The sequence below is a fragment of the Diadema antillarum genome, unplaced genomic scaffold (genome assembly GCF_040938485.1).
Source record: "Diadema antillarum isolate AM-2024a unplaced genomic scaffold, OU_Dant_1.0 seq00001265_RagTag, whole genome shotgun sequence".
NCBI classification, from domain to species: domain Eukaryota; kingdom Metazoa; phylum Echinodermata; class Echinoidea; order Diadematoida; family Diadematidae; genus Diadema; species Diadema antillarum.
In genome coordinates, this window is record NW_027272047.1 from 1072456 (window position 1) to 1360813 (window position 288358).

At 37.5% G+C, this 288358-nt stretch overlaps 2 protein-coding genes and 1 long non-coding RNA gene across 3 annotated transcripts; 2 read left to right on the forward strand and 1 right to left on the reverse strand.

Moving 5' to 3' along the window:
• Positions 1–3425: 3425 nt before the first annotated feature.
• On the forward strand, positions 3426–7588 carry LOC139745436 (uncharacterized). The gene is made up of 4 exons (XR_011711891.1): positions 3426–3598; positions 4746–4841; positions 5516–5629; positions 7150–7588. It is a non-coding gene; the product is annotated as an uncharacterized lncRNA (long non-coding RNA).
• Positions 7589–45118: 37530 nt separating this feature from the next.
• Positions 45119–82603, forward strand: LOC139745449 (tubulin beta-4B chain-like). The gene is made up of 10 exons (XM_071655837.1): positions 45119–45653; positions 48010–48723; positions 59147–59333; positions 68751–68859; positions 75080–75116; positions 76693–76752; positions 78318–78386; positions 79716–79760; positions 80946–81059; positions 82268–82603. The coding sequence occupies exons 1-10, from the start codon at positions 45119–45121 to the stop codon at positions 82273–82275; spliced, it is 1878 nt and encodes a 625-aa protein (XP_071511938.1). The 3' UTR covers positions 82276–82603.
• A 10257-nt stretch (positions 82604–92860) lies between these two features.
• LOC139745437 (uncharacterized) lies at positions 92861–227362 on the reverse strand. The gene is made up of 3 exons (XM_071655824.1): positions 227000–227362; positions 96058–96182; positions 92861–94292 (listed from the first exon to the last, which is right to left on the reverse strand). The coding sequence occupies exons 2-3, from the start codon at positions 96155–96157 to the stop codon at positions 93802–93804; spliced, it is 591 nt and encodes a 196-aa protein (XP_071511925.1). The 5' UTR covers positions 96158–96182; positions 227000–227362; the 3' UTR covers positions 92861–93801.
• Between the last annotated feature and the right edge of the window lie 60996 nt (positions 227363–288358).

Here is a 288358-nt window from a genome sequence, read left to right on the forward strand (position 1 = left end):
AACTTTCCAGGATGGTACAGTTTGAAACATTTTCACATGATACAGCTCTGATTTTACACTTTTGCGCAAATTTCGGGACGGAATTGACTATTGTTTTACATGCTTTATCATTATTAAAGCGAAATTTCATTTCATTTCGATAAGCAAAAAATGTGCCAACATTATGATAACGTTCAAAATGAATCTTCAGATTGCTCAGCACGACGGCGGCGTCGAACATCGATAACGGCACAAGTGCACCCGTGGAATTCTTTTGTACATCAATAGAAATCTGACAACTGTTTGAATAATTGCAGCCAGTTGGAACTCCATGTATATACAACCTCCTTGTTTTACCATCACGTGCTAAAATTCGTGTTAGCTTACTTTTATGTTTTTCACACCACACATAGCTACACATCTGCTCCCTCTCCCGTTAATGCAGCATTTCACGTGCCCAATTCTCTCGAGTGATGTTATTTTGTTGTAACCTCTGTGACCGACATCGGAGATGGACGTTTGTACCAGGGAGGTGGAAGATCCACCTCCCTGTTTGTACCAAGTGCAAAGTAAATATTGGTATCCCGTGAATTGTGTGTGTGTGTGTGTGTGTGTGTGTGTACGTGCGTGTGTGCGTATGTGTGTGTTTGTGTGTGTGTGTGTGTGTGTGTGTGTCTTGGGTTTTTTTTTAGGGGGGTTGTTTTTGGCACACCACACACAGCTGACACGTCTCTGCACACGTAAAGATCGACGAAGATCACACAGTCTGCAAAAATGCATTGTTTCTAAGAACTGACCGTGTGAAAAGAAAGAAAGAAAAGAAAATACTGCACACAGCATTATTTCACACGTTTCTCTAAACGCTACAGGTGTGTTTATATTATCGGGCGCAAAAACGTTTAGCCCCGTAAGCAGACGAGAGATTTCCGTTTCCGTTAACCAAACTGAGATCAAATTAAAGGAATCAATTTACAGTGACTATCAGTAATCGAAACCAGTAAAACCGTAGATGCAGATAGATACAGGTTTGCAATATGTTGTGAAGTTGACGGCATGTTAAAAAGGTAAACCATACCAAAAAGGAAGCACAATAACAATAACAAATTACAAAAATGGAAGTGTATAAACTATCATTATTTTGTATCTAGTCATCATACTAGAAAACCTCATACAAGATAAGAATGCTGTTGTTAAGCTATCGATAGAAATCGCTAAACTATGGATAGAAATAGTTTTCATTGTTTTTATAACATTTTGTGTACATAATTATATTTCTAGGAGATGGTGACATAATAAAGTTGTTGGCTGCCCCATCGTTAACGTTAACGTTAGTGTAGTTAACGACAGCTAGTGTCATTGAAGAAATAGTCATTATTCTCTCCTTTGGTAACTGTGTACTAGGGTCGGCAAACGACCATAGCTCCACGTTTCAAACTTCACACATCACGTAGTCTATAATGTTTGCACCAGGCTCAGTATCACAAGTTCATTACTTCAATTTGCACAAGTGCCTATTGCAAAGAGCCTCACAGCACGCTACATTAATTAGTAAACAATGCAAGGGGCGGAGCGCAGAGCTCGTGTGGATACAAACGTGTATGTGGGGGGGGGGGGGGGGGGATAGTCCTACGCTTGGCACTGCGCGACTGAAGTGGCTTATTAATATGCATTTTCCCCACAGGTCCTTGAAACCGTTCGGGTGGAGCGATCTGAACATGGACCTACTACACATATGAACGGAGGTTTTTCTTTGATCCGACCTGCATCACCGCCTCCTGATTATGCGCACCTTGATGAGTACATTCAGTTGTTTGGACAACGACGATTATGTAATCGTTTCATCGTCACTGACAAAGGAACCGTTTCCCTCATTTGGGTTTTATTTCGCTGAGGTGTAAGACTTTTCAGACTTTAATGCCTTTGGAAAAAATAGACTATGATGGGGATAAGCAAACCCCAAATCATGACAAATTTCGTGTCACAAAATCAGTAATTACTGAAGTGGACGCTCGTGGACGCGCATGTAACGTTGCTTTAAAAGACATACATGTCGTCTACCATTACTGTCCATGTTTACTCTGAAAACAATGTGCGAAAAATGGGAAAAAAAATTAGATTACAAAATTACAACCAACCTGCCGAAATACTTGCATTCTCTCGTAATGTACGTGCACTTTGCAAATGAACTTTTAACCAAGCGATGATTTCCCAATGTATACAACTGCACATGCATTTTTCTTGATTTAAGAGAGTTACTATCTTCTGCGCATGTAATTTTTAGGGATCTCAAAGTGCCGTCTTGTTTTTACTTCAGGCTGGCTGTCAGTGATACACGATGAGATCAAAGCAGGAAAGCATCTTTAACATGTTATTGTGACGCTTTTCACAGAAAACAGGTGTTTGAATTAATAAACGAGCGACGAATGTCCATGATCTGAACAGCTGGCTATTCAGACCGCAAAGTGTTACTTGTAAGAGTGAAAAGACACGATTGTCATAACCAGCGAGCGATTATTCTAAAAAATGCAACTCGAAAAATAGTAATGATATGTACAGACAGAGACAAGCTAATTGATTTTCAGAGTTGACGAACTGGAACAAAAGTCTAACTTGATGATTGAACACCAGTTGTTTATCATTTTATGATTTATAAAGGAACTTGACCCCTGAAAGCGGGAATACTTTTCTAGTTCCTGGGAAAAAATAATGAGGAAATGAGGCGAAATCTGTAAATCTCAGAAATTAATCAGAACTAAATATAATACTAGTCGTTTCCAATGAATGCAAGACAACGCGCAAACTGATAAAAGAACAGTAATATTTATGCATAACTTGCATGTTTTAAGATACTAATGTGACTAACATGCAAATTATGCTCGGTCTAGGAGAGCGTGCATTCCAATGTCTTTTGTTTATCATATTAGTACTTTATAGATTGGCAGATGAGGTCACAACCAGAATCTTGGTTTGGAAGGTGTTTTTTTTTTTGTGGGGGTATCCAAGTATTCTAAAGAAAAATAGAAGTAATGAAAATATATGAATTTGTGTCTAGTTATTCACTTCACCTTTGAACATTTAAGCGGGGCAAGTCTGTCGAGTGTTAACAGTCTGCGTATAAAAATGGTATAGGTCCTGATATCATCAATAACCCATGGACATACTGCATTTCTGCATTCTGCAGTCCATTGCTGCATGACCGGTGTATGAGGCAAGGGCGGCACATCATCGGCTAGCTCGTAGACTGCATGTCTAGCTCTTTTTACCGTGCCGTGCGAATTTAATAAGAGTCGTGCCGCCGTCACTAAATTATTTTTGCAATCACCTCGCTTGCACACGAGCCAAAGTCAAGTGCCTTTGTAATGGCTGGTGTACTGAGTGCAATTATCAGCCGAAAAATCCTTATAAATTCACCACATATCCACCATGTTCACTATTCACCTAAGACTCCGAGTTAGGCAAACGACAGCCATACTGATACGCAGACGACAAATCTACGAAGACGACGCAGAAAACTACGAAGAGGAAGAAGCTCTCAAGAAGTCTACCGGCAGACCACTGAAGTAAACGTCCAAATTCTTCACCATGCCTAACGCAAACTGTACGTGCTGCAGCTGCAAGGGTAAGTTTTCTTTTCTTTCGCATAACCAGTGTCCGAAATTTATTCTTGACCCACTGAGTATTAAATCTGTGAGGCTTGCGTTCACATAGAAGTATACTATTCGGGTATTCGGGCTCGTTTTTTCGAGGGCCTGCGAATACCTTGAATTCGAACGATAGGATTTCCTCACACCAGTTCACATAAGAGGGCACTATTCGAAAGTACCGAATAGCTGCGAATAGTTTAGCAAAGTGGGAATCGAGCTTGTTCGATTTTCTTGCAGCGTATACCGTCTCTCATTTATGAAATAATGACACTTTTAGTCTGGATTTGCCCTTTAGCAAAAATAAGCATGTAGACTGACATTCTGATGCAGTTTAGAAATTAATAAGATTTGCTGGGATGTAGGAGGAAGAAATCCTCACTGCATGGGATGGTGAGTTGACGGTGCGGGTGATGGTGTATTCGTGCCCGAATACCGAATACCGAATAGCGAATAGCGAATACCGAATACCGAATACTTCTATGTGAACGCAGCCTGAAGGACAACATTTAAATGCTCTTTGGTGTGCGGCTCGGCTCAAAGTTGTAGAAAATGTGAATTAAATGAGAGACGTGCAGCCCTCTCACCGACTATACGAACCTATAATACACATTGTATGCCATGATATAGACTAGAACATACTAGACTAGGCCAGAACGCTGCACGTACACAAATTGCGTTTTCATTCCCTTGTAGTCGCTCTAATGTCGGGGAGACAATTCTGGACTGTTGACCATATAACGCAATCACGGCCTTGGAATCTTAATGAAATACATTAATTTTTTTTTTTTTGTCACAAGAATGCTTTTGATTTTAATCTAAAATGAGGATCGACCCATAGATTTAATTTGTTCGTCAGCACGTACACCAACGTATAGTGAATAACGCCGCGAATTCCGGGAATAGTTGTGCAAACACACGTGGTTATGTTTATTCATGTTATTATTGAGTAGCTTCATGGTTTATTCAGGAGGGGAGGAGTCTAAGGAAGAACTTGACCGGGAAAATAACGATACATCACGTACAAGTGCATTGTTTTGAAAAGAATGGTAGACAGTATTATGTTTTGAGAGCTTCACAGAAGCAATATTTTGATCTTTCTTGATTCTATCCGTTTATTTATAGAGGGAAGCAAGAACTGCGCTGGTTGCCAAGGAAAAGCTTGCTGCGAGACTGGCAGTTGCTGTACTAGTGGAAAGTGTGGCTGTGGAGCATGTTCAGGTAAGTTGGCCTCAAGCTTTTCTACCAACTAGGCCTTGCATGATTATCTAGTACATTTACCTCCATGATGTGTGCCAATTAATGGTATAAACGCAATCTTCACAAAGGATGGCTGCCATTAATGATAGATCTAAAGTAGATTATTTTTGTCTTTTGTGATTGATATTTTATGTATGTATAAGCAAGACCTGATGTACATAACTGAAGCGTTCCATATTTTGTTTCGTATCTTATTTTGCATTACGTCGCAATGGTACACTGCTGAAACTCCATTTGCAAGTTTATTTGTTAACATACTGCCTAGATGTGCATTGCTATTTTGAAAATGATAGACCAAAGAAATGATTGTATGTGTGCTTTGCTTTGTGTTCTTATTATGTAAATTCAATGCTTTTGACACTTGTGAACTGACGAGAGTTGAGCTTATGGATATTTCCTTTCTAAATCGTTACCAGATACGATTTTTTCATATAGTTGCAGGAAGAAATCGTGCTACATCACGTACAGTGTAAGGAGCAGAGAAGAAAATCTTTTTGTCTTATCTGAAATGAGAGTGAAAGAAAATTTGAGAAAATTGTGTTCGAAGACAGAAAAGAAGCCTTGTGTTGCTCTAAAGCCAGTGATGAATTTTAACAAGCAAACTTGCTAATACCGCCCTCCTCTTTCCCCTCCAGACTCTGCCTGCAAGTGTTGTGACTGTGGCCCAGACTGCAAGTGTCCTGCTGGAAGCTGCACGTGTTAGATCTGACCTGTCCTCGGTAACATGGTGGAGAAGGATTGTGAACCAGGTATGGGACTGAAGCATTGAGTTACAGAATGCAAACATCTTTCTTTTTTATGTTGTATTTGCTATCTTACGTATAGTTGATGCCCACTAGGAATATTTTGGAAAAGTTTTCCTCTTTTTTCATAAAAAGAAGATATTTGTATATGAAGAGTTTGTTCGAAAAACCGAAAAGTCCATTTTTGAAGATTTTGGAAGTACGATCTCTGTCATAAAGTACAAAATAATACTTTTTAAATAATATATTGGTCACTACGTATAAAGCTATATTTTTGAAGTTATGATCAAAAGAAGCAAAAATTTCCTTATTATTCTCTTTATTTTTCCTGACCTTTAATCGCAAATATCTCCATTTGGCAAATATGAACTTATCGGTTTTTGCCAACAAACTCTTCATATATCCTGACTTGCCAGCCCATGAAGAATCGTGCCGTGAGAAGTGTGTGTGCTCCGTGATTGGAGAACCCTAAGGTAAAATTGGTTATAGGAATTCGGGGGTGACTGACCTCAGAGATTTATTACATTTTACATACAAATTCAGATTTTTGATGGTGCAGGCAGTCCCAATTTAAACAGTGTAAATGGGCTATGAAGATTACTTGGGCAGAAAAGGACGAATATTATGAGCAGAATTTGTAGATTGACAAACACTTCGATTTTTGTCCTGCCTTTATCTTCTATTTTGAGAACCCATTCATTTTGGTATAACAAACTGGTGATATCGTTTTGTTCCAGTGTTCCACGTCTTGTAAGTTTGGCTTTTTAGTGGAATACTGTTTTCCATCGTTATGATTATTCACTATTTTTTTTTTGCCATGACAATGTGCATTGTTTCTTTTTTATGATATCATTTGTGCATATACTGTTGTTGTGTCTGGAAAAAAAAAAACACTGCCCTTATCAGACGAATGAAAGACAAATCGACAACTTGTACCGCTTTGAATCATGTTCTTTTTTTTTCTTTTTTGATGATGGAAATAAATAAACTATTGAATTGAATTGAAAAATTGAAACCTAGAGCTTTCACGACCTGATACTAGTAAAACACACATGAAACACTTTTCTGACCATTATCAGGGATGTATAGTGGTATGTTTTAAAATTAGATACGAGGTTCATGCATTGTCAGTGAAATATATGAGAAAGATTGCACAGCAAGATCCTACATGCTCAGTGATCAGCTTCCATGCTATAAGAACAAGTTACTGATGAGCAAATTCAGTTTCATTTTGTGAGCCTCATAGGTTTTGCGCATTCTTTTTTATAGATAATTATTACTAAATTGGAATGATTGATTATTCCTATATGTTTCTCCCGATTTATTAGTCGAGGAAGATTTCCTGGACTTTACATGCAGTGTGTGTGAAATTTGACATGGTCCCGTCTGTATGAAATTAGTAAGCTACTTTTCCTTCTTTTAATGCCGCAGCCGCTAAACTTATGGTACATTACCTTATCTGTGTATTTTTAAACAAAGACATTATGCTTTTGTCTTCTTCCTTTTTCTTTATCTAATATGTGCAGATATCCATTGAACCTCCCGAGCAGTCTGGTCAAGATTATCGTCCAAGACTACGGCCGCCGGCATTGGAGATAACCTGAACACCTGTTATCTTAGACAAGATTTTTGTTGTATCATAGTCATGTGAATAATGTAATATTATTTTGTATGTTTCAACAGTTAACTATTTTTTTTATATGTAAACCAAAAACAAAACAAAAAGTAGAGTGGTTGGAAAGAATGATATGCTCAAGGATTTCGAATTTGGAGCTTTCGAGAAAATGACCGTGTAGTCTAATTTTGTTATAAAAGAAATGGATTTCAGCAAGTGGTGAACTGCACTGTTATTGGGATTATAGATGGGGTCATTATAATATTAAAAGATACTTCGTTTCTGACAACTCACTTTTCCGTAATCATTTTTAAACACAGTTTCGAATAAAATAAACAACCCAAGCACAAGACAGTGCAGAAATTGGTCTGAATGTTATTTTGTAATGTGTGTCCATCAACAAGGATTTACGTAGTGCGATAGCTGCTATGGAAAGCACAGCACTGGTTGTATGTGTGTGTGCGTGTGTGTGAGTGTTTGTATTAGCATTACATGACTGTCCGTCTGTAAATTAAAAAAAGGTGATGTGGATGGTGTAGGTTTATTGCGACAAGGTAAAGAGTTGTTGAGAGACTCTGCCCAACGTGATACGAGTAAAGTCAAGTTCATGTTAGTGAGTTTGTGTGCGTGCGTGTGTGTTGAGGCAGGTGCAGAATGGGAGTGTAATCAACAAAACAGACGGTTCAGGTCAGGCGTAAACATGCTAAACTTAGACATGAATTAGATCTTAGCTGCTTACAAAATGTTTACAAATGCTTACAAAATGGTACGTCCCATGCTTGAAAGGGGGAAAAAAAACGATGAACAAGTTGAAAAACTTGTCTTCACAGGGAATCTATTCAGACCCGGGTCTTTGGCACATGTCGGCTTATGCTCGTGAGTGTGTGTGTGTGTGTGTGTGTGTGTGTCCCCGAGACTGTTATTTTCTGGTCACTTTAAAGCGCAATGTTTTTCGTCCACCCCCCTCCCCGTCCCCAATGTGGACGTCTCATTAGCAAATGTAAAGTTGTGTTGAGACAAACTATTCATAGGCGATCCTTTTAATTACTGCCCGATTGTTATCTGCACTCGTCTTTCTATGATGATTGTAATCGTGTATATGCAATGATATACATTGTACTGTGTTCCCAGACCTACCAAGTCTTCCATCACGCCCAAGATGCTCGACACTCGCCTCAGGGGACTGTATCACGCTCACACAGATAACAAGCTTCTTTTCACTTCTCACATTTAGAAAATAGTCTTTTTTATGATTCTTTATTCAAATTGCTTTCAATTTCATATCACAGAACCAGAAACGTTTACTAAAACAAGAACAAAACATTAAACAAAGCCAAACTGCATTATACACAAACATTGTACAGCATAACGTCAATCTTACACTATATAAAGACAAAATGCAGTAACACAAACACTGTGCAAACTAATGCCAAACTTATATTATTACTCTTTTAACCAAGGAAACAAAATCTGCTTTTCGTTTTTTGAAACACATATTCTCGCAAAAAGCCCGCAAAACGGGGACATAACAGATAATATTGCTTCTCAAAAGAAAAAAAAAATCGAGGCTATTTGCGAGAAAACACACGAGATAAACTGTGACACACACACACACATACACACTCACACACATACACTAACAAAAACTGGTTGCCCTACCACCTAAAAAGTCAGTTTAAGGCGTGATCTGTTTTCATCAGAATAATCCAAAATATTAGATTTAGCATGCATCGCATCGCACATTTTACAATTTTAATGAAAATGCTAAAGCTCCTTACCGTGGAAGGAAAGGGGGATCCCGACCGATCCCCATGCTATTATTCTTCTGACGCTCCTTTTTTCCATCGTGCGATATTTTGCCGAAATGCGACAAGGGCGCAATATTTCTGATGGCAATAATCACGAGACTATACGATACCAGTGGACGACAGTCGACTGTGGTCCACTAAGATGTCATTCCCTTGGGCCTATCGCAATCCTCGGATGTCACGCCCTCATACGGCTTATCGCGTACACTGATTTACCGCTCCGAGTTTGTACTAGTTAACCATAATGTAAAACAGAGTCCAAAAGCTAGACTACGTCGGGTTGGGGTGCGGGAGATGGGGGGGGGGGGGGGGTGCTGCTCACTTACTTTGACATCCCAGGTTTGACAATTCAATTCAATTCAATTCAATTCAATAATGGCTTTATTTCGATCGCATTGCAGTCAGAGACTGAATTGCACGATGTTACAAAAAGTATAACACATACACAATATAGATAAAATAATGATAGAATTACAAAGAGCATTTCCATTATGAACACATCATATTATATTCAGCCGGATATGGACTCGAGAGGAAGTGAGGAAGGGAAGAAGGACAGACAGAGGCTCTGATAGGGATTATGGAGGCAGAAATGAGGATGGGAGAAAAAGAGAAAGCAGGAGTCCGCGTAAGAAAAAAAAAACCATAAACATCATCAGTTAAGATACATTTATAAGTTCAATCATTTGTATGCAACTGTTCATTACTTCAAAATGCTGGAGCATTAAAAAAAGATAACAATTCCATGAAATGAATCATATCATGATAAAGTTATAAACAGTCCGCGGAAGAAAAAATGGAATTGGTGAGATTATCAAGTGCACAAAGACTAGAACAATTAACAGAATTACAAATATACATATTTTCATAAAATAAATCAAATTCCTCTATAAGATTAACACTCTTTTATATCAAATAAAATATTTCGCATTATCTCGAAATCATCGTAAAAAAAAAAACACACACACACACACACACATTGGAACCCATAAGCCCAATCGAAACAGTAACCGTACCATCCTCTTGGAAACAAAAGATACAACCGTAATGGTATTCAGAAAGAAGAGAGAGAGAGAGAGAAAGGGAGAGCGCAAAAGAACGGAGGGATAACTATGCAAGGGAGAAAGAAGGTGAGAGGAAGAGTGGACGACAGTCGACTGTGGTCAACTGAGATGTTCCAACTTTTCATGGGGGGGGGGGGAGTGCAGATGCTCAGAACTGCACATTAGATCCAAGATGTTGATTTCTCTATGAAATATTTCTCTATGAAATCATTTCACATGATTCCCATATTATGCTTCAGAGAGATTAGAAGCGAATGTTCAGGTTTTTATGTGAGCTTTACTTCGCTGACTAGCTGCCTTCTATATGGCTCTAACGGGTAAATAATTCCCCATAGACGTGAGTTAAAATTAAAAATAAAAAAAAAAATCTTTGAAATTGCTGGGAGAAATGAGATGTTTCATCTTCACTAACCTGGATAAGTCAGATACACCCTTTCATCCATCAAATTTCCAAGGCAGGTTCTCTGTCCAAGGTCCGCAAAGCCAGACTATGAGATCTTTTCACTCAAAAAATCACCTGTTTTCTGTACAGGCACCCAAAGAAATATAGTCCCTTCAAATTCCATAAGAAAAGCTTTCATTTTCCAACCAAAATGGAGTTTCTAGAGGAATTCATACTCAATACATCCAGCTATTCATTTTTTTTTTTTTGCCAAACGGCATTATTGAATTTTTAATATTTTTTTTTTATTTATTTTCGTATCTTTGGTACGAATTTGTGAAGGGGTCTGGGACATTCCATTGCATTAACCGGTGTGAGCCCTATAAGCTTTTTCAGACCGTTGCCTTTCCGTATAGGGGCCATCCCACTTAAAGGACAAGTTCACCTTCATAAACATAAGGATTGAGAGAATGCAACAATATTAGTAGAACACATCAGTGACAGTTTGACGAAAATTGGACAATCGATGCAAAAGTTATGAATTTTTAAAATTTTTGTGTTGGAACCGCTGGATGAGGAGACTACTACAGCTTGTGAGTCATATACGTACAACAGTATAAAGAAAATGTAAAGAAAATTCAAAATATTTTCACTTTTTTCGCATAATAAAAGAGCACTTGACTTGACTCTTTCTAAAGGCAGGGGGAATAATATTACCCATAACATTTGTCGGTAACGAGTCGGGGGAATGTGTACTTTTTGCAAAAGATGAAATTTTGTGAAATTCTCTTTATATTTTCATTATATTGTTGTACGCATGTGACATCTAAGTTATTCACACACTGCAGTAGTCTTCTCATCCAGCGGTTACTGCACAAAAACTTCAAAAATTCATAACTTTTGAACGGATTGTCCAATTTTCCTCAAACTTTCAATGATGTGTTCTACTAATATTGCTACATTCTCTCAATCCTTATGTTTATGAAGGTGAACTTGTCCTTTAACTAGACCGACACCCACGAGTCATACAGCTCACGAGTCATACAGCCCATAAGTTCGACACTGGGTAAAAACAGCCCACGGGTTCGACAGATACAACACGGCGCATAATGTGTCGGTCTCGTGGGCCATGTTAGCTTTAAGTGTTGAACTAATGGGCTGTATGACTCGTGAGCTGTATAACTCATGGGCTGTATGACTTGTGAGCTGTATGACTCATGGTATTCCATTATATTTACAGGTGTGAGTCCTTTAGTAAAGGTCGCATCCCTTAATTTTTTTTTTTTAAATCATAGATGCGTTTGTCATGATATTTTGACCTACATCATAAGAGAAAATGCACATTAAAGGGTTGTATAAAGCTGCTTAAAGGGACAATTTTAAAAATGATGCCCACTGGGGTTTAAAAAGAAAATGCAGTGTTGGTACAGTTCTATATAAGATGAATATGATATAAGCTACATGCAGTTACTCTTGCCTAAAGGATAATCATAGTCACCTTATTGTCTACAAGGTACTATTTGATTTATCAAACAGATCAACTTTATGTAATTTGAATTATGTTTCAGTGGTAGCCAAAACAAAGAAATACATTAAAATACCACAATCATTCAAACTTGTGTGATAATAACTACTTAATTGTTCATGAATTCAACTACTAAGGTCTCGTATCACAAGAACATAGAAGAAAACAAAGTGAAGTTAAGCAGAGTTAGAGAGAGAGAAAGAGAGAGAGAGATAGGGGGGGGGGGGGCGGGGGGAGTTGACAACATATTAACATGAACCGGCAGAGCTTGTATGGGATGAACGCTTTCCACTGACTTGTGTGTATTACATGCATAGGCCCTACTCTATTGTGTTTCATATTCGGCAACCTGAAAAAGTGAGGTATGCCCTTTCATCCGTCAAATTCCAAGGGTGATTCTTTAGCTCAAACTCTGTCGAAGGGTTCGTAAAGCCAAACTACGAGTTCTTTTTAATACTAAAAAATCACATATTTTCTGTACATGCTCATAATCGAATATTAACCGGGGGGCCAAAACCTTAAAACAGAGGTCGAGTTGCACTCTCTCTACAAACTAAGTAGACCATGCTTATTTTCAAGTTTTTATTGTAACAAACAACATTCCACTGGTCTACCTCGAAAAATTTGTTGCGAAAGCCTCCAAATCCAAGATGGCGCCCAAAATGGCCGCCATATTTACTGAATTTGTTATTTGAATGATAGAATTCGACAGAAACATCAGATTTCAACAAATGTGATGTCATATGAAAGAGAATAAAATTTTCTACAAGTTGATGCCATTTTTGTGGGTTATTGTGATAACTGGATTGAGATTTTAAGGAAAAAACACTATTTTTTGATATTTTTCTGAAAAAAGAAAAATCATGAAAATGCTTGATTCAGCATAAATCAGAGAATGACTGAAGGATTATCTTGAAACGTTTCAGGAATTTTGTTTGACATATAATTAATATTTGGAGAAAATTAGGGGTCAGTACCGCTTTTTGTTCAGGAGTAATAATGTCTCAAACTTGAAAACTCACTTTGTAAATATGGGCACTTTAGTTGTGACAAGACCTTGTTGGTCATAAAAAATGTCTGCGCGTGTCAAGACTACTACACGCACCACTAGCGCTGGCGCGTGTAGTAGTGCCAGTGGTGCGTGTAATAGTCTTGGCAAACGCAGACTCTTGCTTTGACAAACAAGGGTTTGTGCCTGCAAACTAACTTTTCGTACCAAGTGGTAGCTCAGGTGACGCTGGTCGCTATTATTTCAAAGTAGATTTTTCAGAAGCAGATGAGATGAAGCAAAAAAAAAATATATTTTTTTTTTCAAATAGAGGTAGTAGCTTGAAACTTGGCACCAATCTTGTTATAGATAGTTTAAGGCAGAATTCAGATCAACCACAAAAAAAAAAAAAAAATCAAGATGACAGCCATCAAAGTTGACATAGTTTATTGCGCCAAATTAAATGTATTATCATGATTTTCATATAATTTTGTCTGTTGTGCTATCTATTTATATGTTTTTACATATTTCAAACATTGTAATGCTATTTCAAACCGTCTTGGGTTTTTATGGAGACATTTTTAAGACCAGTGATATTCTACTCTCCAAAAAAGAGAAAAAATCGAGTGGAAGTATTCACTTTTGAAGGAGTGAATAACAGGAAACAGTGAATTTAGAGTGAAATTGGAGTGAATTTTGAGTGAAAATGTTCATTTTCACTCATTTTAGAGTGACCTTAGGGACCACTCCTCATTCTTCGGGTGATCCCTGAGGTCACTCTAAAATGAATGAAAATGAACATTTTCACTCTCAAGTGATTCTGATATCTACTATGGGAAAGCATCTAACAATGGCCTAAGTTCAGATCAATTGTGACACTATAACCAACATGAAATCAGCCTAAAAACAATGTAAGAAAAATCTAATAACAGTAAATACAGTTTCAGCATGCTTATTTGTAAATGTGAATATACACCACGAAAAATAAATTTGGACAGTTTTATTCGAAAAATATACTGAAAAATGATTTCACACAAGACATTTAAAAGCAAGTTTGAGAAATTGCCGCCATGTCGGATTTTCGGGGGGGGGGGGTGGGATCAGAAGGGCTTTCAAGGACATCTACTATATACGGATCTACGGACATTATTACACATAGTACCATCATTATTCACGTTTCTACAACAGCAGAGTAGCATACAAGTAAAAAAAGCATATCTTTGATACAGAAGCATTTCTTTTTCATCAAAGATTGGGCCTTACCCAAAATGAGTTCCACTGGAATGAGTTCCACCCCCCCCCCCCAAAAAAAGACCCTCAATATGGTTTACACTATACAATATCGTTCGGATGTATAGAAACATATACTAGACAGCAATATAAGATGATTACAAAATATATGAAATCATAAGTTGAGATTTAACTTTGACGCAACACACATAATGTATTGTTTACCATTGGGACAGATATCACATTCGATTTATATGTGCAGGTTGGTTGTATCACAAAACATTCTACCATGTATAAAAATTAAAATAAAGACTAAAACATACGAAGATATCACCATTTCTTTACAAGAAACAATAACCATGATAACTGTTGACAGCTAAGTATAAAAAACCCGTTCTTATCAGATCTATTTAGTATATCTAATAATATTTGCATTGATTATACTGATTTAAGTTTGTACATTAGTTGTTCTATCCCTAACTCACAGTTTAGAACTAGTTTGAGGAATTAACTAAAGGTGGGTTTTGGTTTTATGTGCACTTATGGTAAATAATGCCTTGAACGACAACCTCAATCAATTACTGCCATCTTGAATTTTGTGCGGATACTATTTTTGTCGCTAAATATGACACATTGGCAAAATTTGTGCCAAATTCCAAGCTCCTATCTCTTTTTGGAAAATACTTTTTGTTCAATGTTCAATCTTATCTGCCTCAGAACAATCTACCATGAAATGCTACATTTATAGCGACCAGTGTCACCTACCTGTCCACTTGGCATGAAAAGATAGTTTACAGGCACTTGTAAGTCAAATGACCATTACAGTATTACATGTGACCATGTATACATGTGACCATGTAAACACATTGTATGCAAAATTTATAATGCATAGATATATCTTTTTTTCAAGTTTTAGATATTAACTTGTCAACAGTGTATGATATTGCTTGTAATTCCATAAATATGAATTATGTCTCCTCTCAGTAAATCTCAATCACAATCGCAGGTTTCAAAATAATTATTCGGTTCTTCTTTGATAAATACTAAATCATGCATTTCTACATTTCATTCTTTCTTCAAAACAATATAAAAATATGAATTTCCTCCCCCTCCCCCATTTATCACAATACACGGTTAAAGTGGTATCAACTCTTAGGAAGTTTTACTCTCCTTCACATGACATCAAAGTTTCTGCAATCCGATGTCTCTATCAATAGAAATGCTAAATTCAATAAAAATGGCGACCCTATTGGACCGCATCTGTACTTTGGAGGTTTTTGTAACAAATCTACTGAGGTGTACTTACGAAACATTGCTTAGTACGTTTGGTAATTTTATGTATGGTCTTATTTATAGAGAGAGTGGAACTCGAAAAGTAAGCACAAACTTGGATTTGACCCTCTGTGACATCTTTGGAAACAGATGCGTGTAAAAACATGATATTATGTAAAATGAGATTTCAAGTTTGAGACATTACAACTCCTGAACCAAATACAATACTGACCTCTAATTTTCTCCAAATATTGATTATATGGGAAAGATGTTAATTTCCACATGGTTTTCATAAACATTTTGAATTTAATTTAATTTTTTTTTACTTCTTAGAGAAATATTTACGGTGCATTCTGAACAATGTCTCCATAAAACCTTAGATGGTTTGAAATAGCATTACAATTTTCAAATTTATATAAAAACCATATAAACAAACCATATAAGCAAAACAGACAAAATTATATCAAAATCGAAATGATACATTTACTCTGGCGAAACACACCATGTCAGCTTTGATGGCCTGCAATCTTGATTTTTTTTTGAGTGATTGATCCAAATTTTGTTAGAAACTTTCTAAAGCCAGGTTGTTTCAAGCTTCTACCTCTATTTGAAAGATATTTTTGCTTCATCTCATCTGCTTCAGAACAATCCACTTTGAAATATTGCGATCAGCGTCACCTAAGCTACCACTTGGTATGAAAAGTTAGTTTGCCGGCACAAACCCTTGTTTATCAAAGCAAGAGTCTGCGTTTGCTAAGACTACTACACGAACCACTGCCACTGCTACACGCGCCAGTGCCAGTGGTGCGTGTAGTAGTCTTGACGCGTGCAGACTTTTTTTACGACCAGCAATGTCTTGTCACAACTAAAGTGCCCATTTTTACAAAGTGAGTTTTCAAGTTTGAGACATTATTGCTCCTGAACAAAAAGCGGTACTGACCCCTAATTTTCTCCAAATATTAATTATATGTCAAACAAAATTCCTGAAACGTTTCAAGATAATCCTTCAGTTATTTTCTGATTTATGCTGAATCAAGCATTTTCATGATTTTCCTTTTTTCAGAAAAATATCAAAAAATTAGTGTTTTCTCCTTAAAATTTCAATCCAGTTATCACAATAACCCACAAAAAATGGTATCAACTTGTAGAAAATTTTATTTTCTTTCATATGACATCACATTTGTTGAAATTTGATGTTTCCGTCGAATTCTATCATTCAAATAACAAATTCAGTAAATATGGCGGCCATTTTGGACGCCATCTTGGATTTGGAGGCTTTCGCAACAAATTTTTTGAGGTAGACCAGTGGAATGTTGTTTGTTACAATAAAATCTTGAAAATTAGCATGGTCTACTTAGTTTGTAGAGAGAGTGCAACTCACTCGTTAAATAAGCGAGTTTTTGGGGTTTGGCCCTCCGGTTATATAGTTCCCTCAAATTCCATGAGAGATTCTTTCATCTTCCAACCTAATGCAGTTTGTAGAAGAATTCATACTCAATATCTACAGCTATTCAGCCTTTTTTTTTTTTTGCCAAACTGCATTTGCTTTTTTATTTATTTTTTAATATATTTTGATATCTATTGGTGCGATTTTGTGATGGAGCCAGGGATTTCCATATACTTGCAAGTGTGAGGCCTATACCATATCTATTATAAATTTAGTTCATGATAGGCAATTTTCTCGACGGATCTCAAATGGACTGCCAATTGCCTCATCTACGGCGAGTCAACGTCAGTATGACGAGGCCTGCAGGTACATAAAACATGCGGCTGCACCACGCGAATATATACGCATTAAGGCAAGGTAAAATGAACCTCAGATTGTGAACTACAAGAAATTGACACGAATTCACAGATCAGATGAATCTGGATCCTCTATTCCAAGTGGCTCAGAGATGTTTAGAGCGAAGTTCTCCCCTCCCAGTTTAAGGCAGCTTTTTGTGTACGCAGTTCTGTCGAATGATAATTATTGTTTTGTTGTATTTTTAGTGACTGATACTATCGGAGATGATTAACGTTTGTGGCTGCGTTCACATAGAAGTATACTATTCGGGTATTCGGGCTCGTTTTTCGAGGGCATGCAAATACCTTGAATCGAACGATAGGATTTTCTCACACCGGTTCACATAAGAGGGCACTATTCTAAAGTACGAATAGCTGCGAAAAGTATAGCAAAGTGGGAATCGAGCTTGTTCGATTTTTTTTTTTTGCAGCGTATACCGTCTCTCGTTTATGAAATAATGACACTTTTGGTCTGGATTTGCCCTTTAGCAAAAATAAGCATGTAGACTGACATTCTGATGCAGTTTAGAAATTGTTAATAAGATTTGCTGGGATGTAGGAGGAAGAAATCCTCACTGCATGGGATGGTGAGTTGACGGTGCGGATGGCGGTGTATTCGGTGCCCGAATACCGAATAGCGAATAGCGAATAGCGAATAGCGAATACCGAATACCGAATACTTCTATGTGAACGCAGCCTTATCATCACGTGCTAAAGAGTTTCTGTGTGTTTGCTTACTTTTTTTTAGCACACCACACATAGCTACACGTCTGCACACGTCACAGATCGACAAACAATCGCACATTTTGCAAAATGCACTGTTTCTAAGAACTGGCCGTGTGCAAAAATTATATCGCACACGCCATAACTTCACACGTTTTATGGACTCCGAACTCTACGAGCGTGCTTATCCGACGCTTTTTTTTTCTTTAGTGTTGTAAGCAGACGAGTATTTCCGTTTTAATTCACCAAAAGGAGGGAAAAATCAAAATAATCATAATCAATGACTACAGTCTCAAAACCGCTAGAAATTTTCATTACCATATTTGCAGAAAGATACAGCTTTACAAATCGTTGTGAAGTTGACTGCACGTTAAAAGTGTAAATGAGACAAAGCAGACACACGTCATAGCAGATACAATACATTACAGACTATTATCAAATCATACTGCATACCTTTAACAAAATTTGAACAAGGTTAGAATGCATTGGTTGCTAAACTATCGATAGAAATCGTTATTCTATAAAGTTTTGTGTACGTATTTTGAGGAGATTATAGTAAGATGATGAAATTGTTGCTTGTCCCACACCATGCACTGACGCTAGAATACCATTTGATGAAAACATTGTAATACAGTCTATATAGGTGATATCAATTTCAATACATGTGATGTGCCCTATTCTACGTTCAAATCTGATGAACTTTCTGTCAAGCTAAATTTACCGTACACGTGAAAAAGAGTTGGAGTTCTATCCAAGTGGCTGCCTTTTTACCTTCTTTATTCTGCTGTACGGAGGAGAGGTCTTGCCCTTGAAAATGTTCTCTTATTTCACGGTTTGGGTCTCCAAACGAATTCAGCGCCCCTTTTCAAACGCTACACATTTCGCGGTCTAAATGTAATGTTTGCACCAAGTTCCGATCACAAGTTACTGTAGTATCGATTGCGGATATTATCATTCTCTCTTTGGTACCGTATACCAAATGCCTGCACTCTTCAAACTTCACATAATCACGTACGTTTTTTGTTTTATGTTTTTTTTTTTATTTAAACGACCATGAGTTTGAATTTAGTTTACCACAGCGAGCAACCATACAGTGATGCAATGTCATAAATGAAGATACTATGCCCTTTTTATTCCCGCGATTCACAACAATGAGGCCATGTTTAAGTGTATCGTAGCTGACAAATGTATATTTTTTATGTCTACAATATGTGTATTTTGTGATGTATAGAGGGCCTCTGAAAATTACACTGATTGCATCCATCACTGTCAGAGCTTCCCTAATGAAACGAAAGAAACAAAAATGAATGAATGAATGAATGAATGAATGAATTAATTAATTAATCAATTAATGAATGAATTAATTAATTAATTAAAACATAAGTAATCAAATATGAATTATGTCTTATTCTCTCTTTGGTGCTATAAACAATGTATTACATTTTATTTATGGTTTCTGCATGGCGTAAACATTGATTCATCATTCATGATAGCTACTTTCGACATGAGAGATTGAGAGATAAAGAAATCATAGTGAGAGATTACATAGAGACATACAATACAAGGAGAAATCAAACTACCATGCAGGAGGATCCCGTTTAATAAGCCGAACTTAATATTTGGGGCGTGATTAGATATATAAAGAAATCAATTTAATTATATACAATTTGATAAACTATCAGAAGATATAGAAGAAACTATTTCACAAAATAAAACATTAAAGGGCATGCATGTATACGGATAATGCTTAAAAAAATAAAGCTGATGAAAAAGTATAGGCCTACAGGAGAAAAGAAATAGAAAAAAAAGCTCTCTTTAACTCTCCAATCTGTGATATGATTCAAGCAGGTGCGTTCACCCAATTGGCAATTGGCAACCGAGCCAGTTACTTACATGAACATGTATAGAGGAATATTCCGTGGCAATGCATTATTCTCATGCGTACTACTATTACTATATAGGGCGGGCAAACTATCTCAGCTCCACGTTTCAAACTGAATACATTTCATAGTTTACGTAATGTTTGCACCCGAGGTTCAACATCACAAGTTTACTAACAGTGCCGACTGCAAAAAAGCAAAATATCTCACAGCAAGCTACTTATTATTAACTGAACAATGCAGGGTGCTGAGCGCAGTGTTTACGTGGATGCAAATTCGGCACTGAGACTGGGTGTCTTAGGCTGCGTTCACATAGAAGTATACTATTCGGGTATTCGGGCTCGTTTTTCGAGGGCACGCGAATAGCTTGAATCGAACGATAGGATTTCCTCACACCGGTTCACATTGGAGGGAACTATTCGAAAGTACCGAATAGCTGCGAAAAGTATAGCAAAGTGGGAATCGAGCTTGTTCGATTTTCTTGCAGCGTATACCGTCTCTCGTTTATGAAATAATGACACTTTTGGTCTGGATTTGCCCTTTAGCAAAAATAAGCATGTAGGCTGACATTCTGATGCAGTTTAGAAATTGTTAATAAGATTTGTTGGGATGTAGGAGGAAGAAATCCTCACTGCATGGGATGGTGAGTTGACGGTGCTGGTGATGGTGTACGCGGTGCCCGAATAGCGAATAGCGAATAGCGAATAGCGAATAGCGAATAGCGAATACTTCTATGTGAACGCAGCCTTATATAATGATTTTCCCAGTCTTGAGCTGTGCGCTTCTTTGTTACGATGGAAGGTTTTAAGTAGTTTGCTATTCAGACCACCGAATATTTCGTAAGAAATACAAATGTGTGTAATAAACCAAATGATTGGTGTCACTCTGTGATTATTCACCTGGCACTTCGTGTGTTAGGTTGACAAAACAAAACAAAAACAAAAACAAAACCATCGGTGTTAGACCTAACAACATGGGACCGTGTTAAATCTAACTCCGATCAAGTGTCAATGCAGGACCACACCCATAGGTGTAGAAAGTATGTTGTGATGGTGTTTAAAATTGTTTACCTTGCACTTCGTGTGTTAAAGGACAAGTTCACCTCCATAGACATGTGGGTTGAGTGAATGCAGCAATATTAGTAGAACACATCAGTGAGAGTTTGAGCAAAATCGGCAATACGTTCAAAAGTTATGAATTTTTGAAATTTCTTCTCAGTCACGGCTGGATGAAGAGACTACTATAGGTTGTGATGTCACATGAGTACAACGATATAAAGAAAGAATAAAGAAAATTCAACATATTTCCTTTTTTCTCGCATAAGGAAAAGAATACTTGACTTCTCTCTTTCAGAAGGCACGGGGAATAATATTATCCTTAACATACGTCAGTTGCAAGTCGAAGAAACGTGCACTTTATTAAAAATGTAAAGTTTTGTGAAATTCTCTTTTTATTTTCCTTATATAGTTGCACGCATGTGACATCATACACTGTGGTAGTCTTCTCTTCCAGTAGTGACTGCGCAGATACTTTAAATATTCATAACTTTTGAACGGATTGTCCAATTTTCCTCAAACTTTCACTGATGTGTTCTACTAATATTGCTGCATTCTCACAATCCTTATGTATATGAAGGTGGACTTGTCCTTTAAGTTGACACTGTAGCTGGTGATATTTTTTTCTTTTTGACACTGCGCTGGTGTTAATTCAACAATGACACCGCATGGCGTTGTGGTATAACACCCGCCCAGTTTCAATAGGAGACCACAGCAATCGGTATTACTGTGGTGTAAATGTGTTCACACCTTCTTCTTTTCTCTTCCAAAAATCAAGTGCTTTATCAGAAAGTTCTTGGTCGTCTTGTTGAAGTATAAAATCAAAACAAGAGAACAATAACTATAACAATTCAAAACACAATTTTATATTTTGAAGTGATACCAGGAGGTGCTAATCCAACACTATTGAGCACCGGAAATTTAACACGAACTCGGTGTTTCATATTAATCTAACACCGGAATTAAAGCTTTGGATACAGCTTTGGAAATTGTTGTGAAGTTGACTGCACGTTAAAAGTGTAAACGGGACAAAGCAGACACATATTATAGCAATACAATACCCGGCCGATTATCATCAAATCATATACTGCATATACCTATAACAAACTTTGAACAAGGTTAGAATGCATTAGTTGCTAAACTATTGATAGAAATCGTTATTCTCTATAAGTTTTGTGTACGTATTTTGAGGAGATATAGTAAGATGATGAAATTGTTGCATGTCCCTCACCATGCACTGACCCTAGAATACCATTTGATGAAAACATTGTAATACAGTCTATAGGTGATATCAATTTAAATACATGTGATGTGCCCTATTCTACGTTCAAATTTGATGAACTTTCTGTCAAGCTAAATTTACCGTACACGTGAAAAAGAGTTGGAGTTCAATCTATTCAAGTGGCTGCATTTTTACCCTCTTTATTTTGCTGTACGGAGGAGAGGTCTTGCCCATGAAAATGTTCTCTTATTTCACGGTTTGGGTCTCCAAACGAATTCAGCGCCCCTTTTCAAACGCTACATATTTCGCGGTCTAAATGTAATGTTTGCACCAAGTTCCGATCACAAGTTCATTCGAGTTATTAACAAGTTACTGTAGTATCGATTGTGGATATTATTATTCTCTCTTTGGTACTGTATACCAAAAGGCTGCCCTCTTCAAACTTCACATAATCATGTAAGTTTTTTACACAGCGTTAGCACCAACGATCATGAGTATAAATTTAGTTTACCACAGCTATAAAGCAACAATTCAGTGAAATACAATATTGTAAATGAAGGCATTTATCCATTTTTTATTTCCGCGATTCTCAACAATGTGGACATGTTGTAAGTGTATCGTAGCTGAATAATGTATATGGTTTTTAGTGTGATGTATAAAGGGCCTCCGAGAATAACACTGATTGTATCCACTTTCCTAATGAAACGAAACAAACAAAAATGAATTAATGAATGAATAAATGAATGAATAAATGACTAAATTAATTAATTGAAAATAAATGAATAAATAGGAATTACGTCTTATTCTCTCTTCGGTGCTATATTTAACATTTTCTTTATGGTTTCTGCAAGGCGTAAACATTGATTCATCATTTATGATAGCTACTGTGCACATGAGAGATTGAGAGATAAAGAAATCATAGTGAGAGATTACATAGAGACATACAATACAAGGAGAACTCAAACTACCATGCAGGAGGATCCCGTTTAATAAGTCGAGCTTAATATTTGGGGCCTAATTAGAAATATAAAGAAATGAATTTAATTACATACAATTTGATAAACTATCAGAAGCTATAGAAGAAACTGATTTCACAAAATAAAACATTAAAGGGCATGCATGTATACGGATGATGCTTAAGAAAATAATGAAAGCTAATGAAAAAGTAGGCCTACAGGGGAAAAGAAATAATAAAAAAAAAAAAACTCTCTTTAACTCTCCAATCTGTGATATAATTCAAGCAGGTGCGTTCAACCAATTGGCAATTGGCAACCGAGCCAGTTACTTACATGAACATGTATAGAGGAATATTCCGTGGCAATACATTATTCTCATGCGTACTACTATTACTATATAGGGCGGGCAAACGATCTCAGCTCCACTTTTCAAACTGAATACATTTCATAGTTTACGTAATGTTTGCACCCCTGGCTCAGCATCACAAGTTTACTAACACTCCAGTGCCGACTGCAAAAGAATTATCTAAAAGCGAGCTAAGAGTTAATAGATGAACAATGCAGGGTACTGAGCGCAGTGTTACGTGGATGCAAACCTTGGCACAGAGACTGGGTGTCTTTATGTAATGCTTTTCCCAATCTTGAGGCGTGCGCTTCTTTGTCGTGGATGGAAGGCTCTGAGTAGTTTGGTATTCAGACCGCCCAATATTTCGTAATGAGATACAGAAGAAATACAAATGTGTGTAATAAACCAAATGATTGGTGTCACTCTATGATTATCGTAATCAATTAAACGCACATCCACTACAAAAAAGTCGATGTTAGATTTAACATCATGGGTGTTAAACGTAACTCCGATCAGATAGAGGACCACACCCACAGGACAGGTGTAGAAAGTGTGTTGTGATGATGTTTAAAAGTGTTTACCTTGCACTTCGTGTGTTAAGTTGACACTGTAGCTGGTGATATTATTTTGACACTGCGCTGGTGTTAATTCAACAATGACACCGCATGGTGTTGATTTAATATTGTTGGTGTTGATGTCAATGGTATAACACCCGCCCAGTGTCAATAGGAGACCACACCAATCGGTATTACTGTGGGGTAAATGTGTTCACACCTTTTTTTTTCAAAAATCAAGTGCTTTATCAGAAAGTTCTTGGTCGTCTTGTTGAAGTTCAAAATCAAAAAAGAGAACAATAACTAAGTAACAATTCAAAACACAATTTTATATTTTGAAGTGACACCAGGAGGTGTTTATCTAACACCACAATTGATTACCGCAAATTGAATACGAACTCGGTGTTTCATATCTAACACCGGTCTTTTTGCAGTGTCGAAAAAAAAAAAAAAGAATATCACTAATATGAGGACAGACAGAGAACAGTCACTGAGCATGCGTCATCACGAAAGCCTCATATCTAATGTCGGGATTTTTTCAGATATGAATTCGAAAGATGCTAATCTTCAAATTGAAATAAATCGAAATATAATGACTTTATTACAAGGAAAATATCTCATTGAAAGAATCAAACGTAAGAAAACTGTGAAGGTTATTACAAATGTCTGCTTTTCTTCCTTTCTTGATCTCCGAGTTTTTAGGGGGATACGTGATGACACACATCAAACAACTTTATAGTAACAGAAATAAAAAAAACAGCAGAGAGAACGAAATGTTTGATATAAAAAAAAATCACAGAATACACTTAAAATGACTCTAAAGTACACTAAGAATATACTTGAAACTTGAAATAATGTGTGGGGGAACCTGCAAAAAAAATCAAATGGCTATGGGGGTAGGTGCTCAAAAATACTGTCGGCACATACACACACACACACACACACACACATACACACACACACACACGCACACACACACACACACACACACATTCATAGAACACGAACATGTAACTCAAATTCAGTGTAGGCCTATATGGTATTGAAAACAAGGGACCTTTATTCCAGAGGGTACTTGTCATTGCATGATTGACTTAAAACAACAACAACAACAACATGCATTTTAAAGGGATGGTATGGTTCTGGTTGAAATGGGGATTCAGCTTTTTATTTTATTATTGTTATTAATATTTTTTTAAGATATGCCCCATCTTAAAATAATGGGCTAAATTTTGATATGTCCAAAAGTATTCAGTCAGGAAAACTATTGTGTCAAATTTGATTTCATATTCAAGTTTATTCTGTCTCCAACATAAACATTATCATATACACATATTGTAATAAAGGGAAGAGATGTCAACAGAAGTAATCCAAAATGCAGGGAGGTATATACTTCTGATGAGAATTGCAGAAGTTTAACATTTTACAAATTAAGGAATTGGGGTAGAAATGTGCGGACGCACTGTTATTGCCGAATGATTGAATTGTCATTTTTTTTCTTGTAAAGGTTCAAATGGATAATTCTGCGAGGATTACGTCATCATCTCACATGTGTGCATTTTAGCATCAAGTGTTTTCAGAACTATTTCGGGATAAAGTAGCGAATTTTAGAATTTCATGACTTTTCTTATATGTTTTATTGTTAAAGAAACATATTTACAACAGCAAATGAACGGTCTGACTTTCTTAAAATGTATGGATGTGGATAACCGAAGGTTTGTCGAAATTATCACAATCAACTTGAAGTTGTCAAAACAGAACCTGTACTCGTGTATTACCATTGTTATTATGTTGCAAATAACAAATGATTGATTAAAAAGTAAAACAAAACACGAAATGCTAAAAGAAACACGAACAGAAATGGAAAGGACTCCATCGCCGACCTCCATCAATGAATAACGAGACAAAATGCTTAGAATCTACTCTTAACTGTATTTTGTCTTTACACTCTCTATACCACTGGATATCACATCACCATTTCTTAGAATTGAGAGATTATTTGTTTCTTTTTCAGCTTTTTTAAATATTCGATATCCTTTTAAACTTAAATGTATATTTTGAACCAGCAAAAAAGGGTTGTTGTTATAGGTTTTCTCTGTCAATTTCATACTTATGTCATTCCAATTCATGAATGTGCATTCAAATTCACACAGCGCATGCACGCGAAAATATTCGGGCATTCAAATTCAGAATCCGAGCAATCAATTTCAGTTATGGGAGTTCCATTTCGTTTTCGTCAAATTAAATTCACGCTTGGGCGTTCAATTTCCAAATGCGAGCATTGCCTTTCCTACTCGTGCATTCAAATTCACGCGATAGTCATGTCATAGTCCCGAGCTTGTTTGGAGCGAAGAATTTCATTTTCAGGCGATCAAGGTCCTACTTCCTGCAATCAATTTAACGAGGAAAAAGGAGTAGGTTTTTTTTTTTCTTTAAGAAAAGAGGAAGGGCATACACAACGCATGAAGGCTTGCATTATGGTATAATTATGATTTTTTGAAATTTTACATTGTTCTGTGTTCACGTATTCATTGTTTTTCATCTCAAGAAATTGTTAGGTCCAATGAGCAGTGCATCCAAACCACACAAACACAGTCCAATTATATTCCTTGATGACACTGCATGCTGACAACGCCCCAACGCTATTCCACACAATGACAATGCATCAATTAAAGACAAACTGACACACAATGAACTCACATAGTCGTGTAAAGCAATAAAACAGCAATAAACAACAAACAAGACGTATACAATGTTCATGTTTTCAGTTGCAGTGGAGTCGAAATTGATTTATTTTCCGATCAGTGCCTAATGCGACTGTATAGTCGTTCTCGTGAAGCCCGAGTTCAAATATTAGAATGAACAGGTGAACCTATACTGCCAAATGAGTAATCTTCATCATAAATCCAAACATATTCAATTCTAAATGAAAAAGACACACACACATCATGGCCCCAATGTAACTAAACTCAGGACTTCTTTTAAATTGAATGCAGTTATTTGGAACATTGTTGCCTGTTCACGAATTTGAATGACCGACGAGATTCCGTCGACAGCTTAAAATGAATTTGAATGTTCATTGCTATAATGCGTGCTCCTCTGTTAAATCCGAAAGCTCCGATAATGAATATGAATGCTCCGATAGTGAATTTGAATGCCCCGATAATGAATTCGAATAACCGGATTTTGAATTTGATTGATGATTCAGTGCTGCGAGCGTGGAATACGTGAAATTGAATGCTCGGAATAGGAACGTGAATGACATAAGTATGAAATTGATGTTATTACTTTTTATTTTCATACCAACTTCTAACCGGTCCGGAATTTCCCTTTAATCAAGTGAGGGGTATAGTGCTGTGGCACATCTCACATCATAATCACGAGAAAAAAAATATATATATTATATATATATATTATATATATAATCACAAAACATGAAATATTGAAACAAAATACAATACCTTTAAAAATTAATGCAATCTCTTGTAACGATTTACGTTGAAAACTCGTTATATGTCATAGTTTTTGTTGTATTTCAACTCCATAGATTTTACCTTCTTCCAGTTCTATTTATATTTATTCACGCCATCTACTTGATGACATTGCGCGCCTTTTTATATAAATATGGATCTCTTCAGATTGTCGTCTGCTGGTTTTAATCGTGAGATTTGCATTCGTTCGAGAGTATCGAGACAAATCGTAAGTACGTGCTTGTCGGACTTAATTGCAAATGTCCCACTCACTGATCACTGATCGTGTTGTTTCTGTCATTTATCTCTAATTCCAACCCCTTCTACGCCCCCTCTCTCTTTCATGAGCGAAGTTTCAATGAATATCTCTGCTAGAAATTTCAGCAACTTCTGTATGTCATGTCTGTACCTGAAGTGTTTGCGTTATTTTCGTCCCCTTCCTTGCTCAGAAACCATAAAGTTTTCTCTTTCTAGTTCTTTATATATCTCTCCTTCCTTTCTGTGGGAGTGTCTGTAAGTATTTCTTTTTTGTTTATGTTTGCCTGTCTACGTATGTTTCCATCTCCTTTCTCCCTCTTCTCTCATTCTTATTTATATTCCTCCAATCCATACATCCATCTGCTTCTTTACTTATATCGCTGTCATTAGATACCTACCTCCCTCTCGATTTTTCTTTTTCTTATATCTATTAATGTCTTCCTCTTCCTATCAACCTATCTTCCTATCCTTTTTATTTATTTTTTTATTTTAGTAAAATTGCATTTTCTCTATCTGATTTCTATATCTCTCCCTCTCTCTCTCCCTCCAAAACATTTGTTTCATCTATCTCTTGGTCTCTAAATTCGCTATCAGTCTCCCTCCCCTTCCATACTTTTCTATCGTCTCGAAATAACGTATACCCAATATATTACTCCCTCTCTCTCTCTCCATCTTTTCCAATGTTTTCGCCTTTCTGTCCCCTCCCTTTGTTTTTTCCCGTATATTTGTATCTACCTCTCTTTTTCTTATTGGTATCTTCTCTCTCTCTCCCCCTCCCGAATATCTCTCTCTCTCTCTCTCTCTTTCTGTCGATCGATCTCTCTCTCTCTTTTCGCTGTCTATCTCCTGCATCTGTCTCAGTTTCAACAATCTCTCCACGTAGAGCCGGAGGGACGAATTTCCGATGAAGTCACGTCGGTGATACGAGTGAACTTTGGCGGTCGGGCGGAAAGCCGGCAAAATTCGCACCTAGTGTTATCGAATCTTACACGTGATCGCCTAGAATTAGGCCTTTCGCCTTGTCGGGGAGAGCTGCACATGTTGAAAGGAGGAAATGATGTGGAATCATGGTGATGTGCATTGGAGTAGAGAAAGAAATACATCATTTATGACGAATCGCTACATGCAGCTTATGCAATGCTATAAATACATATATACATATATACGCACACACAATCCTAATATTATAATATATAAACAATTATATATATCTTTTTTTGTTTTTTCGTGCATTCTCCTGAATATCTAATATGCATTCCTTAATTCATTCGTTTATTTATTCATTCCTTTATCTATTCATTCATTCTTGTTTTTAATGAAAATGGCAAAGCAAGTTTTATCCTACACGCACGCACAAGCACACACGCACACACACACATAATGTGCGTAACAACACACATGAAACACGCACGCACAAAACATTTATGTCTCGATTTATGCCACTGGACCAATACATTCGCGATATCAACTCTTTTCAGAAATTACGTTCCTGTATTTTTGTGTGTTTGTTGGGGGGGGGGGGAGGGGTGGAGTCGACTGTATAATTGATAGTACTAATAGAAATAATAAACACACAAAATCAATATAACTGTGAAGATGCCTGCAGCGTGATAAACTGCAATAGTCAGGTATCTATAGTCCCAGAAACATTATTGCATAGCTATTATCGAATATACAATTGGACAGATATCTAGTTATAATCTAACTAGATATTAATACAATACTGCGCCATAACATAATATCAATTCAATTCTTTCAATTCAAATAAAATTTAATTTCCAGTATCACACTTTTTATTTCAGTACAATTTCAAGGAAAACCAACACACGATATATAACTGCAACAATTTTATCAACATACATAATTTACGCCAAGAGTAGTTGATGAGTGTGATATAATGATGTATGCAGATGATACTGTTACGATGTTCAGTGATCCAAATCCTGAAAGAATAGAAATGGTTTTAAACCGAGAACTCAAGAAAGTGAAGTCTTGGTTAGATGAGAATCACCTCACACTCAATGTAGATAAAACACAGTTACTTGTTGTTGGCACACAACAGAAGTTTGTTCAGTCCAATCTGAATATGGTCTTTAAGGTGAATGATGTAATTATCAAACAGGTCCAAAGTGTGAAGTATTTAGGGGTCTGGATGGACCAGCATCTTAGCTGGCAAGAGCAAATCAAATATACCTCAAAAAAGATAGCAACCAGATTAGCATTACTCAGACGAGTTAGAAAATATCTAACTCTTGACAGCGCTAGATTGCTTGGTAATGCACTGGTCTTACCTTACTTTGACTATTGCTGTAATGCCTGGACGAATTGCAATCAGCGCAACAGGTTGATACTGATCAAACAACATAAACAAATGGCAAGGATAATACTGAAAGCAAATCCTTTGACACCCTCCTCTCAAATGTTCAAAACTTTGCATTGGATTCCCATGGAGGAACGTTGGCGGTTCCATCGGGCTAAGCTCTTATATGATATAATTAATGGTTCTGCTCCATCCTATTTGATTGATCGCTTCACGCTATGCAGTAGTACACATCGGTACAGGACAAGAAGGGCTGGCACCCATGGTCTTGTTTTGCCCAGAGTCACCTCTGAGAGTGGGAAAAGGGTTTTTTCTTTCTCTGGAGCTATGCTTTGGAATGCACTTCCTGCAATTATACGCAGTTCTCGTTCAAAAGCTACCTTTTGCTGTAATTATTTGAAACACTTCGCCTCATAACCTGGGTTATTTGTTATCTGATATATGTAGATCTTGTTAGATCCATTTTCTGTAATCTCTGTTGTATATTTCTGTAGTGTTATTTGTCTGTTTCGTTTGACTTTTATGAATGAGTTTGTGACACAGGACCTCTAGGGAGAACAGTGCATTGACTACTGATAGGGCCACCCTGTATAAATATGACTAAATAAATAAATAAATAAATAAATAAATTTATGTTAAACAATTTGTTTAAAGTAATTAAATTATTGGAATAAATAAATAAATAAATAATATATATATATATATATATATATATATATAACTATATACATATATACATATACATACATATATATCAAACAAACGATATCTTAACGCAGGTTGATGTAGAAACAAACAAAACCTTTCTTAAGGCCATCACCTTTCAAAAGCAGATTCCAAAAGCTTGGTCCTGTATTTTTGGGCGAGGAGGATGCGGAGTAAAGGTTTATGAAATATTAGTTTAGTTAATTTTGTATGGCAATCATAAACACTTACACTTCTACAGAATACGTTAATCAAATACTTTAAGCAACTCAATATTCCTTGAATTGAACGTAAACCGTCCTGATTGATACAACTTAAATCCAATCTTTAACCTTAAAAATTTCGCTATTAGGAAGCAATTAATCAGTGTGACCTCATAGTTGTACACATTAAATAATTCTCAAAGCCTTCTTTTTTAACAAGTACAAATTTATCAATTAAATATTGATGGATAGTTCCTCAAGCGAGCATACCATTTTTCATAGTTCAGATAAAGAATTACAACACTGAAATGTAAAGTTAGTGAAGTGGAGATGATGGGGAAAATACTTCAACTTATTTTATAATAAAAATCTTCCGAGATATAATGTTACAACAATCACATTAACATGAAAATCTACATAAACACCAAGGAACTTACATCAAACTGAGATCATTTCAAGCGGAGTGTCATCGAGAACAATGTTGCCTGACAGTATTTCATGTGAATTGCTAAAAAGTAATTTATTGGCTCCTATCTATCGTCTAACAAAATTATTTTTACTTCCTCATTGCCAATTTGCAAAAATATCTCAGGATTTCTTTGAGAATAAATGAGTTAAATGTTAATATAAAAAGCGTATCAAACGATTTATGTAAATCGTTAATGTATTCTAAGGGGGAGGGGGCTAATATTAGGGGCTCCATAATACCACAAAATATCGAAGAGTCCGTAGAAACTGAAACAAACACATTTCTACTGGCCAACCGCAACAAAATTATCAAACCAAGGAACATTGCTTGTAGCACAAGAAAATGTTAGTAAAAAAAGGAGTGAACAGTATTTTCAGGAGCTCTGAGTCAACCTTTATTGTGCCCGTTGATACGTATGAATAATTCATGGAAATATGTATAAGATTATTATGTGTACTTTAGTCAGTCGAAACCAAATGCTTTTTCAATGATATCGTTCTATGTGGGTGTAGATCAAAACGTTTAAGATGATCAAGAAAAAATAATCATTGGTTACAAAACCTTTTTGTTTTTTACAAGCATTTTCAACATTTCGACCCGTGGTTTTCTGGGAATAAAAAATAGTGCATCTGCGTGCATCTGCGTGCATCAGGGGATATTGTTTATTCATGTGTTTATGAGTGCGTTTGTGTGGATGTGTGTGCGTGTGCGAAATTAATGGGTAAAATAAGTTGCAACACTATAATACCGGACAAATCTTCGGCATTAAGAATGCAATCAATATGAAGATAGTCTATACCCAAGTGTAATGTGAATCACCTATAATCCGTCCCCTCAAGAATAGCTCGTATAAACTCATATTACACAGTCGCAAAATAATAACTGTAAATTCTCTTTTTAGTACGTGCAATGAATTCAAGGTGGGGAAAGATGCTACGGATATCATGTTGTTTTATGATATAAGGGAATTGACCCAAGATTCAGTAGGGCGCTGTTGCATGGACCCACGCACTGCATCCGCACCCCCCCCCCCCCGGGGGGGGGGGGGGGGGTGCATAATGAAATGCACTTAACCCTCAAATGCAATAACACGTTGAATCATGAATTTGCATAGTTTCCACAAAGGAAAAAAAAGTAATCGAACGATGACCATAATAGAGTATAGTGTTTATAGTGGACACACTCTACACAATCTACACACGGCTATGTAGGTGTGGAGATGCTATTTTTTGCAGATTGTGATTCTGTAGATCAAACTTAATCCGAAGCTCTACAATATGATTTAACTAGACCCTCTACGGCTAATAAACTGGACCTATTTTCTGACTAGTTTCTAACTTTATGCGGAATTTTCTCTCAAAATTGACATTTAACCAATCTTCAATTGCGTATGTATTGTTGAAGTCCCAGTTACAGACATTGTTTACCATTTGCAGATGAAACAAAGCCCCAGCTTTAGTGCTTCAAAATAGTGTTGAAATGTGAGTTACGGATATAACTCGCGGTTTAAAAGCGTTATTCAGTATAATCAATATTATTCATTGTAAAAAAAAATACAAAATGTGAAAATTAGTTATAATAAAATTGTTTGTTAACCGTCAACAGTTATGGTTTAGTTAGAAAAATAGTGATATCTCCTTATATTTTAGGCTTCGTTGCAAATTTTTGTATGGTAGGATGTTTTGTGATACAACTGACCTACACATATGCATCGAATGTATAGTAAATAATCTTTATTTTTTAAAATCACTGTTCCCAAAAGCAAACAATATCCTTTTAAAAGCGAATGACGTTTCGGAATGTACAATTAAAATGTTTTTATTGAAATCCATGTCCCTGGCCTGATCTAAATTCTAACATTGAGTGTTGAACAAAACACTCAACAATGTGGGAGAAGGACTCAAGAGCCTGGAGGGTTTAACAGAGTAGCTTTGTTACTGCTTTGTTTCCGTATGCTTAACATTACAATCTTTTTTTTTTTCAAAATTTGAAATTTGCATTTTGGAAAGAGCATTATGACACGCTCCTTTTTTGGGAGGGAAGGGAAACTCATATTAAACAGTAATCTCTTGACACAACATGTTTACAACTCTTCCTCTTCCTCTCTCTCTCTCTCGCTCTCTCTCTCTCTCTCTCTCTCTCTCTATATATATATATAGTATTATATATATGTATATATGTATATATACATATATAAAAAAATATGATATATAAAATATGATATAATATATATATATATATATATAAATATATGTGTGTGTATGTGTTTGTGTGTGTGTGAATGTAGTGTAAATGTAATGAAATAGAGATTCCTCGCTCCTTAATTCTCTCGTTTCTTGATCTCAAACAGTCTCCAGAATATTCTTCTTTGCGATTATTTGACCTTTCATCAAACACGCCTTAATCGTCTCGATCGAGACGTTGCACAGCACGGGTGGGTGGCTAGTCTCGCTAATTATACGCTTCTATACGCTCTCGTAGCTCCGAGGGTGATTTGCCACGCTCAAATTTATATACCCAGACACCGCGGGACAACAGACCCGAGGCCAGGGAAGTCAAATGTCTTAGAAGATAAGAAAATAGACTGAGACAGAGAAAGAGAAAGAGACAGAGAAAGAGAGAGAGAGAGAGAGAGAAAGACTCTGTAAGAAGGATACACACAAGCACACACACACACACACACACACACACACACACACACATATTCCTATATATATCATATTGATTCCCAACAGTAGTTCAATATAAAAACTCCGTGAGAGACGTAGTTGTCAAAACTACGTCTCTCACGGAGTTTTCATATTGATCTACTGTTGTGAGTCAATACTCTCTTGGACTCCGAGCAGAAACCTATTTGCTGTTTTATATATATATATATATATATATATATATATATATTTATATATATATGTATATATATATACATATATATATACATATATCATGTGTGTGTGTGTGTGTCTGTCTGTCTGTGTGTTTATGTATGTGTCTTAAAGGGGAAGGCTAGTAACTGATCAGTGGGAATCAGTGGAAATGCTGGGAGATGATTGTTCCAATCCTTATGGGATTCATTCAAGAGTTTATTGTATATCTATTGTTGTGTGAAAATGATTTTCTTCAGAATGGTCTCATATTCAAGTAATGTGCAGTTTAATGCTTCCAGGTTAGCGTCCCTGTCAGTGACGGAGCATTAATCTGCACAATACTTGAATACGAGACCGTTCTGAAGCAAATCATTTTCACACAACAATAGTACAATGAACTCTTGAATACTGGAACAAAAGCATTTCCACTGCACTGATCTACTACAAGTGACATTGTTAACTACTAAAGCCATATCTAACAAGGTGAACATAAATAAGTGATAATATGTGATAAGATAGAGATTTTAGAAAAAAATGATCTAAAAAAAAGAAAGGACTTCGCTTGTTGTAAATAGATAAATTAACAAAATGCGAGAAGGCTCTATAATTGATAATATACAGAAAAAAAAGAGAGAGAGAGAAAGAGACACAGAGAGAAGACGAGATATAGTGAGTAATCACTCGTATTCCCATGTTGGACAAACTCTCGTAATATACCGTTCTCTCTTCATCGCTTCCGCATTCATCATTCGTGACACGCATGTCCCTGCTGCTAGGGTGTCTGCGCTCTCTCTGCCCCGCCCCGTCGTCTGGGGAGAGAAATCGCGCACCCACGCTATCAGCTAGCAGGGCGGAGGTATATCATTCCCTTCAGGGACATAATACACTGCCTTACCTTTTCTGGAGAGTGTACCTGTTAAGATTGGAAAAGAAGATGAAGAAAGTCAATATACTTCGTGTATTAGCGAGTATATAATGGTCTGTGTATGTGTGTGTGTTTGTGTGTGTGCAAATAAACTGCAACCTTTCATAACATAAAAGTAGTAAACAATACAAAATATTTTGAAAAAAATGAAAAAAAAGACTAATATCAGTTTCAAATTATAGAATTTCACCTCTAATATGATTCATAAAGAACCTTGTCTAAGCCAGAGAGTGTTATGAGATATTTGTCAGATTATGATATTCCTCACCAAGATTTTTACCTATGACTAAAAACATAAAACTGACGTACTACATTACTATCATTTATATTTTATGTCTAAGACATCAAACGATATATACTTCTACACCCATCTCATTATTCATATTACAACCGGCTTGACTCTTCACAAAATATGGAATCAAATTACACCAAACACGAACCAGTTTTATCAGTGTCACACGTGACATTTAAGCGCTGAAGAAACGAATAAAACAGAAGAAACGGTCTAACAAATAAGAAAAGAGAATGTTTTTCAGTATTGCAATAATTCCGAGACGTTATACCCAAATAAATTATTGGAGAAAACATACTATTCACAGGTTCACACTCACACACACAAACACACACAGAGAAATACTGTATATATATATATATATATATATATATATATATATATATATATACATATATATATATATATATATATATACATATATTATATATATATATATATATATATGTATATCTATATATTTATGAAGGGTTCGTTTGCAAAAACCGATAAGTCCATATTTGTCAAATGGAGATATTTGCGATGAAAGGTCAAGAAAAATAAAGAGAATAATAAGAAATGTTTTTCTTCTTTTGGCCATAACTTCAAAAATGTACCTTATGTAGTGACCAATATTATCATTTAAAAGGTATTATTTTGTACTCTATGACAGAGACCGTACTTCAAAATCTTCAAAAATGGACTTATCGGTTTTTGCAAACAAACTCATATATATATATATATATATATATATATATATACAGTGCGTATAAAAAAAACGCAACAAGACTTGATTTCAAATTTGTGAAAATTGTGTAAATTTTACACTAAAGTGAGTAGCAACATCTTAAAGCCACATATCTCCTCTTTCCAATGATATCTTATTTATTCATACACGGTCATGGATGGCTGAGTAATCATTCTTTTTGGACAATGGGTCAAATTGGACTTGGTACCAAGTTTAGGTACTGCAAGAATCAATGCATCTTATTAGAAATAAAATAAACAAATGGAATAATGAAAGTAATTCTAGTCAAATTAATGATCGCAATTAACGAAATTGATGAAATTAATGACCACAACTTACCATTGTCTTCTTTCGGATAACTGTATCTCTTTTAACATTACATCCCATGCCCTTCAACGTGGCCACCATTCCTTTCCACACAGAGATTAGCTCTTTTCTCCATCTCACGCACAGCCCTGCGAATCATTGGGGCTTGATGGCGTAGAGCTTCAAACTCCTCAGTGATTCTTTGTCTCAAAGTTGCAATGTCAGGTGGAGGGGTAATGAACACTTTGCTCTTGAGATAACCCCAAAGAAAAAAGTCACAAGTCAGATCCGGAGATCGTGGTGGCCACTCCACATCATGATACAAGGCAATCACCCAATTTCCAAATACCTAAACCAATCTGTTTCTTACTGCAACTAGTCGAGGGGCTGGTGCGCCATCCTGTGCCCACCATAGGCATCTGAACACACCCCTTTGTTAGACACAAAAATTTTCCATTAATTTAGGAATCACATTTTCATTCAAAATTTGTAAGTATCCATTTCCGTTCATGTTGTTTTCAAAGAAGAAGGGCTCTAGGAGCAAACCGTTTCCACAAAGTCCAGCCCAGACATTCAGCTTTCTCTCTCAAAATCGACGTCATAGTTAAGTGCAGAAACTGAAACTTGGTCCCAAGTCCAATTTGACCCATTGTCCAAAAAGAATGATTACTCAGCCATCCATGACCGTGAAAGAATAAATAAGATATCATTGGAAAGAGGAGATATGTGGCTTTAAGATGTTGCTACTCCCTTTAGTAAAAAGTTATTACAATCCTCACAAATTTGAAATGAAATCTTGTTGCGTTTTTTTTTTTTTTTTTTGATACGCACTGTATATATATATATATATGAAGAGTTTGTTTGCAACAACCGATAAGTCCATTTTTGAAGATTTTCAATTACGGTCTTTATCATAAAGTACAAAATAATACCTTTTAAATGATATTTTGGTCACTACATGATTATAAAGGTATATTTTTGAAGTTATGGCCAAAAGAAGCACAAATTTTCTTATTATTCTCTTTATTTTTCTTGACCTTTAATCGCAGATATCTCCATTTGGCAAATATGGACTTATCGGTTTTTGCGAACAAAGTCTTCATATGTATATATACATATTATATCTAGATATATACGCATTCACAGAGGATGAGCTTCTCATAAGTTTTTGCCCTTGTGTGTGAAGTTTGTGCTTCAAAATATTTAATGGGAGGCAGCACACAAGCACTGAATATGGCAAACATGCGTCCTTTGTTAACTTCAGTCTCAGCAGAGATCTTTCTTGCCTCATGCTGTCAAGGCAATGTGACGAAGGTCTTGAGACGCTTCCGGCGACTTACTCCCAAAGGTCTGGTGTCCTCGCAGGCAGAATCTTTATAAGAAATCATGATATACGTACATGTATAGAGCCTAAAGCAGAACGTTAACGAGCAACAACCTCAATAAAGGACATTAAGGGTTGTCGAAAATGTACTAAGTGTGTGTGTGTGTGTGTGTGTGTCTGAAAAAGTTTGATTCTTTGTGCGTGTTCACATGTGTGGCATGATTAATTATGTATGTCATTTTGATCTGCAGAGAATGGATTGAAACGCAAATCACGATTGTCTCATTCAAAAATATTATGTTTTATAACGTACATGTATTTGGCGAGGATCGGGTTTTGCACCCTCTTGAGCAAATTACTAGGGATCTCTTGGAAATTTATAATAACTAACTGTTTATATATATATATATATATATATATATATATATATATATATATATATATATATATATATATATATATATATATATATATATATATATTGTAACATTCCGCAATGTTTCATTTGTAATCTTCACTTTATTCTCATTATTCAATAATTCGTTTTTTTGTATTTTTTTATTCGTTCTTGTTTTGCTCACATGTTATATTACATAAATTAATAAATAGAATGCTTTGTAATGATAAAGGTCATTGAAACCCTCTTTTACTGTTTGCAAGAAATTTTTTTCGGATTTTCGGATTTGTTTTAAGAATATTAAAACAAACAGACCTTTCCGCTATGCAATGAAGGTTCACAAACCATGTTTCCTTTCATGATATCCTTTTTAGGGGTTTTGTTCAAGAGAATGTACCCACAGACAACTGACCACATATCCAGTGGCAATGGTTTTTTAATAATTCCATTTTCAGCTGGGGAAATCAGATCAAATCTGCTCTGTACTCTACATTTTAACTCTTTCTCAGATGCTGCTAAATAATGTAGCTTGAAGAAGACAAAACAGTGTTGAAAATAATCTTGAAGTTCGTATTGAGACCTCTTTGTTTGTGGATATCTTAGCAATTTCATATCCGATTTATATCAAATAAACATTGAATTCCTATAAGATCTGTATTCTCTTTCATATCCCATAAGAGGTTTCTCATTATCTAAAAACAAGTTGGAAGCCCTATCTCAACCAAAACTATAGTATTACCATACCTTTACATAAAAATCATCTGTGTGTGGAAGCTTATTCTTGAATAGTCTTTATTTCCTCCCACACATATAGTGTGATAAATCATACAAAAACTTTTAGCAGCAAGGTCACGATGATGATATATTATTCGGAGATATCTAAACATCAGTGTTACAAATTATGCAAATAACAATTTTATTTGCAAGCATGAGTGCGTGAGTGTGTGCCTGTTTCAAACAATCGTTTGGACTTGATCGCATAATAATTGCATGGCCAATTCTGCTGAGTTCGCTCTTTACCCTTCAGTTGTGACACCACTATGTTCGAGACTGATTCACCAATGACGGTCATTAACCACCAAGCTTTAAAAATATCCTCTCGTGATTAATGGTTCACACTATACCAATGAATGAGTCCGCAGAACTGGAGGCGTTGTGTCGTGATAGTCCATCACGACAACCTCTTCACGTATCGAGAAGCTTTGTCAACAAAGTGGGCTTTGTGACGAAGAATGGGAAGTCATCAACTCACAAATCGCATCCCGAATGTTGATCGTTAAAGATATCCTGAAATTCGAAAGACGCCCATGCAGGTCCCCTATAGACGTATGATTCAATAGGGATCATTATTTCTTGATTGTAAAATGGAAATGACACAAAGAAACAAAAATAAAACGCAGGTAACAATCATGTTAGCAGTTTTTCCAAGTGATGTTTAATATCGTCAACGAGTTTATTTGTGTCTTGTGCAGTTCATCTTTGTGAAACATACGGAATTATGTGATCATAATTGGTAAAAAACACACGCACAATATCAACAACGATTATGGGTCCCCTGGCGCATATATCATCGCACACGTTATTCGAGGAATATATAAGACCAACTTATATGGAATTACAACTCTCGTGTAGAATTATAAACAGAAAGACAAAAACAAAAAGATGTTTGTATACCTCAAGCACACCGAAGAGAACACCAAGTGGTTTCAGTATGGCTTTAGACCAACAGCATCAAGAAAGGAAAAGAAAAGCCTATCAAATTGTACAATGTAACGACAGCTTTCTTTTAAATTTGTTCTTCCAAGCACATATTATCTTGTTTGATTTATTTCTGTAATATTTAAGAAAATAAACAGAAATAATTCCTATTTCAGCAGCGGAAGGAAAAGACACGAGGTAGTTTCATTACATATCAAAAGAAAAATGGCTTCAGTTCAGCACCAACAAGGGAAAAAAATCAGACTTTAAATTCCAACAACAGCTTTTTTTTTACTTGTTCTCTTAAACAACTATTATATTGTTAAAGTTATCTCATCTCTATATCTCTAAGATATAAATATATGAAAACATGTAAAGGTAGCTCGTATACCCTTCAGAACAAAGAAGAAGACTTCAACTGTGCGTAAAGTGAAATTCCTTTAGATCAGCATGAATGCGAAAGAAAAGAAAACACAATTAGATATTTAAAAAAAAAAAGATCTAGGCGATAATGGTTTTAATCATGTTGTTTTTTAACATCTGCTATTATGTTAAATTCTTGCCTTTTATTTCATTTCATCCTTGGTCTCCTCTCTCTCTCTCTCTCTCCAACTGTAATATGTATACAACTTTCTTTTTATATATGGAGAGAAAAATGGTATAGTAGACACCTTGGTCATCGAAAAAAAAAATATTTAAGGCAGAGGGCTTATAAGAGAGAAAACACTTTGAAACACAAACGCAGAAATAATCACACTTGTTCACCGTATTCAGCTTTGTCCAGCAGTGATTTATAATTCAGACTTCTCAGAGAACGTGTTGATGAGCTGGCCGCTGTTGTTTCTATCTGCTATCAATATTATCCAGTTTTGTGAAACGCTATGAAACTTTGACGACGCGTCAATTCAATTGTGATTCCTCATCTCATTGTGAGGTAGCTTCGGGGGATTTTGATCATTCATACGACATATTCATCGAAGAAAGATGAAGCCGGAAGAACATACATAACAATAATGTATGGGTATGAGAATAGCAAAATATTATCTAATGAAATGGCTCCCATGTAGGTCTATAAACATAATAATAATCATGACAAATGTTTGTCACGTTATCTGGTGCAGACGGCAGAGTTGATAGAGGTGCAAGATGGACCGAATATGGCGATAGCAATTGCGTTCAAAAATAAAGAAGGTAATTTTTAGATTAATCCGGTTTAATTTAATAGGTGGACAATAATCTCATATAAATAACATGTGAAGGAAAAACCTCCATTGTTCCTTTTTCGTGTAATGTTTCGTCTGAAATTAAAAAGGAGGTAAATAAGACATAAAAGGCATAACTATTAAGTCATGATCATGATCCTGTCTTAAAGGAATGCATGTCGATTTTTTATTTTATCATTTTACAAGCAGCAGAGCAATTTAGAACCCATCTTGGTTAAATTAGTAACAATGTTAGGAGCGACTTTGGTATTTCACCACACTCGGAAAACGACAAGAAGTACATTGTAAGAGTGAGGTTTCTTTGTAGACTTTGAATAACAGGATCTGTCTTATAGCATAGTGAGAGGCAATGTCAAGATGATAACAGACGAGATGATTCTATTGAGAAAGTAGGAATACATCAGATATTTAATTTGTTTTTTGAGTAGATCTCGCGAGAACCAGGTATATCTGGTTTGCACATTCCGCGTGGGTGCGATAAATTTTCAGTTCCCAAACTGCGAGGGGGCAACGAAAAGGTGGGGGAAGGTGTGAAAAGGGGCAGAAACTTGGGTGAAACCAGATATTCTTCCAATCTCGTGGAGGTGGCAATTTTCTGCACGTGAGATGTGTCCACCAAAAGGGGAATATCGAACAGATAACAACAACATCAACCACTGTATAAAATTATGGCACAAAAAGACGTCTTCATCCGGTTATTCAAATCCAACATTTTGGAATCATTGTAAATCATGGTGTGTTTTTCTTTCTTGCATTTCATCTAAATAGCTTACCCTAATGTTATGATTTTAACTGTAAATTACGGACAAAATATTTGGTAGATGAATGAATACACCTCTTTTTATAATTTTTTTATAAAGATTTTCCCTAACTCAATGTGGCAATACGGGATGACGAATTTCAAACAGTTGGCGGTCGGAAGAACAGAACACGGAATGACAAAGATTATTGGCGGGATTTCTGGTAAGTCATAATGATTAGAATAATATCTATACTGACAAATGTTATCTTGAATTCACTGAAACTCAAGACGCACACACACACACACTTTGATGGAGATGTGAAGAAAGAGAGAGTCTGAGTAAAAATACTATTTTTTTTTAATTTCCCATTCTGTTTTTAAAATAAATTTTGTTATAAATATGGTTTTAGGCTTCATATATAATAACAATAATTATTATAACCTTTGTCAATAGTATGGATTCCTACTTACTATTTTTACGATGAATTTGATTTTATTTCTGTTTTTTTAGCAAGTGCTTGGCTTTTCGTTTCTTCCTCTCGGTGTCTCACATTCTCTTAAAATTAGGATTTCTGAGAAACGACGGTAAGCGTGATCATTTTTAGCAAACATAATCTCTGTTGGGGCTTGAATTTCTCACGCCTGAAGGTTCCAATGTAACAGGCAGTGCTGTGAGGAAGCTTTCTCACTGAGAAAATATTTACATATGATTAGCCAGTGAATACAAAATCATCTAAGCCAAATAGTGGGGGGGGGGGGTGGATGTATATTGAAAGCATTAGGTGAGATTTCATGTATAGCTAACTGTCAGTTGAATAGTGCTGTTCAGAGTAAAGAGAAATTAAGGGAGTGTCTCGATATCATGTGATTTCCTTTAGCCACGTGTATCGCCAAAACACTTCACCTCAACATGAATCGACAGTGAAAAAGTTTCGTCGGCGAGTCAAGGACATGACAATTTTGAACTGAGAGACTTATTAATATAAATCATTGAGATATCTAGATGTGAAAGGTAGAGAGTGATCTGGAAATCTGAATGAAAAAAAAAAAAGAAATGAAAAGAGATTTATTACAACGTAATAAAGATATCCATTATTATATGTATATGTAACATTACAAAAATGCGAGATGTTTTCAAAGTCAGCCAAAGCATAACTTCAATCCACATTGTTTTCTTTAAAAAGGGGTAGAGGTAGGATTTTCGACTTTCTTTTCGGTAGTATTTAATTCGTGACCTTTGAGGGATGGGCTGTTTGACGCTTTCTACGCCAATGCCAGCACCGATCACCAACACATCAAAATGCTATTGGTCCCACTGGTCTGATCTGTCAAGTTCAACACCGATTCTCTTCACCCCTCTACCTGGTCTTACTACCTACTCCATTCTCTCGCTTATCATTTTTTTTTTCATGCATATATGTATTTTCTCAGAGTTTTGTGCATATATCTCTATCAGTCTATTTCTTGCGATCGGCTTGTTTCTGTTATCCATCTCTTTCTCAAACATACACTCTTTCTATCTCTACTAATCTCAATCAATGTCTGTCTTTTCCCACTTTTGCAACGTTTAATCTTTTTTTTTCCTCTCCCTTTTTCTCTTTCCTTCTCTTGCTTCCCTGTATCTCTTCCTCACTTTGATCAGAATGCTTTTTTATAATTCTATTCTTTTCAAATATCTATTGTTAATTTCAATAAATAATTCTGTTTGATCTATAAATACTTATCAGATAATTATGTACATTTTAAAAAATATTGAAAATCATGTTAGGAACACAATTTTCTTCTCATCATTACTGCTAATATGTATCATTAACAAACCTCATCCCTACTTGTGTAGTAAATAGTACAGCCGCATATAACTGCCATTTATATAAATAATTGTATTTATCTATCTATTCATTTATTTAGATATGGAATGTATGAAACTAATATGTAAATGTAATATGAAGAATGCATTTCGAGTACATTGAAAACTATAATGGTATTTAATGCATTCTTCGTCTTTGAATGAGGATTAGTTAAACCATTCGTGATGGAGCTAACTTTGGAGTTCAGTTCAATTAATCAGCTGGAAAGACCGACATGCTGGAGGTGAAAGAACACGTATATATCTATAGTTGTGGGTAAAACAAACAAACAAACACAAATACATTTTATAGTGCGTTTGAACGTAAACCTTTTCTGTTGACTTTATTGTTTAATGTGTTGTTCCCATGACAGATGTGAATACAATAACATTTCAGATTTTTTTATACAAAAATACAAAAAACACGTTTTTTACTCATCTATAAGCAGCGACCAAATATCTCCGAATGCTAAGTTTATCTGCTATATTTGCTGTAACCATGTCTTTATTGATAAGTAAACCAAAGGACATGTTGACATATAAACCAGGTCCATGGTCCTATTTTGGACACATGGCAGGTAGTGACACACATACAAATATTTACACAGTGAATGAATAACAATATAGCTGTATTCGCAACAGATTTTTGAGGTTGACAACAATTACACAAAATTAATCAATCAACGTACATTTCCCCACGCAGTACATCTACACTGTTTTACCAATGACTCCTTTCGTTATTTGGTCCGGGATGCTCCATCACATTTTCTAACTGATCAAGTGACATTCAAATAAATCATAATGTCTGCAGTAAATGCATTTCCAAGTATTCGCGTGGCATTTCAATTTTACTTATTTATACACTTTTTTGGATAAGGGCCAAATGTCAAGCCAGTAAATCATTACATTTATGCAATTAATGCAATGATTCTACATAATGACTTCATTATTACTAAGTGCCTTTGATTAACGTCCCCTCCCCCCCCCCCCAAGTTCTGTTCTTTTCTTGCATAGAATATTGTGAGTGATGAAACTAATCTACTAACGTCTTGACAGAATGTAGTTTGACTTTGTTTGGATTTATGTGTATTAAGTAGGCCTTTCAGTCGTTGTTTGTTTTCTAGTGTTATCTGCCCCCTTGCTCCGATCTCGATGGCAAGAAAGGGAGGCTTATAGCCCTTGCGTTTTAACTCATTCAACAATACTTTGTATTTCTCTACTTTTCTTTCATGAGCGGCCTCAGTGTTAGGTTCGAATGGTACTATCAATTCAACAATTAGGATTTCCTTTACTCTTTCTAGCAACTTGACAACTCTACCTCAACATGCGTGAAATCGTTCACATCCAAGCTGGACAGTGCGGTAACCAGATCGGTGCCAAGTTCTGGGAAGTTATCTCAAACGAGCACGGCATTGACCCCACTGGCACCTACCATGGCGACTCCGACCTGCAGATGGAGAGGATCAATGTTTACTACAACGAGGCAACTGGAGGCAAATATGTGCGCCGTGCTGTTCTCGTCGATCTTGAGCCCGGCACAATGGACTCTGTGCGATCTGGACCATTTGGACGAATCTTCAGACCAGACAACGTCGTCTTCGGGCAGAGTGGTGCTGGAAACAACTGGGCCAAGGTTCACCACACAGAAGGCGCTGAACTGGTGGATTCTGTCCTCGATGTTGTACGCAAAGAAGCACAGAGCTGTGACTGTCTTCAGGGCTTCCAGCTGACACAGTCTCATGGTGGTGGATCCGGCTCCGGCATGGGAACCCTCCTCATCAGCAAGATCCGTGAAGAGTACCCAGACCGCATCATGAACACATTCACAGCCGTTGTGCCATCACCCAGTGTATCAGACACTGTTGCAGGCCCGTAGCCAGGATTTTTCAAGGGGGGGGGGGAGGTGCGGTCACTAAAAAAACGGACCTTCGGTACCAATACCAATGATGACACACACACACACACACACACACACACACACACACAATTACATATATATATATATATATATATATATATATATATATATATTCTTTGGACGACCGAACTACAAAAGTTGTATGAGAATTTGCGCGCCACAAATTGTGAATTTTGACTGTTTTAATGACGTTTTAAAGTCTCGAGGAAATTTGTATTTTTGTCTGTTGCATGCAATCGCGTTACGGTATTTCATCTAGGAAATAGTAAAAACTCATTTTGCCAGGAAGTTGCAAAGTTTAATTGTGTTCGAGACTCTGCGCGCGTAGCGCGCCGCAAAATTGAGAATAGTGATTTTCCTGGTGTTGTTTTAACTTTTATTTTTTCTATTGTATACCCGCGTTAGCAAGCCTGAAGCCAGGATTTTTAAAGGAAGGGGGGATTGCGTTAATTAACAAAACGGTCCTTTGATACTGTCCCGGGAGGGGTAGCGACAATTAAAAGGTGGACACCATGCTCATACATGGACTTTCAAAATGGCCCCTAAACGAGTAATGATCATATGATTTTTTTGGGCCTTAAAAACAAGTATTCCTTAAATGTTTCCTGCACCCTAAAGAAGTACTTCATCATGATTGAACAATATACCATTTTCCCAAATTTCGGCCTTTTTGATACCCTTTGATTATATACGCTCGTACATCACACTTTCCATCTAATCCGTGAGAAAAAACGACCCCTATTACGCGTTTTCTTTAGCGAGTATATGGTCACGGTGTCCACCTTTCAGTTGGAGTTTTCCATCCCATTGGATGCTGTTTGGAAGATGAAACATTCACTTTACTATACAGTATATCAGCCGTTGGTATGCGAGTTTGTCAAAAACGAAAATAAATAAGAAAATTTTTAAAACAAAATGAATTGTAAATGTGAACCATTTATATTTTGCCTCCTTGTGGTAGGATATTTCCAGCATTTCCGAACTTTCAAATAATCATTTTAGATTTAATAATATTAAAGGTAGTAGATCCGATTCGCAAACATCTCCAATATCAGTCAAATGTCATATTAACTATCATGCTAAGAAGGTTTTCTTTGTGAAATTTGGAGGTCAGTGAAATTCAAAAATGAAACATCCGTTAGCCATTGGAAGAAGTATATAAGCGCCCGATTGCAGACAGCAGGTGGCAAGGTGACCGTTGCAACTACTTACATTATTACCACCTCCGAAGGAAATGCACCAGTCCGACTACAGCCATCATCGAAAAATGAGATGGAATGTGGAATGTATTTGGTTGTTTTTGCTCCCAAACTTAACAGTTATGTTGTCAATAAGGCTGCTACGTATCTAGATAATGTCTCACATACAACTGTATCTGGATATTGCGTTGAAAATGATATTTGGCGAGAAACAAAAGCTTGAAATCACAGGAATTCACACTGCTGACAACGGCAGACAGTGAAGGTCAACGGCTCAAATTTTCGTTGGTAGTCTCGTCACGTGATAGTTCTGTATGGATTGTACACGTTCCCTATGACAGCAATTGTGAATGGGTAGTCTAGCTTTACTGCAAATTTACGTCAGGACTGCTCAACCAATGGACAAGATTCTTATGTCACAAAAATGGGCAGAACCTCTACTTTCTGAAACCGTGCGCCCCAAGTTTGTGCGATCTTCCGTTCTCGAGATATCCCGTCTGGAAGAATTGCAAGACGGCAAAATATGCTCAAATTCGTCAAATTTGGACTGTTCGCCATAGACAATTCTGCTCATAAGGTACTTTTCTGATCTAATTTGCGTCACTGCTACAAATGTTACAATAAAGATATATACACATAAATAATCCCTAAAGTGTCCACTTTCAGAATCCGGGCGCCCCAAGTTTGCTTCTTATACAGTTTAAAAGTTATGGCAGATTTTGTGGAAAAATGCGTCGATTTTTGACCCGTTTTACGTGTTGTAGCGTTCGCGCGGAAGCGCGGCTTCGCAGATGACCGAAAGTTTTCAATATGTAATAGCTCGCACAATTGATACATAACATTTGTATTTGTGTGCATGGGGACGATCCGATTGTTCATACAACAAAAGGGTTTCGTACAATTATTTTTAACATTGTTAAACGTGTACTCTTCCACATTTACGTAGCATATAATGTGTCTTTATGTTTATTTGGATTGTTATCTTGAGAATTGCTAAAAACCGTTATTATGAAAAAGTGGACCTTTCAGAATTTTTTTTTTTTTTTGGGGGGGGGGGGGTGCGTACGCACCCGACGCACTTCCCTGGCTACGGGCCTGCTGTTGTTGAGCAATACAATGCTACCCTTTCCGTCCATCAGCTGGTTGAAAACACAGACGAGACCTATTGTATCGACAATGAAGCCCTGTACGACATCTGCTTCCGTACCCTCAAGCTGACCACCCCAACCTATGGCGATCTCAACCATCTTCTGTCTGCCACCATGAGTAGTGTCACCACCTGCCTCAGGTTCTCCGGCCAGCTCAATGCTGATCTGCGTAAATTGGCTGTCAACAAGGTTCCCTTCCCCCGTCTTCACTTATTCATGCCTGGCTTTTCCCCACTGACCAGCCGTGGCAGCCAGCAGCACCGTGCCCTGACCGTCCCAGAGCTGACCCAGCAGATGTTCGATGCCAAGAACATGATGGCAGCCTGCGATCCCCGTCATGGCCGCTACCTCACCGTTGCTGCCGTCTTCCGTGGTCGCATGTCGATGAAGGAGTTTGGCGAGCAGATGCTCAACGTCCAGAGCAAGAACAGCAGCTACTTCGTCGAGTGGATCCCCAACAACGTCAAGATCGCAGTTTGCGACATCCCATCACGTGGCCTCAAGATGTCTGCCACTTTCATCGGTATCTGCGCCGCCATCCAGGAGCTCTTCAAGCCCATCTTCGAGCAGTTCACCGCCATGTTCAGGCGAAAGGCTTTCCTCCACTGGTACACTTGTGAGGGCATGGGCGAGATGGAGTTATCAATATACATAATATTCTTTTGTTTGTGTGGTGCGTGTGTGTGTGTGTGTGTGTGTGATGTTTTTTTTTTCTATAAAATTAGGAAAAAACTATGTTAGAGGGTTCATGATCATTGAAATGCAAATGTCAAAGGCCTGAAATTCATGGTTTGGTGATTTCTTTAATAGTCCTTTGTAATGAAGAGTGCAGTTTTAATACATTGTGTGATGTCATGTAATTGCTAGTCCCATTCGCGTACTTTTAAGCATACGTTTTAAGACACTTAGATAGTCACAGAAGTAGTTTATGTAACTTCAATCACCACCATGCACATTTACCTTACTGGTACCTTAATACCTTACCTGCCCTTTAATACCTTGACTGTATCTTTGGGCGGCGTGGTGGTTCAGTTGGTAACGTACTCGACTTTCAATCGAGTGGCTCCGATTCGGGCGCGGGTTCGAATCCGGGTGGGTTTTGCTGATCAATGTGTTTTATAATGCTGTCCTCTCTATAGTAGAGGCAGAAAACTTTGTCCCCCTGATAGGACATACCATGGAGGTTCCGTGTGTGAGAGAGTCACAACCCACGCACAGAGACTCCAACCCCAAGCACCTTCTGATCTGGAGATTCTCCCGCCCGAAACCCCTAGCAAACGGGAGACTCTAAGTTGATGTGTGCGAGGCGCGAAGTTCCTTGGGTTCTAGGTGTTCTCTGGTGCTATCTAAGGCTTATTTTTTTTCAACATACAATAGAAATAAGTAAGAAATCCTTTCCACCGGGAGACACAGAGCCAGGGCGGGAGAAATCAAATCTCAAACGGGAGAACGGGAGATTTTGCAAAAATGGGCTTTCGGCGGGAGATCTCCCGTCGAAAACGGGAGAGTTGGAGTCTCTGCACGCATGTAAAAGGGTCCCGTGTCATTCACTCATCGCAAAGAATAGGAGGCATAGCCCGGTGAAGCTGTATGTATACAACTGGACCCCATAAAAAAAACCAAAACCAAAACAAAACAAAAACAAAAACAAAAACAAGCAGTGCAGCTGAATATGGGTTACCCAGCCATCTTGTTAGATGGAAACTAAAAAAATAAACAAAATAAAATCTGAAGGCTAAAGTATTCTCTAGTTCTATAGTGTTTTACATCTAGTGACGTCATTTGGAGGCACGTTAGCGATGTTTATTCATATTATGATTTTATGTATATGATGTTTTATTCTTTAAGCGCTTGAAATGTTTATTCATATTATGATATCATGTATATAATGTTTTATTCTTTAAGCGCTTGAAATAAATTTTACAACAATAAATGCCTTTGCTATCTATAGGTTGTCAAAAGAATCAAGGAGATCAAGGGAAACTACTTATTGTGAGGAATAATAAATTTCAAAGTGCCGCAGCTTATGAGGTGAAAAATTATTTGGAATTATCATGATAATGCTCATGTGTTTACACGGCACTTATACCCTGATAAAAGATATTGTAAAGATGACCGAAGGGCTGATGCATAAGTTCTGCAATTTAAAGGAAAGATATTGCTCTAAGTCTTAAAACACATGATTATTATCTGAAATGCTCTCTGCAGATGAGGAAGTATGCAAAATCCCCATGGTCGACTTTTTTACATCTACTGCCGCGACTGAAGGTTCCTACAGATTATTCTCTCGGGACCGTCTCATGAAATGTCATGTTTGGGTTTACTGGAGCGAAATAATTATCTTTCAGGTTCTGGATGTTTAAAGCCATGAAACTTGTCAGTATTGTATTGCATCCCTTGACGCCATATCACAATTTATAATTACAGCTTGACAGTAATAGAGGTGAATAGCTGGTCAAGGAGGTAGTTGAAAATATTCAAATAGTACATTTCTTGCATAAGCAAAATTAAAAGAAGATTGCAGCAACACTCGTTTTTCACGTTATCAGACTGGATATGAGTGTTTAAAAAATATCTATATGACAAAGATATTTTAGATAATAAGTTGGCAGCAAAGAGTCAAGTAAAGAGCCAAGGAATACTTGATTAAATGATGGGGATATGACCCTGCCGACTACTCTTTTTGACCTTTCATGAGAATGCTAACAAGTGACAATTATTTTCAAGACATTAAAAATTCTCTCTCTCTCTCTCACACACACTCAAACACACACACACACACGCTCACGCACACACAAACTCTCTCTCTCTCTCTCTCTCTCTCATTTTCAATCTCCCCTTTCTTTCTTTCTCTCTCTCTCTTTTCTGAGCACATTCTGTGACATCATAGATTCTTTCAATAAGCATAATGACTCTTCTAATATCACATTTAGATGCCATCTAACGATACGATATGATTGCGAAATGGATGCAGTGTCTAATATGATTAGATATGGATAAAAGATAATCGGTTTCATCGCACTCGTGTCAATTGAACGTGATCGTAAAAGTAGAGAAAGATATTGCGCATATGCGTCAAATACTTCTGACGACATCACGAACGAAACAAAACAAAAACAACCTCTTACGGAAAAATTCATCAAAATCGTTGGATATTTGCATTTTTTTACAATACAGAAAGATTGATATGCTTTGATGGCAATTGAATCATTACCCATTATTTCGATGTGAAGAGCCTTACTAAAAGAAGAAAAAATAATTTTGATTTAAAGATGCCATTTGATGATGGATTTATAGAATATTCCTCTCCATCAAACGTGTATCATATCTTCAATTATGTGCATGCATACACAAACATGTACACGTACTTTCTCTCTCTTTCGTATCAAACCACACACACACACACACACACACACACACACACACACACACACAGGAAAACAAAATCAGGCACACCCGATACTATTGTTTCCCGGGCAGGCGCTACAAATAAAATCACTTGAAAATCATTATTATACTTGCTGATTATGTGTATGTGTGTGGTTTTTTTTTTTCCTGCATGCTTTTTGATTTCTCCGGTATTTGGCTCACGCAACAAGAACTTTCTAATCCTTTCCCTTTTGCCTCGTTAGCTTTCTTCCCACTCTTTTATAATATTCGTCCAATGATGGTGTCAAATTGAGCCCGATATGGGAGGAGAACGTTTCGAATTCTCAATTATCATGATTATGGAAAATATACAATGCACCGTATAAGGGCAATTATCCCCCCCCCCGACTATACTCGTTAGTGATAAGGTTAGAGTAAAGATTAGGGTTAGGGTTAGGATTAGGATTAGGTTCAGGGTTAGGGTTAGGATTGGGTTCAGGATTATGATTATGATTAGGGTCAGGTGAAGGGTACGGAGTTGTTGCGACACAAATTGTCGCTCCGGCACACATTGTCTCCCCCTAAAAGAGGTGACAATATTGTGCATGGAGCTGACGGCACGAATTGTCGCCCCTGCGCAATTTGTCGCCTGGCGACAATTTGTGCAGAGGGCTGACGGCACAAATTGTCACCCGCCCTCGAAGCACATTTTGGGGTGTAATATCATTCTTGACATAGTCACTGAAATACCAACACATAACTTACATGGCTACATCCATGCAAACAAGCAATGTAAAAAGTCATGGTGAGGTTTCAAGGAAGTGTGTATGTGCGCGCGCACATGACAATTGAGTGTCCGTTCGTGTGTGCGTGTGTATGTATGTATGTATGTGTGTGTGTGTGTGTGTTATTGCATATTATGGAAGAATGTGTGTTGAGGTGGTTTATATGCATTATGAGGATTTGTTTGAGTTTTTGTTGGTGGTTGTTTATTAAATACGTATGTATTCATTTGGGGTGTGCATATGGCAGTTCGTTTGTGCTAAAATCAACTAACGATTGAGAAATTATTTACGGCACGTCGAAATTATTCGCTCATGCATAAAGCATGGCAAACTTATTCTGGGACAAAGAATAGTGATATGAAAATGAATGCAGTGAAAAAGAAATGAACAAAGACAGAAAACATTTAGAGAGGGTACCTCCCTCGTATGCCTTTTCTCTCGGTCTCTCTCTCCGCCTCACCGCTGAAATTGACACATACATAACATTATTTTGAAATCAACACCGCTGTGAACTCTAAACACGTGCTCATACACGTTGAAGACTTTTGCTCCTGCCTGCTGCTGAAGATTTATGTGGTAAGACTTTTTTTTTTAAAGTTTGATTAATATTCAATTAGAATGTTCGTTTAGGGTCCGCACCTACAAATCATACACAACACATACCATACAGCCCCCTCCCCCCCCCCCCCCCTCCACAAAATTTAGGAACTGCACAAGCAGCACAATTTGTCGCCAGTCGACAAATTACGCAGGGGCGACAATTTGTGTCGTCAACTTCCGCACAAATTGTTGTCCCAATTTGTGCCCTAACAGGTGTAATTGCCCAAGGGGGGGGGGGGGGGGGGGGGGAGGGGGTAATTGCCCTAGACTCACAAAAGCACAGCTATGATAACGTACGTCTCCTCTATCTTAAAGAGATCAATAGACGCGAACTTCAGATAAGTTTAATCCATTTATATTTAAGAAAATTTACTTTTGAGAAGATCACACGATTGTAGTGTATGATGTAAAACAAAACCTGGTGTCAAATAAACAGCTAAATAATCAGAAATCGAGTAGCCAAACAAACAATGCAGAGTATTATCTATAAAAGTAATATTTGATTTTATAGGTAAAATCGAATCGGTGGTTTACAATTTGAATAGTCCATTGACTGAAACAAGCCTATAAGTAGACAGACTTTGCACATGGTCGTTTAAGGCCGCGTTCATTATTCAAAGATGTGCCACGTTTACTCACGCATCATACATTTGCATAATCAATGAACTAGTTTAAACATACATGGCATATAATACCTTTGTGACATCCGGCACATTATGCTTGTAAACGCCCAAAGCGACTTTGACTCACAAAACAAAGGGAATTCTGAGAGGTGAGACGTGTTCGCGATGAAATGAACAACCAAACAGATAATCAGTGATTACGTGTTTCTTTCGAAAACAACGACAAAATATAAGAATATTCTAGCGGGACATTGTTGTGAATTATTTTAAACACGCTAAATAGTAGTATGATAATGTCATTGTGTAAATTTTATACAAGGACAGAGCAAAGACAAAGCACAGCACAAGTGCACAAATGAAAATACATGAAGAGATGTCAACGCTGTAAAAAGGCCAACGACAGGAAATCAAATCACGCAGCAACAACAGCAAAAGAAAAATTTCACAAAAAAAAAAAAAATCACCAGTCTTATCACGCAGAGAAGCTAGCCTTTTGAGATAATTAAGAGCGGTCACGCTACAAGCGCTAACGAAGCCAAGATAATGAATTCCCTGTGAGCAGCATTCATTATCCACGTGTAATTGAAGATGTTCTAGAAAACCGAGCACAAATGATCAATCACTTCTAATTCGACTCATCTGGTTGCTTTCCTTTTCCACTGTATGTATCTGGGCTGCTCTACCGTAATAGTTTTGGTGCTTCCTAGTTTCTAAGGCAACGCCATTCAACGGCGTGAGGACATATCTATTGGGATGTGTGTGTTTGTGTGTGTGGGGAGGGGGTAGATGTGTGGGTCTCTCGATTCTCATATTCTTTCTTCAATACAATAATAGCAGTCTATTCTCGGTTTTGTTCCTTGTTCTAGGAGCTTTTTGCATAAGGATCATTCGTCGAAAGCAAAGTTTTCTTTTTTTTCTATGGTCACCCACGTAAGTTTACCGAATCACAGTCCTATGAATCCAATTTGTGTTTGTCGACTGTCTGGCAAGTGCTTGATATTGGGCTGTCCTGTGCGATCCAATAAGCGGAGATCGACCGATGAAGGTACTATGCTCAGACATTCGATACCCATGATTCTTTCAAAATTTTGTCGCGAGGTTAACAGGCCCTATATCAATCATAATAATCATGGCCAACGGTTTTCCTAAGAAAGATTACAGAAATAAAACACAATATCAAATAATTCGTTAGCTGGCTATGATATGGACGGATAATAAGTGTATTATCTAATTGAAATAACGATGGTAACCGCTACAAGAGAAAGAGAGAGATTTAATGCAGTCAACATTGTGATTCAATTCTAACACTTTAAAGCTTTAACCAGAAGGATAATCACAAATTGAAAGATATATCCGTCATCTCATATAGAATTTGACATAATAAAACATACAACATGCAACATTCTTGCTAATAATTTCTTCTTGCTTACCCTAACATCCAACAGAAAATCTGACACATCAATAAAAAGAAATAGTTTTGAAAATCATTTAGGATTTTTTTTTAATATCTTTAAAATCATTAGGCAGTAAAGCGTGCAGAAATGTCTCATGTCATAGTAAAATTCAAAATGTACATAACTTTGTGGTGCAATTGCTCGATCAAGCCCCACGGCTTTCTTTGATGTTTTCAGAGCAACATGACTACGGGTCAGATGCATTAACTGAGCTGGTTCAGTCGGTAGCGTATCTATCTTGCAAACAAATGACTTGGGTTAGGTCGCGGGTTCGAGGCCCCGTGAGTTTTTGCTGCTTACTTTTGGGCGATAACATCATGCCGTCCCTTCCCGTAGAGGCAAAAACACTCTGTCTCTCGGATAGGACTGTAACATGAAGGGAGGTCCCTGTTACGGCACATTTTGGTACCTGCACATTTGCTAAATTTACCAAAATGTGCAGGACATTGACGGCACATTTTGGGAACTTTCTGCTCCTCCACAGTCATCACAAAAACAAATCAAAAACTGTATCGCCACCCATGACCCAGTACTATGAAAGCGCCATGGCAGCACAGTGACTCAATACACTGACATATTATATATGCCAGAAAAATGCCCCCAGCCCGCCCTCCTCACAAAATTACGAGCACGGAACACGAGTCCTGCCTGGAACAATTATTGATCACCTTAATTGAATTTTTACCTCTGGAATGCTAAATCTTCGACCAATGCACTTGACCCACACTTACATACAACTTTGGGACCCTACCCCCTAAGAATGATCTTCACCAAGTTTAATTGTCTGAAATCCGCCCACTGGTTCTGAGAAGACGAACCTTAGGTATTCCCATAAACAAATTGTATTCTTCAGCTGTAAAGATATCGGCGCAGAACATATCTAGTGCAGAACATGTTTAGTGGCCTGGAGCACAAATTTCTTCCTATTTAACGTGGAGGGGGGGGGGGGAGGGCTCCCCATGGGGGCCGATGAAAATGTCTCCCCCCCCCCGCCACCCGCCCTCCCCCCCCCACTCCCCCCCCCCCCTCCCCCCGCAAACTTTCACCCCCATCTAGGGGCCCATGGGGCCCCTAAAAACGAAAAGCGATCGCAATGTGAGCTAGATAGTGTCTTGGCTGTCTTAACTGCCGGACCATACCACCTTAACTCCTTGACCGTATCAACTCTCAAGCCCATCCATGGATTTTTAGTTCAGTTTCCACACTTTTGTTCAAATGATATGCATAAGATTTGAATAAGTTATATCTCTGTAAAGGGGTCTATTCAATCGGTTGCAGTTGAAACAGTGCATTTCATTCATTCATCTGTCTTGTTTACATCTGTGCAGAGGTTTCTACATTACTAGCACTTATAAAATATTTAACGTTTAGCTTTCATATATGCAACTTTTGTTAGGCTGTAGCTCGTCACATATTTTCACACTTACTGTAGCTCCTGTTAGACTGCAATATTTCTCTTCGAGGAATATCTCATCTTGATATTGTCATGGGAACTATTGTGAACTATTATTGTGTTTTTGTTGTTTCTTGTGTTTGTGACGTAGTGTATTTTTGTTAGGCAGCTCACCACTTAAGTTCTGCTCTTTGAGGTTCTGGCTTCCTTGTACAACTTTATGTATGTGAATTTACAACATGAAAAAGATGGAAAATAAATGTTTTACAAACTTGAACTTGAACTTGAATGTGCAGATAGTTCAAAATGTGCAGGCAAATCCACTTTTAACTGCACATTTTAGTAAGAGTTGATCCCGTCAGGTATAGGTGCACTATCGGCACATTTTGGTAACAAATTTCTTTTACAAAAATGTGCAGTTACCTAAATGTGCCATAAAACAGTTACTAGTACGGCACATTTTGGTAAATTGCACATTGTTTTTAATTTACCAAAATGTGCCGTAACAGTCCCGTTTATGAGAGAGTACGCCAGTAAAAGATCCCCCTTCATTCATTCATCGCAAAGACCAGGGTGCATAAACCCGATGAAGTTGTCCGCCCAGAATATAAATAATTCACACATCTGGTCCCCATGGAAGATCAGCAGTATTATGATAGTCCAGCTAAATATGGTTTTCAACCATCCGTTTTGTCTTATATTGGTGGATATGAAAACAAACAATTTGTGTGTTATCAAAACATTCAGATAATGATATACCTGTATATATATATATAATATATATATATATATTATATATATATATATGAAGAGTTTGTTTGCAAAAACCGATAAGTCCATTTTTGAAGATTTTGAAGTACGGTCTCTATCATAAAATACAAAATAATACCTTTTGAATGATAATTGGTCAGTACATATAAAGGTATATTTTTGAAGTTATGGTCAAAAGAAGCAAAAATTTTCTAATTATTCTCTTTATTTTTTTTTGACCTGTAATCGCAAATATCTCCATTTGGCAAATATGGACTTATCGGTTTTTTGCGAACAAACCCGTCATGTATATATGTATATACATATATGTATATCTATATTTAAAAATATATATATATATATGTATATACAAACAAAGAAAGGGAAATATACATGTATATGTGCGCGTATATTGTTTGCTTGTTCATGTTCTTACACATCTTCTGTAATACTCTGTTGTAACGTGATCATGGCCGGCAGAACCGTGGGGGCCGCGTGGGTGCTCGGGGGCCCCCCACACTTTTTGTGCACCATACAAAGGAATACATAAGGTGTCATACACTTTAACCCCACACTTTTTTTAACCCCGAAGTACGTAAGTGGCACTAGAATGAACGCTTTATACGAGTCTCTCTATCATTGTTATTATTATTAAATCTGACCAGAAACAAATTAAAATCATGACAACCTTGAACAAAGAAAAAGGATTTTCATCGGGATTCGAGCCCGAGACCTCCGGATTGCTAGACCGGAAAGCCCTAGTTCAGTGTCGTCCCATATAACCCTTAATTCACTTTGCTCGTGTGGTCAGAAGCCTGAGTGTGTTTATGTGTGTATATATACATATATATATATATATATATATATATATATATATATATATATATACATACATATACACACCGCGCTATAATATAAATAATGAATGTTTATGAGTGCAATGGACATACTATTTCATGAGGTGAAAGATGAAATGATCCAGTCAACGAGGCGCAGCCGAGTTGAACGGATTAAACATTCATCTTTCACCAAATGAAATATTCTGTCCATTGCACGAATCAAAAACATTTATCATTTGTTTTATACAACGCCTAAAATAGATCCTTGTCATATGATGTTTTATCAATTCAGAAACAAGAGAGTGATCACTGAGCGCTTTACGCTAGCGCGCTGTCGCATACACACACTGCAAACGCAAGCGTTTTACACGCGTGTTTTTGTGTGCGGGGCTCTCAGCGAGCGTGCAAATGGAGCAAATCGTATGGATCCAAAATTGCACGGTAAATGGAGCATCAACGACAATCAAATAACAAGGATCTGTTCAGCGTTATATAAATGTGTATATATATATATATATATAGTATATATATATATAACTAATGCAAATAATGCGTAACATAGTCAATAAGACATACACTACCCATTGTAAAAAAAAGACTGACATTATCAAATGGAATGAACGTTTATGGCCAAACTTTCTCTAATGACGTTGTACACAACGATAACGACAACAATCATACATTAGATAAATCGTAAACTAGTAGGGGAAAAAATACTCGGAGAGCGCAGACTCCTGGCTACCAGCAGTTCATCTTCCACCCATACACACATGCTGAAATTCGCCCAATTTCTCAAAATAGAAGCCTTGTGTTTACGTCAGCAGCTTCCAGCTACGCGTTTAGTGCGCTTATGCAAACCTTTATTTTAATACGCGCAGCTTGAACTTTCAAGTTCATTGACCCTATCTACCAAAAGGATACAATTTAGTCATCTTTTTCTAGTGTCATTATCAACTCTTCCTGCAAGTTTCATTCGAATCCATTCACAACTTTTTTGACTTTTTTTTCACACAAAAAAACAACAACAAATAAAGCGATACCGATGAAAGCATGTCCTCCTGCCTGGGCGGAGGTAATATTCTACGACATCCACACCAACTAGTGATTTACTCTTGTGCCGATACGTCACTAGCTTGCTTTCAATCCCTTCCTGTTTGCTTTGTCAGCTTTCTTCTCTTTTTTTATCCCTAAAGCGATCAAAAAAACAAAGCTGATTGACGATTGGTCAGTTCTTTCATGACGTCAACGAACATGAGTCCTCGAGGACGTATAAGGTACGCCTGGTCCCCGCCGTAAGCCCATTGAGAAGACATCGGGGTTACACGCAAAGCGGGAGCACGTATTCGGGAGTGGTAGCTTCTTCGTCTGTTGTATGGGATCACAACTTGGTGTCAAGACCCTCGTCAAATCATTACACAAGATTTCAACATCACTAAACCGGACAAAGACAAGACACATCAGGTAAGATGTCATTATTGAAGCTTTTTTATGCTGTTTCTCTCTGAATTGCGTATGTGTGTCTTTTTGATACGGATCGCCTGTTTAGACAAGAAAAGTGGAAACATGTGGATTTGATTATTTCTTCCCATGCTTGAGCATACGATAAAATATATTATAATTATAACCGTCATCGATCGGTATGACAACATTTTGTTTGTAATTGACATCTTTTTCCATCTCTGAATTAGTCTTTTGTTCTACTTGTAGGTGGATTTTATTTCTGACGTAAACCGACTTGCTGTAACAAGTAATTGTACATCTTATTGCCTGGTAAAAGGGAAAATGTAAAAAAAAAATAGTGAAAAAAAGAAGGAGAGCTAATAACATTGATTCAGTTGAAAACTTCGTCATAACAATTTTTAGATTTGACCTGAATTGATGGTGTTTCCATGATTTTAGGTAAGAAAATTTACTTCTTAACTATGAACGTTACGCTAAACGTTTGTTTGTTGTTGTGTCTCCTTCGCCGTATGAATATGTACGTGGAATAAGTCATGGAAATACTATACAGAAACGTTAAAAGTCATTTATTCTGACAGTTTATAGTCTGTCGTAATGATTAATAAAGCAATGCAATGGGTGTATCAAGTGTGAGATTAATTTGATTATCCCTTCACCGGGGCTACCATGGAAATTTCGATCATGTCAATGTTGGTGTTTAAACAGAACAAAAGATCCTCCCTTTAACGCCCCAGATTTCAAGCGAATATTGTATATATTTATATAATGATAATGATAAGTATTACATCATTTACGTTGGTTGTGTCTGACATCGACACAAAATTCGTACTTGGTGACAATTAAATTACTTGAGTAGCTCGATCATGTACTCTTTTTTTTTGGCAATCCATTTCAAGAAAGTTAAAAACATTCTTCAGAAAGTGAACTTGATCATAGACTTGTCAAATGATTTTTGCCTTTTTTTTTTCAAGATGAAGATGAAGTTTGTAAATCTTTTCACCACAATCGATTCGCAGTATATCTATCTGCTTCACAAGTACTGTAAAAACGCCTAACCGGCTTTGCAGTGCTTTTGAAGCATGTAAATATTCCACAAATCGATTATGGTGAAAAGATTTACAAATTTCAAATCGATGTTGACAGTGACTTTTTCAAAAAGTAGAAACACATTTTCTCTTTACTGACGGATTTTATAGTGGTCTTCGAAGTCTCAGTTTGTGTGTGTGTGTGTATGTGTGTGTGCGCGCGCGTTTTAAACTTTGGCTCATTCATATCCAAGGGTAAGTCCATACTCAAATGTCATGTCAGAGAGACAATTGTGTGTGACCGTTTAATTCTACATCTTCTTGTTCTTTTGCTACACGAATGAGACGCCTGCATTGAGAAGCTTCGAATTGTAATGTGATCCTATTTCTTATTTCCTTTTGATTGTCAAACAAACATTCGAAATTTCTATCAGAAATCGCAATGCAAATAAAAAAGGCACAGCAACGTCTGATAGCTTCAATCTCTTCAGCTCTTCTCACATTTCACTGATTATAAAAGTTAAGGTCTCGGTAAAGCATGCTAAGTGATACGGATAATAAGTAATGCAACATTCATTGCATTATGTTGTGGTATACAAAACTACTAAAGATGTACGCATCTACTAATAACTTTTTCAATGGTATTGAAATAATTTTCTAGTAAACTGAAACACCTAAAGGTGTGCTCAATTTAACACCAATGACTTTCCTAATGGTAACTTTTATTTTGACGTAAATTGCTGGAAAAATATTCAATAATTCGTGTTTGTTTGGTTATTTCTTTCTTATGCTATCAAGTTCTCACAATCTATCGCAGCTTCAAACTGCTTACTTTTACAACTACCGCAATCATATTGCACATGAATATTGTTGATGAGGCGAACTGTCTTTATGATGAAAACGATAATGTTTTAGTGGAAAAGGGAATCCGTTTTAAGCCAATTCCTTCTAGATTCTTGTGATTTTGTCTATAAAATGAAGAAGGTATACGGGTACTGAATCCCAGACGACATCATAGGAATGATCTTCGCTTTTTGTTTTGTTTTTCTTAGATTTTTATTGCATTGCATCAACCAAAATTACTGCTTCTTTGCATAATGGAGAAAAATTGTTAGGATGGCAAACACAATATTATCATATATCAACAAAATCTGACTGTGATATAAAATTGAAGACAAGAGATGAATAGGACACACCTTCATTACTGATAATGATGGTAATCATAACAATAATCATGGTTTTTGATAATGATAACATGCATTCTGCATCAGCGTCAGATCAATGCCCATAAGATGGTGAGATCCGGGTTTCTGGTATAAAATCTCCTGATTATACCGAAAGGATACAAAATAATTTCATATTGATAGTATAACTGATATTTGATTTGTTTTGTATCGGCCAAAAGTTTCTACTGGATTTAAGGGAAAACGGCTTCCTAGCCGCTTGCAAGCCTTTTCTTTTATTTGTATTTATTCGTTTGCTCTTAGTCTAAAAAAGAGAGTGCAAATGAGTGAATCTATTTTAATGTTATATCATATAAGTCTAATTTTTTTTTTGAGGAAAAAATTAATGATAATAATAGACTTTTGGAAATCAGAAAATGACATGAGGAGGAAATAGATAATTGAATAAAATCCCAATTTGTTCGAGAAATTGCACTCGCAGCCATTTTTCCACACATGCAGTTAATGCTGATGTAACTGCAGACATGAAGCCGGCAGTGTCTTGAATGGGAGGTTTTTGCGGGTTGATGTTTTTTTTTTTTTTTTGCCTTCTTTTAGAATTTGTAAAAAGAGTTTAATGATCTGTGATATCAACATTCTTCCCCCTGCTGTCTCTGAAACATGCATTATACATTGAAAGAAAAGGAAACGGCTTGCGAGGATCATTCTTAGTTTGCATTTCCTATCGAGTCCCTAGGTTCATCTGCAATACAAGACGCTGTGTTTCTACTACGAAATCGTCATATTGAAGTACCAAAATAAAATGGGAATCTAGGAGGTTTTCAGGACAAAAATATCAAGTCATAAGAGTCACAGCATTAAGAAAATGTCTGTTATTTTGTTGACGCTAAATAAGTTAGAAGCATTGATAGAGGGGTGTTCGGTGAACAGGGAACGGGGTTGCGAGGTGAAAGAGTAAGTTCATGGGGTTTTTTTTGTCGGCTAAGGATCCTTACCTTCATTTCCACGAGCTGCACCTTAAACGAGTCATTCAAACGAGTATACGCAGATGCTCGTGAGAGTGAGAGGGGTCCATCTGTGCGCCGGTGTCTACCCCGGGCCTACCGGAGGCTACACGTGACCGATGAACGTCCCCGCAGACCCTGCGCGTTTGTCAGGTACATGCATTATTGATATGAAAGCAAACCCAAAAAGAATACCCTTCCGGTGATAGATGTTGCTTGTTTTCACGACGACGCATCAGTGCAATCAATAGCCAAGTGATCGTCAGATGTCGACAGGTCGCTTATCAAAACCGCTTAAAGGCCGTTTGACCTACAGACGCGGCTGATCTATCAAACTATTTTCATTGAAATCAACTCATGGTGAACGAGTTTTAATGACGTCTGACTACAGCTACTATTCAAACACTTGCACGCCATTGAGCTCCACGTCAGATTAAGCACGCTGTACTTTTAGATGAAAAGTATCCATGTTTCATAGGTCTTAGTTGATATTAGTAATGTTTGGATGAAGATTACGTTTCAAAACCGATTTACATCAAGTACACTTTGATTTCCTCTTAGAATTGTATGTTCTTCAACATCTTGTATAAAGGGGTTTCTCATTATGATGGAAAAAGCTAAGCACTGAGTAATGATTTCAACCAAAGCTGTACTATCCCTTTAATTCTTCCACACAGAAAGCTATCACCAAGTTAATTTCGGTTCAAATTCACACAGGACACAGGAAAAACAGAAAGTATCGCTGTCGGATAATGTTACACTTAACTATAGCTTTTTATACTGATGAAAACAAACATACAAGTAAGCAATAATGTATCAGTTTTACAATGGCATGCTGAAATAGAGATGTATAAAAATAGCGTTCAATGGGCAAATTGTATGTAGTTCTAACCTTTACTGGTTTTCACCTGACACGCTTCATTTCATTTGACGATTACACCCGACAAAAAACACGAAAAGAACAAATATTGCAAGGCACATGTAACGCGAGTTTTAATGAAAAGCCTATTAGCTTTAAGCATTACTGCTAGTTCGTTATTAGGTGATCCGAGTATCACCTTCTGTTTTTGTACGGATTCTTTCTTCTTCTTCTTCTTCTTCTTTTTCTTCTTATTGTTATTATTATTATTATCATCATCATTATTATCATTATTTCTCCTCAAAAATTGCGTAGAGGTTAGCTCAGAAAGTCCTCTGCCTATCAATTTCAAACCTATACCATATATGTAACATGTCCCAAAGACGACAGATCTAGTCATTCATTGTTTCTATAGTTCAAACCTCTCATATAGCGTACCCCTATATCTCTTGGTTGTCCGCAACTAAAAGCAAATTATTTGCAGCTTGAAGCGCTAAAATGACGGAGTTGAGATATATCAATCATATCGATGACTCCTACCATAAATCGCCTGCGTAGAGAAATTCTGCTACCTAAGTCTTTTCCCCATCTTTTCTTACTTAGTCTTGAATAAAGATGATGTCTACAAGTATATGTAAATGTTCTATTCGATACACTTCTTGATCAGCGACGGAAGCTGCGAAGACCCTCCATCCAAGCAGTACCCACAATTTTCCCCGGGGTAGAATAACGTTGCCGTTTTTGCCCGCGACTTTGGGGAATGTATTCACGACCTAGAAGCTACAGTGATGTAATCCCAAAAGAATACACAATTTTTTATCGAGTGCAAGAAGAAAATCATTTTTTCTCATTTCCTGTCTTCTTTGTCATGATGTGTCACCTCAATTTGAGCCAATGTTCCGCCTACACTTTTTACTTTAAAAAAGCACTTTATGTTTCACTAGTCAATCATATGAATTTCAATGACATTGATAAAAAGAAAAACAGGAATATACCACGAACATATTAATGAAAACACACAATTTACCCAAATAACCTGTATGACCTTATCATGTATGTAAATTCGCTAATTACTGTATTATAGATTTGTCACTGATGGAAAATTAATGGATATATTCTCAGAATTTCACAGAAATGCGGAGAGGGGGGACAAGGCCTTGCATTATTTTGTACTTGCACGAAATATCCTCACAATGACCCTATTGAAATACTCGTCTTTTTTTTTAACTTATGACTCATAACTGTAATACATATCACCACAATTGTCCGTTTCCTATACAGTCATGATGATGTCGTCAATTCATCCTTCAATTACATACAATATGAAAAAAAAACAACAACAGAAACTGTAGTCTTATACGCAGTTGTCTGAAAATATTCCGCGGATATATATATATATATATATACATATATATATATCTTCTTTTTTTTTGGTCACAGCACACAGTATCACATCATGCACATAACTTGACAATTTCGTTGGGTTCGTAGATTGGACAGAGCTAGGTATTACACAATACTATATACAGAACACGTGGCATAATCTTCCTTGAGATAGATTTCATTGTTTAGGGTCACTCACTAAAGAATAGTAGTATGATGGAGTTGACAGCTTATCTCTTCTGCAAACAATGACGCCTTCTGACAAGGGTATAAACCACAGGGTAACCCGGCCTGGATGGACGGGGGGATCATACCGCCCCTTCGTTTAGAAACACCGCAGGATCTAAATTGGCATATAGGCGCACGACAAAACAAAAAGAACCAGTGAATAATTAGGGTCACCGAATTGAACTGATTTCAGCCCACGCCATTTTGCTTCCCTGGTCCCCTTTTTCCGCTGTTGACATGAAAACTATTTCTGTAGTGACGGATGTTATTCAGAAAAAAAAAAAAAAAAACATAAATCATCCATTACCAATCACTTGCTGGATATCCAGGGATATTATCACTTCACTTGCCGTGGCGTGAGCGCTTTATTTGTATGACTTTCTATGGGTCACTTACTACATAAGAGGGACATCATGACCGTGTATTGCTATGCTATTTCCTTTTGAATCTAATCAAGAAGTAATCCATCTCCAAAAACGACCTCGTAATGTCCACAAAAATCCATTATAGAATTGAAACCTTTGCGTTCTACGGCCATTAGCTACACGTGGATGGGTAAATTGTCGATCCCTTTTTGATAAATGAAGAAGCAAACCGACAAACGGCATATCATTCGTCCACAAACATGATCAGACTACCAGAGTATCAAAGGTATCTGATATCCTTTTTTTTTTGTTGTTGATATATACCATCAAGTCTTTGAATAGAAAAGGTCAACTAACAAGACCAGCGTCTCGACTAGTAATTAGACACAAGAATTCATTAATTTGAAGACCATTCACCTTCACAAAAATCAAAATCTAGAAAATTTAGAATGTCTAAAACCACGTCAGGCACTGTTGGTATCTGATGACTTTCAAATGTATCAAGGTCTTGATACGATATATTTGCCCTGAAGACGTCACATTGTCAATAACAACAACAAGAATGTGACTGATGAACAATCGAATAACAGGCTAGATTTGATTTCTTTATAGTTTAGATCAGCTATATACAATAAACAATAAAAACAGCATTCTCACAACGTGGTCTATAGCCCCATCCCCGCAAAACAAAAAGAAGAAAATTGCTCATCCTAGTCCTTTATAGCTGAAAGAATACACTTTCTAAAACCAAAGCCCCTTGAGAAATTTTACTTTTCCTTCCTCTTCTTCTCTGTTCCTCCCAGGAGCTCTTAGTATTCACAGAGTGTTCAAATATTGGAAAGAGAGATTCGAAAGTAGCAATAATGCAGAGTAATATAACGTATCTAGGAAATGTATTCCATCTAAGATTGAGGAGAAAGTCACGTGATAAATAATGGAAGAACTGCTGACGAAAGCATGTGCACAGAGCGGTGTAATCACACCTACAAGTTCTCTCATCCCATGCAAAGAAAAAAAAAAACAAGTCTGTATGACTTGTGTTCAGCGGATGATTATGTTCTTATGAATATTCCTAAACTCTTTCACTGATTGTAAAGTATCTTCATGACATGAAATGTGTTCACCATATACTTTCAGTTCATATCATGTCACTATCCTCAATAGGACTTTGTAGACAGCTAGAATCGTGTGACAACTCTGGACAAGACCTACAGTCATTTTCTTTCTCAGTACCTGAACGTTTTTTTTTTTTTTTTTTCCTTCCTATTTTCCATTTTTATTTTCTTTTGTGCATCTTTTAGCACAGAAAAAAACACATACGCACAGATGCAGCAAAAAGTTTTTTTTTAAGGAACTAAAAAAGCGACGAGAACAACGACAGTGACGAAAAATGCTTCATAAAATGAATGCGGAAGGTGTGTGACGCGTGACGTCACCTCTGTGTATGCTCTATTGTATTGTGATTTCAGTTATACAATGCCCTTTAACGTGTGCATATGCGTTAGAGTTTGTGTGTGTGTATGTGCGTGTGCATGTGTGTGTGTCTCTCTGTGAGTGTGTATGTGAGTGCGTGAATGTGTATGCGTGTGTACGTGTGTGTGACAAGAGGCGTTGTGCCAATTCTGACTACATTTTTTTTTTCTGTCGTCTGGCCCTGTTGCATAAAAAAAAAGGTGTAATCAAAAATAAGTCAGAAAATCAAACATAGATCAGGCATCAACCAATTAGAATCGAGTATTCTTAGACATAAGTTTGATTTTCTGAGCTATATTTGATCTCAACTTTGAGGCAACAGGGTCCTGTTAACATAAAATATAATGATTCCATGATTGCTTCTCCTAACCAAATGTTGTTGCAAAATGACAAGTTGTTGCCTCCCTCCGTTTTGACAAGGTTATGATGAAGTTCTCAATCATCTCTGATCAAAGGAAGAAAAAATAAACCAGTTTAATGAATCAGAGTACGAAATTTTGTGAAGGAAAATGTGTAATCATACTCACTTTCCATGAACATGGTGATACCAAGCAGGTAAAACACACCCACCTAAAATTGTACCTGCCATTAACTCCACGTCTATGTGTTCGCCGTAGCATTGAATTATTCATGAGTTTACAGCCAGAAGGTAAACGGTATAAAAAATGGAGCACCCAATCATGACGCTGTGCTTGGATTGGCACGCCAACATGATATGGAATAGGAGATATCTCCTAACAAGAGTTTTGGCTCAGGTGGGAATGGGATTCGCAGTTGAATTACAATCACGTAACAAGGGGAGTAAAACATTACAGCCGTTAATGTGAGTGGATCGTTAAAGCTTCACCCGTGCACAAGAGTGGTCCGCGCAATACAATTTGTCTGTTTGCTTTTTTTTTCAATTCTCGTCTCTTTTAGGTAATTTTCTTCTCTCTCCCCTCCAGCCTCCTTTCTTCTTTTCTCTCGCTCTCTCTCCCTCATTCTCTCCCTCACTCCCTCTCTCTCCTCTCTGTCTCTTAATCTCTCTCGGTGAAATTATCTCTGTATGCTTCTGTCTCTCTCTCCCACGCCAGATCAATTGGGATGCGGAGTGTTCTGCCTAGTAATGGGATTAGGTGTCGTGTCAGCTAATACAAAGCTAATACAAAGCTAATACAAAGCTCATACAAAAAGAAAATATCCCAATCAGATAAAACTAAGAACTGGAACAACAACAAGGGAATAGTGTTCCTGAAATAATTGGGAGGGGAATGTACAACTCATCAAATGGGACTTGTTCATAATGAGAGATTTGCGTAAACATTTGGGAGAATCAACGAAAGCAACATCAAAAAGCGTTAGATTTAATAAAAAAGAAAGAAAAGTTTATTGTAATTCTAACCCATGCCAACGCCGTTAACAATGCACGTATTCTGTTATCAAACAAGCTAATTTTACGTTTTCAGAAAGGATATTAATTTTTATGGCTGCATTCCAACTCAATCCCACATCGAACAGTAACGAAACATTTTTTTTTTTAACGGAATTGACTACTATTTCTACAAACATATTGAAATTCAGATATATTGCAATACACACCACGCAAGCGAATTATGTGTTTATACTATAATACCTTCTAAACTGTGTGTCAACGTGTAGACACTCACTGCAATAGGGATAGCGAAAATGACTGCCTGAACCTACCGGGAAAAATAGTACATAGGGAGGCCAGAACTATGCAGAGTAATTTGCAATTTGCACTGACACCAAAAGTGTGGTTACCATGATACATCTCAAAAGGTATATCCTACGCTCCTGGTTGACTATTTTCAGGATAGGTAAGGGAATTATCGATCGATGATTAGTGTCAATCTTGAAAAAAAAAAAAATTCTGGTCTCGTCTTTATTTATTTGCAGAATCAAAATGCAGCAGATTGTCAACGTGAAGGCGGTAGCAATCACGCTACTTGCGGTGGCACTTGCGGCCGCTTTTGCAGACGACGTACGGCAAGTCAAAAAGCAAACGGTAAGCCTTCCTATAATACATTGTCAGCGACCATGCATCACAAAACCATAATGTCAAACTACTCGATTTTACGCAATCACTCAAAATGAATGAAATGGGTCCATTAAGTCAATGTTTTTACATTATGTATATATATATATATATATATATATATATATATATATATATATATATATACATATGAAGGGTTTGTTTGCAAAAACCGATAAGTCCATTTTTGAAGATTCTGAAGTACGATCTCTGTCATAAAGTGCAAAATAATACTTTGTATTGGTCACTACATATAAAGGTATATTTTTTTAAGTTATGGTCAAAAGAAGCATTTTTTTTATTATTTCCTTTATTTTTCTAGAACTTTAATCGCAAATATCTCCATTTGGCAAATATGGACTTATCGGTTTTTGCAAACAAACTCTTCATATATATATATATATATATATATATATATATGTATAGACAGACAGCCAGATGGATACATATAGATATAAGGAAACAAACTGATAGTGCATTTTTGGCCTATAAAGCATGAGTTTATTCGACTCAAATGTTCCCAAATGAGATCGTTTTCGTCTACATGATTGTTAATGTGGAACTATAAAATGAATTCGATTTTGTTGGGGTTTTTTGTTGAAGTTTTTAGAGAATATATCTTTTTATCAGTAAAATATTGTGATTGGGTGCGTCTGAGAGTTCCTATTTCATTTCATAAAACCCATTACACACTTTTCTTTTTCAACCCAAAATTGATTACTTTTGGAAGGATGATACAACAGCATTGAAATTTGGTTTTGATAATGAATGGAAATGTCAGGTAACTTACTAATCTCCTCATTGTCCGTCCGTCCCTTTCAAGAGAACAGCTTTTAAGCATTTGACTACATGCTAAACTTTGAAACCTCTTTTCTCATCACTCTCCCAGGGAGTGTATTTTCTTTCCATTATCTAAAGGGATCGTATAGTTTTGGGTGAGACCTACTTTAAGGTTTCTAACATTTTTTGGTGAGATAATGAGAAACCTCTTATGAAATATGAAAGAGAATAATTATAATTCCGTGAGGAATTCAACGTCTGTTTGATGAAAATTGGTTTTGATATGGCTGAGATATCCAAAACAGAGCGATTCTAATAAGTGTGGGACCCACACTTTATTACGATCACTTTGTTTTACTTTGTTTTTGGATGTCTCAGTCATTCAAAACCTGGTTTTCATCAAATAAACAGTTGATAAACATTGAATTCCTCTTAAAATGGTATGCTCTCTACTATTTCATTAGTGTTTTCTTGGTATCTCGCAAAAAGTTAAAAGTCCAATTCTCATCTCCACCAAAACTGTACCATCCCTTTAAATTTAAAAAAGCCATTAGTCTTGCGTTATTATAGATTATGTAATTTAGAGTCTGCTCTTTCAGAATCTGCCCTTGACTAATACCCCTTTCATAAACTAAATAATGCGGATAATATCCGCATCACTTGGTCGTAAAATCGGAGCGAGGGAAGAATAATCCGCTTTTTTCGACCCTTCTATTATCCGCATAATAGCAGCATCGGGACCAGATTTGGAGTTTATGAACGCAAACCCAAATAATGCTGATGATTCTGCCCCCCCCCCCCCCCCCCCTCAGGAAAAACGCAGTATCTACATCCAGCTCTATTTCTCAACAACCGAGATATTTACTATTTTATATTTTTGCCAAAGCCCCTGGAAAATATACTCTTTTGAAAAATTCCTTAATTGTGGAATTTTAGTCTATCTAGCTACCAATTTTCCTGGAAAATATCACTTTGTGTTTTTGTTTTGTTTTTAAGTTATTGATGAAAATGTAGATACTTTGGGGAAACCCCATGCAATTGACTGATTTCCCCAAGGAAAAACGCAGTATCTGCAATGGAACGAATTTCCCCAAGGAAAAACTCAGTATCTACAGTGGAATGACTAGGATTAATCTTCTGTCATAATTATGTACGCATGTATACATCATTGTACAAGTATTCATGATGCACCATCCTCAACCTTGGGCCCATTTATACCCTGATTACAGAGCAGGCTTCATAACATTAACAAATAACAGATCATTCTTTGAACGTTTTGCTTTTTCAGATTGCAGCTCAAACCTAAAAAGTAAAACATTCCCAGACCGATCTAGCTGTAACGTTGCGTGTTTAATATGAAGCTTGCCAGGGCTGTAATGTGGTGCTACATGGCCTAGCCGCTAACTAGCATCTAGATCTAGATCTGTACAGTCTAGGCTAGAGTCTGTCTAGTCCAAAATAAATTTAAATCGGATGTCTGGACCTACATCGATCTAGACTAGTTTTAATGTAACGTTTATTCTAGGCTGGATACGTACGTAGCAGGCTACACGAGTCTACAGCCTCAGGCTAGCTATACATGCACGATACTGACAGAAAAATAGAATAGCCTAACACTTAGAAGGTTTACTTTAGTCTAAGCCCTACATGAGACAGGACTCTTTAATTTAAAAAAAATACATCTAGGTCTAGATCGAAGTTACATTCGCTCTCTAGGCCTATTCCTTCTGGATCAAACCAAAGTTTTTATGTCATGTAAATTTGTAATGTAACTTTTTTACTTGTAAGTTGTAACGTTAGCATGCAGCATGGGATCATGCATGTATTTTGCGCAACCCAGTCTCACTAGTGTTAGGGTCTAGATAAGAATTAAAATACAACTTATTCTTAACAGTCTCTATTTTGTCCATTTAGGCCTACCTATTTTTCACATAATCTATTGTCAGCTATTTAGACCCTCTAATTTTAAGACAGTATGGTAGGGAGTAGATAATTGAACATTGACACTTCACGTCTAGACTTAGGATTCTAAGTGGTGAAGTTTTAGTTTTAGACTTCTTACTTAGTTTTATAAACAGGCTTGCTCTATCATTAGGCCTATTCTAGTCCTACACTAGATCTTTCTTTAGACTTTCGGAATACGGACCCTGAAAGTTCTGATTAACGTTAAGTCTAACGTTAGAAAAGAGACGCAAGACTCAAACGTTTATGACTGTCTAACAGAGTAACAGTTAGACAAGTCTTAGATTTAGACTTAGATCTACAGGGTCTAACATGTTACATAACCTGACGTTTATCCAACACAGCACAAATAGATCTAGGTCTAGATCTATTGCCTTTCGCCGAAACTTTCGGATTCGGAGCCTGAGGAATTTTGACTAGGGTCTAGGCCTAACAAAGTTACTTCACAACAAGTTGATATTGAAATAGTACGGAAGATGTTCATCATCGTGGTAGAATATGAAAGAATAAAGCTGATCGTTTGTCACACGAAGCGAGGTAAACACAAATGTATGCATTTTTGCTTACCTCGCTTCGTGTGACAAACGATCAGCTTTATTCTTTTAATATTGAAATAGTTTTGAATAACTTACTCATTATCTGCAGATAATTTTTCTTGAGGGCTAGGCTCACGAGTAATTTTCCCCACGACAACATTTTGTTTTAATCCAAGTACACACTTCCACTGTATGCTGACTAGCCTTGCCCTATGCTGACTGCATGCTCAGTGCAGCTAGCTGCAAGCTGTCAGTGTTGTGCTGTTATAGAAATGATGCACAGGGTAGAGTGAGTACTAACGCCACGAAATAAGCCTGTGCATCATTTGTTTTATAAAATGTGTCGAAAACTAACAGCATTTTTCACGTACCTTTGTGGGTCAAGATGTCCGAAGATGTTCGTCCCAAACATTTACGCACGTCGCACTCGGAAATCCCGCACATATAAATACTGTATAAGAGTATACGTACGCCACACAATGTTATGCACAAGAAAGGCCGGCCGGCCGGGAGCCCGAACTAGAAGTTGTTTACAGGATTGACAGCGTGTATGCATGCAATTCAAAGGAGCCGCCGCGCGGACAGACGATCGGCAATAGGATTTAACACGCAAGGCAATGGGACTAAAATAACCAACGCACACGTGACTCATTTCAGCACTTTCTATTGGCTACATTCTTAAACCCATTTTATAAATTGTTTTAATGTGCACTCGGTTAGTCTTAATCACACACTGTGTTTTGTATAAGGATCACGATCTTATCAAGATATTTACTAATCATTATTGTTTCGTTTAGATATTTTGAACACTATGTTTTATTATTGAGCAAGTATATTTAATGAAAGTAATTTACGTTCAAATTACAGAACAACCGGCAAAGTATTCACATATATGAATAAGAGTGTCTGGTAATTAAGACTAGCTTTGTAGATACTGCGTTTTTCCTTGGGGAAAGTGCAAGTTAAGTGTAGATACTGCGCTTGGCAGTTACGGAAAAGTAGCTTTCCAAACATTTTTTATTTCAAAAATCTGAATATGTCGTATGAAGAAGGATTGCCCACTGACTATATTTATGCAAAAAAGTGAACATCGACAAAAATTTCAGATACTACGTCTTTGCTTGGGGGCAGAATTGCCGGGGTGCGGTCAAACGTCACCTGTCTTTCCCGCAGGAGGGACGTGTGCAGTCACCATGACGATTATCCGCCTTTTTCAGGACGGGCGCTCGTAAAAATAATGCGGATAATTTTCAGAGATTGTGAACGCATTTTTTATTGAAATGTCCGCATTATTCTTAGGCGGATAATTGGAGGATGAGTTTATGAAAGGGGTATAGGAATCTTTGTGGGGCAACGTTTTCTTGGTGTTGATGAAGAGATATGATCTTCCAACATGTTGAAAGAAACCAAAACCCATTCTTCACTGGCTTTGCGGTTTCCACCAAGTCTCACTTTTGTCCTCACAAAAAAAGTGTGTATGGGGATGTAATTATCATCTTTGGTATGTGATTGCGTGTGGACTTGGGTATTTTCACAACACCATTACATCATTTCATTTCATTTCATAGTAGGTGCATTATTTTTGTCATGCAAGTATGACAAATGCATTCTTCGATTTTTCAGTGCTGTTATTCATGGATCTGTAGAATGTTAATGATAATTTTGAATGCTTCATTAAATTGATTTTGATTTCCGTCTCGCTGTTTCACAAATGCATGTGGCAATCCGGGAATACAAACATAATCTACTCTTGTAAAATCGTCAATGGCGATATGTCAAAACATATTGTATTTTGAAACATCGCCTCTGAAGTTGTTACACATGGAGGAGAAAAAGAGCAACGAAGCAACCAAACAAACCTCAGAACAAGCTCAATCGGGGCATATCCTATGGAAAATTCATCAGAAGGTATTCCATTGTGTCGTGTCACCCACTCAGTGTGCCCAACTCGCCAGCTCAGAGAAAGCGCGAAGGTTATACTTACTTTTAATGATTAATGTGCTGCAAGAGTGGAATTCGATCTCTATTAAAGTCCTAGCCTCTTTGTCCTTGTCTCTGGCTTCTGTTTCCTCTCATTTTCGAGCCCAAGGACGACAAAAATGCAGGGTTTTTTGTTTCTTTTTTTTTTACACCCCATCTCATCATTGTCTGATCTGATTTGCAACTGGACCTGATAACTCAGGAAATGTTTGAACACATTTCTTACTCAGTCCGATTGGCTTGTTTCCTTACAGGTCAGATGCATGTTTTATAAGCTGCGTGTCACCCCGAAAGGTGATCCGTTGTGCAACTTCGAAAGGATCCCAAAATGCAAGATGAAATGGTTTCGATATACTGCTACCACATGGATGCACGCAATACTGTATTCCCTCTCTCCGTAGCTAATGCATAAAACCATAATAAAACATTGCCTTTGTATTTCATTTCCTGGGCTACAACCATGATGATGTTCACAAGGCCGTACAAAACAACAACAACCAAACCGTTTGGAGAGTTCAAATCAGGTTTTTCTTGTCTTTACCTGAACTCACATAGAAAGAAGTATAACGATTGTAGATATACAATTTGATTACACTTGCTGTATTATGTGCATATGGTACTATGTTGTGTAATTTAATTCAGTTTAATCTCAACACGGGTTAAGCAAGATTCGTAAGCGTTTTACAATAAGTCCATCATCAGATCTCGATGTAGCCAATCGATATCATCTAAATGTCATTATCTCATTTGTTTGTTATAACAGGTTTATCGCAAATTTTCAAATTGAAAAGAAAAGAATTGACTTTTCTTTCCTAGAATGTATAATTATGCATATGTACGTAATTACATTTTTGTATTTCCTTTTTCTTTCTCAATATGTTTGTATCTTCCTAATGCATTGCTCATTGCTTGTATCATTTTCTTATCTTTAGCAAAACGCCGGGTGGCTGGGCATGGCAAGGCATCATTGTAAGTAGATAATATGTGATCGGCCACAACAAAAGGACCATAAAGTCGCTGACGGCTGAGCCAAGAAAATCGAGTTATGAAGTCAGATCATCAAAATCGGTCATACAAATCACTTTTTTTTGGGGGGGGGGGCATAATTTGGTAGTCTAATGTCTCATCTATCATCTGCTGAAATTTTGAAGCTAAATGATCAAAGGAAAGGCAAGAAATAAGCGCTTTTTGGGGCCATGATTTCCCGATTTTCAACGGAACAGAAACATGTCCGAAGATTTGGATTTAGCGCCTCAGCTAGACTTCGCCCCTAGCGACGAGGTAGTGATCTTATTGGTCAGTGCGTGGCATCCTGGTTACTGATTGGTCGTGCGTAGACCGCTGGTGCTAAGCTTGAATGAACATCGCGGAGGTTGCTTAGAGCATACCTTCTATTGTCAAGCGGTGAAAAATGTCTTGCATCCCCTTGATCATGAAAGCGTTGGAAGGAAAACTTTGAAAGCGGTTTTCTCGAAACGCTGATTTCCTAAACCACTCGACATACACAAATAAAATCATCGATATCTCCGCAACGTTTCTGAGTCGTGTTATACATAAAATTAAAGTGGAAGAGTAAGGGAATAATTTCATGTCATTTTCAGAAAATTGTCCTTTCCCGACTTTCGAATCCTTTTGTTGTAGCGGGTGACATATTATTATGTATTAAAAGACACATTTATAGTATCCTGTTTCCATATTAACCTCACCAGGGATATGGGACCTGAATGTGAAGAAGCACAGTAGTTTTACAGTAAAATAGTTGGTATTAATGCATACGTGACAGATCAGTATTGTACAACTGCGTTCATACAGCGAAAGCTAGGGTCCAATTTGTTTGAAATAAATGATAATGCCAATCTGCTCGTTGATCATTTTGCTTCAGCACATGTAGTCTGGTAAAGTGCTTACTTTACAAAAAAAAACGACAACAACATGTTTTATTGATAATCACGCCTCTCCCATATATCCAAATGGCAAAATAGATTGCATACACTGTGTAAAGTAAAAAGTAATTGTGACCTTTCATCACAAAACCACCAAAAAGTCACCAGACTTGGATTTTTCAGTTAAATTTGGACATAATTCTGACAAAGCAACTAAAAGCTTTAATTTGTCTTCGTACAAACAGACTTTTCAAACCTGTGTAAAATGATTTCAAGAAAAAAGTGTTCAGTGAATATAGAGGTTATCAAGTGTAGGGTTGAAGTGGAGAGCATGTAAAGAGTTTTCAAGAAATGAAAAAGTGGCCTTAAGATATACCCTATCATGCTATTCTATGAACAAGCAAATTCTGTTGTAGAGAATCTGCAAAACGCACAAATTTCCATTCGTTTTATAATCTCAAGATCTAGAAATACGTAAAAGACGTTGTTCTTTCGGAAAATATTCACTTGACAAATTTCACCTTATTTGAGTCTTCACGACAAATTGAGGTGAGACTTTGTTATCTTTATGGTGCACGATCACATATGGTATAATATTGTTCGGAAAGCAATAGCGTTAGATGATAATCATACCCCCCCCCCCCTTTCTTCTCTTCGTTTAGACGGTCCATATGTCAGGGACACCAGAGTGTGGAATTCTCGTCCAAGAGTGGGTAGGATGTGTAAGTATACATTCCCCCGTATTCAGAATATTCTTGATTATCAAAATTACTGTTACTCGTTCACGGTAACGTAAAATCTTGAAAAGTGAGATGCACATATGATAGAAAAGTAGAAAACTATAATATGGTGCTCTTTAATTTTCAACCCAACTAGAAGATTACACATAACCAAAGCTAGCATATTTACGTCCTTTGCTTCGTTTTCTGTTGGCCTGCTTAAAATCATTTTCAAAGTTCAAATTTCCAATTCATTTTTATCTCTATCAAGTAAACAAAGCAAATGTTATACAAAGTATAAGGAGAACATTTTATTTGTAATAATGATTGCGAACAAACTTAAATTAACAAAATATATGTGATAACTAGTAACAAAATGAAGAAAATGTAATTCTATTCTTTTCAATATATGCAAATGCATAGTGCAAATTAAATAAGGATTGGAATGAAAATGGAGGGTCCCACTAAAAAGCAAAGCTTGTGCTGTATGGGACCCTCAGAAAAGAACATGCGAGAACCAAAAAAAAAAAAAAAGAATTAATGAAACTTCAAAGAGATAGAAAGCACAATCAAAGGAACCAATTTCAGCTGACATGAGATCAAATTAGTAAAACAAAAAAGAAAAATGAAACTATACGACACGTTGTTTAAAAATGGAAGAAAAAAATGAAACTATGACATGTTGTTTGAAATGCAAAATGAAAACTCGCCTAAGATCCCCACGACCATCACCAATGGATCAAAAAGATCAATTTACAATAGGCTGTTAATTAGTAAATATTAAATCCCCGGCCTTCTGTCAAAGCCTCAACCTTTAAAAAAATGGAAATGCCTTAAGTTTATTGAACCTTTTCACTTTTTCAGTCAATTTTGTTGCATTTTTTTCCAACCTTTATGTACTGCACATCGTAATACTGACCCTGCATGTGTTAAAAATTGTAAACACAGTCAGCGATAACCGTTCATGATTTCGTATGGGTTTTTCTTCGTCAGTCTATCAGTCCCAATTATGCAGGTTAATATGATTATCCCATATTAACAGATGTCATTAAATGCTGTTATTATCTCCCTCTCTCATATACACCAGCATTACAAAGAGTGTCTTATTTATCTAGATTAAGCTGGAATTTTGATAAGTTAATTCCGACAAGTTAACTTTCTTTATCATCATCTATTGCATTTGAATTGTCTTTTTGGCCTTATTAAGTATCTTGTTCAAATGAATTTCATGCTAACGTATGATAACCAGCAGTCTATCTTATCAAGCCACAACACACACACACACACACACAAACACACACACACACACGCACACACACACACAAATCCTTTGGGGTGACTTCATCATTATTTTGTTCTGTAAGATGCCATAGAATAGATACTGGTAAATGTTTTTCAAAAAGAAAATCGAAGGGGAAATAGATTTACTCAATATTCTATGCGTATGTAGGAAAGCCCCAGTCAAAAACATTCGCGCACAGAAGTACATAAAACGCTCCCTTGTTACACTTTCACCGTTCTTGTGAAAAGATTCGGCTATGATATTTTAATTATTTAACTTCTTCTAGCACCGCCACTCGATACCTATCTAAAAAGAAATTGGGGTCCTCGTCAAAGTCCTATCTCTAGAGCGGCTGGTAAGTTTTTTGTTGCTGTTGTTATTATTATTATTATGTCATAAGTGAGTTTGTGAAATGTTGTGAAGTTGTAAAATGTGGATAAGCGTCTGAAAGCTGCAGGTTGGTACTGTTTAACAAAAAAATCAAAGATAGGTTTGTGTGTGTGTGTGTGTGTGTGTGTGTGTGTGTGTGTGTTTCTTACATAGACCAACGAAGTGTCTGAGAGTCGACAAATTTTGCTCTCATTCGTCTATGTCGTGAATCTTCAAGCAAACAAATCATTTTCCACGTAAAATGTAACAAAATATATGAAAAACAACGTTACATTAAATAGATTGAACACTTCCCCCTATTTTGAGTCTTAGCTGTTGGTTTTGCGATGCTCGCTAACAAATCAAATCAATTTATCGAAAAAAAATGGGCGTCAAGTCGGTTTGTAATTAGCACAATAGAGATTTTTTTTTCAACGTTATTTGAACTAGTCTATGCGATATTTCATCGATGCCTTGCATTTCTACTTCGACAAAAATATTTGTAATTTACTCAATAGTAGGAGCGATCCATTTCTTACCCTTACTTCTTACGTATAGGTTTATGACCATAAATTACAATCGTAGTGTAATTTGAAATTGGTTCGTCATCTTATGATTGTATTCACCTTTCGTTCTTCTTTATTCAATATTTTGGAAATCTCTTCCTATGAATATATATATACATATATACGAAGAGTTTGTTTGCAAAAACCGATAAGTCCATTTCTGAAGATTTTGAAGTACGGTCTCTCTCATAAAGTACAAATTAGTACCTTTTAAGTGATATATTGGTCACTACATATAAACGTACATTTTTGAAGTTGTGGCCAAAATAAGCAAAAATTTTCTTATTATTCTCTTTATTTTTTTTTTACCTTTAATCGCAAATATCTCCATTTCACAAATATGGACTTATCGGTTTTTGCAAACAAACTCTTCATTATATACTTATATGTATTATATACATATGTGTGTGTATGTGTGTGTGTGTGTGTGCTTGTTTCTTATATAATTATGTAGACCCGGATGAGGCTTTCTTGAAATCACATATCTTATTTCCTATGTTCATTTCTGTGAATGGAATTAATCGTTCAACTGTAACGGTGCTGATCTGTGAGTTTTCGTTTATCAAATTTAATGAAATAGGTGAATAAGTGATGACATGATAACACGAACGATAATTCGTTTTTGGGTCCCATCTCGACTCGGTTGTCATTTTGGAAGAGCACGCACATCGACTCCGTGCGCTGTCCGACAAAATTAATCTCCACCCAATGATCTTTTCACGAGGTCGTCTTTTTTCCTTCATCCACAGAGAATCCGACGAAGAGGGCTTGGGATTTTGCTCTGAGCCCCGAAGGCAAGTAACACCATACTGAGATCTCGTTAATCATTCATAGACTCGTTTTCCCTCGGACCATCTCAAAAAAAGGGGGTGGGGGAGTACAGGGGAAAAAATAAATAGAGAAGATGAGGGAATTGTGTCCTCATTGACAAGCTATAGTCACTGGTGGATGAAGGTTATTGTTTAATGGACTGCCCTCGTAATAGGAGCTCGACAATGAGGACATCGTACGCCTCTATTCTTTGCTCCAAGAATGAAAAGCACCATCTTTGAATGGCTCTATTGGTTCTACTGTTTAGTGTTTCAAAAGTCTTCCGTCATAACTGTCTTTATTCCACACTAACGAAAAAAAAAAATCACTCGAGGCTCGTTACGAAAAATGAAAAGTGTCATATGATTATTGAAGTAATAACACATAGTTCTGTTCCGATGCATGGGTATAGGGGCGACATCAATATTGCAGTTGTTCCATTTATGCTCTGGTAAATTCATTAACAGACGATCTCTGATCAGCAAAAGATTTGCAACTTTTTTGTTCAATGCTTACGAATGAACGACCGACGGTGATGCTTACACATTTTCTGTCTCTCCATGATCGATGCAATGTATGTTACAACTCTTTGTAAGTGGTGACGATATGGGCGTTATACATGCTGGTGTCATTTTAAGTTTCTGCTCAGTCACTTTTGAATGGGAAGACTACTACAGCTTGTGATGTCACATGTTTCCAATGATTATAGAGTAAATATAAAGAATAATCACCAATCTCGGGTAATAAAGGAACACTTGACTTCCCTCTTTCAGAAGTCATGGGGAATAATATTATGATTAACATACGTCACTCACAAGTCGAAAAAAATGGAATGTTTTCTCTTTTTTTTTAATGCTCTTTATTTTTTCCCTATATATAGTTCTATCCAAATGTAACATCACACACGTGGTAGTCTTCTCATCCAGGAGTTACTGCACAAATACTTCAAAAATTCATACCTATTGAACGGACGGTCTGAATTTCCCCAAACTTTTACTGGTGTGTTCTGCTAATATTGCTGCATTCACTCAATCCACATGTATATGAAGGTTGTGCTGCCCTTTAAGAAATTACATAATTACAGTGGATGATACTAAAGCAAATTAAGTAGCATTAAGAAATCACATATCTAAATGTAATTATTTTAATTCATTTCTCTTATGGTGCAGATGTGGAAACGTTCCAAGAGGTCGATGACGTGCAAGATGTACCAGTAGATGATATGGTCGATGCTGACGTCGATGATGTCGTACGGAACATCATCGAATACGTCAAAGAGACAGGTATATTATTAATGCTAACTACCAAATCTTCAAATATGACCCTGCATCAGAAAACCACCGAAAAATCCCCAGACGGGGATATCACGTCAATGGCAAATTCTGAAAAAGCTGACTCTAAGCTTTAAATTGATGTATGGCACAATCCAAATGGACTTTTCTAACCTAAATAAAATTGATAATAGAACTCCAAGAAAAGTGTTTATTGAGAAAAGAGGCTTTGAAGTTCAGGGTATATTCAAGTGCTTAATCTTACCAAGCTATGTTCTGTGCAACGAATGGAACAAAAACAGGCCATACACTTCTTATATAGAAAATAAAATGAAGAGATCATTATGTTAAGCTAAATGTTTTTTACCCAGCGGGCACATTCTGGTCATGACTGATTTAAACGTTGAAGACAGTTGCCCAATCCTTTTAAAAGTATCAGATTTGAAAGTGGGGAGTGTGTAATGGTTTTTAAAAAAAATGAAAAGGGACCTCTGAGATAATCTTGTCTCACTATTCTATATACAAACGAACAAAACAAAATCGAGAAAAAAAATTCTGTAGACACAGTTTCCCATTTCTTTTATGAAATCAAACCTTACAATTATGTAGAAGAAGAATTATTGTATCTCTCTTCCATAAGATATATGCGTATGTAAAAACGCACCCCTGAAGAGTGACCAGGTTGACCCATGTATTTAACTTATTTTGAAGTCCTCACGTAAACCCTACTTTTTGTTTGTTTTGTGATCAGATACTTGGTCCTAAATTACGTCTTGATCTCATCGGTGTCATTTTCTCAAAAAACATGGTCAAATTTTGACCCGTTCAGCCCCAATGACAGTCGCTTCCGCGTTTATTATTACACTATTTTAAACTAAATCATTGTACTACGGACAAATCTATTCTATACTTTATAGTCACAATGTCAAAAACAGAACATAACTGTTTTCTAATGCAATTGTAACGGGAAAAGGTCCCCCGTTTTACGTTATACGTTGAAAACGTAAAATGTTTCATTTGGTGTATATTTCCGTAAAGAACATCAAAGCTTTCGTTTAACGCGTCAAGTACATTTTTCATAACGTAAATAATGTGTGTGTACATATGAATCACTGAATCAATCTTTGTGTATATTTTTTATGATATATTATTGTCATTGTAAAATTGGTAATCGCATTCTTCTCTATTTCAATTTGTGTGTTTTGTTTTCTTTATTTCAGGCCAGTAACGCTGTCTCTGGATAAAGCAAAGGAACGATAAAACAAATGTCGTCTGTAAATATGCACCAGAAAGTGAAACCGCCGTTTTTCAGATTTCAACTTTCCAACGAATTGAGTCCAAGGGTAGTATGGAGCTCGAAGTGCCAACGCTTCACTTTGTTCAGAGTAAAGATAGCATGACGAGGAAATGGGAAGATTTATTAAAGAATAGTGATTGCGAAATTGCTTACACAGATAAATACAAATCTTTGATATGCGTTTATTAGAATGTTTCATGGTAGTTTTTGCAAACTTTCCATTATTCTGAGGTATATTTTTTTACATAAATGTAATTCGATAAAGCCTATTATATTCGCAATCAAGAAATGATCAATTACACAAATGTATTTGACTAAAATATTGCCTCAGCTTTAGATCATTGTTTTTGCTTTTGTTTCTATGCATCTGTTAACCTGAGATGCTGAATATTTGATTATTGTTTTGTAATCGACGGATATTTACATTCTTTTGTTACTGTAATTAACTACAACAATGAGTTTTGTACTGTAATCTATCTCAATTAAATGTTCTACTTTTTCTGTATTTTTTTTTTTTTTGGGGGGGGGAGTGGGGGCGTTTACTTGCTACTTACAGTTACAATTTGCGTGAGGCAGCACGTTGATGTAATGATATCTCAAAACATCTATTCTCCTCAAAGAAGCAGATTTTCACTTTTTCCTCCGAATTCGCCGTACTACACTCTGACCTACCAACTTTTGTCACAATTGATCTTCAAGTAAAACTGCGAAATTTGGAATAGCATCCAGCAGTCTCAGTGGTGATAGTGAATTGAACCGCAAATCTGCGTCTACTCAGCAATGTACAAGTGAAGAACATGGTGTCGTTTAATTTCACCAGAGCATATAGAGAATAGGCGACATAAATAATGATAAATGAAAAAAAAAAATAGAAAGACTGCGTTCATACCTAGCATAGTCAATAACTACCAAAAAAATGCACTAACTAGTTAATCACGTTAAAAACTGTGTTTAATTAATATTTGTTTGGGATTTTATTTAGCTCGTTCATAGTCGAGAAATATACAAGGATAAAATGTATTTAAATAATATATGAGAGTATTCAGCTATTTTCGGGCAAATTAGAAACATCATTTCATTGCCCAGACTTTCACGTGTAGCTGCAAGTTTCGGTTTTATTGTTTTGAATGAGGGTCCGTTGTCTGCCCTATTGCCGTAGGTCGGAATGTAATATTCAGAAAATCATGTAAGATGCCTACTGTTCATGAAATAAACTATACTCCTGTTTGATTCGTAAAGCCGCAGTGCCTGAAGATTTAAAGAAGGTCATGTTATATGGTGTGGTTGAATGCAGAATATTAATGTAAATGACGGAAATAGTTTTTTTTTTTTTTTGCCATCGTGCAGGGAAAACGTATTGTTTATTGAACAGTGTGTAATAAGCTATATGCAGGCATAAATATTATCGGGGAAATAGAGTATCTATGTGTTCGTGTGTGTGTGTGTGTGTGTGTGTGTGTGTGTGTGTGTGTGTGTGTGTGTGTGTGTCTATGTGTGTGTATGGACTAAAATCTTGCGTGTCTGAGCACTTTTTTACTTCCAGAAAAAAATGTGCGTATTTTAAACTTTCGGAGCTTACAGATCATAATAGTTTAGATGTAACAATTTAGGAATTCCTTCCCAGATTTTTTAGGTATACATTTGACCCCTTAACACCTTACATTTATATTCAAAGGCGAAAACGAAGAGGTAACAGGTAAGTCCGAATTCTTCTCCTAGTAACAGTAGTGGGATTAAATGGAACAGTCCATTTGTTTGGATTCAAAGGGTTAATTATTCTTCTTATGTATGACAGACAGAATTGTGGGCGGTTTAAAGTGACCTCTTGTATACAATGTGTGTCACAAGACATATTTATGCATAGGACTAAAGACTCACACAGCCACACACACACACACACACTCAAACACACAAACACAGTTATATTTATGCACATTTATGTGTTTATATGTGACCCTCCACCACAAAACCAACAAAAAGTCGCCAGACATGGATTTTTAGCTAATAGTACAGTCTACTATGTCGAAACATTGGGTCCCGTGAGATTTTCGTGCCAAAATTGATTTTTTTAGCTAACTTGGTCAATTTGGGGGTGCTGAATCAAAAAAACTTTGGTTCCATTTTTTCCGACCACGTCTTCAGTCGCCATTTTGAATTTCAAAATGGCCGCCATAGCAAACTGTATTTTGACCCAATTTGCATAATGTGAGCATCATAGAAGGTTCAGATTTGATGCAAAAAGTATGTTTGTGATGTCAGACATTCTGATACACCATTTTCTAATATTGTAGATAGCTTTGATACATTTTTTAGGCAGCCATCTTGAAATTCAAAATGACTGCCATAGCTAAACATATTTTTACCCATATCTCAGGTTGTAAGCACTATGTAGAGTATAAATTTGGGGCAAAAAGCATGCTTATGATGTCAGTCATGCTATTTTATGTACATTTATTTATTTAATGATGGATCATTTTCCTTAGCGGCCATCTTGAAATTCAAAATGGCTACCATAACAAATGTAATTGGACCGTTGGTATCTCATATCGTATGCATTGTGTAAGGTTCTAATTTGGGACAGAGAGTATGCGTATGTTGTCAGACATTCTGAAACATCTTTTTCTGAGTGAACGATGGTTCATTTTGATATTAAAGGTGGCCATCTTGAAATTCAAAATGGCCACCATACCAGAATGTATATTTTGACCCATATCTCATGTTGTACGCAATACAGACAGTTCACATTTCGGGCATAAACCGGGCTCATAATGTTGAACATTCAGATGTACTTTTCCCCTCCCTAAAATTGCAGATAGGCCTAACTTTCAAGGCTGCCTTCTTAGAATTCAAAATGGCTGCTTTTCAGCTGATATCTCTGGTTACAAGCAACTTTTAGACATATCAATGTTTATGGTGGCTTACAGTGTACATTCTTTAAACACACACACACATAGGGCCTATACATTCTGTATTGTAATAATGGATTATTTGTATTGGTCGCCACTCTTGAAATTCAAGATGTATTTCGACCCTATTTGGTGCTGTAAGATCTTTAAACTGCAAACCCAAGCATGGTGAAACACTCATGTATAAGTCAATCACTTCAAGTGTTTCCTGTCCTGTAGGTACACTGTTGTGTTGAAATGCAAAAATGCTGCCATGTGAACATTCCTTTAAAAGCATAGCATTTGGGTAAAATTTGTGAATGGGAAATCATGTGATTTTGATGTTAAAAACAAATGACTCTCAAAAAAAAAACTTCCAATAACTGTGTCTGACTGACTAAATAATGCCCCATTTAGACGATTTGGTTGTAAGAACTTACAATATTAGCCCTATATACTCTAACAATTCATGGGATAGTCACTTAGATGTTATGTTTTCTAGGCTCATTCCCTGCACATGTTTAGAAACAGCACTCTAAAGCTGTACACAGGGGAGAACTAGTTCTAAATTCTTCTAGAAATAATGACTCTTGCATTTCTTGCTTTTGAGCATGATAATGAATTCTGTGGCTACCGTTGATGTAGGAAGTTCGAAGCATTTTATAATAATTGAACAATTTATGCATACCCTTTCGAAATATCTGCAATCTAATATATCATATTCATATGTATTAGAGGCACAAATTAGGTTGTGAGAGTTACGAGGTTCGTTCTCTGGTTATATCGTCAAGTCTCTATGAGGGTAAAGCCGGAAATTGTCCTGGTTGAAGTCATCCACGCCAAACTTCTGGAAGGCACGGACTGTGTCATAGCACATTCTGCATGATTCAAGGTTTAGATACTTCTTGGTCCATCTGCTCTTGGAGACATCCTCAAATTTTCAACTTCAGCCAGCACCATGAAAGGCATTAAAACGCAGACCTTTACCTGTTCCTATTTTTTCGCAACAAACTGCAGAGCATAATCTCTCAAAATTGTCAATTGTACCTTTATCATTTCCTTTTCCAGTGATGGAGCAGACAACATGCAATGCAGTAAGTGAAGCAAACCTAAAAGATCCATCAGGATAATTGAAATGTTAGAGTCTACGTAATAATCATCAATATCTCTGATTTTCTCGTTGCTCTAATACATACAATGGAATGAGGCTATCTCTTGTGAGTGACGGGTGACAGTAACTCCCATGGCATCTTTGATGAACTCTTTTTTTTTCTTTCCATGGTCTCTGTGTCAGATGGAATTGACTGCTCAGTATTTCAACTTTCAGGCTTATTATTTGGCTCAGTTTTGTGAGTTTCTAAGGCATTCATGGGTAGGAAAAATGAACCTTTAATAGGGAGAATGAGGAGAAGGCCATAAAACAATGAGATGAAGAGTGATTGTGGAATTACTTAGAACTTATACCTTTCAATAATTGTATCGTTCAGCAATGACCGGATAATGACAGGTCTACATGTATCAGGTTGTAGAACGAGTAGAAATGTTATGAAGAATTTGCGATTCCTTATAAGCTTAATGACTTTGGATCCAATCTTACGTGGTGTATTTTTTTTTTTTCGCACGAGCTCAATGTCTGGCCTTTCTCACAATATTCCAGAGATTAATATATTCTAATTCTCGCAGATACAATTTCTTAGTACAAAACATTAAAACTGCCCTTTTCATCTCTTTCTAGAGTATCTCCCTTGAATGTTTCTGATACCTGACTGCCAAACACCACATTTATCAGCTTCAAGGCAGTGTCAATTTCTTACATTACCCTCGTGTGATGATCTTCTAAGTTGTGGAGAAATTCTGATGGATGCAAGCGCCACAGAACTGAGCTATCATTACTCCTTTGTAGTTTTAGAATAATTGGCTGTACAGCAATAAGCATCTTGGAAGTCTTGATAATTGAAGATGACGCACTCAAGGGCAATCAGGAAAAGCCTACTTATTCCTTCTTCATTCTGTGTTATTCCAAAAATAATTATTTCTATCAAACCTTAAGTGTTTCAGTTTATGGCCAACAAACAAGCTTGTGAATGGGATGCCTGGTAGGGTGACCATAGCATTTCTTGCCATTGCGAGACTTTTCCTCGTTTGTCTTCATTCTCTTGAGGCAGCATCAAGTTTTTTAAGATCACCTTCAATTGCATGAATGCTTGCTTTTATACAGATATTCATTGATTGGGATTAAATATAATCATTAACGAGGTTCCACAACACAAAATAACGTGTTGCCTGAGAGGCAAAAACGAACTGTTTTAGCGCGCAGTTTGCAAACCGCATACCCGCCTGGCTATATGGGATGTAACGCTTACACGCTTGCCCACACTATCGGACAGTGATATGCCCCCTCCCCCCTTACGCAGTTCTTGCCCCTCAGCATCTCTTGATGACGTAATTAGAACCTCATCCTTACATTTTGAATTTATGGCGGCCATTTTGAATAGAGAGATGGCTGTCATTCTGCGTGAACTGGAAATAAATTCAATCTAACTAGGACAATTTTGGCACATTCATCTAAGGCGCTTACCACAGTATTATAATTATGTTTTCTATGGCGGCCATTTTGAAATTCAACATGGTGGTCTATCTAATGATCCACAATTAGGAAACAGCTGTGCTGGACCATTGAACACCACAAGCATGTGCATTCTTAAAACTTTGATGCTTCTACAATCATTGCAAACAGATATAGGTAAAAACGCTATGGCGGCCATTTTGAATTTCAAGATGGCGGCCTACCAACTCTACAAAGCAATCCACAATATCAGAAAATTATATATCAGAGTGCTTGACATTATAACGATGCATTTTGCACCAAGTTTGAGGTTTCTACAATGCTCACTTTATGAGATATGGGTAAAAATACAGCTTGCTATGGCAGCCATTTTGAAATTCAAAATGGCAGCCTATAAATTGTATAAAAACAATCCACAATATCAGACAGAGATTTATCAGAGTGTCTGACATCACACCCAGGCATTTTGCACCAAATTTTAAGCTTCTACAATGCTCACTCTATGAAATATGGGTCAAAATACAGTCTGCAAGGGCGGCCATTTTGAAATTCAAAATGGCGGCTGAAGACGTGGTCAGAAAAAATGGAACCAAAGTTTTTTGGATTCAGCACCCCCAAATTGACAAAGTTAGCGAAAAAAATCAATTTTGGCACGAAAATCTCACGGGATTACATAGTAGCCTCTACTATAAGGGCTGATTATGAAATAGCAGACTCTAAGCTTTAATATGATATGTAACTCAATTCACATGGACTCTTTTAACCTATCTAAATATCGAAAAGAAAGCACATACTCTGGAAAAGTGTGAACTGAGAAAAGGGGCTCTGAAGTACAAGGTTTATTCAAGCGCTTAATATTTACCAAGCCGTGCTAGCTGTGTGATGAATTGGACAAAAACAGGATGTTAACCACCGAAGCAACAACAATGAAGGAATTGTCAGATTAAGCTGAAATTGAGCATGTTCTATCAACACAATGCATGTTGTCCATTGTAAATGCCAACCTTCAAAGCAGTGACATTATCCTTTAAAAAGTTATTTGAATTGAAATTAAAGAGTGTGCACAAGATTTTCCAAAAAAAAAAAACAAAATAACAAGGGGCCTCTGAGACATATCTGATCACACTACGCTTCTAAGAACAGGTTGTAGAGAAACTGCGGAAAACCTACTTTTCAAACCATTTTGATGTCCCAAACTTACGAATAGTGTAGAAGAAGGATATATTGCTCTTTCAGAAAATATGGAAAACTAAAAATTGACTTGGTTTACCCGTTTCAGCTTTTTTGAGTCCTCACATGAAATCAATGGGTACGACTTTTTGTTTGTTTTGTGATGCACGGTCACATATGTAAAGTGTTTGCATGCACAGAAACAGATAAGCGTCATTCTCACTTTTTGACAGCAGTTTATCATCGAATTCGTAAGGAAAATAAACAATCTTTTTTTTTTTCAGTGACATTGCACTCGTTACATACAAGAAATATGTTTGAAGATATCGTTGTAATAATCACACATATTTCAATTATTTAGTTTTATGCAGCTTTGAATTAGACTTAAACTGATAAACACGGATATATCTGACTTTGCATTTTAACTCTAGAGAGTAAATAATTCTATTCATATATCTTGTAAGCATCTGTCCATTAACAGAACGAAAGATAGCAAAAGGATTATCATTTCAGTGTGCCTTCCTTTGCGCTCATGAGCATGAATTGATATGGATCACATAAAAAAGCCAGAAATATATATATATATATATATATATATATATATATATATATATATATGTGTGTGTGTGTGTGTGTGTGTGTGTGTGTGTGTGTGTGTGTGACCGTGCATCACAAAACGAACAAAAAGTCGCACATACTGATTTTGCGTGAGGACAGAAAATATTAAGTGAAATGGGTCAACCTAGCCTTCACATTTTCATATTTTCTGAAAGAGCAAGTCTTTCTTTTACATTTTACTTAAATTTGGGATCATAAAACAGGCAGGAAAGTGTGTTTTTTAGCAGTTTATCTCGAACATTTTTGTTAGAATACTGTGACTCGGTGTGTCTTTAGAGTCCCCTTTTCATTTCTGAAAAAAAAAAACTTGTACACATTCTAAACTTTCAACTCTAATAACTTTTGAAAGGATGATGGTACTGCTTTAAAAGTTGGCGTTGATTGTGGACAGAATGCGTTAATGAGGTATGCCTAATTTCATTTTAATCTCATAATCCCTTCATTGTTGTTACTCCGGTGGATTACTTCCTGTTTTTGTCCCATTCATTACACAGCCAGCGCGGTTAGGTAAAGATTAAGCTCTTGAATAGATACTGTACTTCAGAGCCTCTTTTCTCAGTTCACACTTTTCGTGAGTTTGTGCTTTCTTTGCAATATTTAGATAGGTTAGGAGGGTCCATTTGATTTAAGTTATACATCATTTTAAAGCTGAAAGTCTGCTCTTTCAAGATATGGTCTTAACTAAAACTCATGTCTGGCGACTTTTTGTTTGTTTTGTGGTGCAGGGTCATATATATATATATATATATATATATATATATATATATATATATATATATATATATATATATATATATATATATATATATATATATAATACGTGTAAAACAAACAAACAAGCATACATACATACAACCACACAAATCAAGTGACTTCAGTAGACCGCAAAGTAAAAGAGAATCTGCAAAACATAATATCTTCATTTGAACGTATTTTTCTTTTTATCCATATTTAATATTCATCAGATACTTATAATTCCTGGACGCTTACTGATTATTCAGATAGTCAAAAAATTAGAAAGAAATAAAATGCAGTAATAATTTACACACGAATTCGTCGCCGTATGTTAGCAACACTTAATAACATTATTTGCACGGTCAACATCATATCCCCTGTCAATCTTTATTTCATACAACTCTATGAAGTAAACAATTTGTGAAATGCTTATTTTGTTTCAACTCTTTGTTTTTCTTTTGATTCCTCAAAAATACACACCCTGTTTGGCAGGATTGATCACCAAAACATCACAACATCAAAGTATCTAGATATATCGCAATCGATATTCTCATTAGCTGGTTTTGTATAAACTTTGTTAGATTTTCCAAAGTTGCTTTGGAATTGCAACATGAACGCATGGTGGAGAGATCCAAAAATTAAATTGATTTTATTGTAATTTCTCTCCTTTGCAAACATTCAGGTCTTTCACATTTTAGTTATATAACCACATAATTCCAGTCTTTGATGTCAACTTGAGATGTTTATTGACAAGTTTGTAGTTAATGTAGACTTTACCGAGAGAGAGAGCACAACAGTTTGAAGATGCCTCCGTTCATTTGATTCTTCATTGATTCAGAAAGTTTGTACGAGAACAATTAACATCGTCATATTTAAAACAAAAATGATGCTGAAAGCCATCGGATCACCTGCACACATGCCAAAATGAATATTTTTTTTTTTAAAGTGAAAATCACTTTTTGGCGTTGGTGTGTCTTTAAACAAAAGAAGGAGAAGAAGAAGAAAGTTTAATCCCTGTATACGGACAACGCCTTCCACTTCTAACCATTTGAGATCTGTTAACCTCCTGTGCGCCACCTTGATTTCCTATATCTAGGTATGTGTGTGAGATTCGTGCACATTTGACTTACTGAAATGGAAAGAGTTCACTTCCCTGAATGACTATGCTATAATTAAACCAGTAAGAGTTGGGTAAGGAGATCAAAGTCCAATGCATGACGTCATTTTGAAATGACGGATTCAGAAACAAAAATATATTATTTCGAAAAATCAGAATTGTATTTCAACATGATGAAATATCTTGAAATATCTGCACCACGCACATTCATGTTAAAGACTAGATTTCTTCAAATGTACATCTTAGTCTAAAAACTGGAGCGAAAACATTGCTACAAAAATACCATCATTCCTTCATCAATCTAATTGTATGTAGACTTCGGAAATAATCATGCAAGTTTTTTTTTTTTTTTTTCGGCCACGACTAAACTATCAAGGTACCTGGGCTACGCTCTTAAAAGCATCTACTTGTTTTTCTCTACACTTGCTCAGGTCTTTTGCAAAATGCAGGTAACTACTCTGTAAATGAAATTCACGTAGCTTCCTAAGCCTTTCGTAATTTTGGAAAATAAAGGTCACCGTTTTGGGCAAGAGTATCTACGTTTGAAAGCCCTTTACCTTCACTTCCTTTTTAATCATTGAAAAGTAATCGTTAACAAAGGAGACCAAGCAAGATCTGCAATATTGTGTTTTGTTTTTTCTCGATTTTAGCGATGGCATACACGTGCAGTTTATTTCTGATAGGCAGATCGCAGCTAGGGGATCAAAGGTTCAAGAGAATTTCAATTGATCACAACATGTTGCTCAGGTTAAAATGTCCAAGCATGCAATGTCTGGTAAGAGTAAACCTCGAAACTGCAGTAGATTGTTTCTGATCAGAATATAATTATGATAATGCATTTCTTTTTTTTTAATTTTTAAAGGACACACTGCATGTTTTCGTTTGTATTTGCTTCTGTCATTTCAAGTTGCCCTAAGCACTCTTTGCGAAGACTGAAGTCATCTTGGTTTGATCAAAACAAGTTACGTATTGTGAAGCTTAAAGGAACTGTATAGTTTTGGTCGACGCGTAACTTCAGGTTTCTAACATTTTGTGGTGAGATAATGAGAAACTTCTTATGAAATGTGAAAGAGGATGTTATTCCAAGAGGAGGTCGACGTTTATTTGATGAAAATTGGATTTGAAATGGCCGAGATATCTAAAAAGAGAGATCCTAATAAAAGGTGGGACCCGCCTTTTGTTACGATTACTTTGTTTTTTCTTTGTTTTTAGATGTCTCAGCCATTCCAAAACCAATTTTCATCAAATAAACTTTGAATTCTTCTTAGAATAAGTGGTTTCATTGGTATCTTACAAAAGGTTACAAGCCCAATCCTCGTCTCCACCAATACTACACCATCCCTCTAAGCCCCTTCTTTGATTACCCTTGCAATTCTTATGTGTGCTATCCGTACTGTTGTTGCTGGAAGGATAGCTCACTGTAAAACACTTAACGACGTTATACAATTGAATTGAACAGCAATTTTGTAACATTACAATTTGCAAACGGGTGTATTTGAGATTCATTACCAAATTTGATAAATTTGAAAACAGTCCCCTTTTTAACATAAACATAGTACAATGCAACCACATTGATGATGATTTACAAAGTCTTGTACTTTCCAAAGAATTCGCTACAGTCTTTAATGAAGTCTTGCTGATTTCATTTTATAGTTTCTTATTTTCATGTATCATTTCACAATCTCTGCATACGAGTACTAACACTTTAAATGTTTGTAAAAGTAATAAAGGTGTTATCAGCAATTACTAGGGCTAGTAAAAACCATCATGAAATCTGATATTTCATTTCAATGCTGCGTTTCTCGTTGAAAGAACCACAACATCTGTTAGGTATTGTGAAAAGTTCATTACGAAATGCTTGCATTGTTTTCTAACAAAATTCTCATCAATTTCGTCGGACATTCCAGCAAACATTATTTGTTGTAGTTCCTAAAATTGTATAACTCATTGAACAACGAATTTTGTCCAATCTTACTTTTGGTTGTATGCCACTCTATATAATTCATAAAAATCAATACAGAAACTAATAAAATAAAAAGAAGGACGGGATAGCGTAAAACAGAGTTTCGAATGTGATTGTGCCGATTCATATTCGTCAGGACAGCGGCTGTTTCTAAGCTAGTAGTAAAAGGAAATTATATTTTGGTAAAATCGGTGCATTTGGCGGGCTGGATTCAGACTGAAGGAAAAGAACGCATGTCTGCAACTTAACAACTAATTGTGAAATTTGTATAGAAATACTACGAAATGAAGTAGTCATTAAGGCATTTGTTTTTTGGAACGTATGCAGAAGAAATTCTAGGCGTAGCTTGATTATTTCTATTTTCCTTTAACGTCCATGGGGGATTTTAAAATAACTCAATACTTTATCGTCTGCCGAATGGTAAGAAGTCATTTCGGGCGGGAAACCGTGTGAGTATTTTGCTCTTCACACGCCCTCTCTTGTTGGAGAACTCGCTAGCTCTGGCCGCCACTTTTGCAGGGGAGAATCTCGAGCGTTTGCCGAACGGTAGGGGGCGGAAATTCGCGTTCGGGTTTTTCCCTTCCAAATTCCGGCAATTTCGATTTCTACAGCGCCCTCTCTTGAAATCTAGCGTTGTCGGCTCCTCACGGAGTTGGTCAGCGAGATACGCGTCGTACTGGCGGCTCGCTGATGGTTGGGCCGACAAAAGTCCATTGCCGCTGATAGCGGCGAGTATCCGGTGTGAAGACGCTCTGCCAGCTGCCTGGGCGTCGGCGTCTTTCATCAGCCGCTGTATTATATCCCTGAAAACGTCTGCGTTGTTGTCGAGTGCGTCAAGCCCGGTGTCCAGGCCGTCAAACTGATCAACGCCGAAGTCGGAGGCGTTCTCCGAATCTGTCGCAAAATGAGACGAAGCATGAGTTTATCTGTATAATTATTCTTTTGATATCGACACTGCCCCCCTCACTTCCGCCAAGGTCGTGAGTCCGAGAAACAAAGAAAAGGAAAGAAAAAAAAGGAAGAAAAAAGAGTCATTTCGACAGTTCATATCCAATACGCTTGTTTGTCATATCGAACTAACTTTCACACAACTCTTTAATATATCATTAATCGTTTCCTTCTGAACTCGGTGTTACCACTTTATAGCATCATCAAACTTGCGTCGTTTGTTGCTGTTGCTGTTATTGTTGGGTTTTTAGGGGGCGGTGAGGCGGTGAAACAAAAACACAATTAATGTTCTAATAGATGATTTTTAAGTGTGTCATTTTAATGGAACTTTCCCCCCTTTGTTAAAGACCAAATTAAATAAAACGAAAAAAAAAGGCAAAATGCCTAGATCCCCCTTCTTCTCTTCCTTCTCTCCCATCTAGGCATGTGGGCCCTCTCCCACGCGGTGCTTTCTATTTTTGCTATCCTCCGTTTCTCAGTGTCTTCCTTTCAATAAATATGCCTTCTTTCATTGTGTTTCTCTGATTTACTTTCAATTCTCCCAAAGTTATCAAGTGCCCCAGAGGAAATGAAGCAATTGCAGAGTCCACTGAGATCTTAAAGATAAGTGAAAGAAATTGTCCTGATTTGGCATGCATCCCTTGTCAGCCGTTTAAGCGGTTTCGAGAAGCAAACATTGATCGGGACAAATAATCCGCGAAACTGGTTTAATGGAAAATGCACAAGAAAGACCATTCGTTCTTTCGTGGCATTATTGGGGGATCTTAAATCTAGGTTAATTTAGAGGAAGGGAACATGTCCTCAGGTCAAGAAATTGAACAAAAAGAAAAGTATATAAACGGGTAAATCACCTCAAAAAAAGCGAAGGAGGTTTGACAGACTTGCTGTTTTTTCTCTCGATGTAATGAGACTTTTGGCATAATGTAGAATAGAATTATTATGTGAAGTCAGAGAAGATAGGTGAAAAGGAAATCAAAAGTGAAACGGGAAAAAAATGTGCAAAGATCATCCAACAATCCCAATCTGTACTTTTTTTTTTCATTTCTTTAAATTCATTTCTATTTCCATCAAAAAATTTACACAGTCATAAAGGCATCCTGATTGTAATACAACACAAAGCATTTCAAATTATTTACATCAGCTCGTGAATTGTTATTAAAGGACAGTTACTTGGCAGTTTCCGTCATGTGAATGAAGATGTTTTATTCCGATGTGTGCCATGAACTTTTAGGTATGGGTTTATATTATTGGACCGACAGATGAATTGATAATAATATCAATTTTGATCAATTGGAGGAGAGGTAGAGTTTCTTTTTTAAAAGATGGATATCTGGGAGGTAGATATTGTACATGACAGCTTGCTGAATCAAAAAAAAAAATTAAGTCTCTTGGAGCACCGAAGTGTTTTTTTTTTTTCTTTCACAAACACTGGCTTTTACCCCGGACGCTTGCTAATAGTGTATACATCAAGGGGAAAGGGGTTAATATCCTGGCAATGATAATTATGAGAGCTAAGTGAAGCCGTTAATGTCTCAGATTGTCTGCGTTTTAGTAGATTGTAAAATTATTAGTATCGTAGAAAAACAGGCAAATTGATTTTATTTGTCTTCGAGATCACGTCAACACAGAAGAAAATCAGACTATCTTTTATTAGCGCTGAATTTTGCTTCCAACCATCATCACCATCACCACTACTGCACCACAGCCTTACCTTCGTATAGTCTCGGCGACCTGATTTCGTCACCGGTTGCCATGGCAGCCAGCAGAGCGACGAATAGCGTGACGGTGGTTACACTCGCCCGGACTTCCATCGCGCTCTTTCTTGCGGGATGGTTTCTGCGTGCGAAGAGAGAATAGAAAGAGCGACACCACGCGGTGAGTCTTGTCTCATTACATTCAGACCTCGGCAACTGGACAACCATCACTCAAATCATTTATTGCTACAGGTCTGACGTTTTAATCATTTCTTGTGCATAAATGGAGCCCAAAAGTGTTGGTAGGATCGTTTTCGTTTTGTTTGCTTGTTTTATTCTTTTGCGAAAGTAGTTGTAACAAGGCAAGATAACTGAAGTCAGAAAAGAACTAATCAATTTGATGTGATCAAAACGAAACGTGCAACAGGCAAACATAATCCTGACGTGACATTTTCCACTAGGAAATAACATCCTGTGTTTTCATGTGTTCGCTTATGTGTTCGTGCGTGTTGATGCATAATGTATACTATTTGTAATCTTCGTCAAACCTGGAACCATTACGGGATTGCAGAAACTGCTAACAATGGAAACGAACGGTGCCGGATCGCCTTTGCTTGCCGATAGAGTGCAATAAGGCACGGTGTAACATATTCGATGTTGAGATAACTGTTGCAGGGGATCTGTAATTTATCCATAGTGTGGTTGCATGACAACTGGTGTATGCCATTAAAGATCGGCGGTTCCCAACGCCAGAAAGTTATGGTCACCTTTTCATACTTAAATTTTCCTTTATCGATGTATGTGTGTATGTGCGTGCGTGTGTGTGTGTGTGTATTGTGTGTGTGTGTGTGTTTGTCTATCTAATGAAGCAGATCTTGATGAGTCTGATCAAGTTGATCAAGAATTTTTTTTTTGTATTGAGATGTATGCAGTTTTTTCCCCATTTTTGTTTACACGGCATGATATGTATAACATATTAAATTATTGCATGTTAGATTAAGTGTAATTCAGCAGCACAACTGAGAAGATTTCAACTGCTTATTTTGTTAATACTTGTTTCGTTTTGAAAATAATGCTGATATTGGATGAAGTTCAAATGAAGAATATTATCTTTAAAAAGCATGTGTAAGTATACACGTTTTGTGTGGTTGCGCGTGTCTGCTCATGATTAATCAAAGCTGAAAACGATGGAACAAAAATTGAAAACGACAGAAAAGAAAAAAAATGATGATTCGAAATAAAAAAAAGAAGAAAAAGGTGAAGAAAATGTTTGGAAAATTAATGAGAAGCTCATGAAGAGGGTTACACGAATGAGGTATTAATGATTTACAAAGTGATACAGGCAGACTTATTAAAAAAAAAAACGCCTTTCAAAGGAAGGAGAAGATAGTTTTTGTAAATAAGTTGCGACACAGCAAAACAACTCCGTTTTGACAAAGTGATTTTCTCCATACGTCCACGTATAGACACCAATATTCTTCCAAAATCATGTGAAATCAGACAACGCGCTTTCTACGATTTGACCACAAAATGTTGATACAGTGCTCAACCTCACCCTCCCGCTTTAGCGGGATCCCCACTTACGTAAATGAATGGAAATTAAGGTTTGTTCCGGTGATGCCCATTTTGCCAAAATTATGGGACTTTTGTGTCTTTTTTATCGCCGTTTGGGGTCTGCGTGTGGTAGCGCGCGTGTGCTTGTTGCTGTGGGTATCAGTGGGTTTAATAACTGTGCATGGTTTAGTGTAATTCCACCATACTGGACTTTCATGTTGCGTGGTTTGCATGGGCCAATACCAGCCCCCGCTTAAGCGGGAGCACCGCTTAAGCGGGGGCACCGCTTAAGCGGGGGCTGGTATTTAACGACAGAAAAATTGTCTCCCGGATCCTCCCTATTAAGCGGTGAGTAGACTGTATTTTGGAACACCAAAAGGAGATGAAGTTGCTTCTTAACGTTACCAGTACGTAGGGTTGAGAAGTCATAATCATTGGGTCGGGTAGCTACCTGACAACCCTAGACGGTTTTTACTGACCTGTTTACCAGCTGTCACAGCTGTCACATGCCAGCATGGAGAACCAGTCTGCTAAGTTTTAGTAATTCAGCAAACGCCATCACCTTTATTCACGGCACGGAGATATCCAAAAAGGTCATTTCTTTTCTTTTTCTTCTTTTTTAAATCCCGCAATTACTCTGCGATAGATTGAATATACCATTTGGGACGATCAAAAAGTACAGGAACAGAAGTATCATTTTGTCTGCAAGAAGTATGTAGATTGTGTCGTTGAGAAGCGGAGTGCAGCGCTCACTTGATTCGTGCGATGAAACTCAATGTGATAGATATAAAACCGCCTGTAGAGCATGCTTTTTTTATGTTTCCCCAAGCCGACATGCATTATCAGGACCGGTGCTCGAAGGACCAATCACTGTCTTGGACCCTTTCTTTCGGCATCTTGACGTCAGCTCTGCTAACATCGGCAAATCCGTGATGTCATAGTACGTCCTATTCAGGTTCGAGGTAATAGAGCTTAAGTATAGTGGAGCTGAAATATGGATACGTCCAGGACAAAATATCATTTTTAATGGACAAGTTCACCTTCATAGACATGTGGGTTGAGTGAATGCAGCAATATTAGTAGAACACATCAGTGAGAGTTTGAGCAAAATCGGACAATCCGTTAAAAAGTTATGAATTTTTGAAGTTTCTGCTCAGTCACGGCTGGATGAAAAGACTACTATAGCTTGTGATGTCTCATGAGTACAACGATATAAAAAAAAATAAAGAAAATTCAACATATTTCCATTTTTCTCCCATTACAAAAGAACACCCGACTTCTCTCTTTCAGAAGGCAGGGGAAATAATAGTACCCTTCACATACGTCAGTAGCAAGTCGAAGAACTATGCACTTTATTCAAAAAGTAAAGTTTTGTGAAATTCTCTTTTTATTTTCCTTATAGTTGTACGAATGTGACATCATACACTGTAGTAGTCTTCTCTTCCAGCAGTGACTGCGCGGATACTTAACATATTCGTAACTTTCGAATGGATTGTCCAATTTTCCACAAACCTTCACTGATGTGTTCTGCTAATATTGCTGCATTCTCTCAATCCTTATGTTTATGAAGGTGGATTTGTCCTTTAAGATTTTGTCAAATTAGATGTGTTACCGCATTCAAATACATGTGTTTCATTTTGTTTGAACATAAAGCAGTGTTTTTGTGGGCATGTTGTGTGAAGTGTCTGTGTGTGTGTTTGCGTGTGTGTGTATGTGTGTGGGTGTGTGTGGGTGGGTGTGCGTGTCTGTGTGATGTGCGCACTTGCTGGGTTTCCTTTAACAGTCATTTCTTGTTGTCACGAACGATGATTGAGTTGCCTGTCTCTAGAGCCATTTTAATCGTGCAAAACAGCGGCTGTACCCAGTAGTAATTTCTGACTGATTGACATGGGGCACATGATTTCTCTACATCAAAACGACAAAATGTTGTTTAAGCGCAAATTCTAATCTAGACAAAATTCAGTCTTGATCTGCAAAAATAACTAAGAAATTCGACCCCAATTTCAATTTTAAAATTCTACTTTAGATAGGATATCTGTAAAACCCCGTTAACTTCATTTCTCAACAAGGGGAAGAGGAGCCTAGAATAGACAATGGAATATCAAAATATATCATAATTATCATATTTGCATGTGTTACTTATCGAAAAGCAGACACAAATAACAATGACAATTTTATATCTGATGAGCCGTGTTCCGAGAAAATACTCAAAAAGAAACGAGTTTAAATTATTGTCCTAATTCTGGGATTTTTCTTTTGTTTCATACCCACAGCATCGCACAGCTCTATTAACTTTTTTTCTTTCTCTCGAGTTTCATGTCCCTATTTGCACACCAATAATCCGTTCAACACAGCGGCCCCTGCGCGTTTCTCTACTACAAATCCACTGCTACAACTGCAATTCTCCAATCTATTTATAACATAGAAATTCTTACAAGTTGTTCCTTTGATTCCATCTCATGCCGCCAATTTCCTGCTGGCACTATGTTCAAGTATAAGAATGGAAAGAGGCGAAGTTACACAATTGTAGGATGATAAAGCTACTCTTGAATTCAAGTCTAAAATAATATATCTGTTCTCCTCTTGTTCTTAAACTATAGGATAGAAACAGAAAAAATGGCATAACAAAATCCACATGATCTTAACTCAGCACGTTTTTATGTGGGGAAAAAAATGGAGCAAGAAAAGGGAACAGCAATCAGTGAAATAATGAAAGCTATCATAACATTGACGCTTGGCAAATTGACCTGGGGTACCCAGGCGATGAACAGTCAGTTTGTGTTTATTGCTTTGAAAGTGACCTTCAAATCAGTCAAGAAATGTCCCTTCCCTCCCCATCTCTCTCTCTCTCACACACACACACACACACACACACACATACACACACACACACACACACACACACACACACACACACATACACACATACACATTTTGTTGTCGCTTTGTTTAGTTTCCTTTGCCCCTTTTCGTAAAATTGCCTTTGTCCTCCCTATAGCTGTCACCGTCATCCATTTTCCCTTTCTTCGCAGTTTTCAACTTGAGCAATTGAATTCTTTCTGTGCACACAAACACACACACACACACACACACACACACACACACACACACACACACACACGGAACACAAATATTCATACTGTCTCTGTGAAATCAAAATGCAAATTAGATTCCAGTAAACGCATTTTTTTTTTAATTTAAGTTGCTTTGAAAAAGCCTCTTGATGCAACAGGGGAGATGTTATTTACGATAGAGCATTAGTAGTCCCCTCGCCTTCTGCAAACCAAGAACCTATATACTCTAAAGCAAATCCGCTTCCATCGACCATAAATATATTTGTTTATGCTTAAAGTAACAATGTAAGAGCAGGGTAGACCCAAGTCAGGATCGAGGTCTTCTTTACTTTAAAGTCCTCTTTGTTTCCGTGCGTTATAGTGCACTTTTCATCCAGAAAAAAAGAAAAAGAAATAGGCGACAGAAATTCCTGTGCCGTTTCATAATCGTAAATTCAAATCTTAACCTATTATATATTGTCTATCTTACCTTATTCAAACGGCATTCTTAGTCCCAAATGTGGCATTTTGCCTTCCCCATTTTCTTCTTGCAGCATTTCATGTGTCACTTAATACTGAGGTTTGCTTTTTCATGTATCCATTTTGACACAGTTGATAAAGAGCAGAAGACTCGCCTTTCATTGCAATAAAGTTACCCCTTTTTTCTCTCTTTCTTTATCATGTCACAATCTATACTTTTCTCTTTTTGCTTTGATACTGTTTTCATTTTATACTTTGCTTATTTGTTATGCTAAATGGAAACTGCTTTGTGTCTTCCTATGTATAAACAGGCTGCCTGAAAAGAATAATGTTTATAATAGTGAAAGTTACAGTGATAATGATAATCGCAACGATAGTAATGACGATAATAATACAATACAATATTTGTGAACACCTGCTGTCAATTTCCGTCATTTCACGAGTCTATCACAGTGGAATAGATCTTTTGACGCTATAATGATATGATAATTGTCATTAAGACTGTCCATACAAAAATTCGATCCCTTCCATTTGTTTTCATTATTCCAGTGGTGTGAAAACACAACGTGTTCTATAATTAACCTTCTATTCCTTCAGACATACCTTCTTCTTCTTCTTTTCAAGGAAACAGATTTAATCATGTTTAATAAACACGACAGCAAAGGCCTTCCAAAGCTCTTTGATATTTCAGTGCATATATGAAAAACAAGCATGTATTCATTAAAAAAAAAAACAAATCTGCTAATCCATTCAACGGTATAATACATTTATACCTAAAAGATAAACTAAAATGGGCTTCGAATGACTACAACCAAATGTTATTTGCCTTTTTTTCCCCTCAAGATTGTGGCATTCTGTTGACGGGTTTTAGTTCGCGTTCCTCATCTGAAATGAATACCGTATTTGATACAAATCTATTGAATGATTTTAATCATGGAATTCCGAGTCACGCAAGCGTGCCCAGTGACGTAGGCAGCCTTGCGGCGTTTTGAATAGCTATCAATATGATAATAGATTCTTATCACATGCGAGGAAGGGAAAAATATCCGATGAGAAAATGGGATTCCTCCTTAATCAACTGTTGACCTGTAAAGAAAAAAAAAGTGAGTCTTGTTCGAGATTCGTTGATGTTTTTATTTTACACGTCTCCAACAAAGTTTCTTTGATTATCATTTGGCTTATTTTGTTTCTTTGACAGACACTCTATAATATATAGTGTCTGTGGATACAACAGATGATACGATAAGCCCACTGCATGAATATTTGGTAGTCGTTGCCTCTATACACCACCTTTCTGACCTGCATTCGCTCCAAAACGAAGTGCATTTACTCCATCTATCTCTCAGAAGAAAAGGGAGGTATAGGAGTTAGAATGGTAAGCAAAATGGCTTAAACGAGGTAGTAAAAATACCTCCAGCCGTTTTTTTTTTCTCACATAATACATGAATGTCGACAAGCACCAATCGTCATACTGCATGACTCAGAAGAAAGCATACAGAATGAGATAATAATGAACAAGAAAATATAAACATGTCCTTCATCTATACCATGAACAGCCGTAACAGTGTTAGGAGAATAACATAAGAGAAGCCCCACTATCTTGATATACTGTCTCGCAGCTTCTACACTTTGGTAACCTTGGTTTTGGCGCCAAACAAAACAGTTCGTTTGTGCGCTGATGAGCCACCAGGGCGCGTCTCATAAATAGACAGTTTTTCCTCCCATTTTTTTTTTAATCAGACAACGCAACTGCCGCACTCATTAGCATCTACACGGGTCGTACACAACATTACTCGCGGGAGCCCTGCTTTTGATAAACCGCAACGTTGTGGCTTTGCGCGGGAAGTTGCCAAAAGTTCGTACGGCAAAAGCTGCAGCGATCCGACATTCATTTAATCTGAAGATGGCAAAGGAAGATTTCAAGTACATTCCTTGACATTTAGGAGAGTGACGGACACTCCGTACGAAGCTAGTGATATCAATTTGAAGACTCCTTCTTTTTTTTTTCATATACACCCCGAGGATAAATGCACAGCCTTTACACAAATAGTTAACATTCAATTTTCTTTCCATCACACCTGTACATGTCTATGTTGTAATAATGTCAAAGGTCATGATTCAAAATTTCATTCATTTGTTACTGTATAGTTTCGCGCAAGTACAATTGTGATATGTCGAAGACGAGAACGTCACTACTATTATATATTATTTTATGTTATTATGTATATATATATATACATATATACATATATTGACCTACTGTTGTGAATCTATACTTTCTTAGGACTCCGAGCAAAAACTAATTATTCCTGTTATTCATTTATGATATATATATATATATATATATATATATATATATATGTATATATATATGATATGTAAATATATATATATATATATATATATATATATATATATATATATATATTTATTTAGGGGCCTATATACATGACCCTGCATCACAAAACCAACAAAAAGTTGCCAGACATGGATTTATAGTTAAGGGCAGATTTGAAACGAGCAGACTCCAAGCTCAATTGAAATGGACCCCCCCCCCCCCCAACCTATATAATATTATACATTCACCGTTGAATTTCAACACATAATTCAGTAGATGTGATTGTTGGGGAGGCGTCATTGATTTTCTTTAAAACATTTCACCTCGTTTCTCAAAACTGCGTTGTCAATATAAGTTATTCAATATAAATTATCAATAATAGGTAACATGAGTAATAAATCCAAGTAATGGGGTGGGTGGTACGGTAACACAACATTAAATTTAACATATAATTAAAATTGTGTCGGACTAAATACCAAGGTGGACATGATTGTTTTGGCGAAAAAAAAAAGAACTCTCAATATTCATCTTATTTTAGACTTCTCAATGACGACAATTGTGATATGAAGAGTTTGTTCGCAAAAACCAATAAGTCCATTTTTGAAGATTTTGAAGCACGGTCTCTGTCATAAAGTACAAAATAATACCTTTTAAATGATATACTGGTCACTACATATAAGGGTACATTTTGGAAGTTATGGTCAAAAGAAGCAAAAATGTTCTTATTATTCTCTTTATTTTTTTTACCTTTAATCGCAAATATCTCCAGTTGGCAAATCTGGTCTTATTGGTGTATGCGAACAAACTCTTCATATCGAATTACGTTAAAATCTAAGTATTTAAATGATGAAATTCTAATCAATTTTTCAAAACTTTTCTTCTCCCTTTCATTAAACGAAAACAGACAATGTCTACTGTTCGGCCAACAATTTAAAGGGGACGGCTAGTAACTGATCAGTGGGAATCAGTGGGAATGCTAGGGGGTGATTGTTCCAATCCTTGTGGGGTTCATTTAAGAGTACTTCATATATCTATCGTTGTGTGAAAAGTATTTGAAGAGTTTGTTCGCAAAAACCGATAAGTCCGTTTTTGAAGATTTTGAAGTACGGTCTCTGTTATAAAGTGCAAAATAATACCTTTTAAATGATATATTGGTCACTACATATAAAGGTACATTTTTGAAGTTATGGTCAAAAGAAGCAAAAATTTTCTTATTATTCTCTTTATTTTTCTTGATCTTTAATCGCAAATATTTCCATTTGGCAAATATGGACTTATCGGTTTTTGCAAACAAACTCTTCATTTGCTACACAATGGTCTCATATTCAAGTAATGTGCAGTTTAATGTTAATGATCGCCCCGTCACCGTACAGGCATGCTAACCTGGAAACATTAAACTGCACATTACTTGAATATGAGACCATTCTGAAGCAAATAGTTTTCACACAACAATAAATATATAATGTACTCTTAAATGAATCCCACAAAGATTGGCACAATCATCCCCCAGCATTCCAACTGATTCCCACTGCTCAGTTACTAGCCATCTCCTTCAAGTATTATGATCATTAGGCCAAAACTATGTATCCAAGATTTCTGAAACCGGCAAATATCTGACCAGAATCACTGACGAAAAACTATTCAATTTTGCTTTCAACTTACTTTTGCGGTTTGGTAGACTGGGGATGTTTAAAAAAAAATGCAAGCATAATCTAATATGCGTAAGTACTAATATCGCTATGATCCTTTTTGGGGAAAAAAGCACGGACTCTCGAAATCATCATTTCTGTTCTATTCAAGTGAGAGTTTCAAACATTCATTTTTATTCAATAACCTTGGAAGGCCAAAGGAAAAAATCAACTCACTCAAACATGTGGAATAAAGACATTATTTAAGTTTTTTTCAAAAGCTGTTCAATAAGTCACCTCATACGTCACATCAAGAATATTTTCCGATGATCAATATTGAGGCGTGCAGTGTACCCTTTTAGATTCTGTATAAATATCCCACAGTGTTGTTGTTTATATAGCTGGAGCCAACGCTCGCCCATGAACAAGATGATGCAAATGTTTATGTACCTTTTTGTTTGTTTGTTTACTCATTTGCTTTTGCTTTTAAGGCGCGCTCTGTCTATTTGTATTATACCTTATATGCTGCCCCTGAGTCAAAGCCATTGCATTCACTGCAGTCCATGGCATTTGCTCTTGCGACAATTGCTCCCATGAAGTATCTGGACGCTAAGCCAAGCATATATTCTGCCCACAAACATAATCCTAATCCCTGAACCTTGACAAGATGATCCCTGAAGCAGCTCTTTCAGAGCTAAACAGGGACTTTAATCCTAAACCTCACATCAAACGAAACCTAACACTCAAGTCTAAGTCCTTCGAGAAGATAAGAGCAAATGTCGTGTCATCATTCAATGCATATCCAACCACGCTCTATTTCTCATTCACAAGACTACTGCTCCAGTAAGAACATTATCTAGAATCAAAGATCAACGAAATTTGTAATATAAAGTGGAAAAGACTCGGGTCTTATTATGAGGTGCTCTGTGTTTTGGGTGTTTTTTTTTTTTTTTTTTTTGAGGTTTGTTTTTGGGGGGTTTGTTTTTTCTTATGTTTTTAATTTTGTTTTTGGTTTCCGAAATAACTTGATCTTCCGAGTGCGCGTGGGTACAGATTCGCAGAGGCAATAATGACTTGCACCTTTCGAAGGCAAACGGTCTTGAGTCGTTTGTAAAGAAGTCAATATTATTACTTCTCGTTGTCACAGCAATTTGAAGCAGCTATTTCAAATTCATTTTCTGAATGAGCAAAGACGGATTACCGACAGGGATTGAGTATTAAGGCAGTGAGCAGTCACTATGTGTCAGTCCAGGTCAAGTTACATCGCCCGTGCATATAAGAGACTGGAATTAACATAAGAAGCTTAGACTGATATCCATATTGAAATTTCTCCAACACTCTTCTCCACTTTTCAACTTCCGGCATTTACAGAGTCAAGGGGACAAATATTTATTTCGTTACGCAATAGACGCTGCGAATGGAGAAGCAGACCTATTTAGAGAAGGCAAACAACGCTCTGTTTGATTTGTTTTTTGGTGTATATTCCGCATTATTCTGAAAGGAGTAACTTTAGATTCATGGCAGTTGAGGCAAAAAGTCAGTTCATTTCATAATGTAACCCCTTGTCAATAGAGTCAGTGTTAACACTCTCGGTTTCCGTAGGTGATGACTTAATAATAAATAGCAAGCTTTAGAACTGCGACGCGAACGCTAAGACGACGTACTCTCCCGGGTTGGACAATGGGAAACAGTTGTCTCGCCCATGTGCAGAACACTATTTTTTGGCCTATTTAGCGTCGTCTTAGCGTTCGCGTCGCAGATCTAAAACTCGCTAATATTATGGCTGGGAGACGGAAGCATGATCAAGGCACGTTCAAAGTTGGTGAATGCAGTCCTATGTGTTTCGATAAAACATGAAATGTTACGCATCTCTACAACAGATAAAATGAAGCAATGGATTTGATTTAAAGTGATCGTTTTGAAGGTACACGTACAGATGGCTCCTGTTCATGTCCACCTCGCAAAGGGTAATTTTCGGGGATCCTTTTTCATCTATACAATCAATAGATATATAGAATCACCGTCAGTTATTGATTCGTCTTCAGTGCTAAGTAAATTATAAGTACACCAAACCCTGGTTAAAGCTTTAGCCCTAGGTTTGACTTTATCACTCGATTGTTTTGTTTCATTATCACTGGACTAAAATGAAATACATACAGGGCAATAAATAGATTGTGATCCTGTGGTTTAATCATGTATCTTTGCACGATAATTAGACTACTATCAATGCAATCGAATTGATCCAATCCATGTGAGTTCGAAAATACCTAAGATCAATTTGTGAAGATTGCAACTGTTAGAGACACTGTTTAACATCTTGGAGGCTCAATTTCAGAAATTACAATAGAACTCTGGCGACCACAAACCCTTTTGAAGATGTTCAAATGCATGTGGGAAAAAAAATCCGCCCCGGCACAAAAGTTTTGAGACATCAATAATAAGTGATCTACGAACATGATACTTCATTTATTGAGCAGTGACACACATGAAAGTGGTATATAGGACCAGTCAACGCAGATTTTACAAACTTGAAACATTGCCAAATAGTGTCTTAAAGTCAGACGATCGTCATCCCTAATGGTACGTAAACTCCGAACGACCGAAGTTTGTGCATGCAATTGCGCAATGCCAGACTCGGTGCTATATCCATAAACGTGTGGGACAATGCTGCCACTGAGACACGTGTGTGTATGTGCGTGCGTGTGTACGCATCATACACAAACATTGCGACCGCGAGCTGCGGTGATTGGAGGAGAGAGACGAGAAGACGCGTGGCTCTTTTGGCCTCTCTTCATACGCATGCGCACTGGAGTGTGCCTCCATTTGGAATCTCTCGTGGCTCGCTCGGACAGCCGTTTTGGGTCAGAAGATGTGTAGCACAGAACTCTTGTAGTCTAGAGTGTTGTTCGCTGACCCATTGAGCCAGCGCTATTCTCATTCGGGGTCACTACATTTGATACAGAATGGGGGAGGCAGCGTGTTGCGTTCATCTCCGTGCCGCACAAAACCACTCGCCACGATTGTATGCCTTTAACTCTTTATGTGCCACGTTCGCAAGTCCGACTCAGTCGACAGCGTGCTAACTTTGCATATTCTGTTAAAGTCGGACAATCGTCACCCCTAATGGTACATTATTGCGTGACTCCTCCGAACGAACGAAATTTGTGCATGCAATTGCGCAATGCCAGACTGCAGTGCTATCCATAAACGTATGGGACTGTGTGTGTGTGTGTGTGTGTGTGTGTACGCATCATACACAAACATTGTGACCGCGAGCTGCGATGATTAGAGGAGAGAGGCCAGAAGACGCGTGGCTCTTTTGGCCTCTCTTCATGCGCATGCGCACTGTGAGTGTGCGTCCATTCGGATCCCTTCGCTTTTGGGTAGAAAGACCCGTGTGTGTTCGCTGACCCATTGAGCCAGCGCTATTCTCATTCGGTGTCACGACATTTGATACAGAATGGGGGGAGGCAGCGTGTTGCGTTCGTCTCCGTGCCGCACAAACCACGCGCCACGATTGTAAGGCTTTAAAACTCACCAACCCGCCCAAACCGATAGATAAATCGCCAAATGTCACAGTACAATCAAAGTGTTTCTCACGCATTCTGTTCCTCTAACATTTGGCTTGCATGTGGTGATTGACTAGCAATCGGTGTTCCCTACGGGATTTGCTGGTAAATTCTAAGTTTCTGTCACTGTTTTGTGTGCAAAAGATATGCTCTACAGTAATGTAGGTAGTGATCATTTGAAAGAAAAAAAAATCATAGATTTGACGTACAATTTACATCAAAGCAAAGCTTGATATTTTCTCTGCAACTTCACTCACCTCATGCCCAGCTCAACAGAAATCTTTAAAAGTTGCATATATTTGAAAAAAAAAATCATAAGCTATGACGACGTTGGTGTCTCAGAATAACGTGGCACACAGGGGGTTCCACCATGGCACATAAGGAGTTAATTCATTCAGCGTTCTAGAACGGTATCTGGAACCTTTAAGGAGAATGAAACCCATCAGGTATGGATATAGGTGTATGGATTGAGTGAATGCACCAATAATAAGTAGAAAACATCAGAGGGACTAAAAAGAGGGATTAAAGTATGGGAAAAGAAGATGCAATAAACGGGAAGAAACAGTAGAAAAAAAGACAAAAACAATAACAAAGTACGGTTACATCACTCACAAATAACAATAATATGAGGAACAAAAATATGAAAGGAAATAAATGAAGATCATAGCAAACAAATAAAAACCCGAAAAAAGTGTTAAAATCAAACGAAATAATAAAAAAAAAACTAAAGTGCACGAGGGAGACCTTTCAAAGGTCATTCGAGGAGACTTTTGAGGCAAAATGCCTCAGAGAAGAAAAGGAAGAGTGCGAGATACGAGGAGATAGGAGTAAGGTGAGAAGGGTAACGTTTCGAAAGCAGACCCATAGTATCTTGCACCCCTACGGGGGTACGAGGGAGAACGACTCAAATAACTTATTTTCGATTAACGCTAGGTGTGCTCACACATACCAGTAATCCCTCGAGTCCACCAACAATACCTTTTCTTCCCAAGTGTGTATGTATCTTTTCTCTGAACATCCTCTTCGACAAGAAAATAAACGATCAAATGTTCTGAAGAAAATTAATATTGTGTTACATTAAGAATATACACCTGTCCTATGATAGTGGAGTAAAGTTTCTTCAAGAATGATTTGGTTTGTTTCACTAGTGGGCCGAGTTTCTAGATAACTCGTCCTCTCTATTCCCTCCCCTCCCCCTCTTCAATTCGACCCAACCCCAATTCAACTCGTGTATCATGAATCGTCAAGTATACTGACATCTATGTTTGACATTGTTTTGACAATCGTAACAACAAACCCGTCATGAATTCATAAGCATTCGTCTGAGGCAGAGCGGTGAGCTGTGGTACACGAAACCAAACTGCATGTGGGACCGCCAAAACACAAAGGGCAGACGATGAAGGATTGTTTAAGATAAGAAGTCATGTGAGTCGTCTTGCGAAGCATTGCTTGTTTGACACTACACGACATTTCCAACAACCACGGCCAATCTTAACTGCGATTGAAACACAAGAGAGCACAGAGATGTCACCCAAGTCATGTAAAGCATGGCATGGATACCCACCATACATGCATGCATTGTCATTGAGAATATTCATAACCGCCATGACCGAGGATCCAGCATGGTACACTATATGCATGCTGAATGCATTTTTATTTTATCTTCTTTTTTCGTATTATTCCCTTCTGCATGTTGTTGCGTGCCGTATCGATTTTAGAAGGTGGTGACATGCATGTATTCGCCATTCCATGGTTTTCAAATACTTCTCACAAAAGGTCGGATCTGTCTTATGGATGAAAGAAGTGACTTTTGCTTCTAAGTATGACGTGTTCTCCTCCTGTTAAGCCTCCATAAATACAAGTGAATGATGTTAGTATCTGTTCTTCGGATATGGTCCGATGCAGGTACAAGTCCCATCATTAAGATTATGCATTTCCCAGATTTCGCAAGTCGTCTGACCGTACCGAATGGTTGAACGAGCGGTTTATTGCTGGCGTGTTAACTGGCCCCCGTTACTTTTCCATGAGTGATGACTTCACTACGGGGAGCCGACCACAAGTCACGCGCCCCTCACCATATCGGCCCACGCAATACTTCCACGGCTATTTGCGTCTAATGTGGAAATTGAACGCACACCCGACTGGAGCAGACGTGTGTAATTGATACACATCGATCTGGGTTCGATCCCAGATGTCAACCCTATGGAGGGCAAAGAGAGAAATAAAGGAGTCGGGCCCGCTCATTATCGCGGGGGAACCATGGTGTTTCCAAGGATTTTTGCAAGGGGGTATCGTACGTGGTGGTGGCTGCACAGGCAGACGATCCAATACGCAAGGGCCCACTTTCCGTGATGCGATACCGCCTAATTAATTGACACATGCCAGGGCGGAAAACAGTGATCGCTCACTCGAATAAGCCAGCAGCTGTTTGACAGATAAACCCATGAAAAGTAATAACAATAAGAAAACAAGTGCGCACAGACAGACGGACAAACACAGATACATGTTAATAGAAAATATTTCGCTTTCTCTCAACCTTTCTTTTACTCTCCTTCTCTCTTACCCTCTGTCTCGTTCATATTTCTGTGCCTACACTTTTCGAGATAATGATGCAACATCGTTACATTAGACATCTATCCATTACATTAAAATACATACTTACTTCCCCAGGGCACTTTGCATGGACTTCGCAAGTTCAGTGCGAACTCACGGGTCAGTGATATAGACAGTAAGGAATGTTTGACGTAGAGCGAGAGGGACTCTCTCTAGCACATTTTGCATGCCTTTCAAACACGGATGTCTCTACCCTGTGTAATCAAATCAGATGCTGTTAGGTGCTGCATGTCAATGCTGCCGAATTGACCAGAAGTTATTGGTACCGAGTTCTCATTTTCTTTTCTTTTTTCTTCTTCTTCTCCAACTTCTTCTTCTTCTTCTTCTTCTTCTTCTTCTTCTTCTTCTTCTACTTCTTCTTCTTCTTCCTCTTCTTCTTCTTCTTCTTCTCTTCTTCTTCTTCTCTTCTTCTTCATCTTCTTCTTCTTTTTCTTTCGTTCCTGCTTCGTCTTCTACCTTTAGGTTTTAACGTCTTGGTTTAAGGTCTCTCTTTTTGCCTTCTCCTGTGTGGTATTCTTTTCCGTCTAACCTTCATTCGTGTCGCCATAGCCATCGTTATTGTTATCATCATCTTCTTCTTCTTCTTCTTCTGATTAAGTCTGCCTCCTTCAATAGACTGAAGATTCTTGCAGACTGGTGCTATTTACATTATAATACAATTTATTTACAGACATTTACAAGCACATAGAAAATTTGACGAAAATACTAGCCACTGTGATCAACCTTAGACGGTTTCGAAATGATCCCACAGATGGCGCTGAGACAATTTCTGACGACAGGGAATTCCAGTTCCTTACAGTTCTTTGGGAAGAACGAATGGCGATGCGATCAGTTCTCGAATATGGTACCTGGTATGAGTGTGGTTGCGAGGCTCTCATTAACTGAGTAGCCTGTTTGATGATGTAGTCCTGTGCTGAAAGAGGAGTGAGATTATTGTGTATTTTGTACATCATAATTAGCCTGTCATTTTCTCTGCGCTGTTCCAGAGTGGTCCAATTAAGTTCTTGTAGCATTTTGGTGACACTCGAGGTGTTATGGTAGCGATTTAAAGTGAATCGCGCAGCTCTTCTCTGGACCATTTCCACTTGGTGGATTAGGTTCTTGGTAGATGGGTCCCAAACTGTGGAAGCATACTCAACAATTGGTCGAACCAACGTTTTGTAAGCTGTGGCTTAACATCAGATTTTATGCGAAGATTGCGTTTTAGAAATTCAAACACGTTATTGGCTTTATTGACAGTATTGTTAATGACAGAAGTGATGGTTACACCCAGGTACTTCACGGATTCAACAGATTCAAGAGGGGCGTTATTTAGATGATACACGTGTTGCACCTTACTTCTTTTTCCTGGATATTGTCAAAACCTTACACTTATCTGTGTTCAAATCCATCATCCATTTTTTCGCCCAGTCACCAATTTTGTTTAGGTCCTCTTGAAGATTTTGATTTTGATTTTGATTTTGATTTTGATTTTGAAGATTTTTATTTTGTCATCATCGTCATTATCATTGCCATCGCCCTTGTCTTCGCCATCGTCATCGTCATTGCCATCGCCATTTTCAGCGTAATCATCATTGTCATTGTAATTATCAAAGCATTGACATCGTCATCCCAAAGAAGGGAGATCTAGCAAATATCGCCAATTGGCGTCCTGTATTTCTTCTAAATACAGACTATAAGATATTTGCTAAAGTACTTGCTAACAGACTAAAACTGTGTGTTGATGAAATTATTCATGAAGATCAAACCTATTGTGTACAGGGCCGCACCATACATGATAACTTACACCTAACCCGAGATGTAATTAATTATGCCAATTGTAACAATACTCGACTCGCAATTGTTAATCTTGATCAAAAGAAAGCCTTTGATAATGTCAGTCATGTCTTTCTTTTTAACACTATGAAAGCAACGGCGTAGCCAGGATTTCATCTTGGGGGGGGGGGGGGGCGGTTAGTCTGCGAGGGAGCGAAGCGACCGAGCCCGAGCGAGCGAGGGGGGGGGGGGGGGGGGGGGTGGGAGGGGGGTGTCCCCCCTCCCACGGTAAGAACTTTTTGCATTTTGATGTTGTAAATGGTGCAGTTTGATGCATGTTTTTGCGCGTTTTATCGACGTGAAACAGTCCCACTTGTTTAAGGTAGCAGTTTATTTTGATGTCGATTATTATTGAACAATTTGCCTGTAAAATGGTATAATCTAAATACACTTCTTGTATCAATTCTTTTCACTGAATCATGAACGCTACTGAACCCGAGCGAGCGGAGCGAGCGAGGGGGAGGGGAGGCCTGTGGGAGGGGGGTGTCCCCCCTCCCACGGTGAGAACTTTTTTCATTTTGATGTTGCAAATGGTGCAATTTGATGCATGTTTTTGCGCGTTTTATCGACGTGAAACAGTCCCACTTGTTTAAGGTAGCAGTATATTTTAGTGTAGATTATTATTGAACAATTTGCCTATAAAATGGTATCATTCAAATACACTCTAGTATCAATTCTTTTCACTGAATATCATGAACGCGACTGAACCCGAGCGACCGGAGCGAGCGAGGGGGAGGGGAGGGTGTGGAGGGGGGTGTCCCCCCTCCCACGGTAAGAACTTTTTGCATTTTGATGTTGCAAATGGTGCATTTTGATGCATGTTTTTGCGTGTTTTAACGAGTTGAAACAGTCCCACTTGTTTAAGGTTGCAGTATACTTTACTGTAGATTATCATTGAACTATTCGCCTATAATATGGTATGATTTAAATACACTTCTTGTATTAATTCTTTTTCACTGAATATCATGAACGCGACTGAACCCGAGCGAACGGAGCGAGCGCTGGGGGAGGGGAGGGTGTGGGAGGGGGGTGTCCCCCCTCCCACGGTAAGAACTTTTTGCATTTTGATGTTGCAAATGGTGCAATTTGATGCATTTTTTTGCGCGTTTTATCGATGTGAAACAGTCCCACTTGTTTAAGGTAGCAGTATATTTTGGTGTAGATTATTATTGAACAATTTGCCTATAAAATGGTATCATTTAAAAACACTTCTAGTACTACTTCTTTTCACTGAATATCATGAACGCGACTGAACCCGAGCGAACGGAGCGAGCGAAGGGGGAGGGGAGGGTGTGGGAGGGGGTGTCCCCCCTCCCACGGTAAGAACTTTTTTCATTTTGATGTTGCAAATGGTGCAATTTGATGCATGTTTTTGCGTGTTTTAACGAGTTGAAATAGTCCCACTTGTTTAAGGTTGCAGTATATCTTGATGTAGATTATCATTGAACAATTTGCCTGTAATATGGCATGATTTAAATACACTTCTTGTATAAATTTTTTTTCACTGAATATCATGAACGCGACTGAACCCGAACGAGCGGAGCGAGCGAGGGGGGAGGGGAAGGTGTGGGAGAACTTTTTGCATTTTGATGTTGCAAATGGTGCAATTTGATGCATGTTTTTGCGCGTTTTATCGACGTGAAACAGTAACATTTGTTTGGTAGCAGTGTATTTTGATGTAGATTATTATTGAACAATTTGCCTATAAAATGGTATCATTTAAATAATCTTCTTGTATTAATTCTTTTCACTGAATATCATGAACGCGACTGAACCCGAACAAGCGGAGCGAGCGAAGGGGGAGGGGAGGGTGTGGGAGGGGGTGTCCCCCCCCCCTTCCCACGGTGAGAACTTTTTGCATTTTGATGTTGCAAATGGTGCAATTTGATGCATGTTTTTGCGTGTTTTAACGAGTTGAAACAGTCCCACTTGTTTAAGGTTGCAGTATATTTTAGTGTAGATTATTATTGAACAATTTGCCTATAAAATGGTATCATTTAAATAATCTTCTTGTATTAATTCTTACACTGAATATCATGAACGCTGTCTGTTCAGCAATCAAACAGAAAAAGCATGCACACGAGGGTGTAGATAGGGGCATATCCCCTCCCACACGAACGTGATTTTGCGTTTTCAGACCTGAAATTCAGCGATCTGGTGCACATTTTTGGTGCAATACTTTTTCATCGAAGTGTTAAAATCACGGAATTTAGCTCTTATTCCGAATGTGCACCATCTGTGTGTATGTATAAAGTCTAGTGAGGTAGAGCTTAGGGGAAGGGGGATTTCCCCTCCCGCTCGCGGAGCTTTTGCGTTTTTAGAATTGAAATAAAGCGATCTGGGTATAGCCACAGTCTACTTCTATGCATGGCGGAAGGGTAGGGGGGGGGGGGGAGGGGCGGGCGAGCAGGAAGAAGGCGTGGGCGAGTGTTATCTCCACCCTACCCTTCCGATGGAGCTTTTGCCTTTTTAAGGTTGAAATTGAGATATCTCGTATACGCATATTTGATGGAATCAACATTTGGGAAATCACCAAAAAAAAAAAAAAAAAACTGATGGGGGGGGGGGGGACTGAGGGAGGAAAGGGTCGATTAAAAGGGGAAACTCCCCTTATACATGAGGGAACCTTGAGTTTTCGGAATATAAGTGATAAGTCTTGTGCACTCAGAATTATTCATAATTTTTTTGCAAATCTAAAAAGTGTACTAAGCTAGGGAAAGAGGCACAGAGAGGGAGGGTTTGGGAGGGGGTATCCCCCTCCCAAGCACGAGAGATTTTGCATATTTTGAATTGAAATTCAACGATCTGGTGCACACTTTGAGTGAAATATTCAAAAAAATATCTTATTTGATGAAAGGTTGCAAAGGAGACCCGCTTCATGTGCATGCATACAGTATACACGCATTTTTTTTTTCCGCCTCCCAAATCCCCGGTCCAAATCTTAGGGGGGGGGGGCGACCGCCCCCATCGCCCCCCCCCCCCCCCTGGCTACGCCAGTGCATGAAAGCCATGGGTATCGGCGACTCATTTATTTCTTGTATCAAACTCTTGTACGAAAACGCCGAAGGCATGGTCAAAGTGCACGGGTCCCTCACCGCACCGTTTTCCCTACAAAAGGGGATCCGACAAGGCTGCCCACTATCCGGCCTTCTGTACTCCATTGCCATTGAACCCTTTCTTCACACACTCAGGCACAGACTTCATGGCCATAGCTTTTTATTACCTAACACCAGCACGTGTGTTTCAGTGTCAGCGTACGCTGACGATATTATCAATCTTTGTTACCACTGACACTGCCTTTGATATTATTCATGATGTGTATTGCATATTCAGTAAGTCATCCGCAGCATGTCTTAACTATGACAAGTCACAAGGACTGTGGCTTGGCCAGTGGTCCAATCGTAGTGACAAACCCCTTGGATTTAAATGGAGTAATGAAGGGCTTGTCATCCTCGGAGTACACTTAGGTAGTAACAACAAACACATAAATTGTAACTGGATCAAATGTAAGGAAAAACTAAGTAAAACTCTGTCCCGTTGGAGTTCACTCTCCAAAAGTCTCTCTCTCAAAGGCAGAACCTTAGTTGCCAATCAACTAGCTGCCTCCAAAACATTCCATCGTCTCGCTATTCTTTCACCACCCCAGCGTGTTCTGTCTGAATTACAAGACATGCTTGTCAACTTTATCTGGTGTAACAAAAGACATCTGTTAAAGAAACAAACCCTGTTCCAGGAATGTGAAAAAGGTGGACTTGGTCTAGCTTGTTTCCAAGCACGAATTTTTGCCTTTCGTCTTAATTTTGTCCAACTGTTTTTGAACCTCTTTCCTCACCCCGCGTACAAAATGTGCTCACACAATCTCCAAAAGTACAAGAATCTCAAACTAGACTCTCAACTTTTTCTCACTGACCAAGAACCAAAACATTACTATAGCTTGTCACCCTTTCATGCTGAACTACTTAGTGCTTGGAGAATATCCGGAGCTCATATTGAAACGTCGTCCCTCTCCTTCAACCATCGATGTGATGAATACACCACTGAACCATCCCTTATTAATTCCAAATTCAGTAGTAGGTCACACGGCTTTCCCCAGACTCTTCGCAAGTGGTACCAAACTCGTCAAAGATCTCATCAACCCAACCCATGGCAAGTGGCTCCCAGCCAGCGACATCAAGCTTCCCCCACTTCTGCGACGATCTTCACTCCGCCTTCTTGATCACGAACTTTCCCATCTACACGAATCTCTCATCGAACACTTCCCTGCCCTCTTTGACGGACATTCCCCCTCATCACATCTCCGCAGGCATTGTTTCCCCCCTTCCGGCCAGAACCAGTGACAATCGAAACCTCCTCATCATGCCCACCCGTTCCATATACCGCATCCTGAACAAATCAGTGAACTCTTTGCCGTCTTTCACCTCAACAGCCTGGCACGAAAACGGCGTGCTGTCACCAACAAAGACAATTCACTGGTCGGACATCCATCGTCCCCCCTCCTCCAAACGAGATGGAGATACACAGTATAAACTGTTGCACAATGTCCTGCCACCACTCACAGTCCTCCACCACTTCAACCCTAATATTTCGCCAATGTGTGGATGGTGCAACGAAAGGGGGACCATTCTTCACCTGTTCCTCACCTGCGAGGCCATACAACGTGTCTTGGACCTTCTCCACAACCTGCTATCGCGTCTCCTGCCTACGATTAAGCTCGACTTCGACCTCTACTGGACACTGGTCCCACACGCGCGAGGTCGAAGCAGGGAAGCCGTGCGCCTATCCAATTACCTAATCATCAGCCTAAAGAGCACCCTCTATTGGCTCTACCGTACCTCTCGGTTCCTAGACCCGATCCCCTTTTGGACAACAAAAATAAAGAACAGGATCACTCTTGAACATGAATTTTATAAGCTACAGAACAACACGAGCACCTTCACAAAACGATGGTGTCATAACAACTCACTCTTCACGATGCACGGGGAAAACATCACATGGCTGATATAATAATTGATGTTATTGTCAATATTATGACCTCCATTTGCTTTTGTGTCACTCCTGGCTCAACACACCTTAAGCGAAAGTATGAGATTTTTTCATGCTGACTGTAAGCACAGTCATATTGTTCGCCTTGTATGTACGCATCATAACATGTACCAATGTGAATAATATGCAAGTGTGATGTAAACAAAGTGTCTTTTTCAAAAGCCACAAAGTTTTTCCTTTCTTCGGTGTAGAGCTCACTGCCTCCCCATAACGCGGCACAATGTTTTGCTATGTTTACACATTATCCGCTGCTAACACAGCATATATACGCCATAACCTGGCAAAACAAGCACATTTGAGTTTCTCATGTACACCCGCTGAAAACAGTCAATTAGTTTTAATATTGTCACGAGCATTCTGCTTACAAGCTGGCTGCACCTTGTAAAAACCTCTTTTAGTTGTTATAATTATGCAATCATGCCGACTGCAAACGCAGTCCTCGATTAGTGTTAGACCCGACAGTTACACAGAGTCTGTTCATTTCTATTTACCATCGACTGAATCCCCTGATTTGTATTTAACACCTCGATCCTACCGCATGGAAATTGTAAATCACCCGTGATGCATTAAATGTCAAAAAAGAAAAGAAAAGAAAAGAAAAAAACTTAGAAATGAAAATGTCGAGGGCGAATATGTTTTCCCCCTTTTTTAATATTTTGTATGTTTACACCGCATTCACCATGTGGAAAGTGTGCAAAAATGCAAAAATGCAAAAAAAGTGCAAAAATTATTGTTTTCTGTGTCATTCTTTGCTCGTTATGAGAAATCTTCATGTTGACTGTATAAGCACAGTCATCAATTGTTTTGACTTATATGTACACATCATAACATGTATATGTGAATAGCTTGCAAGCATGATGTAAACAAAGATTTTTTTTTTTGAAAAGCCATAACGTTTTCTTCTTTTTCGGTGTAGAGCTTATTGCTCCCCATATTACGCCGCACAGTGTTTTGCGACGTTTATATACTATCCGCAGACCTGTCACCACAGCATGTACGCCATAACCTGGCCAAATAAGGATATCTGAGTTAATCATGCATATATACCCACTGAAAACAACAATTAGTTCTCAACATCATACTTACGAACTCTCTGCTAACAAGCTGACCGCAGCACTGTTGTAAAAACCTCCTTTAGCTGTCATGATAATGTAATCATGCCGACTACAAATGCAGTCATCAATTACTGTTATACTTCATCTGATTTGCATTTAACACCTCGACTTTACCCCATGGAAATTGTGAACCACTCGCGGTGTATTGAAATGCAAAAAAAAAAAATGAAAAGTTCGAGGGCGAATATGTACCCCCTCTTTTAAACTATTTTGTATGTAAACACTGTATTCACTGTGTGAATAGTGTGCAAAAGTGATGTAAATAAAGTACCATTTTGAAAAGTCAAAAAAACAGTCTTCTTCTTCTTCTTCTTCTTCTTCCTCTTCTTCTTCTTCTTCTTCCTCTTCTTCTTCTTCTTCTTCATCATCTTCTTCTTCTTCTTTTTCTTTCGTTCCTGCTTCGTCTTCTACCTTTAGGTTTTAACGTCTTGGTTTAAGGTCTCTCTTTTTTGCCTTCTCCTGTGTGGTATTCTTTTCCTTCTAACCTTCATTCGTGTCGCCATAGCCATCGTTATTGTCATCATCATCGTCTTTATCATTGCCATCGCCCTTGTCTTCGCCATCGTCATCGTCATTGCCATCGCCATTTTCAGCGTAATCATCATTGTCATTGTCATCATCATTGTCATTGTAATTATCAAAGCATTGACATCGTCATCATATATTATGTTATCGTCATCGTCATCATCACTGTCATGTTCATTGTCATTGTTATCATCATCGTCATCGCCATCGTCGTGTCATTGTCATCGTCAGCGCCATTGTCATGACATGTCATCGTCATCGTCATCATCATTGCTATATTCATTGTCATCGTTATCATCACCGCCATCGTCATTGTCATTGCCGTCGTTGCCATGTCATTGTCATCGTTATTGTCATCATCATTGTCATGTTCATTGTCATCCGTCGTTATCATGATCGTCATCGTCAGCGCCATTGTCATGTCATGTCATCGTCATCATCATTGCCATGTTCACCGTCATCGTTATCATCACCGTCATCGTCATCGTCATTGTCATTGCCGTCGTCATTGCCATCATCATCGTCATCGTTATGGTATCATCATTGTCATTGACATCGTCATTGTCATCGTCATTGTCATCGTCATCATCTTTTTCTCCATCTCCTTCCTCTGCCTCCTCCTCCTCGGATCCTGTTTCTTTATTGTTACTCCTCTTTAAGAGATCACCTTGTTTGTAGTCCATGATGCATTTGCCCTTTTGAATTCCTAATGGCCCCTGAACATTCCGGGGGAGAAACTCATATCATGTAAACAAGCTCTTGAAGAGTGCAGGGCATATTTGGTCAGGCTTCAAGGTGGTATGTTGTCTCCTTGAGCATTAGGCAAAGAGCAAAGTATCCTTCGCCCGCAAAAGAAGAAAGAAAGAAAGAAAGAAAGAAAGAAAGAAAGAAAAAAAAGAAAGAAAAGAAATGACAAAGAAAGAAGGGATAAGAAGGAATTGTGTTATGTAGCGGTAAGGTATGGCCAGTGTTCCTCGATTTGGTAGAGGGTGCTGCTGATACTTGTTTTCATTACGGTAAAAGGCTATCATTCTAGGTGCTTGCAAATTGTTAATTACATTCGCAGATTCTGTTTTGATACACCGTGCCATGGTTTCATCTATACCAAGAAATACCGAAGACCAGAGGTTACAACACTGCATCGACGCCAGCGTAAATTTCACTACTTTTTTTCTCAGGACAAAAAGTCCATCCCACCCCTCCCTAGCCCACCCACACACAAACACGCGCGTGCAATTTTGTCGCTTGCTTCCTTTGTCAATGTAGGACAGATATTAATCAAGCTGGCCTCTTAACAGTATACTTCTGTATAAAATTCTGAAAACATTTCTTTCATTACTGGCATCTTGATGAACGTGAATTGTCAAAACCGTGGCACCACCTCTGAATCCTTGATCTTAATCTACAGTCACAGGACAATACACTTGTTCATAGAAAAAGACAAACGACTTGCATATTGGGTGCAAGCAAATTCAAAATTTGTAACTATTGGCAACACCGCCATTTCGTAATACAGGCGAAAATTACTTATAGCAGGGAAAGCTATCTTCATAAGATGTAAACACATTCTTGTTGTGCTGTGGCTGACATTAAACATGCGCCTCGGGGACATATTGCCAGATGGTATCACCTGTGATTCGTTTACCCATTTCGTTTCCTTGTTTCTTTTCCCTCTTTTCCCTGTACTCTTCTTTAAGAACATTAATATCCAGAGATACCTTTAAGCTATTAAAGACCCGGGAAGGGGGGTTCATGGGTAAACCGATTCAGTCGCTGCCCGCCGGGATACTTCCGTATTAAACCACGAATAGCTGCACCGGTCAGCGAAAATGTGCATCAAAGCGTACGCCTATCGGTATCGATCGATTCCAGTCGAATTTCTTCGACTTTGTGTGTGTGTGTGTGTGTGTGTGTGTGTGTGTGTGTGTGTGTGTGCTTACATAGAGAACAGTGATAAAGCTGCACACAGTTCGTTGCGGGGATCGTCGAATTCTTTATCCGGGTCGGACCAGGCTTCCAACATCATGGTGCCCCCTCGCCACCGGGTTTTTAAAGTCAGTCGCTGGGACGTTAAAGGCGCTCAGACAAAACAGTGCAAAGGCACATCTGAGGGACCTTCTTTAATTCTCTGTTTTTTTCGGACACAGAGAAACCTTATTTTCGAAATCGTATTTTCCTTTACCCTGTCCTCTTAATCGTTGTTAAAAGATAACCTTCTGTACTGATGTCCCTATGGTTTTATCTCTGCACGCTTATGTTCGTTTCATCTCTTCCTCTTTATCATGTCTGGATCTCCCCGTCTCCCCGTTCCTTGATTATATGTCTCTCTTTTCTCTTCCTATCACCTTTCTTCCTCATGTAAGTCATCTAATCAGCTACGGCTTCTCTGGCGCACAAACGAACAAGCACACACACACATACACACACGGACACACATACCCCCCCCCCCCCCCCCACACACACACACCTTCTCTCTCTTGTCATCATCTTCTTCAGATTCACGTCAGCTGAAAAAATAGAAATAGATAAATAGATAAGATCTTCTTTATCCAGGGCAGCCTCTTTAGTGTTATCACTGCTCTACTTAAGGGCCCTGCCATTGCCATTATCCTAGTTTCGCCACTTATCCATTTACACGCATGGACCGAGAGAGACATTGTGGGTAAAAACATCTTGTCCAAGGACTGGGCGGGATTAGAACTCGGGTAATCCGATCGGGAGTCGGGAGTCTTATCCACCACGTCACAGTGCCCCCACGACAGCTATGTTTTTTTTTTTTTTTTTTTTTTTTTTTTTTTTTTATTCAATGATCAAATCATACTTTTCTCTCCTTGAAGCACAATGACTTTAAATAATCATAAATATGATGTCCCCACTCCCACCCCTTCCCCGATAAGAACTTTAATCTTAGCTGATTTCATGGTCACACACTAAACGGAGAGTCATATCTGTATAATGTTTAATGAGGTTCAGGCACATACAACCGCAATCCTGCACCTTTTTCCCTATAACGGTTTTGATATGCGAGGAGAACATAAATTCAATATAGATTTATTAAATTTTCTTAGTGTGTCCGCTCCATACTTACATTCAGAAAAGGATTGACATGCGAAATAAATTGTTGTGGTCCTTATAAATGACGGGACAGCTTTTGATGACTAATTTGTAATTAGAGCCCATATTGGTATACGAAAGAGTGGTAGATAGATAGATAGATAGATAGATAGATAGAGAGAGAGAGATGCTATTGATAGATAGATAGATAGATAGATAGATAGATAGATAGATAGAGAGAGAGAGAGAGAGATACTATTGATAGATAGATAGATAGATAGATGGATAGATAGATAGATAGATAGAGAGAGAGAGATGCTATTGATAGATAGATAGATAGATAGATAGATAGAGAGATATACTATTGATAGATAGATAGATAGATAGATAGATGGATAGATAGATAGATAGATAGACAGACACATAGATAGATAGATAGATAGATAGACAGACACATAGATAGATAGATAGATAGATAGATAGATAGATGATAGATTGATAGATAAATAGATAAAGAGGGGGTGGGGCGAAGGGACACAAGAAAGGGAAGAAAGCAGAAAGAAAGAAAGAAAGAAAGAAAGAGAGAAAGAAAAGGAGAGAGATTACGATATAGATGAATTGAATCTGCAGATTTTTTTTTTATCTCCGTTAATCGCAGGTAATCAAAGAAAAACGAGTACTATATAACTAAAGGAAAAGAACCTCGAACGAATTTCAAAGACTTTTGACTCTGCTTCTCGTTAGGAATAAAACTAGTTTGTGTTACTGAGGATTCACAAGAATAGGACGACGTTTATTTCTGTAAGCCGCACTTCCATTTCTTCGAGAGTGTAGATCACCAGACAACGTTATTAGACTCGGATCTCTAGAGAGCCTTACTAGATACCCCGGTGAAAGAGCTCGCGGGCAAGTTGTGTTAGAGAGAGGTAAATGGATTGCCCTAGGAGCTGCGAGCACACGCGAGGGCGGAGGAGGTGCGAAGCGAATGCATACGGAGGTCACTTTCACCTGTTGATTCAGCATACCTGATTCTCCTGACCTCTGTGAAACCGTTGATCAACGTCACGGAGGTTTCTGTCTGATTGTCAGAAGTATTCCTGCAGCCCCCCCCCCCCAAGCCTCTATTATACCCCCATAGTCTCTCTCTCCCCTCTCCCTCATCTTTTTTTTTTGTCTCTCTCTATCTACTTGTATATCTATCTACCTCTTTTTCTCTCCCTCTCTTCTTCTCCCCCCCCCCCCCCTTCCGTCAGACAACAATAATGACGATACTGCTAGGCAGAAAAGAAGAAAAAAATACTTGTTCGCTACAGGTTACCGAAGAGTATTTTTAGTTGAGAGGCACGCGAAACCTCATCAGGCATAAGTGTTGCTCTGACAGTGCTCGGAAAAAGGTAACTAACTCCTCTTCTCTCTCTCCAAACATCACGTAGGTCTCTTGGCAGAGTGGTGTTCGGCCTGCCAGCGCGCTTCAAAATCAGTTCAGTGAAGATGTTATGGGTTTTCCTTTTTTTTTTCTTCGATGGAAACCACATTTTTAAAAGACGCACAGCTTTCCTTAATACTCTGAATGGTAGAAAGTCATGACGCAGTGTTGTGGTAATGATAATAACGGTACGTTATTAGCAATGATGCCGATCAATCATGAGTTGTATCAATCGAAAAAACAAAAACGTCTCCGGTAAACAAATCTTGAAGTAAGCAGGAATTATTTAACAACGTCGCAGACTTCTTATTATGGTTTACATGATGGAATAAGTACCTCAAGGGTAATACGAAGAACATGATAAAACTACAGGAAGACTCCCTACATGGGGTTACTTATTTCAAGTTCACATTTTACAGTGTGGTTACAACGATACCGGGTTTCAAGGGTTGAGTACAACTTGTAGAGAGCAGGGAATGAGAAGGAAGCAGCTATACGACGACAGACAGACAGACAGACAGACAGACAGACAGGCTGTGAGATGGAGACGCTGACAAAAAAAGGACGAGGTAGATTGATGGATGGATTGGGAAAAAAGAGAAAATGAGGGAAGAGGAGGGGAGGGGAGATGGGCGGAAAACAATAACAGACGTGTCTGCGTGAACTCTTTGCAACAATGCGACACATCGCAGATCAACGCCACGCCATTCATTTGGTGCCTACGGCGGCACATGGTCAACGCCCATTGGTACTGCGGCAGGTGAAAACTTGGACCCCGCCACGACTCAGCGCCAGTATGGGGGCGTGTATTCTACGTGGCTAAAGCACGTAATGGAGTCATACGCTACATTCTCAACGAAGACTCTGAATGATTTACTAGGATAAAAAAAAAAATGCAATTAGCTACTACACTCTTGATTGAACATTTCTAATTCTTAGTCATTTGTGGATCTAGTTTTTTTTTTTCCTTTCTCCGTCTTTTCTGAATGTGACGAGGAGCAAAGCTCACTTTCATGTGGATGTACGATTTTCTTGCTCTTGTTATTTCTACGTTTCTTTTTTGTTCGTTGTTCTTTCTTCTTTATGTTTTTTTTTTCTCTGTTCGTCCTTTTATTTCTCTCTGGTGATATGATCGTGCTATATCGTGATTTTTTTTTTTGTACTATTCAATTTCACAATGATGTTTAAGTCATGTCATACTCTAATGATGAGGAAGAGCAAAAATTGTTAGTTTAGATAATGAATTGTTTGTGCCATTATATTTCACAGTTTCTGTTGTGTTATATTATTTATATATATATATATATATATATATATATATATATATATATATATATATAGTTTATTTCCCTATTCTAGTTTCGCTATGTTTAACCGTGTTCCTGGTTTTGAATAACATACTTTGACAACTAATTGATTGTGAGTAATATGATGAGCACGGAACTGAAGCTCGATATCCAGCGCTGTAAGGCATTAACGATTTAGGAGAGTTAATCTAATTGAACTACCGTTTAATACGTAAGATTTTTTTTTTTCATTTCAGAATGTATAGCACATAAAACGAAAGATGACTGTCCAGGTGGTCTTGTGAATTGAAGTGAATACAAGTAAGTTATTATTATAAACTTAGAGGAAAAAAAGATAGCATACTATTGTTTTCTTTCTTCACTTCTTTCCGGCGTTCTACTTCATTTCATAATTTTCATACTAGCTATCCCCAACAAAATGCAAAATATGAGCTAAATATATATATATATATATATATATATATATATATATATATATATATATATATATGTACTAGTATATATATTTTTTATTTATCTCATCTTAACGGCTTCTTGCAGTAACATGTTTGGCAGTTGTCCAGTATTACCGGATTTCTTTACATTTATATGTTCTAATTATTTTTTTTTATTGCCAATGTCAACATGTATAATGTAGAAGATGTCTTTTCTGGAGATACTTCTATATTCAAACTGTGGAGAACACAAGAGAAGACAAACATCATCCTGAGGACATCGCCACTGAGAAGACACGATTCGTGTTTGTAGTTAGACTTGGACAAGGATAACATAGTCTTGGAATAACCAACAAGGTATCACAGGGCTTTAAATGGTCGCGTGGACGCCCTGAGAGAGTAATTGCACGCGAAGGCGTACTGCACACGCTTGTCGCGGTAAAGAGAAAACATATATGCAAATGCAGGGCTGAAAACAAAACTCCCGTCTTTCCTCCCCCACTTAGCTTTCCATAACAGACCTCACTTCTCCCAGCTTGCCAAGACGGAATCTCGTCTTGGATGCCGTGTATCTATAGTGTATAACGCGGCGCTTAAGTTTGACAATTGAATAAACATGGATTCGCGCTCCATTCAGCGCTAATTCTGAAAGCAAACTGTACAATGCACACCCCTTTTGTCGCTGCATTGATAATGGATGAACGCGGCAGTGAGCGATTACAGTTTAGCGCGCGAAGAGACTAAGATTTATGAATTGTCGCGTTTTATTGTCGCCCTACTTCGCTTCGTCGTCTGCTCCACACCTATCGCTTTACGCTGTCCAATGGAAGATTTAAATCCATCTCTGTAACCTTGCTTGCTTTTCCGTATTGAAGCTGGACGTAATAACGTTAAACAGAACGAAAATGAAGATACACAACAACCTCAAGGGCACGTTTGATTGTAGCATTATTTTACTCTGAAATGAATGAAATGAACATGAAAGAAAATTCTAATGTTTTATATGTATTCATATTCTGAGATTTTTTTTTTTTTTTTGCACAAGGGATGCATCTAGTTAGGTCTGGTAGAGAGAGAAAGGGATACATATGAATGAAAGAAAAAAAAAAACAAACGAACAAGCAACGACCCCGTGTCTTAAAGACGGAGGGGTGTGAACTGTGTCTGTTACAATAGGCGATAGTTCTGATAGATGAAATTGCATTTTACTAATTTGTCTCCCCAATTTCTATGTATGTCATTCTATCTGCTGTTTGTCTGTTTGTCTGTCTGTCTGTCTGTCTGTCTGTCTGTCTATCTCTCTTTCTTTCTTTCTCTCTCCGACAACGGGTTGCAGACTATTCAGATATCCTTCTTCCACCAGCAACTTATTTTCTTTTACAACTCGCACTACCACCCTATACCCTACCATCCTATACTCTATATTTGAGTGACATGGGAAAATAAAAAAAACATTGTCATTGTCATTGTCATTGTCATTGTCATTGTCATTGTCACCCTCCATAAGTAACGCCGGTGGCATTAACACACATCATTATGAAGGTAAAGACGATCACCTTAAAAACAACAACAAAAAAAGATTCTAGGTCATTCATCAATACCTTTATAATGACGTCATCACTGCGAAATCACCAAGATTTATAACTTCAGTATGTTCACTTCAAAAATGTAAGAAATTGGCAGGTAATGACGCACCAACAACAGGTAAGCGAAATTCCGGATTTTTCTTTTCTATCATTTAAAAAAAGACATCTCGTCAAGACAAAAGTGATACACACTGAGTGTTCTTCAGTTGCAACTCATGCTTTAAAAGTCTTTTGTCCCTTTTGAAAACGTCATAAAAGAATTATGCATTGGTTAAGAATAACGTCTCCCAACATCGTGTATGAAATCTTGCGGTAACACACCTCAGAGTTTATTAAAAAAAAAATGAATAAAAGGTCCTTTCAATGTATTATGTGGGTTGCAAATGGTGGAAATTGTTTTCCGGGCTTTTTCGTGAAAAAAAAAAACTTTTACTTGTAATTTAGCATTATATACATGTGCATATATTTTTTTATTTTATTTTGTTAGCCATGTGTGGTGTTTTCTCTTCTTCGTTCTTTTTTTTTTTGACTTACTGCACTTTTGTATTCAACTTTGTACGTACTGTGTTTTGTATTGTTTTGTAAATCAGATTTTTAACTGAAAGGTCTACCCTGTGAAAATAAAACGGAGTAAATAGATAAATAAAGTAACAAAAACTATACCATCTACTGTCACTCGAAAACACCCCTCCTTCTTGTTACAAACGTTAGCGCTTGGATTTTCTCGGGGTCAAAATGATGATTCAAAGAGATACCTACATGTATAGTACTATTTCCCCTTCCATCATAAAGAAGTTTCCAGCTTTATGATTATAAGGAAATGTCTAGGTTACCTACCTGTACAATACACCAGCTTATACAATGTTATAAATAGAATCTTGCTTTACGGTTGCAAAAGGGACAATGGACATTGAAATTCCTATTTATTTGTATGATGTGGATATAATGAGAGAATGCAGATTCAAGTCTGTAACATCTCTGATGTTATTATATTGCCATAAAAACATTTCTGCTGAAATGGGTAGATGCATTTGACATTGACAATAGGGAGACCAACCCTAATTACGATTCGCACCATCGACCTTTCAGCACATTCTGAAATAAATCCCTGCGACCATGAAAGCGAATGTGTGACGTCACAACAGAGTACGTTTTGATGTCGGGAAACCCCAACTGTCCGTTCTAAATGCTGGGCCATTCAAGTTGTATAATATATTCAGTCGATACATCCGTTCTTATTATTCATACCAGTTTGAGGGAAGCAAACGCAATGGAAGGAGAAAAGTAGAAACCGCATACAATTTTAAAAAGTAGCTGCTCTTATTCACAAAAACAAGAACTACGTTAATCCAAACATGCATATACATACGTATCCTTCCTTTGCTATTTTTGTCACCCTCTCCTATGTTACTTACTCCCTGCTATATAACTGATCGTCTGCAGTCCTGAAAGTCTTAGACACCACGGAATCAATTTTATCCCTCCCACAACATTGTGGTTTAGGGCGATCCTCCACCAACGCACTCAGTTCTTTGTCAAGATAACTCCAGTAGGCTAATGTCATCTAAAGGGAAAAAAAATAAGTTCACAAGAAGTAGAGTAGGTAAGAAAACCGCGTACACCGCCATGTGTTGCGGGTTTGAGACGTGTTCGTCACCCCAAGCTCTCTCTCTCTCCATCTCTCTCTCTCTCTCTCTCTCTCTCTCCTTCTCTTTTCCCTACATATATTTTTTTTTTCAATCTGCTGGTGCACATATTGACACACAAAAAAGGAGAAAACTGCTTTTATTCCGGTCGATAAGTTAATATCTGCCGTGATTCCACAAAGATTTCTGATGGGAATAGTCGCATATCATCCATTAATGCTATCTATCCCCCCCCCCCCGGGGGGGGGGGGGGGGTGAAGGAAGATCCTGTAGGATGTGTTCAGTTGAAAAGAATAGAAGAAATGCCTACTAACTGATACTCTGCATATTTGAATAATACAGACCGTGAGCAACTGATTAACCCCTTTCGATATAATTCTCACCGATAGACTAGTCAGAGCTACTCGCGCTTCTCCATGGCCAATTTTGTGTTCCTAGAAACAAGTAAATTGACACGATTAAAATTTCATTAGGATTGGAGATCGAAAAGTTATAGATTCTAATGTTATATACTTATGTTTTCCCTGGAACAGAGATAGTGATCTTGACCAAAATGTGCAGTTTAGATAACGGCGATGGTTGCAAACGACCTCACCTATCTGCTTTTGGACTGTACACACGTTTATGTGTGACATGCAATCTGCCGTGCGTTGTGCATGTCACATAATTGTAACAACTACTAGTAATAGGGAGCTTTAGATATTAGACGCGCGGACGTTCAAAGGAAAAAAAAAAATGATCTGAGCGTGCGCAGTAGCGCGGGTCAAGTTGACGCACGCTTCAGCGCACGCTCAGAACATGTTTTTTTTTTTTCCTCTGAACGTCCGCGCGTCTAAGATCTAAACCTCCCTAATATCCTCGAGTGCGCTGCACCTCGACTAACGCCGTCTCGCCTGTGCATTATTCACGTGTTATTTGTATAGGTCTATTGCTGAACACGTGCGATTTACAGTCTCCAACCTCTCTTTGTTTGCAACTGATTGACAAATTGTCCTACATCGACGTAAATAAGCACTGAATTGATCAGTGTTTTAGTAATAGCCATGATAAAAATCATGGGCGTACATACTCGAGCAGGATTCGAATCTACGACCTCCTGATCACCGGACAGGCGTCATCTCCACTAGACCACCGAACTTTCGCCCGACAGCAAGTGTTGGTTCTAATCCTTATGACATGCAGCGGGTACTGCTTTGTTATTCAGTTGCAATGAAAACATCTCTCTTTGTTTGTTTGTCAACAAGGATGTTCTTACCTTTCTGTTCGTTAGGCAAGGCTTACCCTACGAAAAACGGAGTTAAAGACACGGTAGTATGAGGATTCATAGAGATGGTAAGTTGGTCCTGTTCGGATACATTCGAGAATCCTCGTAACAAACGTGTACAGCTTAATCACTGACTTCTTACTTTATAGTAGGAACCTACACACTCTGCCGAAGAATCTCGACCGGTTTCGATCATGAGTGTATACGCTTCGATGCACATATTTTATTCGCCGACAAATGGCTGGCAGGAGGTATTCGTGGTTTTCGAATGCCCCCCGGTTGGATGGGTAGCGAATCTAATTGGACCGCTAATACTTCCCATCTCTCCCGGGTCTTTAACGTGGCTTGCAACTATACAACAAGTATTAATACCACCGTGGACTTTTAATCCAGCCCACCTGATTCCGTCCCAGTGGGTTAATTGAGTATTAATAGATAGAGGAACTGTTACGGTGGTGCACGGAAGCTAGCACTCCGTAAAGGTGACCCGTGACCGAACTTAACACGTTTTTTTTTTTGGTTTTTTTTTTTGGTTTTTTTTTTTACCACCAGGTCTAGTCATGATATTTGCTGCAGGTTCAGTGTCGTGTCGCCACACAGTTCGTTACGCACACATAGAGTGATAAGATTTGGGGATTTCGCGCAATTTGATCACACAATGAACGCCGATATAGAGATGTAAGCTTGATGTATGACACCGGTGACGTCAGCCACGGACTCCACGTCATACAATAGCGTTCTCCTTATACCTTTGAAAGCTTCTGGTAATGCATTTATGAAAATTTCTATTTCTCTTTATCTGTTATATACACGGGGGATATACTTTTGCATATAATAATGATATGCCTTCCTTTTATCGTATCGGTTACAATTGGTCCAAAATAAAAATGCACCGGAGAATTCGTCAACACATCAACTCCTTGCGAAAGATCCAGAGGTTAAAAAAGAGAACGGGATAAAATTGTAAATTTAGTCTGTATCTCGTGTGATCCGATGGCAAGTGTTTTTATTTTCGGAGTTTGGGGGGGGGGGGGGTAGAAAGAGAAAAAAAATAGAGAAAGGAAGAAGAAAACGAGAGAAGGAGTTCATTGCATGGAAAACCTTTACTCTGGAGTGCCTGTTTTCTGTGAAGAAATGCTGCCCCCGGCGATCGAAAGTTGACAACAGCGGGTCGATGAGTACACGGACAGCGCCGCTGGCGTGTAATCGACGTCCCGGCGCACTCAAAGAAAAGTTTACTGAAAGCAGTAATGAGGCTGTTTTCGAGCGTTTACCCACACGTCCGTCCGACTCAGATGCGCGACAAGGCGCAGAGCAAAGCATTAATGCTATTGTATTACATGCCCCTTAATGTCACTGTTACCAGCAGGCCTTATGGACAACAGATGTGTTAATATTGCAGTAGAAACTCATCTGTATTCATTTGGGGTATTGATGTTAAACTTTTGATCTCAATATGATCGGAGTGAAGACGAATTAATTCGCTGATGAAGGCTGTAGGCGTTGATGGCTGAAAATCCTGGAGACATGATGTGTATCAAGGTTAAATGTGTAACATCCTATTTTTATTTTACATTTTACTTTTATCTAACTGTTGCACATCTTCAGCTTCGTCTTCATTCCTCATCGTTTATTTGTGGAATATTTGTGGAATAAAAGGCCTCAGTTTTTTTTTTTCCTGGTCGGACAGTAGTTTTGCTTATTATCTTATTATTCTCTCATCGCCCTTAAAGGTACAATACTGGTTGAGGTTGGGATTCATGTTTTGAACATTCGTTATAACTTAGTGATATAATGAGAAATCTCTTATGAAATATGAAAGAGCATGTAATTCTAAGAAGAATTCAACGTTTATTTTGATGAAAATCGGTTTTCAAATGGCTGATATATCCATGAAAAGTGATAATGATAAAAGGCGACAGGCCAAGCCTTTTATTAGGATATCTTTGTTTCACATTGCTTTTGAATATCTCTGCCATTTCAAAACCGATTTTCGTCAAATAAACTTTCGATACCCATTAGAATTGCATGCTCTTTGACATCTCATAGAGTGGTTTCGGAATATCTCGCAAAACGTTAAAAGCTAAATCCTCACCTCAACCAGAACGGTACAAACCCTTTAACATTGCCCCTGTCACATTTTAAGTAGTGATGGTAAATGTACGTCTGCAATGCATTCCGACCAGAACGACTCCCTTTTTAGTTTATAATTCAACCGTGTAATTTGCTACTGCTACGCAAAGTGTTCTGTCATTGTTTGCAGTGGTGGATGGATTTCCCTGCACAAAATACAAACAAACAACACACAAACAAACAAACAATCAAACAATCAAACAAACACAGAATGATCAGAAACAGACGGGGCAAATAGCTGCAATATGGGAATGTGTCAGTGTCTTTTCGCAGTAATGGGTAAATGCAATTTAATAGTGGTTATCAACTAAAGACATTCAAAGAAACTACGCACTCCCTAAGGGATAACTAAACGCGAAACGTAGTTCTAGATGCACTGGAAAGAAAAGTTCATCTTATTCAAAAAGCCATTACCTCAGAACGCTCCTCATCTAATGAGTTTCCGATTTCTCGTCGGCCTGGCATATTTGCCCCATAATAACAGGGATGAAACATTAAGCCTCGTTATGTGGTCAACAACTGCCGAGTCTTACGAGAAGGTGGTATTCTATTCTCAGACCTACAAGTACTTCATGCTCCGTGTCATTATTGCCTCCGTCTTTCATCTAGTTTAGATAAAATCCAAAAAAAAAAAAGAGAAAAAGATGCAGCTGACTTAACTCTGCATAATGTATAGCAGAAAAGAAATAACACAAACCAAAAACTCGGTGTTGGCGTATGGTAGAAAAGGTCACGACCTCTACCGCGTCGTGATAAGTAGAATTGGGGTAGATGGCGAAGCGCCATTTGGACTTGTTAGGAATCAATTTGCCCGAACTTGAAACATCGATATACTGCCAGTTTTCTCCCAGGCAACAAACCCGTGGGACACGAGGAGAATTCGATTTGAGTACGTGATTGCAGGACCTATAATTATAGACGCTATTGTTGAATCCTTAAAAAAAAAGTATGTCCAATGTAGCGAATTTATGGTGATAAAAAAGAAATGTTTTTTGCTCTTTTTTTTCTGACGACATGATGATACACGCATTAGTATTCCATTTTCTTTGTCGTATTCTCCTCTCTCTCTCTCTCTCTCTCTCTCTCTCTCTCTCTCTAACTCTCTAACTCTATCTCTCTCTCTCTGTCATACACAAACTCTCTTTTCTCTCCCTAATTTCTTCTTCTCCCTCACTTTCTTTACCCCTCTCTAATTTCTGTCTCTTTTTTTTTTCCAGAGCACACTTGTATATTCCCTTGTACATTTGCTCTGTAATTTCATCTCAACTGCTCTTCTTCGAAGTATATTTCTTCCTCTGGTAAGTCATTTTTCGCGTCACGTGACTCACGGCCATCATCAGGAACTACTGTGTATTTTTAGCCATAACGTCAAACATAATCATTCATTGTTATCTATGAACAAGTCAGGTATCTCTGGAATAGTTAATTCTTTAAGATCATGGACTGTCAATTTACCTCAAAGTGTGTAAAAAAAAAATCTTCTTAACCCGTTTTAAGATCAAAATCTACATAATTGCATGCATAGTAATATCCATAATTTTGATTATATACACGTATTTCATAAATATGTAAATGTGATACACTTAATATATGTGTGCATGTGTGAGGGTGTGTGTGAATGTGTCTGTATAGGTCCTATATGTATATCAATTTTGCGTATCATTTCCACTTAGGGTGTCGTTTCGATCCATCCCGACGAAATTAGATATTGCTTGAAGATACCCCCTGCGCTCACCAGTAAAGGAGGAAATACATCTCCGTGACTGCGATCTACGGTTACGCCGCTTCTGCTAATAGTCTTGTTGAATATTTGCCATGGTTAAAAACACCACAAAATACCGGCCGGGCGCACAAATTCACATGAATCATCTCTATGCGCTTTGGACACTTGAACACGGCGTGTAATTTAGACGCCCAATTATCGCTATGGAGCCGCTGTTTGTCCTTGCGTCAATACAGTTATTTTCAAGTCTTTGATAGTTTTGTGGCTATTGTATGTCGTCCGGGCAGTCATTCTACGCGACACCATCTGCCTCAACATTTGACGGCAATAACAGGAAATATTGTAACATGAACAACCGTCAATGTTCTTGTCAAAGTAATGAGGATAAAAGTCCAAGGAATCACAATGTAATAAGAAGTTCAAGAGAACAAAGAGAGAGAGAGAGAGAGAGAGAGAGAGGGAGAGAGATTATTATACCACACGTTGTTTAGTCATACCTTCTCGCAATCACTACATCAGTTGTGCGTTAAATAGTCATGGTTGTTGACAGCTGTTCTGTAATTGCGTTTGCAATTAAACATTTGAACGATGGACCCTTTGTATGTTTTAAGAGTCGATTGCGATAGGCACCTCCTATGTAGCGTTGTACAGACTGCCCATAGTTAAGGGTTAAACGAAATATCTACTTTTCACTCGTCTTTTATGTACCACCAGAAGACCAAACAAAGCGGCATAATTCGCAATTACTCCTCCAATAAATTAAAACAGGAAGATGCACAGGACAATTATTAAATATAATAACACCCGTTATGCTCATCATAAAAAATCGACTATAGAATTTATAGGAAAGCATCCAATTTAAACGCAACCCGCAAAACCTGACTACTGGTAATGTGCACCATGAAATCAATGCTTGTTTAGATGACATCCTTTGCTTGTTACCGAGGAAGAAGCAGTTACATTGATAAAAAAAGAAGTATTCTATTGATACAGAGTTAGAAGGAAGACTCTCCGATAAAAGAAAAAAAAAAGAGGAAGAGTCAGAACTGACCCGGAACTGTGTCACACACCGTTCCGGGTCAGAAATGACAAGGAATGGGGTCAGATATGACCAATTGAGAGTCATGAATTGGGTCAGGGTGACCCCATTTGGGGTCTTCATGACCAAATTCCAAGTCATTTTTGACCCGGAACGGTGTGTGACCCCAACGGACCCAGTTCCGGGTCTGTTCTGATTTGGATTTTTTTAGAGTGAACAATATGCGTGAGTGAGTGGTAGAGTAATACCTAGAGGAACAACAAACAATACAAGTAGAATAAAAGGATTGTAATGATAAGACATAAGTATATAGAAAATTGGCATCTGCTTGCAAATCAGAAAAAAAAAATTATAAGGACGCAGAAAAACGGTATAAAACACAAATATGAATTCATAAATTGTCTGTCGCTATTGTAAGGGTACTGCGTTTTCAGTGAAACGAAACTTGTGCACTTTCCGAGGTACGTGCACGTCTTTTCAGTGTAGATGTTTTTCTTAGTAATGCCATCGTCATCTTTTTCCTCCTCCTCTCTCTCTATTTATTTACCCTTTCTATTGTTTTTTTCTGTTTTTTTCACCCCTTCTCTCTCAAGGCAATGAGTCCATCCTATTTTCGTCATTTTAGCAAGAAACCGATAATAACGTGAGAAGACACTGCGTGTTCAACGACACCGGGGTTACATTACGCCTTCATTAAGCGCTGAAAGATGCATTTAGCAGAAGTGTTGTGGCTAATCATGAATGAAATGAGCTTAGCACGCAACCGCCAGACTGAAGAATGCTCATGCAAAAACTTTCGCGCGGATATCCGACATGAAATATTAAAGATAATATATGGGCGTGGCTTTTTCATCAAGCGTCATCGGTTTTCTATTCACTTGAACGTGGTCCTCGACGTTCTGAATGATTCATGCGAATTTACCGGGAAAACATGATTACCGAGGGATTCGTGTGTGGCATTCCCGTGAACTTTGAAAGATTCTTTCATGTTGTTTAAACTTAGTGATTAACGTGAAATCATCGTAGTTATCATTTCTCTCTTTCCCCGTCTGCCCTCTATGAGTAATTCATTTTGTTTTTGCTTCTTGTCAAGTAAACGTCACTGTACTGTTGTTCTCAGTTGTCAGGGAGATTCGTGCGAGAATCCGAAGTTAGTTTATTCGTCCTAAAGTAACGATGACAGTCAATTTACGGGAATCGATAAATAGCTAGATGTAGACGGGTTTTAACACAACTACGCACAAACACACACACACGCACACACACATACACACACACGCAGATGAATCATGCCAAGGTTGTGCATTTAAATCAATAGCATATAGGGAGTCAAGAAAGGTATCATCTTGCAAATATTATTTTCCTGAAACTCTACATTCGTTTCAACCTTCTCTCATCCCCGCACCTCTTTCATTCGTGACTTTGGAGAGAGAGGAAATGACATAGCAAAACCAAAACTAGAGAGGGAAAGAAAAAAGTATATACATCATTCTGTTGTTAAACAGATTCTAAAAAGACTGGACGAAGTCTGAAGAAATTTGGAATCGCAGAGGAAAGGGGAACAAGGAAGCAGACATACACAATGGCACGACATACTTCACAACATCGTTGCGAAGTGTTGAAAATGAAATGTAAAAAAAGCTGGTGTCACACGTTTCCACAGCCGAGAATGAATAACTAGAATGAACTTTGGCCTAAGGGGTCACATAAATCAGGCAAACAAATCAAAATACAGTTAAGTTGTTTGATGCGTCCACCGAAATTGCAAGGTGAAAAAAAAAGAGATTAATCATGATGTCGGCGCTATCAGAAAAAAAAAATGGATCAAAAACAAAGTTTGAGATTATACAGGGCGTGATTCAAATCAACACCGCCAACAAACAAGCAAACAAGGAAATAAGGACTTTACAAGCAAGATTCATTCCCGGCTAGAATTTTATTTTGAAGCACCACCCCACCCCACCCTTAGAAAGCTTGTACTCCACTCCCCTCTCCCATTAGTCGTTCTCTTTCTTAATTTCAAAGTCATTAAGAAGAAAGCATTTCCCGCGTCTAATGGAATGCGTAGGCCCATCGTAAAGAGAGAGAGAGAGAGAGAAAGATAGAGTGAGGGAGAGAGAGGGGAAGAGATGAAAGTAAAATAGGGCATAGGGAAGGGATGAAGCTACACTTTACACTTCCATTTTGAAGAGCTTAACTCGTTACAGACTTGTCACGAGCATACTCGGGCATTAGTCTACAGGAAATGCGTGTTGTAGCAAAATCAGCTCACACTCAACGGGTTAAAACAGAGGAAAGATAGAGTAGGCAGGGAGGTGAGTGAAGATAGAGATCAAAATATTTTGAACAGTGTCAAGATTGTAAATCTCAACCTCATTATCTTTAAAGAAACTCTATGACATCATTTGCTGGATCCTTATACCCCACCCCCCCCCCCCCCCGTATAATTTGTCAAACACAGAATGGTTGACGTTTCCCGTATATTATCTGCTCTTGCTGACACCCTTACTCAGTAAATAAAAAATGTTTACCCCTATTCTCGCGTCCCGTGTTGCCCGTTATTCCACTCCGGCCAAGGACCTTCTCACCCCGCCATTGCCCCATTATCAGTTTGATGGACTCGGAAGCAGGTGCCTGAAAATTGAAGAGATTCCCATTCCTTAACCCTATCACAGCATCTGGAGGATAAATAATGCACGGCGTTCGACGGGAGAGGTCTTTATGGGTTAAATGAAAGACTGATGGAGGCGTTAAAGTGTTCATACAATGAAAACGTCTTACTCTAGGAGATTGGGATCAAGTTTCCCCGAGGCGTTCCAGCTCCAAATCTGAGCATCTTGACCCAACGTCACGCTGTAGACTATCGAGTAAAGTGCAAAAGCGTTGTCCCAAACATCCCAATAGCAATTGTGTGGTACAGTTTGTCATGCAGGCGACAGCAGTAGATCTTTAAAAGAGTAACGTATGGCGTCACAATTCTTGTTGTGTTTCCTGCTCTTGTGCCATTCCTCACTCATATTAACTCTTTATGTGCCATGTTCGCACGCCTGACTCAGTCGACGGCGTGCCAAGTTCGCATATTCTGCTAACCCACAAACCCGCCAAAACTGATCGATAAATCGTCAAATGAAAGCGTTTCTCGTAGTTCCATTCCTGTCACATGTAGCTTGCATTTTATGTGGTGATTGACTATCAAACACTGTACCCTCGTGGATTTGGGTGTAAATTCTGAGTTTCAGTCACTGTTTTGTGTGCATATGTCATGCCTCTACAAAAATGCAGCTACTGGGCATTTGAAAGAAAAACAATCATGCATTTTTCATGCAATTCATATCAAAGCAAAGTTTGGCAAATTCTGTATAACTTTGCTCATTACATGTCGTGGGTAATAAAACATTATAGAAGTTACATAGATTTGATCAACGGAATGGTTTCAGAAGGCATGACTATGTCGTAGTATGTAGGTTTCAAACGGGGCTACAAACGATATTCATAACTATCGTTTCCACACGTTTGCCAACGCCAATCAAAAAATAGAAAAAAAAATGTATGTTTATGATCAGTTTTCCATGATGCAATTGAGATGTAAACGATGCTATACATTACGGAACTGCACTGGGGCTTTTTGGTACCTAAAAACAAACGTATTACGGCGGAAGTGCAGGGTTAATGCCAACTGTGATGGGTGGTAAAAGTACTATTCCCCAAAGTTATATTATGTTTGATGATGGATAAGTGCGATATTAAAATCAAGATTAGACTTCCGTACGTCCGCGAGACCATTTACTCGCATGGATATTGGGTCAACGGAAATTGGCATGGCAATGCGTAATTTATTGGATACCGGGGGACAGGAAATTGCAGATTTCCCAAAATGCATTGATTCTTTTTTTTTTCTCTCTCTCTCTCTTTCTCTCTCTCTCTCTCTCTTTTCTTGTGTGGGCGAGTAAATATTTAGTATCTGTTCACTTATGTTTAAGTGTCTCTCAAGCTTGGAAGAGAGAAAGTAAATTCAGATAAAAACTTTTATAAAAGTTATGATAAAACAATTATGTCAAGATGCAGTTGCTCGTTTGTTTAGTTTTATTTTTCTTTTCTTTTGATTTCATGTTTTTTTTCATTTTCTGTGGATGAGATGTTGCACCAAACTTATTTTATACGTATGTGTGTGTATGTGCGTGCCTATTCTGTCACGTGAGATGATTAATGTCTACACGTATCTTTATTGTGAACACGCGGAAAGCAATGTAAATAGAAAATAAAGGTTTCTGAATATTTGTCGTCCTGTCATATTCAAGAATGATATGATTAAAAAAAAAATGGCAAGCTGGTTGGTTCTTTCTTGTTTTGTTTTCTTTCTAGTCCGTTTATGATATTTTGGTTCTTTAAATGCGTAATTCATTGTTTAACGCATCGTTGGTTGTTTCTCTCTTTTACCCATTCCTTTTTTTTTTCTTGATGAAGATACTGTAAAATTGAGGCAGGCATGTGACTCCGGTATAGCGATTGAAGATTTTGTTACGTCATGGCTACACTAGCGAGATGGCATCTCGAAAATCGTTTATCGTTTGCCGGCCTCCGCTAATTGGTTGGGCATACAGTAAAAAAGGTGGACGCCGACGCCACCGTCTGCACCGGCGAAGTCTTCCGCGGTAGCGCGCCGAAGGATCTGTTCGGCTTCGATGGGTCTGGTGGACACTTGACCGTATCGGGGCTATGCGATGTGTGTGTTTTCGTATGCAAGAGGACAATTGACTGCAGCATGTTTCAGTTTGTTTTAAAACTCATGGAGAGTTTGAACGCAAAACACGTTAAGTGTCATGTGTAAACATTTTGAAATATCATAAGTCCATAATCACATTGAGCAAACTAAAAACCTTCTACGTAATGCCTCAATTATTGCATTAGAAGGAATACTCTTAAATCTATTATTAAAGATATCCCCAAAGTTTTTATCATCTTCTTTGCTTCTTAGCAGCTTAGATTGCAAATATCTCAAATTAACATGAAGTCAACTGTTTTACGATTAAACTCTTCACGCGTTCATGCACCGATGAAACCCACGAGAACCGTGTACATTATCGCAAAAAAAATAAACCCACAGGTATTGTTGATCTATGAGAGTGTTTTTTGCTCAAATAATGTTCACTCCATTTTCTGTTACTTGCCATTCATTTTGATCTACACACGCTCCTTTCTCGTGACTAAATATAGCCGTACGATTGTCAATTTGTTTAGCGCGCGGAAGCCCTCCGGAAGTTTATAAGGCGTCGATCGCACAATCCGAAGAAACTCCCGGTGGCGTTCGCAGACACTAATTGCTGGGAGAAGTGGAGGCCAATGGCGGAAGCAGCGAACGCTCGCAGTCTCGTTTGGGTCTCTGGTTTAGGCTGCACATTTAACTCATCCAGTGTCATCGACAAATAGTTAGTACAAGCCTTTCATGGTGATTTGAGATGCTGGTATAGCACTTGGGTTTATTCCGACCAATTAACTCCACAATTTCCCTTCCAATATCAATAAGTCCCACAAGTAAGTTGATCAAACTAAAACTGATGACTGTGAAGACATTACACTGCAGCTGACACATCACTGCAGCTAAATAAAAAGAAGACATTTTGACTAGTCTTGCATTCACACGCCTCAATTTTGACATCATTTCCAAGAAAGACACCCTGCGCCTTGTCTCTTTTTTTTTTGCGATGAACACACCCTTTACGAATTATAGAAACGAACGGCTCAACAAGACATTGATCCTTCATAAGGAAGATGTTTCACAATACTGTGAAGAAGAAGATTTAATATTCACTAAAGTTGGAGGCTTACCAGAACCCAGCTTTAAGGCTATACTATTTACCTGCTATAACAAGACATCTGTACGTATAATGTACCAGATGCCCATGCACATGTTGCCATAGACAACCGCAATGGTCGTAAATCAGGAGGTACATAGCAAACAGGCTGCTAACTTACAATGCACTTCAGAGAGAGAGAGAGAGAGGGGGGGGGGGGGGAGTTGCATCCAACGCCTAATGGGTTACTAATGTAACCCCTTTCAAAAGCTCTTACATTTTACAGTAGAAACTTAAATTGTTGGCATTCTTGTATTGAGTTTTCAAGTATGGCTTTCATATCATTTGCCAGATTAAATGGATATAGAAGTAATGATCATGTCCTTGTAAGTGGCTCAGTTAATGAAAATAGGTATCAAAACGCAAAAAGAAAATAAATAGTAGGTATAAAAAAACGGTGACAAACATATAATCAGTCAAAGTAAAATTAAAATGCTCTCGGATATACCGCCACTCGCGGTGACGAAGTAAAGAGATATGCAAGGAAAAGCGCGAACACTTGACTGATGGCCTGAAGGAATATGACAAGTGAGGGGCTCGACTATGAATATGGGTGTATGATGTGGAGTGATCAAACACATTAGCGCAATACGTAATGGAAAACCAGAATCTTCCACTCAGGTCTGCAAACACGGGTCAATTGAAGTAATTACAACGTAACGTTATGTGTTGACTTTACAGAAACTTTGATGCTAAATAAAATACAAAAAAAAAGACTGCCCCTGTTTCATTGCATTTTCATCAGGACATGGATGAATACAAGCTTTTTTCTGGAATTGATTTTAACTCTCTCCCTCTCTTCCCTTCAATCCCGTCTCCTCTCTCTCTCTCTCTCTCTCTCTCTCTCTCTCTCTCTCTTTCAGTCGAAAATTATTGCAGTATTCCAGGTTATCCTGGATAGGTCAAAAGTTACCATGGTGATATTATGATGTTATAGTTAAGATTGCCTGTCACGCAGACGTGGAGTTTTCTGAATTTCTGAAGATTTCTGATCAAAGTGCACCTTCAGGGCAACTCTGTAGCTAGCAGGGTGTCGGTCTTTGTAAGTCTTTATTGGGTCCTACATTTAATCAATGGTTGTTTCAATTATTATATGCATTTCTTCAAATGTGACACCCACGTGGGGTCGAGTGTTTTCGAGGAGCAAAGGGACTGTACAGCTTTGGTTGAGGTGAGGATTTAGCTCTTAACGCTTTGCGAGATATTCAGAAACCACTCTATGAGATGTCAAAGAGCATGCAATTTGAAGGGGTATCAAAAGTTTATTTGATGGAAATCGGTTTTGAAATAGCTGAGATAACCAAAAACAAGGTGAAACAAAGAGATCCTCATAAAAGGCGTGGCCTGTCGCCTTTTATTATTGTCAGTTTTTTGTTGTTGATATCTCAGCCATTTGAAAACCAATTTTTATCAAATGAACGTTGAATCCTTTTTAAAATTACATGCCCTTTCATGTTTAATATTAAAGAGGTTTCTCATTATCTCACTCAGGACTGTTATAAACCTGAATCCGCACCTCAACCTGTACTGTACAGTCCCTGTAACCCTCTGAGTGACACAAACCCGTTGAAGACGAGTCCCGAGTATACTCAGGCAGGGATCTATGGGAAATGCGTGTTGTAGCAAAATCAGCCCCTCCTCAACCGGTTAATCTCCTGTACACATATATATGGATGAAATGGTACATAGAATGGCCACCATAATGTGTTTGCAATCAACTAACTTTACACGTCCTATACACACCGGGTGTTTAGGTGTCAAACAAAGTGTTTAGATTTTCAACGACGTACTTATTTCATAAAAGTGTCACATGTCGCATAATTTTTAATGTGTAGCTGGAAAACACGTATCATTTTATTTTTACATATTTGGTATATTTTCGATTGGCAAAATATGAAAACAAATTTAATTGGAATTGAAATTTGTGCACATTAGGACTTATGGGCGTAGACAGGGTAAAACGACCTCTCGGGTTGGAACAAGTTGGAGACTTAACTCAGTGGGCAGTCATTCATTCTTTTTCCGTCTTCAGTCGTTTAGTTGTTAGTCAATATGTATTAATTTCGATCTAATGTATTTCCTACTGTGTATTTCTCTCTCCCTCATTATTTACACTTTTTTTTTCTCCGTGCCATTTATATCATTCATGTTAAAAGGACAAAGTCTGCCAAAGTCGAATCATCACTTTTCGAACAATTGGATTCCTAACCCATTCATAGAATGCAAGTCGAGTCCATTCCCATCCGCCCATGTAAAGGGGTTGATTCATATAAACTGAGATTGTTACAAATCGACGCACAGTCGAACACCCGCAAGCGCACACAGTTTGAAATGAAACAGAGATCGTGATATCAATGTATAGCAAATGCAGTATTAGTAACTGGTGAGTAATTAACTTCTTTTTTTAACGTTTGCTTATTTTTGTCAGAATAAAACCCTTTGGGCTCATGTGATTTCATTCTTTTTGTTATTTTTTTTTGTCTTGAGAATAAAATGGTTATTTATAGTTTCAGTTCGCTGCTGTTAACGTTACTTTTGCAAAGCTAGCATTGCTGCGATGTAGGAAACGACTTGTGTTTGAATTAGGGCCCATCGACTGGAATATAAGGAGCTCTAAAAATACCACATCGCAAATCGCGGATTAATCGTAAAAGAAATGGAGTGGGGAACACAGCAGATACTCAGGTTACAAAAACATGTGTCCTCTAATATCAAATATGACATCCGTTGCTTCTAAAAATGGAAATAAGAATCAGTCAACATGAGAAATCGAAAATAAATAATGACGATATGTGTGTAATATATATACTCCCTTGAGCAAAAAACAAATAATAATAATAATCAGAAAGTTTGAAATCAAATGAACATTAGATCATGTCAAACGACCAGTATTTTAATTCAATCAGCAAACCCATACATCATTGTGTATCGTTTTGCACCGCCAAAATTCTAACCCGGGGAGAGCACGCTAACACACACACAAACACACACACACAAACACGCACACACTCATACAATCTTCATACTGATGGCCAAATGACAGAGAGATAAAATTACGATAATTCCCCCGTAGACATGTCTTTATTCACCATTTTCTGTAATCAAATAACAGTCACTCTCCGCACAGGTTTCGATCGTTTCATGGGGGTGATTTGTCGCCCCCAAACGCGTGCCTGACCGCATCAATGTGGATATTACGCAGACACAACAATATCACCCATGCGTGCATGCATAGATAGTGATAGAAACAACGGAAATGTGTTTCTTTTTCCCCCCTTTAACATCATTATTTCCCTTTGCTATGGTATCGTCAGCACATAAAAGGACAATACTGGTCCCCTGACGTGTATCTTGACTTCCTCCGATGTGAATAGGTCTCAGAATGGCAAAGTCCAATACTATTCGATCAAACTATGCCTCGCGGGGAGGGTGTGGGGTATCGTGTTATTTTTCCTATTTTCGCTGCATCCGCTGTAATAGCACCTTCCATTAACAACATTTCTTCCGTGACGTCATCAAGGGGAAATTAATTTGAAGAAAAAAAAAACCTGACAATTCCTATTATGATGCACCCTACCACTATCAATTCATAAACCCCACGAGAGCAAGGCAGGTCTCATAAGGGCTTTTTACACTTGTAAATTTTTGCTTAGTCTCGTACCAACGGTGGGGCTAAGGGGGGGGGGGGGGGCTTAGCCCCACCGTTGATACGGGACTATCCTTAGCCCACTTTCTGTTTATACTCGTTTTTGCCAAAGTTGGCTAGCCCCACCGATAGTCCGGTACTATCTGGCCCTGCAAAATAGCAGGGTTAGCACCGCAATTGCGGTGCCAAGCAAGTGAGTGTAAACAGAACGAAAAAATAATCCTGGGCTAAGCGACGGAGACGAAGTCCGACCCTCACTGACCAATCAGAAACGAGGTAATCAAGTGCTGCCGGTGCGTGCGTGTACGTGTACAGTACACAGCGCAATCATGAATATTCATGTGGTTTGGAAAGTACCGGACTAAGAAATACGAGTGTAAAAAGGTCAGTTTTCTCCTTAGCCCCGGACAAGAGATAGTACGAGACTAATAGGCCAGTGTAAAAAGCTGAAAAAATGGTACGGGACTAACAATAGTCCTGGGTCAGAGAAAGTCCGGGGTTAAGAAACACAAGTGTAAAAAGGGCTATAGAATAGTAAGTCATTTCGCATAGTCTGACTTTGTGTGACGGGGAAAAAAGGAAATTATGCTTAACACGCATGCATATTGGTTAAATTCATTGAGATAAGCATTTGAGAAGTATTGATCATTCATGTAATCCTAAATGGTGCTAATGGTCAGCACATCCACCTAACAGCAACAAAGTGTTCATGAACCCGGTATTTGGCAATGATAATTGAAATACGTTGTAGTTTGTAACTGCATAAAATGAATATGAAATCTCCGATTGTTGCTGCAGCGTCTCTGGTCACCTATAGCCAATGATATTCTATGCAATTTCATTCTTTGTTTGAGCATGAATTCCATAGATTTTACGTGGGCAACCCTATGCATTGTCTCTTTGACACAAGTGAAGTGCCTAGCCAACCGAGGGAAAAAAATGGTAATTTCCTTCAAATGTACACAAGAGCTAATTACGAAATGGCTCATCATATCCTCGACGGCATGGTGTGGTATAGCGGCATGAAAGTAATTACTAATGTACATGGATGTGGAAAATGTCCAAGGATTGTGAAGTATATGGCAAAAAAGGGTGCGGAGTTTTACAGTATGAACGAGGTCTTATACATTGAGCATTAGATCTGCGAAGTGAACGCCAAGGTGACACTAATCATGCCCAAAATGGTTTTCTGCACAATGCGCGGGTCAGCTGTTTCCGTTGTCCAACCCGGTAGGCTGCGTCGTCTTAGCGTTGGCGTTGTAGAGCAAAAACTCGCTATTGTGAGCTCATGCACCTGTTTTTGGCAAGGTGCGCAACATTGTGTATTGTTACTCTTATTTCAGCTGACCTTTTACCGCTAATGACGTCATGAAAGGCAGGGTTTGGTGATGCTAAGTTGGTGCAAAATTATTATTCATAGATGGGAGAAAAAATATTGGATTTATGGTTAATTCAAACAAACGGTCATTAAAGTTATGACTCGGATACTCGCTCACATGAGGGGAAGTCTTTGTGAACACACAACCGGAGTTGAGGGTCAGGGGGAGGGGGGGGGGGGGGATTTAAGCGCGACGGACTCGTAATGACACAGAATCGCTGTGTCTGATCAAAACCTCAGCCCGGCGTTTGAAAGCAATTGTTTTTGACAGCTTATTCTATCGATGTCAGTCATTCACCAGAAAAAAGAAATGCGTACAATCATTATTTGTTTTTGTTCTTATTTTGACGTTACATTTTTACCGGTTCATTTTTTGCATCGTGCTTTGCAATTACATCATCTGAAATATGCATTTTGTTTTCTTCAGACTCAGAAGGTAATTACTTTTCGTGGATTTTGGAGGGAAACCGCTGGTATTAGTATTGGGACTGTATACAATTGATATCTCTAACAGGAGTTTGGAATATAGAATTCATCTTGAGTATAGTCCCCTTAATCACACCAAATTGACCAAGCATTCGACTTGTATTCCAGCTCCTACATGCAATCTAAACTCGACGTTCGAAATGAAAACGAAAAAAGGGATGCACATGTCTCTAATACATAAAGTCCATGCATGTGACTGTCATGGTAAACGCATGTGCCCCTTGTCGGCAATGCTCGATCTCGTCTGTACCTAATAGATGGCCAAAGGAATACACTTTCGTGTTCCACACAATAGAAATAATCGAGGAGTCCTCGTCGAGACGTGGGTAAACTTAATTAACCGACCCAATAATCTCAGAAATGTCAACAGACGATAAAATGAAAGGTTTTGCTCGAAGAAAATGACAAAGCAATGTGTCAAAGTATAGTTGCCCTCAGCTGCGTTCGTCTGGCATTATAGGTATTAGAGGAAACAGTGTTTTCATATCTTTGAAGTAGTGCTGGTTACTGCTACAATGATGAATTGATAAGTGATAACAGCCCGAGCTTAAGAGCACACCACGAGCAAAGGGTACGTGTGAAAGAAATGTGTGATCATTAGGGGTGGGGAGGAGGGAGAGAGAAAAGAATAAGTGGGAGAAAAAGATAAACCCAGGTTCTAAAATTACCTGAGCTCATCAACAAAGACATTAATGTTTGTGCGTTCGTGTGACTTTGCGCGAGTGTGTAATGATGTCCGTGTCTGCCTATGCATATTCGCATTTCCACCTCAACGGATTAGGGAGAGGGTATGGGGGAGAGGAGTAGGCTGGGTGGGGGGGGGGGGGGGGGTAGGCTAATAGATTCAAGTACAACAGAGCCAGAAACCAGAAAGGGATGATGACGTCATCGTGTCAGATTTCACAGCGATTTGAAAGACGCAAGCGTGCTTACATCAGGCGAGGTAATAAAAACGAGGGCGTTACCCACAATCATCATTAACGGAGACCTTGACCACTTCAGGCGAAGAAATTAAGGCAAGGTGCGCTCCTCGGATCGATCAGATTAACATGCAATCTTGCATTACAAGACCTCGAAAAGTCGCAGAGGTTGTTATTCCTGTAAGCCTGGAGATAGTCGTGTTGGATCAACTAGGCTACATTATGGTTTCGGTATTTTTTGACAAAGGTTCCCATTTTCTATCACAATTTAGAGCCCTAACTTGCGTTGTAACATAATTTATTTCTTATCTTAGTTCATAATTTCCGTTTCCAATCTACAAGGCATGGAAAGTGTGCTCAGAAATCCGCAGCGGAAACGTTCAAAAAAGAGCCACCTGAAGCTCTCACAAAGACTGACATATTGCTGGTAGGTGTTTCAAATTTTAAAGTAAAGCCGATGGACACTTCACAACGATGTTGACAGAAAGGGTGCACTTCACGGGCTGCACGCCCACGAGTTACACAGCCCACGAGTCATGCAGCCCACGAGTCATTACAGCATACAAGTCATATAACCCAAGAGTCATACAGCTCACGAGTTGTACAGCCCACGAGCCATACATTCCACCACCGTTAGTAAACGAGGCCCACGAGCTCGACATGAAGCAAAGTAAGCCGAAGAGCTATATGCACTCCAGGAGCTAGACACTTATATAGGCCTTATTTGCTTAGTGTCTAGATCGTGGACTGTATGACCCGTGGATGCCTGACTCATGGACCTAACTGTCTAGCTCGTATGACTCGTGGGTGTCTAGCCACATCCAACTGGACCCCATGGAAGACCAGCTTAGTGTAGCTGAATATGGGCTATCCAGCCATCTTCTTCTGGTTATACAAACTATTAAATGGCCGCCGCGCCGCCATGTTACTAGGCACACTTTATGACACTTTCATGCATTTGCATGCAGAGATTGTCACTACGATCACGTGATGTCGTGAGTTCCGTACAAAGTGTAGGCAATGTGCATGGTAAGATGGCGGCGTGGGGGTTCAAAGCGATTGGCCCATGAAATATCCAGACACTAACTATGAAGATCAGTGGTATGTAATGACTCGCGGGATGACCTCAACGGTAGTCAGGTAGGTGGCATACGTGAAGCTCCAGCCTCCAGACATCTTCGTCAACAAGAGTGAAATCAAACAAACGGAACGGTTTCACTGAAGGTAGGCATAAACTGGGATGTTTCGGAGAGGGGGGGGGGGGTGGAAGAGAGAGGGAAAGGGGGAAGGGGAGAATGTGATATAGGGTGCAAGTATATATTGAAACAAACCTCCTATTTTCTTCTTCGTCTTTTGTCTGTTTCTGATTTCTGCTTCTCATTTTTTTATGCTTCTCCTCCTCCTCCTCCTCCTCCTCCTCCTCAATCTTCTTCTTCTTCCTCTGCGGTCAGTACACCACAACCATCTAGGGCTGGACACAATCCTCTCACCATGTCGCTGGGGGCCATAGAAGCAACGTTCACGACGCTGTTCTTGCCAGGTGGCACACCTGCCAATCCCTCGAGCTATTACACTACACCACAAGTATAATTTTTATGCAAATTAGACAAGGAGGTGGCGTCATCGTTTGCCAAACTTCACATCAGCCGGCACAAAATTGCTTTCTCTAATACTTGTAATAATTATATCACATCTCTACCATGCAAAGTATTGTCTCAGCATCAAATTCTAAATAGTGTTACTGACTTTCTTCGTTGGTAACACATACCGGTATAACTTTCATGATTTTCATAGTAATATTAACTGAAATCGATTTGTTTTTCTTAAAGGGAATATGGATCTTTGGAATCACATAATCTTCTTTAGTATTCTATATTTCCTCTAAATGTAAGTTATGTCTCTGTATATTTGCTTCCCTTACTTTCAACTTGATTATGGATGTGGTCTTAATACGCACACTTTGACCAAAAAAAAAAAAAAAAATGGCAAGGACAGCCTTGAGGAAGACTACACGCAGTATACCGAGACAAGCTTTAGAATGAATTAACTTCAGCTTTCTTCCTCTCTCTCTCTCTCTCTCTCTCTCTCTCTCTATCTATCTCTCTCTCTCTCTCTCTCTCTCCCTTTTCTCTTTCCCTTGTGTATTAATGTCAATTAAATACTAATCTCTCTTGCTCCTAAGTTGTACGTGATTACCTCGATAAACGTAAAGTATCAAAAAAAATGTAAATAAGTATCATATTTTTTTAGAAGTAGATTTACGAATATTGCTTTTTCTTATTTCCTGAGTGACTCTAAAATATTGAATATTTCAATTGATATTTGAAACTAAATTCGTCAAAGGGCGCTTCAAAAATCCTGCCCAGGCTCACATTAATTCAATTCGATTCAATTCCGTCCGTCAGTGACAGCGATGGTAAATATTTATGTTTCTATAAAAAGAAAACACAAGTCCTCGCGGATTACAACCATAAGGGTCGTAAGTGCCCTTTCAGACAGTGTTAAATCTGCCAAACTCAGAAATGAAGTAAATACTGCTTGCCCTATAAGACGGCGCGGGATATCAGACATAGAAAATATAATATGAATAACAATCCACAAGCAGGAAACCTCAGTTAGAAAACAATTCAAAGAACTTGACATGCACTTTACCACCGTCATTTCCCAAAGGTTTCTGTCTAGACCAAAATCTAGGTTTAAGGAAATATGGATAAACAGTCTATGAACTTTCATGTTTGCATTAACTGAATCAATTGCAGTTCAAATCGCTTCAAATCAATTCAAATTAATCGCTTAGTGCATTGAGATGACAGATTCCATTGCAAAGAGATTACAAATAGTACACTATTTTTGCTTCATGTGCATATTTTTCTCAAAGCCATGCGATTATTCTTTCATTCTTTCCTTTTGCTACATCTTTTCTGTCCCTCTAAAAAAGTTGCATGTATTTTTGTATTTGTTTTTATTTACCTTTCTTTTTAAGAGTTTGTTCGTTTCTTGTTCACTTTACTCATACATGATGAATATGGGGCATTCCCTAATATCAATGTTATTGAACAACTCAAAAGCATTTGTTCCAAAATGTGCTAAATCCGAAAACAAAAATGAAATAGAAAAATTCATACAAAAATAAATGGTGTGTGCTGTTTATGACCTACTGTAATAGCTCTTCCACTAGGAACATATACCTAATGAATAAACAAGATGAAACATGTGCAATCAAAAGAACATCATTCTTCTCGAAAGTAGCCGGAATGGATTTAGCGCCTTTTGGAAGCAAGCTCTTCATAACAGCATTACTTTTACGCACTCATTGTGAGAAAGACGCAAATTACATGACAGTAGAGTTTCATGTTCTAACGTTGCCATTATTGTTCATTCGAAACACGGATAGGTGAATGCGTGAAGTATACTGTGCAAATAGCTAATAGCTCAGTATCTATTCCTGGCACATTATATACACAACTTGTGGACCTTTCCATGGGGGGGGGGGGGTCAATTTTGGTGCATCTTATTCGCATTTGATATGTTTTCTTTTCTTCGGCCCAAAATGAGTGCGTGTGCGTGTGTGTGTGGGGGGGGGGGGGAAAGGGGGAGGGAGGGAGAGAGACTACCCCCCCCCTCCACACACACACACATACACTAACACACCACAACCTGCCCATCCCCTGTCTATGAATCCCTTAGCACCCCACCCCATGCACCCCCACACACACACACATGCACGCACCAACTATCCACTCCCTCTGCCCGTGAATCCGTAAACTCAACCAAATTCTACAAGGAGCCATGTTGTCACTTTAGCACTATGCATTAGAGCATTTTCCCACTCGATTGGGCAAAGTAAAATAGGTGTGATAAAAAGCACTTACTTCCTTAGTCGCGACCCCGACGCGAGCCGACGAGCCGACAGTCTACCACAAAGCTTATCTTACTGAGTCATCCATTTCCCAAGTAGACAAACACTATTGAGATTTTCGTCGGGTCAAGAAGACAATTCTCACTCTTCCCAAGAAAAGCAGATACATGCATAGATAACGAAAGAACATCTCATTACAGTGCACTCTCGTTTGAAGAGCGAACACGTTCACGACGAAATTCTCGATACACCGAAAACGAATTTAAGGTCCCAAAATTATCATGTATGATTATATCTTTATGAACTATACTGTTCGGCTATATGGGAATTTCGATACAACGAAAGAAAACCGGCGGTCCCGGTTATCCCGTTATAACGCGACTGCACTGTAAAGGTCCTCCAGAGGACAGTTTCCTACAGGTCGTTTTTTTTAATATCTTCACCTATCTATCTATTTTGTTGTTTGTTTGTTTGTTGTTGTTGTCGTTGTTGTTGCTGCTGCTGTTCCTGTTGGGAATTGCCTTCGAATCCTACGATAACTGCTTATTTTCTCCAAGGATTTTTTTTTAATCGTCATTGCTATTTTGACTTGTTCTTTTGAACTTGTGATTTTTTTTTTATTAATAACAAAAAGTGATTGAAAGAAGACTAATATTACAAGATTTCATATAGTATTATTATGTTTTCGGTACGGTGCAGTATATCACGGTTTCTATAAAGACCTTGATCTCAAATACACAGTACGACATCAAGATAATGTATAGCAGTACAAAATGCATGACTGGCCGCTCTGCAGGTTCACTGCACTACCGGCGGTGCCAGACAAGATTTAGTAGAATGGCATTAGGGTTAATCATGTTCTTGATGATCACGAGGTGTAGGTCTACATAAGATGGCAGATACAATAACCTTGATATGCTAAGCAAGTGGATCGCAACCACATCACTGAGGAAAATGACCAATACCATGTAATTCGACTTTTCGTCGCAACCATGCACTCACGGATCATGATTTACCTCTACTATCGTACTTTATGACGTCATGCGATACCACATTGTTGTTGTTGCTGCTGCTGCTCTTTCATTTTCTTGAACTTTTTTTTTTTATTAATACACCATTCCACAAGACATGAGTGTCCCAAGAACCTAACAGTTTAGACTATTCTGTAAGTGTTTTTTACACCTTCTGATAGTAATTGATCATCATGCTTTTTTCATGCTATTGAAGCTCATCGCTGTTTCTTCCTTCTTTCTTTGTTTTTCTTTGCATGATTATACTTATAATCGCCATGTCAGTTACTTGATTACGAAAGAGAGGCAAGCAATGGTGATTGTGAGCCCGCTAGGTGCATTTTTGTTAATGGAACAAACGAAATGGCTCCCCATCTATTCAAAAGAAAGAAAATACTGACGAATTCATGAAAATGTTATACGGTATTTTGTTATTGCTTGAGGCACCCCACTGTAATTCCAAATCATTTTGTTATCGAAATAGGGTTTATTGCAAATACAGTGGCATTTTTTTTTTCTAAACTATATATCTAAAGTAGCAAATGAATTGGACTTGTCTTCGGTTTTTTTTTTTTTCTATTCTTCTATTCAGTTTAATAAGATGTTTATGTATATACGGTATTACGTTGACCGGAAAGAGAAGACATCTTTCTGCAGTATACCCACGCTCCATTGCGCTATTGGCCGGCCGCACGTGCGTGAAATAATTCTTCGGGCGAGATTCCTGTGGGATCTTTCTTATTTAAGACGCCTTCAAACCCAACTGTTTCCCCATACAAAACCCAAAGGTGCAGCGAACTCACCAATCTGGTAACTGCTTTTATTGCATTAGTTTGGGTCTCTCTTATTTTTTTAAAGATCAATGCCCATACTTTTCTGGGTGGGTGAATTTTATTGAAAGGGAGAGGGCTAGGGCATAGTTGGGTCGTGATCTAACGAATCGTGAAGGAAAATAACGCTACTGAAAAAAAAGAGAAGAGCAAAACGTCTTTGAGACATTAGGAGTAGAATTCATTCTTTGCCGGACTGCGTAAAATCAAAACACCTTTGAGATGCATAAGCAATCATTCAGAGTAAAAAAAACCACAGATCAAGATGGGACTTTGCCTTGGCGCTGCGTACAGTATTTTATTTTTTATTTGATGAAACGAGAACCATCGTGCAATTTACGTCGATGACAAACTAGGTAAACGATCCGATATGGCGGTTGATTTTCCCCATGGGTGATTACATGTATGGGATTCCCATGGATTTCTTCTCTTTTTTGTCTATATCTGACAATTAGTCAGCGTTCTTGATGCTCCACTTAGCAATATAAGAAGACGAAAAACGAAGGAGAAAGAAACAGTAAATGAATAAATAGCACCGCTGGGATACATCAGCGATACTGATATATCGATATCTCTATTCAACATTGATCTTCTTCCATCACGCCTTCACTATAGGGAGTAGCCGCATTTTCTTTATGATTGTTCTATACGTTTGTTGTACCTATCATGTCTTTTTCTGCTTTCTTCTCGATTTCTCTTTTAACCTGGGAGTTGGTTGTGCTTCGTTGTACATCAAATGGAGCACTACGTCCAGATGTTCCCCATCCTCATGTGGGTATAATAACTATCATAGTGATTACATTATGGTCACAACAGAAACGAAATTAATGCATAGAATACGTAATCTTTGTCATAAGCTGAGCCTATATCTACATTGACATTATATTTTTAGCCATTCCAATCAAACTGCTTTTTTCGTCAACTCTGCTTAATATTAGTCCCGTTTTTCCAGAGTGGCCTTATCACAAATGGAGGACCGTTTGAATTGTTGGTCCTTTTCAATTACACGCACTGAAGTGTACACGATTAACATCTTGCAACTCAAGAATATGTGGGAAATCGTAGTAAAGTATGTTGTAAGACCATGCCTACCATCTCGCAACATTGAAACGTATTACGCTTGCCTGTTTTTCGATCTTATATTTGATCTTGACGTATTCTGAAAACAAAATTCATTTTGCCTTTAACTAACAGATCTATGTGTATAAATATATAGGTACATGTCCCAAGCGGTACGCCATTGTACGCACTTGCGGAATGCATCCCCCAAGAGAGAAAACGGAAGCAAAAACTATGTTTCGGGTATCACATTGTCACAAAGCGGAGCGGCAAGCTCCCTCTCTGGGTCGATGAGCGAGTCGAAGCACATGTTAACGTCACTTCAATCAGGGAGGTGAGCCGTCTCACCTCCCTGCTTCAATCTAGCTGTAAGAATCATCGTGATGAAGGGAAAGAAACCCTTGTCAAAGAGAGCGACGGTGAGAGGAGTGGTGTAACTATACGCGCCCCCACTTGAGTAGCCATGCACCTGTTACGGTGCGGGCTTACAACCGGCTTCTCACCTTCCACAAACCGGACCGACAGGACGTCACACTCTCGCTCAAGTGCAGGTACGAATGTGTTTAAGCCATTCTGTACCAGTGCGTACAACACGGGGGGGGGGGGGGGGTGTTCCGATTGGCATTCAAGGCATACAATAGGGTAAGAACATCCTACGTCAAAAGAGTAGATGTTGATAAATGCGTGCAAACTTTCAAGGAACATAATCAATCAATCATCTGCAGAAAGCGTGCCTCCGTAGGTACTCATGATATCGACATACCGTCAGGCTTGACATTGGGATATCAAGGTTGACATGCAAAGATTGCATAAACCTCATACAGACACTCACTATTTCCGTTGATATATCTCATGCATGACATCTGTCTTTTTAAGTCTAGACGTCATGATTGTATTTCAGTTCCGAAGAACCTACGCGATCTTTGGTTCAACAAACACCGAAAAATTGGATCTGAACGTCTAAAACATTTTGGGAACACCACACACAGTCACAGATGGCACACCCCTCACTTTGTTTGGTGAATAATAAATGTAATAATAAATGTAATAATAAAGAATAAATGAATTAAAAGATACCATTAAGCTAAACAAACAAACAACTACAACAACGCACAGTAGTACGAAGTTACACACGAATAAATGAAAGTAGATACTTACTAGAAATAAGCTGAATGAAAGCGTAAGAAACTAGAAAGCAAAAAAGCAAAAGCAACTATAAAAAAAAAAACAACACTACACAACTCCAGGGGTGGAAGTGGAGAAGTTGTGTGACAATTTAGGAATTATGAACCTCTAGAATGCGATTTTAGTAACAGCGCAGAACCCCATTGTCAACTGCTTTTACATGTTCGACAACCGTTTATTTCTGACAAAAGGCGCCCCTATAGTTCAGGATACACCCCCACTTACTAATTTAAAAACCTCGCTTCTAGGATTCTGCTGTTTTTTCACTATTTTTTTTTTCAACCAGAGCTCCGAGAGTGGATCTATTAGGGGCATTAGCCTTCTGCGTGCGCAAGAGAATTTCCATCGAGTGCGTATCGCAATACACAAATGAATGAAAATGCACGAGTCTCGGAAGCTTTCTTGACAAGCAATAAACGCCATTGCATGAAACTGACGTGTTCACTTAATGTGTACATTTGTTGCGTTCATCTCGCGGATTGAGCTAGTATGTAGAACTGTCACTCTCAATCGGCGTGCGGGGAGGAAATCTGCGCACTGCACAAACAAAAGCATGGATACGGAGGACGCCATACGATTTACAGGTTGCGCTCAGTCGCTTTATCTACAATAATGCTCATGACATTTATCATGATTAAACTTCATGGACAATCCAAATTGATTGGACCTGGCGTATAATGAACAATTAGGAGACTGAACCATGATCGTGTGACTACAGGTTTTGTTACAGAGGGGGAAAAATAAATAAACAGTAGGAAGCATAGTTTGATATTGATGGACGTGCGCGACACCAGCTTTTATACGGATGCTATCCCGTTTAGTAGTGATAAAGCTTAATGAAGTGGTACTGTTCTCACGGATACTGCTGAATTGTACTTAAATCCCTCGTTAGATAAAATTGGGAATGCGTTTTGAAATGTGTGTGGGTGTGTGAATGTGTGCGTATGTGTGTGTGTGTGTGTGTGTGTTTGTGTGTGTGTGTGTGTGTGTGTTTGTGTGTGTGCGTGTGTATGTGGGTGTGTGTATCTGCGAGCACGGGGAAACGGTCGACAGCGTTCATTCGGTTGCGTCACCAATAACTTGAGGAGAAATTAAATGTCGTGAAAGAAGCTGGTAAGCAGAAAGCAGCAAAAAAAAAAGGGGGGAGGAGAAAATTAAAAAATGAAGAGGTTTATTGCTAAATGAGCTAAGAGCCATTTTTTTAATATTTCAAATTACACAATCCATCATCAGATAGAGCAAAGCAAACCTTTCCACTAATACCTCACTTGTAACATAACCAGGAATATTCTACAAGTTATTATTAATATATTGAAATATTCTGCTTTTTCCTATCGGTTTCTTAGTTTTTTAGCAGCTTTAATCACAAATATCTCAACTTAACAAGCATGGATAGAGCTCGTTTTGCAATAAAACTCTTCAAATATATCCCTACATTTTGCTGATCACGTGGAAAATGTAATAGCTTCTTCGTTTATTGCGAGGAATGCCAGCGTATGCTGTCAGAGACACTGAAATGCACTACCTTGGTTTCAATTTCGCCTGATTGTGACTGATGATACACAACCTTAGAAACAACTACATGTAATGTATTACATGAAGCCGAAGTAGAATCATACAAAACATATGTATATATATATATATATATATATATATATATATATATATATATATATAATACATTCACTACGTTAATCTTATATGATACAGCGGCAATCATAAATGCTCATCTACCAATATTCTTAATTGAATTGCAAATAACGCAATGTCAAGAGTGAATTACAAATTCATAAGTAATATTACTCGGTCGTCACAATACTTTGCCTTATCAGTCTGAATAGAAAACTATACGCTCTTACGTTAATCTTTAATGAACTACTGACTGTGTATATGTCCGTAGGCCTGCCTGTTGTACGACACGTCATTGTGCCATAATGGTACAATATGCAAATGTTTGCGGAAAGACGCGTGTCCCCGCGTATTGTGTTTGCACTGCAATCACAATTAATCACCAACGTGATGGATCGGAAATGATCTCAAGGCCGAGTTCATTTGTTTAGAATGATAAATGTAAATGTCATCACGTTTGGGTTTGACCACGAGGATAGACAACCTGCTATCATGTGGAGAAGTTTTCTGATGAAAAAAAAAATGAAATAGAAATTATATTATTGGAAAACGAATTCTAAGTCACTTTTTATCATACTAAAAAACAGTATAAATCTACGACTGGCCTCTAATGAATCATCGTTTATTTGTTAAAATTTTACCTATTAATCAATTAACTGTACTCGCTAAATAGACATAAACATTTTGGGTAGAGTAAAATCTACACACTGGCAACACAAAGAATGCTAATAAAGGTATTTTGTGCATTTCAACATGATTCAATAATTTATTCACATACATTGATGGGAATCATATCAAAATATACACGATTTCGTGAATGGTGGTATTGGCAAAAGTACGCAAAGATCTAGGGATACTGGCATTATACTTATTATAACCTGATATAGCGTGAATCAACAGTGAGGCTTTCTTCTCTCTTTTTTTTAGAGAAAAACAACACAATTTTGAATAACCAGTGCATGGAAAAATATAATTTGTCAATAATAGAACTTGTAAAACTCATGGAGGCATATGATTATTAAATAGAAGTTTTTGAAAAAATAGTGTCAGCTTGACAAGGTCGCTTACATGATTCCTTAATCTCCAAATTCACTATATTTAAGTTGCTGTTTTTTTTCTTTTGATAAAAGTTAAAACAAGGAGGGTATCCCAAGGTCAGAGTAAACAAGCACTTTAATAAATCAAATAGGCCTATGCAGAAATAAACGAGATGCGAAATCGTTTTGTGACACTCGTTATGTACTTCCTCATGATTATCTGAAATTGTGGTAGACAATCCTTACGTTGGAAATAGATATTTTCATTTGATTCATTTCAACTGAAGAAGTAAAATGACCAGTTTTGATAATATAAGACATATTCTGTCTTTTTTTTCTAATGCGTTTTCAGTCATTGTGTAATCATACTTAAAGTTAAACAGTTAAGTCAAGCCATATTTTTCTGAATGGTTGTGTTTTTCGGTTAATTTTAAAAGAACAACAATATTATTCATTGAAATATATTCTAAATAGATGAAAGTTATATAGCGGTTGTATTCCGAACCTATCAGTCAGGAAATTCTAAAATTCATCGAGATATTAGAATTTATCGCTAGCTGCAATGACTAAAGAAAACAAGGATTTACTGTTACTGGAGACTACAATTTTAATCTGTTGAACGTCAGTTGCTTTATCAAAATCTGAGAGTTTCATAGATGTACTCATGACTCACCCCTTCACACCTATATTCTTTTAGGATCACATAAACGAGATTGTAAATAAAATGCCAAAGGTTATATCGGAGCTGTAAATAGACTTGGGACAATTTTGCCCCATACTGCTCTAATTGATATTTATCGTGCCCAATTTCACATTTATAGGGCATACCGTGCTGTTATAAAAAGAGCAACACTTATTAAAACAAGGTGACCGTTATTATCATACAATGATCTTTTATTTCAGAGAGTTAACAAGTTAAAAGTTTAAGACACACGCAAATTACAATCTGCAACTTTATGTTCTCACATGTGCATAATCTTTTACCAAAGTTAATATGTGACTGTTTTCAAGAAAATAGTTGTTTGGGTTTTTTTTTTTTTTTGCGTTACAACACAAGACAGTCCAATCACATTCATATCCCTAGTTTAGATTATGGATTATTTCGCATGAAAATCAGTCGTAAAATATGGAATGGTCTTGAGGAGGAATTAAGGAAATTTCCCTCTTTATCATTCTTCAAAAAGAAATTCAAAGCAAAACTTATTTACCCTTATGCCTTGCCACAACATATCTGTGAATTTTTTTTTTATTTAATCCTGTTTTTCATATCACCTGTAATTTTAATATTCATTCTTGATATAGGCTCTATAGACGTTTGGTTGCATCCTACATTTGATATTATACTTTTTATCCTATTATACTATCTGCTTCATACATGATTGTTTTGTTTACCTTTGTACCCAACATTGACTCCTCTCGTATCAGTATTTTTTCGTATCTTTGTCTGTGTTGATCGAAATATGAAGTGAAGAAACTTGCTCTTGAACTTGAACAAGACGCAAGTGAAATTAGAGAAAGAAGTTTTTCACTTTGAGATATAGTATATCTTTAATTTGTATTTCCCACTAAAGGTGAAAATTCATCAAGCAAGCGCTCAAGAAATATGATTGACCACCCTTCGATTCCGCAAACAGTAATCGATATCCTTTTTTGAGGTGCAGTCGCCGGATAAATGAATGTCCACCGTAAGGTCAACCTGTATAGCCATTGTCCACTAGCCTTCCGGCCTGAATTGGCTCCCTTTTATGTTTCAACAATCCCTCTTGGTTATGGCTGGACCCCTGCGGCTTGACCGCTACCATCGACCTATTATCGTGTAGGTGAAGCGTTTGGCAAGAGAGTGTAGCTTTCACAGTATGGACACTCTACAGTTACAGTTTCATGCACCGTTGACAATACCAGTACCATTAACAGAATTGCGTAATTCGAGTAGACCTTGTTGCTATTCAAGGAGTCACACTGTTTATTTTTTTTTCGTTTGTTTTTTTTTTTCTTGAGGCGGTTTTAGCTTGATATAGACTTTAACATCGGACAAAGATATATTCTTTCCTAAAAAGGATATGTAGCGGTATCATCTGAAAATACATACTCTACATTTCATTTGAAAAGAAAAATTATACGAAGATGGCCATAAGGACGTCAGAGCATTTTATTTCGGCAAGAAACACAAAATCAAATACAAAACAGTCACCACTTAAAAGATTTTCGATGCATGAGCTAGTGTCTGACATTATACACCAAAATAAAACGTCAATTTATGTCAATCTGTTACCACAGTAGGGTCAATGACCGCAGAAAACACTTTCAATATCCCAGACTAAAAAGTAAAAAAAAAAAAATGGGCGGGATCGGGTATTGATTAAAGATTGAAGTAAGGAAAAAAGACAATTACAAAGGAACAAATCAACGGAGAGCACCTTGATTTTTTAACTTGCTCCTATACAGAGAGACACTTGAGTCCAATACAAGGTAAGTTGGAGTGGCGGACTCTTGTATTCTTTGGTTTAATACATCTTGTCATGCATTTGCATTTGTCTTTTTGCAATTTGTCTCACCATCGTTTACTTTCCTTCTTTGAAAGATTTGTTTTAATTTTGTTTTCCAATTTGCTGTTAAATGTTTTGACTTTACAAATTCAATGGAAAGGATCTCTTTATGGATTCACACCTTAAAGCATGGATAATCTCAATTCCATAAGGCAAGAATTTATACAATCTTTCTTTATCATGGTATATGCAATGATAGGCGATGTTTTTGAGATGGTGTTGAAGGCAACTTTTTTGAAGTTAATCCTTCGCACTTTAGAGGCAATATGTGTCAGTCGGCAATGTAAAGCACCTGTCTGGGTAGGCAGGTGTTTTCAGAGAATCTGCTAATACCATAGAGATAAGTAAAAGCTTTCTCAGTCACGATGGGATGAATAATCCTTATCCATGCTAAGCTTTTTTTTCCCTAACTTTTTCCAAACTTTCCAAAAGTTGAAGAAGCTAAGCTTCTTCCTTCAAACTTTTAATCTGTCGCTCCCAATCTCTCTGTCTCTCTCTTTCTCCCTGTAAAGGCTTTTTTGTTTCTGCTTTTGTTTTACAATTCTACTGCTCATCTTCATCCTTTTATTTCTTGAATATTATGAAGTGAAACTAAAATAGAGACACGTCCATTCTTTCACTTTTCTCGTTTTGTTTCCTTCTTCTTCTGTAAACTTGTTAGCGAGTTTTAGGCTGTTTGCGATCCTGCCATCATCTATTAAACTTAGCATTCAATGTAATTCAATAACTATACATCTCTACCCGCGCTTGCAAATCCTACATGCACTTCCCTCGAAGTTTGCTCTCATAATCCCCCGAGCGTCTTTACCTGCCTTTCAATTACGCAATCCTCTCACCCCCCCCCCCCCCCCCCCCATCCGTCCAACCCACGCTCTCTTTGTACACACTTACCACCTAGCTGAGAAGCAATACACTTCACTGATAACTGCTAACTGTATTTCGTACCTATCCATTAATACAACGCCAGCGCGTCCACATTGCCACCGTGGACTTCAGAAAACAGCTACAAATTCAATTCGGGGATCAATGTACAGCTGTATGCACGCAAGAAATGAAACAATAGACATAAAGAGTGCTTTCGACCGCGAATAAAGATCATTCTGACAAGCTCAAATATCATTAGATTGCTTCCTTTTTTTAGCTGTCAAATTATGCCCTCTACCACATTTGTGTCTTTGGAAGACTGTCAACATTTTGACACAGGCCTGTTTTGAAAAGACTCGTTTTGTTTTGGGTTTTTCGCTTGCTGTTTGTTTTTTTCTACCACATAGCAATGTTCAAGGCTACAAATTTAATGGCAAGTGTCAAGTGTGTTTGCTATTTTTGAATATCATATCGCATATTTACCACTGAACAGTGATAAAACGCTGATATACCGATTTTTTAATATAATCTTATATTGGTGAAATTATGAACATGGCATATGCATATATATTTATATCTTTTCAATGTATACATTAAAGATGTGAGGTTTCTCACAAGCTATCTCACGAGTTACAAGCTTATGATAAGATTATGTTGGCGTGGAAATAAACCAAAAGAAGTGAATCATAGTTTAATACCATTGTTCTACCTTTTCATTTTTATGTCCTTCATTTCATCCCCAATTTAAAAAAAAAAAACCAATTACCTAATACGACACATGATCAGAATATCAAAATCAAAACCAAAATCAGTACAACACCGTATACAATTTTCTTTTTAGATGTTTTATACTTATCCTATATGATGAGGAGGAATATGTTATCATGCATATTAACTTTTTTTTTTTCAAGTGACCTACGTTGTTGCTGTTACTTTTGTTTTGGTGTCTTCCTGAAAGCTTTCATCGATATTCCAGCTCCATTTACTCTACCCGATTTGTTTCTGTCTTATTCTGTTGTTGTTGTTGTTGTTGTTGTTGTTGTTGTTGTTTTGTTCTTGTTGTTCTTGTTGCTTTCGTTGTTGTTATTTTTCTTGTTGTTGTTTTTGTTGTTACCTTCTATTCTAAGTTGCTTTTTTGTACGAGTTAGGTTACAATGAAAATTTAGCGGGGATGCAAAGTGTGCATATTGATCGGCACAACACTGTTTTTACCGCGGCATAATTGCTAAACCTTCTGTGAATCTCGATAATGCTTTTATTCTTCTCCTCACGTTCGCGCGTTCGTAAACGATCGGCAGCCTTTCGCGCCAAAATACGCCCCACTGATGAGAGAGGCCTGTTCCGGTATCGATGACAATCCACTCATACCCATGTAGTGAAAGCAAAACTTACAAAATAAACGCAAAATGAGATAACACGCACCGAGATGGGCTCAAGACGGTAACGAATACCAGCATGGGCCCTGCAGTTATTTTAACAGGAGTTCAAGGGGGCTGAGAGCGGTCAACGTGTTATTTTCTTTGTTCACTGGCTTCTGTTTCACCAATTAAGAAAAACACCACCAACAACAACATCAACAACAAAAAAAAACTAAAGCGATCCAAAATGAAACACTCTTCCAATTAAGATAAAAAGTGTTATCTATTTTCCAAGTAAGATATCAAACTAGTATTTTATTATCATAGACTCGTCGTTTTGTTTTTGTATAGTATTTGATTTTGTTTTTCATTTACTAAGTATATATCTGCCTCTATACTGTAAATGCTGTTTTGTGGTGAAAGTACAATGAGTGGCCTTGTTTTTATTGAACAGTGTAACTCTTGCTTGCAAATCTAGATAATCCTTACTGTATTTTTAATGAAATTACCATGCAGACCTATTGCCGTTGGAAACATTCATATAGAAGCACTTATCTCTATTGCCTCTGGTGACTGTGAAAAAGCCACCAAATCCATAAAAAGAAATAGGTTTTCATATTTTTACCAACAATATTCTTAAATCATGCACATTCTCCGAAGTAGTGACATTGTTACGCGCGATTTCTGCCCTGTATGTGTAATAAGGAAATTGCCAGTCTGATGTACTTCAACCCACCGTAGGAACTGCCTACAGAAATATGAATTTCCATGAACCCAATCTATATAAAGTTATCCATTCTTGAGAGCACATCTAGCAGCGTGTAAAGGCAAAAGTTTAGGGAAAGAATGAACAGTAGACGAAATGCGTTAGATATGCACTGCAGATTCTGAAGAACAAATATGAAGTCCGTGTCCAAAGATTTACAAACACTACAGTTCCAACCGCAAAAGTATGTTCCGTTTCTAAAGCAATATATTGGTCAGTTAAGGGCCCCCATAACGGCAGTTACATGTTGTTTTATACAGACAGATATAGCAACCAACATTCGGAAAATGCATTTCCATTCATAACGGTGTTTTGAAACACGGTCCATTTATTGACGTTGTAAACCTGTTCCCTATTTAGTTACGACTCTCGTCTCGAATATAATATCCCGAAGCAAGGTACTCAAGACCATTGCCTTGATTTACCGCGGTTCTGTATGAATAAATAATCACCGACAAGGGGTGTTTAAAATCATATGCACATTCATTCTGACCAGGACTCTTTAAGCTTAAAGCCACCGCACACTACACGATCAGACTGGTCTTAAAGTCTTCAGCCAAGCTGGGTCTGAAGACCAGTCGTACGACCGGACACCGCACACTATACGACCCGACTGTAAAGCGCGCGCTTGCATTTTACTGCATTGTGAATGGCTGAAAGCCTACGACCAGTCGTAGAAATGCAACATGTCAAATCTCTACGACTGGCGCTAAGACCCAGTCGTACGACTGGAAACTGGCAAGGCTGTGACGTCACACTTCTAGTCTTAAGGTCTTAAGACCGGTGAATCGGGGCAAAATCGTGTAGTGTGCGGCGGGCTTTAGATGAAAAATGATGAGGTGGGTATGGATATTAGCCTTAGGAAGGGCCTGCGTGGTGGTGGGGGGGGGGGGGTGTAGGAGGGAATCATATAAAATGCTTTTGAGTTTCACACCTCAGTCAACTGCTGTTACTCATCACTCGGGGAAATTATTAGCAACTATTTAGATTAAGGAAACCGAATAGCATGACCTAACAGACCTGGAGCATATTGTTTGCAAGGGCGAAATAACACTTTCAGATGCTACCCCATGTACGTTCAATGTCCTGTACATATCCAATAGAACGCTGTCACCTGTCAAGTGAATTTCCTCGAATACCTGTCTCTCTTCAAAACAGCCTATTTTTTGAGCGCACTCCAACACACACACACAAAAAAAAAAAACACTAAAAAATAGAATGGCGTGGCGATCAAGTTGGAAATAACTTCCCTTCCGGTGACATAGTAGCCAACTATCCGAACAGATCAAGTCCTGTGACCTATAGATCACGTATAGCAAGCAGTCAGCTTATTACATCCCGTTCTGTTTGACAAAATGAAAACCACTGATAAGCGTCTGTCCTGATCAGTTTTGAGTTCTTACCATCCCTTTCTATCTGTCACAATTCAATTTCCTTCCCAGATGCACACACACACACACACACACACACACACACACACACACAAAGATCTAGGCTTCATAATAAGACATCACCGACTGACATTATTGATGTAACAGTACGCTGCTTGACTTGGCGACGTTGGCACTCAATTCGGCGGATTCGCATCTCGCGACGCGCATGCGCGGAAAGTGAGTGCGTGTTGCTTGTCTGTCTTGGGTGTATTTCCCAATAACCGGGATTTATGTTTTAAGTATCGTTTTAGCCTATTTTTAGGCATTCCTTTACATGTCACTTTCAGGACACAATCCCTCGACGGAGAAAGTCAAAACTTCCAGCCGATCCTGCCGAAAACAAATACAACAAAACTGATAGTAACGTCATGATTACAACAAGACCTATTCCTTGATCAACGAAGCTCCTCAATATTCTTGAATTTTGAAGTATCAAGGCAGATTTATAACATCAAACTAGAGATAAACATGAAATAACAAATGATAGGTAAAACTACAAGGCTGTCCTGTGAATAGATAAAACAGTGTATATTGTAGTGGTAAGTATTTGATTTTATTTTCACTTACCTATTTCTATTTTCAACATAGAATATAAATGTACAAAACATATCATGCAAAAAAAAAAATAATGAACATTCTACATAATCATATTGAAATGAGATGAGCACAGTTAGATTCAGACCATTATTCATAATGATTCAACTGCAGTCTGCTTCATGATGGGGAAAAACTAAAGATTTCCAGTGAATTTATTTAGACCCAGAAAAAAAAACACCCAAACGTTATTTTCTCGGTACAAGAGAGGGAGAGTATTTTCAGTGGCATAGGGTTAGTTTTTACTTTATTTTGTTCTGTTTAAAGATCTCTGAGGAACATTACTCTTGGTTTTACGCACAAAACTTGGAGGCATTTTTCTTCAACGATGCAACATTTCGTGATGTTTCCAGCAGGATAAATGACTTTTAAGATACAGCGACATACAAGGTTATGAGAACGTATATCCCTCTATCTCTCTATGTAACTTTGTGTGTGTTACTGTGTATTTATAAGTGTTAACAGCCTACTCGCTTTTGAACCGTTGTAAAGTATCACGTTTTCTCAGCGGGGATATTTTTAAATATTGACAATGAAACTCTGTACAGCTGACACTCCACACTTCGAACAGTAAGGGCTTGTAAACACGTTTGATATGTATTGAAGAAACAAGGAATAAACATATCGGTGGTTTCTGGGAAACCATCTTCTTTGGGCCAAGGCCCGGTTTAGTACCAGCGCCTTGGATACCCACAGTGTTTCCTTTCATTTTCATTATCATTTCTCTTGAATAAAAGCACATGACTATTCAAACAATGCGGCAAAGTGATGAATGGCATATAGAGTGATGTCAGAAATCCAACCTGGGAAAAATGAAGATCATGCAAAAAAAAGTGGAGAGGGTGTAGAAGAAGAGGAGGAGGAGGAGGAGGAGGAGGAGGTTGCGAAGGAGAAGAAAGAACGTTATATCCGAGAAATCGGTAATTTTCAACCATAGTGTATCTTTATAAACTCGTTACAGTAATCTCTTGAAAACTCTCAAGGGGCTTGTTAACCTTCATTCTGTATTATCTTTGAAAAGAACATGTTCACTTTACGGTATTTTTTTTTTACAGTAATTAATCTAAAAGCTCCCGAAGCAACACATTCTTTGTAGCAATTATATTACTCAAAACCAGAAATAATTGCCAGAAGCAAGACTTCAGGCAACGAGTACCTTGCTTCAACTCTGATAATGCTAACATGATTCGCAAGTATAAAGCAAAGGGGAAAAAATTCGGGAAGGAAGAGGACAAAAGAAAACGGACCTGGAATTGAGTCTCAACAATAGCTATATTTAGATTTTTCTTAAACGAGGTAACCAAAGGATAGAATATGCAGATTTAGGACAAGTTGAAATTGGGTTGAACACTTCGCACACTGCCTATAACGACTGTCATCATTGTCAACGCTACAGCATCGTAAATGTTAAAGTATAGGGGTGTCGACGTGAGATTGTGCGTTTGCTTTAGCGAGTATGTACGTTGGTCTTGTGCTATTTTTGACAACCTCTGCCGAGACGTTGGGCAGTGTGTACAACGCTATGGGATCTTCTGTGTCAATTGGCACTCAAAGACACAAAGGGTTAAATACGTTTAATGTTTCAGCAGACTTAAGCCCTGTTTTAACAGACCTTACCCCGACAACGGCGGGAAACATCCGGAGAAGATATTACTGCAGGAGGGAGACTGAGAGCAAGGGGTACCGTTTCAAGAGACACACACCGAAAACCTTATCCGGGTAGGTTCCCATAACAACCTATACCCGTTCAGGCGTGAAGGGGTGTGGTTACCGTTTTAACAGGCTTGGTTTTAAAAAAAATGGACCGACATTGTCGCGGTAACTCTGATTTTAAAGCCTCTGTTTAAACGGGGCTTGAGTATTGCTACACGGTTTATCCTTTCCCTTTTTTCAAACTTGATCGTAAATAGAGTGCTATGCAGAAATCATTGATCAAACTGACTTTTAGCTGTGAAAATATACGCGTGCTGATTTAGTACATTTTGACTGGGTTTCACCCTGATCACCGTGCTCTTAGGAACTGAGAGTGGTTTTGAATTTTGTATTTGCTTTTTAATTGAGGAATTGTTTTATTTTTATGCTTTCAGTAAAAAAAAAAGTTATGCAGTAATTGGCATTTCACAACATTTTACATTTTACAGAAAAGATCACAGTGTCCCACATTGAGTTCACAATGTGTCCGCACAGTCGGCTTACAACGTATATGAAAACGCTCGAATTTGATAGTGTGAAGAGGATTTCACACTGTGTTTGCAATGAGTGCATACAATGTGTTTCATACTGTCAGACATTTCTTTCTTTCCAACGGAAAAAAGTCAATTAACTGCAAAAAAAGACGAATGTACTTAATAGGTCTACAGAAATGTTTAACTTTATCTCAAAACAAACTTATATTATTGGACTCAGTTGATCTTGCGTTAGATAGGGAACCTAAAGATATTGCTGGTTTGTACACCACTGAGGTCTGGAAATTTCAGAAGTTTTATTTCTATCAACCACCATGGTTGAGTCGTCTTCTCGAGTGACTGACAGCTTACTTGCAATGCGTTCCTTTTAGACAGCCCAATAAGTTTGACCGAAGCATTTAGTGCACCGAGGGCTGTTATGCGTTGCTATGCTATTTCGTTCTCACTTTCACTTTTCCTCCCTAATAACGCCACGTTATTTATTAACCCCGTTTTTCTGTCGACACCGCCGCCTTTGGTCTGGAGACAGAAGTGGCGGGGACACAACTTCCGTCATGCAACATCTGGCGTGTTGATTTGAAACGTAAGCTGTTCCACCCCATTAGGAAACTTTTTAAGTAATTGCTTCGTCTTCTTGAATTGGTGAAAGAAACTTCGTCTTTTAACTCATCAACTACTTAATACTTGCTGAACGAGAGAGGGAGAGAGGGATATAGATACATGAAAAGAGAGGGAGAGACAGAGAGTGAGAGAGAGAGAGAGAGAAGGAGGGAGAGGGAGAGACCCACATACAAAAAGACAAAAAGATAAAAGAAGAAGAAGAAGAAGAGAGGTATTGATCATACAGGCGCAAGTGCCTAGACAGTTCTGCGTCATGTGAAAGGTAGACTGACATCATTTAATAGACCTCGGCAGTGGGCGGCGAGTTGAAGAAACTTTATTTTTCTTTTTAAATCTACATCTTTCCTCAGGGACTGCGCATATGACGATCATTTCTTATTTTTTTATTCTTTAATCAGAAAAGTTGAAACGCTTGAAGACAGGCAGTGCTGAAGTACCACGAGCAGAAGGCTGCAAACTCGATGTCTAAACTGTGTTGCCGTCTTGAGCAATTTCAGATTTTTTTTTTCTCCATGCTTTGAACCCATCATCCTCCCCTACGAAAACTGGAATCACCCACCAGATCTTTCATTTGCGCACGTATAAATACACGAATTAACATTTTGTCTCGCTGCTTTAAAATTTCAAGACGATCCCTTTAGATACAGGAAATCAATATAACTTTTCTGGTTTTTTTTTTATATTTACGGTATGCTCCTTGAAGGCTTTAAAAAACAGATAGAGAAAAAAAATCAGGGAGATGCTCAAATTTATGCATCGTGGCGGTAGTGCACCGATATTTGTTCTTTCCATCTTCAGTTAAATATGTACTGTACATATTTACACATTGCCTAGCCACCCAGTACAAAGGACCTACGGGTCATAATGTCATAGTCATATATTTTCACACATTGAATCCGAGTACAAGTTGATTTGCATTACTTTTAATATTTGATCAGTGTGGTATCTAAATATCTGAAGAGTTTGTTTGCAAAAACCGATAAGTCCATATTTGCCAAATGGAGATATTTGCGATTAAAGGTAAAAAGATAAAGAGAATAATAAGAAAAATGTTCTGCTTCTTTTGACCATAACTTAAAAAATGTACCTTTATATGTAGTGACCAATATATCATTTAAAGGGTTTATTATTTTGTACTTTATGACAGAGACCATACTTCAAAATCTTCAAAAATTGACTTATCGGTTTTTGCAAACAAACTCTTTATCTGTTTGAGCGACTCGCCATCATCGTTCGTTGATTTTATTCTTTTTTTATCTGCCTTTGGTTTTCGATTTTATTTCATTTCTTTTTCAGAAGGATACTTCACTGATGTATTGACGAAGAAAGAGAGTATAAGGGCGATATGTTAGCGAAGGATATCTACGGAATACGATGTAGCTATACGTGCTATACAGTCCATATTTTTTTATGTTTTTTGATTGTTCACTCGATGGATCTTCATAAGCAGAGCTTCACTAGAAAGATGGTCCCAGACTAACTTACAACAAATTGAATGAAACTATCTTAAATACTTACTATTTTTTTTTACTTACTATCCAGTTTCATTCTCATGTTATCCAGGCTATAAAATTGTCATTATTATTTCTCCTTTTTTTGTCTAATGTTCTGTTATGAATAGACGATTTTAGATCTGTGTGCGTGTGTGTGTGTGTTGTTGTTGTCGTTGTTGTGCTAAAACATGTATCAAGTGACAAGAAACGAGTTGAGTCCGCAGGGCCCTGACACTGTACTAATTTAATTTCGGAAAAAAAAACCACTTTTTGTAAGTATCGACCAATTTTACATATTCTTGATTGGAATTGGCGTCAGTATATCACTATCGTTAACAGAGTTTAAAAGAGAGAGTGAGCTAAAAAAAGAACACAGAGAATAAAAAAGATAGAGTAAAACGAAAGAAAGAACAGAAAAAAAGAAAAAAAGGAAGAAGAAAAGGGTATTCTATATACAAGAAAGAGAAAGTAGAAGTCCCCGATTCTTCGTAGAAGGGTTTAGGGTTTAGACAAAGATTTGGAGTACGTGATCCCCACGCATCTTTACGTGAATACAAGCACTCACCCGCCCACCCACCCACCCCCCCCCCCCCACACACACACACATATACACACACAGACAGACACACAAACACACTCCCACACACACACGCGTTATTCCTCACAATGTGAAAAAAAACGTTATTGTGAGGTTTTTTTTTCTTGTGATTCGGGATTGATAAGACCGCTTGGGGCTAGTCCACTTCATTTTAAAGTTAGTGTTTGATGTTGTAATCCGAGTACTGTTTTTTCCATGTATTTCGATAATACGAACTTTTGAACCCGAGAAAGATCGTAGTAGTACACGTGACGATTATGCACATCAGGGAGAAAGAAAGAAAGAGAGAGAGAGAAAGAAAGAAATATATGCACTCAGGACAAAAAGAAAGCAAACTCTTTTCCAGTACATTGTTTTTCATTGAGGATTTTTATGGAAATTATCGTCTCATATACCATAATTATTATAGGTTATTTAATTGACTAAAGATTTACAGGTTAAAATAAAGGTAAGTTTTACGCATGAGCGAACACATTTGTTTTCGTCCTCTAAAACAAAAAAGTGAAAATTGCCAAAAAAAATGCATTTTGTTATTATTCATTTCCAAATGGCCTTCAACATAGCAATGATAACAGAAGACCAATTTAACACGATGAGAGACCGGAGTTAAATGGGAAAAATAAGTTTTTCGTTCCTTTGAATCAAGTTATATCCTGAAAAAAGGGAAACTAAAGGGGGAAAATAAGAATTTTCTACCGAATCAAACTGTCACATGTCACAGGTAGTAAGTAGCATAGTCGATAAAATGTGACCGTGCACCTCAAAACGAACATAAAGTCGCACACACTGATTTTGCGTGAGGACTGAAAATAAGTGAAATGGGTCAACCTAGCCGAACTTGAATTTTTCATATTTTCTGAAAGCACAAGTCTTCTTTTACATTATGCTAAAATTTGGTATCATAAAACGGGCAGGAAAGTGTATTTTTTTAGCAGTTTATCTCGAACATTTTTGGTAGAATAGTGTGATTAGGTGTGTCTTTAGAATCCCTTTTTCATTTCTGAAAAACCTTGTCCACACTCTTTACTTCAACTCTAATAACTTTTGAAAGGATAGTGCTACTGCTTTGAAAGTTGGCATTAATTATGGACAGAATGTGTTAATGAGGCATGTTTAATTTCAAGTTAATCTGATAATTTCTTCATTGTTGTTACTCTGGTGGTTTACTTCCTGTTTTTTGTCCCATTCATCGCACAGCCAGCACGGTTTGGTAATGATTAAGCGCTTGAATAGACACTGTACTTCAGAGCCTCCTTTCTCAGTTCACCTTTTTCCTGAGTTTGTGCTTTCTTTCCAATATTTAGATAGGTTAGGAGAGTCCATTTGATTTGAGTTATACATCATTTTAAAGCTTAAAGTCTGCTCTTTCAGAATATGGTCTTAACTAAAAATTCATGTGTGGCGACTTTTTCTTTGTTTTGAGGTGCACGGTCACAAATGGACTATCTTTAGGAATGGAATATCTTTATTTTATTTTTTTTTCATTTAGGAACTTAAGAATTTAACAATTTATTAGACAAATTCAATATTTTTCGATTTGAAGTAACATTTCAAATTTCTGCAATTTTGATTAATATTGCCTGTTTAAAGTCATTTGAACTTGGACTTGACAGAAGATTGTTCATTTCGTTAATCATTTTTCTCCTTTCTTTACTTTGGGGGCTACAAAAACCTTACAGAGATCATAGGATAATTTTTGCTGATTACTTTGTATTTATTACTGTGTTGTTGTTAATGTTGGTTTTTGTCCCCATTGTTATATTGAAGAGCGCATACGCATAAATGACAACTTGTCCATTTTTGGTATTTTTACTTTCCTGCTTTGGAAGAGAAAAACGAATGTGGTCACCCAGGCGTAAAGTTTGTTTTTGTATTGACCTCCCAGTTCAATCGCCAATAAAGTTATCTTTAACATGGTATATAAAACATAAATACTTGTCCTAGTATTCTATGACAAGTATGAAGTATGAAGAAGTGTCTGCTGTTTTGAAGTGTATAATTATCATGTACAATGATGTGCATGCCGAGCTTCTTCAGTTGTTGGAAGCGAAGAAAAACAGCAATTTACAATGAAATCCCTGGAAGTAATATATTCATCTTTAATGAAAGAAACAAACACACAGATATATAACTTCTTTTTTTCGCGAGAACAATTAGTTCATAGATTTCTCTTTGAAAAATTAAAGGGAGAGAGAAAAATGGTTCAATGCCCAAATTATCTAAATGTAAGTCTTTTTAAGGTATCTATCAAGATATCTCTTTTAATAGTACGCAACTTTTTTGCGTGTTACTAATCAGAGTTTCAAATGGTCAGTTCTTTTGTAGCTGCTATCTAATTTGTCCTGTTCGTGGTTGTTCTCTGGATTTTGGTTCAAAGTGGCTAAAAATGTCACGTTCTGCACGCCCGCATGACAACGTGTGGGCGTAAACGTTTTTTTACGATTGATTTACTCGATGTAAAGGAGAGAGTAATTTGGAGGAGGAGTGCGTCGAGTTACGAGAATCAGAGGGGATGGACAGGGCAACAAACACCTATAGCTCCCGTATTTCGATACCTGGGCGATTTCCGGCCGCGAATCAGACGCGCGGGAGAGGGAAGTGGTTGTGCATTAACCCTGGTATAGCCAACGGCAAGTGTTCTTCCCAAACTATCGCTGACCTTCTACTTAAACGGGATTGAGAGAGTTAAGGCGGATCGAGCTTTCTACCCCAAGACATTACGATTAACAATTTCCTGCAGACGGTCCATCGGAGTTGACGATTGCGAGAATTCGAGCCAGTAGCGGTAAACGGCTTGAGTGTGATCCAATGCTAACCTGTGAATGCAAATCTTTTACGTGGGTGAAACACGTTCTGATTGTCTGTAGGGCTAAAACAATCACGGAGCAAGACGAGCAACACACATTGATATTACTAATCGAATCATTAGAATTAATAGAATCACTCAACGATAGATTTACCATTGGTGTTGATTTTGACGAAACTATGTTGACAATGACAGTAGAAAATAATGATAACTGTAAAGATAATTATGAAGCTTCTTACATTGTTAACATCTTGTAGATAGCAAAACTTTCTTAATCTGCCGCTCTTTCTGGTGAATAATATCCGTTCCTAGTTGAATTTTTGTCATTGAATCATTTATCTTCAAGGATTTCGGAAGGGTGTGGGTGTTGGTGTGGGAGTGTATTTGTATGGTTATGACTGTGTCCTGAAGTTTCGTGATTTGTCAGAAAATTACACAGCATGCTAGCCAAACAAAAGACAAAAATGACAAAAAAGACGTATTTTCATTCTTGAAATATCAGTACGTCTGTATGTACTTCCCTCGAATGAATTTGTAGCAACCATCGTGTTGATATAAGTCACTTTGATAATATCCCTTTGGTATCTGTTTGAAAGCGTTAACGTTCTTAATCTGTCAGTCAGAAAAACCAAAAATAGAAATAAAAAAATCATTAATAATATCATTATAAATGGAAACATATTGGCAGACATGTCATACAATCGTCGGGGTTCATACGTTTAATGCAATATTCTCCATGCCTTCTTTTTTATCTTTTGCCATTTCTCGTTCTGTGTGTCTTAAACTTGCAACCCCGTTTCAGTTTAACTCATGCGATAACCAGGCAAAGAAAAACAGAAATATAACATTTCTGGCACACTTTGACCGTGACGTAACAAAACGTACACCTGGCTTTGTGCTTCCACACATGGCTGCAAGCACTTTGATCAATTCCCCGGATAATAGAAAGCGCGAGATGATATTGTTTAAACAACTCCACCTAGGCACCACATTGGAGTAACTAAAGATTAATTTCGTTATGAGGCAAGCGCAAACAATACATTGTTTTTCTCATCTTTTTCTCATCTTTCCTTTTCTAGAATTGTTCTTTTTTTATTCAAATGAAAGGGCTTCAACAATCAGGTATAGGGAATAGAGTGGATAAGGTAAGGCACCAGCAAGCAGACGGCATGATTATCTCGAATTTGACATTTGTACACGTGAGTATCAATTTCGAATTGGGCTGTGAATTTGATACGTATCTGGAAGTAAATGCAAGTAAGTAACAGTTTCACTCTCGGTGTGCTGATGTATTAAAGCGCCCTTGCGTAATGTCAACGAATGTTAATATTGTGCCTGTAGACATAATCATGATAACGATATGTTTGCGACCGTAAGTGTTCGATTCTCCTTAACCATATATATATATATATATATATATATATATATATATATATATTTGTACATACCAAAATTAAGCTTCAGATCTTCTGGAAGTTCTGCGAACAATTGCCAAAAGATATGCCACCAATGTAACCTCGTAAAAGTCGTCGAAGTCGATTCTATCGTTCAGTAAATGTAGGAATACATTAGAGATTATACAAGCTTGTCCCCTTTATTCAAATATTCTTTTCTCCATTTACTTTTTGAGACTTTGCTACCAGATGGAACGAATTTTGAGAACGACTTTCAAGTTTTCATGTAGTCAAGCGCAGTAAGCTAATCTATAATATATGCAAAATACTAACTTGCTTTATGAATACCACATTTTTTCTGTTAATCGACTTGTTCATTTTCATATGCGACTGTCACTCAAATGGCAGAAGAATCGATTGATAAAAAGTGTTTGCTTGAAGTTATCTTGTGTACACGCACACAGGCACCCACACTCACTCACACACAAAAAAAAGTAAGTGTAAAATCTCGTACAGTGATTGTAACATTTTCATTCTGAGTACTCTTTTGATTTTGTTTTTATTACTTTGCATTCAAATTAAAACCAAGGGAAAGAATGGTTGAATTGTGTAGATTCAGCTGAATGGCGATCCTCCTTTTCTTCAATAGTATATTGCATTAATTATTTTGTTTCTTGTATATTCGATATCTTATTTGAAAACTAAAATAAACACAATAAAACAACTGGGTACACCCGGCATACACCATACCACGCTAAGATTACCAATATAGGACCTCCTTAGTATCTGATACTTTACCAATAAGAGGATTGAGCGATTAAGATCAATACCCTGACTATAGTCATTGATTTTAGTCTGCTTCGTTTGTTTATTTGGTTGTTTTTTTCACCTTGTTTAAATCGCTTTGAGAAATCCTACTAGTACCCTCACGTTCTTTTTGTATACCATAATGTTCTTCAAGTATCAAAGTTACATGTGTGTATTTTGCATTGTGTATGGCTAATCCACAGTGTCGTATTGTATCTTTGAAGCTGTATAGAAGCAAACCTTAGCGTACAATTTTGTTTGGAAATGACGCTATGTAATATCTTTCTGAGGAAAATACACAAGTTTGATACGCTTCGTACTGAATATTGTGTGTTGAAATTAATTATTGTTGTCATTTATTATCATCTTCATTAGCATTATCATAATTATCATCGTTATAATCATTTCTCTATCTGGCCTGTTTATTGCAATATTTTCTTTATAACATAGTTGCACATAGATCTGATTACAATGTTTAAGCGCTTTTTTGTGCCAGCTTTTCAAAAAATCCTTTGTCGGATTTCTGCTTGTACATCCCCTGCCCGTCAGATGAAATTTGAGAAAGACATGGAATGAATAATGTTTATTTGTTCAGACTAGGTTATGCACCGCGTGGATATTGCAAAGATATGTTACACTAAATTTACGAGGCAGAATTTAAGGCTATGAATTACGCTTTTCTTCCTGGTATTAAACGAATTTGTGTACTTAAGAAATCTTTATTACCTCACACTGGCTGTGATTATATTCCACAATCAACAATGAAATGCTCATTTGTAGACATTCCAACATGAGCAAAACATCTTATTCAATTTAAATCAATCATCATTAAGCAAATTTACGATGTTTATAAAAATAAAGATTCTTATTCCCTCCGTGGAGTTAATGTGTGACTTGTTTGTGTTATTCTGATTTGTGTGACGTATATATTATCACTTTAGTGAATATTATGACGCGAACCCTTTTTATGAGATACTGTTGTCCCATATTACTCTAATTCTGTGGTAAAAACAACGTGCTTCCGTGAAAAATAAAAATGTTTCGTATGTCATGTTTCATCCGCCACCGATCTGATTATCTCGTATTTCATTTTCCACGCGGATGCACGTGTTTTCTTCGATTATGTGGCGCCCATGATTTGATTAATCGCAGCCGACTCGCAGAAATCAATGTGAATTAGCCACACGCAACTCATTGATGCATTTTGACGCGGCGAAACAGAGCGAACCTGAAGATCTCACCTCTTTTTGGTAAAAATAGGAAGCGAAAACATCATAATAAGTAAGAGTTAGATATTTCATCCTTTTATTTGCTATGCATTTCCTCTGTGTGGGGGGTGAGGTGTTTACGCAGTCACCTAATAATGTTCCCCTTTAGGTATTGAATTACGACTGAATGTTCGGATACAGATAGCAGAGATAAGAACCCACGGGGTTTTGCTGTGCAGATCCTGCAGTGAGCAAGAAACTCCACAGACATCTGTGAGCAGGCTTTGTATCAATTTTGATTATGAAGTCCAAAAGAATTAGATGTACTCTCTTTTCCACGGAATTTGTCAGTAAGATGCATGCCTAATCAACGCTGTTCCCAAGTGTTTTTATCGTACTAGAAGGGCCTTTTCAAAGTTTTATCAATCTTTATCGAGTTTTATCTAGAAAGTGTACATTGCACAATTGGCGAAAAACAATATCAATTCCAAGAACCAGCAAATCCAATCGACTTCGTTCTGGTGCTGGTATTGACATGCTGACAGATGAATTGAACGCCAGACAGCTTGAGAACTTTCCATGGCAATCGAGTGATGATGACTGCCTCAATCCTGTGTAAACCACGATAATTCTTGTTGATTCGAAACTGTCAATCTTCAGCTTTATGCCACGAAATTGCAGCATTATCCATTATACAGAGGTGATATCACAAGCGTTTACTTTCCCTCCAAGTCACTGGTGCGAAAAGGAATATAATTGCTTTTTCATGGTCGGATGCGTTCAAAGCCATTGATGCATCTGAGGTGACTTCGATTGAAACAGATCTTTAAGAGCGTGAAAGAATTTGGAATTTTTCGCTGTTTGAGTGGTACATTGTTGTTGTTGGTTTCTTTTTCTCTTCTTGGATGACATGTGTTGTTTTTGAAGGCTCCATGGGTTGCATACCAATAAACAGTCCCTTCTTCTCCGTCCCTTATTGTGTCTTATTTTCTTTTTTAGTGGTAGATATTCAATCCATGTCATATTAACCCGTTCTATACTGAATTCCGAAATGCCCATAAACTTAATGCACAGAACACCAGGTTTCCGTACAAAACAGATTAACCTCCTTCTTGGCGGAGACAATTATAGAAAGAACATGTCTTTTAATTACGATCCACCAGAAGGAATACTGTACTGACCATTGCATTTTACATCTAAAACGGAGGAGGAGAGAGAGAGAGAGAGAGAGATGACGACGATGATGATGAAGAAGAAGAAGAAGTAGAAGAAGAAGAAGAAGAAACGAAGTAATGCTCAGCCATGAATTAAGCATATTAAGTGATCATCGGCGTTGATTTGTCTGTTTGCAAAATAACTCAAAAAGTTGTCAACGGACTCAAATGAAATTTCCAGGAAAAGTTGATAATGACACAAGGAATAGACGGTTGAATTTTGGTAATGATACAAAAATGTTTATGTTTTTGAAGGATTTTTTTAAAAATCTTTTGGTACATAAGGTCAATGAACTTGGGAGTTCAAACTGCGCGTCCTGGAGGTTTGCGTACGCGCGATGCGCCGGAACCTGATGACGTAAACAAAAGGCTTCTATATTGGGAAATTGCATGCGTGGGACCGTGTAAATGAGGTACTGGCTTGGCGGAGGTTTGCGCTCTCCGAATATTTTTTTTTTTAAAATATATATATAGGTTTTTTTTTACATCTTCCACGAGCGGACGCTGACCAGGAAAACAGGCACACACGAACAAGGTATAAAGTTTTTTCGGAGCTCATTTGAAAATGAACTTTGGAATTGAACTCGGTAAGCGGAGGATTAAAAATCAATTTCTGCAAATTATGGAAGAAATTGACAAAACAATAAACAGCATATTCGGGTGCCTCTTAAGTGGTTTTCCGTGTCACAAAGTTCACTTTCAGGTTATTGATACATTTTAATCTGAGGGGTCGGACTCTTCTGCGTTAGAATGCTTATATAATTAATCATAAATGCCTGCTACTAACCCGCATATAGGTTTAACAGATGGAAAAGCAAACGTTTAGGATTGCTACCTTTAACAACGTTTGTTTTGTTTTTTTTTCATAGAGAAAGTTGACAAATAATAAGCAGCTTTTTTAGGGGGTGCCTCCTAAGCGATCCTCCATGTGATAAAGTTCGTTTCCTTGTCACTGATACATTTTAAGTCTGAGAGGTCGGACTCTACGCCTTACACTGTTATAATAAGTATAATAAAAAATGTGTGCTCTTAACCCTCGTAGAGGTCAAACAGATGGAAAAGCAACCATTAAGGTATGCTACTTTTAACAAAAGGAGTTTTGAATGAGGAAATTTACACACAATGAGGAGCATATTTTGGGTGCCTGTTTGATCCCCCGTGTTATAAAGTTCATTTACAGTTTACTGACACAGTTTTAACCTGAACTGTGAGAATCTTCAGCGTTAGAACGTCATATAGTTAATTCAAAGTGTGTGTTCTTAACCGACATAATAAGCGTAACAGATGGAACAGAAACCGTCTATATAGGGTTGCTACTTTTAACAAAGGGTGGCTTTATTTAGGTTATTGACAAACAATAATCTGCCTATATTTGAGTTGACTCTAAGTGGTCCTTGCGACAAAGTTTATTTTCACATTATTGATACACTTTAAATCTGAGAGATAGGACTCTCGATCAACGTTAGAATGTTATAAATAACAAACAAAGTGTGTCTTCTGAACCGCCATATAAGATGGATAAGCAAACGTGCAGGAAGGCAACTTTCGACAAGAAAAAAAGGGGTCTTTTAAGGTATATAGGCATACTCATTGACCTATACTACACATGGACCTTCATTGCTCGTTAATGTTCACTCACCTGTTTCTGTTAAAATTGTTGCAATATCATTTTAAGCATGTTTTCCTGTTTTATTTCATCATGGACCCACTCCATCCATGGTATGCTCAAGTCGTCAAGTACAAAAACAAAAACAAAAACAAAACCAAAAATGAATAATCCAAAATTTCGTGGACCTCAGTGTGAAGATATTATCAGATGACCTTGTAGTATAAATAACAACAATCTGTTCGTAATATCGACTAAGCAACCTAGTTATTGCTGGATGTTTTTATTAGTATTATCATCCTTATTTTGTAGTTTCTTTATTCATGTTTTCACGCACTCGTTCTCTACACTCAATGCCTGGAAAATCCGAAAAAAAAAATTGAGGGAGAAAAACACTAACACACTCGCACAAACGAGTGTAGACTCACTATGTATATAGGCGACCCATATTTAATTGTATGCTTTCAAATTTTACGTTTTTTTTTTTATAGAAAGAGGAACGCTGTAAAATGAATCTGAAATCGCATGAGTTGATCTAAATGCTTTTATACCTTTCACTGACAAAACACGGCTGTAAACAGCGTTTTTACTCAGAAACGTGTTTCCCGTTTAACTTTTTGTTTCTCTTTTTTTTTTTGTCCTTTCCTTTTCTTTTTCTTTGTCGTTATCAACTGCAGGAGGAAAGTAGTTAAAAACAGCAAGAAAAAAAATAAAAGAAATCTATTTGTGGCAGACAAATTGTACTTGCAGTCGGCATAAACAACAACAACAACAAACTCACCTCAAATGACTTTTGAACGTTTAAACCCTATTGTGCCAACAACCCCCCCCCCCCACACACACACACACACCTTTTTTTAAAAAATCAGGAATAGCCAAAAACAGGATGGCAAAAATAGAAAGGGTAAAAAACGTCGTTATACCATGAGCTCTGCTTCGCCGGATTCCTAAGTGAAAGAAATCGATGCAACATTCACTTATAGGAAAAGAGGGTATATCGTAAATGATAGTGGAAGTATAACAAGCTCTCTCCCTATATCTTTTTCTCTTCCACTCCTTTTGCCAGGCGACACCTTCCCGACGCTTCCCGCGAGCTTGTGGGAGAGTAATCTACCGAGGCCCCACGGCAATTGTGACTCTGGAGTATTAACAGATGCCCAGGACGGGGGGTGAATGATCGGCCTACTAATTGGAAGAAAAAAGCTGCTGAGATCACGCTACGAATCTTTTGCGCCAGTGCCCGATTTGAGAGCGCCAATTTGGCTAATTTTGTTTCGGGTTGCAAGCTCAGGTGTTGGTTGTAAAATGTGCACATTACGGACCTAGCGTCTGGTAGCGTGGAATTCGCCCTCCAATCACCATTCGCCGGTATTTTGAGAGATGTTCTGTGAGAATAGTTAAGTATTGGAGCAGTTCACCGCGTCTAGAAACGTGAAACATTTTGGATATATTATGATCTCCGTTTGTTTTCCCCTTATTTAGCTGCTGTCGATCACAATAGATTAAGTGACAATTCCTAGATCAAAAGAAATGAAGCTGCCTAATGCAGCAATTGAAACTCTGGAGTGCAATATGTGTGGGAGAGGAAATGATCTCCTTTCCTTGCATTGTCACTTTCGGAAGTCAATATTCTCACCATTTTCCCATTACTTTATTACAGACAGATACTGTAGCAGCATTGAAGAGGCTGCAACATTTGAGTTGTAAGCGTATCCAAAGTAATATATAACTAGAAAAGGCACTCTGAGAGCGCAGATCTCCGCCAAACATGCAGCTCATTTCTACCACTGATCTTGTTCTTCCAAAGAGATATCAGTGATTTCCACCCACGTATGAGCGGAAAGTCGCCTGATTTCCCAATATAAAAGCCTTTGTTACGTCATAAACCTTCAGCTGCACAGCGCGCCTAACCCTAGCAGAAACTAGAGGACGCACTTTAGTGCGCGCATGCAAACCTCAGTACGCGCAGCCTGAACTTCCAAGTCCATTGACCCTACCTGCCAAAATGTCAAAAATCCTTCATAAATTCCCTCAAAAATTCTTGGATCACTATCCAAATTTAATCGTTTGTTACTTGTGTCATTCTAAACCTTTCCTGCAAGTTTCATTTAAATCAGTCAACTACTATTTGAGTTATTTTGCACACGGACAAATGAACGAACCAACGAACAAACAAACCAACGGTAACGAAAACATAACCTCCTCCCTTGGAGGTGGTAATAGGGCAGACAGACTTGTGGTTATACTACTGAATGCAAATGTATGTGGTATTTCAAACGGACAGAGAACTTAAAAATACGAGCATTTGAATTCCGGCATGGAAAGTTCGTTTGTAAACAAACGAACGTAATGAATGTGTATTTAAGTTAAGACGAAAATCAATAAGTATTTTACGCATTCAATAATGATACGTTCATTAGTAGACTACATCTTTACATCAACGAACGGATCCTTTCCATTAGGTGGTAAATCCATACTAATGATATTCAGGAGGAAGTCTGGAGTTTTATTTCAGATCACGCTCTTCAGTGTTTTCATGCACGAATCATATTTCCCACAGGACCACCTATAAATGAAATAAAAAAACAAAAAAATAAAAATATAGAATAAAATGAAATTTTAAAAAAATGGTTATTATGGAAAAAGGAAAAAAAAGAACCTCCGACAAAAAAATAAAAAAAGTGTAAAAGTAGATTTATTTCTTCAAGATTATATGTGACCGTGCACCTCAAAACGAACATAAAGTCGCACACACTGATTTTGCGTGACGACTGAAAATAAGTGAAATGGGTCAACCTACCCGAACTTGACTTTTTCATATTTTCTAAAAGAGCGGGTCTTCTTTTACATTATGCTAAAATTCGCTATCATAAAGCGGGCAGGAAAGTGTGATGAATGGGACAAAAAACAGGAAGTAAACCACCAGAGAAACAACAATGAAGGGATTATCAGATTAAACTGATATCAAACATGCCTCATTAACACATTCTGTCCATAATCAATTTCAACTTTAAAAGCAGTAGCACTATCCTTTCAAAAGCTATTAGAGTTGAAAGTAAAGAGTGTGGACAAGGTTTTTCAGAAATGAAAAAGGGATTCTAAAGACACACCTTATCACGCTTTTCTACCAAACATGTTCGAGATTAACTGCTAAAAAAACACACTTTCCTGCCCGTTTTATGATACCAAATTTTAGCATAATGTAAGAGAAGACCCGCTCTTTCAGAAAATAGGAAAAAGTCAAGTTCCGCTAGGTTGACACATTTCACTTATTTTCAGTCCTCACGCAAAATCAGCGTGTGCGACTTTATGTTCGTTTTGAGGACGGTGCACGGTCACAAATGCCATATGCCTTGATTTTAATTCAAAATCCGAATTGTCGGGGGCCTCCCCCTTCGTCAGGGATGACAGTGCTAATTAATATTAATATCCTCAGTAGGATATTAACCCCCCCCCCCCTAATATCGCTGTGAAAATTCATTAGCACTGTCATCCCTGACGAAGGGGGAGGCCCCCGAAAATTCGGATTTTGAATTAGAATCAAGGCAATTGGCATTTAATGCATTCCTCTATTGTGACATAATTATTGCTATACCCTATATATTATATATAACATGTATATATATATATATATATATATATATATATATATATATATATACATATATATATATATATATATATATATATATATATAGTGGTTTTTTTGTTACTGGTTTCTGTGACTTTGTATGTTTCTCTGGGATGATCATTTCTACATGTTCCTCTCCTGTTTCTTCCAAAGGACTAATATGCATAGAAATAAATCAGTTCACAGCTAATAATCAAGTGCTAAGTGGGTAATCGAGATAGCTACATTTTGTAGCTATCAGAAGGTAAACTGCCCTTTGATATTCAAGGTTTATAGTGCAGTCAAGCATACACATGCGTTTCTGATTAGATCCATCTGGAGTTAGCACCTTATGGAGCAAAACAGAAATAGACTTAGAACTTTTCGTGAAGAAAACATGTTATTCAGACCAAGATTTTTTCATTTTCTCAGAAAAGTTTCAAGACTTTATAAAAGATTGAAACATTTTACTGTGTGGGAATGCTATCTGAAGTAAACACCTTTTGGAACACAACAGAAATAGATTTATAACTTTCTTTTTCTGAAGAAAACTTGTTAATCAGTGCCAGATTTTTTTTTTTTCATTTTCTCACAAGAGTTTCAATGCTTAAAAGATTCTGTTGTGTTGAAATATTGTATATCTGGAGTAAACACATTTTGGAACAGAAGAGAAATAGATTTAGAATTTTTCGGAAGAAAACTCGTTATTCAGTGCCAGATTTTTTTCATTTTCTAACAAGATTGCCAATATTTTGAATATTTAACTGTGTGGGACGACTAAACTTATATCCGCAATAAACAAAGTTCATTTCATTTAAAAAAAGGATTTAGTACGATTTGCAAACGTACTCTTTCGATTGAGAAAAGTCGTCATGTCGTATACTTTATCAAATGAAAGTTAAGGGGAATGTGTTAATGGAGCGGCTTTGGATCAACAAGTAGATAAAGAAGTAGCATATGCCCCCCCCCCCCTCCCTATGGTTGAACATTGTTATTAATCTTTGTCCTTATTTGTATTCGTCGGGAAGCAAATGTCTTGTCTTCAAGTATAATTATTACCGAAGTAAGCATTCCTGTAAGATGAGCAGGTTGCAGTAACAAGCTGTAGTTTTGTTCTCATTGTATAACGTTATGACAAAATGAGCAATTATGCCATCACATTAAAAAGAAAATCACATGTCACCCAGGGTTATAGAAACGTAAAAAATATATTCAAAGGCAGCCATGTAACGCTAACGATGTCTTCGAGAAAAAAAAAGCGTTCAAAACAGAACAAGCAGAAAGAAAAAGGTCATAACAACCTCTGCTTATGCCAAGCATCCTTACCAACACAGTAATTGGTAGGCTGTTCGGAACACAGCAAGCGCAGCCACAATCAACAGATTGGGCGAAGCGGCGCTTCGCTTTCCCCATCTTCATGTCTCGCCGCGTGATCTCACGATTTAACGAGGCCATTCTCCCTGTCCGTAAAGACTTTTACGTCAGTGTTTAATTTGATAACTTGGCGCCTGTGCACCTGTTACTCTAGTCTTGGCGTTACTGGCGTATGCCAGCTCTTTGCTATTGTCGTTTCTCACCCGTCCAGAGTCGTCACATTGTCATTGTGTCTGACCACCTTATACCGAGGTACGCACGGATTTAAAGTTGAGATGACTCGAATATGTACAGAAACATAATATTGGCAGTTGCCCACAGGAATAAAAGAATGCATCGATTTTTAAACAATCATCATTCACACACACACAAACATTTACACACACATGCAAACACACAAATCATCTTCCTTATAAGACTCTGTTTCCGCTTGGATGACGTCAGTAAACGTATTGTTATTTTCGCTTTCGTTGGTGTTTATTTATACACATAATTTTCCAGGTCCACCTGCTTGATTTCTCCCTATATTATTATCGTTTGTTTGTTTGGTTTTTTTTTGTGTGTTTTTTGTTTTGTTTTTGTTTTTGTTTTTGTTTTTTTTGCTGTACCGAGGAGCATTCGTTGTGCCGAGATTGATTGTAGGTTCTTTTATATGACATTCCTATCAAATTAGAATGTTGCGTTACTGACAGACGTACAGTTATTCATGTACTTCACTACTGATTCTAACAAACAATTGATAGTTCTTACCCTTTACACTACTGCATACACTTCAGCATACATAGTCATAAGCGCGGAGGGGACATTGATTTGTTATTCGCGAAAGGGCCTACTATCTGCTATGGAAGAAGCTCAACAATCATCGTTGACATAGCCATAGTTAACTTAGTGGTCAAGATATAGAATTACTCTACAACCGTAACCTCGCTCACCCTCAAATTTCATGGGACGCTCATGAATATGGATGAGTCTCTTCCTTGCGCAGTACAAAGTTTGCACAGGCTACGCGCATTGTGTATTTGCATTGCATTGTATTGATTTTGTAATTCCCAACAAAAGCCCCGCTTTTCTATACGACATTACGGATATGACAGCATTCAGACGCAGATATACGTAGTTTGAATATACGTCGTGTATCAAAACGAAAAACAATCGTTTCAATATACGGCGCATAGATTCATTGCATGTGTTAATTTACAGGACTCGAACACATAGAAACGTTCCGTATCCGTACGTCATGATAGTATCCATACACATCCATGCGATAAATCTCTAGTCTGAATGGGAGAGGGGGGGGGGGGGGGGGGGGTAAGGGCATCCAACAACAGCGTCTATAATGTGTCAATCAACCGACGGTCCGGAATCCAGTCGCAATGGAAAATTGCACTCGCAGTATCAGCTGTCACGTGCATTAGATGTCTCTGGTAGATATGAACACATTATCAGAATTCAGCCTAAATAAAGCTCAACTTGAGATCTCTTTTGGAATGGATGTCATATATCGTCATTCACTTCTGACAGTTCTAGTGAAGAAGAAAAATCATTTTCAGCAGGAAATGTGGAGTCTGAGAATGATGAATTAAGCATCGTCATGAAAAGAAAAAAGTTCAGCGTAGGAACCTATCAATACACTTTGATAATCCTTTGTTATGAAGATAAACGAATTTCAAACTGAGAGAAAATACTTTAAGCTTATAGAAACTGTCATCTTTTATTCTGTACATACTAATTTCCTCTATATTCTTCTTTATATTCTTAATTTCGCTTATTCTCTATAAAATCCATTCTTACTGCGCGTGTACATAATGTTTGTGCTTGGGCCATACTTCAATCTATCAATACAATGATACCAACAAAATCGGACCAAAACATTAAAAAAAAAGAAAAAAATATATATCTGCAGGACACCCAGATGATAATGTGACGAGATCGTAGATAGAAAAAATAGATGGATATAGCAGTAGGGTGAAAAAGGAGACATGAATTGAAATTCATGGCAGGGAGCAGTTAGATGAATATGAATGACTGCGTGAGAGAGAGAGCTGGTAACACTTTGCAATTTGTGGTGAAATGGTCCGCATCTCATGGGGTTTATTGAAGAATCATTCTATCGTAACATTCTCCGCCAAAAATTAATTGGAAGAGGGGAAAGAATAGTTAAGGTCACACCCACAGTGTTAACTGCCCCTAGCGAATACGAACAGAGAGAGAGAGAGGGAGCAATCAAACAAAATAGGGCAGTAAAATAGCCTAAAAATAGCTTAGTATTATGTGTGTATCACGTGTTATTTGTGTGTGTTCGTTTGTTTGTGTGCTGTGTGTAAGAGAGATGTCCATTGATATTTATTCTGATGCATATATTTTTGTTATATTATATATCATGTCTGAGTTTTTCTTTGCATTAAAGGTGTCCCACAAGGAGTAAAAAAGACTTTAAAAATATCATCCTCTTGATTAGTTCGAATCATTAATTTTGTTACATACAGTTGTAATCATGCTATAAAACTGTTTATTTTGGGTGCGAAATTTTCAAATACCTCTTAATTACTGGATTTAAACTGGATTTTATCTTATATTCACACTGCAGAGAAATACAATTCTTATTTTTCTCCCAAAAATATCATTTTTTGTGCGCTGGATTTTTTTGTTTTGGAAGTTTGTGCAATGTCGGTGAATGTATTAAGTTTCCTTCCCCCCCCCCCCCTCTATTATGATTGGTATCAAAATTCAAAAAAATGCAAATTGAATGACATCAAGATTGATATTTTTTATATACATGTATGTTACCCTGCACCACAAAACCAACAAAAAAAAAAATGACAGATAGGGATTTTAAGTTAAGGAAAGATTCTGACAGAGCAGACTCTAAGCTATAAAATGATGTATAACTCAATTCAAATGAACTCCCCTAACCTACCTAAATACTGGAAAGAAAGCACACACTCTGGAAAAGTGTGAACTGAGAAAAAAAAAGGCTCTGAAGTTCATGATCTATTCAAGTGCTTAATCATTACTAAGCCGTGCTAGCTGCGCGATGAATGAGACAAACAACATAATGTAAACCACAAGAGCAACAACAATGAAGGTATTATGAGATTAAGCGGAAATTAAACATGCTCTATCAACATATTCTGTCCATGATTAATGCCAACTTTTACAGCAGTAGCAGTATTCTATTCAAAGTTATTAGAGTTGAAAGTGAAGCGTGTGCAAAGGATTTTCAAGAATTGAGAAGGGGTATCTAAGACATACCTGATCACACTGCTCTCCAAAAAGGGGGTTGTAGAAAAACTGCTGAAAACACACTTTCCCATTCATTTTATGATCCCAAACGTAGGAATAATGAAGAAGAAAAGCTCTTTCAGAAAACATGAAAAACTCAAGATTGACTTACTTGACCCGTTTCACCTCTTTTGAGTCCTTTAACATATAAAATCAAGGGGTGCAACTTTTTGTTGGGTTTGTGATGCATGGTCACATTATATATATATATATATATATATATATATATATATATATATATACATATTTCAGCAAAAAAAAAAGATTTGATGGATGAAAATAAAAAATGCTTCATCATCTGTCTTGTTCTTTTGTATTTTTTTCTCCGTCTTGGAATAGGTTGAGGAGTAACTCATTACTGGTGATTATTGTGGTAGCGGACATGCATATTGCCCGGGGAAAATGTCATATGGTAGATGAAAAGTATATATATGGAGGTCCAGTTTTTCCTACAGTTCCTCAGCATATGGCAATTTGCAATTCATTTGAGCAAACACCGATGCTATTAGCGTTGATGAAATGAGTGTTATTTTTCCCCTTTCGAATTGTCTTTCTGTCTAGCTCTTCCTTTTCTTTCCTTCTTTGTTTTGTTTTTTTCTTTTCTTTTCTGTCCACAATGCCCTGTTTTCTATATGTCTCCCGTTAATATAGATCATTTCACCATTTGCTTTATGACAATTACTAGAGACGCATCCATTGTCTTTCCGGTTTCATTATATTCTCCCATTGCACTTGCCCATCGCTGCCACTTCATTAATTTGTCATTTCAGTTCCGTATGAACCATTTCTCATGCAGAGGTGTTTAGTTTCTTCCGGTTTGCTCAAATATTTCATCAAGCTCACCCGGTTATGTTACGCACAGTCAATATTTGCACTCCTATCTCCTTATCGATTGAATCATTCTTTCTCGCTTTTCATCAACTCTTATGATTATATTCTCATCAGGCTTGGTTTTTTTCTTTTTCACGAGTAGTTTATGGTTTAGTTTAATGAGGTCTCCCTTTACAAAGCACACGTTTTATGTTGAGTTGAACTCCAAATTTATTTATGTTGCTGTTTAAGAACAGTAATTAGTTGATATGGCGAGGAGGATGGCCCAGTCGTGTGCAAACACTGCCGTGTTTATCTATTTCTTTTTTTTTTTACATTTTATCTTCAGTTTCTCTGACAAGTTTCACAAATTTTCTCTAGTGGGGCTGTACTTGCCTGTTTATTGATATCTGTATGGTTGGGTCTGGTTTGGTTATTTTGTTTCGTTTCGTTTTTGTTTTTATTTTTCATAACGCATCTTCATTACATCGGTATGGCATGGTATGAGTCAGGATATTTTTTCATCATCCCGAGAATGCAAAGCGAGATGTTAAAGAGTAGATTATCCGTCTTTATTTACGTCAAATATTCAAATTCGAACAGCTTAAAGTGCCATCGGCAAAACAGAGATGCATTTCATTGAAGACAAAGAAAGCATTTTTTCTTCAGAATAAAAGCAGACATATGATACGGACAGATACATATTAGTAGACACAATGTAGACGCATTTCTTTTGCAGGCTTGTTACTGGTCTCAGTACAACTATTGGACAGGCGGGGATAAACAACACGCCTGAAGTCCGCGCTATTAACCTCAATGTCTGAACACATGATGAACGGAGAAGAACGTTACTCTGTTTACAATGTGCCAGAGGCTGTCCTGATTCCTCGAGTTGTGATACGAAAGGGGCGTATGCTACTGGGCCGAATATGAGTACGGAGACGTGACACCGTGACTCGCGAATATGTTTAATCTTCATTCATTCATCACGAAGAACTCGTCTTTGCTGTTTAATCCATCTCATCTGTTTTCGCCCACCAACCTCTGCTCCGAATCCACCCCCCCCCCCCGTCCTCTCTTCTTCTCTTCAAATCTCCTTCTTTTTAGATTGCCGAATGCATCACCCACGCGTGCGGCTTTATCGCGAATTGTTTCAGTCTTCCTATCTTTCTTGAAGTCTCTCCGTCCCCTTTCTCCTTCTATATGTCTCTCCTTCTCTATCTCTCCCTCCTTCTCTCTCTTTCTCTCTCTCTCTCTCTCTCTCTCTCTCTCCATGCTTTCCTTTTCTCCTCCCCCACTCTCTCAGTGTTCTCCTCTTTCTCTTGTATGTTATTCATTTGTCTCTCCAACCTTTTATCATCAACAGGTGCGTATGGATTTGAAGTGATACGTCCGCATGTGTCTCAGTGGCGTACCTCCGCAGAATTATTACGTATCTCTGGCTTTTACTCGAGGATGCGGTACATCGCCCAGTGGATGTCTCGGCCTTTCTCCCTCGTCTCCCATTTCAATTCCATTCAGCCCCAAAGTTGATCACATGACCAACCCAGATAATACTCTCTCCGGAGGCTCGGCCCGGATAGCGTTGCTGCTGCCCTGGCGGCGATACGGCCTCGAAATGACTCGGCGCACATACGAATGTTGTCCAACCTATACATCTACCGGTTACAAAATATCACTTTTTTTTTTCTTGAAAATGAGTTATCGGACTGTGTATGTGTGTGTGTGTGTGTGTGTTTTTGTTTTTGTTTTTGTTTTTTTTTTTTTTTTTTTGCTGCTGTTGTTCTTTTTGTTCATCATTACTTAGAAGAGTGGGCAAGGTGAGGGGATTTCGAAATAAGAGACGTCAAGCTATTCTGTAACAAACAATTACCCCTTAGTACTAGAGGAATATGAAAGGGAGAGAGCTGACTTGGACTGTCGTTACGTTTTCTTTTTTTTTTTTTTGTATTTCTACTTGATATTAAAAAGAATGGAACAAAGATATATTACAATTTATTTAGAATTGACGGTTTAATTTGGTGTGGGTAAAGTTGTTTCTATTTGTCGCAAAAGTTAACTTAACAACAAGTCTTTGAAGTGAGACTCAAGTACTCCTCGATATTAGTTTTATACGAGATGCCTCCACAGATTGCTGGATATTGATGGAAATAACAATATATTTTGCTTATGTTATGGCCCTAATTAACAGGCTCATATTATCGGAATGAGCTGAAGGTGATTATAAAATCATTACATAAATAATCTTTCTGTGATGATGCATTAGTCGCTCTAAAGAAGAAAGTTTCGTCCACATTAGGTTAATGGTTACAAAATGAAATGAGAGATATATCATACCCTTCTCATGTGAAAAATCACTATGCATGCCTCCTTGGGTGAGGATATTGTATGAAAATAAAACGTTAAAAAACGAATACATCTTTTTTATGACACAGCTAATGATTTTGTTGTTTGTGTCTGAATAATTGTCTTGCAAAACAGTAACAATAATGATATTGTCTCTCAAATAAACCATTGTCATTTGAGTGTAACATATCATTTTATTCATTTATTTCACTTATTTCCGTATTCAAATAATGCACAATAATTGCACAGTAGAATTAACGAGTTGTACAAGAAGGGCGGAATGTCACGAAGAAAGTGCAAACAATATCATAACAAAAGAATAATACATACAAACCTGCACCTACAAGCACATGGACTTACGTATACAAATTATTTTGATCTTAATGAAATCACTTTGAGTTGAATTAGCACTAGCTAGTAAGTAATATGGGGGGAAATTGAAAGAGAGAGGAGAGAGAGAGAGAGAGAGAGAGAGAGAGAGAGAGAGATCTTGTATAGCAAGTTCCCTGAGTGAAAACAAAAGAATCTTGCATACGTGCTTATAATCATATCCAAACGAATGGGCATTCCGATTCAGAAGAGAAAAGAGGAATACCTGCATATTCTGCATTAAAGTCCTAATAACAGTGCAGAATGCAGAATTACATTCCATCTTACTGCACTTCTTAGAGAAAGTGCAATACTTCTCTCCTGGGAAATAAAAGAAAAAATGTCAGTTCTTGCTTTACATTCGACAAACGTTAAATAATTTGTTGCATCGCCCCCTCTTTGGAGCCTTTCACATTTTATTATACAACCTAAGAATTATGAAGAATCTGATGTCTTCTATTGCAAGCTTTTCGTTACTGTGTTAAAGATCCTATACTTGTGCGTCTTGCCATGAAAGATCCACTTTATGCGAAGACGTTTCGACTCCAAGTGCAATTACTGACATCAGGAATATATGGATGAATTTCAGGAGCCATTTCAATTAGGCAAATGTTCAAACCTTTTTAGGTTAAACCAAACCGACCAATGATCATCGTGTGTTGCACAGGCGTGCAATGCCTATAGATACACAACTGGTAGAGCAACATCACAAAATCATGGCAACGGGTACGTCCTAATGAAGGAGACAATGCGGAAGATATCCAGTTCTTGCAGTGGGACTAAAAAGTCTGCGGTCTTTTAAAATCTTAATGTCAGATCCTTAACATTCTTGTCTCTTTGCTCAACCCCTCCCCCCCCCCCCCCCCCCCCAACACTTCTTACTCCTGACACTCTCTAAAAAACGCCTGGAAAATGGCATTGACTTAGTAAAAGATAACCATCAACTCATTTAAGAGTGCTTTATTCCGCTGATGTTGCGTTTTCATTAGAATGAGTATTGTTGCATTCTGTCTTTTCTTCCCGCGCGCGTTCGCCTGAATCGTCTCAATGAGGGAAAATTATTCAGTATAAATCTATCGATCGTTAACGAATCAATTCTTGAGCATTGTGGCAAACGATACAAAAAAAAATGCATGAATATAAAGAAGCATACAGCTGCAGTTTAACTTTTGCCATGACAAACCCGCAATCGGTGGTGGGGGATTTGGTGAGATAGTATGTATGTGTATGGGGGTGCTCTCAAGAAAAGAACATGCACGCTAAATGTAAATGTCATTGAATGTATTTGTGTGTGCGTTGAGTGAGCTTTTCCTTTTCTTACAAAATCCATCGTTATTTTCTATTCGCCTCCTGTTTCTTCAATCTAATTGACACTAAAAATAATATCTTTCGTCATACCTCACTCTTTTAATTCATTTATGTCATACCGGAAATCAAATTTGAGTGCAATTAGATCAAAATCAGTCCTTTTTGTTGCCCATAAGTGATGTTGATTCTCAGGCACTGAAATGTATACTCTCTTATTAAATCTTCCAAATGCCTCTAGCAGTTTGCAAGCAAGAGTTTTGTTTGGACAAGTGGAGGAACACTACGGTTACAGTAAGCTTGTCGGAAATTGACGGATAATGGAAATGAGAACGAAGAGAAAGAAATACAATTTACTCGGAGACTACAAATCAGAGACCCTCTTAATAATTGATTGCCAATGAAATATTGATTTCTTCGTCATTCAAGTATAGGGAACTAGAGAGCCACAGGGCTTCAACTATTCGTGAATTCGATTGACGTACTCATGATATTAATGTGCAATGGAGAACCTATCTTACGTTTTTGTGGCTGTTGTCGTTTTTGATGGTTTTCTTTTTTGCGTTTTGTACCAAAACTGACTCGACACGAGGAAACCAAATTGGTGGTTTAATTTCTATTCCTCTCTTTGTTTGATAATTAGCAGTTTTAACATTCTCCGAATGTATTCATGATCGATGTTAGATTATCAGCTTAGGAATGGTTGAGATCCTGTCCATGATTAGGCCTATACTCTTACTGTATGAGTTGTCCTCTTTACACTGGCTCAGTGGATTCAAATGAGAACCGTATCTGATTTCCATCGCAGATTGGTGAAAAAAAAAACTGTGTTGAATTCTGTATGATAATATTTTTTTCTCCGTGAAATTGACAAACTGGATCACTTCAAAGCCTCACTCAAAACTCACATTTTTCACCAGGCATTCAATTGCTAACTACCTTGAAGGAGTTTACGCCTTTGAATGTTTCTATAACAGATATATGGCGCAATACAAATGCTGTGGATCATCATCATCATCATCATCATCATCATCATCATCATAATTCCTTCAATGTCTGCATTCTGCCCATATTTGTCATCTTTTTCTTTCTCCTGCTGCATTATTATGGCAGCTGGGAAAGGAAAACCGGGGAGTTGTGATAAGTCTTTCCGCAAAGATTTCTAATCTCTTATGTTCCTTATTCAAAGGATGCCACTTGAAGTGTTAATCGTCGCTAAGATTTGTTAGAGGTAAAACATAGTTATCATAATAATTCCTGCACAGAACTGTCTAATTTTGCTCTTATAATGTACTAATATGCCTAAGAAATGTATGAAATAATGCTAAAATAAAACGATTCTAATTGGGTAACGACGAAAAAGAGAAGGTTCACTGGAACTACTATACAATCTTAGAGAATACTCGTTTATGATTTCTATATGTTTTTTTTTCATTATCATTGATTATTGATAATCGACAAATCGGACCTTGCAGTATCTACCGATCTTTCGCAATTGTTATAAGAGCTTATTGAAAAAAATACTCTACCTACACTTACTGCATGGGAAGGACGCGTCAAGGATAAAAGTTGTATGCATATGATCAAAATTACTTCACTTTTGATCTCAAAATACTTCAGAAGACTCATTATCCTATCGAATCGAGTCAGATAGACAAATTTCTTGGTAGACTCACCCTTCCAATGAAGAGCAAGCAAATTCCAAACGATGGAAGATGAATTCCGATCCCGCCTACCAATGTCTGAGATCTATGCTTTGACTTGAAAGGCTACTGAGAAAAGGTACAAAGAAATTAAGGAAGACGAAATCAGACACGGCCAATATGCCAATATCTATTTCAAGTGCTCTTTTGGTGGTGGGCAAAAGTACATTTGAAGCTATTCACATAGAGAACAGAATTAGATCAAAAGGAGGAGAGAGAAAAGAAATTAATGAAGGACGAAATCGGAGTAAAATTTGCATTCAAATGTCATATAGTTATGGCGGGCATGTCGGGTGTTGCGTCAAACATGCGTGTTTTGCAAGAAGAAATGTAATATCCACCTGAATTAGATAGTCCACTTACATCTATCTGAATTTCATGAGATATGGGAAAACGACGACCACAGGTTCCAAGGGCATAGATCGACCGAAATGTATAACGGATCGCTCTGGAAAGAAACAAAATGATTCCAAAATCGAGAAGAGAGTAAAACTAGGTTTGTGGTTATGTCTTTGACCGACATTCAATTTCATTGGCGGGTTGTTGTCAGCATTCTTGAAGATAAGTAACCTACTTCCAAATGTAATTACACAATGCACTTGAAACCACAAGCGAATTTACTCTCCCCCCCCCCACTTTTTTTCAAACCTTCTGCTAGCTTGATACACACTTACACCTGTTTGTTTTAGCTTAGAAAAATCAGACCCGATACCCGTTTACGTATGGTGTTGATTGTTTGCCATGTGAGCATGATAATGTTTTTTCTTCTATGACATATGAAGTGTCCAAAGACATCCACAAGGCTCTTATAGGTACCCGTTAGTTTAAATGGTAGCATCTAATAATTTTCGCTGCACAATGTTCTTTTAGAACACGGCGCTGTGTGTATTGAGTATAGAGATTAAAGCGTGAAGGAATAACATGGCAAAAAGAAGGGAAACTTACATGTCCCATGCGTCGACGTATAGAAGTATTCATTGATTTCAATAGTTACCTGTATATACCCACGGAATGCTGCAGGATTAGAGCAAGCACGCATAGCTGTCGGGCGGAAGCTCGGTGGTCTAGTGGACAAGACGCCTGCCCGGCAATCACTAGATGGGGGTTCGAATCCTGCGCGAGTATGTAAGGCCATGCGGATATTTATCATGACTTTTTTAAACACTGAATGATTTGTATCTGTTGACGTCGATAGAGGCCAATTAGTCAATCAGTTTCAATGTCACATGTATTTTTGTTATAAATCTTGTTGAGCATTTAGGCTAAAAACATTAATCACCAAGTACAACTAAATGCGGAACCCTTCACCGTGTCACTGAGGAAGGGGGAGGGGGGAGGGAGGGCTCAAACAAACGTCCCCGTATCTGTGTTGCTTAGAGAGGCTATTTATGCATCTTCCCGAAGTGTCTGCTTCCACGAAGATTTCTGGTTTTCTTTTTTAGTGTGTGTTTGTCGATGAGACCCAAATACGTCCTGGCTGCCTTCGAAAATGGAAATTAGGTACTCAAATAATCATTTCATTTCATGCCACTGTGAATCTGATCGTGAAACTGAGAGAGAAAGAGAAAGGCGGGGAGACGGGAAGGGAATTGACAGTTGCCTGTCTAAATATAAATGGCACCATTCCATAAACCATAGTGAAAAGTGCCACGGCTCTTCGGAGACGCTTCCAACTGAAGAGTCGTTTTAATTCTGTATCAACACCCGTGGCTTATGGGACGGCCACAACTCAATCACGTCATTTTGGGCTATTATTCCTGAACGGTGCCAATTATCGAGATGGAAAAAGCAAAGATTATATAATCAGGGGACTTGTCCTTTCTCCTCTTCATTCCTTGGCGTTGAGGTATGGATTTGATTACACTGAGTGGGAATATGACCCATTTACTGGTGTGCAGTGCACTCTTCGAAATTGCAGTTTTTGTTTTTACGGTCGCAACAAAGTGTAAGGAACCTAACTAGGTTCGGGTTTGAAATGCTCCCACATACTGAGTCGGTGTTTAAACGACCGATCAATAACCGTTTTGCTTTTTGAGAGGTCATTTCTATGTTTTGTTTTTTCTTGTTATTAAAGGGACTTTAGTCGACAGGGAACAATTCCTCAAGCTGAGAGCGTACATGACCGAGTATAGACGGCAACTTCTATTTTAAGCACACACATTATGTTAAAGCCCTAACTGTAAATATTATATCAGGTTGACGATCCTACACAGACACTATTAACAGATTGTGAGACGAAGAATGATAAAAGCATCTTTAAGAAAAACAACAAACGAAGAAGAGATTAAGCCAAAGTGGAAAATCACCCAAGCATTATTCAGTGACATCCTATATAGTCGTTAGGCAAATGAGGCCAATAACCCTGGATAAATCCATTCGTGCCGGTAAAGGTATGAAGAATTACGCATTTACGACTGCATTAATCCGAGAAGATCAGGAACCTGACCTACAGCACCGAGGCTCATTTTACTGAATTACTGATATAATGGTTTATTTCGATGAATGAAAATCCAGCTCGAAATGCAATAAGCTGCTTTCCGCTCGTTTCTAAATGCTGCACTCGATATAGCTTGTTTATTACGTGATTGTAATTCGTGCTGGAACTAGAAATTGGACTCAAAATAAGAGGGAGGGGTTATAACTACCAATCCTCTGCAGTGATTCTGAAAAAAACAATGAATTTGATTAATGGGCGGTAATAGAACAATTCTCTGTAGACGCCCTAGTGATTGGCAAGGGATAAAATAGCCGTGGGTGTATGTCTGTGTATATATGTGTGGCCGTATGGGGCAAATCTAAAATCACACGGGCAATTTCATTACCCATTTCGCTGGAGTCCTAAGGGTGCAATTAACACCATCGAGCCCAGGGGAAGCGACCCCCTCCAGAATCCAAGACGAACGTTTATCGCTGAAGCCCGTCAAATGGTGTTATGAGAAGTGAATGGACATTGCCTCTTTGTTTAAGTGCTGACCGATTTGAAATGGCGGGCTTTAAGAATCTGTTGAGGAAAGAGACTGAAATTTAAATTTCACCATTTCCTGCCGAGAGCAGGAAAGAGAGTAATGACTATCTGTCTCAATACCAAGAATAGATATGTCTTGATATAAACGCCACATACATAAATTTACATCTATGACACCACCACACACAAGTTACAGTACTCCACACGCGATCCATAATGATAATGAGGTTAGTGTGTTTTTAGTGACAAGTATATACCAGGTGAAATCAAGGCAATGATATACGCACACATTTATGTTACTGGAATACTCGGATTATGATATAAACTCCTCAAAATAAATTCTGCAATATTTTAAAGATAACCGTAATCAGGCTTTCTTATGATGTCATGTTTAATGAATATAATGCGGGTATAAGAAAAATATGATATGTAAAACTTTAATTGCAGAACTTATTTTGAGGAGTTTATATTCCACATACATGAGAATGTATTTATGCGCATAAGATTATAAGCAATATGTGAGTGTTTGTGCGCATGTGTGTGTGTGTGTGTGTGTACGTATGTGTTACATTAATTTTTTTTTCTCCATAAAAACCCTTATGTGATATTTGTTCTGACATACCAGCACACTTGAAATCAAATTAATAGAATTACCATCGTCATCTTATTATCTGATTTTTTGTTATTATTAATATCATTATTATTTATCTACTCTTTCTCTTCCTTCTTATCATTACATAATATATATTGTCTTCTTCTCCTCCTTCTTTTCTATGGAGGGAGAAATAATTTTCATTTTAACACTTTAAATGTTCAAGACAATTTGTAAAGAGTGGATGTAATGAGTTATTGCCATATCTAATCAAACGACTGGCTATATGCAACAACAACAACAAAATCGACACTGTTTTTACGGCAAACCAAATTTAGGGAAGTGTAATCAACTAGTGGTATAAATAATTCATTATCAAAAAAACTCAGCAAGAACAGCAACAAAAGCTAGAATCATTTAGAAAGAAATTTAGTTTGACGAGAGACTGAAGATATATAGACTATTGAAAAAAAAAAAGCAGGGTCTAATTTCAGAAACGTTCGCGCCTTTGAATATTGCATAATTAATATTTTCATTATACAGTTGGACATCGGTTCGCGTGTCGAAGTAGTTGTATGCTTTGTTTTGTTTTGTTTTGTTTTGTTTTGTTTTGTTTTGTTTTGTTTTGTTTTGTTGAAGTGCGGAATTATATGATTAGTACACAGTGAATGGTGTGTACGTAGGGCAAGGCCGAATTTCTGGCGTTGTAGAATTTTCCGTGATTGATGTACTCTTCGGAGCTGAAGTGTGTAAGGAACCCAATTCTTCCTTGTGTATTATGTGGCGACTAGTTATCATTTTTTTTTTCCTACATGCAGTGAAGTGTTGCTCCAGGTCCGCCACGCATAATACATCTTGGACAGACACCGGAAGCCTTACCCACGAAGGGACAGCTGGCATGACGAAACAAGACACGAAAAACTTCGTTTCATCCACTTTCCCCCAAAACAACAACAACAACCCCTCCTCCACCCACCCCCCCCCCCCCCCACCCCCATCCTTCTATTCAATACTGTCTGGATACATTTGCACTCTGGCAAATCTCATTAAGAGATCACAGAGTAACAAAACAGGGGAATTAGATAGTGAAATCAAATACTTTAAAAAAAGTGCACTTTTTTGCAACAACAACGAGGAAGCATGTGAATTATAAATGTTTCAAAGCACGGCATTGGGACTGGCCCTAAAATCAAAGCAGATTGCGATCGATTACCTACTCCGTGTCTTGAGACTTTCCAATCCAGTGACGTATTTACACGGCAATGACCCCATCCGTATTATTAATTCCGCTATACCCACCCTCCGACTCATCCGTGTCTTGTCTTTAATAGTTACTGGAATATCCACGCGGTGATGACACCGAGTCTAGGGCAATTAACCCTAGGCAATTACCCTTGACCTTTCCCATGTCCCTAATCCTAATCCTAATCTTGAATCTAATCCTAACCGTCACCCTATAGCTCTAACCCTAACCCTAACTCTAACCTTAATCCTAACTCTAACCCTAATCTTTTCTCTAACCCTGGCCCAATCTTTTCTCTAACCTTAACACTAATCAGTATTTAGCAAGTTGTAGGGTGTAATTGCCCTGATACGGATAATACCAACTTTAATTGCTCAGCGTTTTCGATATCTCCAACAGGTTCATTTATTTTCATTTTCTTTTAGTAGCTTCAATTCCTGGAGTCTGCGCAAACGGTGTCATTTCCCGAAAAGCTTTGAACAAATTCATAGTGGGGGGGGGGGGGATGCAATCATTACAGCGAGAATAACAAATTATATTATTTCGTTTGAAAGAGAACTATGAAACTGTTTCAGAAAACTCCTAATGAGTGTCAAAGTTTCATTTTTATTCTAGATTTGGGGATTTGTCAGAAATCAAAATTGTATTTACCACTGGCACACCCCAGTGGTCATAGTGGTTGTGATATATTTTTTTCCTATTCTTTTACTTCACCTCTATTCGTTTCTTTAGAACTGTATTTCTCTAATTGTGATGGACTGTGTCACCATATTGCAAGTCTATCTGTCTGTCTGTCTATCTGTCTGTCTGTCTGTCTGTCAGCCTGTTTGTCTGTCTGTCTGTCTGTCTCACTCTGATTACAGATATGTGTGTTTTCCCCTTCATTCCGTCTCTCTTTCTCTAGTTCTTGCAGTAACGTTCTCAACTCTGTCCATTAAGAAATTTATTTATCATAAAATGTGCACACATTTCTCTCTCTCTCTCTCTCTCTCTCACACACACACACACACACACGCACACGCACACACACACACCTATGGACTGGAGATTACTGTGGCACACAGGAGGTAAAAGCGGCTTATGCGTTTCCCTTATATCAGTTCTGGTTAGTTGATCGATTCATATTATACTCATTGTCTTTGTAACTGTACCCATCAAAACAGCATTATGCGTAACACAATGAGTGTTCTCAATTTTCTTACAATAACAGTTGTCCATAAGCTGCAGTGGAAAAGAAAACAACCCATTTATCTAATGAATCAACTTTCGTTATTGTCGTTCCAATCGTTAATGGACATGTTGATAATGTCCCCACTGCGTTATGACGTGGAATCCTATTGTTCAGTGACATTTTATCTCTTCTTTTCTCGTTTCAGATGAATTAAGCTCACAATTATCAATTTCTCCTCGAAGGGTTTATCTTCTATAGATATGAACCTGGCATTATTCAAGGGACTCCCAAATATAGATTAATTTGTATAATACTGCTCAAACACAAGGCTGCCTGAATCAAGCATGAAAAAAATGGTTTCCCTTTCTTTCATTAATTTACAATGTCATACGCGCATCTTTGTTGCTTTAGAATATACCTTGAGTAGCATGGCTTTTGATTTTTTTTTTGTTATTTTAAAAGGTAACTCGAAGTTACCCCATGGTAATGTTTTAATCAGACACCAGACCCAGGGTAGCCTTCCCCATGTGAGTTCGTTATCCGGTGAGCATTGATGTGAATCATCATTACCCAGTATAAGCTAAATATTACAGCTGGTACTGGCTGGGTAAACGAGAAAAAGTAAAATTGTGTGAAACACATATGCCAGTGGACATGAACACAAATTGAACACAGCACAATGTGTTCTTACCTATCAGCGTTTTCCGATCTTTTCATATGAGATTGGAAATTATAAATCATCGAAGAAAAAAAGAAACAGTGTCCGTGTGATTGATGCTAGTAGTGGGGGGGGTGTCTCACAATACCGACACCTCCACGAGTCATACAGCCCACGAGTTCGACATTGGAAACAGGTCCACGAGTCATACAGCCCACGACAGCTCTGCACGAGTTCGACATTGGAAACAGGTCCGTGAGTCATACAGCTCGCGAGTCATACAGCCCATGAATTCGACATTAGGCATATAGAGCCCACGAGTTCGCCACTAGCTATTAAAAAAGCAGCCCACGAGTTCAACAGATACAACACTGGGCTTAATGTGTCGGTCTCGTTGGCCTTGTTAGCTTAGTGTCGAACTCATGGGCTTAATAATGAGCAGTATACCTCATGGGCTGTATAAGCGATGGGCTGTATGACTCGTGAGTGTCGTTCTCGTGACGTCCACCCGGTTAGCGGTCTTATTTTTTCAGATTACAGGTAAAACAACGTTTTGTGTTTGCCCTTCTTAAAAATTAAGTTAAGTAAACACATGGATGTCTTTTACATGGTAATGGCTGTGCCACGGTAATTACGTAACAGCAGAGGAAAGCCAAATTCAACGCCGCTATTTCCGTACAACCAGATCCGCGGCCTGCCCAAAACGAGGCTGCTTTGTACGACGAGATGTTTTTCAGGCTGCTTTTCGGACTCTTAAATCTGGCCATCTAGGACGAAGCGTCCAAACAAACACGCTTGATCCAACCTAGCTCAGAAAAAAAAAAAAAAAAAACATTCAAGAAAAGAAGTTTACGTCGTGTGCTTCTTTGTATGATGGAGTCGCGTAAAGTCCGTGTGGACCAATTAAGGCACGTCCCATTCGGCTAATGGCAGTTCCTGACGTTTGCAAAGCATCATGATAGATTCTAACGTTTACTACCCTTTTCTCAGCGTAGGATACCCTCATTCATGTGGAAAGCCGATTTAACAATCATGTAAGCGGAAAAACGCGACAACTTTCATCATGATTGTTTTGTTTGTTTATTTGTTTGTTTTTTTATCAAAATATAATACTTCCGTTATTGAGCCCGAGTGGGTAAGATTAAAATGAAATTGGAACTTACATCAAAGAATCAACAACAATTCGCGCGGGGAATTTGAAACTATGCTTCTTAGTATGTTGATTTTCCATCAGCAATATTTATCTTCGGTCCCTTCCGTTTCATGATGTTTGTCTTTGTTTCGACTCGCACGGCACACATGGAAGTCACATTACATTCATGAAAACACTTTTTCTTAACAAGTCTGCGATAGCATTGTTACTTCAAAATCACAATGAATTTTATTTAAGATCTTCTTCTCAGGCTGGTAAAGAAATGAAATAAAAAGTTACTCTAGGGTCATCCCAAGAGAACGACACCCATGAGTCATGTGGCGAGTTCAACATTCGAAAAAAAAGTTCCTTTTAATTCATATAGCAAACTAGTGAAACAGAACATGAGCTCGACACTAGGGAAAAAGGTCCACGCATCCCAAGTAGGCAAAGAAGGCCCACGAATCAGACACTTGACAAAAAGGCCCCATAAATCTGACACTAGGTAAACAAGGTCTACCAGTTTAACACCAAGGAGAAAAAATGAAAACGAGACCGACATTATATCAGACATTAATTTAGGGTCTTGTGGACCTGTTTTTACTTAGAGAAGAACTCGTGGGCCTAGTCTGCCTATAATATTGTGGGACTCATGGGCATTATTAGCTTAGTGACGAGCTCATGGGCTTTTTGTCTCGTGGGTGTCGAACTCGTCACGTGCCCATGATATTCTAAACACCTCCATGAGGTTTTATGAACTTTAAAATCCACTGCAAAGACTCGGTTAGTTAGCTCCAATAGGGTTGAATCGTCATGCCCCCCCCCCTTTTTTTTTCTTGAAAAGGTAACAATTCATGATTTTGGATCTTCTATGTAGTCATTCGGATATACGTCTATAGCTTTGCTTATCAAATTCTAGATCTGAAGTCTCTTCTTTCTAAATCCAGCCTAAGAAAACATCCAAAATTAAAAACAAACAAAGAAAAAAATACATTGTGACTTTTGATTACTCTCACGCTGCAAGTTCATGTTTTAAATCATTTGCATTACGTTTTTCGTATGTATCTCTTTTCTATCTATTTATACTATATCTATCTATCTCCTTGTCTCTCTCTCTCCCTCTCTTTCTCTCTCTCTCTCTTTCTCTCTTACTCTATTTATCTCTGTCACTTATCGACCATCTTTGCCCGCTGTGAAATGTCATATTACATTATTTCCCACTATGTGGTTCCAGAATTGGGACTCGCACCATACATGTCAGACGTCAGCAATGCAAATGTTTTATTTGTGGTCATTCGACCGTGAGCATTTACTGTTGTTTTGTTTTCCAAATTTAGCACCGTGTTTCTCCTTTGCGTGGAATGCGACCAGGTTTGAAAAAAAGAGGGGGGGGGGGTGCCCGGCCCTACGCCACTCGACTAATTGTGCTCGCTCGCCATTTCTTCTCCTCAGTGAACGGAATAAAGACCCTACACAAATGAACAGGTAGATACAAACAGCTACATTGTTTTTGCAGACATTAATAGTTGGCATTGAAGAAACGCGAATACGCTAATACGCGAATACGCATACTAGGGACTACGTGTCAACATATTTTCACAAAGACTGTTGTCAAATACTCAGAAAAGTCAAGATAAAACATCTGAAAATGGTCGAGACCATCAATTTCTATTTTTCAATCTTTGCTATAATACAATGACAAAGGTATGCAAAAACCTGCCTTAACCACCCCCGCCATCAGAAGGGTGGATTTTGTGCATGATTTCACCAAAACTTTGCTTCAAGCTTGCATTTTCCTCAAAATTTCGTCATGTTCGTTCTATCTAATGATGGACTTACTGCAAAAGTGCTTGAAGATGGCGCTCAAATCATTTTGCGATAAGGCTCCTCAATAATGTTCGTGCTACATCACAGAAACTGACTGTCAAGTCTTTCACAAAAAAACATATCCGACATTAGATTCACCCTTTACTATTTAAAACGAATGGTAGGGAATCAAACAGTCACATCACCACACCTCTTTTTGGTTGCATATAGTTCAGGTCAAAGTAAGCACTCGCAAAAAGAATTAAGCACGTTCTATTGAGTCCCGGTCTCGGTGTTTTTGTGCGTCTGGTTTTAGCAGCGTGTCTTCACCATCATGTATAATTTGCGTTCTGCCTTCACTGGGCTGGAAAATTCGTCGGAGTGAGACAAGAAATTTGATTTCTATCTGGTAAGTCAATGGTGCCTGGTATTGGATCGCAGTGGATTTTGGGAAGAATCACAATATTGTTTTAAGATGGCAGATAATGGCGTCTTACGTCTTTCGCACCTTGGTGACGCGATGAGATTTCACGCGTGGGTCAACAATTACAGCGAAATGCAAGCTATCAACTTGACCATCGAGCACAGTTTGGGAGATGATGGAGGGAAATAGTTTTGGAAAACAATATAACAGAAATCAGAGGTTATGTCCGTCAATTTCGATAGAAATGTGGAGATGATAAAATATTATGTCAAGAGGACTTGTTACCTTGCTCTTTCTACAGCGATGTAACAAGGTTCCATCGGTTTGGAAGGGAAATATAATTTCGTGTTGGAGTTTCTGTTTTTCTTTTTACGTAAACCCGTTTATCCATTACTTCGAGAATAAAGATTTAAAGGGAATTATCCCGCTACACAGGCTCATGAACAATTGTCGTCTCATCTCAAATATTCTTGACTTCAATACCAGTCTGTTTATTTGTTCAAAATTCTTTTGTTATGGACAATTGGCAAGAAAACGTTTAGACTGTAGGCCTCCTTAACCAGCTTGCCATATTTTGATATGACAAAATCGGAGAGTCCCTAGATGTGTTGTTGAGAATGAGATCGTGAAAGAACTTTTTTTTTTTACATAAAACAATTGCTTAGAATATCTTAGTTCATGTCTAAGCCATATCTAACACAGGAAAATTAACTGTGTTTACCTACATCTGGTGGATGCTGTAGAAAAAAAAAAACAGTTGGCAATAATGTTTTTTGCCTTGTATTCTTGAAAGTTCCTTGAAGAGTTCTAAGGGTTAACGTTTGGTATTCATAAGGTTCTTTAATCCGAAAATGAAATAAAGTTTGTTATTCAAAAGGTTGGTTAATGGGAAAATTGGAGAGCCCTGGAGGAACTCTCCGTATTAAAATTCCAAAGTTTCGATATAGTATATACGCGCTTCTCTATCATTTCGTATTTCGAAATAACGAACGTTATGACGTGCTTGGATAACGAATCTTCAGAATTTCGAACTCCATTTCATTGTCGGATCAACGAACCTTCGAAATAACGAAATCTATTTCATTTTAAGATGAGCGAACCTTCGGAATAGCCAACCATCGGAATAGAGCCAAAACGTTCGGATTAACGAACGTGTAGGTATACGGATACATACACATTCGGTTTAACAAACATATTTACCAATTCATTGTTTGAATGACGGAAATTCGAAATAACAAACCTTCATTCATTTTCAAACTAACGAACCTTCGGAATCATGAACCTTAGGGAAAATCAATCTCATTTCATATACGGACTAACGATCAACATTCGGGGAAAAATATAACCTTATCTAATTTTCGGCCTAACAAACCTTCGGAATAAAGAACCTTCGAAAAATTAACCTCATTTCATTCTTGAACTAACAAACCTCTGGAACAACGCACCTTCGGAAAAAATACCTTTATTTTATTTCCTGATGAACAAACCTTCCGAAAAAATATATCACTTCATTTTTGGACTAACGACCTTCGAAACAACGACCCTTCAGCAAAGGTGTTTGGAACAGTAAAAAAAAAAAAAATATCTTACCAGCATTTTGTTTTTCTTTCTGTTTCTCTGTTTATCTCGAAGTCTTTGTATGTTTCTCTTCCTTAACCCTTCCCCCGTCCACTCTCCCTATGTTTTCTTTGCTACAGACTGCCCCACCTCGCCCTCAAATGTAAAAACACAGACAATTAGATATATCGCTTTGCTCCTCCTCGACTTGTTTTTTGTAATCTCCTTATCTGCGTTGAAAAGACTTGTGAAACTCGTTTTCTTTCATTCTCTTGCTATTTTAGTCTGTTTCTTCTCAGCCATGTCAGCTGAGCGAGTGGTGTCAACTCCAATAGACACTTAATTTCCAGGCACTTGTGATGGGGATTGGATCAAAGGTAACATCAAAACTGAAGACGAAATGAAGAATGTGGAATCAATGCCATGGAGAGCATCCATCTGAAAATGTATGCATATTCATTTTATACATATCATGTACATATCTATCATAATAGGGGTTTGACTGCAAAACGTCTTAACTCTAATTTTGTCAATTTCAGATACATGTATTTGCGACTAAACGTGCTAAAAGTATAGGTCGACAAATTATGGATATTTTTCATTACATGAATAATATTCTTGTTACGTAAAAAAAAGTAGGCATCGTCAAGGTACGGTTTTTATTTTGCTGGTGAGGAACTTATTGTAAAATTCTTCATTAAAAAAAAATATGGCGGATAACCCATATCGTGATCAAACTCATCCCATATAAATATAAAAACTTCAGTGATTTTCGCATCGCATAGGTGGGCGAAAGAATCGCTAGAGCTCGAATAGCAGACAGGAGCTGACTACACATATCAATCAATATTAAACGTTTTTAGTGAAAACTTTACAAGCTACTCGGCCGTAATAAGGCAAAACAACGTAACTCAGAATATCATGTTCTGAGAAAAACGACTTTGAAAATTCAGTTGGTTCCCATTTTTCCGTCATAGGAGCAAAACACTTTTGAAGCAGCGAAGTTTCTTAGGCATCAATAAAGAATATCTCGGGAAAATTTCAGTAAAATAGGACTTCCCGTTTTAGAGTAATTGCCATGTTTAGAATAGATACAGCATTTTACCGAATCACAGCACTGTGCTGATGAGTAATTCTAGTTTGCCAAAAGAGCGTATCCTTACTTACGTTGTGCGAGAATCCTCACGCGGCAACATATCAATTAGGCAAAAGAACGTATCCTGACTTACGGCGCGTAAGCATTCTCCCGCGAAGCCACTTCAGTATGCCAAAAGAACGTATCTTGACTTACAAATATCTGCGCCTCAACCCTTTCATCAATGTAATTAGGCAGAATGACGTATCCCAACTCTATGGCAACAATCTCTATGATTTATTTACTTTGACAATTTTGTTAACTGGATGATAAAAGTCCCGTTATGTGTTTTTAAATATACGTAAGGAATAGTAAAACACGTTAGCTTGCAAAATTATCGATGCAATTGAACATTTTCATTTTTTGTTCTAAAAACTTACTGAGTATGTACTAACATGTAATTAGTTGTTATCTACCAATTACCGTTTATTTTTGTTTTACTTCATTTGCATACACAGTTTATAGTTTATTGAGATGTCCATTCTTTTTTATTATCTTTAAGTGTATGTTTTTTATCTCTTGATGTAAGATTTTTTTCATTGGGAGCATAATTATATGTGGTTTATCATTCATGTTGTTCTAACAAAAGCATGGATTTGGATTAATATTGACAACTAAAGTACGAGTTTGGGTAAAGTCTGAAAATGGATTTCATTACACTTCTTATGATGTGCTACAATTAAGATGAACTTGAAATTTGTATAATTTTTAGTATGAAAATACATGAGTGGCAACTATTATGACTGTATGGGAACTGGCAAAAAAAACACTAAAATAAAATGGGTATAAAAAAGAATTGTATAGACATCTGCACATACACTTCGTTTCAAAGACACATACACGCATGTGTTAATATTGAGACTCCTGTTTTAATTTCTATCTTTTCTTTGATTTATTTAACGATTTCCATTGAGATGAAAGGATTTGAACAGACAGAAGAATATTAAGTACTTTGTTTATCGTTATAAGTTGTTGATGTTTGGTTGATTGCATGAATTGTATCCGTAAGCTTAAAATGCCTCAATTCTTTGAACAACAACAATAATAACAATGATTTATCAGGTAAGTATAAATCCAGGTTTTAATGTTTTTAGGTGTAACTTGACCACACACACACACACACACACACGCACACACACAACCAAGCAAGTACAAAACACACACACACACACACACACACACACACACACACATCTCAGACTTGTCAGAGGTGCAAACATTCTCTCAGTTGAATAACTTTGAGATAGACATGACAGAAACGTAGATGCAGAGACGGATTTACATTTTCTTAAAGGTTTATAGGGAAAAAATGTGTGTACATCTGTTTCTCACAGACAACAGCATTACAGAAATCGTTCGATTATTTGCAAGTCTTAAAAATATGAAATAGGTATCTACGCTTTCTTCTTACAATCTAAGATAGAGTTTGATATGCCATTATGCTTTTATCACATTGAAAGCAAATCAGCAGTAACTATAAACATTATCATGATGGTAAAAGAAATAGAAAAAAAATGTAATTTACTTCCCGAGTAAAGTAGCCTTTATTATTACGTACCACAGTTGAACAGAACCATGGGACCAAAATGTTCAATTTCAATAGAACAGAACATATATATTTTTTTTTTTTTCTGGAGATTAGTTATACTTAGTTATACTATTACCATATCAGACCTTCGCATCAATTTTTACCTTGGAAGATCAGAACATCTACAAATTACAAATTATAAATAGCACACGATGTATTTTCAATCCTTACTGCTGTTGAAGATCAAGTGTAGTAAGAAGTAAATACTTGGGTAAAAAACAATTATCAGGCAGCTGAAACGAAGGGAGAATTTGCAACAGTATTCACTTTAAACACATTTCAATAAACGTCTTATCACAACAGCGATTTGCTGCGCTGCAATACATCTGCGTTGTCTGAGAGCACCGGGAGAGATTAGGCTCAAAATAAATCAAAATTATGCAGGAAATAAAGGTTACTATTTCCCTGGTTTTCTGAAATATGTTGACAAGTTTCAATGAACATGATATTGATTTTGAGGGCAAGCATTTCCAACAATATTTGATATGAACAAGTGATAGTTTTACCTAAAGTTGATAATCATCATTTCAAAGGGCAATAAGCCCTCATCATATTCTTTTTTGAAATAGAATCTTTAGTTTCATATCAATATAAAAAAGAAATCTTTCTTGTGCCTTAATAACGTAAGAATAGTCATTAACATTTCACATTTGAGTTTTGTGAGTTCTTAATTTAACTGTGAAAGATTTACTTGATCCTATATAAACAATCCGAGTGTTATTATTTTTCTTTTAGAGTTGATTGATCTAGTGCACAATCCACTCCATCTTTCATGAGATTCCGACGGGCGTGCAGAGCTGTTCTGAAATTTGTATAGTTGCTCCTTTCTCTGCTTTCGAACTGCTCGGTAGACCACTGCAGGAAAATGAAAAAGAAACGCAAGAGAATAATTAACACAAAATAAAATGAGGCACTCTGTATTTTCCATAAAAGAAAGCTAGTGAATTTCAATTCTGCTTTAGTTATGTGATTAAATTCTTCATTAGACATGGTTGTTTGTAACAAATCCTCTCTCACAGATCCCCCCTCCTAAAAAAGCAAAGAATATGAGAATGAGTATTTATGAAGAGCTTGTTCGCAAAACCGATAAGTCCTTTTTTTGAAGATATTGAAGTACAGTCTCTCTCATAAAGTACAATGTGATATCTTTTAAATTATATACTGGTCAGTCCATAAAATGGAACATTTTTGAAGTTGTGGTCAAAAGAAGCAAACAATTTCTTTTATTATCTTTATTTTTCTTGACCCTTAATCGCAAATATCTCCATTTGGCAAATATGGACTTATCGTATTTTGCAAACAAACTCTTCAAATAATGAAATACACTCACAATATCTATTATTAAACATCATACAAATACCCCTTGAGGATGCACAAGGCTGTGTGTTTGTTTTGAGACAGAATATGGTTACCATTTCATCAGTTTTCATTTAATATTATTATTTTTTATCGCCAAGGAATGAACTGTGAAATGTGGTATTCTCAAATTATCAGAGAGTCATCATCATGGATTCTGCTTTCTTTTATTTTTATTTTTTTATTTTTCCAAATGCCGGCTTGTGTCGCTAGTGATAATGACAAAGGTGGGATTCATTTCTGCCCCCTTCTCCTAATACTTTTTTTGTATGAATTAATAGGTGATTATTCAACGGGTACCTTTCATTGTACTTGATACACTGCATTCCTTTTCTGTGCTGGTCTAGGCTGGCGGTTGGTGTGGACACTGAAAAGAGAGACAAGCAAATATGTATATCAACACGAATGTTAATATCACCTAAAGTAGACGATTGGGTCTGAATATTTGAACTTTACATAGTATTTAAAACCACCTAACTTAAAAATAAATATTTGAATTCCATAAGCTTTTGCCCTTAACATTTTTATGGGGGAGGGGTGGAACGTATTAGCATGTATAGGATCTACCATGGCAACAATGCATTATATCGTATCGAAATGAAAAAAAAATAATGTTTTAAAGAATATGTACAGCTGACTAAAATTGCACAAAGAATTAAAAAGAAAATAAATCAGGCCTCCATAGTTAGCAGGTAAAGAGAACCATTAAATAGTACCTTATTTTTCAAATTTATGAAGTTCTTCCGTTGAGATGTTTTTCATTGCAACTGATTGACAAATTGCCCTACATCGACGTAAATAAGCACTGAATTGATCAGTGTTTTAGTAGTAGCCATGATAAAAAATCATGGGCGTACATACTCGAGCAGGATTCGAACCCACGACCTCCTGATCACCGGACAGGCATCATCTCCACTAGACCACCGAGCTTTCGCCCGACAGCAAGTGTTGGTTCTAATCCTTATAGCATGCAGCGGGTACTGCTTTGTTATTCAAATTTATGAAGTTCTTCCGTCGAGATGTTTTCATTGCAACTGATTGACAAATTGCCCTACATCGACGTAAATAAGCACTGAATGGATCAGTGTTTTAGTAGTAGCCATGATAAAAAATCATGGGCGTACATACTCGAGCAGGATTCGAACCCACGACCTCCTGATCACCGGACAGGCGTCATCTCCACTAGACCACCGAGCTTTCGCCCGACAACAAGTGTTGGTTCTAATCCTTATAGCATGCAGCGGGTACTGCTTTGTTATTCAAATTTATGAAGTTCTTCCGTCGAGATGTTTTCATTGCAACTGATTGACAAATTGCCCTACATCGACGTAAATAAGCACTGAATTTTTGTAGGCTAATTTTAAGTGAGTAAATTCCTGTATGTATGAAAACACCACAATCACATTCTTCATCCTTTCAAGAAATAACACACAAGATCTAAGACTACTTATGTTTAACCAAAGATGTAGACCAAACATTACATTTTATCCCTACTTTTCTTGCCAAAGTAATGATGTTAATGTCATTATTAGAACATATCGTCTGCCATCAGTTCATGTAGCCACTAAAGACTAAATGGAATTCATCAGTATCAAGCTTTATTGTCATTTGCTTGAAGTCGAGTCTACTGTTTACTATAAAGCTGTTACTTTACAAAACTGAATTTGAGGTAGAAGACCTCAAGTCGAATGATGTCGATGATCATAACAGTATATTGGGGTCCACTTCCTTTGCGCATAGGTAAATTTCTTTTGAGAGTCACTACTTGATCTACTAGACCACTAGTAGTAGTACAAGTATCCTACATTTACATAGTCCTTTAATAGTAGAACCACAACCACACCAATGAGCCACGTTTTGCCAAGCCCACCGACAGGAAAGGCTGTCATACTCATAGATCTATGTTTGCTCTTTATTTTCGTAGCTTGCTGTGTTTTTTTGTTTATTTTTTTTTTTACTCATCGTTTTCTTAAATCTTAGTGAAAACTATAATTGAAAGTACTGGACCCTACTAGCATAGCGTACTGTCTTCCACTCTGTACAGCCCAATCGCCGTACTTCGCACGGCGTCCGGTCGGGCTGGATCAAACTTAGACCTGACAAAAACAAAATAAAACTTACCGGTGTTACCGCTGATTTTCTTTGTGGTAGCATTAACTGGTCAGGAGAATATCCATTCCATGACTGCAAAACAGAACAACTGGCATGACTTCAGAGATTGGTTCACACTGCAGCAAAGCTTGCCTGCCAGTCAACCAGTACTCTGCTGCAGCACTGCTGCAGCTGTTGTCGCAAGCGGCCCGGCATCAGCGGCGGCACCACACTCACTGCCGCGGCTGAAATGGATCTGCAGCACGTAGCCGTAACTATGTAGGTCTTGCACATAGAGTTATGCAGTGTAGCGTGTGTTGTGATGGCCACGATGTTGATACGTTGTTTTGCCGTGCTGACTGTAGCGCGCATGGCCCTGATTTGATACAGCAAAGCGCTGTACGATGACATACGTTCTTTTGCCGTGCTGACTGTAGCGCGCATGGCCCTGATTTTATACAGCAAAGCGCTGTATGATGACATACGTTCTTTTGGCGTCGCAATTTCCTTCTTTTTTCTTGAGAAACCACCATGAAAAAACAGTGTATGTAAAGATACGTTCATTTGCCGTAACAGCGAAAATGCTTTCTTTGTCATTTCTATACGTATCTCAGCTTACGTTGTTTTGCCTAGCTGGAAACGGCAACGTTGTGAAAAAGGTGTGTGAGATACGCTTTTTATCTCTGAAATGGTAAACATTTGAGAATTGAGACATTCACCATTAAAAAGAGCACATTTTATTTAGGAGCCATATGCTCATAACTCAAAATGCCCAAATTTTGAGTTACGTTCCTTTGCCTTATCACGGCCGTACTGCAAGTGAACACTTGAAAGGGTGCTATCTTCAAGTGGCATCTGCGAGTGAAGTTGACAGCAATATTGAAGACGGTTATAATCAGATCCGCTACTGCTCCCTTTTTTGATAATTTGTCTGTCTGTCTGTCTGTCTCTCTCTCTCTCTCTTCTTTTAAGGAGTCACACGTCACTCACGTGTGTCTTACACAACATCCCACTTTTTAGCCGAAATTAAAAAGGGTCTGATACAAGATTTTATCAGTAGACGCTGACTTATGACTCTTCTTTCGTCGATTTCGTCGATTTCAAACAATTTCAAGTTCTCCCAAATCAGTGCAAATACAACACTACCTGTATGATGCAATGCGTCGTTTGCAATTTCACAGTAAATTTGACGGAGTTGCAGTTGATTCTTTTAGACCGAGGACTCTTGTAATCTTAATTAATTTTGAAAGTCTCATCTGCGAAAATGGCTGCACGTTACATACGAACGAAGAATGTATTATATTGTGTAAGAATCATCTTTGGATTCTGTCAATGGACATTGCAGAAGAAAACATAAGTTTGTTTGTTTGTTTGTTTGTTTGTTTGTTTGTTTGCTTGCTTGCTTGTCTTTTTATTTGTTTGTTGGTTGGTTGGTTGGTTGGTTGGTTGATAGGTTTTTGGCAAGTAATTACAGAGAAACACCGACTGCCGGTATCAGGTATGAATAATTTGTACTATTAAGCTGTTGATCCCTAAGCGTTCAGTAATGGAAAAAAAAAATCCCACAGTTAATAGATTCAGCAGACGGTTTAGTAATCCTAGGATTAGCTGATGATGGATTACCTGAGTAGACATGCATGTGCATCCCTAATTTTGTTACCAGGAAAAGCATAGGGGTGTATGCATGTAAGCAAAAGAACAAAATAATTCATAACACTAACCGGTAGACGACGTTGTAATAATCCCAGTATTATCTGGAGAAAGAGCAGACAATTTTTCCTTTTTATGCTGTCATCAGTCAAGAAAAGAACTACACTTTAAAAAGTAAAATGTACCAATAAAAGTGATTAAGGTGGATATCCGAATTGTGAAACAAAACAAACAAATGAAATCAAGAACATAAGATGTGATTTTGGAAGGGGAAAGGAGAGAGGGGATACGCGGAATAAGGTAGGAAAATGGACGAAGATGTTTTCTCCGAATCTTGATAAAGGTGTGAGGTGATTTGGTGAGGTAAGGGAATCGGGTCCGCTCATTTGTTGGTTTAACCTCCCTGTTTGATGTCTCGCAAACACAGGCTTAAAGCGGAGCAAAGGAAGGACCAAACGGTTTGGGCAAAGCGTGACGTCAGGTAAGTATATTTGTTCGCCGCAAGGAAAACGGAGGGGTGCTTATCCTTTGCTCTCCATTCGGGATATCCCAGGACATCCAAAGGTATTTAGCACTTTAAGTGGCGCCGGAAGCTTTGGACGCATGTGTTGTAAATATGCAAGCAACGAATAGCCTCTGGTCACCTGCTTTTCCTACCTAATATCCCTTTTTCTAGAATCCTGAATCTTCTCTGCAACAAGTCATTATGGAGACGGAAGTTCATTCAATGTAAATTGACCTTCAAAAACCTCTACCAAGCTCAAGGTTTGACCATCGGTGCATTTTTTTTTTTTACCCAATCGACGGTTCCTCCCGCTATAGCTTTCCTCGCTATAAATCAAGAAAGCTGTGATGATGCCAATTGTCGATAGACAGGGTGACTGTAGAGTAACCTGTCATTCCACTGCATATCACAACGAACTGCTGGTGAGATGCATTGTTTAACCTGAATGGTTGTATATCAAAAGTTAGACATACATTTACACCAGCTAGAGGAGTGTGTGTGTGTGTGTGTGTGTGTGGGGGGGGGAAGAGTGTGAGTGGGGTAGAGATCACTTGAAGTTCATTAACCAGACACAACAATACATATGTACTACTCACAGACAAAACGCATACACGGTTGCGCATGTTCTAGTAGCTATAATGTAAGCGTTTGCTTGAAAACGAAGAGAAATAAATGAGCATTATAGTATTGTTTTGTATTTTGTCCTGACACTCGTTTCTGCTACATGTACAACGTGTCAAACGCATGTTCTTCGATGTACCGAAGGTCAAGTGAAGAGAATGCAGCAAGACTGAGTAACAACGGTTTGTGGGAGCCTCACATGCGTTTTTGTCATGTTTGAGGGGGTTGCTAGATGGCAACTGATTCTGCTCGCTTATTTGCTTGTCTTCGAGACCAATGCCATCTTCTATCACGTGATTAATCTTCATTACGCTGAGAAAAAGCTCAGGGAAGAGGAGTTAGCGACACCAATGAAACACATACATGCATACCTGCTGAGCGTCACTCTCTGCTTCGTACAGAAACATGGTGATTTTTTTTTTTTTTTTTGGGGGGGGGGGGGATATATGTCTTGCAAGGTATAGGAAAACGGTAATTCCTCAACGCGGATACCTTATCTAGTTTACCGGTGAAACCCGCTGAAATCGGAAACACAGCCCTTGGCGTTTTCATCCCTCCGATGCCGCGAGCTTTGGCGGAATTTACGAACATCATCCCCTTCTGGTTGGCGTTAGGTTGCGAGAAGCCAGACCAATTGCCTCTCGGCATTTCAGGAGTACCTAATCGCCCACCTTCAAGGTCTTTGGGCCAATCTTGATACCACCCCCATGCCCTCATTTGATATAGAGAACTTGACGCCCTTGGAAGAGCTTACGCGTGGGTCAAGTGACATCTCAATAGTCCCGGAAATGCTTGTTAGGTTCTCCCCCGCATGTACAAGCCTAAGGACTAATGCTTTCTACGTGTGGGAGGATGCATTGTCGGAAAATCGAGAACGGCCATCCCGTTCTGCTAGTCTTCCTCGTTACTTACACTGTCTGTTTATAGTACTGTGATACGGCGAGGAAGCGTTCGCAACTCAAAGTTGATCGGACGTAGATTGTGACCGCCTCGCGGCCCTTGCCGCAGGAACAGAGAACACAAAGCAACAATGCCAGATAAAAGTGGCGAGCTAGTGTCCAGCCCCTGTACCGGATACAACTCGAAAAAGTTCAATATCCCGTCCAAAACGCTTGTACTGACGTTCTGGAAGAAGTGGAAAACAATCTCATTCTCTGAAAACAACAACAACAACAACAACAACAACAACAACAACAACAACAACAACTGTATTCCCGAGGGCTCCCATATTGTCCCATTTGCTTTTCATTATACTCATGCGCTTTCACGGAAAGGAAGGCTTCCTATTTTTCCTGCAGAACTATCAATAATGACAAGTGACAAGGATTATCAAGTGGCGATAAGAAGGTAGCTATGTTCCAAATGCAGACCAAGGCCACCATAAACTTATACCCAGAAGAGGAAAGTCAGTAGAGCTGCCAAGACGTCCGCTTCTCACCGGCAAAGACCCGGATGTTTTACAATAAATATTATCTTGTAGAATCACTCCGCAGGTTGTACGGTTTCTTTTTGAAGGAGTTCTCGTGCTACGTTAACTGTGTCTAAAGGATGGCTGCAAGACGTCAGTTAACAATCAAGACATCTGTTTCCAAGTTATGATTTAAGTTCAGATTCAGGACCTGCCACCAGAACCCCTCCTCCCTCCTTGTTGTCTTTCCTCTCTGTCCAATACCGGTCGGTGACCTGAGCTTACATGCATTAATAAAGTAGCTCATTCTTTCCTACCGTGCAGACCCCCAAACGACACCGCTAAATCATTCTAGTAAAAACTGCCTCAGTTTATTACCAGTGCAGGTGGCTGTGTCGGCAGTTGAAGTACCTGAAGACAGGGGACCTTGACTCTTTCACCCCAAATAAAAGAGCAAGAGGAACATGGCACAATATCACCAGCAGAAGAAGCCGAGACCACCTAATTTTTGGACTTTCACTCTCTGGGGGAGTAAATCCAATAGCGATGGCTGACCATCAGAGTCAAATGCGGCTACTCGTCCCAAAATTAATAGGGTAAATCCCAGTCGCCTTCCACCACAAATGGCACGGGCAGTTGACCACTTTATTCGTTTAGCTATTAGTAATCGTTATGAACTAGAAAATCGTGATAGATTTCTCTTTCTCCAACGTCTCTGAGATAGATGATTTGAGTCTGCATATTTTTTTTTCTTTCATCTGGTCTTTTATTCAGATTTACCAGGTATTTTCCACAATGGTGACTGGACGGATGAAAGGGTAATCTTTTAGTTGCATGCTATCACATTGACAACTTCTTTATCCCTCTCGCTTTATTTTCTTTTCCGTCATCTAATAATCTAATGTCGGAGAAACCTAACGTGTCAGGCACAAGTCTATCGGCCTTTCAGAACGTGTAAAAAAGGAGGGAGATGTTTCACATAGAATTCAAGTTTATCTTAACAGATATAATCAACTTAAAATCATGATATGCTATGTACATTCGATGGTATTCTATTAACCTCCCTGATAAAAACGAAAATTTTTGAGACTTTTTGACGCAGCCAGCAATATGCAAATTTTACTCAGAACAAGTGACAAAGAAATCTTATTGTAAAGTGCTAACAACAATGTAAAATAGATTTTTAAATGCTGACATAACTTAACCCTATAAAGCCCAAGGGGGGGCACATTGTGCCCCCCTACCAGATTTTCCTTTGCCACTCCTTCATCCTTAATCCGATTTCAACCAAATTTGGTGACTTTTCCTAAAATCTTATTGCGAACATTTTGATATATAATTTAGCTATATTTGATGTTGCTGGTTGCCATGGCAACCATAAACTGACAACCATGTCAGTCAGATTTTGCATCTTTTTTCTGTTCCCATTTCATTTAACAGCATTACAGTGTATGAAATGGGTGTTTCTTGGCTGAAATTTGTTGAATAAGCAAAATTTGAAGTAATTATGGTCCTGGAAAGTTTTTCTTATTATTTCCTTTGTTTTTATGTCACAAAGGCATAAAACAATAGATATAATAGAGATAATTGAAAACAATAATTTTTTCGACAGATTGCCCTTATATTTTGAGTTATTTTGATTCCTTCACCCAAGTTATGCCCCTAATATCATTAGTTTATCATATTATCAATTTGCAATCTCAAAATTCCACTATTATGCAAATATGAAATGTCATATCTATACATGTACCCATCCCAAACATTTCATCTCAGGTCTCATAATGTATCAATATGTTGATATAAATAGCGCCCCCATATGGTGACCTTGAGAAATTTCAAACATAACAAATAATAAAATTCTGCTTGCTTATCATTTGTGGCAAATATGAATATGATTGGTCTATAACAAGACATATATAAAGGGGATAAAGAAATTATACCGAAAAATCATGTTTTTAGCATATTTCCTATGTATTTCTTTATATTTTTGTAAATAGCGCCCTCCATGGGTGACCTTGTGAAAATTCAAATGTACGGTCATATAGAGTATGAGTTGCTCTACCCATGTGCCAAATATGACGATGATACATCAAATAATAAAAAAGTTATATAGGGGGGGGGCACAATGTGCCCCCCCTTGGGCCTGCGAGGGGTCAAAATAGCTTGGGCTTAATAGGGTTAAGAGGAAAACCAGTTGTATACCATGAGTTTAAGTTAATCTAATTCGAGATTTCTGATCCCGTTTAAATGAGTAAGGTATTAAACTTGTTTATGTAAACTTCGAAATTTTATGCTGTTGTACATACAGATCATCTATAAAACACAACTGGGACAACAGATATACTAAAGATACTTCGTAACAAAAGTAACGAATGAAGGTACAAATCGATATTACTAATACAAGTTTGGATTTTTTTTAACGCACAAGAAATGCGACTTAACAGCCTGAATTGCCTTAAGTATTACTCTTCGGGAAGAATCGAACTGTGGTCTATACACCCCCTGTATTGAGTAATAGAATTGTACCTGTTGCTGTACACTGGACTAACTTCCACCTTTTACAAGGTAAGATGTATGCTTATACGTTCGATGAAGGAAGGTAAACAAATCCCCACAAAAAAAGTTTTTGGTACCTTATCTATAATGATTACTAAGGGGATCCTCTCTCTTTAAAGTGTGGGTTTTTTTTTCTTGTGGTTGCTGTCCAGAACGATGATGCTTTATATATTTCCCAGTTATAGACTGCGGAGGGGTATATCTACGACATACAAAGAATAATAGATTATGAAAGAAAGAGGGGGTGGTTAGTAAGGGAAGGGTTAGATTTATGATGTTATTTTTCCGTCTCTGATGGCATATTACAACATATTATGAGAAATCATTATTCATGCCTGTTAAAAGAAGTTAAAAAAGATAAAATTATGATATAATCATGACTAAAGGCGTTGAGTACACAATGGATGACATCTGTGGAATAACAAACAAACAGACAGAAAATGTAAAATTTACGTCAGCAACAGAATTGTTGCCCTCTTTTCTAAATTAACCGGGATTCTGTATGCCCGGCGCTCTTAGCTACGCCTAGGGTCAGAAATTAAGGCAAGACAAACGGCTGACGAATTACTTGCGACAAGCAATAATGTAGCAGACAGCCGCGCCATTGTTACATACCTGCTCGAAAGAATTCTTAAAGGAGACCTCCGGGTGATTCTCAGATTTTTACATTTGTACAACTATAAATTAGTTATAATGAGGACAGAGTTTTAGAATTTGTGATAAATGGGATGAAGAATAAGAATATCTTCAAAAAATAGAACAAATTGCAATGAACAAGGATGATGACATGGCAGAGTCACCATAAGAATGCATGAGTTGGGGCTCAAGGAAGCAGAACAAAAGAAGAAGGCATGCATAGATTATAGACAGGTGTACTCGCAAGCAAGCGGTATTGCTATGGAATTACACTGCTATCACTTCTGAAGTATGTGAAACTTCTATGTCATCCTTGTTCAGTGTAATTTGTTGAAGGTTTTTCAAAGTATTGTTTCTCTGCTCAAGAACCACAGTAAATTCCTCAAATCTATCCAGGGAGTTGTCGATTTATGTACTACATGATGTGGAATTATGAAAATCGTCTGGAATGTCCCTGTAAGTCTTATCAACCGGGAAAGATAGACAAACCATTCGCCGACTGCTAAACACCTTCTTCTTTAAGGGATATTTAAGTAGCTTGTTTTCTTTGCCTGATATACTGATATGTTTTCTTCTTCTTTTTCTTCTCCTTCTCCTTCTTCTTCTTCTCCTTCTTCTTCTCCTTCTAGGGGATATCCGTTTCCGTAGAGAAACGCCACTGTTCGTTGGGATTTTTCCTTTATTTGTATTTTGCACCCTGTTGTTTAGTTTAGGTACTCAGATAGGTCCTTATAGTATCGCTGTTGTTGTTGTATTTTAGGGGGAGAGGGTATTAAAGATGTGGTATGTGCACGATGTTTTGAGTTTACATGGCCCTATGCAATGCATATAGCTTTTCAAGGGCCGTCCTTTCTAGCAATGCAGAGATTAAAAATTCGGTGCTAATAATATGAAGCTTTCTTAGAAAAAGCACAAAGTAAGACGAGTATTTGTCTTTCGTGTATTCCTTCCAAACGTATGAAACTTACATTGGCCCTCCGAATGATACTTAACTCTTTATGTGCCATGGTGGAAACCCCCTGTGTGCCACGTTATTCTGAGACAGGATGGTAGTCATGCTTTGAGAAAGAATTCTGTTTTTCCAATTTGTTTAACTTCTACAAATTTCTGTTAAGATGGGCATAATAGCAGGCAAAGTTAAAGAGGAATGCCAAGCTTTGTTTTGATATAAATTGTATGACGAATTCATTTTCAATTTTTCTTTACTGTAAAGGCATGACTTTTGCACATAAAACCGTGACAAAAACTTAGAATGTACGAGCATATCCAGTTGGGAACACCGCTTGATAGTCAATAACCACATCGAGTGCAAGCCGTATATGAGAGGAACAAAAGCACGAGAAACACGCTTTCATTGTGCCGCGGGATTAGCAGTGATTAGTGATTTATCCCTCGGTTTTGGCGGCTTTGTTTGTTGAGCAGAATATGCGAAGTTGGCACGCCGTCGACTGAGTCGGACGTGCGAACTTGGCACATAAAGAGTTAAGGGGTCATGCTACCAGTTTGCAGGGTTGTGATTTGGCTCAGTCGGTAGGCCTATAGCACGATTGCATCCAATCCAAACGAGCCGGTTTCTGACCCATGTTGAGTGTAATTATACCATCCCTCCTGTAGGAGGCAAACTGCTCTGTACCGTCGCTTTGATAGGAATGGTGATCCTGTATGAGGGACTCACGGCTCACGAACGTTAAAGAACCCGTTTCACTTTGTGTGTGTGTGTGTGTGTGTGTGTGTGTGTGTGTGTGTGTGTATATATATAATAACAATATGATGCACCTTATTACCCACACGAGAAAAGAGGCAAATAATACCGAACCCTCGTGGTTTGCCTGAAGTGACTAGCAGTAGTCGGCTATAAGAGTGTTGGCCTGGCACATTGTGCCATGTGAGAAGACCAGTTGTCGTCTGTGTACACCAGTTTGGACACATGCATTCTAGGCAAAGAATCATATCGATATTTAACTGAAGATACTAATAATGATATGAATCCTCCCATTCATTCTAGAGTATTGCACAATGCGCTTGGTTGATACGGTTTGTTGAATATTACTAGCCATCTGGGGCAAATCACGAGGGGTCGGCATCATTCGCCCGTTTTCTTGCGTCGGTGGGTAGGGGGACCACTTCACAAGGTTAGCACCCTGCTCTTGCAATGAATGAATGCAGTGGGATTTTTTTTTTTTTTTTTTTTTTTTGCGTGTGCGAATCGTGGCTAATTCACACATGAGACCCCCGTTTAATGTCGTATCCGAGTGAACGTGTTGAGAACGGAATGCTTGCACACTGCATTGCTCAGTGAGACTCGGGAATCGAACCTATAGTACCCTTGGATCTGTATAGGCAGACGCGTTACCGACTGATACAAACCACTCGCTATTTGAATCCTGGAAACCTACTTTAAAGAAGGTCATACCACCGTATTGATCACTACGGAATATTGCCAACAGCCTTGACACCAGCGGAAGTGCAACTGTCTGCAAAGTTCTCATCCGTAGCATTATGGTATGCCTGTTTGTCATGAATGAGTGCCTCACCAACCAACGTAGACCAACTCGATTCCATTCAGTAGAAAACTCTCCGTGCCACTGGTGTTAACCAGGCAACTGCCTCTCGGGAAGTGGCCATCACTGTAGCCTCCAATACAGAATGGAGGCCGTGTTGCTGTCACAGTGCTTTTCAAAATACACCCCAGGCACTGTCCTAGAGATCATGCAAGCATTACTATACCAGGTTCAAACACATACAAATAGACTCGGGCCAGCTTTTCCATGTCCAATCATGCCGTGGCTATTCCTTAGGGTAAAATATAACAGAGGACAGAACCTTCCTCCAGCCAGCAATCAGCATACCGGAATGCCTTCTCAGATATCATCATTGGAGAAATCAAGAACGACGGTCTCCAATTTGGCAAACAGTGAGCCAAAAAACGTATAATAATGTCACTTGATGGGTGACATCGCTAATGAGGTGTTCTGGCACAGAACAGTTTAGTGTAATCAAGGTGTCCTAACTGATGAGCCAAGTTCGTATGCACACACAGACAGGCTTCAAATTAAAGGAGGCTTGTTAGAGCTTTCACAGTTCACAGACCTTTCACTAGTCACAATTCGGAAAAAAAAAAACACGGTGGGCTATTGGAGTAATTTCCTTGGAGGAGGAAAGACACGAGCGTTACTTAAAGGTGCATTCCAGACGATTTTCATAATTTCACATCATGTAGTGCATAAATCAGCAGCTCCAGGTACAGACTTGTGGAATTTGTTGAGGCCCTTGAGCAGAGAAACCAATAATATGAAAATCTTTGACAAATTACACTGAGCAGTGATGATGACATAGGAGCCTCACATGCTTCAGAAATGTAGCAGTGTAATTCCATTTCAATGCCGCTTGCTTAACAAATTCACCTGTGAAGAATCTATACTTGCCTTCTGCCTTTGTTCTGCTTCCTTGAGTCCCAACTCACGCATTCTTATGGTGAGGCTGCCATGTCATCATCCTTGTTCATTGCAATTGGATATAAATTTCGAAAACATTATTATCCTCATCCAAGTCACTATAAATTCTGAAATTCTGTACTGAGTATAACTTATTTATAGTTGTTCAAATGTAAAAGCCTGAAAATCTTCCGGAGGTCCCTTTAAAGCTGTTGCTGTTTGTGTTGTATATTTTACTTTTTTAAAATCATTGTTAATGTGCTTTAAAGGGTATGGAATAAATTTCAATTTAGCGGCTGGTATCGAAGGAAGAACAATCACGCTTTCAACAACGAGACACGCCCTATACAAAGTAAAAATGGCAGCTCTATCTACTGAAAGAAACATATAAAAAAATTGCAGGAGAATAATTACTCCGCAAGCATTGCATTTCACTGGCTCCTTTCACACTATGTCGGCTTAGATCTGTAATGATATATCTATCATAATGATGTAATGGTATGATAAGTATGCATATATCCTTCACTGCTCACCAAGGACAAAACATGTGCATGATACAAACTACGCATTTCCCAATAGTATCATTTCCATGGTTACCGAGACAATCATCTTTTTTTTCAACAGTTTTTTGTTCTAAATATGGAATTAAGTTATTCTTGAACATAATCTTTGAAGACGTCATGACGATTTGTTTGTTCTTCTTCAGTCAGTTTCCTCGCTGATTACAGAAAAATATGGGAAATGAGTGCAATTTTCTACTTCTTCAAACAAGGAACGTAACATCCGTTTGAAGTGCTCATTGCAAGTCGTTTATTAAAAAAGTAAATGACATTTCAGTGTTTACTAACTTCTACTCGCTCCAACTACAATACCATGAACTAATAACATTGCCTGTTCTCCTCTCAACAACCGTGTACATGTTACGTAATCGTCCTAGCCCTAATAAATGTATACATTGAAGAGCGTATTATGCGCACTATAACATATGTATATATTTTTTGTATATGTATACTATTAATATGAATATACATATATACATTTACATATTGAGGAACTCATGTAGTGGGGGTTTCTGGGGGAACAGTTTGTTTCAAATATTAGTCCTCAATATCCTGACGTAGATTACGTAGTGAAGTGAACGCATTCTACGTGAACATTTGTGATAGTTCGAAACGAGGACATCTACCGTTATACAGTAACTAGACTGTACAAAAATATTCTTTTGAAAAACAACGAAAAATTGACGAAACACACAAAGACACCACACACACACACACACTTACACGAGGAAAAAACATAATGTTGGTTGGAGGGCATATATTCAACTGGTCATTGAGTTTAGCAGCTTGTGGTCTTTCTGTATTGTTGCTGTTGTCGTTGGTTTGTTATAGATATGACTGCGTCTAGAACGCGCGTGTACGAACGCGTGTGCAAGGAACAGGTGAGTATGTATATTGTACAAAAACCCAGGAAGGAACAAAGACGTGTGTGTTATCACAAGGTATTTAATTAGTTAGACAATATTGCACCTGCTCGTGGGACTAAAACAAGAATCAAGGACTTGGATAGATACTCTTTACGCTTTCTTTAATAACAATGACGTATTTATCTCTTTAGATAAATATTTATCTTTTAAATAATGTGTATGACACCAAGATTTGCCAGTGAATTGTTTATCAAGGCCCTCCAAAACGACACGATATCGTATATCAGGTCTGTATAAAGTCACCAATTTTTCGACTGTCTTGTACGTCAGCCGATTTTTTAAGGTACATTGATTGATAATTGGTATCATATTTTCATAAAATGTACATGATGATCTTGTTGTGTTGAATTTTAATCCTATGTCAGCCTGAGAAATACGCTTATATGTTTGACACAATTAGATTTTGTATCAAACAAAGGTTGTACCTTTTCAATGCAATATTGTACTTGACACGATTTTTATTTTATTTTCGTCTATTTTGAAAAGAGAACATATTCATTATTCCTTTGACAAGTTCGGTCGAGATGCAAATGAATTTACACAGTCGTTCGTTTCCTAAATGATTCTCAGTAATCAGAATAATTTCTTTTCTTTGTTCTGTCATTTCAAACACTCCGAGTAGTTCAAAAAAATAGGTACAAAAACTTAATAACAAAGTTCTTGTTTTTAGAATCATTTACTATCATGAAATAAGACATCTTTTTTATTCTGGATCGTGTACACTTAATATATCTTACACAAATGGTAGTCGATGCAACATTTTCTTTTGTAAATGAAAAGGATAGAAATGTAACATTTTAGATTTCGGTTGAAGATATCAGTTTCATGAGCTGTGCTATATCTAAGAATTCAATAAGATATTTGTGAGAATTGAGGTACTTGACATAACATGAATGACATACTCTACTCCTAAAAAGCCCATTATGGAAAGCATTATGTAAGCTTCAAGATCCATCTACTTTTGGAAAATCGTAAAGATTGTCTTCGCAATAACAAGTACTAAATCAACAACAACTGCTATACAGCACGTTTTTATATTTTCATAATAGGCACAGATTTCGATGTTTCTTATGCAGTTTTTGAAAGTCATATGAAATGATTACTGATATCTAACCTTCTTTAATACGGTATTACCCACCCACCCCCCCCCCCCCCAAAAAAAAGGATTAAGATATCATACTTTAACATAGTCAAAATATGGATGCATAAACTCTCAGCTCAGAGTACTGGGTATATAGCCTATCAGACATCGATGACTTAAAGGGGATGGCTAGTAACTGATCAGTGGGAATGCTGGGGATGATTGTTCCAATCCTAATGGAATTCATTTAAGAGTACATTCTAATATATCTGTTGTTGTGTGCAAATTATTTGCTTCAGAATGGTCTCATAATCAAGTAATGTGTAGTTTTATCGCCGCGTCACTGTACAGGCATGCTAACCTAGTAACATTAAACTGCACATTACTTGAATATGAGACCATTCTGAAGCAAATAATTTTCACACATCAATAGATACATAATGTACTCTTAATGAATCACACTAGGATTGGAACAGCATCCCCCAGCATTCCCGCTGATTCCCACTGATCAGTCACTAGCCATCCCCTTTAAGGGCTGTCATGGAAATTCAAAAGTTTATGAAAATTTCGGGGAAAAATGGACACTCATTGGCAACATTCTTGTTTTTGACATGTCAAACTATCAAAGACACTTTGGAGTTTTTGTTTCTTTCTTTATCCCAAGATTTTGAAATGTGTTTATTCAAACTTTTACCTACCCGTTGGATAGAACCCAGAATGAAAAAAAAAAAACTTAAATTGACACTGGGAAAATGAGTATACGAAACCTTTGAAAAACACTTCTTGCACTTCACCTCATGCATACAAACTGAGAATTTACATAGAAATAACGCACGCTTCCTACGAACACCCAAAACCTCAAAATAAGTTAGTGCAAGTGCGTAATTACTCAAACGGTGCGACATTATTCAGTTTCAAAAATCGTGTTCCTACATAATATATCACTTATAAAAACGTATCGTTCTTGTTCGCAGAGAAAAGTAAAAACACTTTGAGGAAGGATCCAGGCTGCAAGCACGGACATACAACGAGAGAAAGTGAAATAGTTCCCGAAGGAAATCAGCAGCCGAGAACATGTGGAAGAAAAAAAAAGGTTCGTCTAGAAGTTTTTTCTTGTAGCAAAAGTCAGGCGCGAGCGCGAAATTATTGTGAGTTTTGAACAAAATCATTTTATCGCGCAAAAGGACTATATCTGCAGAGACAAATGCATGTAAAAGATATTGTCATATTTTTAATATTGTTGCGTTCACACTGTCATATTCAAATGATAGGCAGGTATATAAAAATACATGGATGATGAGACTATGAATTTCATTGAAAAGATGGTAGACTTACCCTGCCACTGGCTCACCAAAAATCCAGACAAGAAAACCGGAAGTTTTCTCTCTGTAAGTCCGAACTTTGCGATCAGCCTCTCCTCTTTCCCTTCAAACGATAGTCACCATAGACGGATGCAGTGGTATTTTTCCTTCTGCAACACGCACTAAAAATATGATAAACTCATTAAAGTCAAGACGAAAAACCCCGACCAACGGTCTTCCTTTACGTGAGAGCTCGGATCCGTATAGATGTGTTCTTTTCTCCCAACTCGTGACTTGAGGTTAGACGGCTGCTTACTTCTGCATTGCCCGGCAAAGTCCGTCGGCGCTGGTGTTTCGCGCAAGTGTTTGAATGGTAGGCAAGAGTGTGGTCGTTTTTATACGAGCTCTCCAGGTTTTAACACCGTCGCGTGGAAGATAACTCAACGCACAACAAAAGCCAATACAATAGAATGGGATCATGATGCGTAGACGGACCAGAGAGAATGGATGAGAAAGAAACAGAGTATCTCACAGAGACAGAGAGAGAGAGAAAAAAAAAAGCAGTAAATTGGCAACTGGTATTGCTGGCGTTGAGGGCGTCATGCACTTTAGGTTACTTTCAGTTACGTGATAAGTTCACATCATTCTTAGATATGTCTCGGCAAGGCAGGACCATTTTTGTTTAATACGATGTTTTCCATGGTGTACTCATAGGCTATGTTATAATCATGTTATTTGTGTTGTGTTTGAAAATAAGAAATATTCAGGATTCACCTCTCGGACACCCAGACCTTTAGTGCGAAAAGATAACAGAAACAAGGTATTTTTTATTTATTTTTTTTTTTTGGGGGGGGGGAGGCGTTTCGTCAGGTGTCTCTTTGAGAACTTCAACTCAAGTCAAAATCGTTATGATGGACAGAGCGTAAAACATTGATATTTAAGACTCCGGTATTTCATACATTATGGGGAGAACATTTTTGACTCTTCTCACAATGTTTTCAAGAGAGATTACTTCAAAAAAAAATTGTTAAGAAGGACAAAAAGACATTGAAACAAGATCAGTAAGAGTCGAATGAAATCAGAGAAATATTCGGTAAAGAACCTAATTTTCCTATTCTGTGGCTTTAAATTAGTTCGTATTTTTTCTCCTTCTCAGATAAATGCAATCATTTCTTTCATCGAATTTCAGGTTTTGTGTAAGAACAACACACTCATATGGCAGCCAAAAATAGCACACTTGTGTTGGAAAAAGACGCATACAATAAACTAAGACAATGCTTTTTTCTCTTGGTTGTGTTCTGTTCTACAATTTTCCTCAGATAACATCTTTACTTAGAGAAGTGTTTTAATGTATGCTTGATAGTCTTTTAGGTGGTCTGGTGGTGGTGATTATTCTCGTCCCACTGTTGCTTTTTACTGCATACTTTTCTTTAGCAAAATAATGGTACAAGAATTTGTCATTCACGCTTTCGCATAGAAAAGAAGTAACTGTAATGTTTATGGTAATACGTCACATTTGTTTTTAGAGTAATATATTATCCATCACACGCTGTTGTAAATTTCCTTTTCATAAACTGCCCCCCCCCTCAAAAAAAAAATACTAATTTCATTTTTCTCAATGATAGAAGTGATATTTCGCTATTAGCTAATGTAGCGAGTGAAAACGGAGACGAAGTTTATAACTTGTTTGCAATTGATGTTCATATAGCTTCTCTTTCTTTCTTTTTTCATCGTCTTTGCATTATAAGAAATTTCATTACAGTAGATTGTAATTTGAATGACCATAGCTAGCAGATAATCATGGTATACCCATCTAATAGGCCCTGTTGCGTAAAACCTGCAATCAAACATAAGTCCCCCCCAAAAAAATCAAACATAACTCAGCTATCAGCCAATCAGAATTAAGTATTCAGACACTTATGTTTGATTTTTCTGTCTCATATTATTTGTCCTCAAATGTTATGTATGAAGGCTTTGGAATCTTTGGTAACTAGCAATTAACACTGATAATATAATTCCAGCAGCCCAAACAACAAAGTTGTTTAAATGAGAACCAATTTCTGCGCAGCGCTAGAACAAGGGGGGGGGGAGTAAATGGTCATTCTTCTGCTCCAAGAATAAATCAATAATCGCCCCAGTAAAGTTTTCTGTGTCATGAGATTACTAATTTTACCGGATATCAGCTTTGATACCTTTCAAGATGGTGCAGGAGGGGTCCAGTCATTGTTTATTGTACAGAATTAAAGAAAAAAAAATCGAAAAAGTTTTCGCAGGATTTAAACATCGACTTTTATTTGTAATTTTACAAATCAAATGCACAAGTCCACCATCACAAGCACTAAAAGCAAAGCTCAGAGACTCAAAAGCTCACATGAAAAGGCTTTCTGAAAATATCCTGGTCTTAAGGATTTGAGTTTGTTTTTTTTAAGGCATGGAAATCTGAAAGAAAACCTTCTCTCTCTCTCTGTCTAGTAGAACCCATTATCACCCACGCGAACGTTGTGTGAACAGGTTTACTTGCAGAAGGACTAGATTTGTCATTATTTTCTTTTCTTTTCTTTGTCTCCCGCAAAGAGATGTGTCCTTTTCAGTACTGTAGTGTGCGGGGTACCGTATCTTACCATCAGATTTTGCCAGGCGAAACGCATTTTACGTCATTAATACATGCAAATCGAGGGTATCAGTAATTTGTTCGTCCGGTTCGAACAAATCCACCCCTCCCCTCATGAGTCTAAAACAAAACTGTACGGGGAACTTGGAATATTTCATAAGGGCTTATAGGTTAATTTGTAAAAATGAACAGATGTTCCCGGAAGTCTCGCGATAAGCAGTGCTTTGTAAGTGAAATAGAAGGCTAATCGGCTTAACGAGAAGAATTCAACGTTGCGATTATTTCAATTACGGATGGACTCGAACGAAGTCCCAAAAAGAATATGCACATAGAAAACCCCAGATGAAAAATAAAACAACTACCAAAAACAAATTATGCTAAACCATGGAGAATTTTCAGATTGAGCTTGCATATTAAATCATTATTGAATAAAAGGATTAACATGGACCTGCACATTTGAAAGAATAATTATAATGACTTTCACTAAAATGGATACATAGCTGCAGATTCAATGAATCAGAAATCTGGTATTTTACCGTTGTCAAAGAAATTCACTTGTTCATATGATTTAGAAATGATATGGCACCTCTCCTTCCCCCCCCCCCCATGCCTCCCCGTATAAACTCTGACGGAATTACTGGGGTAGAGAAATAAAGTCACTTGTTATCACGAGCATCATCTTATTCATTACAAACATTTCCGGTAGCCAGCCTCATTTTTGTGCAGCTTTTAATTTCTCTGTTTCTGGTTATATTCCTCTCTCACTGCTCGTCTCTCCAGCTTCATTAAGATTAAAGACGATCATGGTTCGTATCTGTATTGCATTTTTTAAACTGATGACATGTCACTCTATTCACGTTGACCTTTTGCGTAAAATAACGGCAATGATAATACCCACTTTATCACATGAAGACATGTTTGTATATATATACATTTCACTGCGCTGCAAGCGCTCCTGATAAGCACGTGATAATATGTTTTGAAATTGTGAGTGGTAAGCTTTCAATGAAAAAATGAGATTCAATTAGTCTTAATCTGAACGATTCCTCCTTTTGGGAATGTCACGATTTCTAATGGCAAGTTTTCTAGCAGTTTGGGAACTGCACAGGGCTTTGGCAAATGCTCGAACTCTTATAATATATTTGTTATATTTGTTGTTGTTGCTGTTGTTTTCGTTTTTGCATGTTGGGATTTGTTTAGAAGAATATCTACAGGTTATGATTTGAATAGTTGTAGTTCGGTAGTATGTAACAAGGTTTGAAAAAATAGGTGCCTTCTATGCAATTCTCCTCAGAAATGAATCAAGGTTAAAGAAAAAAATATCTGAATATTGACCTATTTTTCATCATTAGAAAGGAATAAAGGGTTGGTTACGTTTCCTCAATTATCCATGTTTTTTTATATGAATATATTGTTTGAATGCAGAAATAGGAAAGATGATGAAAACGATAAAACTTAAAAATATGTTTCAAACTGGGTGAGACTTTAGCTCCGTTAACATCATTGACAGGAAATAAATCACACGGATTTATCACTGGCTTTAAAACTAAGCATATTATGTGATCAATGTTCTGTGAGGCGCGAACTGATATTATATTTATCTCATTGGAAATGCAAAGATACGATCATGATACCGTCTGTGCTTTTAATACGGAAGTGTGAAATAGATACCATCACCACATTATATGCTGAGATATTAAAGATACAAGGCGGAGAAATATACACAGAGGAAGAGGGGTTTGGGTAACAACTGCGTGTCTGGGAAGCCAAGCCGGCAAACTTCCGGTACTAGGCGACCAGTTGCTTTTATGGGCACGGCGACATGGCAACACGCCTGGTGCCGATTTCAACATTCTGGTGGGCTCTTGACCACTCGTTGCGGCGGGAGCGGCGGCTAAGTATGCCGCCATATTTGCACTGGATGCAATTCTCCAGCGAGAGGGCGATATCAACCTACATTTTATGCATACGCCGATCAGCTAAACAAATGCCAGTGGGCTCGCGAGATCGGACTAATCTAGGTACAGGATTTACTGCCTCTTCACCTTACCTCTTCTTTCGAGCTTAGATGAAATATTCTGAAACAATTCCTTGTAAAAAAGGAAAAAAAAAAACTTTGAAAGGTGAAGCAGACTCTGCTCTTCATTATACAGGTTTATAAGATATCCCTCGACACATTTATCTTTATTCATGTTCCTTTTCTCTTTGCTTTCCGTAAGTATACTACTGTATTCTACTTTAATCTCTCCCTGGTTAGGTTTGTCCACCTTCTTTAATAATACTTATGGTCGTTTTTAAGTCGTCGGAGGGTTTTGATACGTCTCATACATACAAAATCCTGCATAATGTACTCATGTGCAGTTTCATTTTTTGTTGGATTGATTCTTTTGTTTGATTTGTTGTTGTTATTGTTTCTTGGGGTGTCTAAATAGTTTTCATTCGTTTTTGTTTTTGTTTTGTTTTGTTTTTCTTTTTCATTTATAAATGACACCTGTAAGATTAGTCTTGTACGGAACTGCTCCCGAAAGATTTACTAATAATCCCTTCAATTCGACTATCTCTCCTGCTTTAATACTCGGATAGACAGTGGAGAATCCACGCCAAGAGCATTTTGAATAGAGAATAACCAAGGAAGGAACTCTTGTTGGAATAAAACTTCGTGTATGATGCTGGAAAAGGGATCCTTTCTATCCGTCCTTACATAAGGGCGATAACTGCAGGTGGAATATAATATGCGAGATGTGTCGTCACATTCTAGACACGAACGCTCAATACTGACACAAACTCTTTGGTGCTGAAATAGGCTTTTGCATTCGTAACTAAATCGCCGGACAATTGATCGTATTCTACGATGGCTCCCTATTCGTTTGGTATTCACGGTACTCCTTGTTTAAACTATTGCCGCTTTTGTTTCGTTTTGTTTGTTTGTTTGTTTGTTTGTTTGTTTTTTCTGTTTGCTTGTTTGTTTTTCGAAATTCCAAAGCTGTTATTAGGCCTACATAGCAGTTGTAGAATTTTATGTTCTTGATTTTTAATGGTTTGATGAGCAAAAAGGTTTCTAGATGTAATAATATCAGAAGAATCTGAAATGATAATCTTCTCCTCTGTTTAAAATTGAACACGGAACCTTAGACAAAGTTGAGACCATGATATTCGCTCTGAAATGTACAAAAGGTTATTTAAAAGTAATTTACCGCCTGAAGATTCATGAATGTCCTTCTTTCATTTAAACAAATGTCATTCAGAAGATATTTATCTCGACTAAGGATAAGGAGAAAAAATTTATCGGTGGGGAATACAAAAAAAGTTTTACTGAAATCATATTGTAGATGATATAACAGCTACATGTGTTGAATACTACAGTTTAGCAAGATTGGAGAGCGCCAAACGGATAATTTTGTTCATGTGATCTACACACTGTACATGGTCCATGGCCACGTGAATGCACTCAGGTACGAAAGTATGCCTAGGTTATTTTACGATTGTTGGTACTTCATTGATTGATAAAACAGAACCTTTAATAGTCGAAATTGAAGAGGATAATGTAATCAGTATCAGCGCCAATGATTGTAGTTTCCATTTCTCTTTAAAGGGTCCCTTCAGTACTATGTCGAAGAAAAAATGGAAATGATACCAAAATATTCTTTTCTTAGTTTCTACAAAAAGCGGAGTGCGTCCTATGGTCAATAACACTCTATCCAAGTTCAAACACAAAGGAACTGTAATAAAGATTCGTGTAATCAAGTAGAGTGGATTGTTTCAAGGAGTTATGTGACAGCGTGATTTCTGGTATATCAGTGAGTAATCGTGTCAGTAGGGGTTAAACACATACGTATGAGTGAGAAAGAAACCGTGTCGCATCTATAGTTTCTTGCACCGTGTCTACGCATTCGCAACGCTACTTTAGACGCGGGTCTCTGTGCATTTTATGGAATTTGAAGGCGGTCTTTCAGTATTGAGAGAGACGTACGTTTCACCATCGGGCCTCTCTCGCTCCATCGGAGAGCTCTGGCGGCTAATTGATCATTTGTATGCGGACGTGTATTCTTCGCGGTAGAAAAGCAAAAGAACAGCTCACTCCTTTTCTAGTGAACGCCTAAATGATTACTCAGCCCCCCCCCCCCCATGTTGCAAGCGTGGCAGGTTAAGATGATGGTGTGTAATATTTCTCTCGTACAAATGTGTGTGTGTGTGTGTGTGTGTGTATGTTTGTGTTGCTAAAGAAAATATTAATGGATTGAATTATTTATTTAAGTAACTTTGTATGCATTTATTGGTTGTTGTTTGTTTGTTTTTTCATTCATATTATGTGTGCATTTTTTTCATTGGTGAATCTACCTATTTGAAAAGTTTGATCACAAAACGACTTAACTCCATTCCTTGTTAAACTAGATGTATTCGAGATAGCTGATGCTAAAATCAATGAAAATAATACGAGACTGTGAGATATTTCAATAATAACTTCAAAAATGATCCTTGTTACGTGAGAATTGAGATATCAATCAAAAGGTTTTATTTTGCTCTGTCTGATAATGGACTTATTTTGATTTAATCATTTTTTTTTTTTTTTGGTTTTGTTCTGAATATAAGTTATTTTCCCCACTTTTTCTTATACAATTTAAACATCCACATATGATTAAGATTAGTGTACCAGTGTGTCCATATAGAATGCAAACATACATTTAACGCACCTACACACAGACACAAACACACACACAAACACACACACACACACACACACACAGCACACAGAGAGGCAAGTCCTCGTATTATTATGTTGAGTTTATGAAGTGTCTTGTCAAATGAACCACTCTTAACAATATCCAGAAAATAAAATTGTTATGAGGAAAATTCCCATTCAAATCTATAAAGTGACTATGACATAATGCAAACTTTAGACCACAGACGGAAAAAAGATTTTAGATGTACGATGTTTGGTTAATTTCTTTAATCAAGGAAGGACCTTATTTCTGCGCCTTCTTCACGCACTATTTGATATGTTACAACAACAACGACAGCAACAAAAATGGCAGGATGTTATTTAATAGCACGAAAATAATAATAAGATACATAAAAAAATGATTATTAATAATTAACCCCAAACGAAAAATGTGCATGTGTAAACAAACAAACTTACTTTGTGCCTGCATTATGGAAAATCGCAAATAGTGGTATACTATAACAGACAGAAAATGCAGATTGCAGTCATGTAAAGCTCAGCTTGGAGATGACTATTATACTTTGTATAATCGTACGTATAGCTTAGCGAAAATCCTTTATAGCTAATGACAGAAAGAGTTGCCATGCGATGCTACAAGTAACTGTGGAATTTTCAACTGATTACTAAGTACTGTGCAAAATTACAAGGAACAAATGGCGAGATTACAGCTGTAATGACTGCAATCAAGGTCCGTTCTGAAATACCCGACTTGCAACCATTTAATACGTTATGATGACCCTTGCACCCATCAGCCGATCAATAAAATCGTAATCGCCTAATTTCCACGTGAGAAATTTGAAGCGCAGTTAGAAACGTAACAGTATACACGTCACAAACGGCAGCTGAAAAACTATTTCGGTAACGATACTCTGATAAATGTTGCCCAAGATGCTCCGTTATCGTCCACAGATCCCAGGTCATTGATTTTCCTTTTTTTTTAATGTTGTTGTTTCCTTTACTTCGTCATGGATTCGTAAATTGGCAGTTTCACTAATAGCTTATCCAATAACACACTATAATCTGTTTCAGCTGCAAGTATTCTTCATAAACGAAATTCATTGAATTCCCTCCCCCTCCCTTCCCCCGTCTCGTCTTCCTACTTCTTACCTTCCTCCTTATTTTGATTATTTTTGTTCCTTGTTTAATATTTTACATGTGAATTATAAACTTTTCTAGAATGCGCAAACAATACGGGAAATTGAGAAGTACTCCATGTGAAATAGAGGAATCTTTACATAGAAGTATTGCTTGAAGGGCATATCCTCCTAGAAGCTATAACGTAAGCTTTTACATGACATTTTTGCAGTTGAAAAGTATAAGAAATTATAAAGTTGGAAAATATCTTTGTCGAAGAGTATAACAATATGAATGTCCATCATAACTGCCTATTAAATAGCGGCATGTGTGACGCTAGAACACCCTATATAGTCTAGTGGGATTTCTGAAAAAGGGCTCTCTAAAATGGTGTTAGAGGCATTTTTGAGTAAAAGTTGGGATCCGGTCTCTTTTACCTAATTTGAGTATGCTGAATCCGAAAAATCCGGTTCCCAAGCGAAATTCACCGATCTTCACCGTCTAATTTGCATAAACAAAATGGCTGCCAAGCTACAAAAATTATCAGTTTCAGATACGCATTTTCTAGCAATTCTTTGCAAACAAGCTGGAAAAAAGTGATTTGAAATGTTTGTACAGATAATAGAATTACCAATTTATAAGGCATAAACGTTTCTCAGGTGGTAAAAAGTATATTTCATTCATAATTATGCAAATTAGGACTGAAATATGCAGATATATATATATATATATATACATTAACACTGGAAGAGTAATATTGACATTTTTTATTTCTTGAGAGGCGGATTAAATACTAAATATGTAGACTTTAAGGTTTTGAGGGTCAGGAAAACTCCGGTTCCCAAGCGAAATTCATCGATCTTGACCATCTAATTTGCATAAACAAAATGGCTACCCAGCCGCAGAAATTGTCAGTTTCGGACACGGATTTTCTAGAAATTCTTTACAAACGAGCTGGAAAAAAAAAGTGATTTGATATTTTGTACATATAATAGAAGTAGCAATTTGAGGAATAAACGTTTCTCAGATGGTAAATAGTATATTCTATTCATAATTATGCAAATTAGTACTGAAATATGCAGATAAATATATATTAACACTGAGAGATTTTTTATATTTCTTTTTCTTGAGAGGAAAGTTAAGAACACTAGATATATACACTTGAAGGTTTTGAGGGTGAGATGAAATCAGAATCCCTTCTCAGTGGTATCAAAATACATGTAAATGCAAATACATGTACATGTATTGTAATTGGTATGCAAATTCTTATGTAGGCTTCATGAGTTTCATGCGCATGCAGTTCATTCAATAGCCTATATACCCTGGTAAAATTTTATTTTTCAAATCCTCTAAAATGGTCCTTTTGGATTTTTTTTAAGAATTCAAGTTAGGAACCCGATTCTTAACCAAAAATGATTGCGCTAGGGCAAAAACAAAAACAAAAACAAAAAACAAAAACAAAAAACAAGAAAACGTGTCTTTTTCAAGCGAATGAACTTTAACATCTAATTTGCATAATACATACAAAATAGCTGCAATATTACCATAAAATTGTTAATATAATGAAAAATATTTTTAGTACATCGATAATCTCAAAACGAATTGATGAAAACTCTCTCTACGCGGATCATGACTCAACTTTTTATGGGGGGGGGGGGAATGTCATCGAACAATGCCATTAATAGGCAACATCCATTATTGTATTGTTCCTATATGCAAATCTGTAGCATTAGCACGGAAATTCTATTGCCCAGTTAACCAGAGCGTGGTAATTACATGTATATATATATATGATAAAATATAAAATGATTACGTATGATTGTATATAGCAAACATTCGTCTAAGTTGAAATGGGATAGGTGGTTTTATTCTATTTTCTCTTAATATGAAGCGTTTATATGTGACCCTGCACCTCAAAACAAACAAAAAGTCGCCAGACATGAATTTTTAGTTAAGACCATATTCTGAAAGAGCAGACTTTAAGCTTTAAAATGATGTATAACTCAAATAAAATGGACTCTCCTAACCTATCTAAATATTGGAAAGAAAGCACAAACTCAGGAAAAGTGTGTGCTGAGAAAAGAGGATCTGAAGTACATTGTCTATTCAAGCGCTTAATCTTTACCAAACCGTGCTGGCTGTGCGATGAATGGGACAAAAAACAGGACGTAAACCACCAGAGTAACAACAATGAAGAAATTATTAGATTAAACTGAAATTAAGTACGCCTCATTAACACAATCTGTCCATAATTAATACTAACTTTCAAAGCAGTAGCAGTATTCTTTCAAAAGTTATTAGAGTTGAAAGTGAAGAGTGTGTACAAGGTTTTTCAGAAATGAAAAAGGGATTCTAAAGACACACCTAATCACACTATTCTCCCAAAAATAATCGAGATAAACTGCTAAAAAAAAAACACACACTTTCCTGCCCGTTTTATGATACAAAATTTTAGCATAATGTAAAAGAAGACCCGCTCTTTCAGAAAATATGAAAAAGTCAAGTTCGGCTAGGTTGACCCATTTCACTTATTTTCAGTCCTCACGCAAAATCAGTGTGTGCGACTTTATGTTCGTTTTGAGGTGCACGGTCAGATATATATATATATATATATATATATAAGACTGGAGAAGGATCCATTGGAAAGTTAAGTTTGTAGAATAGCCGCGATCACACACTGGCAAAAGATCAAGAAGTTTAAGATCGCGATCTCCAAGATCTCACAAGGCGCGGCCAAATTGGCAAATTATCGAAAAGCTTCAGATCGCAATCTTTAAGATCTTGAAGTTTTTCAAGTGCGTATGACTGCAAACTTTCCGCGAAACTTCCCACTACAGCTAGGGATATTTCATTTTATAATGCTGTCGTCTCCAAACTTCTCGATCTCTTGCCAGTGTGACCGGACAACAAAAGATCGTGAAGACTTCGCGATCTTAAACTTTGCGATCTTTTGCCACTCTGACCGCGCCTTATCATGATAAACTTAAATAACGATGTTAGAATAGCAGTGAGGGAGAAGAAATCGAAAAAAAAGACGTGTGGCACACATCTACCTATATTTCATCCTTCTACATCTGTTATGAGAATGTAACTTAGTCAACTTCCAAGACAGTTCGAACTCTGAAATTGCATCGGCCAGTGCAATCTGCGAAATAAGGGGTTTACACCTTCCTGTTCCTTTTTGTTTTTTGCTTTCAGTATACTTGGATAACATGCCGCCAGTGATAACCACCAAGTATGATGCATTTCAATTTATTCTTAACTGGACGACGCCACGCTCCCTTGTCTGTCTGACTTCTGATATTTCTCACCAGGTGTGATTCAGATCATAGAAACGGCATTCCTAGCAAACAGGCCTCTATAGCTTTAAGGGCCAGTGGACTGTCAGAACTAAGGAATAATGAATACTCATTAGAAACCATGTTACATACAGAAGATTCCACTTCATACCAGACGTAAATGGTCGCCATTTTGCCTCTCATTATATGCTTGATCAAGTATAGTTTTTGAATATCCACATTGTCACTTGAATTTCTGCCCAAGAATTAGGATATGGATCTTTTCATGGAGGGCCTTGGTTTTCCACCACCTTGCGAACATGAAGTTACTTTTGTTCCCTTGAGAGATAACATCGATCCGATTGCTACCTTAAAGAGGCCTTCTTCCGTAGATACTGGAGTTGTGCTTTTTCTGCCAGACTGATACTGACAGTAGCACTCTTATTAAAGCAAGTGATCAATGACTCACAATCATCAAAGATGCTGCTTGTACGAGAAGAAAACTAAAGGGTTCCAAGAACATGATTGTTATCAGTCGTCTTTATAAAAATAAACTTATATTCGATTCAAAAGATGCATCACACAAGCTCGTTTGGCACAAATGTTCCGCCATTTTACCAACAAAAGTATACTGAACGCTCGAGAAGCAGTCCAACGACAATACTCCAGTATATAAAAAAAAATAAGATAAAAAAGGAAGAAAATCCTGCTCACTGTGCCAGACCTGATCTCTTGTTCACCAGTAGACAATGGATGGGAACGTTTTGATCTGGTCTACAGCCTGTACAACTGATATATCTAGCTCCAATCCTGCAAAGTTGCCGTAAGCATTGCAGAACATTTCGATGCAAATGTCACAAATTAGGCCTACGATGTACAGCAGTGTGTGCATGTTAGCAACAATGTGATGATGCAAACCTTGTATGAATGTAGATCAATTTAGCTCGATTGAGAAATTGACTTTTTGACTTAGATTATGTTTCTTTTCAGCCAAAATATAAAGGTGTTGATGACTAGAATTACAAAGTTCATCCTTCGTTTCTGTTTCCGACACTGTCCGAGATACCAGGATTTTTCTTACATTTTTTTTTTTGCTTGAGCCTGCAGACTGGGTGAAGAGATAAATAAAAAAAAACATAAATTATGACGAGATTTATGAAAGTCGCCACTTGATTTTAAATTCAACAGATTGAAAATAATTATGAACCAATCTATCCAATGAAAACGACAAAGTACAGGGAAGGATAAAGCGACCTTGCACTAATCCATAGAGTAATGTATAGTGATGTGATTGCTCGATAACTTTGATGGCAAGACCTTGTTTTGGTGGTAAGTATGCATAGAAAATGGGTGAATATTTGCATAATTTATTATGCAAATGAGATAATAGATGTGTGTGGTTTAGTAGTTGCAGTTAATTTTTGCATCTCTTAATCACACCAGGAATCATTAACAGGTCTTGATATTGTTATAGCTGTTATGAAACGTATTCATATATTGCGGCAGTGCGTTGTAGAATCTCGAAGCCTGCCTGGTCTACGGCCTCTTGAATATCAATTTGCAAACATATTTCATTTTAGTGTCATTCAGTTCTCATTTATTGATTGATTCCAGTACTTGATTTACTTCGGACTCTGACGACATCATTATGTGCAACGTGTTTGCCCAATACCTTAGCTGTATTTTAGTACGCCAAGGTACATTTTGATAGCAAGACTTTGTTTTAGGGAATATATCCGTAGAAATGGCCAACTATTTGTATAATTTATATGCAAATTAGATTATTAGGGTATTTCTAATAACTGTGTTTTTTTTTTCTTGTATCTCCTTTATCACCAAAGAATAATCAACTTGCGTCTTGATATTATAACTACAATGATTCAGATTCATATATCGCTGCAATGTGTTGTAGAATCTGGAAGCCTGTCGTAGTAAAGCCTCTTGCATACCAATTTGCATACGTTATTACAAATATTGTTATTCATTTTTTTTTATTCTGAATTGGTTGATTCCAGTACTTGATTTTCCTCGTACTCAGATGACACCATTTACACTTTGTTTGACCGATAGCATATCTATATTTTCACTACGCCAAGGTACATTTTAATAGCAAAACTTTGTTTTAGGGGAAATTATGTTGAGAAAATGGAAAAATATTTGCATAACTTATTATGCAAATGAGATGCATGTTTTGTTTTAATACTTAAGCTTGGTTCTTGTATCTCTTTAGCACACTAGGAATCGTGAACCAGTCTTGATACAATGATAACTATCTTCAGAATTATGATTTAGATCCATATTGCAGCAATGCGTTGTAGAATCTAGAATTCTGCCAGTTATGTATCCTCTTGTATACCAATTTGCATAGATATTTGCATAAGTGTAATTCAATTCTTTCGAATTGATTGAATTCTTTTGAATTGATTTATTTTGATTCGACTCCGGCGACACCAAGTACTTTTTGTTTGCCCGGTAACTTGTTAAAATGATTAAAAACAGAAATGAACACGTAGGTACTGTACATGTGCCTATAGATGCGGTAATGCATTACTGTATCAGCGGCAACTCCTAATTTGCATATTTCATTTCTTAATTTGCATATATAAGTGAAAGTTATGAACAAATGATGACCTAGCTATTGTATTTGCACCTTAATTTCTGAAATTATTACTATTTCTGCATGTCTAGGGAGATTTTATGAAAATTAGATCATCGAAACACCTTAAAAAGCAATGAATTGGCGGCCATTTTGTTTATGCAAATTAGATGCTCTTAGACTCAAAATTCCGCTTAGGAACCGGAATTTTTGGATTCAGCGTACTTGAATTATATAAAATAGACCAGTTCCCAACTTTTACTAAAAAAATGCCTCTGACAGTCATATTTTCCCCAAATCCCACTAGACTAATATACGCTACAAGATCTTCTCAACTGTGTGTCCCTTTCTTGTTCAGGGTTCTGGATACTGTCTTTCCACTTATTCGAACCATTGTTCCTTAAAAATTCAACTAGAGGTCAAGGCATCCTATTCAACAACTGAAACATTCATAATGCGCCATTTTCTCCATCAACACTGTTTTATGGCTGTAAAGTAATGCGATGTAGCTGTGATGTGAGGTGAACAGTACTACATACGACCTTCGGAAGGTCATTTTCTATTGAGGAAGAGCGACAGTACAATCGTAGACTATCGAAAATGGACGATTTCATTGAAGTCCTCTACAGAGTTACATCAGCTCAAACAGAGTTAGTAGTTCAGACGTATGATACAAATGTAAGCATTGCATCTATCCACTTTTAGGTACTCAATGGACTGACGTTGATTTGAATAATTTTTTTTTCTCTTCTGAAATTTCGTTAATTTGAAAAATGAATTAGGGTTTGTAAATTCGAACATTTATTTTGTAGCGTTATTATGAGGGTTCGTCAATCCAAAAATGAAATAAGGTTAATTATTCCAGAGGTTCATTCATCCAAGAATGAAACAAGGTTTGCTATTCCGAAGGTTTCGTTAATCCCAAAATGAAATGAAATCTGTTATTCCGAAGGTTAATCCCAAAATAAGATAGGGTTCGTCAATCCAAAAATGAAAAGAAGACGAAAATAAACAAACCTTAGACTAAAATACTAAACTGTTTTTTTCTTTCGTTTACAGAATAACAAGAAGAACCATTTCTCATTTTTGGATTAACGAACCTTCCGGAAGAACGAACCTTATTTCATTTTCGGAATAACTGTAATCCATTGATTCATATAAAGTCATACCAAGATAACGGAGTGCAAGAATACAAAACGTTAAAGGTGATGTCCAAGATAAAACAAGCCAATCAGGGTTAGAGAATGACTAATAAACCGTCATCAGATAATAACAATGTTGTTCTTTTTTTTATAAAAGCTTCAATTGGACGAAAAATGATAGACTGGCGATTGGCCGAAATGTACATCGTCACACAAACAAGTATGGGCAATCAGAACTGTGTCATAGGCGGACAATGAAAAGATGTGTTTCTCGAAATAACAGCCTTACGTTGCAAAGTTGCGATGACATACACGAATCCCAATTCAACTGACTCTATGTATAGGAATGATAGTTGGACCCATGCAGTTGCATACACTTTAACAGAGAGACATAGAGACAGTGATAAACACTACAGGCTTTAACAATGTTTCTGTTTTCTTTTTACTTACAATGATAACTACGAAATGAAGAAAAAAACCCAACTGAATAATATGACCACAGAATGGTATAAGCCTCACTTGTGCAGAGCCTCGAAAAGAAGTCCAACAACGAATGCACCGTTATGTCATTATTGCAGTTTTCTTGAAATAATGCACAGCAAAAGTGTAGATAAGAGGTAAATTGTCATCTAGCCTTTTCACGAACGTCATTATGGTTGCAGTTCGTTATTTTGAAGGTTTGTTAATGCAAAAAAAAAAGAAATGAGACTTGTAATTTAGAAGTTTCGCTATTCCGAATGTTCTCTTATTCAAAAACAAAATATAGGATTCATAAGGGCAAGGGTTTGTTAGTCCGCAGATTTTATCTTTTTCGGGTAAACGAACCTTCAGAATCACGAACCTGGTTTTATTTTCGGATTTACGAATCTTTGGAATGACGAACTGTATTTGATTTTCAGATTAAGGAATCTTCTATCATGTAATGAGTCTTTAGATAAAAAGAACACATATCTCCTCATTAACCAACCGTATTTCTTTTTCGGACTCATGAACACCTAGGAATACGAAATTTGCGTGTTAGCACTGGTTACGGAATGATGAACCTTCAGAGAAACGAACCATTTCTGTAACTTTCATATCGACGAACTTGGAGAACAATGAACATTTTAAGAAATAATAGTCCATCCTCTGAAAGATAAGGTGTGGTGACATTTGTACCTACAGCCTTAATGATCATTATATATCTTCAAAACATGATCTGCTTTCTGAAAAAAAAAATGAAATGTAGCAGCATCGTTCAGACATCATCAACAACCCGGGATTTCACGCTTGAGATATGTAAAAGCGTGCAGGGAAAACTGACAGAATCCTTTCAGCGAGCTGTAGTTTTTCCCAACACAGTTTGTCATGGAGTTTCAAACATTTTATTTTTCCACTCCTAATAAAAAGAGTGACTCAGTGCCCTTCCATGAAATTTGCTTTCAGAGCCCTTTTGGTATGATAGGGTAAAATTTCCGCGAATTGCGTTTCCATCTCTTATTCGAGAGAGTTATGATCGTGAACGTTTGATGAGTAATTTATCATTTTGGAAGCAAATAACTGTCGTGTCGTTTGATTTCTTCTTAATCTAGCTATCATATTTTTGGACTTTTTGCTGTTGTCTTTTATATAGATATCATGAACTTTGGACTTATTGCTCAAGAATGATGCCACCTCACTAGCTGATGGAATGCCACTTCAATGGAAACAAGAGTGAACAGACAGAACAATCATTCTTCAACGTCAATGTAGGGCAATTTGTCAATCATTTGCAAAGCACAATCTTTCATTCAATAATCATCCAAGGTACTGGGTGGAACTCAGAAATGAATCATTATTGAAACTAAATTTAGTCTATGATTCATGACGTAGATTTTGGAAAGGAAACCGGGTGGAAAAAGAAAATTGCAAAAAAAAAAACTGCAAGAAGGAAACTTTTTGTCTTCCTCTGTTTTTGGTGTTTTTTTAACATCATTAACATGTTGTTTTTTGTAGTTTCAGATTTTTTTTTTGTGCATTTGTTGATGTTTTTTACTGCTTTAGATTTGACCCTTTTTTTTACTGCTATATCATCGTTAAGTCTTTGGAGATAATGTAGATTTGGCTCTGCCCTTTTCAAGTCAGACCTACATTACAGTTTGACAGCCGACAACTTCCATGCTGAATGTAATACAGAGCACATTACCAAAGGATTACGTGGGAGGTTTTGAGAACACATATCAAACTATGTTTTGTAGTACTCCGTGATGAACTTGATAGGAATTTGCAACTGATTTTGAAAGACTAATTCAGACTCCTATATATATATATATATATATATATATATATATATATATATATTCCATGTAAAATCCACGCTGTAGACTTTACTTAGCCAGATATATTATTTTTCTTAGTATTTCACTTAGCGGCATCCCTGGTATGTCTTATCTGGATCTTAACAGATCTGATCACAGATAACACTTCGTTTCTATGAATTGTTAAACACGTGATTCCCGCCAGATGGATTTAGATTTTATATATATATATACATAGATATACATATTATACATATATATACATATATTTATATAACATATGAAAAATATACATCTAATATGAAGAAGCCGACATATCGTTTTTATCAAGTTAAGGTATTTAAAGATTGAGGATGCTGAAAACCAACAATGATTCAAAAAATGAAGAGTTTGTTAGCAAAAACCGATGTCTATTTTTGAAGATTATCTTCTTGATATACTGTTCCGTATTCAAAAACGTGCCATCAGAAATATCAACCATGTCGGATATTTGTCCGACACGAATGATTTATTTTTGAAAAATAAAATACTGAAAATATCAGATCTGTTCAGTTACAACGTCGGCATATTTATATACAAATTTTCTGCCAACGAGTTACCGGATGTTTTTACTAGCATGTTCAGAAAAAACTATTTGATTCATAATTATCCTACCCGCCAAAGTGACGCATTTCACCTTCCACGTACTCGAACAATTTTCGCTAAAAAAGCGATAATGTATACGGGCCCTAGATACTGGAATGACCTCTCCCCCGAAATAACAAGCTGCTCGTCTTTATATTCCTTTAAACGTAAATTAAAAGAGTTTTTATTGAGTGCATATTTTGCAGACGCTGAACAATCGTAATGTCTTATGTAATACTGTGGTATGTTATTGTCCAATCAAACATTTTGTCAACACGTTGCAGATTCCATTTAGGGTCTTGCCATCGGGCTCTCTGAATTCATCATTAGCAATTCCACATTCTACTTCGTTTCCCTCTCTTCCTCTTTCCCTCTGCCCCTCTCTAACCTTCTATGCAGAGCTTGACGGCAGGCACCAAATGGCTTAATAGTTGTACATGTTACTTTTTGTGTCTTACTGATCACATCCTGGTGAAAGTTTTAATGCAACAATAGTTTATAGTATATATACCAAAGTAGGCTGTATAATAATGATGGCTCGGTCACAGTAAGTTCATATTAATGTATAGTTTGTTAGTTTTTCTTCTTCTTCTTCTTCTTCTTCTTCTTCTTCTTCTTCTTCTTCTTTATTACATAAAATTTGGCAACCTTACATCATCATTCTGGTCTTATCTTCTATCCGTTCTCCGTTTCTTTTTCACAAACACTGATTACTCGGGGCTTACAGCCAAACAAGCTAGCTTTCATGTAGGTCCCGTCATACTTCTCTTTGATCAACCCCATTTCGATTTCGATTTTGACCAGTTATCATTTCATGTAATTACTGTGTTATCACCATGTATATTGTTTGTTTTCTGCACATTGTTCACAAGGTAAAAGAACTTGTCTGGTTTCTGTTGTAATGTTCATAAATGAGAAGTATGAAAATAAAAAAATGAAAAAAATATGAAATGAAATGAAAAAGACTTTGAAGTACGGTCTCTGGCATAAAGTACAAAATAATACCTTTTAAATGATATATTGGTCACTACATATAGGTACATTTTTGAAGTTATGGTCAAGAGGTGCAAAAATTTTCTTATTATTCTCTTTATTTTTCTTGAACTTTAATGGCAACTATCTTTATTTGGCAAATATGGACTTATCGGTTTTTGCGAACAAACTCTTCAAATAATCTCAAGATTAGACGTGATAATTTTAATGATATCTTATGAATAATTCTTGCCTTATGACGGAAGTGATATCACCAAACAGATTTACACTTTCTTTATTTGGTGATGACCTTCAAACTTTTAAGAAGAAACTCTTAAAATGATCTTTATACACTTTGACAAACCTTTGAAAAATACACTTTTATGTTTTTTTTGCACTCAATCTCAATTTCGTTTCTGTTGGTTTCTTGGTGAATAGACATACGTATAACATTTTGTATTTAACTAAAGGAAAATAAATAATTCATCATCATGAACATAATTTGTTTGTTTATATATGTATGCGTATATATATATATATATATTGTATTTGACTAAAGGAAAATAGATAATTTATTAACGCGAACAAATTTTGTTTTTATATGTATATATATATATATATATATATATATATATATATATATATGTATATATATATTCGTATTCCCGTGCTTGGATCATCATTTATATAACTTGCACAAGAACGTTGATTATCAAAATGTAAGGAGACATGTACCAGTTGTCTGTCAGGTATATTTCAAGTAACTTTGCGAGACACCGGTATTAAATTATTCGCATGCAGAAACTTTTATGATAATACGTCCAAGGTTCCTTTGAGTAATATTACAATATCTTCTCGACAGTTTTATATTAAGTGTGTAAAGTGACGTTATTCAATCTCATTCAAAATCTGGAAATAACGTAGTCAATGTTTCAAAAACACAATTTTGTTATCAGAGGACGAGAACTGAGAGATTTTGATGTATGTTGGCAGAATATCATCCGAGACACAGACCTCCAGGACAGTTGTTGATTAAAAAAAAAAAAGTTTTGTCAACTTTACCCATCAGTTTTTGCGAGAGCTGTCTAGAAAGAAGACAAACAACCCTCGCCGCACTGTGGCACTGCGAATGATGTTATACGTTATTATAACATATACACCTCACCACGAATACTCACACTTTCAAGGAATAACACGTGCACCAACTAGTCAAGAAAGGATAATGAGTTGCATTGCTCCAACAATATAGTAATATGATGGAGAGTGACATGCAGTTTTACGTGGCAAATACGTGACTTTTGCCCGTCTTGTCATGGTTTTGTTTTGTTTTTTTCGAAGATTCAATAACAAGCTGCAGAAATAATTATTTGAAAGAGAACAAAACAAACCTCAAATCCCACGCCTGCAGCATTTTGCTAGACATGTTGGGCCAATTATAAGACGTCCCAAGATCGTAGAAAAACAAGTATATGATCCGCATAGCGACCATGAGCACGTGAGTTACACCTGCTCTCGGAGAACTTTTCGCAGCAGCTAAATTTTTCGTGTATAACATGTGTACCTCTTTTATGCTTAGTCATTTTAAATGTGTACTCGGCTACATGTCATTTGAAATTGATTCCCGCATATCACATCACGAGCTATTGTGGGTACTTACGTAGATGGTTTTGTTTTTTTGTTGTTTTTTTCTTCCGTCATGTTCTATGTGTGTTGTTGTTCATGCTCCAAATGTCCCTATCTCCACTTTACAATTTGAAATGTAGAGCAGCTATCACATGGCTGCAGATCGCAGAATATGAGAAAAATAAATATATCAATGTAAGGAGAGTGAGTAAGTCTAAGATCACTTTTTAGTAATACCTGTCATTTCAGAATCATAATAATAATAAATAACATTTCAGTATCGCTTAATATTAACGTTCGAAGGGCATAAATAAGGAAAAAAAAACATTGAATTAAAATACAGCATATGCACATACATAACAGCAACAACAATTAGTCTACAGTAAATAGATAAGTTTTTAAGCAAACTTATCTACACTTTCTGCATTTAGAATAAGAAGAGTAAATTTGATCCAAAGAGATTTAAAAATGATAGAAAAAGCCCGATCACCACAATAGGGTACACGTGCGGGGACCCTGTGATAATTGCAGGGTGGAGGAAGAATGGAGAGAACGGGTCAAAGGGATGGTTACAGTATTGGTGGGGATGAGAATTTGACTTTTAATTTTTTGCAAGATACTAAGAAAACACGAAATAGTACAGAGCATGACTCGGGTTTGGAATGACTGAAGCATCCAAAAACAAAGTAAAACAAAGCGATCGTAATAAAAGGTGGGTCCTATATACACTTTCTGAGAATCACTCTCTTTTGGACATCTCAGCCAATTTAAAACCAATTTTCATCAAATAAATGTTGAATTCCTCATGGAATTACATAATCTTTCATATTTCATAAAAGGTTTCTTATTATCTCACCAAAAAATGATAGAAACCTGAAATTAGGTCTCAACCACAATCATACGATCCCTTTAAAGTGGAGAAGCGGAGAGAAATCAAATATTTTAGAGAAGATGCCGGGGCAACATCATTACATATAATATCAAACAATGAGAAGGATTTTAGAGGTGATACGTTGATGTATGGGGAACCAGTAAAGGGGTTGCAGAAGTGGAGTAATATGGTCAGATCTTTTTTTAAGGGTCACACGCCTAGCAGCTAAATGAACATTCGCATTACCATAATCACAGCATTTAGTGATGCAATCGTGGCTATTCGTAATTCTATACGCGAATTTAGCGGCTGATTCATAATTCGTCGTAATTGTCTTTTAAGTATGCAGTATCAATGTGGTGACAATGCTAGAATACAGTACGTCAAGGAAGTATGCAGATGTTAACACTTTAGCAACTGAAGATTCCGTATACCTAATGACCTATAGGTCCCTGGAAGATACAGCAATATTACTCTCTCATTTTGACAGCTTCCTAATTACGCATTGTTCACTGCACATTTATTTTTTGTCTATTTTAGCCCTATAAATCCCCCGGGGGAGGCTACCATATTTTCACTTGCCACTTGTAAGTCTTTCACCCAATTTCAACTTGGCGACCACGTGTTTTCTGTTCCAACTTCAGTTACCAAATAAAAATGGATTAAATGTATTCTTGCGTAATCTGTAGGACAGCAGGTTGCCTCAGCCTAAACCTTTATCTTTTTAAGACTGGCCGCTCTAATTCATACATGTGCAAACCTGCAAAAAGAACGCCAAATTACATAGCAAAAACATGGTCATCTACTGGAAATTTATTATGAACAATATGTTAACGTCATATTCTTATTCATCTGTTAAGGACCGTTCATTGATTAAGATTCATTGACTATTCGTTATTGACATTATACTGAATAGCCCTTTTCGGCAATTATTGCATTCTAATGATATCTCTTAGATCTATGACTATATATAACCTTTAGCCTATAGGGAAAGTTGCGCGCAGAGAATATTTTAGAGGAATACGGAAATATTGAAGTGGGGAGAATACGATATACTCATCCGGAAAATGGTATCCGTATCCCCATGCATCCATGATATATTCTCCCTTTCACTCCTCCACTCTCTCTCTCCCCTTCCCTCTTCACCCCACCCCCTCTTTCTCCCACCCGTATCTATCTATCTATCTATATATCTCTCCTTCTCACTCTATCTATCTATATGTAATTGTATCTAGTGGGAGTATTATTTACACATCAGATACACCAGATCAAAATTGATCCCACACACGGAGGTGCACAGATGAAATATATTCATCCTCTCTCTACCTGACATGTGATAGTTTTCGAAAGTATCAAGTTTCAAATAGATGTATACCCAGCAAGATAAGCATAAAATGATATTCTGTGTCTGAGTGTTCGGTCTACTACTCTCACCCCTCGCCATGGTGTACATACGTTATCATTTCCATATTCCTAACTCGTTCCTTATTTTGGATTCCCCTCTGTGGACACTCTATCTATCTATTTCTTTTCGAAATCTTGTCTCCATACTTTGTTTCAATGAAATTAGCACAAAATAAAAGCATTCGTTTTGAAACATTGAGAAGGGCATCTCACATGACACAGATAGAAGATACCACGTGACAGTAAGGATGACGCCGTTACCCGTACTCCAGTGCCTTAGGTAGCGGTTTCGAAACGATACATTGGCATATTTTATAAGGAGGTTACCCGACTACACGGTACCAAGCGAGACGCACTCCTCGCCTAGACTTAAATTTGAAAGGTGAGACTAAAATATGATGTTACCAAACGACACACACGAGACAGTCCTCTTCCGCAGAGCGATCTGCAACAAGGAGACTAAACAATTAAAGAGAAAAGAAAACAGGAGAGGCATGAAAAACAAGCAAAATTTGAAGATAATCTCTTCGTTCAAAATACAAAAGTAGATACGGACTAAGAATATTTTTCTTTTAACCCTCGCCTTTCAAAATTCTCGGAAATAAATAAAAATGCAATATGCTTAGGGTGCGAAACCCTATACCCCTTTAATGGTGCCGGGAGTGGTGTTAGTGAATAACGGTCTCTGAGATTCGTCAAAATATAGGGGACGATCATTATCAAAACAGTAAAAGGAAAGGACAAGTAAATCTGATCGCTTAATGGAAACCTAAAAGAATACGTGTCCTTATTCAAACGTTAGGTGTCTATATATGCCATTTCTCCATCTCATTCTCACTCATTCACTGCCTTCCCCTTTAGCTTTCTCTCTTATTTTTTTTTCTCTCAACATCTCAATATTTCATTCGGAAGCCGGTTTTCTCTTTCGTAACTACATCAATTTTGTCTGTGTGTATCTGTCGCTGCATTATAAAATCCAATTCATGTTCATGATGTTTGTTCCGTGTTTCTTTCTAAACATCATCTGTCTTTTACATTGACGCGGACACATAGACACGCACACCCATACACATGCAATATAGTTAGACAAACACACACACACACACACACACATATATATATATATATATATATATATATATATATATATGTGTGTGTGTGTGTGTGTGTGTGTGTGTATACATTTCCGTTATCAACATAGATTTATATATATGGGGTTTTGTAATTTACCTCATCAAGAAGGGCTTTCACTTCTACCGTAGAGCATTTACCCCAATATTCCCCGCGGCTCAGCGGGAACCGGCTCATAATGCTAGACGTCAGTTTTTTGTTTTTTTGTTTTTGGTACTTTCTTCGGTTATTCATTGTCTGAATGAACGGAAGGCATACCCAATTCACAATTTCATCAGGAAGCTGAAAGCATCACGAAATGTTTGCATTCCCCAAACGAAGACGATCAGTGCAGCAGAGCATCGTTATTATGAATAACACTTTTCCGGGAGCGTTTTCAGTGTAATACGTTAATCTCAACAAAGGGAAATTTGATAAAGAACGGGGAATATAACAAGAAGGAGAGCGAGAGAGAGATGTATATATAGTGAATAGAACGACAGAAAAAGACGAGTCATACGCGGTTAGCAAAAGGTACAAGAGAACCGAAGTACTACTGACGTACAAAATAAGGCCTATATTTCTAACGCAAAGTCTGCTATACTTCTCATCGCAAAGTTTTCAGTGTTTTTACTTCTATACATCGTTTCTTTCGATTGGACTATGAATCCGAGCATATAATAGGCTTTCATAAAATATCGTAGTATATGCGTATAAAGGAGAAAACCTTAGTAGCTCACCTTTGAAGTTATTTATCACTTTACATTTTTAGTACAAGTTCAGGATAATTGCAGAAAAAAAAAACAGCAAAAAACAGCCAACGCAGAGGAATGAAGATCTATAGCAAAAGAAATGGATACATTATAAGCTACCTGATAACAGTTTTCCTCGGTTGACTAGGATTGTTTATTTCTATAATAGCCGATACTGGCAATTACGCAACTCTGCAGTTTGAAAATTGTGGAATAAAAACATGCATTTCAAATTATCATGTAGGTAGGTATATAGCTGTAGGTAGTTTTACATTATTTATTGTACATCCTATAGTGGAGTTCATGTCATGGTCGTATTCTTCGACAGATCTCCCAAGTGTAGAAATACATGCATCTATCGTGCGATGGTATACGATGTAATATGTAACTAACCCACCCAGTAGTCAGATAAGATTCTACCATGTGAAACGCTGCAGTGGTCCTTAGGTTGTCACTGTATGACACGTTTTCTGAATTATCTTCAATAATTCAGATGTGATTCTCGCCATCTTTTCTGCTCTCCATACATAGACAGAGAAATCTTATAGACAGACAGTTATAACTTCTCACCAGACGAGCGCATCGCAGGTTAAGTTTTGTCTCATATTCATATCACGTTCTGCAATAAAAAATAGTTATTGTCACGTCAAATTCCTTCGTCTCCCATGAAAACTTAAAATAATTCATTTAGGAATACAATGGGGATCAAAGAGAACACAACTTACAAAAAGAAAGAGCATCGAAAATCCCATGAGTTCATATTGTACCTTCCTACATATTTTGGTTCTTGCTTTGCAGAAATGCTTCCAGTCACCAGTACAATCTGCATCAAGGTCTGTAGGTGAGACGTGTCAGATGTAAACGTGCAAATGTTGTATAGCATATCTTTAAAAACTGAAAATATGCTCTGCAGGACTTCTCCTCCTTGCATTACATTGATTGTCGGCTACGAAACCGTCAAACTTTTTCTTTGATCTGTTGATTGCTGACGACCGTTCTCTGTGGAAATTAATATGTAACGCATGTAATTGGATAGCAGATGTGTGTGTGTACTGAAAATATTGCTGAAATTGTACAAACAACCAATCTGCAAAGTAAATCTACCGGTACCTTTAATTTGTATATTACTTTAAAAAAAAAAGATATTTCACAGTATAGTTATTTTTTATAATGTTAAAATAAATTGCTGAAAATTGATGAGATGGTCAAACAATGTCATACAGATACGTTGTAATAGATCAAATCAAATACTACAATGAAAATACTTGGGCCCCGTTTTCTCAAAAGATATAATCGATTCATACTACACACAGCCTGTCATAGATTTACCGTAGATATCAACTACATAATCAATTATAACTCTTTATAAAACAGGGCCCTCATCAATCATGAAGACACAACCTGTGGCAGTGATATGCGCTACATAATACCGTATTATTACAGTCATTATCACTAATTTGACACAAATTTTTGATGAGGCTCTAAAAATACCTATGATCTCATACACGTAAAAACAGACAGACAGACAGACACACAGACACACACACACACACACACACACAAACACACATACATACACACGCACACACAAATCTGCATGGAGGCGGCAATTAGGCATATCATGAAATCCATACTGCTGAGACCATATAGGAATCTGCATTGACCCAACCAAAGCCCAACTTTCCCCAAACGCACAATTCTACAATACTAATATAGCCATTACAGCCGCCCTTGAAAGAGAGGTTGGCAGGGTCGCCTCATTTAAGGCCAGAAAACTGCGATGATGCGTTCTTTCGAGGTCACTTTTTATTCATTTATGCAAATTGAATCGGCCAAGACATCATATGGGTGAGCCTTTACTACCTGCCTGCTGGTGAAGTTGGATAAGTCGTTGAATAGAAAGATTCACATTATGATTAGACGATACACACAGCGCAGATTCTTACTTGCAGAAGTCCTTTGGATTAGTTTCTAAATTTGAGTTATTTCAAGGGGAAGAATAAACCCCAAAATCTCTCTGAAGCAAACAAAACAGAACTCGCCCTATCAATTCGACTTTTAAAAAAGACAATAAAAGCACTAGAGTAAGGGTAAAACTTTCACTTGACATGTTGGTCATCTATCACACCTTTGCGAGGAATGTTCCTGCATAGATATTCGCGCGCTTTTTCGTGACAAAATAAAGACTTCGCAACGCAACGCAGATCTGTTTCCTATCTCGTATGCCATTGCCGTTTTAACGTGTGGGCACCACAAACACGAAATACGTCTCTCTCTAGATTTGCTACAGGAATTTCTAGCTCCCACTCACACAAGGACCTGCAAAACACTGCAGAACAAGGATTACACAAGTCAACCTTATAATTCTACGGAGGGCATACACTGAACACCTTCAAAAGATATTAAAAAAAAACTTTTACCGCAAGCTTGCAATGTAAGTATATCTACCTGAACTTTCCAAATAGAACACCAGGGCACCGTTTCTTGAAAGTTGTCAGCCCTAACAAGTTATCAGTTTCTGACAATTTCAGTAAAGTCCTTGGATTTGATTGGCTGAGAAGCTCTGGTCACTGACTATTACTATGGTGCTTGTTAGAGACTGACAACTTTCATGGAACGGTGCCCAGAAGAAAAAAAAAAGACAAGTGTGTGTAAGTGTAACTGTAAAGTGTAAGTGTAAAGTGTAAAAATAAAGTGTAAATGTATCCTCTGTGTGTGTGTGTGTGTGTGTGTGTGTGTGTGTGTGTGTTTGTGTGTGTGTGTGTGTGTGTGTGTGTTGCGAGTTGGGCGGCTGGGGACTGGGGTTTATGGGTCAGTAGTTCTCGACTGGACTTGGTTAAAATTAAATCATCTATGATATGCAAGTGTTTTTCGCAAGTGCTTCAAGACTCATGACTGTCAGACCATTTGTAATTTTCCTGTACTTTATCTTTGATGTTGAATGTTTTACGAAGAGTGCAAGATTTGCAAACACTAACAAAACGACTTTCAAATGCAACAACTGTCAACTCTGAAGAGGTCTCAGTCATTTCAGTCATATACACGGTGTAAAAATCATAAAATATATGAAACTCATTCCCTTCTTCATGGAGGAACTTTTTACCTTGTGAATATGTAAAACGTGTCAAATTTTGTGAGTTTTAGGAGAAGAGTGTTGGGGCGAAAACATCTTTTTTTTTTCAGTGTGCTTGGATTCAATGGATCAATCCCACCATTACTTGTATAACAGTAGTCTTGACAGAAAAGTTAAGAGTGTATTTTGACTTTAAAGGTTACTTCTCTACAAACTCCTCGACTGACTTCTTTAGTTTTGTTTCAGTACAGGATTACATCATTTTCACTACCATCACTGTCATATCACTTTAGATTTGATGAAATAACTACTAAAGGAATTATGATAGTCACGAGAGATTTTCAGAGAGAATATGACTTATGGATTTCTGAACGACTACATTTAAATGCCTTAAAAATGTCTTCTGCTTTAAGAAGTTCAGCACAATACCGCAACTTCATAACATGAACATTGAATAGCATAAGGTCCTATCTAATTGGCAGCACGTAGTGATTATTACGGTGCCAATGATGAACCATTGAGATAACTGGCAAATATTATAATATAATATCTGCAATAAGCAGATTCCTTTTGCTGTGAAACAAGAGCAACTGCAGCCAATCTGATTAATGATTGATTGATTGATTGATTGATTGATTAATTAATTGATTGATTGATTGATTGATTGATTGATTGATTGATTGATTGATTACGCTGCAAAAACATCGGTGTTTGAATTAATATCATGGGTGTTAAATCTAACACCAATCAAGTGTCAATAGAGGGCCATACCCACAGGTGTAGAAAGTATGTTGTGATGGTGTTGAAAAGTGTTCACCTGGGACTTCGTGGTGTTCATCTAACACTGTAGCTGGTGATATTTTGACACCTCGCTGGTGATAATTCAACAATGACACCACATGGTGTTGATTTTATAATGCATGGTGTTAATGTCAATGGTATAAACACCAGTCCAGCTTCAAAAGGAGACCACACCAACTGGTTGTTACTGTGGTGTAAATGTGTTCACACCCTTTTTTTTCAAAAATCAAGTACTTTTAACATCGAAAAATTCTTGATCGTCTTGTTGAAGTTCAAAATCAAAAACAAGAACAGTAACTAAAAAAACTAGCCAAAAAACAATTTTATATTTTTGATATGACACCCGAATGTGTTATTCTAACACCATAAATGAGCACCTGAAATTTAACGCCAGCTCGGTGTTTCGTATCGAACACCGGACTTTTTGCAGTGTAGTTATTGCAGAGAAAGATAATTTAGTATGTCGTTGTAGCGCAGTGATTCAAGACACTGTGAACAATTCCAAGAACAGCTTTAAAAAGCAATTCTAGAAAATACAAGATAAATGACATATCAAACGATTACTAGATTCCAATTTCTTCTTTTTAAATATTTTTTTTGTTCAAAATCCAAACAAGTTCAATCATAATGTATAGGTGAAATCACTTGATGGATATATTGCTGCTATATATTCTTTTATGATAATGTGTCCTACCCGTATACATGTACGGCTAATGGATCCATTTTGCCACGGTATTATCGAATTGATATGGGGGATAAGGTAAGCGCAAATGAGTAATCACGAAGATGAAACAGAGTTCGCACTTTTATTGAACTCTTTTCAATCAGTCACGGATGTTTGTAGATGACATCAAATATAAATTTGTCAAATTGTAAGTGACAATAGTGCAGTAATAGCCCTCGGCCCCATATCTTAACGATTTTTTAGATTGATCGCCTTGGTGATGTCAATGGTAGCTAAAGTCGCAATCAACGGGCTCGGCGCTCTAGAAATCCACTTCCCTGACGTCATAGATTTAATTAAGAGAATATCTACGGCATTGGCCATGTTTTACAGAGGAATGAGTTCGGTGGTAGGCCTAAATAAATGAAAATTGGAACTACGTCGCGCTATTAAATCCCCGGGTACGTGATCCTCGTGTATATAGTGCTGCGATCAAACGGCAGACATATAACGAACATTTCTCTTTTGCAGCTGAGTCTTTCAGATAATGCTGTGGACTTCCATATGTACAGCATTAAAAAAAACCGATTTGAATTGTATGTGGAATACTATATAACCTGTTGAATGTATCTTTCAATCAAATCCTAAGAAACACACGCACACACGCGCGCGCACATACACACACACACACACAAACGCACACACACACACACACACACACACACACTCGCAGACACACAGTGCAGTAATCTAACTTGTTTTTAAATGGAACTGAATCAATAACTCAAAATTATAAAAATACATGCGCTGCGTTATGACAAACTACAGGACAGAATTGTTTCGTCTTGTTTTTCGTCTTCCAAGCAGTCGTTGGTTTTGCAGTTGTCATTTTTGCCCGCTAGCTTGTTTGCTCTGTTCGTTTTAATGCCGTGTAAAGAAAAAATGATAATAATGAAAGGCAGCTTCACCCTTGACAAGCCTAGGGCAAAAATGATACGGGCAGTGACATTAATCATCGCCAATCACGACCTTCATTGGTGACAACGAGGACAAATTTCTCTCTACATTCTATTATTAGACTCTACTCGGAAGTCATTTGGGGTCGTTTTTGTTTTTGTGTTTATTTTTTTTCCTTTACTGCCCCCCCCCCCCTCCTCTTTCCCAAACTGGCGTTAATTTCACTTTGATTTCACTGGTGAATATTGATGGGCGAGGACTAGCGATGGAGTCCATCCATTACAGACATTACAATGCAGTTCTGATCGATCTCCAGCGAATGGAAAAGTCCCTCGCAACGAAATCTCCCTTGGAAACGAAAGCAAATCACATACACAAACACACACGCACCTGCACACACACGCAGACGCCAGCACACGCACACATACGCACACACACGCACACACCTACACACAAATACACACACGCCCGCCCACAGAAATAAGCATAACAATTAATTATATTCATTAACACACACACACACACACACACACACACACACACACACACACACACACACACACACACACACATGGAACGGTCATCTGACAATAGTTCGGGGGGTAATCCCGGAAGTTAGTCACTATTTCCGGTTCGTGCTTTGTCTGCTTGGCACGTATTGACAAGACAAGTATTTATTATGACGTCATATTCTCACCATTATTTTTCTCTGTGTCCTCCATACATAACTTTGCGAAGAAAAACACAGGAAGCTTGTCCTTCTAGTGAAGTTTTTCTGCTTCATTTTTGTGTTCTCTCCTTGGTTTTCTGTTTATCATCATGTCCGCATTTTCCGTGTGGGTGGGCAAAGGTTTTCCTTCTAGTAAAGGCTGAGATAATGAGGAGACGCCATGGGGTGCAGGGGCTGTCCTGTAAGTAAGAGGTCTAGAAGTGTCAGTGATAGTTATGAAAAGGGTGTCAATAATGTGCATTGGTTTTCTTTCATTTCCTATATGACAAGATGGCTGGATAGCCCCTAATATTCAGCTGCGCTAGCTTGTCTTTCACAGGGCCCAGTTGTGAGTACAGTAGTTCACCTGGTTATGCACCCTGCTTTTTGCGATTGTGAGGCGGATTCTTTTTCATGCGTGGGTTGATTGTAACTTTGAATACTCACACAGGGGACCTCCATTTCATGTTCTATCCGAGGGACAGAGTGTATTGCCTCTACAGGCAACCAGAGGGGGTGTGGCATGATAACACGTACACAACATTACTTAGATAAGACTGACTGGGATTCGAACCCCTAGCCATTCGACTGAAAGGCAGATCCGCTACCCACCGAGCCATATCGCAGTATAGTGTGGTGATGAAGGTGGCGTTGATGGTCTTTTGAAAAGGCAACGGTGGTATAACTGGAGAGGTAATAGTCAATGGCTTTCCATGTCGGTGTATAGGCAATGGTACAAACGAACTAGTGAGAGGCGTTTTGGAATTTAATAGATAGTGGACAAAATTGAACGACAGGGAGGGCATGGTATTGGCACGTATATAGTGTGTATTGAGATAGTAGTGGCACCGTGGTGTGGCGATTTAAATCATATTATTGAATAGCAGCGACTGAAAATGCGGAGAGTCGCTGTTAGTATTAGGGCAGTAGTAGGCAGTAGGCAGTAAATTAATTCTGAGCTGCTTTGAAGCTGTCGTAATCGTGGTGGTGCCAAATGTGAGGATTGGGGTACAGGCGGACATAATAACAGCAAACTGGTGGCAGTGAGGTCAGCTAAACAATTCATTAAACTAGAAATTTAGAATTTAAAACAGCACTCATAAATGGGAGTGGTGATTTCTGCCCGCTAATTATTTTCGCTGGTAGGCATGATAGGTGGTAAGGGTGAAGCTAATTTTTGTTATTTTTTCTTCTGTTTTGTTTGTGTGTCTCCCCCGAGTTCTGAGCTCTGAGCGCCGAGGTAAGAGCAGAGAGGGCAGCGATCTCCGGGTTCGCGGTTTGCCTGTAGTAATCTTAGCATCGAGAAAGCAAGCACGGATAGGGAATTAGGTGGATTCCTCCGCGTCCTCTTCTCAGGCTTGGTTTTTAGAGCGACACCGATGGGCAAAGACTTAACGGAGAGTCTGCCAAAACTTAATCGAATTACGGCCGCTGTGTGTTCGAAATCGTATTAAGTGTCCATTACGCGGGCAAATATTTGAAGTAGGTTCATGGCGGTTGGTCTTTCGCTGTTGACTGCTGCTTACACTGTTCACTCATCTGGGTTTAAATCTGTCGTCCATATTACAGTATTGTGCATTAGTTGAAATGAGTATGGAAGTCAAGTTCAAGGAAAAATAATGAAACAGAGGTAAAACAAACAAACAAAAAAAGATCGAAGGAGGTAAAACAGATAAGCAGAATGCATCCTGATTATAGCTGAACACTTGTCGCGGAAAGGGAAACATTTTCGTTTTTGGCACTTCTTCGAGTTCTTCTACACTGCAAAAAGTCCGGTGTTAAATAGTGAACACCGAGCTGGTGTTAAATTTTCGGTGCTCATTTATGGTGTTAAATTAACACCTCCGGGTGTCATTTCCAAATTTTAAACTGTTTTTCGAAGAGTTTCTTAGTAACTGCACTTCTTGTTGATTTTTAATTCAAACAAGACGATCAAGAATTTTACATTAAAATACTAGATTTTTGAAAAAATGTGAAAATAAATTTACACCAAAGTAACACCAGCTGGTGTGGTCTCTTATTGAAGCTGGACGGGTGTTAAACCATTGATATTAACACCAACAAATATCAAATCAACACCATGTGGTGTCATTTTTGAATTAATACCAGTACAGTGTCAAAATAACACCAGGTACAGTGTCAAATTAACACCACGAAGTGTCAGGTGAACACTTTTCAACACCATCACAGTGCATTTTTAACACCTGTGGGTGTGGTCCTTTATTGAAGTTTGATCGGTGTTAGATTTAACACCCGTGGTGTTAAATCTAACACCGATGTTTTTACAGTGTACATCTTTTCCTTTGTAATCTCTTCTTTCTATCTCCTTCTTCTTCTTCTTCTTCTTCTTCTTTTATGTATTCCAAGGCATTAATCAACATTATAATTCGTATGCAAAATATGGTCTAGGTCAGGATACAAATGAAGGTGATTAAGTATGCTTCGGCTGCAATCATCTTTTCATTAGCCAGGCTACCTCATGATTTCAGGGACGCCCTGGCACCGTTTTCAACCCGCCAAATGTCATCTCGCGAGGCCACCGTGACTGCTAGAGCGCTGCGGCATGGTGCGGATGACGTTGCATTATGATGTCATACAACGCTTCTAGAAACCAAACAGCACAACCTATGAACGCCGAATTCAGAGAGTTTGTACAGATTTCGGAATACGTTGTGGTGCTCCATTTCGAACGCATTTGTTTGTTGCTTGGATGTGGATCTTCGCAGACGAGACGCAAATAAAAACAGATTTCATTCATGAATCAAATCAAAATCAATCATCATTATCACCCAGGTGCATTGAAACAAAAAAGAAATACATTCAGTCACATCAGTAATATTAACACAGAGTACTCATCGATGAATAGAGTAACTGTTTAGACCTATAACCACGATAACAAGTGATTATCTGCAAAGCACAAAAGAATATCAAGTGTTGCTTTATTGTTTGTATTTTTCTTTAAATAATTATGCAAGTATATATCTACTACTGTGAGTTTCTCATGATTTGTTTTGTTTTTCACCATTCACCTGTTGGGTAAACACAGTTCATCGAACAGTGCTTGTTACTTCAACATTGTTAGATTTGCCTAAAATTGCATTTTCTGCACTTCAAATTACGGTTTGATAATTATAATGTATAATTATGTATGTATCATGCTTTGAGTGTTCAATGTATTACAAGCTTCGTTTTTTTCATGGACCACTCGGTTTCCATGCCTACTTTTTTGTCTTCCTTCAAAGCATGCCTAGCTGGTATTCTCAGTTATACTTCTTATATCATATTCTTATCTGAAATAAACTATACGATTCACTTTTCGTTTTCTTTTTCTTTATCCTTGACGTAAACTGGTCAAATAACATATTTCTCTAAAGGAATGTTCTTTTATATTGTATTATACTTTGTTTCATTTTTTGCTTGATGGAGAAAAATAATCTGAACTGAATTTAAAAAACATATATATATATATATATATATATATATATATATATACATATATGTATATTTTAATGTTAGGGCATGTATGGAAACCGATTGCGCAACCCAAAATGATTTTATATCGAGCTGTGTATACGTGTGCTGTAATAATGAGCAAACAATGGCAAATTGATACATCCAAAGTCACCAACAACAGAAAGGATCACCTATAATTATCATATACACTCATTTTATGTTGTTTTCTTTTTGTTACAATTTTAATACATTATATTTGTCCTTTGCTTCTTCCGATGACGAATATTAATTCGCATATTGAAAAACTTTAAATCTAAAAACAATCAGTCAAAGGCAATGAAACTTAGAATATTAAGGACACAAAAATTACAATACATACCATTGTTGAATCTCTATGTTTTTGTTCTGCTGGTCCTGTGAATTCGTTAATTTGTATGCAGTTATTCTCAGGGCTGTTCAAAGGGTTGCTGCTTGAAGTAACTATTGTCAATACATAATTATTATGAAGCATTGTCAGTGTAGTGTGAGTTCAAAATAATTTTTGCTTTGCCATCGATGACAAAGATGATAATAAGCTGAGGATAAATGACATATGCACATTGCATTATTATCGTTGTCAACGGATACGTGACATTTCAAACTAAAGAGGTGGTTCTCTTTTCAGACAGCCAGCATTTTTTTTTCAATTCATTATTCCAATCAAATCTTATTTCCAAAATGATATTTTTCCAACATAGGTATAGAAAAAGTAGAATAGAGAAATGTGTGACCCTCCGGCTCGAAATCGTCCAAGTCGAATAAAATGGTCATATGGGTGGACCGACTCAAATTTTTAAAGCGTGTCTTACTTGAATAGGAGAATAATCTCTCTTCTCAACCTACTATCAAACTTTAGCAACTCAAAACAAATTTGAAATTGAGATAAAGACAGTTTTTCAGGACCACATTTTTTTTTTCAGACGTGCGCTGTTTTCTCTGTGATTTTCATTGATGCTTGTGTACAGCACTCCTGAGTGATCTTTTTTATCCTTTATATATGAAAATGCATGCATCTGCGGACATCCTTAAAATTCTTTATAATGAAATTCTATTTTGGATCGAAAATGTATCCTCTAGCAATTGGTTGAAAGAGTTTCATGTGACTATAGGAATTTTCAGCTGTGTGAGAATGTTGGCATGCTTGACTTTCCATGAAGTACTATTTGCAAAATGGCGTCACGTCTATGACGACAAATTGGAAATAATAAACTATTTTCAAAATGATGTCTCAAAGCAATTCTAAAAATGTGCACTGCTTTGCATCGTCACTCTTTGAAATGATTTTTAACAAAACAATATATGTGACATCACAAAGTAATTCTTACATCGCGCACTGCGTCGTATCGTCATTCTGTGAGATGTGCATGTATCATTTTTGAACAAAATAATGGTAACATCACAGAGCAATTCTGACATCGTGCGCGACTTCTTTAATATGGTCAGTGGAGGGACCCTTTACAACATCACATCCACCACACTTCTTCTCGCCTTGATTTTTCTTTTTCTTTTTTTTTTCCCTTTCCTTTGATCCAAAATATAAAACAAATATGCTTTGCCTAATTTCGAGTTTCTGGTTAAAGCTATAGACAGAGGTGACTCAAAAAGAATTATTCAATAAGGGGCGAAAACGTGTTTTAGAGGCAGCGAGGCTCAAGGCAAAGTGTATTTGTATACTATTTGTTCAAAATCATTGTATCACTTGATATAGAGGCAAACGTATTTAGGACAAGCTTGAAGAGATGTAGGTCACTCATTAAGTTGAACTCACAAAAGAAACGAAAGTATAACGGAAGCACACGCACACTCATGCACACAGCCCCTTGGGGAAGCAAAGACAGGACAAATTACAAGACATTATGGCAAGAGGTAATAGGAGAGAGAAGAATGGAAGGAAGGACTGTTAGGAAGGAAGGAAAGTAGAGAGGACTTTTCACTGAGTTCGATCTAAAGACAAGTTAAGGTTTATATTCTAATGATGCTATGCTTGTTTCATAATTGATGTTGGCATTTTCGTTTACGTGTGCTAAGCCACTATTCAGGTTTGCATTCTTTCCATTATAAATGGCGATTCAATCAATCAATCATTCAATCAATCACTCAATCACTCACTCACTCAATCAATCAATCAATCAGTCAGTCACTCAATCAATCAATCAGTCGATGTTAACCAGTTAATCAATTAATCAATCTCCATCCAAGTCACTCTATTCATAAGTATTGTACAAGGCCTTCACTGTGTCCATTGAAAGCGTATTGGGCAACATTAGTCTTCCGAGGCAGAAACCATTGAAACACTTTTTTGTTATCTTTCATTTGTTTTTTTATTTCCATCCTTTCAAAAAAAAAAAAAACCAATAATAATTGTACATAATTATACACAACAAAATCAAAACCAGACAAAAAAAAGAGGAGAAAAAAATTAGCAGGTGCACACAAGTTTGTGCTTTTTTCAATCTCAGATATACCATATTAAATTATGCTATCCATATGACATAACAAAGAAAAGTAACAGCCAGAATGTCATATCAAGGAGGCATGCAGATTTATCCACTTCCTTTCAAATTTACATAGTTATCTATTTTGAAAACCAATTCACTTCTCAGTCACATACAGGCCTATAGTTTTTAGCTTTGACCAGAACAGTTCAAATGATAGCAAAATACCCGAATGTCTACATGCATATCATCTGCTTGGCTTTAACAATACAGTGATTCAAAAGGGGCTTATGCAGGCTTCTACTAAATACACCAAACAAGATCTCTTCTTCCTTCAATTGTAGCTTTATGTCAAACTTTGTATGCCACCATTTCAAAAACTCTTCCCAAAAATCACATGCATGTTGACATTCAGCGAATATATGTTCTGGCGTTTCCTCCGCTTACTTACAAAAGGTACACAATTCAGAGTCAACAATTTTCATTTTGTCTAATCTTTTGTTCAAAAGAAGAGTTCTTGTATTAATTTTATACTGGAATGTTCTGCTCTTAGTATCAGCTAAACACACAAAGGGCATTTTGTATATAAACTTCCATGTAATATCATCTATCGCATATTTATTGCTCCAATAGATTTCTGATGTTGAGTCTCGAAATTTTTGCCTTTCAAAATACAATTAATAATCTGCGTTGTTAGCTTCCCAAAATCTACTTCTTTGCCCTTACAAACACAACTGAATTTTAAGGCTGGTATCGTTTCCTGATTGGAAAGGCATCTCAACTTCAATTCTTTTGGAACAGCAGAAACAATCGAGCAGCATTTCATATACATTTGCTTTTCAACTCCCCTCCTCACCCATGTCTTGAAATCCATCAATCTGCCTTCTCTATCAAGCAAGTCTGAAATATACCATAAACCAGCTCTAAAAATTGTCCGCAAAAAACACAGTTCTACCGTTTACTCTAACACATTCATTATTCCACACGATAATCTCACTTTTTTCTTTATGTTTTGAATCTGAAAGTCGAAGATCAAAATAGGTACTCAGTATATCCCTGTAACAACTTGGGCACTTAAAAAGCATCTGAAGTCCATGTTCGCATCTTGCTTTGGTTGAATATTTGTTGAATTGCTCACTTAGTATAACGATTTCTTTCTCTTCCTTGTTCTTCAACTTTCATATATACAACATATTATGTATGTTATTTTCTTTATATGTCCCTCTGAGCCTCAGAATAGGCCACAAGATCGATGGCGCATTGTAGTTATTATTATTATTATTATTATTATTATTATTATTATCATTATTATTATCATCATTATTATTCCTAGGCAGTGTTAATATTGCAAAATTTATGCGAAACCTTAAGGCATTTTGTTTGATAATGTTCTGTGCTTTCTTATAATATATTTTGCCTATCCATATCCATTATGTCGTTGAAACATATTTACACATCAAGGACTTATTTCATTTTTCTTACACAGCATTTCGTTTAGTGGACATTTACCTGTCTACAAATCTTGTTATGTCTTTTTATCTATGTACCAATTTCCCCATTAAATAATCTATTTCTATTTGAAGCACTCTGAAATATTTCTGTAAACTCATGGCATGTATTGCTAAAAATGGTTGCATTTGATGTTTCCATTCCTCTTCTTACCTTCCAACTATATGCACTCTATCTCTTTGACATCAGGATAAACCTATCAATCTATTCATCCGGAGATTTTTTTTTTTTAAATTTCAATCACTATTACCCACTTCTCATTTCTTCAATCACCCTGTAATACTGTACTCTTTCATACGAACACCCATGAATCAGCGCGTCGTATCTGTAGGAGCGAGAGGTGATAATTTGAACATCGCGTCTGCATGCACTTCGGGTGATAAATCCGTTTGCCGACGCTTTAATCATTCCACGGATGTGTTTGAACACTCGTACAAAACGGAGGAAGGAACGATCAATTATGCCATTGCGCCGGCCTTTTCCAGCTCTCCTACCCACCCCTCCCCCATTTTCCCCTTTTCCAGTCATCTACACTTCCAATCATGGTGACTATACACCCTCTTTCACATTTCCTCTGTCTGAGAGTTCTTTCAAATGTGTGGCGTACGTGACATAGAGGTGAGGGGCGCCATTGTGAATTGGGTCCAGGTTGGTATCTAGAAATATGAATCAGTCCGTGCGCTGTGGTATGACCCTCTGATTAATATCACCTCCATTGTCCTTTGGTAAACGGGAGGGGAGAGGGAGGGGAGGGGGAGGGGAGTGGTCTGAGTTTGATGTCGCTTTCTATTTATGAGACATTCGTGCGCAGAGTTTGCTCATAAAGCAATCACATATGGATCATATAGAAGAGTGGGAGTAATGAATGCAACATACCACGAAATATGACTTTATACCCAGAACTTTCTCTGTTTCCCCCATTTCTTCTTTTTCTTTTTATGCTTCTTATTGATAGTTTAGATAGAAACTTTATTGCGCTTGGTTAGATCAAATAAGTCCTTTAAAAACTCGGTGACATGCGTGCACTTTATAGCATCAATTTGTAATATTTGATAATGATAGATAATGTTCCGGCTACCCTGGTCTGGATGTAATATTTGGCCAGAAATTGGAGTTCAATCAGTTTCAATGAAATTTATGTGAATTCCCACCAATAGATGTCCCAGGAAAAAAAAAAGCAGGACACATGATGTAGCTGATGTCGTGACAAGGCATAATAAAGCATGAAGTTATATGGTGCGAACTTTTAACACGTTTTACTTTAAAATGGATGACACAACCTTTAATTGCTGATTGCTTCCTTTTCTCCATCAAAAACCTACTCATTCAATATTACTACCCCACTAATATCTTGCTATATCTATATCTATATGTATCTATCTATTTATGTAACAGTCTTCTTTCTTTCTTTCTTGCCTTCTGCCATTTTTTTTTCTGGGGGGGGGGGGTCTTTCTTGTGGCTGAATAAGAAAATAAGAAATGTTTAACACATTCCCACTTTCTGTAGATAATGATTATGATATGCCCCATTCTTCAATCGTTGCATCTGTATTAGTTGTATTCAGATTTATTTTTTTATAAAGATTCATGCCACATGATTTTCAGTTAATCTTGCATGTAAATGATTTTATTTGTGAATTATTCCTTTTTCTTTTTCTTTTTTATGTTTCATATATGAGGAGTTTGTTCGCAAAAACCGATAAGTCCATTTTTGAAGATTTTGAAGTACGGTCTCTGTCATAAAGTACAAAATAATCCCTTTCGAATGATATATGGTCACTACATATAAAGGTACATTTTTGAACTTATGGTCAAAAGAAGCAAAAATTTTCTTATTATTTCCTTTACTTTTTCTTTACCTTTAATCACAAATATCTCCATTTGGCAAATATGGACTTATCGGTTTCTGCGAAGAAACTATATATATATATATATATATATATATATATATATATATATTGCATTTCACGGGCTATTGGTATGCCTTCAGGCATTCCCTAAACTAGTATTTGTAAACGGGCATTTTGATACTCAATACACGCCATATCCATCCACAAATGCCCACCAGATTCATCGACACTCTCAAATCGAAATTATAACAACATGAAAATTGGACTGACCTTTAATAATTATAAAGCTCTTGATATTTAGTGTAATTTCTTTTCTCATTTTACGTGTGCATAATGTACTGTATGCATTGCCTAGATAATTGTTTGGTACATACACGGATGATTCTATATGAATAAAATGAAACCATGGAAACCACGGACACTTTTTGTTGATGAAATGACGTCATTCATTCATTCATTTCATTTCATTTATTTCATTCTTTCTTTTCTTTCGGCAAGCATAACACGAAATGAATCAGAAGATATAACATAGACATGTATTCGACTTTACATGGTAGATAATGGTTAACAAATACAAAATTATACATGCATACCGGCAAAATACAAATATATGTCTGGAGGAAAAAAAAAAAATTGAGAGGTCCACTGAAAAGCATGCTTGTAAATTGCGGACCACTCAAAGGATTCTTCATGTCAACATATTTGTTTACAAAGACAGGACAGAATAAAGCAGGACAGAACAAGACAGGAGAAATACACGACATTACATGACTTGACAGAAGGGTATACCATTGAAAGTAATAAAGCACAAAAGAATAATGGAAAGAAAGGAAAGAAAGAAAAAGAAACATGAAAGGAAAAGCCAACACGCTGAACATCGGGATCGAAAGAGGGAATTGAGGTGCTTCAGAGCTCGAGCAACTGAGCAAAGTTTGTACAAAAAAGATAATGTAAAAAAAAAATACACAATGATAAATTCAATGATTGACAATGAACCCTTAGGTTGTAGATACCAGCTAAGTAATGAATAGTATATATCTTAGTATGAATTTAAAAAAAAAAAGTTTCAACTTACGCTTAAATGAATTCAAAGATAAAGAGTTTTTATATCACAGCTTAAAGAATTCCAGAATCTAGGGCCACTGTAAATAAATGTATTTTGCGCCAATAAGGTTCTCAGAAGGGGTAAATGAAACCCATTAGATCGTCTGGTGGGGTAATTATGAAAAAAAAAATGATTTCTTGGAAACTTTGAATTAAAGATGTTGGGAAGTGCATTTGTGTTATATTATTAAACATAATCTGACCCAGCTTAAAGAAAAACAAATCTTTAATTTTCAAAATCTTATTTTTCACGAATAATGGATCTGCATGGAAACGTGGTGAAACGCCACAAATAATACGAAGTGCCTTTATTTTCTTAAACAATAGTTTATCAAATAAAGTTTGATGAGCACTACCCCATGCTAAAATTCCATAATCAAGATAAGGTAATATCAATGAAAAATACAACGTCAACAAATAGGACAACGGGATTATAAGATTTAAGTCTATTAATAATACCAATATTACGCGAAATTATTTTACTAATATTAATGATATGAGGCTTCCACGAAAGTTTATCGTCCACTGTTAATACCGAGAAACTTTATGTGAGATACACGTTCTAAATGAACGTCATAAAAAATGATATCTGTGGGTAAAACTTCTATAGACTTACTAAATAACATATACTTGGTTTTCGGAAGATTTAGTGATAATCTATTGGCTCTTATCCATTGAGTCATTTTTTTTTTTTTTAATTCAGAATTGACAGTATGGACAAGGGTAAATGGATTTGGTGGGAGAAAAAGAAATATTTGAATCATCGGCAAAAAGTATAAAAGAAAGTATGTCGGATGATCTGCAAAAATCACTAATGTAAATGATGAAATGTAAAGGTCCTAATATACTACCCTGAGGGACGCCACATTTAATGAATTCAAGACTAGAGCTGTGCTCGTTCAAAGATGCATATTGTTTTCGGTTTTGCAGGTAACTCCTGAACCACTCCAAGGCCTTCCCTCGTATACCATATTGAGACAATTTATGAAGTAAAATTTCGTGATTAATGGTATCGAAGGCCTTGGAGAAGTCCAGGAAGATACCAACAAGTTGAGAATGCTTATCTATAGTGTGTGCGGCGTTATCAATTAACTTCAAAAGAGCATGAATGGTGCTGTGTTTCTGACGAAACCCAAATTGGGAATTCGTAAAAACATTTTGATAATTAAGAAATTTAATCGTTCTTGTAAATAGGTCTATAATTGCTTATATCAAAACTGTCTCCTTGTTTAAATAAAGGGAAAACCTTAGCAATTTTCATACCATCAGGAAAAACACAATGTAATATGGATTCATTAAAAATATGAGAAAGTGGATCAGCAATAGAAAATATAATTCCCTTTATAATAGAATCACTTATATCACCATAACCGGCACTTCGTTTATTATTCATTGCAGTAACAATGTCTATTATTTCATATTTCGTAATTGGAGCAGAGAAAATTGATCTGGGATTGGATTGACCTAAAATTTTTGCAAAATGCGTATCAGACTGTGGTACTTTTTTGCCAGATTCTCTCCAGTCATTGTAAAATAAGAATTAAAAATATTTGATATATCACCAGAATCTTCAAAAATAGTATCATTGAATCTTATTTTTGTACTATTCTACTTCTTTTTTGATATATTCATGGTCTGCTTTAACATCTTCCATGTATTTTTTACATCATGTTTATATTTTTCTATCTAAATCATATAATATTGCCGCTTTTCCGATCGTATAACCTTAGTCTATTAATATTGAAATATTAAATCTATAAATATTCTTATGATGTATATTTATTCTTTGACTCCTCATTTTTTTTCCAATTTTAATTTATAATGTAACCTATTTCTCCTATTAATTGAATGGAGGAGAGATTTCGAAATCCATGGAAGTTTAGGGGATTTTTTATATTAGATGATTGTATTCCCATTTAGATGATCGTATTCCCAAATTAAAAGATAAATCGATAATTATAATAAAGACGATAATTGTCTGAGGGGTATAATTTACATTACGCGCGGGTAAATAATTCATGAAATAAACTTTGTGAGTACCGAATGCTTCACAAGAGATGCATGACATAAATAGAGCAGTCAAGTTATATCAAATCTGCTAGGCGATCTTTCCCGGTAAAGAGTAATCTGAATCGGATTTCAGAGTCGCATACTGCGTAGACAACCTAACAAATGTCTGCAAAGTATAGAGAGTATAAGATTTTAAAAAAAAAAAAATGCTTTTCGTAATCACAACACTGTTTTTTTTTTTGTCACTCAATGAATTGTTATCTCCGTCATATGCATGTGGTGAACCAACGTACTTTCTTTTTACAGTTACAATTCAAAATTACTAAGGTTCGTTAACAATTAATGCGAAAACGTATAAATTTCGTACTTCCGAAGGTTCGTTAACACGCCCCTTCTTTTCGTTTCCTGATTAACGAAACTTCTAACGAAATGTAGTATTTACAGTTACATTGTAAAAACAATAAATGTGACCGTGCACCTCAAAACAAACATAAAGTCGCTTACCCTGATTTTGCGTGAGGACTGAAAATAAGTGAAATGGGTCAACCTAGCCGAACTTGACTTCTTCATATTTTCTGAAAGAGCGGGTCTTCTTTTACATTATGCTAAAATTTGGTATCATAAAACGGGCAGGAAAGTGTGTTCCTTTAGCAGTTTATCTCGAACATTTTTGGTAGAATAGTGTGATTAGGTGTGTCTTTAGAATCCTTTTTTCATTTCTGAAAAACCTTGTCCACACTCTTCACTTTCAACTCTAATAACTTTTGAAAGGATAGCGCTACTGCTTTGAAAGTTGGCATTGATTATGGACAGAATGTGTTAATGATGCATGCTTAATTTCAGTTTAATCTGATAATCCCGTCATTGTTGTTACTCTGGTGGTTTACTTCCTGTTTTTTGTCCCATTTATCGCACAGCCAGCACGGTTTGGTAAAGATTAAGCGCTTGAATAGACACTGTACTTTCAGAACCTCTTTTCTCAGTTCACACTTTTCCACAGTTTGTGCTTTCTTTCCAATATTTAGATATGTTAGGAGAGTCCATTTGATTTGAGTTATACATCATTTTAAAGCTTAAAGTCCGCTCTTTGAGAATATGGTCTTCACTAAAAATTCATGTCTGGCGACTTTTTGTTTGTTTTGAGGTGCAGGGTCACAAATGATGAAATAAAAATGAAGTTCATAATTACAAAGGTTCGTAAATGCCCACCTTATTTTCATTTTAACGAAATTTATTATCGGATTAACGAAACTTCAGAATAATGAACCTTCGGAAAAAGCGAAACCTCGCATTAGAGCAAGAAATGATACGACCAGCAAAAACAATGTCATCATTTTGGATCAACGACCATCTATGTACAGAGAAATTGTCTGTTTTGAAATAACACATTTTCCTAACGTACCTTTTTCAGTTTCGGATGAACAAACTTTGTGAAAAACGTACATTATGTTTATTGATATCATACAACGCGACGGAGGGTAAGACGTTGTTTTCATCTGTTACCTCTCCCTGCCTTGTTCTAAATGCAAAATCAATAATTCAACATGCTCATCGTAATATCCTCAGTGTCCACCTATTCCCTGTGTTTATTATAATAATCTACAAATATGTAGGAGATTTATGTATATTTGTATTTGTATTTTGTTCCTACATCTGTCAATCAAACTGCCTCTTTATTATAACAATTATTATGTGACTCAAAATAAATTATTCACTTAAAATTTGTCAACCTTGCAATCTTCAGGTTTTTCTTTTATGTATATTCTGAACGAGCAAGACTTCTTCTAATTCTGAAATTTTGGATCATAAAACGAATGGGAAATTGTATTTTTGCTGTTTTTTGATGGAACATTATTTCGTAAAATAGTGTGATTAGGTTGTCACAGAAGCCCCTTTTCATCTTTGACATCCCTTTACACACTCCTCACTTTTGACTCTGATCACTTTTGAAAGGCTTGTGCTACTGTGTTCAAATTTAGTATCTGCCATGAATAAAACACACTTAATTAATGTGCAAAATTCAGTTTGATATATATATATATATATATATATATATATATATATATATATGTGTGTGTGTGTGTGTGTGTGTGTGTGTAATCCTTTCATTTTACCGCTACAGAGTTTAGAGTTTGACATCTTTTTTTAATATTATTATTTGTTCAAGTCCTTGCACAGAGAGCAGCAAAATCAAGTTAAAACTCGATACAGCCTAAGCTCTAGTTGCCTTTTCCAAGATTGTTTTATTTTGCTTTCTTTGTATTATTAACGACAGTTAAGTAGGACAGTTTATTTGCTTTGAGTTATTCAACATTAAAAAGGTTGGAGTCTGGTCTTTCGTAATCTGACCGTAACTTAAAATCCCTCTCTGGCGACGGTTTGTTGGTTTTGCGATGCATGGTGTCATTTATTTATAAATATCTATCTATATATATTATGTATATAGTGCATGACACTGAATGCACTATAACAATATAAGCACCGACAAATTCTGAATTTGCCCCGAAGGCCAGTTATATTCAATGAGGCCGCAGGCCGAATTAAATATAATTGCCTGAGGGCAAATTCAGAATTTGGAGGTGCTTGGTACTTGTTATAGTGCAATAAGATGTCATGCACTATGTGTTATATAAAATAGCATACATACCCAGGCGAGATAAATGGAAATAATACGAAAGCCTAGACCATTTAAGACTCTACACGTGTCTTTATACAGGCAATAATACCAGTTTCCTTGAACCTGTGTAGACAAAATTCTGAAGATCCAAATTCAACTATAGAGTCTAGGGACAAGGGTCTACGTGGTTACATCTAACGTTTTCTAGGCCCTACCATAGGTTAGGTCTAGGGGCCCTGGCCTAACGTTACTTCTACCGGTACGTCACTTACGAGCGACAGAGCTAGTTAACACTTGACCCTACAATGGATCTAACACTATAGTAACAGTACCACGTTAGACGCCCTACTTACTGCACTGTGGGTCCAGGACCAGGACTAGATGATGTTCTGTAGGATTAGGGATCTACTGGATTTAAACACAAGGCTCGTGCCAGGCATCATTGAAGTCACCATTGCTGCACATGTGGATTCCGAGAGTGTGTTGTAAATGTCGTAGTAAAAGTTCATAGCGGAGCGTGATCAAAGAGCGCTTAGCGTATACCGTACACACGCTGCCCATTTCCACGGCGCACTTCCGCGTAGAATGTACGGAGAAAGGGGCACAAATCTTGGGTTGACTTGCTCAATATCCGTCAGATTGATTCCTTTTTCAGAACAGAAGGAGTCCAAAATTCGTAGGGCGTATTTGATGGCATCCATAGTGTCCTTATTGTCTAAGATACTGTTTATATAGATCAGTCTCTAAAAGTGGCGAACCTGTTCATTTCAGCTTCCATGTTTAAATCTACCGCTGAAAGTCTAGTCCCACACAAATAAGTTGCTGGCATAGCCAGCGAGATTTGAGATTAACGATGATATCGAGCAAAGCATATCGCGGTTGTGGCGCAATCGCGTCGATAAGGTGCGGGATTCAAGTACTCGATGATTAAAATGAGGGAGCAAAAACCGATATCAAATCGAGAGTGGGTTATCGTTTGCAATCGTTATATTTTGCGTGCACTATAACTTTTGTCATGCACTGCCGGCCTGTATCATAAGTATGTATGCTATTATATATATATATATATATATATATATATATATATATAGACACATATTTTCTGATCTTATTCATATATATATATTTATATATCATAAATACATATTTTCTATATATCTTATTCATATATATATATATATATATATATAATCCTATTTGATATCCTATCAATTTCGCGTCAGTCACATTAATTATGCATTCATCAATTTCTCCAATAGCTAAGTATTTACCCATTCATCTGTCACAAAAAGGTATTATGGTATGATTGGGTAAATACTTTTTAATGACATTTAATGTCTGTTCCCGTCTGGCATTAATCATCTGGTATTTTTGCTCCTCTTTCTTTGTCAATCTCGACGGTAACAGTTCGATTCTGACGCACTTGTTGCTGCCGAGAGAGTAACTGTTGCAAAGTTAAGAGAGAGTATACGTAAATCCCTATTAACCCAATTGTACGCCTTTGATTGACGCGAGTGTGGGTAGCAGTGAATACTCTGTCATGAGGAGAATGTACGTGATAAGTGTGCAAATTTTCAACTTAATCTGCTATCCCCTCATTTCTGCTACTATTCTAGAGTTTGATTCCTGTCTGTTTGTTTTTTTTATTATTATCAACGCACGGAGCAGCACAATGAAGTTAATCACTTGAATATAACCTAAACCGGAGCACCAGTCCTCTTTTCTCAATGAACACCCTTCCAGAATGTGTTAACATTATTTCTTTACATTATTTAATTATTTTATGAAAGTCCATTGTGCGATACACCGTTATAAAGCTTAAAGCCTGCATTGTCAAGAATCTGCTTTTAGGTAAAAATTTATGTCTGGCGAATTTTTGTTGCTTTTGCGATGCAGGGTCACACACACACACACACACACACACACACACAGAAACATACTTATTATACAAATCAAGCCCTATCCATTTAAAGTCAGTTACGTGATTAATGCATTTATTCATTTCTTTACCCATTCGTCTGTCACAAATAGCTATCATAGTATGATTGGGTTATTACGCTTTTATGACAGTTTATCTCTGTTCCCGTCTGGTATAAATCATCTTGTACTTTTCTCTTCTTTCTTTGTCAAACTCGTAACAGTTCGATTTTGACGCACTTGTTGCTGCCGAGAAAGTAACTGTTGTAAAGTTCAAAGAGACTTATCGTAATTCCCTATTACCCAATTGTACGTTTTTGATTGACGCGAGTGTGGGTAGCAGTGTATGCATAGAATAATTTGATTTTTCTTTTTCCTCTTCTTCTTTTTCTTCTTCTTCGTCTTCTTCTCCTAATTTTTTACTTTGTCTGCTTCCATGACTGTGTGGGATGATTCTAGTGAATAGGTTCCAGACCGGTTTCCTTTCTCTTCATTTATCCCGAAAAAAAAAACACTACCAGCATTGACCAGTAAATGTTTTCGTTCCATGTGCTGTTTCAAAAAGCCAGAGTTGTTCAGCATGTTCACATTTTTCCAACTACTCTAGCACCCTTCATTTCAAGAAATCTCACTTGGATTGTATGACAAAAATGTCGCATTGTTATTTATTTCATCTGTCCCCAAAACGAATGTGTTCACTTCGTATGAGACCTTTAATGGCTAGAATAAACGGTTGATATGAACGAACGGCTCGTCAGACTGCATTTTATGTTCATAACACTCTTCTCGGCAAACAATTTTGAAACGATTCTTAATTTGTCAGCCAAATGCAAACATGGATGATTTGCCAGTCGAACATGCCAATCCCAATGCGCTCGATTACGTTAATCAAAGAGATTAAATCAATTTTGACATTATCAGACCAGCTGTCTGGGCATAATTTCAGATGCACTTTTCATTGTTTTGTATTTGTATCATAACTCTAAATTTGTGCGTTGATGCGATTGCACCGACCGAATCATTACTGGCATAAACAGCATTGACTGTATTAGCGATGGAAAACGAAACAAGGAACGAAATAATTAATGACCCAAATAATATGTTAATCATCTGTTGTATTTAATATTTGAAAGGAGAATTTTATTTGCAGTAGGTACAGGAGCATTTGTTTCATTCCATATGATTGGAAAGTGCATCGGAATAAACTGTTCATCCATTTCTTATTCATTATAGATACAATTAACTGATATGTCATTACCAATACACATGATCATCTGGTTTCTTGTTTTGTTTTGTTTTTTTGCTACATGTCTGGGCCATTAAAAGAGTTAAGACACTAGATGTCAATGTTTTCATTGTTGACGTCATAGCACGCTTTGACAACGCTTGCATTTCATTTGCATACGGGCTTTTCATGCTTATCTGGAAAAAAATGAACACATGTAAGATACTATGTGTTACGTTGAGGTCTGAATAAAACTTCCCTTACTCTCTGTGCGTATAAGCCCAAATTTATCGTGTTACAGTGGAATTCTCGCACATTTTCAAAAGGATTCTGTTGTTCATGTAGTGAAAGGTATTAATTTGAGGTGTGATAAATGGAATGCCTTAATCAGTCAACAAAACCATTGATAAAGAAGGAAAGAATATAAATGTGACCCTGCACCTCAAAACAAACAAAAAGTTGCCAGATATGAATTTTTTGTTAAGACCATATTCTGAAAGATCAGACTTTTAGCTCTAAAATGATGTATAATTCAAACCAATTTGACTCTCCAAACCTATCCAAATATTGGAAATAAGGCACACACTCAGAAAAAGTGTGAACTGAGAAAAGAGGCTCTGAAGTACAGTGTCTATTCAAGCGCTTAATCTTTTACCAAGCCGTGCTGGCTGTGCAATGAATGAGACAAAAAACAGGATGTAAGCCACCGGACTATTGTAACAACAATGACGGGATTATCAGATTAGATTGAAATTGATCATGCCTTATCAACACATTCTGTCCTTAATTAATGGCAACTTTCAAAGAAGTAGTGTTATCCCTTCAAAAGTTATTGGACTTGAAAGTGAAGAGTGTGTACAGGGTTTTTACGACATGAAAACGGGACGCTAAAGACGCACTTAATTACACTATTCTGCCAAATAATGTTCCAGAAAAACGGCTAAAAAGCACACTTTCCTGCCCGTTTTATGATCCCAAATTTTAGCATAATGTAGAAGACTTGCTCTTTCAGAAAATATGAAAAAGTCAACATCGGCTCGGTTGACCCTTTTCACCTATATTCAGTCCTCACTTAAAATCAGTGTGTGCGATTTTTTGTTCGTTTTGTGGTGCACGTTCACATATTATAAAATGATAAGACAATAACATGTTTTCTTTCCGGGCTGGAGGATATTTTTCTTCATTTATTTATTCATTGGTGTGTGTGTTTTGCTTCGTTTTGTTTTTTGTTTTTTGTTCTTCTTTTGGGGGGCAGGCAGCATTAAACTTCATATGATAGTTTTTTTTCTACCCTTCTCAAAAGATATTTATTTTCAGTTTTACTTGTTCAGGTCAGCTCCTTCAGATATAAAATGACTTTCAGGAAGTTCCTTGACCATTAAGAATTACCAAGAAAACAAAACATCTACATTTCGCCAACGCTTGGATTAAGTGGATGAGTGTATATCATGGAACGAGGACGCAAAACATGTAATGAAATCTAACAATCTCTAAAGTAAACCTGCCTTAAAGGGGTGTTACAGTGTTTGTTGAGATGGGTCTTCAGGTTTCAAGCTTTTCGAATGGGTTTATGAGAAACCTCTTATTATATATGAAGAACATACAATTCTAGGAGGACTTTAAAGTTTGAAGAAAATTGGTTCTGAAATTGTGGAGATAAAGAGCATACAATTCTAGGAGGAATTTTAATTTTATTTGACGAAAATTGGTTTTTAAATGGCTGAGATATCCAAAACCAAAGAGGTCCTATTATATGGCGCGACCTATATTTTATCGGGATCACTTTGTTTTACTTTGTATTTGGATACCTAAGACTTTTCTTCACCGATTTTCATCAAATAAATCTCGAAATCTTCTTGTCGTAAGGTCTTTAACATTTCAGGGGTGGTATCTAATTATCTCGCCAAAAGTTCAAATCTAAATCCCCAATCTCAACCAATTTACTGTACCATCCCTTTAGTTTTTACACAGTTTACCTAAAACCATTTACTGTCTATATTTTAACTGACATTTCTGTGAAATTTAGAATGTGAAAATCAAAACAGCAGTTGACATTCCCAGTTGGTAACATCACTGTGTCTGTCTACAGACAAAGACTTACCTAATTGACGTGTAAAATACATAAACAGGATCAAAAGGGAGTGAAACCTAACTGTACATGTTAATTAATGGATTAATACAGCAGTACATTGAGTGAATACATGATAATAATAATAATAATAATAGTAATAACAATAATAATAATAATGATAATAATAATAATAAGAAAATAATATATATATATATATATATATATATATATCCGAGGGTAATGCCTACACAGACGCAAGCATAGCAATACAGTAAAACGAAATCTGAATATGAATTTTTATAGTAAGGCATAAGAATCTCAGATCAGATCTTACAATTGTCATCTGATACACTAGTTCTCCGGATGATTAATTTTTGTTCTTGTGTGGGTGTGGGTGGTAGTACGTGTTGTATTGTTTTTGGTTTGGTTTGGTGTTTTTTTGTTGTTGCTGTTTTGTTTTGTTTTGTTGTTGTTGTTATTTTTTTTGGAAGGGGAGGGATCAGAAAATGTGTTTCCAAAAAAGAATAGCACTTCCCACATTTTTCATTGTATTATGATACGTGTTGTGTAAGTTACAATTATACATAGAAATATATCGATTGATAATCAACAAGTGTTAGCCAAGAGAAATAAGGTTAATCTGCCCTGAGAGGAAACATGTTATACTTCTAGCAGCTGCAGACGCTTATACGCAGCTCCTGCCTGTAACCGTCAATGTATGACCTACATATTTCAATCAGTAGAGGCGGTCGTTGTCGTTGTTTTTTTTTCTTTGGAGAGAATTTGCTCAAATAGCTGGGTCAGTTAATTCCGATCAGTACATCCAGAACAGAAGATGAAAATTCATTAAAAGAGATAGACAGGGAGGGAGTTTCAGCGCTTGAGTTTTTCAGTCGATGGATTTGCAGAGTAATATCTATGCGCATAAAAGTACGTTCTTAATATTGACATCTTTAGCTAAGCCGGCATCGGTGTACAAACAACTTTCATGAGAATTCCATTAACTGCTAATCCTTCCGGAAGGTTTGTTCATCCATTGTGTCATCATGTCAATATAAAAACAGGGGAAAAAATCTAGTCTTTATTTTCATACGTTTGCAGTCTACCTTTTTCATTTTTCTTTAGAGGATACAGAACAGTTTTTTTTTTCCCTAACCAAAACATGAGCAGAAGAGGATTAGTGTGTCACAGGTTAATTTAAAAATATGTCTGTGGATAAATCATGCAGGAATAAACTAATGTGATGCAATGATGAGTTATTCCGTTACACATTCATCTGCTGACAGGTTGCAACCGACATCTTATTTAAACTGAACAGTCAATTTCCATAATATTAATTTGATTTAGCCAACTTTGATGAAATTATTCAACCTTAGTTTGTCATTTCTTCAGGGCATTTCCCCTTGAACGTGAAATAAATATTTGAGTTAAAGAGAATAATTGCTAGCACCATCTACTTGTACTAGCTATAGATATGTAAGGTCACTTATTAACCATTTTTTTTTTTTTTTGGTGGTGTCCGTTTGCTTTGCTGTTGTTGTTTTTTCTTGTCTACTCACTGATTACTTGTAATCTTTTTTTTCCTTTTTTTCATAATGATGGAGAAAACGAGATAATATCACAAGTCAAGATTATTTTTGCACTGCGATTATCTACTAAAAACTATTGTGTCCGTTGCTGCGCGGATATTACGTGCATGTATGTGACCGTGCACCTCAAAACGAACATAAAGTCGCACACACTGATTTTGCGTGAGGACTGAAAATAAGTGAAATGGGTCAACCTAGCCAAACGTGACTTTTTCATATTTTCTGAAAGAGCGGGTCTTCTTTTACATTATGCTAAAATTTGGTATCATAAAACGGGCAGGAAAGTGTGTTTTTTAGCAGTTTATCTCGAACATTTTTGGTAGAATAGTGTGATTAGGTGTGTCTTTAGAATCCCTTTTTCATATATGAAAAACCTTGTCCACATTCTTCACTTTCAACTCTAATAACTTTTGAAAGGATAGGGCTACTGCTTTGAAAGTTGGCATTAATTATGGACAGAATGTGTTAATGAGGCATGCTTAATTTCAATTTAATCTGATAATCCCTTCATTGTTGTTACTCTGGTGGTTTACTTCCTGTCTTTTGTCCCATTCATTGCACAGCCATTACGGCTTGGTAAAGATTAAGCGCTTGAATAGACACTGTACTTCAGAGCCTCTTTTCTCACTTCACACTTTTCCTGAGTTTGTGCTTTCTTTCCAATATTTAGGTATGTTAGGAGAGTCCATTTGATTTGAGTTATACATCATTTTAAAGCTTAAAGTCTGCTCTTTCAGAGTATGGTCTTAACTAAAAATTCATGTCTGGCGACTTTTTGTTTGTTTTGAGGTGCAGTGTCACGTATAGTGAATGTCTCACAGACATTGATTCTCTGTTCCAGGTTTTATGCAAGCTACAAAACTCTTCCATGAAACAAAAAGTGGCGACACTATCTTGAATAGACTTTGTTTGAAGACGATCCACAAAAGACGAATTTGAAACTAGTATTGGCATATTCCACATTTCTCTGAACGAAATTGAACCACAAATCTATCAAATTGAATGAAAAAATTTTGAAGATGAACGGAAAACCAATTGCTTGCATAAGTAATCTATACAGCGCGTTACATTTGGTTAGAATAAAGTTACTGTGAGGCTATGTTTTGGCAAAACGAATTACAAGATCAAGAGATGAACCTTTCTCACGACAAAACAAGCGTTATAAAACATTTATCGAAAATTTGGGATGGACTTGGTTTCGAGTACGGAATCAGTGGATTGATAGTCCATAATATCATGAAAATATGGATTTGTTTAGGTATACTTGCTATACTGGATAAAGTAAAGTAATCCTGAGTCCTTTTGATGCCTCCTTTACATCAGAAATGCAATGAATATCTTAACAATACTAATGATAGTTCTAGCTAGTTTCTTATATAGTGCATTTCAAATCTGTTTTGAATTTCAATGCGTTTTATAGTTATAGACTATTGTAACCCCAGTCACTGGATGCGTTATTTCAAACCGGCATTGTCAGCGCTCACTTTAGTCTCCACTTCCTGGGGAGCATTCCAGCCCGTCGTCATATTACAGGCGCACATACATACGATTATGCTGATTAACCAACAGAAACATTATCCTCGTAAAGAGTTTCTTCACTGAATGACATTCAATATCTCGCTCATTGATACGTTTGTGCTTATATGTAGGGCAACAATGTGGACATCCTTGTGATTCAGAGACGAGCACTCTACTCATAGCTCGGCCAAGACATCTCCACTCTAAGATGAACATAGAATGAGCATAAGATGAGCATGATTTATTTAGATCTCACTAATGTTGAACAGCACAGTTCCGAAGAACCGTCATTATACTGCTGATGATGACATAATAGTAAAAGCAGCATATCACGGAAGAATGCATTGCCTCACCCTACGCAGGTGATCCGCTTCAGAATCAGTATAGAAAATCGAGTTACTTTGCGAGAAACATAAAAATTTCGTTTACGTAATTATTTATTACATCGATTTCCTACACACATTTAGCCTTCACTGACGAATATCAATAACCCTTATACGCTGGCTTAATGTACAGATTCTTCGAGAGCCCTTTTCGTTGGCCTTTTCTTGAAAAATTGATTTATAACTACACTGACGATTCAACTTTCAGTACAGCTGCGAGGCACGATCGTGTGTGTGTGTGTGTGTGTGTGTGTGCTTGAAAGATGATACTCTGCAATGCTTTCATGGCCCATCTTGTAAAAAGAGACCCTGCATTCCAATGTTCACGATTATGTACGACATTGCCAAGAGATGGCGTTGTATGCACGTTGCTTCTCTGCAACATCAAGTACATTCGGACACCTAACAGGACTGGTCAGTTACAGGGCCGGCGCAGTATTTTCAAAAGTGTGGGGGCCCACTTCCGGGTTTCATGAGCTAACAAGAAGAAAAAAATAAGGTCCTCATCTCATCTCTCCGTCCACTTCCGGGTTTCTTCAGCTGACAAGCAAAAAAAAAAAAAAAAAAAAAAAAAGGTCCTCAGCTCATTCTCTCCCCTCCCATTTCAGGGTGTTATAAAAAAAAAAAAGGTCTTCAGAGAAAACACATAACCTTACCGCCGCCATACTTCAAGATCTCTATCTATTTCTATATTTTAGTGCCACTTACTTACTTCCGGGTTGAGAAAAGTGTGGGGGCCCAAAGTGATGACACCTTATGTATTCCTTTGTATGGTGCACAAAAAGTGTGGGGGCCCGAGCCCCCACGGCCCCCACGGCTTCGCCGGCCCTGGGTTATACTCCCTTAACCCTTTTAGGACGGAAAGATTTTGCTGCAACCAGGGAAGTGGTGTCCCACCTTCATGCTACAACACGCATTTCCCATAGACAGTTGCCCGATAGTACTGCGAACTCGTACGGTCCTCAATGGGTTAAAGGAACACGGATCTTGGTGGAAAAGGGCGCATTTGGATGACGTGATAACCCGCGATGTAAAACTGCTTGATCTTATAACATTACTGTCAATCAATGTTCACCTCTCAGTGTCGGGTGGACGCGTATTGCAATGGGGCGCCCTCTTTCTGCAGGTTCAGTATAGTTGTTCATGATTCGTTACGCACCTCAGCTAGGAACAACGCCCGAATCGAGAGGCGAGAAATGAGACGTTATATCCATCATTTTCGACATACTAATGTACTCAACTCATCTCACGAATCACTTTATATTCCGGCGTTCGAAACGTGGTCAATTTGTTGTTAGTGTCGAAGTTAATATCTCAGAGCACCTTTTTGAATTCCGGGTCCGTGTGTCTTAAACATAATACGTTGATTACTTTTGTTGTTAGGAATATCATACGGATAGGTGCAACATTTGTGTTTTAAAGATCCGACGGCGTGGGGATTCGTGGTTGTACAAATCTATTCGCTGTCCACCGGGGTATATTGGAAATCACGAATAGCGCTGCAGCTCATCAACCACGTGTCATCGAATTCATATTCACTAACATGTGGCTGATTGAAGTGTACGCTCATCGGTATTTTGTTTGTTAATTTTCCATACGAGAACTCAAGATGGCTGGATAGCCCATCTATTCAGCTATGCTAAGCTGGTCGTCCATGGGGTCTAGTTGGATGTGAGGCTTGGCCACTTCACAGGGTTAAACACCCTATTCTGGCGATGAATGAATGAAGCGGGATCTTTTACGTGCATGAGTTGTGACTCTCACGCACGGTAATAGATATCAGCGAAAGATCTGTACATATTTCGTGACGGAGATTCTCAAATATATCCGTACCGGGTCCACTTTCCAATACCTTCGCTATTACAATATATGGTATCTTTAAGTGTAACACTTCGGGGAAGTTGCTATAGTTCCTTAACCCCTCGACTCGTCTCCCTGAAAAAAAAAAATGGAAAAAAAGTTTGCCAACCTTTCGGAAGTTTGTCCCGACAGCTTACTTTATAACCCAATCACAAAGACTGCCACGGGAGTGAAAAGATTAAACCCTGCTATAAAGAAATCTGTGCGTTGGTGTGAAATGTGTGTGTGTGTGTGTGTGTGTGTGTGTGTGTGTGTGTGTGTGTGTGTGTGTGTGTGTGTGTGTGTGTATGTGTGTGTGTGTCAGTTTGTGATGTGTGTGGGTGTGCTTACACGATGCGTGTGTTTTTGTGTGCATTTCTGGGCGTGTATTTTCACCTTCATGATTATGAATGAATCCGTGCGCATGTGAATCTATACACTGGATGCCTTCGTAAATCCTACAAAAGCTGAAAAGAAAGAGGCTAAGCTACCGACTCAGATTCCCCTGATCGCAAAAAGAAAGAGGGAAAACACTTCACAGACTGAGACTGGGTAAATGCCTAACAGTGTGCTCAAACCTAGTTGCATAATAATCCAAGTCTATATACAATATATCTCAAATTGATGAGATTTTTACAACGTCATGTCCTGAGGCAAAACACTGCGTACCTGGAAATAGGACATACAGTGGAGGACACGTGTGCGAGAGAGTCACAATCCATATGCATATAAACAATCTCGCATTATTCATTAAATATTGCAAAGAGCATGGTGCACAACCTCGTGAAAGGTGTCTGCCACAAGCACTTCAAAACTGGACCCTAAAGAAAACTAACCTTAGCAGCTCGTCAAATGGAAAGTTAAAACAAATTCACAAACAAACTATATAACAAACACACCATCGCTTTACTATTATTATTGTCATGTTCCTGAAAACTAGTAAAGTAAAATGTATATAATAGACTGTTATACATATAATTCACCAAAGTTCCCTCTACAGTATCATTGTTATCTGTAGTCTTAGAAAAATAAAAGAAACAAAACGAAGAGTTTGTTCGCAAAAACCGAAAAGTCCATTTTTGAAGATTTTGAAGTACGGTATCTGTCATAAAGTACAAAATGATACCTTTTAAATGATATATTGGTCACTACATATAAAGGTACATTTTTGAAGTTATGGTCAATAGAAGTAAAATTTTTGTATTATTCTTTCAATTTTTCTCAACCTTTAATCGCAAATATCTCCATTTGGCATATATGGACTTATCGGTTTTTGCAAACAAACTCTTCAAATGCAAATCTAAGACATTTCAAACAATGTAACCATACCAAACACGCAAAACCACAAACCTAAACCCCCAGAAAGAAAGTGAAATATTATGGGTGATACATATCGGTTCATCGTACATTAATAATACTATATTAGATTCAGCGCACTAGAAATAAAGCAAGTGTAAGATCAAAGCAAAATCTAATTCATGCGAAACCATGTGGTTACTTTTGGATATTTTTTTTTACTGAATAGTTTGTCCTAACAGCAGTTAGTACCATACATGTTTAGAGTAACTCACCTACACGCTGGCCCATACACTTTTATTTAATAACTTTCTTTTTTAAATTTCATGCGATATCAGGCTCATATTCATAATGAAACTAGTATGAACAAAAATATCAAGCAGCTGTATTTTTCTCACTTGTGCTGCTTAATCACATTCTTTTTTACACACTCGCACACACGCACACATACACGCGCGCATATCGACACGCAGTAGGAAATAAAACAGGTGCAAATCTGATCTGTGTCAATCGTGTTAATTGGTTTGCTGAATACAATCATAATTGATAACGTTAGCAAGAAATTAAAGGTGGAAATCAAATAAAAAGCACCTCTGAAAGAGCTCCGAATTGTGTCTTTGAATCAGAAAACAAGAGAACACGCGAAAACAGGCACATTTTCTTTCGCCGATTTAACAATATACTGGCATTTCTAGTTTCGTAGCTCGGTGCCATGTTGTTTCCAAGGCAATATCTTTCCTCTTTCCCCTTCTTTGCTTAAGGGATTTTTAAAAACGTATGACTTTGATTTTTTTTTCTGGACAAGACTTTGCACAATCAGTGCGCAGGACTGAGGAGATGCTGAAATCGATATTGTTGATTTGGGAGGACTGCAATCCAGTGCATGTGAGAACCTGGTGAATGTGCAAATACGGGGAGTAAATATTTCAAGCATTGCTTTCACGTTGAACTGCAAAGGGTAGTAAGAGGTGTTACGATGTTCTAGAGAGAGACTCTTATCGGATCGCCGTATTTGAGAACCCCAAAATGAATAAATCCGCAGCGTAATGGATCTTCTTCCGGAGATAAATGTCTTATACATCACACGCACTCCCCACCCGTCTAATGCTGCCGTATTGTGTTTACTCAAGAAATCTATAGTTAAATGTAATCGCATGTGAATGTTATTGATTCTTTCGTTCCCACAGGCACTTGATGTGTGTGCAGCCAGTCTGCCCGTTGACAGACAACCCTTCGTTTCCCTGTGCTGACTGACAACGTAGCAAAAGTCTGGGATGAAACCGTTTCCAAGCATTTGATCCTTTCCGATAGTTTCAAGTTTGTAGTTCACGAAATGGATGTAACGACTGAATCTCCTGATTTTGGTTCTCCCGGTATGCCGGCCACTGAATTATTAGCGTACAATATCGCGCATAGCGTTAATGCGATTTTCACAGTCCTGCTCAATGTTCTATTACTTCGAATTCTGCAGCGTCAAAGAACAATCAGTGACGTGTCACGCCTCATCCACAGTGTCATGACGGTGCTCGACCTCTGTATGGGGCTCTGCTGGAACACCTGGTCGATACTGTGGTACACGGCCAATGACGCCGAGAACTGTCGCTTGGCCGTCTATATTTTCCTCTTCCCACACCGCTTCCTCGCGTTCTGCATTCTGGCTACCATGTGCGTTATCAGTATCGACAAATACGTATTCATAACGCGTCCTTTACGATATCCGCTTCTCGTCACCCCGAACCGCGTCGCCGTTGTTCTTGCGGCGTTGTTTACCGCGTCGTTTCTATTGTGCATAACGCACTTACCGCTGCCGAGCTGGTCTCGCGTAACAGACATTATCATCGCCAACTGCATCAACCAGTTCGGGTCCTTGTCGGAGTGGGAGAACCTCTTCAAATCGCTATTTCTCGTCGTGCCCATTTCCATCACCATTGTCGTCGCGACTTTCAGCAACTTTAGACTCTTGCACGTAGCCAGGCAGCAGTCGCGGGCAATCGCGGCGCTGAAGCCCGGCGGCCTTGCACCACGGCGGTCGTCGTCCCGCGGCGTCACCACGGTGATTTTACTGACGCTGCCGTTCTACATCTGCTGGGTTCCGTGGATCGTGTTCCTAACTCTCCAGGATCTCTCCGGCCAACTAGCGGCCCTCGACTTCATGGGAGCGGCGACAAGCTTGATAAGGCCCGTAATATACATGGCTACAACCAGAGAGGCAAGGGATATACTGGCAGCTCAGATACGGAAGAAGACGGGGCAGCTGCATGACAGACAATGAGGCGGACACTCGGCACATTTACCAAATTACGTCGTATTACGCCAAAATATGTAACATACTGTAATTCATTTAATCTTTTGACCTACATGCACATTCTCATCCTGAGACAACTTTAAACAACAGTTTGGATATCTTGTTTGTGTGAGCACAATATGTTTGTCGTCGTGTATCTACATTGTGAAATTTACCTATTTCATCATAGAATTAAATGTACATGATTGTTTTTTTTTCAGTAGAAGCTGTTACCTACGATTGTTTTTCTTTCCGTCACTGAAACGTAACCAGTTTGATATGGCCTCGTGTAAGCCCTTGAGGAACTTATTCAGGTACCACACCAATGTGCAATAGCGTACAATCTGTGAACAGTTCAGAGATTATGATTCATTTGCGTATTGGTCATTTATGAATTGATAACTGCGTTTTCATTGTTTTCATTTGTAACTTGCCCTGACGATTGATCGGTACACTAAGACGTAGGCAATGGCTGTGTCAATCAGGGACTTAAAGGGGGGATATATTAACTTATTGTGCACTCTATACATATAGTTGAAATTTGTCTAACAGATTTATAAACAATCCCATTACATCAAGTCCGTTTTATTATCTAAGTCAACCCATCAAGTCGAGCAGATTCATGTTTGAGATTTGTTGAGGTAATCCTTTTACCTGACTGTTGCTATCCATTCTGACAAAGATAGAGTAAAATTTCGTTTAATTTTATAGAGCCCATTGGCGTTCATTTTTTTTTTTTGTCTTTTACTTTTTAGAGAATTTTAAAAAGTCTTCAGATTACTAGATATATAATGGATTCTCAAATTGGCGATATATTTCAGAGAATCCAAATAATTCTTGTTCTTGTCTCTCTCTCAAACTGACAAAGTTAGTAAATTTCTTTCTGGATTCGTGCTGATTTGAAAGATGTAATCAATTTCATCTAATATTTCTGGAAAATCAGATGCTGTTAGATATGGAGTGAATTACAAATTTGCTAATTAAATAACAAGATTAA

What these genes read in the sequence shown, in the direction of transcription:
- LOC139745437 (XM_071655824.1), bottom strand. Translation starts at nt 96,157, where the DNA reads ATGGAAGTCCGGGCGAGTGTAACCACCGTCACGCTATTCGTCGCTCTG. An exon ending in GTCGCCGAGACTATACGAAG is followed by an intron (nt 94,293 to 96,057) that starts GTAAGGCTGTGG and finishes ATTTTGCGACAG; the next exon opens with ATTCGGAGAACGCCTCCGAC.
- LOC139745449 (XM_071655837.1), top strand. Translation starts at nt 45,119, where the DNA reads ATGCGTGAAATCGTTCACATCCAAGCTGGACAGTGCGGTAACCAGATC. An exon ending in GGCAAGTCAAAAAGCAAACG is followed by an intron (nt 68,860 to 75,079) that starts GTAAGCCTTCCT and finishes TCTTATCTTTAG; the next exon opens with CAAAACGCCGGGTGGCTGGG. An exon ending in GGGCATGGCAAGGCATCATT is followed by an intron (nt 75,117 to 76,692) that starts GTAAGTAGATAA and finishes CTCTTCGTTTAG; the next exon opens with ACGGTCCATATGTCAGGGAC.